General features: G+C 42.9%; 1 protein-coding gene across 7 annotated transcripts; it reads left to right on the forward strand.

Annotated features, from left to right (window-relative positions):
- Window positions 1-6,939: 6,939 nt before the first annotated feature.
- Window positions 6,940-241,021, forward strand: LOC124619379 (proton-coupled amino acid transporter-like protein pathetic). 7 transcript variants are annotated; one of them, XM_047145713.1, is made up of 9 exons: window positions 6,951-7,075; window positions 102,814-102,882; window positions 216,175-216,479; window positions 221,083-221,233; window positions 222,170-222,376; window positions 223,526-223,801; window positions 230,947-231,128; window positions 233,080-233,252; window positions 238,140-241,021. In XM_047145713.1, exons 2-9 carry the CDS (start codon window positions 102,826-102,828, stop codon window positions 238,379-238,381), a joined length of 1,593 nt encoding a protein of 530 aa, XP_047001669.1. In that variant the 5' UTR covers window positions 6,951-7,075; window positions 102,814-102,825; the 3' UTR covers window positions 238,382-241,021. The 7 variants fall into 7 exon arrangements, with proteins under 7 accessions (XP_047001671.1, XP_047001669.1, XP_047001670.1 ...); XM_047145714.1 differs by lacking the exon at window positions 102,814-102,882 and adding an exon at window positions 7,657-7,701 and having other exon boundaries at window positions 7,022-7,075; XM_047145711.1 differs by lacking the exon at window positions 6,951-7,075 and adding an exon at window positions 97,378-97,543 and having other exon boundaries at window positions 102,819-102,882.
- The last annotated feature ends 2,772 nt before the right edge of the window (window positions 241,022-243,793 follow it).

Consider the following 243,793-nt stretch of genomic DNA (forward strand, 5'->3'; position numbering starts at 1 on the left):
CGTCAACTGGTCGTCTTCCTCAACGCCGAGGAGGACCCAGAGGACGAACCCATACTTTTTGCCCCCGAGGACGTGGCAAGAGTAATCAGGTCCCTCCCTACAAAAAAGGCGCCAGGGCACGACAGTGTCACAAACCAGTTAGTCAAAAAACTCCCACCCACAGCGATCACACACCTCGCGAACGTCCTCAACGAGATTACTCGATCCCGTGTTTTCCCAGCTTGCTGGAAACATGCGGAAGTGGTCGCGATACACAAACCAGGGAAAGACCCTCTATTCCCGCAGCACTACAGGCCGATTAGCCTCTTGCCAACTCTCAGCAAGATCTATGAGCGCCTCCTGCTAAGACCCATACAAGAACATATTACCAGAGAGCACATTCTGCCGGATTTTCAATTTGGCTTCCGACAGAAACACTCTGCTCCACAACAGGTCATGAGAATGGTTGAAGCAGCCACAGAGTGCTTCAACCACAGAGGCTACTGCGGGATAGTGCTACTAGACGTAGTCAAAGCCTTTGATTCAGTATGGCATAGAGGGCTACTCTACAAGTTGTACACACAAGGGTTTCCCGGGAGCATAGTTCAGCTGATCAAGAGCTATCTCACGAATAGGACTTTCTCCGTCAAAGTAGAAACTGCTACCTCCACCAAAAGGCGTATTCGTGCTGGGGTGCCACAGGGATCGGTCCTGGGGCCCGTATTGTACAGTTTGTACACTGCGGACACTCCAACGGCCCCCCTGGTGCACACCGCACAGTACGCTGACGATACAGCCTTCTAAACGAGAAACGCGAACAAGGACCTGGTCACCCGTAGGCTACAAAAGGTTTTAGATGACACAGAAACTTGGGCCCGTCGCTGGCGCGTCACCATCAACTCTGAGAAGACGCAGGCAATGCTGATTACCCGCAGGCTCGGAAGGCGCGATCCTCCTCAACGTCCCCCCCTCCACCTTCACCTAAATGGAACCCAACTCCCCTGGCGCAGAACCGCCAAGTACCGTGGCGTAACCTTGGACTCTCGTCTTACGTGGAAACCCCACATAGTCGAGGTCCACAGGAAGGCCTGCGCCAGAATGTCCATCCTATATCCCATCCTGAACACAACCAGCTCCCTACCCTGCCCAGTAGCAGTAAATGTGTACCAGGCCCTGATCCGGCCAGTAATGGAGTATGCGTGCCCTGTCTGGGGATATGCGGCAAAGCAGCACCTGGACAAACTCCAGAGGCTGCAGAACCGCGCCCTCAGAAGGGCACTGCACTTACCTCTTGGATTCCCTACAGACGACTTGCACGCCGCAGCCGAAATCCCACTCCTGAGAGAACGTTTCCAGGATCTGGCAAGGGCCTTCTATGAGGGTTCTTCCAGATCCGGAAACGCGCTCATCCACTCCCTAGGTCGGTATGACATGTCCCGCGATAAGCACAAGCGCCCTATGACGATCTTCGACGACTAAGTCGAAGAGAAAATCCCAACACCCAATCCATCATCCTGTTCCTTCCCATATAACACCAAACTTCTCGCCTACCTCAGGCAAGTACCAGACACACTCACAACAATCATCACAAAGCACAGACACCATATATATATATATGACAGACTTTTGTGGAATCAGCAAATAGATCATGTCTGTGGTAAAATACCATCTAGTCTGTGTTTACTAAGGAGATTAGTTCAATATCTAGATACTGAAGCAATAAAAATAGCGTATTTTGGGTTGGTGTATCCCCCATCTATCTTATGGAATTATATTGTGGGGTGGATGTAGCCAATACAATATAAGAAGGGTATTTGTATTGCAGAAAAGAGTAATAAGAACTATGGCAAAAGTAAGACCCAGAACTTCATGCAAAAACCTGTTTATTAATTTTAATATTATGACTATCTATGCAGCATATATGTTTCAATCAATATTATTAGTGAAAAAAGACATAAAAGTGACAAATAGGAATATGGAAATCCATGATTACGATACAAGACACAAATCAGACTTTTGTATGGTGAACAGAAGATTAAATCTAACAACAAATACCCCATTCATTAAGGGAGCAATATTTTATAATTCTCTGCCAAACAACCTGAAACAGCTTTCTGGTAGAATTTTTAAAAATGAGTTAAAAAATGGCTTATTTTGAAGTGCCCATACAGTATGGTGCTGACATGATTTGACCTCAGGAATACTATGTAAAATATACTTAAATGATCTTTTACTTAATAGCATGTAATCTATTTATATTGTGTATCAATAATCTAAATGTAATTATTGTAACATTGCCCATGCATGTTAAATACATGTTTCGAGCTGTAAGATAAATAAATAAATAAATGAACCATAGATACTGCCAGGGTGAGGTGGCTTGTGTGTCTCAGTGATACAGATAGTCGTATCATAGGTACAACCACAACAGAGGGGGTTTCTGTGGAGAGACCAGACAAACATGTGGTTAACGAAGAGGGGCAGCAGTTTTTTCAGTTGTTGCAGAGGTAACGGTCTGGTTGATTGGTTTAGCCTTGTAACATCAGCCAACATTGGCTTGTTATTCTGGTACAGTGGTTGAAAGCAAGGGAAAACTACAGCCGTTTCTTTTCCCAGGGACATGTAACCCTCCTGTAAGTTTAAATGATGATAGCATCCTCTTGGGTAAAATATTCCTGAGGTAAAATAGTTCCCCACTTGGTTCTCTGGGTTGGGACTACTCAAGAAAATGTCAACATCGGGAAAAAAATGGCATTCTACAGGTCAGAGCGTGAAACATTAGATCCTTTAACTGAATAGACAGGTTAGAAAATCTGAAATCGGAAATGGAAGACTGAAGTTAGATATAGTGGGGATTAGAGAAGTTTGGTGGCTGGATGAACAGGACTTCTGGTTGAAACATAACAGTCCATTAAGACCCAATTAAAACGAGCATTTCCCAGTCTAATTTAGGGTTTCACATGTAAACAAAATATGTAACTCATCTAGAAAAAATTATAACTGAGATAATAACTGATTAATTTGTTTCAGTTCAAAGTGTAGAAGCTCTGTAAATGAAAGGAACAATTCGCATGAAGGGAGACTCTAGTAATTAATAAAAAATGTAAATGTAGTATTGTAATTATTTGAGATTTATTCTCGAACGAAATAACAGACATGTACTAATATTGTAGGGTGGGTGGAGGATAAAGCCATGCATGGAGTGAAACCCCACACTGAGTTTTTGAATGCATGGCTTTTATAACACTGAAGGATATCTGAATATGAAAACGTAAAAATATTTACATATACTGATGCAACATGATTGTATTTCTATGTAAGATTGTGAACAACTTAATTACAAGAAATTTTATTGCAACCAGCCTTGGCTATGAATTGACTACATCCATACAAGGTATACTATTAACGGATTAATAAAAAAATTGAATTGAATTGAAATGAATGTCATCAATTCAGGTTTTGACCACCCTGTGGCAGGTTTGTTGTATTGCAGTGTATTGATCCACGAAAGTTCGTCCCAGCAGGTCACTCCAGAGGTGAAAAAATGACTTCAGTCTGTTTTATACTACTTACGTATAACTTTTCTCATGTTTTACTTGAACATCGCATTATGTAGGGTTTGAAAAGAAGAATCAACGAATTATTTGTTGACAGTACTGCATTTAGGCTTCACTTTCGTTTGGAAATAATTGTTCCATTTGGCTCTCGAAATCAACAAAGGCGCGTTTGTCAGAAAATGACTAAATGGGGCAAATTCACGCAGGTGATTCGGGGTAAATCCCCGTAGCTCCATCAATGTGACGACAATTCTTCAATGATAACCCCCGCGTAAAATGACATTCGACCCACGCCGCTTCAGATTATCTCACCTGAAGGTATAATTCCACTGCATAAAATAAAGATTTAGAGAAAACTTTCCGGCAAAGCATGCCTTCTGTGCTTCTGACGTCGACACCCAATAAAGAACGAATGGAACAAGAAAGCATGCAGAAAGAATAGCTTGATACTGAGAAGGGATGTGGCAAAGAAAAAAAAGAGCCTGCTACAGAAACAAAAAGAAGTAAGACTAATTTCACTACATCTGTGCCAAAAAAAAAAGAAGAAAACAGATCAAACCAGTGGTTGATACATGTGCGGTTCGCTCCCCTTGGGGGGCCGCCTGCATTGCCGCCCCCCACCCCCAGTAAGCCCACACGCTACTCGATATTCGTTTCTTTCGTCAGTTGACTCGACTTAATCGAGTGGTTGTACTTTGCTATGTAGCTCGAGCATAAACGCCCTTAATGATCATGATTCTGTCATGGAAGCGTTGATTGTTTGTTCTAGATCTGACTATCTTACTTTGCACACGCAGTACAAAGTATTTGCTAGCCCACCTGCATCTATTTATTTATTTATTTATTTATTATCATCCCAATGATCACATTTGTGATATAGGATTTGGCAGGATACATTTTAACAATATCTTTACAAAAAATTTTCTATGCTGAATTCATATGAATCTATCTTATGTTTAATACAATATACAACTAATTATAACTTAATTTCTTATGTGCTTGATAGATCTATTCCTTGATATGATTTCATTTGTCACATTTATGATATCATATATTCTTCCACAGTTGAGCAGAGCTATTCACTTATACTGTAGTGACATTTGTTAAGCATGTGGTTCTCAATCTTCCTATGTGCTTGATAGACATATTCATTGACGTAATTTCATTTGTCACATTAACTTAAACATACATCCTTATACAGTTGTGCAGAGATATTAACTAATGCTGTAATAACATTTGTCAAGCATGTAGTTCTTTATATTCTAATACAGTTGAGCATAGAAATTCACTTACACTGTAATAACATTTGTCAAGCATGTGATTCTTTATAAAAGTTTTAAATTTATTCTCATTTTCCAGCTCTTTGATATGTTTTGGTAGTGTACTAAAAAGTTTGATGCCTTTATTACATACATGCTTCTGACTTGAGGTCCTTGTTACAGCTTGTAAGTGGAGATCTTTACATTGCCGTGTATCATAACTATGGTAGTCTGTATTGGTTTTCAATTTTGTTCTATTTCTACAGTTGATAGAAATTTTTCAATACAAAGACATGGCTGAGATCGACAATGGAGGAGGATCGACTTAATGACTTAGCTCTGATGAACACTCACCCTGACATTGATTGCCCTGTTGACGATGTAATTAACCAATTTTCCAGGAAGAATAGGTGCATACAACTCATAATTTAACAAAGAAAGCCACAATTGTAATTTTTATATGATAAGATGGCATTCTCCTGTATGTGCGTATAATCAGTTTAAATAAAACTTTCTTAAGCTTTGCATGTGACTCGATTACTTTTTTACTATGGTAAAAGCACAGTCTAACATAATAGACTGTGGTAAAAGTGAAGCCAGCTCAAGATATCTTTAGCACCTCCTCTTTGAGATTTTTCGGTATCCGCCAGTGGACCAAACTCCTCGCAGGCAGATTCAGACTTCTCACATCATGACAGTAGCACAGTGCAAATATGGACTTACTATTTGGCGAAGAAGATTCTAAAGAAGACGAAGAACACGAGTCTGCGACTTCAAGTAACTAAATGTATGGGCAGCTACAGCCCGATCTACGAACGATGGCGATTCGCGTAGGTCGAGACAAGGACAAATTGCATTGTTGCCGGTTGCAAGCGCCAGTTGTTGTACGTGGAAACATGTGCTTTGCGCTTGGTGAAAGCTTGTATCCCGCAAATTATGTCTCCCGCTTGCTTGTGTAGAATGTTTTGCTCACCACGACCACGACAACTCGCAAGAGATGGAAAAAAAATTCACTAAATGACTCGCTATGATCACGTATTATGTTCGCATTGCATACAATATTCACAGCGGAGCGCTCAGAACACTAGTGAACGCACATTGTCTGTCGGTGAACGCGTGACGTAGGTGCATAGAAGGAAGAATCAGAGGACCTAACAATGTACGCTATTTACTAGATACCTAGGTAGCTTACCCTTAGTAATTGAACTCTTTCAGGTTAACCTACTAATCTTCATTTCGTTGAGATGAAAGTATTTTTGTACAAGTATTTTTAAGTATGACGTTCAAAATTTACGAGACATTTTAGTTCAATATTTTGTTGAGTAATTTGGTTACAGTACAACAATGTTAACAAAGGGCTATTTCAACAGTTTTTATTGTGCGGTCATCCGTATTTCCAAAGGGGCAAAGACCCGCACAGAGCTGGAATTTTTATGAGTCATAGGTAACAATTCAACCTGTGACTTCAGTTTGAAATCGCAGGAAAATGTACCCTTCATGGATCACAATATTAGAAAAAACTTAAAATTGCGGGGGTTTACTCCCACCTACCCTACTACTGTCAATACACGCCTGATACACACTATTACTCATGTCGTCAGGTTAATGTTATCGCATTGTTGCAGAAGGAACACATGAAAAATAATTTACATTCTTTCAGCGTAAATGGGATTAGAACCATTCTGTGTCTTCAGGTTTTGCATTTAGATGACTTCAAAGACTTACAAGCCTTCTTTGTTATTTTAGAAGCTAAACCATTCCCAAATGGTATGGTGAGAGCTTCTCTCTGGGCAGTCGAATTTCATTGTGTGTCATGCACTGCCACACAGAGATAACAACAGCAGTGGTCTGATATCACTGTACAAAAATTTATTATTAACGAGAATGTGTCATCATCTGCCCCTGAAATGTTCGTTCAAACCACATTATCACAAACAGAAGCCTTGAGTTGCGTTTATCAGGCTATAGCTTGTCTTGTGTTCCTACTTTTAGAACCAGGTAACTCGTTTGTATTCGTACGAAATTCATTCTGGTCGTATTCATTACTTTTTAGCTTCACAGCGTTTCATTTGGTGTGAAAGATATTGTAAACACTGCGCTCGCCCTTGATGCGACGATATCTGTGGATTTAGCCTTGGCTAGTTGACAGGTGGACGTCTGCGATTATTGACAAACACAGTGGTGGTAGGTCCTTTGTTTTGTTACGGCAGGTCGAAAATCGAGGGCTGTAGGGATGCTGTTTATCGGAATGGTTTGCTGAATTATTAGTGGATTCACAAGGTAAATGTGTTTTTCACCTTCTATTTAACCTGCAATCTGTCAGCAGCTTCTGAGTTATAATAGTTCTTAAGTTGTTGGAAGAGTATTTCACTCATTCTAACCACTTCAGGGAACATTTCTTGTGAACGCCTTTGTTAACAATAAAGCAAAAATTCGCTTATAAACCCAAGGCCCAGAAGCTTGGCTGCAATTCTGATCGCCTAGAAAGTGAAAATAGACATATGACAGCCTCTAACAGCAGTTTGACGACTCGTGTGTATTCCGTCTGCTGCGAGAAATCTTTTATTTTTTTATTTTTTTTATGAAAGACTTACATTTAATACTGTTGTTACACTAGGTAACGTACATATTTGCAACGTAGTGACATTATTTCTTCGCTCGATGAGAGAGATCACAAGCAATATGTTAATAAATATAATTTTCGTTTGCGACTACTGACGTTGTTCCATATTACCTGACTAAATTATTTGTATTTGTATGCCTGAAATGCACTTTTTCTTTTGATGAATATATTGGTTGATGTTGTGTGTTTGCTTCGTTTTTGCAATCGCACTGGCGTCATCAACATATCTGCACACCAGTTGAGAAGCAGCATGGGAGATATCACTCCTTTACAACAACTAAAAGTGAATATATCTAATTGGTCGTTCTGCTTGAAGCACAGTTACGTCTGATTGCATGTGATTCTTTAGTTACACATGTGATTCTTTAGTTACACATGTGATTCTTTAGTTACACATGTGATTGCTTAGTTTTTTATGTTTGTGATGCCAAGGATCAGCTTTATATTGTTTAGGTGCCAGCATACTCTACACTCTTGCAATCATATAGTGCTTTCCTGAAATGTTTAGGACTATAGTTTTATATTCGCTGTTTTTTTTATTTATTTATTTATTTTTAACTTGTTAAGTGTAGATGATGTAGTGACAAAGGTTTCTCTCATTGCATTTCTTAAAGAAATTTTTGGTGTCTGTTGTAATCTAAGTCTTTTGAAGTTAATTTTAGTGAACTGTTAAATTCATGATGAAAATACTTTTTATGTGATTTATTCAAATCTTATTTTGTTAGAAAAATGCGGTATGTTGTTAGAAACAAGACACATTGTCACTTTAGGACATGTCTTAGATATTCCACTTGAAGGAACCCTCACTTTTCATACTAGCTTAGAGGTTGTATTCATTTGTTTATTTATTTGCATCTTTCACAGAAAGCATATATAGCAAATATTTGCTGCAAGTAATTTGGATGAGAGATGTGTGTATGTCAGTGCACAGTGGTTAGTGTATAGCTGTCCTTGCTTGCTAGGTGCTAATTATGAATGCAGCAGCAGAATTAAATAGGATTTCCCTTAGAATCTTTACACTGAATTGTTATTTCTGGTTATTACACATTGTTTTGGTAGAGTTGGCACATATAGGAATTTTTTAAAATTATGCTCTACTATTTTTGTTGAAGTAAGTACACATTGAATGTGCATAATTGTGCCCTGTGTCACAAGTTTGATGACAGTAATAAGCCTTGCCAATTTTCAGGTAAGTCTTTTCTTGCAACATAGGAATTATTTAATTGTGGGAGAATTTTTCAAGCAGGAAAAAGTTAATAAGCCTTAACAATTTCATAGTCAATTTCTTTCACTGTGGGCAATGATGCATAATCACTTAATTTAAAAGCAAGCTCTACCGGTTTCTTTTTGTTTACAGAAGTAGGGTACTTATGCAGACAATGGAGGGAAAACAGTGGTTTTGCATATGTCAACAAGATTATGAGAATTTTTTTTGTTGAATTCCCCCCCACTTAAAATGCAGAGACATATATAAAGTTACTGAAGTACTTGGCAGTTAGAAGAATGTTTTAGTTATAAGTAAACTATAATTGTGCAGGATCCTGTAATAATAATTCATGTTCTGTGCTGTTATTTTGTTGAGTCCTCCACCTTTATCTTATTGTTTATCGATAGATCTCTTTCGTTCATAAACCATACATGCACGATACTTACGTATACACTTCACAGGATTTAACAGGTTCATTCAAAAGGTGGAAAATAAATTGTATACAGATTCAGGTTGAGTACATGAACAGTGCATAGCACACAAAAATTTGTTTATTAGTGAAGAAATTATAAACTGCAGCAGTTACGAACAGATAAGTAACCTTGTTGACATATGCAAAACCACTGTTTTCCATTTATCATGAGGTTAGGAAATCAAATAATTGTACTGCATGTAAGTCTAAATGATTGATTTTCCAAAAACTGTGAATAGAGGAAAGAAACTGATTGTCAGGTGTACAACATATATGTAGATGCTATTAATACTTTACTGAGTGCCAGTGTAACACTTCTAAAGTATAGTTTCTACCACAAAATTTTTATAGAGCAAGGTGTAACAGCGGGCAAAAGCTCAGATCATTTTCATTGAGACTGTAATTCAAATATCTATCGTTATATACTGAGCTAAGTTTTCTGTTGATCTCTAAATAACATAAACAAGTATGAAGGTGGTTTTGTCAGTAAAGCTATGACTGATTTTCTGCCATATTTTGTAAGTTGAGTAGTGATATGTTTCACATGATCTTTATATTATGTGAGTGCCTCATTTCACAACCGCTTGTTACAATATCATATTTTCCAGACCTGTATCTGGAAAGATCGACAAAGGTGGCCAAGTGTTAAGGCACTTGATACTTACCCTTAGAGTATGGCAATTTAATTAAATTCATATCGCTGAAGAAAAATCCTGGGATATTGCCTTTAGATGAGCACAGCCAATTTCCTTCCACTTCCCTTCTCAATCCGAGCTAGCCCTCCATTTTTAATGATCTTTCCACTGACCAGACATCAAACGCCACTTTTCCTTTGTCTTTCTGTCAGTGGACAGATATTTGTATTCAAAGGAATCAAGATGGCATAGTGGGTAAAATTATGAGCTTATATTCACTTTGACAAGTTTTCAGTGCAGTGCATGTTGAATCTATTTCAGGTTTCACAGAGTTTTTCTAAAAGCAACAGTGGCTCCTTTAGAATGGTTGTGACCAGTTTTCTGGTCTATTCTTGTGTGACTGAGATTGTGCTTTTATAATTTGATATTAAAGTCTATCCTTACCTTTCAAAAAGCATCAAGAGAAAGGGGGGTGGGGATAGGGATGATATGTTGACTGTCAGTGACCACCAATTTTTGTCCATCATTTTATATTGTCTTGCCAATTATGGGATTGATCCATAATAAATATTTCCAGGAAATCCAACTGGACCTCTTGCTGTGGGAAAAAAATAGTGTAGACTTGGAAACTTGCTTCATCAAACACGATCTTTCGATCCACTGTTCTAAAATCACTGCTTTCTGATTCTGGAGATGGAAACATCCTTTCAAAATAGGCCCCTATATGCACAAGACTCTTAATCATTCAGCTGGTTGTAATTTATGCTGGTTTGTACCATTTTTGATTAAGTCACTGTGTTCCCCAATCCCCTTTCGTATTTCAATTCTTTTCTGCCTCACTGTCTACAAATATCTCTCTCCTTGCATAATATTTACCTTTTTTACTTTTTTCTTTCATGTCACACAGGTTTCTTGCCCTATTGGATGCTTTTATTTTAACTCTGTGACTTTATCTGTCCTTTCAGGCTTATCCATTACTGGTACTGACATCTCATGATTCATCTGTGATATGGAATGTCTTTTTTCATTTATTCTGGCTTATGAGCTACCCTCCTTTCCATTTTTTCGTACCTAAACAGTTATGTGCATAACAGCTTGTTGTTTCAGGTCTTAAAGCACTGCTAGAAGTGAAAGTAGAGATAAGATACAGAAAAAAATCTTAGGACTGGCCAAGCATCAGACCTTAAACTTTGTTAATTTGTGATGAAGCACTATTTAAAATATCTGTGACCTGTGTCAAGTTAGTTACTATACCTATTGACTCATCCAAGCTCTCTCTTAAGTTTATTTTCATGTACTGGGCAGTAGCTTTAAAAAGCTTGTGGAAATGTGGATCCCATTGTAATAATAGCCCACATACAGGTATAGTTGTTTCTCTGGCAAATTGGAGAAGTAACATACCAGTCCCAACCAGGCATTAGATGGAGAAAGGACACCACATTATCCATTTAATTTGTCCTGAAGATTGTGTTATAAGCACCAACTGGGTTCTGTTAAATGTGCTGTATTATTGTCAGATCTGCAACCAGATTCTACAGTAATATTGACAAAATTTTTCAGTGGTTCATCTGGCTGCCATTATTCTGGTGAGTGTTAGCAACCATTACTCTTACCTAAAGATGAAGGATATAAGGACTGCTGAAGTATTGTGTCAAGATGTCTGTATAATCGGGCTGCAGACCTGTCAAGAATATAATCAATTAATATGCTGGGAAAGTTCATTTAGTCACATCTGTTACCTGTTATTTGTATTTTATTGGTTAATGTTTTGTTAATACTGAAGTTGTGTTAAACGTAGCTGAGGGTGGAGGAGAATGGTGGAGCCAAGGAATCAGTAAGGAAATAAATTTAAAATATTAACGACTGTCTAATATTAACGAAAAATATGTTGTCTATGTACTGTTCCATGCATGTATATGTAACTGATGATTAATTCCTATAAGGATTAAGTAAAGTAAGTTTCGAGAGTTTATCCAGCATCTGAGTGGGGGTGGGGGTGGAAGACGTTATTTTCATGGAAGGGTAAAGGTAATGAAGCACAATTTCACACAAAAAAAACTTCAAACTGTTGAAAGCAGATAGTATAGTTCATATGAGTTTTGTACATACTGTTTTATTGTCAGCTAGGTAACATGCAGATATCTTCTACATCCACATTTTTAATAGTTTCTGATATTGATTGTTACACCCTTCTTCATCTGTTTCGGTATAGGGTCAGCAAGGTTATTAACAGATTTGGGATGATTCACTTAAGGGGCGCGTCAGATACACGTCCTGTCATTATTGCTGTGTCCCCTCGGATGGGATATGTCTACCTCAACTGTCTGCTTGTAGTGTTATCCATGTAAAAACGAGAGAAAGTTTTTTAAATGTTTGCTTATCGAGTACCAGCCTGGTATTCAGATAGTGGGATGTGGGAAACCACCTAAAAACTACATCGAGGCTGGCCAGCGCACCTACCATCGTCCTTAATCCGCCAGGCGGATACGCTTCGGTCCGGCGCATCTTCCCGTCCCGGAAACGGCACTTTAGCGCGCACTGCTATCCAGGTGGGCACATTGGCTGATAACAGGAAAAATAAAGTCGGGAATTGAAGGTACAGCGCTACTGGAAGCATTAACAACCTAGATCCGTCTGACATTTTCAGTTTTACGGAGAACAGTGGCGAATGGCGAAATAGTTCCAGGATTTAACGGTAAATAGTTGTGGATACCCTCGTTAATAGTTTGTATCCATTATTTCTTGTTCTTCAGACTGGTGGTGAATTGATACACGTCTGCTTGTGTAGAGGGATTCGATTCGGTTTGCAAAGGTCTTTTTTTTTCTGTGGCGATGGAGCACTGTGGGCAGCTACCGTCTGTTGTCCATCTTTGGATACAACCATTCTTCCCATGTCTTCTGACTGGTTTTGTGTGGGCTGTCACGAATTCATACATCTCAGAGGAGCACTTCCACCCAAAGTCCTCACTTATTTGTTGGATATGTTCCAACCTGTCTTCCTCTACAGTTTTTATCCTCTACTGTTCCCAGAAGCTTCGAGGTCTTCCCGCATGTCCTGTCATTCTGTCCTTTCTTCTTGTCAGTGTTTTCCACATGTTCCTCTCTTCGCCGATTCTACGGAGAACCTCCTCATTTCTTATCTTATCAGTAAACCTAATTTTCAGTATCTTTCTGTAGCACCATATCTTACACGCTGGTGTTCCCTTTTTTCCCGCGGTCCATGATTCACTACCAGTTTAACGACCTCCTTTGTTACCCACAATTGTATGACCATTAATTGTAATTAATTGCATTGGGTAAAAAAGATTGGCCGGGTCTAGAGGTAGTTTTAAAGACAAATTACTCATCTAGTTTTTTGAGGATCTCCTTCAATCCATGGCTTGAATTTCTTCTGTCTACAACCTGATAGGTTGAGGTGTTTCTTGAACAACGTAGACGACAAACTGATTCATAAGTAATTTTCGTATTTAATAGTCCTAGATGCCTTGCTGTCATTCCATTTGTACGCAACTCGAATTCACAATTTGTCCAGTAGCTGAGCACAGCAGAAATATCTTTACATCGCTCCTTCTTTCCTTCCCTCCAGAAAAAGAAAAACAAACACACTCGCACCCTGTTAACATCGTTCCAAAGTACATCAGTAAAGATATAATCATACTAAGCTCTCAGCGTACAATCTCGGAAATTTCGTCCTCCAATTAAAGTTGACGGTTGATATTAGTAGAGGTATTTCGGTTAGGAATGGCCTCGTTGCATTGGCCCAGACCTCGCCTAATAGGTAAATAGCATGAACTCCTGTCCACGCTCTCGTATACTGAAATACGCCCTTAGCCATCTGTGCGAGTTTCTTCCCGTGGTAAAATTTGTAAGTTTGTGGTAAGAGCCTGTGAGACCAAACTGCTATGGTCATCGGTCCTTAAGCTTACACACTGCTTAATCTGACATACGCTAAGGATAACACACACACCATGCCCGAGGGGGGACTGGAACTTCCGACGGGGGGAGCCACGCGAACCGTGACACACACACCATGCCCGAGGGAGGACTGGAACTTCCGACGGGGGGAGCCACGCGAACCGTGACAAGGCGCCCGAGACCTCGCGGCTTTCAAGCGGTCTCTGAAGGTCATTTATCTGGTGAGAAGTATCTGGACACTACTATGTAATGCGGAAGCGACCACTAGACGTCACGAGAATCAATCCCGCCGTCATAAAATGAGGTAGGGAGTATCTGTTGGCAATAGATAGTCAGTAAAAGCAGAATGGGTCGCTCAGAAGAACTCTGTGACGTAAAAGGTGGACCAGTCACTGGATGTCATGTGAAAAATGATCCATCAGTGATATATGAACTCTTCTAAAGCTGCCTCTGCTGTTGACGATGTGACTGTGAAGTGGCGAAAGGACAACAACAGCGAAACCAAGGTCAGGCAGACCTAATATACTGACGAAGAGGAACCGTCGAACGTTGCGGAGATTGGCTGTAAAAAATCGCATGAAATCAGCGGATCACTCTTCAATCTAAAGTGCTACCAGCACTCCAGGCAGTACAACGAATGTGCGTAGGGTGTGAAAAAGAAAGGGCTACAGTGTTAAGCGACGCTTGAGGTGGTGTAAAGAGCGATGCTACCGAACAGTGGATGGCTGTAAACGAGTAATATGGAGTGATGAATGATGAATCACTTTTCAGGCAATGTGTGTATTTCTGAACTAATGTCGTTACCTTAGTCACAGGAACACTTTCTTTTTCATCCCATCCATTTTGAATCACCCTGTATGTAGTGATTTACATTTTTCATTGTTTTCATTGTGTGTTTCAATGCATTCGTCAATCAGTTTCCAGGTTGAGCCCTGTTTATATTTTACTATTCGTTCTGCTGCACCATGTAGACGTGCCTTTTTGATTGCTTTGTTCCGCTGGTAACCCGCAGCGGAAGGAGAACAAGTCCAGAAGCAGCCGCCTGGGTTTATGTCAGTGTTGTTCGGGAAGGTCGTCGAGTGGACTGACCGGAAACAGCAGGGCTATGTCGTCGCTGTCGGGAAAAAGTGGGTCAGGTTGTAGAGCCTTATCTCATGCGCCAGCTATTCCCAGCACCCATCGTCACTTCCCACAGTGTCCATTGGCGGTATCAGCTTCTCTTAGGTAATTAGGCACTGTAGCGCGTAAAAAAATTCAAATAGACACTTTACTATTTTGTTTCATTTTCGTGGCAAATCCTCACAACACGTGGGTCGGGATTGAACGAAGAAGCCATACGTCTTAAATCGTTAAGAAATGAGAATTACTGACCTGCACAACGCGGAAATGTGTGATATATTTTCATACCTCATTTTTACTGTGCTCTGTTTATAGTGAAACAATAATAAAAGCTGTTGTTTCCTTTTTCATATGGTAGCGGTTTATAGCAGGACTAGCGTAGCTTCCGCTGCTTCGCTCGCGTAGATTGTGTGGTCTACACAGTCTTTTTTTAGTCGAAATTTTATGTTCACAAATTGCAACACCTTCTGAACTTTTCATGCCAGTTAAGGCCATAGAAGCGTGGTCTTCTCCGAATGTACTTCTGACCAAAAAGCGATTCTGGTAGCTGGATTCCAAGCTTTTTGTTAATTGTGCTTTTTGCGTTCTTGGTGATATTTCCACAGGAACTTTCACCTCCTAACACATATGTCTTTCTATATAACTGTGAAGTGAAATACTAGTTTTCATAGATTTAGCTTTAAAAATTTATCACAAAGGAAATATTTTCGTAAAAATTTTCATAGGGATTGAATTTCCAAAAACATCAAACACGTAGTTTTATTTCTGACAGACAGCCAAATACAAATTTTCGTAGATTTATATTTGAAAACGCTTTCATAATGAGATAATTTTATAAACATTTTCATGCCCTATTTCAGTCCCGTAGGGGGTTAAATATCCAAAAACACGGAAACACGTGCCTATTTTTTATTTCTAACTGAGAAGTCAAATACCAGTTTTCATAGATGCATCGTTAAAAATGCTTTAGTAGCGCTTTAATAATGATTTATTTTCAAAAATCTTTCGCTCACTAATTTACCACCTTACTGATTGCGTTTCCAAAAATGCCACAGTTCATCAAGAGTAGTGACTAGCGTATTGTGACGAGTCAGTTGCTCGGCCACCATTGACCAGACGTTTTCAATTGATGAGAGATCTGGAGAATGTGCTGGCCAGGGCAGCAGTCGAACGTTTTCTGTATCCAGAAAGGCCCGTACAACATGCGGTCGTGCATTATCCTGCTGAAATGTAGGGTAACTAGTTACTACATTATGAAATGCCAAATGATTGTGTCGTACGAAAAGAACAGAATTTAATTAAATCGCTGAATGTCTTAGACAATTCACTACTTTTCCACGGTACCGTGTAAGGCGTACATACTTTTATGTACTTATTAATTATCACACAATTTGTGGAAATTGTGCATATAATCATCAGAGCTGTACCGAGCTGATCCTGATTTCCTCCCCCCCCCCCCCCCTCCCCCCCATCTACCCTCTTACTCGTTTATCCATGTTTCAGCAATTTTTCTATGCAGATTTAGCAACTTTTATAATTTTGTGAGTAGGTTTAATGAAATAAAGCGTTATTGAAAAATACGTCTTAAATATATTAACTATACTGTTGAAAATGTCGCACACGACAAATTAACTGTATTACAGTAGTAAGTAAATTAAAAATTGTACAAACTTAAAAAAGATTGAAAATAAAACAAAATCAATGCTCTTCTGTTTATGACAGCTACTATATATTGTTGTAATAAGGAACAGATATTATTTGCTCCTCCTAACTATTAACAGTGTATAATCATACGAAATAATAAACGACTGTAATTAATAATTAAGAAAATAGCTCCATCCATAAATGGTGTTTTTATTATGATTCTACTCTGCATTTCCTTTCTTTGGCCGAAGAAAATGCATTTATTATTTGATTGACTACGATTAGTGGCAGAGCGTACATATGTTACACGATGGTTCAGATTAGATGAACAGGGTATATCTGTCCATGGAGACACCGAGTATCAAAACTTGTAATATTTTTCGGGTTCGGAAGGCTTGTACTTGAATTCTTTTTTATTTACACAGCATATCGAACCCATCGAAACTTTGGAGCAGCAAAAGTATTGGCTGTATGGCCACCCCTTCACCTTTTTTCCTTTGATCGTCACATATCGCTCAAGTCCTCAGTCGGATGAAAACAAGGAACATCAGAAGCCTTCGACTTAATATCGTGTCTCATTCATCACCCACTCGCCGAACTTCCGACAACAGCATAATGAAGCAGCAGCAAGAACTCCAATGTTGAACATGAGCGAGCTGTTTAGGCGGCAGTTGTGTGAATCAGGCGCACCCATGCCACGTAAACCGTGTTAGTGACAGACGTCTGTTCCGTAGTAATCGTTTTTTTTAATGATGCTATTTAGAATAAATGACGCTGTAGAAAACACAGTGACAAAAGCGTGTGTGCACTGTTGAGGGTCGAGGGAAGTCTTCTTTTCTTAGGCAGCAGATAGGAACAAAAAGGGTGGAAGAACTCACGCGCCCCTACCGGTTAATTCTTCAACCGTCTTTCTTTCTTGTTTTTGTTTTTTTCCAGTGAGTTTTTGCGCCCGTCTGTGCGTGCTCCCGTGGCGGCGTCCTTTGCCGCGGCCCTGCTAATCGCAGTCATCAGATTTTCGATTATTGGGTTAGTTTATACGTTTGTAGTGTTTTTCCAAAAGTTTAATAAACACAGCAGATACACATGACAGAGACTTTAGTCATCAATAGCATATTCTCCTTCACTATTTACAAAATGGTTCAAATGGCTCTGAGCTCTATGGGACTTAACATCTATGGTCATCAGTCCCCTAGAACTTAGAACTACTTAAACCTAACTAACCTAAGGACATCACATAATGCCCAGTCATCACGAGACAGAGAAAATCCCTGACCCCGCCGGGAATCGAACCCGGGAACACTATTTACAACCGTCTGCCAACGCCGGGATATGTCTTCGATTCCGCGAATGTAGAAATCACTTGGTTTTGAGGCGAAAAACTCGTCATGTTCAGAGCGCATTATCATCCGGAAGAAAGTTCCTTGAAGATTGTTCGATAGAGAGCAGAAAGGGTGAAAAACTGATGGTTCAAGATCAGGTGAATAAGGTGGGTCGGAATGGTTCCCAGCCCAGCACTTGTATAGTGTTTCTGTCAGATTCGCAGTATGCAGGTGGAAGATATCGTGGAGTAAGATAACTTCACGCATTCTCCCTGCTCGTTGTCCTTGGATTGCGTCTGCAAGGCGTCTCTGTTGTTGACAATAAATATCAGCTGTAATGGTTACTTCTCGGCGAAGCAATTCGTAGTATACCACACAATCATTGTTCCACCAGATGCATTACATTACCTTTTTTGGATGCGCGCAACTCTTTGTACGAGGAGTTGCTGCTTTGTTTGTCCCCTACCATTTCTTTCTTTCCCTCATTTTACCATAATGACACCACCTCTCGCCACCAGTAACGATACAGGCTAGGGATAGTCAATCTTGTTCACGAGCCAATTGATGAAGAGCAAGCGGAGATGCGCATATGACCCCCCCCCCCCCCCCCTTTAATTTTTGGCTTAGCGGTATCCATACACTTGATTTTTTGAACCTTAACCGTTGCGTGCAAAAGTCGCACGATGGTGGAACGATCACAGTTCATCACATTTGCCAGTTCTCGAGGACACTGGCGGGGATCATTGTCGATTAATGCGTTCGAATCATTTTCATCAATCCCCAGAAGTGTTCCTGAACGTGGAGATTCACTAAATGACAGAAACCTCTTTAAAACGAGAAAACCATTTTCGTGCCGTGATGTGTCCAACGGCATCATCCCACAGACACGGCGCAAATGTTTCTGGCTGCCTCCGCTGCTGTCGCTCCTCTGTTGGTTGACTGATACAGAAGAATATGCATGAAATGTTCCGATTTATCCAGTTGGCATTTCGTAGTCTAGCGTCGACAGCTCCACTCTCTATCTCGAAATGACAAAATGACAATGTGTAAACTCAAATAACAACAGTGCAATACAAATAAAAAATGGCAATCCTTAATTACACTACTGACCATTAAAATTGCTACACCAAGGAGAAGTGCTGATGATAAACGGGTATTCATTGGACAAATATATTATACTAGAACTGACATGTGATTACACTTTCACGCAATTTGGGGGCATAGATCCTGAGAAATCAGTACCCAGAACAACCATATCTGGCCATAATAACGGCCTTGATACGCCTGGGCATTGAGTCAAACAGAGCCTGGATGGCGTGTACAGGTACAGCTACCCATGCAGCTTCAACACGATACCACAATTCATCAAGAGTAGTGACCGGCGTGTTGTGACGAGCCAGTTGCTCGGCCACCATTGACCGGACGTTTTCAATTGGTGAGAGATCTGGAGAATGTGCTGGCCAGGGCAGCAGTCGAACATTTTCTGTATCCAGAAAGGCCCGTACAGGACCTGCAACAGGCGGCCGTGCATTATCCTGCTGAAATGTAGAGTTTCGTAGGGATGGAATGAAGGGTAGAGCAACGGGTCGTAACACATCTGAAATGTAACGTCCACTGTTCAAAGTGCCGTCAGTGCGAACAAGAGGTGACCGAGACGTGTAAGCAATGGCACCCCATACCACCACGCCGGGTGATACGCCAGTATGGCGACGACGACTACACGCTTCCAATGTGCGTTCACCGCGATGTCGCCAAACACGGATGCGACCATCATGATGCTGTAAACAGAACCTGGATTAATCCGAAAAAATGACGTTTTGCCATTCGTGCACCCAGGTTCGTCGTTGAGTACACCATCGCAGGCGCTCCTCTCTGTGATGCAGCGTCAAGGGTAACCGCAGTAATGGTCTCCGAGCTCATAGTCCATACTGCTGCAAACGTCGTCGAACTGTTCGTGCAGATGGTTGTTGTCTTGCAAACGTCCCCATTTGTTGACTCAGGGATCGAGACGTGGCTGCACGATCCGTTACAGCCATGCGGATAAGATGCCTGTTTTCTCGACTGATAGTGATATGAGGCCGTTGGGATCCAGCACGGCGTTCCGTATTACCCTCCTGAACCCACGCTAACTGCTAACAGTCATTGGATCTTGACCAACGCGAGCAGCAATGTCGCGATACGATAAACCGCAATCGCGATAGGCTACAATACGACCTTTATCAAAGTCGGAAACGTGATAGTATGCATTTCTCCTCCTTACACGAGGCATCACAACAACGTTTCACCAGGCAACGCCAGTCAACTGCTGTTTACGTATGAGAAATCGGTTGGAAACTTTCCTCATGTCAGCACGTTCTAGGTGTCGCCACCGGTGCCAACCTTGTGTGAATACTCTGAAAAGCTGATCATTTGCATATTACAGCATCTTCTTCCTGTCGGTTAAATTTCACGTCTGTAACACGTTATCTTCGTGGTGTAGCAATTTTAATGGCCAATAGTGTAAACCCTTAGCAACCGGAATACCAGCATGCAAAACAAAAACGCTACGAACTTGTCTACCAGCTTTATATTTGAGAACTCTGCGGAGCACACTGCCTCTGAGCGCTAGGCATGGTCAGGAAGGGCGTGAAGCGCGACATCGGGTTCACTTCACTCGACAGCGTATGAGGCTGCAGGCCATAGCTTTACCCTTACCCTAGGGGTGGAACGGGCGACAGTGTTGGCAGGTCAGGGATGAGCGCCAGACCGACTGCTGGACACCGTCCAAGGGCAGTCCCGTGTCTTCCTCAACTGGCGGCGCGTTTTCGCAGTGGTGGCAGCTACAAGTAGCGCACCGGCAGCTGTCGTCTGCAGTGCTTACATTCATCTGCAAAACAAAAACGCTACGAACTTGTCTACCAGCTTTATATTTGAGAACTCTGCGGAGCACACTGCCTCTGAGCGCTAGGCATGGTCAGGAAGGGCGTGAAGCGCGACATCGGGTTCACTTCACTCGACAGCGTATGAGGCTGCAGGCCATAGCTTTACCCTTACCCTAGGGGTGGAACGGGCGACAGTGTTGGCAGGTCAGGGATGAGCGCCAGACCGACTGCTGGACACCGTCCAAGGGCAGTCCCGTGTCTTCCTCAACTGGCGGCGCGTTTTCGCAGTGGTGGCAGCTACAAGTAGCGCACCGGCAGCTGTCGTCTGCAGTGCTTACATTCATCTGCGGATAGTGAAATTGCAGCGCGAACGAATCAGATTGTCCAGGAATCCCGAGAGAGACACTAAGGCCGTCAGATTTCGGGCTTGGCTTGCCCGGTTGTCAAGAAACGTACTCCTCCGGACAGTCGAGTGCGATGTTCAATCTTCCTTAAAGCCCCTTGTACACGAGCGACTTTTTTGTTTCAAATGACCGCTCTTGGCAAGTCATTCCCGTGCAGCGCCCCTGGTGTTTTGTTCCTGTACTCGCTATCGTCTATTACGATTAGTCGTTTTCGTGTACACGTCAGCAACAAAACTGCATGTGTCGTGAGGGCTTGTGCTATGTTGTATGGCACATGAATCGTGAAGTAACGACGTAGGGGACCACTCTTTTTGCAAACAAATTGGAATACACTCACACATGGTATGAAAAGAAATGGTAATAGAGGTCATTAATGGGCAAAGCAATTTGTACCTTGTTTTCTTTCGTCAGGGGAATGCGTGGGTGGTTCAAAACATACTAACCAAATGAATCCAAGAGCGCCTTGGTGGCTAAGGCTATTTGCGGACGGACTGTCTCTTGCAGCAAGCGTATTTCTCTCGTCAGCATTCCCCTCCTTTTGTTTTAATGCTCCTTTTGAGTTTATGTTTAAGGATCCCACAATATTGTTATTCACTGACGGTCTCCCTTTCGACCAAAATGATGCCTAAATTGGGGTTTTGAACTTTTTTGGCAGATGGGGAATTGATGTGACGGTACTGTGACGACAGTGTTTTTGTTTCAGGCAGGTAATGAGCCACCCTCGTTTCATCTTCAGTCACAATAGAGCTCAGAAAATCCTCGCCTTCCAGTTCAACTAGCTCAAGAAACTCACCGGCACTGTTGACATGTTTCTTGTGCTGCTCTTCAGATGTTTTGGGACCCATCTGCACACAGTTTCCTGTATCTCAGCGGTTCTATGAGTATTTCACATAAGATAATTCTGTCAGTCGGTAGTCTTCACTAACAGTGTCCTCGATTTTTTTACACCAACTCTACACCACTTAAATACACTCGTTCTGGTTCCCCAAAAAAATTTCGGTAGGTGTTTTTCCTTCTGCGAGTAGGAAGCGAATCGCAGCACGTGGCTCTTACTCGACGGGATTTCTTACCATCTCTCACGCAGCTCGACACTACAACATGATTTTCCGTACTGCCGTGTTCCTGCGATGCTCGCTGTGGTCAGGGGATCCCCTTTAGCCACTCGGTGTTGCCACCCCCAAGAAACAAAAAAACTACTTTGTGAACACGCCTCACAACACAGAGAAGTCAGATAACCTGTCATTTATTATGCGGTATATTTTGATCGCTTCTGACTGTTAAGGAATGCTTCAGTTCTTCTTATCTTCTGGACCGTTTTTGTAGTTCACGAATGTACACTTGTAAATGTGTATTGTAGTTGCAAAGCGAGTGGTCACACAGTATCAACCATCCGCTTGCCGTGAGGTTAGCCGCTTTGGCTTGTGGCAGCCTTCCTAAGGTTGCGAAGTCATTTGTGAAGAAGCCGTGTGTCTACGCACTTTTTGACTCGTACGGCGTTACGTAACCACTGGCCCGCGCCGGCGTCCTCCTTGCGGTGCAGGTCAACGCTCAGACGGGCGGATGGCACACGACAGTTGCTGGTTGTTCCACGTCGGCCTTATCATCTCCGGTTCTTTTGCTCTTGGTAAGTGCCTCTGGCAGGATTGTTTTCTGAGAGATACCGAATTTGCGAGCTACCACTTGTGTAACGCATTTAAGAAGCAACAGAGAACTGTAGCGTCGTGTGAAATTTAGTTTGATCCAACAGCGTCCATTGCGCGTCCTCGAAGGTAGGGCGGTACTGTGTACTAGAGGGAGTAAATACTCTCTAGCTGTCCCTTCGTAATCAGTCTTGAAGAAGGGGAAAAAAGATAAACGCAAAAATGGGGTGATGTAGCGCGCTATGAACAACAGTGGTTAGCGTTGCGGCCTAGGTATTTTTGCGATACAGAATAAGTTACACCAACTTATCTATGTATTTAATTTGTAATTTGAACTGTTTTACTAGAGCTTTACAAGAAGCAAGTGATAGGCCTTCCAATATTTAAGTAAAATAAATAAAGTCGTTTCTATATTACTTATTAAAAATTTCCGCTTTATACTTTAGACAATTTTAGTTTTACCATACGTTTCATCTATCGCTGCTTCTTACTCCATTCATGTTCCGTCAGAAGTGCCACCACTACCCATGAATTAATGTACTCTTGTCCACATAAGTTGTTTTCATCTGAAATTTGCATGAAAACGCTGCGAGACGATGTGGTCATTTAGATGCACTTTAATAACTTTCAGATGCCTTCACCACACATTTAGTTATTTTTAAAATCACCTTACGTGTTTCGACATTGTCGTTTTTAAAAGCCATAAAATATAATACAAAACAACGTTTTGTCAATCATAGAAAATTGTTCAATATATACATTGTATCTCGTCAGCATATGTAACCACGAGACAAAGTATCTATTGAACACTTGTCTATGATTGACATAACATTGTTTTGTATTGTATTTTATAGGCTTTGAAAATGACGGAATGTCCAAGTGCATAAGGCAGTTTTGGAAGTAATAAAAAGTGTGATCAAGATATCTGAAAGGTACTAAAGATATACTTTCATTTAAATCTCGTGTATAGCAATTATTTTTTGAACAAGTATGTCATTGTATCCCAGATATCGAAAAGACTACGTACAGTATGTTTGTCTGCCCTGTTCTGGAGTATTTTTTCGCAGTATGGGATTCTTACCAGATACGATTGACGGAGGACAACGAAAAAGTTCAAAGAATGGCAGCTCGTTCAGTATTATCGCGAAATACGGAAGTGTGTTTCGCGAATGTGATAAGTGAGTTGAGGTGGCGATCATTAAAACAAAGGCGTCTTTCGTTGCGGCGAGATCTTTTCACTATATTTCAGTCATCACCATTCCCTCCCGAATGTCGCCATCGTAATAAAATAAGGAAAGTCGAAGAATGGACAAGTGTACGGATAGCACTTAATGCCCGTTGGAATTCTCACGCTCAATTCGACCGCTGCGGCAATGGCTAACCGTAGCTCCCTATCCCGGTCTTCTATAATGAGAGTATCCACGTGCTGGACAGTGGTGTCGGTAATGCGATGTGGCGGTCCGAATTGTCTACCCTTGAATCGCTTGTGGCACGCCTTGGCTCTTGCAACGGACATAGATTGCTCTTCGTACACTTGTGACACTCTTTGATGACTTTTCGTTCCCCGCACTCCGTCCGCTGTCAGCAAGACCGACGAGGAGAACATAGCAAGTTCCACTACTCCATTTCTCAGAAACTTCGCTCGGTGGAGGAGGTGAAAAAAAAAAAGCTGACACGTGTCTCGGCTTATCCGTAGATGCTGGACTGTTTCTAAAAAAACGACAATCGCAGTTTTCGAGATATTTTCGAGTTACTGTATGTGCGTTTCCGCATGTGATATCCTCAGACGAAATAGGGGCACAATGGTTAGCGTCGCGACTTCTTAATTTTGCGCCCCGTGTTCGAATCCCGATTATTACTTTATACACTCCTGGAAATTGAAATAAGAACACCGTGAATTCATTGTCCCAGGAAGGGGAAACTTTATTGACACATTCCTGTGGTCAGATACATCACATGATCACACTGACAGAACCACAGGCACATAGGCACAGGCAACAGAGCATGCACAATGTCGGCACTAGTACAGTGTATATCCACCTTTCGCAGCAATGCAGGCTGCTATTCTCCCATGAAGACGATCGTAGAGATGCTGGATGTAGTCCTGTGGAACGGCTTGCCATGCCATTTCCACCTGGCGCCTCAGTTGGACCAGCGTTCGTGCTGGACGTGCAGACCGCGTGAGACGACGCTTCATCCAGTCCCAAACATGCTCAATGGGGGACAGATCCGGAGATCTTGCTGGCCAGGGTAGTTGACTTACACCTTCTAGAGCACGTTGGGTGGCACGGGATACATGCGGACGTGCATTGTCCTGTTGGAACAGCAAGTTCCCTTGCCGGTCTAGGAATGGTAGAACGATGGGTTCGATGACGGTTTGGATGTACCGTGCACTATTCAGTGTCCCCTCGACGATCACCAGTGGTGTACGGCCAGTGTAGGAGATCGCTCCCCACACCATGATGCCGGGTGTTGGCCCTGTGTGCCTCGGTCGTATGCAGTCCTGATTGTGGCGCTCACCTGCACGGCGCCAAACACGCATACGAGCATCATTGGGACCAAGACAGAAGCGACTCTCATCGCTGAAGACGACACGTCTCCATTCGTCCCTCCATTCACGCCTGTCGCGACACCACTGGAGGCGGGCTGCACGATGTTGGGGCGTAAGCGGAAGACGGCCTAACGGTGTGCGGGACCGTAGCCCAGCTTCATGGAGACGGTTGCGAATGGTCCTCGCCGATACCCCAGGAGCAACAGTGTCCCTAATTTGCTGGGAAGTGGCGGTGCGGTCCCATACGGCACTGCGTAGGATCCTACGGTCTTGGCGTGCATCCGTGCGTCGCTGCGGTCCGGTCCCAGGTCGACGGGCACGTGCACCTTCCGCCGCCCACTGGCGACAACATCGATGTACTGTGGAGACCTCACGCCCCAGGTGTTGAGCAATTCGGCGGTACGTCCACCCGGCCTCCCGCATGCACACTATACGCCCTCGGTCAAAGTCCGTCAACTGCACATACGGTTCACGTCCACGCTGTCGCGGCATGCTACCAGTGTTAAAGACTGCGATGGAGCTCCGTATGCCACGGCAAACTGGCTGACACTGACGGCGGCGGTGCACAAATGCTGAGCAGCTAGCGCCATTCGACGGCCAACACCGCGGTTCCTGGTGTGTCCGCTGTGCCGTGCGTGTGATCATTGCTTGTACAGCCCTCTCGCAGTGTCAGGAGCAAGTATGGTGGGTCTGACACACCGGTGTCAATGTGTTCTTTTTTCCATTTCCAGGAGTGTATTTGCTCTTCATTTATATACTCATCTATGTAGAGATGCACGAATGTTTTCCATTGTATATTAATATATCGTTGACCTTATTCCTCTAGTAATTGTATTTCAGATAAATTAATTAAAAATAATGAGAATAGTGCGTCTTGATGTATAATCAATTGCAAGCGCCAGTTTCCCGAAAAGTGATCCTTTTCTTAAGGTTTTCTGCGATAATCAGTTGCAAGCGCCAGTTTTCCGAAAAGTGATCCATCACGTATGGTTTGCCGCGAAAGTATTGCCAACGTACCATAACCAGTTGCAAGCGCCAGTATTTCGAAAAGTGATACTTTACTTATGGTTTGCCGCGAAAGTATTGCCAACGCGGGGAATTTTCACTGATGTTAACGACGTTTCTTTGTCGAGAGAGATTTATACGAAGAAATGTCACTGTGGCAAACCTGCCTTCACGTGATGCCCATGGTGTTTTGAGTATCTGTGTTCAGAATGTTTCTACCATCGTTATTATACAAGGGAATGCACCATATCTTCCTGAAAAATAATCATACGAATAAAATATAAGAATTAATATAAAAATTTATATGAGAATGAAATATCATAGCATGAGAATCTAAAAAGTTTGTAACCCCTCAACACACACACACACACACACACACACACACACACACACACACACACACACACACACATATATATATATATATATATATATATATATATATATATATATGAAACACGTATTGTGAAATGCAGTTGTAATTTTAGAATTACTGCAATGCCCCTGTAACCCCTAATTTGATAAGAAACATTCTTGTAGTAACTTTCCTGGACATGGATAGATAAAATAAAACAATAAAGAGTAAAATGAATAAAAACAATAATCAGGTTTCGAACACGGAGCGCAAAATTAAGAAGCCGCGACGCTAACTTCTGAGCCACCATTTCATCTGAGAATATCGCTTTAATAGGCGCACCTGTTACCTCGAAAATAACTTGAAAGCTGCTGCGTGGGGTAGCCGCGCGGTCTAGGCGCCTTGCCACGGTTCGCGCGGCTCCCCCCGTCAGAGGTTCGAGTCCTCCCTCGGGCATGGGTGTGTGTGTTGTCCTTAGCGTAAGTTAAAGTTAGATTAAGTAGTGTGTAAACCTAGGGACAGATGACAGCTTTTTCAGAAATGATCGAGTATCTACGGATAAACCCAGACGCGTTTTCGCTTGTTTTGACTCCTCTTTCGCTGAGCGAGGTACCTGTCAAATCGGGTGATGGCACTTGCATGTTTCCCTCGTAAGTGCAGTGGGCAGTCGACGCCTGCACGAGATCGCTGTCGTCACGTGGGTGTGCGCTCGTGTCCCACTGGCGGCGAATTTTGGGCCTCAGCCCTGTTTTAGGGACTAGATCTTCTTCCGTAGGCAATGGGATTACGATCCCATCAGCGGTTTTCAGTTTACAGCCTTTGGCTTGTTTCTTTTTGAATGACCCTAATAGAGTTTCTGAGAAATCGCTGTCCCACGAATTGACCATCTTTCATAGCGGTAGTACACTGAGAAGCCAAAACATTATGACGACTGCCCACGGCGACGTTTTATGCCGCCTGGTGGCGTTGCGGGCACCATACGGAATATATGGGCCGCAAATGGGGAAATCCATCGAGATAAGCGACTTTGACAAAGGGCAGATTATTATTACGTAGAGCCTGTGAACGAGTATCTCGAGAACGGAGAAGGTGGTCTTATGTTCACACCTTCAGCATATATGGAAAGAGGCAGAGGAACAGTGAAAGTACCACCAGGCTCTAAATGGTTGGACATCCACAGCTCTTCACAGAACATGGAGTTCGGAGGCTTGTGCGCTCTGTAAAATAGGGTTTCGGAGCACACCGTTCAAAGTACATTGTTGAACATGGAGCTCCGCGTCTGACATGTCTACGTTTTCATATGTTGACCAACGACATGGGCAGTTACGATTTCTGTGGGCACTGGACCATCGGGATTCGACCGTCGATCAATGGAAACGTGTCTGCTCTTTGGGTGAATCACATTTTTTTTTACGCTAGGTCGATGGTCGACTCCAAAACGCCGTCATCGATATGTACGGCGGCTCGAAACGTCCAGCGCGCCATGGATGCAGGCTGGCGAGAGCAGTATTATGCTATGGGAGAGATTCTCCTTCGCATGCATGGGACTCGTGGTAGTAATCGAAAACACCCTGCCGGCCGCTGTGATCGAGCGGTTCTAGGCGCTTCAGTCCGGAACCAGGCGGCTGCTATGGTCGCAGGTTCGAATCCTGCCTCGGGCACGGATGTGTGTGGTGTCCTTAGGTTAGTTAGGTTTACGTAGTTCTAAGTCTAGGGGACTGATGACCTCAGCTGTTAAGTCCCATAGTGCTTAGAGCCATTTGAACCATTTTGAACTTATTAAGACAGATGCCCCGCCGCTTGTAATGTTCAGGGAACCCTCACAAATTGCGGTTACTTCCGTGTAATTATAGTTCTTGAATAAAAGTGTCGTTTCTGTTCACCTTATTGCGTATTTCTTTCAGTTACCTTCTGTACAATACTGTAGCAGTTTATTCAGTGTATGGTCCAAGTTCAATCGGGCAATCCACATGGCAAAGAAGGAGATGATCCAGAGAATTTTAGACTAGTTGCACTACTTTGTCACCTCTACAAATTGCTGGAAAGACTGATTTTAAATCGCCTGTCACTTACAATTGACCCCTCACATATACTTCAGCAATCTGGATTTCGTACAGGTAATAGCTCTACTGGACAATTGTTAAATCTCACACAGATCATAGAAGACGGCTTTGAAGCTCGGAAGCTGCTAGGAGTGGCATTTGTCGACTTATCAGCGGCCTATGATACGGTCAGTCACCAGCTACTACGCGTGACCGCTACTGTCGCAGGTTCGAACCCTGCCTCGGGCATGGATGAGTGTGATGTCCTTAGGTTAGTTAGGTATAAGTAGTTCTAAGGGACTGATGACCTCAGATGTTAAGTCCCATAGTGCTCAGAGCCATTTGAACCAGTTACTACTAGTCAAGGTCTACAGTCTGACCAAACATTGAGGTCTAACTAGACTCATCGCACCCCTTCTGCAGAATCGCAGGTTCTTCGTCGACTTTCAAGGACAACGTAGTCGATGGAGACTACTTAAGAATAGCCTCCCGCAAGAAAGTGTTTTGGCTCCAATTCGGTTTAATATATACACGAACGACCAAGCTATAGCCTCAAACACCAGGGGCTTCTATGCTGACGACCTCATTCTAGCCACCCAGAGCACTGATTTTGAATCAGTGGAGAACAACCTCACGAATGCTCTTGAAGATCTATTCAGATACTGCAACACAAACTAGCTTAAACCAAACCCTTCAAAGACCCAAGCGTGTGCCTTTCATCTGAGAAACAAGGAAGCCACTCGCAAGTTGAAAATAGTACGGTCGGAGGTGTAAGTGGAACACTACGAGGCTCCAATATACCTAGGAGTGACACTTGACAGATCTCTCACTTTCAAAAAGAACTGCAGGAAATGCAAGTCGAAAGTTTCCACCAGGAACAACCTCAAAATGGCTCTTGAGCGCTATGGGACTTAACTTCTAAGGTCATCAGTTCCCTAGAACTTAGAACTACTTAAACCTAACTAACCTAAGGACATCACACACATCCATGCCCGAGGCAGGATTCGAACAACCTCCTACGTAAACTGGCCGGTTCACAGTGAGGTAGTCAATCTGAAACAATCCGATCATCTGCAATGGCACTGTGCGCTTCTGCGGCAGAGTATGCCTGTCCGGTTTGGTATAATTCAACTCATGCCAAATAGGTGGATGTAACTCTCAACGAAACGTGCAGAATTGTAAGAGGTTGCTTGATGGTCCCGGCGGAGGTTCGAGTCCTCCCTCGGGCATGGGTGTGTGTATTTGTCCTGAGGATAATTTAGGTTAAGTAGTGTGTAAGCTTAGGGACTGATGACCTTAGCCGTTGAGTCCCATAAGATTCACACACATTTGAAGATGTTGGGAGAGAGATAGCTGCGAACAAGGAAAGAAAGACAGTAGAACAGGAAATTACCCATCCTCTGTATGGGCATGAACCCGCATCCGCGACGACTGAAGTCAAGGGAGAGTTTGCTTAGGACATCAAAGAAACTTAGAACCACTGCTGAAAAAGCTAGGTTACAACTAGAGACGGCTGCAACCTACCGTCACCCTGGCTGCAAAAGAGTTGTTGAAGCTTTACCTCCAGGCCATGACGGGGAATGGACAACTTGAAAGTCCCTGAATAGACTGAGATCCGGAGTTGGAAGATCAAAAGTGAACTTGGCAAGATGGGAATACACTGATCCAAATGATATTCTGCGACAGTGGAGAAGAACAGACAGTTCGGCACATGCTTTGGTGTCGATTGTGCCCAGTCTTCTGTACAGAAGGTGATCTTCAACAACCAACAGAAAATACACTGGAAGTGGCCAAGTTTTGGACAACATCAATTTAATCATAACTGTGTAAAAGGTATATACATGTACCTATATGCTTCTGACACAATAATAAAAATAATGTGAAAGTTTCTTTCGTCATTATGACCTATACACCAGTTTATACGTATATGTTCTGTTTTCAATTGTGGTGTGGAAGAGTTTCTGTAAAATCGACCTCACTTCCAACTTCCGCCGACCATTGTCGCAAAAGCCTTACCGGTTTTACCAACTGAAGTGCCATGCGTTTGGCCGGGCGCCACTGGGAATTACACCCCCCCCCCCCCCCCCCCCCCCGCAAGGGAACCATATAAACCCATGGAAAATAGTGACATCTATAATCATATTTTATGATTATTGGAGGTTTCGCACCATAATATTCGAACAAAGACGTTTTTATTGTAAAATTTCGTATTGCTGTCTTTAGCCTGTAACCTAATTGGCCTGCGTGTAAATGCGGCCCCGACCAGTTGACTGCTGAGGAACACGAATGCCTAAAGACAGCAAGACGTTTCTCACGTGCAGTGATTCGCGGACTTGCGTTTGTAAAACTTCTGTCGGAAAATGTGCTTTGAGACAAAAGTGTGTGGTTTCCATTTTTTTTTTTTTTTTTTTTTTTTTTTTTTTTTTTCGGGTACTCATTGTTTTGGGGCCTATCTGAAATGTAAAATATACGCCGTATCCAACTTTAGGCGGTCACAAATATTGTTGCATAAAATGTTGAAGATGTCAAAACGGAACGGCGTGACTCTGATATTCGGTAACTGTTAAAAAAGTGACAGTTTCATGCTTTGGTACTGATAACACTGAAATGTTTAAGTAGCCAGGAAACGGAAGGTGTCATTCCTGCGCTGAGCAAGGACTCGAAGGCTCCGCCTGTAACAAATCGTTCGGTTTTTTTTTTTCGACGAATACGCTGTAAACATTGACAAGAGTTAAATTACTGCATTTCTTTTTGTAACGGCTATCGAACAACATACATATTATGCAATCCCAATGAAAAAAATTCAGTACCGCCATAGATCGAAAGTTGTGATTAATAACAGCACAGCAAAATATCGACTCTTCGGATACCATCGTAAAACTTTTTTTCGTGCCTGAATCATTTTTTGTATATATGATGAGTGTTCCAGTCACGCAAAACACTTTATATGTTAGAAATCCACAAAATTAGGGAGACCTCAAGGTGGTGATCGTTCAGTTCGAGAAAGTTATTTCCCAGGAATACTTTGGAGCAGTTGGTATCTGACATGTATTATTTGCTAGCGATCCCGGCAATGCTTCACAATTGCTAAATATGTTAATGTGATTTGATGAACATCTTAAACTCTGCCTCCCTCTCTCTGCCGATTTCCTCCTCACCCCTCTGTATGTCCATTTCCTCCCCTTACTCTGACCTTCAGCCTTGTTTATTGTTATTGTAAAGGGAATTGAGGTCTAAAAATGGCTCTGAGCACTATGGGACTTAACATCTATGGTAATCAGTCCCCTAGAACTTAGAAATACTTACACCTAACTAACCTAAGGACAGCACACAACACCCAGCCATCACGAGGCAGAGAAAATCCCTGACCCCGCCGGGAATCGAACCCGGGAACCCGGGCGTGGGAAGCGAGAACGCTACCGCACGACCACGAGATGCGGGCGATTGAGGTCTCTTAAAATGAACGGGTTAATCGGTTGGGCTCATTTGCGAGTGGGGAATGGGGGAGGCCTCTCCATTTGCTGGATCTGAGAGAGTAGTATCTTCAGTGACAGTATTTCACATATGTAATTTTAAAGTGCAAATGTGTAGGATCACAAAGTTTCCGACGATTCGGATTCCGTAGTAGTGTTCGAAACATAGCCGATTAGCCATAAATACAACTTTCCTGTTTTCTGTTAAATCCGACTGCGAGGAAGAAACCAAAACAGCCCATTATTCGATATACAATTTTTGCTAAAAGAAAGAAGAGATAGAATATGCATTGGAGCAAACAATTTATCTACTCGAACTCGAAACCGCACATATTCGCAGCACAGCATAGCATTTTCGTTGTCGCGGTCGGTTTTATAAGAAAATCTGTACATTGTATTAAAAAGAAACCTATTGCTTCTGTTTGTCTGAATATTTGTTAGTGTATAGTGTAAAGTTTGAAGTACATCGGTCAAGAACTTTTCGAGATATTTCGTAGCAACGATGTCCATTTATATATTACGTAAAGTACATGTAGTCTATGTCTCGCTGAATGTTCATTAAAATATCGTAAAAACATTTGAAGTAAATCGGTCAATAACTTTTTGAGATTTTGGTAGTGTCGTTTCCCCTTTATACATTACATATACACACATCAAAAAATGTTTTGCATCAGCCCGGTTTCCAGAACTCCTGAAGATAGACATTGACTGTGAATTTGTATCACAGACACAGTCCCTTTAATTATTCATATATGTCACTAAACCCTCGGAAAGATGTAAACAACCATGCATAAACAGCGCCTATTAGACGGAGGGGGTCCGACAACCAATCTGTTCTAGTCATTCCACCAGGAAGGAGGTACACGGCTCGTGTTGTCTGTAGTTCAACCATGCTTAGATGGTCAATATCGCGGTTCGATCGTGTCCGTGTTGTTACTTTGCGCGAGGAATGGCTCTCAACGAGGGAAGTGTCCAGGCGTCTCGGAGTGAACCAAAGCGATGTTGATCGGACATGGAGGAGATACTGAGAGACAGGAACTGTTGATTGCATGCCTCGCTCAGACCGTCCAAGGGCTACTACTGCAGTGGATGACCGCTACCTACGGATTACGGCTTGGAGGAACCGTGACAGCAACGCCGCCATGTTGAATAATGCTTTTCGTGCAGCCACAGGCCGTCGTGTTACGCCTCCTACTGTGCGCAGTAGACTGCATGAAGCGCAACTTAACTCCCGACGCTCATGGCGAGGTCCATTTTTGAAACCATGACACCATGCAGCGCGATACAGATGGGCCCAACAACATGCCGAATGGACTGCCCAGGATTGGCATCACGTTCTCCTCACAGAGGAGTGTCGCATATGTCTTCAACCAGACAATCGCTGGAGACGTCTTTGGAGACAACCCGGCCAGGCTGAACGCCTTAGACACACAGTCCAGCGAGTGCAGCAAGGTGGAGGTTTCCTGCTGCTTGGGGTGGCATTATGTGGGGCTGACGTACACCACTGGTGGTCATGGAAGGCTCCGTAACGGCTGTATTATACGTGAACGCAATCCTCTGACAGATAGTGCAACAATATCAGCAGCATATTGGCGAGGAATTCGTCTTCATGGATGACAATTCGCCCCTCCATCGTGCACATCTTGTGAGTGGCTTCCTTCGGGATAACGACATCGCTCGACTAGAGTGACCAGTATGTTCTCCAAACATGAACTGTATCGAACATGCCTGGGATAAATTGAAAAGAGCTGTTTATGAATGACGTGAGGATCTACGCCGAATCGCCGTTGAGTGGGACAGTCTGGACCAACAGTGGTTTGATGAAGTTGTGGATAGTATGAATACAGGCATGCATCAATGCAAACGTGCTACTGGGTATTAGAGGTATCGGTGTATACAGCAACCTTTGAAGGTCTCGCTGTATGGTGGTACAACATGCAGTGTGTGCTTTTCAAGAGCAATAAAAAGAGCGAGAATGATGTTTATGTTGATTCTATTCCAATTTTCTGTACTAGTTCCGGAACTCTCGGAACCGAGGTGATGCAAAACTTTTGATGTGTGTATATTTATATCTTTATATATTAAAAATATACAGTCTGTGTCCTCCGAATGTTCATTCCGCACAACGTAGGTAACGCCATCTTCATTCACTATATGAAGAAAGATTATGTAGCAGCTTGCTAATGCAAATTTGAATACTGGTTTCTTACGCCTCATGTAAAAAAGAGAAATAGAGGACAGCGGAGACTCGTGGCTTATCAAGATTGCTGTTTATCAGTTCTTGATATTTCTGCTCACGTTGGTCGAGATCGCACAGTTGTCGTGCTAATATGGAATCGAGGATTCAGGAGGGCCATACTCAAATGCTATGCAGGAATGGGAGCACGTGACTAGCGCCCGAGAGGAGAGTCATTATTTGTCCAGCAATGCGGGTTGGTACAGCCATGTCCCATACAATGAATCAGGAAATGTGCTTGTTTGCAGCAAGACAATATCCTTATGAACCATGCGACGACGTCTGTATCACCATAGACTGTCAGCTTGACGATCATTCTTAAGCTTTGCCTTAATTCTGCAACAGGAGGCATCGATAGTGGTGCAGTCATCGACAACACCAGACGCAGGTGGGTCTAGGTTCTGCACACAGCATCGCAGTGGACGAGTCAGAATGTGGAGGCTCAGTTACTACGATTCATTAATTCTGGCATAGAATTGAAGCTGCTTATCTGTCATCCAAGCTCAGTTCGGTTTTAGTAGCCATTCGGGTAAGAGCCATTGCTGCTTCCACGGTAGTAGCTCGGGTACTACGGGATGCTACCCAAAAGTTCCTGGAATATAGTAATAAATAAAATAAAATTTAACCTTGATCTTATTTGTCAACATCACCTTCAAAGTAATCCCCTTGCTGGCGTATACTGGCGTATACACCGCTCGCAGCCGTTTTTCCATGAACTGAGAGTTCCGTAGAATGCATTATTTATGAGCCAGTGTAGTACCACTTGCGATTCTGTTTGAATCTCCCCAACCATGTGAAATCTTCGGCTTTTTTAATTTCATTCTGGTGAATGCCAGGTAGATTTAATATCATTTGTGTTTTCTCCAGAAACTCCTGGGCGCTCAACGCAGTGTGTGACCTCGCATCATCATAATTGAAGAACCAATGCTCGTGCGCAGCTTTCGTCGGACAAAATCGCGTTTTGATCTGTGAGTAAGCCGGTTCGAATCCTGGTGATGGAATAAAGTTTCACTGCCAATATTTGACCGGCGAGGGGAGGAAAGGTGGTAGCATAAAGTCCTTGAACACCAGACAATGTCCTGGTTTAAACACCAAACTCTCCACAGTGTCTCATGAAGTGAGGACACGTGACACTGTTGAAGATGATATGTCTGTCGTATGGGGAGTTAAGCTTGGCAGCCCCCTTGCTACTCTTCGCGAGGAGCAGCACAAACAATGCACTACACACACACACACACACACACACACACACACACACAATAATGATGCATGCTGTCAATAAACAGAAAAAGGGCGTCGCTCAAGACAGTCCCCACTACATTGCATACGCCCAGGATGGTCTGTCCACGACCTTCCAGCTCTGTATTCCGAACAGCAGTGACATTTTCAGGAGTAATGCCGCTTGGCAGCCGCCCTGAATGAGGATCATTGTCAAACAACGTTCTGCCTTCTTGAAAACGCTCAAAACAGTCGTGACTGCAACCTAAGGCGTCTTCCCCGAATGCTTACTTCAACCTTTAACATGCCATGTGTTCCTGTAGCGGTTTTTCCGAGTCTGAAACAAAAGTTTGTGTACACACGCTGTTCCCAAACACCCGCCATCGTCAGCTTTGCAAGGCACGCACCACACGAGAATGGAGAAATGTGCATAAAAACTAAACGCTACCACCGACCTCAAAGCCGCCTGAGCGACTAACGTTCAGAGGACGTATGTGTACCACCTGCCGACATTTCATCGTACTGACTAGGCTTCACCAGCTACACATACATTCTGGGAACTTTTCGGTAGCACATCGTATATTTCGTACCATGTACACCACGAAATCACTTACAAATTTGATCATATATTCTTCCTATTACACTGTGTAGGCACAATAAGCATAATTACATTATTTGCTTTCTTTCCTGGTGTTGCAGTATGAATGACCAGAGTGTAGCTCCTCCACGGATTCCTTGTATCGTTTCAAGCAAACGTTTGGATGTTCCTTTGAAAATGACACGGCCGATTTCCTTCAACATAGCTCCACAGTGGGAGTTGATGTTCCGTCTCTTAACGACATCGATGTCGACGGGACGTTGATCCTGAATCTTCCTTCCTTGTTCTCTTTAACAAAAAGTGTGCAGCGACAAATGACAACTTGGTTTCATTGAATTTCCCTTGAGTTGTTTTTCCTCTTGTTCTCGTATTTTGCATTCCATTTATTAATTTTACTTTTATGGACTCGTCGGGCCGTTTTACTCAACCGTCTGCGGCTCATCTTCTTCGATAAGTGCATATGTCGTTCCTTCAGAGTTTTGCCCAATATATTTTCGTTCGTTATGTTCTTTTCCGTCTCTTCTCATCTGCAAATACACTCTTCACTGTTTGTTGTTTGTCAATTTTTGGTTTAAATATTATTTTCTTGTTTTACAGTTTCTTGAAATGTTCTGTTTTGAGCGGTGCTAGGCGCTTCAGTCTGGAACCGCGCGACCGCTACGGTCGCAGGTTCGAACACTGCCTCGGGCATGGATGTGTGTGATGTCCTTAGGTTAGTTAGGTTTAAGTAGTTCTAAGTTCTAGGAGACTGATGACCTCAGATGTTAAGTCCCATAGAGCTCAGAGCCATTTCAACCATTTGTTCTGTTTTGTTTTGCAGATCGTCCAGGATTATTTCTAGTTGCTTTCCTTTCTAATTTGCTTCGTCCATCGTACTTGTTGCGTCGAATTACAGAGCTTTTCTATAATTCTTCTTGTTAGTCTGGTATATGCTGTCCTCATGACGTGGGCAAAGAAAGAAGCCCTCTTCTTACGGATAATGTCTGTAACAGGCCTCAGTTCCGTGTACACCACTTACTTTGGCGCTGCCCTCCATTGTGATTCTTTCCTGTAGATTCTGGTTCTCTGAGTGACTTTAAAAAGGAGTTTCAGTTGCGTATATTGTCTCTGGCTGTACCACTGTCTTATAATTTATTAATTTTGTTTTAATCGATAGAAATTTTCATTGTATGTAGACTATTTTAATTTTTGAGCTACTTCTTGCCAAGCAGGTTTTCCGTTCAAGTTGTATATTATAATTTCTCCTAAGTATTTAAACTGTTTCAATATTTTTAGTTTCCTATTGCTTACCGTCATGTGGTTTATTATTAGCGAGCCTCTTATCATCATCTCAGTGTTTTCGGATGATATCTGGAGTCCTATTTTTTGTGATGTGTTTTGTAGGGTTGTTATTTAATTTCTGGCTTTTTGTATGTAACGCTAAGTCATATGCGAATCGTGAGGAATTTAAGTTCGTTTGATCTTTCTTGGTTCCAGCTTGTATTTTCTTAGGATTTTCCTAGTATAATTCTCTCATCAAATATTCCAGAGCACAGTTGAAGCGTAGCAGTGATAGACCATCACCCACTCTTAGTCTTGTTTCAATCGTAAACGGCACGGATAGTCCCCCTCTGAATTTCACGTTGGATTTGGTGTTCGTGAGGGATAATTTTGCCGTATTTATTAATTTGAGACGAAGTCCGACAGTTCTTAATATGTGTAACACTGAAATACTGTACATACAAACACACACTTTTTTTAAAGCCTACAGAGTTGTTTCTGTCTTCTTTTTGCATTCAGGTCATGTCTTTTCAAGGAACCGCTTTGTACAACGCAAGAGCTTACTTGCATGCGCTTTGTATGCGTGTGTGTGAGGGGGGGGGGGGGAGGGGGGTTGCTTCTGCCGAGAGAAGCTGATTGATTGAACTGTATCTGTGCTAAAGTTGACAACCCATCTGGAAGCCGTAAAATCGCCCGTTCAAGCAGTTCAATATAGCGCACTCGGCAGAACTGAGGGGTTTGGGACCTCACCAGATGAAGTGTACGTGCAGACCGCTCATACACTCGTGTTGACAGCGTTGCTGTGCGTCCCTTGGGTGGCGCGAGGGATCCCCACACAGGCCCGTTCCGTTTATCGGCCGTCGGCTGTTTTTCTTGTGGACACAAACTCGGTGTGGCGGGACGATGATCCCAAATTTTTCTATTGTTCCCTGACAGCTGTTGTCGATAAGGCGTAATCTCCTGTGGTCACACAACGATGTGGAGAAAACTGACGGCTGGTTTTGAAATCGTGAGACCTGAGCACCTTACTGATTCCTCGTAGAGGGGAACGACTTGTGTCACGGGTGTGCGACTGCCCTTTGTTGAATATTTCGGTTGAGTTTGCGGCACGCAAAACGGTTTGCTGGTTCTCCAGTAACAAGCATTACAAGTCACCTTAAAAATATTTTCCAAAAACAGACGTAATGTCTGATGGGAGAGCAGCTATCAGTGATTGTATAGTGTTACTTATAATCCGTCTTGATTGGAATTTTTTTTATTCTTATGACCGGTTTCGGTTCGTCCTGAACCATCTTCAGATCTGATATTTCAGTTACAGGAGTAACCCGTCCAAATCCAGCAACTTTCACATGCTGATGTGACGCAGCATATGTGCGAAATATGTGTGACATGCGCAAAGAGAAGTCTACCGTATCAAAACATAGGCCTTAATTTGACAAAAAAATTTCTCAGAATGTACGTTTGGAGCATAGCATAGTATGGTAGTGAAACATGGACTGTGGGAAAACCGGAACAGAAGAGAATCGTCGCATTTGAGATGTGGTGCTACAAAAGAATGTTGAAAATTAAATGGACTCATAAGGTAAGCAATGAGGAGGTTCCCTGCAGAATCGAAGAGGAAAGGAGTATGTGGAAAACACTGAAAAGAAGGACAGGATGGCAGGACATATGTTAAATCATCAGGAAATAACTTCCATGATACTAGAGGACCTGAAGAGAGTGAAAACTGTGTGGATGGGCAGAGACTGGAAAACTATCAGCATATCATCGAGGATGTATGTTGCGATTGCTACTTTGAGATGAAAAAGTTGGCACAGTAGAGGAATCCGTGGCGTGCCTCACCAAATCAATCATAAGACTGATGATTTTAGGTAATAATAATAATAATTATAATAATAATAATAATAATAATAATGATAATAATATGCGTGCACGGGCAAAGACACGGGTACAAAGCTCCTCCTAAACCCCCGGATCGATTCGAGCCAAACTTGGTAAACGTTATTTACTATTTGGAAAGAAATAATGTGGAGGTAAGAAACAGCCGGAACAGGAAGGTCAGGAAGTCTGGAAGAGGCTCCGAATACGGATCTGTAACAAGTCTGAAATTGATAATGGTTTGATTTATATAAACTTTTTAAATCATACTTGTGGCATGTTGCATTTCAAATTATATGGCTTATAAAAGCCTTACTATCAGTAATGTATATAGAGTGGCATCGCCGCGCGGGATTAGCCTCGCGGTCTAAGGCGCTGCTGTCATGGACTGTGCGGCTGGTCCCGGCGGAGGTTCGAGTCTTCCCTCGGGCATAGGTGTGTATGTTTGTCCTTAGGATAATTTAGGTTAAGTAGTGTGTAAGCTTAGGGACTGATGACCTTAGCAGTTGTCACATAAGATTTTTTTTTTAAAAAAAAAAAGAAAGTACTGTAGCCCAACGTACAAAACAATGCAATTTTCTTCGGCATTATCATCAACCGACGATTTCTGTTTGCTTTGTACATAATTGAAACCGCACATCAGTCAGTGTTAGTCCATTGTGTATTTTCCATTATCACAGAATATGAATTGCATTCTATAATAAAAATTAGTTGAAAGCGTAACTTACGAGCTTTTATGTAAGCAAAGTATTTACGTTTGATTACGTTTGATACAAGTACGTTAACATGCACAAATATATGATTGTTGTTATTTGGCACTCGATAGAACGTTCTTAATCGTGATCGAAAGTACGAGTTTCAAGTTATTATTGATAATTGTGGTAGCTGTTTATCAGTAACAGAAACATGTTTTCTATATGGTTAAGGAGGTATTGAAGCGATGGTTGATATATTTTTGATTTGCAAGTTTTTTTTTACTTTTTCATTGAAGAAATTGCGTTTTCTAGCGCGGTATGATAAATCTATATTGTTTTCTTTATTTTTGCAACATTCCTCTGTTTCACGTTACAAATCAGCAATTGTCGAATGGCACCTCAATTAAACTTTGTCAGTTTCAGTTTTTCTATGAATACTGTTTGTGTTTAAGTAACAGACGGGAAGATAACTATAAAGGACAAAAATGTGCCGTGGGTTACTCAGTCCTTTATATATCCTCACTCAGTTTGTAGATCAGTGGTCTCCAACCTTTCTTAGAGATTACACCTGAGTGCAATGAGATACAAGCTACTAACCCTCCTCCCCTCTCCACTAGCATTGCTGAAACTCTTACGGGAATCGGTAGATTGGCCGGCCAGTGTGGCCACGCGGTTAAAGGCGCTTCAGTCAGGAACCGCGCGACCGCACCGGTCGCAGGTTCGAATCCTGCCTCGGGCATGGATGTGTGTGATGTCCTTAGGTTAGTTAGGTTTAAGTAGTTCTAAGTTCTAGGGGACTGATGACCTCAGATGTTAAGTCCCATAGTGCTCAGAGCCATTTGAATCGGTAGATTGACTGCCGCGAGTAATGGGTATAGTGGGCAGGTGCACTACAAATGTAGTGTGTGGACAGTAAGTTGGAAGTGTGGGTCTAACTGGGAGCGTGTCGGAGATAAGTCGCTGCAGTCCACTATCCTCTGCGTTCTCCATTGCTCAGTCGGATACAGCGTCTGCCATGTAAGTTGGAGATCACGGGTTCAAGTCCCGGTCGGGGCAGACATTTTCAACTGTCCTCGTTGATATTTATCAACGCGTGTAAGCAGCTAATGGTCTGGATTTCATTGTAATTTTATATATGTGTGTGGTGGGTGGACTGTGTGAGGAACCTGTAACCAACACCGGCTTACGATACTGACCGAGAAAAGTAATTATTGGTAATTTATATAATCAGTATTAGAGTCTTACAAAATTGTGATAATAGTAATGATCTCCTGAAAATAATTTAGTTTCGTGAGTGATACAGAATCGAATCATTTAGTTTTTCTCTTCAGAAAATTTTATTTTACCCCTCAGGGGGTAGTTACCACGAGGTTGGGAACCACTTTTCTAGAAGGTAGAAGGTTCGCCGCGTGCGGTTGTTACTGGAATGTAGTAAGACACTGATCACGTACGTAAAGAAAGCGATCGTTGAGAGGTAACGACCGACAACCATGCAGCACACGTCATTACAGGCAACGCGGGTATGACCTTAACTGAGGAAAGCCACTAGGAGAACTACAGTAGGCTACGCTATTTATGATAGTCTACAGTAGTTTTACAACTCTAGCTGTGACTCATGACGGGTTATTCATCTCTCACATGGTTAGCGAGTGTACACCGTAATGCAACTTCCCAACAAATTTAAGATGTTTGCTGCTCCGATTCCAACCCTTGCTATTATTGTGAATTGCATGCTGAGTGCAGCAGTCCTTTCCTATTTCCAGTCCGGTACAGCAAATTACGTTATAATATATACTTACGTCCGCATCGAAAAACTTATTTCATTACAGAGATGCTCAGAATGTAAGCTGCCTTACTTCCACAGAATCGTGTACCCTCCATCTCTCATCTCCAAGCTGACGACGAAACTTTTTAATCATCGGTGATTGAACTGTCCATCTCCTTGGCGAATACCATCGCTATTAAACGACATTGGTCACTATAGCATAAAATGCGCCTGCTATTAAGCAGTAACAGCTTATACAGTTTTGTTGCCTTGAGAATAACAGAAGCTGTGAGCAATACTTGTCAATTTGATGACTGATGTCCACTGGCGCTGCGTCTCTGGTAATGAAAGCGTTGTGTCTACTGCTAGCTTGTCGGCAGCGATCAGATGTTTACCGGCGGTCACAGTCCAGCAAGAAAATTCCGCGTACTGGTCTAGCTGGCTGGCACGTGTTGCCGGAAACGTTAGGGGTTGTTTGTCCGCCTGGCTTCGCTTCGGATTCAGCTGAGACCCCAGCCGTGGGAGCATCTCGGCGCAGTCGCCGCGCGTCCAATGTACCGTTGGAATCTTCCGCCCGCTATGACGTCGAGCAGCATGCTTGTACGTTGGTGCTCCAGGCTGATAGATAGGGCTCTGTTTGCAGCACACCGCTGCCGGCACGAACGCTGCTCGTACCACGTACGTTGCCTAGTCCCCAAATATCCTTTTCTCTGCAGGATAAATGTCTGTCACGCTATTCCGAGGAACATCCGTTCAGAGGATTGCTTCAGTAGATTATTAGAGTTTTCCTGGCATTTCAAGAGCGAGGCTTTTGGTTTGTGTTATACCTTTTCGACCAGTTCAGTACGTTGCCTAAGTGCTTCATCGTTGTTTTCTGAACGGGTGGAGACTGAGGAGGTTCAAAAATTCAAATGGCTCTGAGCACTATGGGACTTAACATCTGAGGTCATCAGTCCCCTAGAACTTAGAACTACTTAAACCTAACCAACCTAAGGACATCACACACATCCATGCCCGAGGCAGGATTCGAACCTGCTACCGTAGCAGTCGCGCGGTTCCAGACTGTAGAGCCTAGAACCCCTCGGCCACAGCGGCCGGCGAGACTGAGGAGGATTTTTCTTATATGGCATTTATGAGCTGTAATTTACGTTTCTATACGAGGGTTTGTAGGCACTCCAGGAGATATTTTGTCCCAACTGAAACCAGTTTCTTATACTTCTCTTCTTTTAGTTTGGTTCAATCCCCTATAGTACGTGGCGCCACTGTGCTCAAGATTTGGCAAATTTATGTTTATTTAAGATGGGAATTTAAGGAGATGGGACCTGGATAAACTGAAAGAACCAGAGATTGTACAGAGTTTCAGGGAGAGCATAAGGGAACAATTGACAGGAATGGGGGAAAGAAGTACAGTAGAAGAAGAATGGGTAGCTGTGAGGGATGAAATTGTGAAGGCAGCAGAGGATCAAATAGGTAAAAAGACGAGGGCTAGTAGAAACCCTTGGGTAACAGAAGAAATATTGAATTTAATTGATGAAAGGAGAAAATATAAAAATGTAGTAAATGAAGCAGGCAAAAAGGAATACAAACGTCTCAAAAATGAGATCGACAGGAAGTGCAAAATGGCTAGGCAGGGATGGCTAGAAGACAAATGTAAGGATGTAGTGGCTTATCTCACTAGGGGTAAGATAGGATCTGCCTACAGGAAAATTAAAGAGACCTTTGCAGAAAGGAGAACCACTTGAATGAATATCAAGAGCTCAGATGGAAACCCAGTTCTAAGCAGAGAAGGGAAAGCGGAAAGGTGGAAGGAGTATATAGAGGGCCTATACAAGGGCGATGTACTTAAGGACAATATTATGGAAACGGAAGAGGATGTAGATGAAGATGAAATGGGAAATATGATACTGCGTGAAGAGTTTGACAGAGCACTGAAAGACCTGAGTCGAAACAAGGCCCCCGGAGTAGACAACATTCCATTAGAACTACTGACAACCTTGGGAAAGCCAGTCCTGACAATACTCTACCATCTGATGAGCAAGATGTATGAGACAGGCGAAATACCCTCAGACTTCAAGAAGAATATAATAATCCCAATCCCAAAGAACGCAGGTGTTGGCACTTTAATAAGTCACAGCTGCAAAATACTAACACGAATTCTTTGCAGACGAATGGAAAAACTGATAGAAGCCGACCTCGGGGAAGATCAGTTTGGATTCCGTAGAAATGTTGGAACACGTGAGGCAATACTGACCCTACGACTTATCTTAGAAGAAAGATTAAGGAAACCTACGTTTCTAGCATTTGTAGACTTAGAGAAAGCTTTTGACAATGTTGATTGGAATACTCTCTTTCAATTTCTGAAGGTGGCAGGGGTAAAATACAGAGATCGAAAGGCTATTTACAATTTGTACAGAAAGCAGATGGCAGTTATAAGAGTCGAGGGGTATGAAAGGGAAGCAGTGGTTGGGAAGGGAGTGAGACAGGGTTTTAGTCTATCCCCGATGTTATTCAATCTGTATATTGAGCAAGCAATAAAGGAAACAAAAGAAAAGTTCGGAGTAGGTATTAGTATCCATGGAGAAGAAATAAAAACTTTGAGGTTCGCCGATGACATTGTAATTCTGTCAGAGACAGCAAAGGACTTGGAAGAGCAGTTGAATGGAATGGACAGTGTCTTGAAAGGAGGGTATAAGATGAACATCAACAAAAGCAAAACGAGGATAATGGAATGTAGTCGAATTAAGTTGGATGATTCTGCGGGAATTAGATTAGGAAATGAGGCACTTAGAGTAGTAAAGGAGTTTTGCTATTTGGGGAGCAAAAGAAGTGATGATGGCCGAAGTAGAGAGGATATAAAATGTAGACTGGCAATGGCAAGGAAAGCGGTCCTGAAGAAGAGAAATTTGTTAACATCGAGTATTGATTTAAGTGTCGGGAAGTCGTTTCTGAAAGTATTTGTATGGGGTATAGCCATGTATGGAAGTGAAACGTGGACGATAAATAGCTTAGACAAGAAGAGAACAGAAGCTTTCGAAATGTGGTGCTACAGAAGAATGCTGAATGATGGGTTGTTCACATAACTAATGAGGAGGTATTGAATAGAATTGGGGAGAAGAGGAGCTTGTGGCACAACTTGACTAGAAGAAGGGATCTGTTGGTAGGACATGTTCTGCGACATCGTGGGATCACCAATTTAGTATTGGAGGGCAGCGTGGAGGGTAAAAATCGTAGGGGGAGACCAAGAGATGAATACACTAAGCAGATTCAGAAGGATGTAGGTTGCAGTAGGTACTGGGAGATGAAGAAGCTTGCACAGGGTAGAGTAGCATGGAGAGCTGCATCAAACCAGTCTCAGGACTGAAGACCACAACAACAACAACAACAACAACATGTTTATTTAATCTGGCGGTCGGATACCCTTCGCGTCGCGGCAGTCATCGCTTATCTGAGGGAGAAAAGGCGTGTGTTCTACCTTTGTCTGACCTGTTCCGTGTGTCATAGTATTTTAACTGTTTGCGTATAGCAATGAAAGTAGTTTGTTTTTATTCCGTATATACACAGCGTTAAAATAAAGTGTCACTTATTCACACATGCAGAGTATCTCGGTTGCACAAGATTACAATTAATGTTTGATTTAGGACTAAAAAGAGAGGAATTATTTCAGTGAAAATGCTCTGTATGATTATTGAACTTGGATAAAGCGCCAACAGAGTAAACACAATGAAAAGCACTCCGTATTCAGGCCACAAGTGGCCCATCGGCACCATCCGACCGCCGTATCATCCAAAGATGCGGATGCGGATAGGAGGGGCGTGTGGTCAGCATACCGCCCTCCCGGTCGTTGTGATAAACACCATAAACTATACAGTGATTACAGCAGTTGTGCCGGCCGAAGTGGCCGGGCGGTTCTGGCGCTGCAGTCTGGAACCGCGAGATCGCTACGGTCGCAGGTTCGAATCCTGCCTCGGGGTTGGATGTGTGTGATGTCCTTAGGTTAGTTAGGTTTAACTAGTTCTAAGTTCTAGGGGACTAATGACCTCAGCAGTTGAGTCCCATAGTGCTCAGAGCCATTTGAACCATTTGAACAGCAGTTGTTCTAGAAACAAAATAAACTAAACAATAAACTTTGGCGACGTGGTCCAACGAACACGCTGAACAAAATAATTTGTCTTTAACAGGTCCTGTGTTACAGGTAAAACGTACTATCAAGACTAAGCAGGTAAGTAAAGTAGCTACGATTATAAAAAGTAAATTTTTTTACCAGGGTAAGTGAAATAGGGTACCAAAATAAAGGAAAAAAATGGGGCATCTGAATACGAAGGGTAATTTATAACATGGCCTGTATGGGCTTATGAGCATTATCTGCGGTTACAAGTGGCTAATAGGGGAAGTGCGAAGGGTCATTAAATACTAAGCTTGGGAAAATGGACATATGTTTAATAATTTCCATTATTTCAAGGTATTTCATCTCCCTCTCTTTATTGATGTGATGCAAGACCTCATGTTGCACCTTGTAAATATGGCCTTCTTGAAGCAGGTGGTCTGCAAAAGTAGAGTGCCCTTTTCGAAGTTTCCAACTTCTGTAGTGTTCCCCTAAACGGGTGCATATTGCCCTGCCGAACTGACCTACATAGAATTTGCCACAACGACAAGTGATTTTGTTTATTTCACTGTTTTTCAAAGCTAAAGTGGCTCTTTACCATTGGGGGAAAATGTTAAACAGTGCTGCGCACATAAAATGATGTTTTAAAGTTCCCTGATTTAAGTTTTTTGCCCACATTCAGAGATAATTTTCTTAAGTATTGGTCAGAACTAGAAGGAAAGTACCTATAATTTTTTGTTATGTCCGAAAGCCAGTACCTCCTGGGATATGAGCCGAAGATCCGCTGTTCAGTGCCTGCATTTCGTTTACAGATTCACTAGAGATGACATAGTAAAGTACCACAATACGCACTTGTGGGCACTGGGCAGATGCGTATCCTGGAGCAGTCAGGGTGATTACGTCAGGAACCCTTCAGTACCAATGTATGGGCAGGAATTGTCAGTGACAGACTAATAGACCATATACTTTACAAAACATATTAACAGGTGCGGTTTATTTCAGATTTATGCGTGTCGAATTACCAGTGCCACTGGAGAATGCATAAAGATAAAGACTTTGGTTCATGACTGACGGGGCGCCACGCCATTTTCTTCGGATCGCGCCTCGACAGTACTACACGCGCGTTTCGTAGGCGGCTGATTGTTCCGAGGAGGTCCAGTGGCAGAGCCTTCCCGTTCATCGGACCTGTGATCCGTGAGTTTCCTTGGGGACATTTAAAGGCGTTGGTGTATTCCCAAAGCATCGACAATGTGGAGACGTTACACGAGGGTATGACCAAGGCGTGTGACCCAGTCGGATTGGAGCCAGCTGTATTTCAAAGGGCGCATTATTCACAGCGACAACGAGCTGAGGGATGCGGCTGTATGCGTGATAACCACATGCAGCAATGCTTATAGTGAATACTTGTACGTAACGCAGAGATGGGAATGAGAGGAGACATCTGCTCGGGCACTACTTTCCGGACGTATCATTACGGGAAGTTTTCTTCTAGGTTTGACCAATACTGTCAGCTGTAGGTTTTTTTAAAACGGGCGTTTTAGGGATTCAGAACCTCAATCACTAAAAACGTGAAAATTTTAAGATCTTAAATTGCATTTGTAATTATTATTTGTTCTGGTTAAAGTCGTACGGAAATGTGTGAACTTTAATCTCTGACAATAATAGGGTTCTGATTGGGAGAAAAAAAGAATTAATGGCTCTTCCTACAAATGATAAGAAAACCAGTTCTCTAGTATCTGACTGCAAGTTTTAAGATTCTCTAACGTCTCCTGACAACAACACTGCAGTGCTCCTGTACGCAACAGACAACGCGTCTACCTCGTCTTGCCGCTGCAACTGCGTGTTACCGTCAACATGCTAAACTAATTCAGAAGTAATACTGCGATCCATGCAGAGCGCAATGCATGGACACAACTACAGCCGTATTTTTATATAGAAATTGAATGATCAGGAGGCGTTTGATCAACAAGCCTTAAGCGGTGTAAAACTGAAAGAAACCAATAAAAACTTTAATTTACTGTATTCAGAAAATTGGTGATTTAAACACTGACAAACTTTACACAGACCTTTCCTCTTGTCCGACCGTATGATTAGCAACAACTTTAATTATTTCACAATGTCTATAATCAATAGTCACGTCTCTTGCCACAACAATGATACGAATATTTCTTTCAATGTACGCATACACGAATCTGACAAAATCCCTCCAGTGCGCAAGCAAGCAACAAACTACATGCAGCAAAAAGGCAAAATACCAAAAATCTTCAATTAATATCAGTCTCCTCCGGCGCTACTAGCACGGTCAGAGCAGGCTGCGACCTCACATGTCGCACGAATTCTCTCCACCGCACGCAGCGTTCGACGACCTCTGACTAGTCTGAGCAACCGCTCGCTCGCCACTACGCGCGATATCATCATCTCAGGCTCGGAGTTTGAGTATGCACACCAGAGCAGAATCAGTGTACAACTTTCGAAAGAAATACACTCCTGGAAACGGAAAAAAAGAACACATTGACACCGGTGTGTCAGACCCACCATACTTGCTCCGGACACTGCGAGAGGGCTGTACAAGCAATGATCACACGCACGGCACAGCGGACACACCAGGAACCGCGGTGTTGGCCGTCGAATGGCGCTAGCTGCGCAGCATTTGTGCACCGCCGCCGTCAGTGTCAGCCAGTTTGCCGTGGCATACGGAGCTCCATCGCAGTCTTTAACACTGGTAGCATGCCGCGACAGCGTGGACGTGAACCGTATGTGCAGTTGACGGACTTTGAGCGAGGGCGTATAGTGGGCATGCGGGAGGCCGGGTGGACGTACCGCCAAATTGCTTAACACGTGGGGCGTGAGGTCTCCACAGTACATCGATGTTGCCGCCAGTGGTCGGCGAAAGGTGCACGTGCCCGTCGACCTGGGACCGGACCGCAGCGACGCACGGATGCACGCCAAGACCGTAGGATCCTACGCAGTGCCGTAGGGGACCGCACCGCCACTTCCCAGCAAATTAGGGACACTGTTGCTCCTGGGGTATCGGCGAGGACCATTCGCAACCGTCTCCGTGAAGCTGGGCTACGGTCCCGCACACCGTTAGGCCGTCTTCCGCTCACGCCCCAACATCGTGCAGCCCGCCTCCAGTGGTGTCGCGACAGGCGTGAATGGAGGGACGAATGGAGACGTGTCGTCTTCAGCGATGAGAGTCGCTTCTGCCATGGTGCCAATGATGGTCGTATGCGTGTTTGGCGCCGTGCAGGTGAGCGCCACAATCAGGACTGCATACGACCGAGGCACACAGGGCCAACACCCGGCATCATGGTGTGGGGAGCGATCTCCTACACTGGCCGTACACCACTGGTGATCGTCGAGGGGACACTGAATAGTGCACGGTACATTCAAACCGTCATCGAACCCATCGTTCTACCATTCCTATACTGGCAAGGGAACTTGCTGTTCCAACAGGACAATGCACGTCCGCATGTATCCCGTGCCACCCAACGTGCTCTAGAAGGTGTAAGTCAACTACCCTGGCCAGCAAGATCTCCGGATCTGTCCCCCATTGAGCATGTTTGGGACTGGATGAAGCGTCGTCTCACGCAGTCTGCACGTCTAGCACGAACGCTGGTCCAACTGAGGCGCCAGGTGGAAATGGCATGGCAAGCCGTTCCACAGGACTACATCCAGCATCTCTACGATCGTCTCCATGGGAGAATAGCAGCCTGCATTGCTGCGAAAGGTGGATATACACTGTACTAGTGCCGACATTGTGCATGCTCTGTTGCCTGTGTCTATGTGCCTGTGGTTCTGTCAGTGTGATCATGTGATGTATCTGACCCCAGGAATGTGTCAATAAAGTTTCCCCTTCCTGGGACAATGAATTCACGGTGTTCTTATTTCAATTTCCAGGAGTGTATGAACGTCCAACTTCCAAACAGAACCCTAACAGGGCCACTTCGTTGTCCGTCTGTGTGTCCGATTGTCAAGTCCGCCTCCGTAGCGTAGCCGCCCACCACGCAGGGGGCCCGGGTTCGATTCCCGGCAGGGGGCTGGGTGTTGTGTGTCCATCATTTTCATCATTGACTTGCGAGTCGCCCATGTGGCGTCACCTAAAAAGGACTTGCAATACGGCAGCCGAACTCCCCCGATCATTTCATTTACGATTGTCAAAAAACCGTTTTTCTCGAGAATGGGTACACGTATCAAGTCGAAATGTATGTCACGTGCTAAGATCTACTACCGTTGGCGGTCTACAAATTGGAAGCTTCTAAGTAAATGCAATCGAAAGCAACGGCCATTTGTGTCACATATTTTGAGACTCCCAAACTCACCCATTGAAACTTATGGGATGATTCCCGTTGACGTAGAATCATGAAATTTGACAAGAAGCGAAGTTTCACTGTACAAGTAAAGGAAAAAAAAGGGAAAATGATTAAGTTGTAATGAAATCACACAAAAATTTTTTTTGCCGTTTATTATCGCACAACATACTTGTAATTAAAACATTCTCGAAATCCTTGTAATCCTTGGAATCGATATCTTGCCAGTACCAATGTCGATAACAGGCAAAAATCGGTGGGATTCTTGATTCCAGGAATGAATGAACTATCTGTATAGTTAATTATATTTGTACGGAATCCTCAGTCCGCGTGTGCTACGAGCACCTGACCATTTATTTATTTGTTTGTTTATTAATTTTTTTCGATAGTGTCTACGAATCCAGAGTTATCAGCATTTTCCCGGATGTCCTTATGAGTCAGATGTGGTTCTGACCATTTCTAAGGGTTACCCGTTTGCTAGATTTTTCACTCAGAAAAACTGAAAATTGTCGATCAGAGAGCTTAATGTTCAGCAAACGTGCTAGCTTCTGATATGGAATTACAACTACTACTTTCAGTTTCAGCCCTTCTATCCATATAGTATTGTAAACTGTCGTCAGGTCCACCATGACAACTGCAGTTGACCCCCCTCAATTCCAGATTCAACCAAGTTAGCCTGTGTTATTTATTGTGTGCATTTTCCCTCGTTTATAACAACACTCCATCACCATGTGATGCAGTTTAGGGTGGGGAAATGTGGGAAATGATGTTACGTCAAGGGCAGCCAAACTATCAAATTCTTGTTAAATTGCCAGCCGCCGCAGTTTAACGTCCTGCGAAGTATGATAAGCCGGCCCTGGATAAGTTCATTTCGCGCCGTGAACACACGTCCGGAGCCACGAAAACTGGTTTACATAAGGGCGCTGTTTTGAATTCCTGCGTAATGAAAGCAGCGTCCATTGCGTCGGCTATCTGGCGAAGCGGACGTCCAGCCGCCCGCTATCCTATCTCCCACGGCCGTGTTTGGTTGCGCAGGGCGGCACATGTTGCTCATGCCCCTGCCAGCTGATCACGAGACGTGGAAGGCGAAAGTACTGAGAAACCACCGTTCAAGGAACACAGCGCTGCGATCGCAGGGAGCCAATGTAAAATAATGGGTCTCTCATACGGATACGGAATGGTTGGGCCAAAATGCAAGTGTATTCCAACAGATTTATGTATTATTTAATGAACAAAACAATCTAGATCGTGTTTTATGTAACTGTTATGAGCAGTTTCTCCATAACTAGGCTACCATCAGATTATAACACTAGAATAAATAGAGCCCGCATCTCGTGGTCGTGCGGTAGCGTTCTCGCTTCCCACGCTCGGGTTCCCGCGTTCGATTCCCGGCGGGGTCAGGGATTTTCTCTGCCTCGTGATGGCTGGGTGTTGTGTGCTGTCCTTAGGTTAGTTAGGTTTAAGTAGTTCTTTTAAGTTCTAGGGGACTGATGACCATAGATGTTAAGTCCCATAGTGCTCAGAGCCATTTTTAGAATAAATAGAAAAAAAGCCTTTGATAGTCCGTATCAACTAAGCTATTCATAACAACACACGAAAGAGATAAATACATGAATTTATCATGTTACCTAAATTACATTACTTTTGCTTCTACCAAGTCAGCTGGTGTGCATCGGTACAGCTATGAAGACAAAAAAGATCCGCAGTTATGGGTGACAGAGCGTCAGAGTGCGATACTATTACGACTAGAGTTGTAAAACTATCTTAGGCTACTGTAAACTATCGTAAGGAAGAGCAAGCGACAGTAGTTTTCGTATTAGCTTTGATCGGTTAAGATAGTAACCGCGTTACCTGTATGTTAGGTGTGTTGCATACCTATCGGGCGTTGCCTCATTTAGGTCGCTTTGTTTGCATATGCAGTCGGTGTCTTACTAGTGTCTCCTAGCTACCGGAAGCGACGAACTGCCTAGAAACTGAGTGTGGGTATAGAAAGGGCCGCGTAACGTATCCAACATTTTTGTTCCACGTAATTATCCTCCCGTCTGTTGATTAAAAATAAACTGTATGTATAGAAAAATTGAAACTGCCATTGGTTAATTCAGGTTTTGGAAAACTATTAACTTGTAACGTGAAAAAAAAAATCAGGGTAAGTGCGCTTGGGATACTTGCGCACCGTCGGTTCCATACAAATTAGTTAAAAGTAGGCCGCCTCCCCTTGCAGTATTTCGACTTCTGAAATAGAGTAAGCAGCTACAGCAATGGATATCTTTATGCAATAATCGATTGTTAGCATTCTTCTGTCAATATTTCAGTTTATTTCATCAATGAAATTAGATGTTTCTCTTTGTGGTCTTAAAAATAAAAATAACTTAATCAGTAGAAGAAACAATTGAAATTTTTTAAGCATATGTGAAAAAGGGTTCGATTAAGGAAACTCGCGAAATTTTCGGGGTCAAATGTTCGGGTAGAGGACTGCCAGGAGAGAGCAATACAGAGTCTGCATAAAAATTGGCACTTCTATGCGTCTGTGCAAAATGTAAGACGACAAAGAATTCCTTCAGTTCGCACACCGGAAGTTATTGCAGACATTCGCTGAAGAATTATTGAGAGGCCAACAAAGTCTACGCGTAGAGCGGATACTGAAAAGTCTTTATTTGAAGCCATATCGTGTGACGGTTGTGCAGCAGTTAACGGGAAGGTGTACATTACTGCACGTAGCTTTTGAATAACATCTACGATGGTTTGTTAAACCCTTTCCATTACATCGTGAGTGAGGGAGCATGGTTTCATCTTTCCAGTCATGTGAATATACAGAATTTGGCAACGGAGAACCCTAACACTGTGCGTCTGCAACCATTCCATGATGAAAAACTCGGCGTTTGGTGCGGTGTGACAGGAACGCGCATCATTGGACCGCTATATTTTTTGACACTACCTTCAACACAGTTGCGTATATGGGAATTTTTGATACATTTTGTGCTCAACTCACTGAATATGAAAAAAAAAAAATTACTCCTTCTGGCAAGCCGGTCGCTGTGGCCTAGCGGTTCTAGGCGCTTCATCCCGAACCGCGCTGCTGCTACGGTCGCAGGTTCGAATCCTGCCTCGGGCATAGATGTACGTGATGTCCTTAGGTTAGTTAGGTTTAAGTAGTTGAAAGTCTAGAGGACTGATGAAAATGGTTCAAATGGCTCTGAGCACTATGCGACTTAACTTCTGAGGTCATCAGTCGCCTAGAACTTAGAAGTAATTAAACCTAAGTAACCTAAGGACATCACACACATCCATGCCCGAGGCAGGATTCGAACCTGCGACCGTAGCGGTCGCGCGGTTCCAGACTGTAGCGCCTAGAACCGCACGGCCACTCCGGCCGGCGGGACTGATGACCTTAGATGTTAAGTCCCATAGTGCTCAGAGCCATTTGAACCATCTTCCAGCAAAATGGTGTAACATGCCACACGTCTAAAGTATTCCTGTTGGTAAACATTTATGGCCACCACGTTCGCCGGATCTAACAACGTGTGATTTTTTTTCCGTGGGAAAACTAGAAGTCTGTGAAACGAATCGATACACAATACAGGAACTCAAAGGTAACGTCAGCCGTGTAGTTGCCGCAGTCGACATTCGAACTTCACGCTGGATGTATCTGAATACGCTTAGACATGCACAGCTGTGTATTGATGTTTCAGCATTTCACTTTTAGCATCTTATATAAATGTATTTTTCACTATACTTTTCATTGTAAATAAGTGGCAAATGGCAAGTCCATTTCTGCTCTTCGTTTCTGTAGTTCCACTACGTTTCTTTTATACTTATACGGCCTACTTTTATCTGCACCACCCTGTATATAGATAGCTCATCCATTCCAGCCACAGGAGGTCCAAGATTTTCGAGAATGACAAAAATACTTTTTTCGTCTGATAGAGTTTTTGGATTTTTTCCTTTTTTCTACTGTGAAACCTTGCTTTTTGCCAAATTTCATGATTCTCGAACAAGAGAAAGTACCCTGTGGGTCTGTTGAGTTTTTTTATTAGTATCAAAAAAGTTACGTAAATAGGCCTATCTTTTGATAGCATTGAGTTAGATACTTACGTTTTTCATTCCGCTAGAGGACCATAAACCACAATATGTGAGATAAATTTCAGCGTGATACGTATAACAGTTCCTGATAAAAAAAGGGGTCTGACGGGCGGACAGACGGGTCATAAATGACAAAAAATTTTTTGGTGTGAGATAATTACAGATTAACATTTTTCGTATTTTTCCCTTCCTTGTACTGCGAAACCTTGCTTCTTCCAAAGATTTCATGATTCCAGGCCAACGGGAAGTGCGCTATAGGTTTTTTTAAGTATCAAAATATGTGACATAAATGGCCGTATTTTTTAGTTGCATTGACTTACAGGATTCAGTTTCTTACATCGCCAAGGCACGGTAGACCCTGCTTAGTGACGTAAATTTTAACGTGGTACGTGTCCCCGTTCTTGAGAAAAAGATTTTTCATCAGTTTGACGGACAGACAGACAAAGTGATCCTATAAGCCATAAGGGTTACGTTTTGCCCATTGAGGTATGGAACCTTAAAAGTACAGATTTATTAATGCGCTAGAAAATGCAATATCCTCAAAGAAAGGTAAACTTAAAAAAAAAAAAAAAAAACTCTAAACAAGAACATCGAAGCCAAGGCCCAATCGTGTAATGGAAACTGCCTGAAAAGCCAAGACCGAAAAAGTTCAACAAGTTCGATCACATGTGAAGGTTCTTCTCACAGTTTTCTTCGATTACAGCCGGTCGCGATGGCCGAGCGGTTCTAGGCGCTTCAGTCCGGAACCGCGCAAGTGCTACGATCGCAGGTTCGTATCCTACCTCGGGCATGGATGTTTGTGATGTCCTTAGGTTAGTTAGGTTTAAGTAGTTCTAAGTTCTAGGGGACTGACGACCTCAGATGTTAAGTACAATCGTGCCCAGAGCCATTTTCTTCGATTACAATGGGATAGTGCATAATGAGTTCCAGGCTTATGGTCGCACGGTCAGTCAGGTTCAAATAGCTCTAAGCTTTATGGGACTTAACAGCTGAGGTCATCAGTCCCTTAAACTTAGAACTACTTAAACCTAACGACATCACTCACAACCATGCCCCAGGCAGGATTCGAACCTGCGACCGTAGCAGTAGCGCAGTTCCGGACTGAAGCGCCTAGACCCGCTCGTTCAGCGCGGCCGTCGGTCAGTAAGGAATACTACCTAGAAGTTATCATTGTTTGTGTGAAGCAATCAGAAGAAAACGACCAGAATTATGGGCAAAACCACTCGTGGATATTGCATAGCGATAACTCTCCCTCTCACATCTCAGTGCTTCGTTGTGATTTATTTGATTTATTGGCCAAAAAAAAAAAGTTTATGTTGCTTCAGCCATCGTATTTGCCGCTTATGGCTCCCTGCGACTTCTTTCTAGTCCCGAGGCAAAAGTGAAAGATGGAAGGACGTCGTTTTGCCACCATTGATGAGATAAACACAGAATCGTTGAAAGAGCTGTGCACCATAACGAAAAATGACTTCCAGAAGAGCTTCCAAGAACGGAAAAAGCACAGGCAGAAGTATTTTGTATTTGAGGGCGATTACTTTAAAGGGAAGGATGTCGATGAATAAATAAATATTTTTAAGAGAAACAGAAGTTCCCGTTACTTTTTGAATCCACCATGTACAGAGCATTCGTACACAGGCTTCGGTGCATTTAATACCTCATACCCTCTACATTTCCTTTTACTGTCATTGGTCGTGTGTTCCGTAGCAGTTGTCGGTTGTTCCGTAGCAATTGTCGGTTGTTCCTTAGCAAGTGCCAGTTGTTCTTAGCAATTGACAAACGATATAGAATCTTACTTCATTCGTGTCATTCCGACTAGTTTGAGTACACGTTTGCGCCACCTAACCACCGTATCACATGATGGTGAATTGCTGATGCCAGTATGGATTGTTTGTTGCAGCATTGTTCCTCTTCAAATGCAGGAAACCAATTACAGCACAATACTTCAGTTTATCAGTAGGCTGCGCCATTTTCCTTTGACTCGCCTGGCGTCGTACTAGGGTTTGTGTCGCGAGGGTTTCAACGTGTACCAGCACTGCAGACGTGTACCTACCTACAAACAAACAAGTTAATTGCGTATTTTTATTTCTTCGAGGTGACATCTAAAACTTTTTGACTGTCTCTCGTATCATCTACGTGAAGCCGTCTGCAGACGTTACCCATTCGTTGATGTCATCAAGGTCAAGTCGTTTTTGGAGTCGCGGTTCGTCGATTGCATAACAGCAAATATCGGTCATTGACACACAGTGTTAGCCCTTGGCTATATTTGGCTGAACCTAGTGGGTGCCAAATCTGCAGTTAGAAATTGTTGGCACAGTCTGAACCGTAAAATCACAAACATTTAAGCAGGTCGACATCTGCATCTATATTCTGCAAACGACCGTGCATGGGTAAACCATACTCCGCAAACGACCGTGCATGGCACTGTACCAATTATTAGGATTTCTTCCTCTTCCATTCACGTATGTAGCGCGGGAAGAGTGATCGATTGAATGCTTCTAGGCGCGCTGTAATTATTCTAATCTTGTCCTCGCGATCCCTATGTGAGCGATTTATGCTTCTTCTTTACTTCATTATAGGTAACTGCACCAACTCTTCCGGAGTTTGAGTTGCCTCTTATACGCCATTGGCCCATCGCCTGGTAAATGATGCATCGACGTCATTCGACCAAGATGATTGCCGAAGTTCTCTTTCACATACTACCTTCTATCGCTCTTCCGTTGTACAGTTAATTGTTGTGTCCCTATAATGGAACTGCATGCCATGGTCTCTCGTTCTCATATTAATTTTTGTAACTGAGCTAACAGCATACCCAACTTTCAGAACAATGATTTTGTGTTTTATTTTCCGAGCTTTGACTGTTTTGTGTACTTTTCCTCTTGTTCGCGGATCTTCATAGGTACTCACGTCACTAAGTTGTTGATGATTAAAACACGAAACTCCATCAGACGTACTGCAGTACAGTTGGCTTCAGTGGGAACAGAAGAAAGAAATAATAACTCTGCAGACATATTGTCTGCAGCCATAGCCGTTTTCACTACACAAAGGGTGTTAAAACTTTCTCTTGTCTGAAGCTACTTTTCGGAAGACTCTTTATAGATTTCGAACTCAATTAGGCACTTCAGACAAATTTCCATGGTCGATAGAACAGCGAGGCAGATCTGAGTTGACAGACGGTATGAATTTAGCAGACTTGAATGCCGACGAACTTAAAAAGTGCTACACAGGATCAAAACAGATCACCTTGTGCTGGGACTTTACTCCAAAGTCCGTGGGAGAGCCGGGAGAACAGGTGACGGATTCTTTTTTCATCTCTTCTTTTATACGTTTCTTGCCTTGGTAATGGACTACTAGCAGAAATAATCATCTTCTCAAGATCGCTTCCAACATTCCAAATCGAAACTTTTGTCGATTTTCTATGTAATTTGGATCACCAATTTCAGAGCACTGGTTTTACCTTAGTAGTCAAAGAAAATTAAAATTATAGTTTCCAGTTTGAAAAAAAAAATACGAAATAGAATAATTCGTTTCTCCTGTGGGGTAGTGAATGAAACTTCCGAGCATAACCGTTAATCTGAGGTAGAGTTATTTTGTACTATGCAAACAACATGAGGAAAGATAGATTGCCACCCAACGTAAAGATGACACGGTGAGTTGCAGACCGGTATAACGAAAACACACTTACACATTAGCGTTCCCCCAAAGTCTTCTTCAGAAAAGGAAAAACACACACACACACACACACACACAAAGAGAGCGCACCTCATGCACACGTGACCGCCATCGGTGGTGTGTGTATGTTTTCTGAAGAAGGGTTTGGCCGAAAGCTAATGTGCTGTCACTTTGTTGTGCCTGTCTTCAACTCAACATGTCATCTTTAAGATGAGTAGGAATCTATTTTTGCCTTATATTGTTGATATTCCAATCTAGAGTTTTGATTGTGTGATTGTGTGTACGAAGTAAGTTCCGTTAATCATACATTTTACTCCAAGAATCGTTCCACTTTACACGAGAGGTTCTGCTGAAAATGTCACACTCGTTCTCCAGTGACATGTAGAATATAGCGAAAATTATGACTTTGTTCTTTTCTTATTAACTGATACGGAAAACACACAAATTTTTTTAGGCTTTCGTGGCCACATGGCTTGTCTGTTGCCTTCTGTTCGAAATCTTTGGTCAAAGTTTGTTTAACGATTTTCGTGACGTGTCGCTAGCACGAGTGACTGTCATTTTCAAAGGTTAACCCTCCATTCTGCAACCAGCAATGGGGGATAACGTTGACTATGCTTAGCTACTCGTCTTGGCGAACCGTGAAGAAAATCGTTAAACAAACGTCTCCCAAAGATACCGAGACCGGAGCCAACTGGCAAAACTGTGGAGATAGTTATCTCTTGATCTAATAACAAAATGGCGATATAAGTGGGTATAATTTTGTTGCGGTGTGTCTTCATGTAACTGGAAGAAATTTAATTTGTTGCTGGAAATCTAGATGATGGAACGTAAGGGGGAAGTTGCTTAATAACGGAAGGAAGTTGTCAATGAAAGGTTTTTATAAGCTCTAATATGTTTGAAAAAAAGCTAGTGCTATTGTTTATAAGACGAACTACTACTTCCCCCAAAATAAAATTATGTGTTACTGCCACAGGTGTTCACTAATACGTTGGTAATATACGAGGTCATCATTTTGAATTTTTTTTTCCTTTTCTGTTGGCTTAATCCTTGCGTTACAACTAATGAGACTATGTAGAATCAACTGCACGGGAAAGGAAGACAAAATTTGTGTGTTTGCTGCGGTTTCGACGGTAGCACAACTTAAAAAGTTTGTGAAGTATTAATATCTACCAAGATTCCATGCAGGACTCAAAATCGCAGTCATGCTATGAGACATACTTTCATGTAACGTCGGACAGTCTGTTTCCCACATTTGTCAAGGATATGACCAATAGTATCTTCTCATTTTCCTCTTAAATTAGCAACATGAAATGCTCAAACGTAAACATTGAATGTTTGCATACCGTCGTCTCAGTTGACCCTGAAAGATATTGACCCTCCTTTTTCTTGTGGTTTATTTTCCGATATCATTTATCTAACACATGTCAAGTGGCGTCTGAAACGTCTGACTTTTTGCACAGATTGGTGAGTTTTGCAACATACATACTATCAGGTTAACACTCAGTTACGGACGGTGCGTGCCTGTCACCAGTGTAACACTGATGAAATGTTGTCGTGTTTCAAGCTTGAGTGACTAATCCATTTCTGAAGGGAAAAATCCTCTGGGTTGTTAGAGCGCCTCACATTTCTTCTACACGATCGACGTTTCGACCCCTCTGCTGGGCCGGCCAGAGTGGCCGAGCGGTTCTAGGCGCTACAGTCTGGAACCGCCCGACCGCTACAGTCGCAGGTTCGAGCACTGCCTCGGGTATGGATGTGTGTTTGAAGTCCTTAAGTTAGTTAAGTTTAAGTAGTTCTAAGTTCTAGGCGACTGATGACCTCAGAAGTTAAGTCTCATAGTGCTCAGAACCATTTGAACCAATTTTGAACCCTCTGCTGGGATTTTCTTCAGGATCTTACAATGTCCACGGACCCCTCTGCTGGGAGCTTCTTCAGGATCATGTGGTATCCAAGGAGTTAACCGTGGATACCTTAAGATCCTGAAGAAAATCCCAGCGAAACGTCGATCGTGTAAAAGAAAATATGATGCAGCCTAGCAACCCACAAGCTTCGCCATCAGTGACAATGGCCACGACAACGTGTAGACTTACATAATCCATTTCTCCCCACCATATTTTGCTGAGAGGAAGGGTAGAGAGCAAAAACTGAAGGGGTAAACAACGACAGAAATGTGTTAAATAGAGTAAACAATATGTACTAGTTATGTAGAGATGAAAAGCAAAAGAAGGAGCACAGCAATGAACGAGTCTCAAAAGCAAAAAAACAATTAAACAATTAAACTGTGCGATCAGTCCCAGAGTTTCGCGCGATGCCGACCGCCCGCCGTCATCTTCAATCGGGGCCGACGAGAAATACGGGCCCCAACGAAGTTGTGATGTCACACTAGTCGCCTGGCTTGTGTGCTATACTTCGCGAATGCTTGGTTCCGTGCCGGGCCCAGAGGAAATCAGTGCGCCAGTGAAGAGGCACCCAGTAAAGGTCTTAACTTTTTCGTGTGCTATGCATTTAAACTCGCAGTTAAGAGTTATTGAACTCGTCTGAAACAGTTTCTCGTTCCACGCGGAGAGGGCTGCTGACACTCGAAAGACCTGTGAAGTACGTGCCGCGGACTGCCTCGCTCGTGGGTCTCGTCTTCAGTCATATGACGTCATTCGGATGCATTATGGAGGGCATGGGGTCAGCGCACAGCCATTGTCGCGGATTGGGATACTCCATTTGGAATGTAAGCATTGCGACTTAGCTGCTATCCAAGTACTGAATCTTCGCTGGTTCTTAAGAGTGGCTGAGAAGAATGAGATTCGTCTCAGTATCCGGAATAGCAAACGCACGTTAACACGTTGGCGCTGGAGGCTTCGGGTTTTCTTGGTGGGACGGATTCTTATGGTGGTGCGGATTCTCGCGATGGGATAAATTTTAATCCTTAGTATCTGGAAGGCAATGAGTTAGAGGTACCGGAACACAGTTGCAGTACGTCAGTACGTGGATTAAATCCCGAACGTCCCCAAAATATCACTTGAATATTTGGTACTGTTGATGGTGATCCGCCCGTTGGACAAGGTGTTCATCTCACCGACCTCCCTGGTGTTATTCGTGAGGAGCAAGCCATTCACCGGCACCATGTGTCACCCGCTCCCTTCCTTTCATTATATTCTCGTACGTAACGACAAAGTGTAAACATTGAGACACTTAAGCTCTCATCGTATTCATCTGCAAGGTGCCCATACTTGATCCTACGTAACACGTCGAAGGGCGGTAACGGCCACAACCATACACTACTCATGTGGTGAAACTGAAGCGGTCTGCGGTTCCTCAAAAAAGGCCTTATGCTGTTCTTAGTCTGTATAAACGATTATAGGAAACAATTCTAGCAGCCCTCTTACATTGTTTGCAGCGTGCAAATGATTTTAGGCAAGATATCTGTATGGTGCGAAAAGTAAATAATGGAAACTGTGAAATCATCCATATGAGTACTAGAAAGAATCCGCTAAACTTGAGTTACACGTTAAATCACACAGTTTTAAAGGCTGTGAATTCAACTAAAAACTTACGGATCGCAGTTACGGATAACTTAGATTGGGACGATCACATAGATAACGCTGGGGGGAAAGCTAACCGAAGGCTGCGATTCGTCGGCAGAACAGAAGACTCATGAGGACTACTAAAGAGAGATTACCTACACTACGCTTGTCCGTTCTCTTCTGGAGTATTGCTGCACGATGTGGGATCCCCATTAGCTAGGATTGACGGAAGAGGGACAAAACGCGAAATAGGGAAGAGTATGTCACGGGCATAATAAGCGAGTTGGGCAATCATTAAAACAAAGGTGTCTTCCGTTGCAGCCACCAACTTATTTTCTCCCGCCTGCGTATGGATAAATTATTACCGCAATAAAAGAAGGGAAATTAGACCTCGCAGGAGAACATTTACTTGTTAATTTTTCACAGTTTTCATTCGAGAGGGGAACGATCGAGAAATAGCCTGAAAGCGGTTCTGTCAACCCTCAGCAGAAACACTTATGTCACTGTCTCTGAGAACATATAATTCCAGTAGGATGTTAATGCTTTCATATAGCTTGATGTATGTGGTCGTTAACAAAGATCATTATTTACTCGTATTGTCCAGATTTCTAGCGTTTACACATCATATATATTTTCTCCTAGATCAAAGCACCATTCTCCTAACGAAATGTTTCAAAAACTGCTATCCAATGGCCGTGACTGAACGAAGAAGCGCTGTGGCTACGTACGTTAGACACCTGTTCCAGAGGAGCAGAGCTCACATCCCCGTTCAGCCATTTTAACTGAACCCTCCTATAATCGCTAGGGTCAATATGGCCGCAAAGCACACTGGAAATAGATATATTCCTTGTTTTGAAAACTTTTATTTTTAATGTATATGGCTTTTTTTGTCCGAGCCTACTGTATCCAGTGATAAAGGTTGCCATATCTAGCAGGGATCCAGTCGGGATACTCAGAAATGGGGTGTGGAAATGAAGTAAAAAACTTATTTAATATAATTACTTTTTATTTAGAACATAATTACATGGAATTTTTTGGGGCAGATGTCCTTGGTACACCATATTTTTCTAAAGATTTCACCCTTTTTCAGCAAGTCATTTTTTCCGTTTTACGTATTTATAAAACTCCATGCAAGTCAGCTTTTAGTTGAACTTGCAATGTAAGATCCCACAGTCCGTGGAAGAGAGTCGATTTCTTTCATCAGTCAACTGGGCCGATATCGGCGAAAATATTCTTTCCACAGTGGCATTGTGTGCGCGAATAGAAAACCGATACTCGCATAATTTTAGCAGTTGGCATTTGCGTTCAGGATTTTCGGTTTCCTTAAGAAAGTAGCGCAACGTTTCTTCCACGGAGTGTTTAGACTCCCATTTTTCGGAGTCACGCTTAGTTTCTACGAAGCTCTTCAGATACATATATTCCTAACAATTGTCGCCTGAAATCTTTATACCATTTTTATTCATGAATATAATAAATGTTTTCAGTCATAACCCTATCAGGGTTTCATATAGCGTCATCCAATGAAATACCTGAAATTTATTAAAAGAAATAGCCTATTTCTCTAAGTAACACAAGAAAGTGAGACTTTCTCTTTCCATCCTGAAGCATTTCTGTAATCTATGATAATGTAAGTTTATTAGACGGACAGTAGTCGAATATAACACTTGTCACCGAAGTACACTTCAATATACAATTCACGTCCTATATATCCATAGTAAACACTTCGAACATAACTAAATTGCGCTCGCTGTTGGTACTACGTTTAGAAAGAATCGTTTTATCAGATCACTATTCAGATGGGAACTGCCAGATCCATCCGCGTAACGTTGGTTATTTCGTTCCAGCCCTTTACTACTGGAGAAGTCTAGTATTTTCTCGAATGATGACGCTAGATGGTGCTTCCATCTCAGATGCTGGATAAGCAACGTGCAGTGCCATCAGTGAGACGACCTTATCAACGTAAACTTGTTGACACAAATAAAACTGAGGCTGTATTTACAGGTTGCGCTGAAAGATGGCGTTACTTCAGGACTTGAGATGAGTTCGTAACAGTATTTTGCAAAAAACGGGGCAGCGTTACGAATGTATATAACAGCAAATCACAACGACATATAAAGGTGTCAGCCTGTATAAAGTTGACATGGCTTAAAGCCAAAACATCTGCACTTGATAATGGCCTAAGGCCGAAATTGCAATAGTGGAAATAAAAAGTGTAACAGTCACTGGCCTAAACATGATGTCTTAGAAAAAAGGAGAAAAAGAAAAGAAAAATTGGGTCTTGTCGGGATGTCGGCACGAGAAGGTCCATGACGGTGACGTTCCCGATATATCGGGTCGGATGGCAACCCTACAAGTGATGAATGTTAATTGTTATATTTACAACGCATTAAAATTTATTCGTGGTGTCTGCACTGAGTACCAGTAGGATCCACATGACCCCAGTTTAAATTGGTTGTTTGTTTCTTGAATGTAACATTTATGATAACGGAATGATGACCAATATGTTCAACAGCTGTTAATAAGAAAAATCTGCAACAATGAAAATATTATTACCAGCTTATTTTTATACTCTTTGTTAGTGTTTCTTCCGTCAGCTGTTGTTGTACCCTGCCAGGAACCACTGGGACAATATGACCCACTAACACATGGGAAATACTTGATTGATGCATAAGTTCGTAGTTTCTAGATTGTGCAGGTTGGTATTCCAGTTGTTATGGATTTATTTATCGTTTATCATTTTTTATTTGTATGTTTTTGCTGTTTGAGTTTGCATATTGTGATCTTGTCATTTAGAGATAGTGAGGAGAGCTGGACGCTAGAAAATGGAGTGCCAAGTGGAAAAATCAGTACATATCCGACATATTCTACTCTTTTGGTTCAGTAGAGGGGTGACAGCAGTGGAGTGTGATGGACTGTGATCATTCCATCATCGTGCTACTTTTACATGCAATGGGGAAGGTTCAAAAATCGGGTGTTTGGGTACCACACACTATAAGCTAAGATCACAAAAATAAGCGTCTCTGTTTGCTCATCATCAGTTGGCTCATGAACAACACCAACCGTTCCTATCCTGTGTCGTTACTGGTGACGACAAATGGTATCTCTATGCTAACGTAAGAGAAGGGATGGTTGAGCCCAAACAAAGACAATCTTTATGCTAAGATAAGGAAAGGAACGGTTGAGCCCAAACAAAGACGTAACTCCCCGTTTAAAGACCTGCACGCGGCGACAAAAGATAATGTTACGCATCTGATGGAACAGCGACGGTTTGGTGTACTACGAATTGCGTATCTGACGTCTAACCATCACTATTGACAATTTATTGTCAACAATTGAGAGGTGTTGCAGACGCAATCCAAGAACAATGACCAGGAAGACTGCGGGAAGTGACGCTACTCCACGATAACGCCCGCCTGTGTTCTGCTAGACCGACAAATAACACGATATACAACTTGGGTTGGGAAGTTGTTCCGCACCCACCTTATTAACCTGATCTCGCGCCGTCAGGTATTCACCTTTTCCACACACTATCGAACAACCTTCGAGGAACTGCCGGATGAAAATGCGTTCCGAACGTGGGTCGACGAGTTAATCGCCTTGAAACCACGTGATTTCTATAGCCGCGATCGAACAGGTACCCCAACGTTGTCAGACTGTGTAAATAGTGAAAGAGAATATGTCATTGATGACGAAAACCTGTATTATGTGTATATGTTGTGTCTATTAAATTTATGGAAAAACGCTACGAATTTATGCACCAATCCAATATACACTATGTGATCAAAAGTATCCGGACATCTGGCTGCAACGTGGGGCCCTCCATCGGTACTACTGGAATTCAGTATGGTGTTGGCCCACCTTTAGCCTTGATGACAGCTTCCACTCTCGCAGGCATACGTTCAATCAGGTGCTGGAAGGTTTCATGGGGAATGGCAGCACATTCTTCACGGAGTGCTGCACTGAGGAGAGGTGTCGATGTCGGTCGGTGAGGTCTGGCACGAAGTCAGCGTTCCAAAACATCCCACAGGGGTTCTATAGGATTCAGGTCAGCACTGTGATCAGGCCAGTCCATTACAGGGATGTTATTGTCGTGTAACCACTCCGCCACAGGTCGTGCATTATGGACAGTGCTCGATCGTGTTGAAAGATGCAGTCGCCATCCTCGAATTACTGTTCAACAGTGGGAAGCAAGAAGGTGCCTAAAACATCAATGTGATAGTGCCACGCAAAACAACAAGAGGTGCAAGCCCCCTCCATGAAAAACACGACCACACCATAACACCACCGCCTCCCAACTTTACTGTTGGCAGATGACGTTCATTGGGCATTCGCCATACCCACGCCCTGCCCCCGGATCTCCAAATTTATCTACCATGATTCGTCACTCCACACAACGTGTTTCCACTGCTCAGTCGTCCATTGTGTACGCTCCTTACACCAAGCGAGGCGTCGTTTGGCATTTACCGGCGTGATATGTGACCATGAAATCCATGTTTTCTTAATCCCGCCTGACTATCATAGTACTTGCAGGAGTACTTGGCAGTAGGTGGCAGCACAATAAATCTAACATGAAAAATGTATGTTTTTGGGGGTGTCGGGATACTTTTGATAACATAGAGTATATTTATCTCTTTTTTCAAAGCTGTTGTTTTCAAAATGAGTGGATGAGTGGATTTCTTCCTTTGGGTCAACTATATCCAGTGATGTTTTGTTCAGTTTTAAAATTACAGCAAATTAAAATTTATCCGTGGTTTTCTCATTGAGTACCAGTGGGGTCAATGCGACCCCAACTTAAATTGTTTGTTTGGTTATTGAATGTCATATTAATGAAAATAGTAAATGTTATGTTGAACAACTGCTATAGGAAACACCTGCAAGAATGAAAATATTACTTCATGCTTATTTTTGAATCCGTTGTTAGGGTTTCCTGCATCAGCTGTTGTTGAACCCTTCCTAGAACCGATGGTGTCAGTACAACCCCATAAGCACATTGGAAAATCTTATCTCCGTTGTTTCCAAAGCTATTTCTTTCTTTGAAAATACACGACTTTGTCTCTCTAAGAAATTTTATCCAATTATGTTTTGTTCAGTTTTATGTCTGCAACACGTTAAGGTTTATAATGTTTTTTTGCACTGACTACCATTTGGGTCAATATGAGTCCTACCTAAATTTCTTTTTCTTTGTTGAACGTAATATTTGTAAAAATATAATCATTAATATTGCACTGAACAACTGTAACGTATCTTTTATGTTAGTAAATTCAAACACTGTGAATATACCCGATGTAAATCACGGGGGGTTTGTATGACTCCAGTGGTACTCAGTGAGACAAAAAGTAAAGCCTGGTAGTAGGAGCATTAAATAAAATCACCTTCTGTTGTGTGACTAGCAGCGGTTATTATTATACACCTTATGTTTTTATGTTAGTTCATTGAAATAGTGATAATGCATTCTGCTTTAATTACTTGGGATTTTTATGACCCAAGCGGTACTCAGTGAAACAAAAGACGTTTCCCAGAAATCATATCAAGAGCATGCAGGATCTTTTTCCCGTCCTTATCGAACTGAGTGAGTTCTCAGCCTCCAAACAAAACTTGTTGTGGACGAGACACTGTTATCTGTTAACAATTCTGGCGGTGAACGAATGTTTGGCAAAGAACACACGTCGTCCTAAAAGGGCGTCACAGTACTGCGTGCATAACAGTGCAGTTACTACAAGACTTTCGTTTGCATTTGATAGTTGCCCACATCATTGTTCGTTGCAGATAATGGGCACTGGAACCTAACAGCTTCTATCATGGCGACTTGTTTTGGCTGGTATCTTTACATAAGACAATAGTTGTGAGGGCTGTTTTTGCACCCGAATGTGTTGTTTTAACAGTTGTGTCATGCACCTTATAAGTGTGCTGTAGGACCCGTCCAGTATGCAGTAGCCTTCCTTTGACCACTGCTAGCTCGCCTCGATTTCTGGAAGACCACTGGAACGTTATTGTGTTGTTATGAGATAACGTTCGTGGTGTGTTTAATGTTAACGCACAAACAATGGGCAAGTGTACGGCGGGGTCGTGCAAGCTTAGTTGTGTGTCGTGATAAGCAAACATTCCTGAGATGGCGCTTGGAAGTAGCGGGGAAGTGACTGCACTTTAAACTGATACCTATCTCTGAACAGCAAATATATAATGCAAATTATGTGGCTACGGATCAGTTTAGAAATAAAGCCAAGCGAGTGCAGTTTTCCGTCTTTAACCCTAGAACATTAAATTGGGGGTGGGGATATTACATTGTTACTGAAACATGGTAAATATTACTACTCCACATGCCGGCCGGAGGGACCGAGCGGTTCTAGGCGCTACAGTCTGGAACCGCGCGACCGCTACGGTTGCAGGTTCGAATCCTGCCTCGGGCATGGACGTGTGTGATATCCTTAGGTTAGTTAGGTTTAAGTAGTTCTAAGTTCTAGGGGACTGATGACCTCAGATGTTAAGTCCCATAGTGCTCAGGGCCATTTGAACCATTTGACCTACTCCACATTTTATTCAAAGGAAGACATTTATGGGTTATACATTAGTTAGTTACAATTGTTAAATCTCCAGTGGTATGTTACACACCAAATTACGTGCAAAATGTCCTGTTTTATATCCTGCTGCACTCGTATATGTTACGAGAATTTAGTAATCTGGGGTTAAACCGGAATATAATATTAGACTCACCACCAGCCTAATAGAAATCTAAGTTTTGTACCGCACACTCGGAACGTCTGTTGCAGTTTTCCGACAGGTTTCCGGAGTCTCAAATTTGACTTGCGTGAGCTCGCCACACGTATCGACTTTCTCCTGTGCCCTTCCAGTGACTCATAAGGCCGAATGGGGAATACCCCGCTACCGGCTCACACAGAAGCTTAAGTATCGCCAATGTCAATTTACCTAGAAAACGGCTCTTCTTAGTATGACGGTCTGCTGAACTACAAAGTTGAGAAACGTAGATTAATACTAAGTACGAGAGTGGTTGAATGAGTAATGTGACAACGAAGTGCACTGATTAAGAAGCGTATAAGATAAGGATTTAGTCTTTCGCCCCTGCTGTTCTAAGTCGAAGGAGCAATGCCGGAATGTCATTGCTGTCCTCTATGAAAGTAAAGAGGAATAACAGGAGCTGTTCAGTGGATTGAACAGTCTAACGAGCACAGAATATGGATTGAGAGTAAATCGAAGAACGACGGAAGTAATGAGAAGGAGCAGAAATGGGAGTAACGAGAAACTTAACAACAGAATTGGTGATCATGAAGTAGTAGAATTTAAGGAATTCTGCTACCTAGGTAGCAAAATAACCAATGACGGACGGAGCAAGGAAGACATAAAAAGCAGATTAGCACAGGCAAAAAGGGTATTCCTTATCAGACATCTACTAATATCAAACATAAGCCTTGAGAAAGAAATTTCTACGTTTGGAGTACAGTATTGTTTGGAAGTGAAACAAGGAGTGTGGGAATATCGGAACAGAAGAGAATAGAAGCATTTAATATGTGGTGCTACATAAGAATGTTGAAAATTAGTTGGAGTGCTAAAGTAAGAAATAAGGAGGTTCACCTTAGAATCAACGAGGAAAGGTACATATGGGAAACACTGACAAGAATTAGGCCTTTGAGGGAGCTATAGAGGGTAGAAATGTAGAGTAATTCATGGTTTGCCGCATCAAAGCAGACAGAAGACTGATTACTCAAAAAAGGTCTCTCTCGGATTTATAAACAACCCGTTCGAATAGGGTTACTAAATCATCCGATTTATTCGCAGTCCATCCGGTTTTTACGGCTCCATTTCAGATCCCAGTTGTAAATTTATAGAACACTAAGAAAACTCAGATTTTTGGATTTTCTTGCCAAGTAGTTGTTTTGCGATGTCGTATATCCACTGGAGGATTGGAATTGAAACTGGGCATGAATTGAGAGAGATAAAAGCAGGTTGGCATCACTTTAGGCGATCGCCGAATGTCGTGGCTCTGCGTCGTGATCTTCAGCTTTGCTTCTGTAGAGTAGGGTTCCCCAAACCAGTACTCCGTGGGAAATAAATGAATGCTCCTTGAAAAACTGTTAATAACATGGCGGTTATTTTTCCTCATTTTGATGATACAAATTATTTTTAAAAATTTTATTATGATTTGTGTTATTAATTACTATTTAAAATTGCAGGAATCAGTGAATAAAATAAGTTTTTCATATTTTTAAAAAAAAGATGATTAACCACCAAAATAAGCAAGGCGTTCCATCACAGTACCAGGATTTCAAAGTTTTCCGTCAGAGGTAAGGTTTGGGAACATCTGCTCTAGAGGAGCGTACCTCCCACCGAGTCGACGTCGTCGTCATTCTCTGAAAATAACTTTTTTTATACTATATGTACTTAAACATCAAAAAATATTTGTGATAGTTACATTAAACTTTGTAATATGTTTTATTATTTATTGGCCATACTATACCTACTGAAACACAGTCTTGGTAGTGATTTGAATAGATATTAATCCAAGGGCGCACGTGTAAAAATTTTCACAGTAAAAACTAAATTTTAAAAAATTGTATCTCTGGCTCTTTTGTATCTCTTTTTTTAATTCTATATCATTGGACATAAATAACATCGATAAGTTACCTGTAAAAATTTTTAGATCGTTGTCTGCATTGGCTCCAGAGATAAAGTTACATAAACTTAACGTATTTAACATTGACCACATTGGCGCGACAGAATCCCCTCAAGTCTTGTTTTCGAACTAAACTAAGAAGCATCTTCAACTTTTGTAGTCCTCTAGTAATATTAGGGTATTTTGACAATTTTTACTTTCATACCGTCAAATTACAACTGAATGAAACACAGTTTTCGTGCCATATGCCTTTCACTTTTATTCTTTGTAGGGTATCTTCAGTGGCAAGTTCCGTGGATGTTGTTCTACATGTTGTGTTTTTGTTCAATTTTTTACGCGTCAAAAATGGAACAAAAACGCAACATGTAGAACAGCATCCACGGAACCTGACCCTGAAGATGCCTTACAAAGAATAAAGGCGAAAGGCGTATGGCACGAAACTTGCGTTTCATTCTGTTGTAATTAGACAGTCCAAAAGTAAAAATTATCAACATACCTGAACAGTGAACGAAGGAGATATGATGTATAATGGAGCGTCGTTGTCAAAGTTATTAAGACGAAGATACAGCTCGGAATGGCCAAGAAAATCGTCTGTGGCTTGAAGATACTATCTCCTCCAATCCCGTGATGTGATCTGCGGTAACCGTGGAAAATTGAAACTGGGTTAGCCGGACGGGTTTTTTGAGCCCAGCTCCTCCTGAATACAACTCCAGTGACTTAACCACCACAGCGCCTCGTTTAGTTTATTTTTAGTAAGATCCAGACGCGATACAGAGCTTTCCAAATCTGCAGTAGCTACGTACCAGTTAGTGGAATAAGAGGAGCCAAAATAGAAGTGTTTATATGAGACATCATTTGCTAACTATTCATGTCTGTGCAAACACCGTATTGTTTATTCTGGTCCAAGTTTCAGTACTTTTGGAACTTTGTGTTTTTAATTCTACGCTTCTGCTCCACTACCTTGCTCCACTGATTTAGGCATTCTCTGTTTTACCTTACTGACTTCAGATTATTGCTACCCTCCATCACCAATTTAACTGTCTAGATAAGCTCGATTTTCTGACACTGCCGTCGCTGGAATACTGACGCTCAGTGAAAAATAAGTAACTAATGATACCACATTGTTTAAGAATGCTTGACAATAATTAGTGCAGTCTTCCTCGGAGACGATAGGCTGTTTCGAAGCATACTTTCGGCGAGTCGAAAAGTTTGTTAGTTTTCAATAGTCAAAATTACTTTGTTCACTTCGCCTCGTCTCTTTTCCTGCTGATACGTCAAGCTAAATTACAAAAACAAATTTTTTTCGGCTTAAGTCACGTATGTAATAGGTAATCCAAAATTAACTTTGTGAAGAACGCATCGCAGTGGAAAACCTTGCAGATATGTTCTACCATTGGACAGCAGTCTCAGTACAGCAGTCTGTGGAGCATTAGCTTCATTGTAGTTGGATTGACTTTTCTCATTTTGAGGAATCAGAAGGAGCGATCCGTTTTACATGGTAAAGACTTTCTAAAACCAAGATCACATAAATATTTCTTTCTTTACAACAACCGCTTTTGACACACTTGTTATAAAGCTTGTTCATTTTGAGTTGGAACCTCATACCAAGTTCCCATGTTAAAGGTTTGTCATATATAAAACATTCCAAATCAAAAACACCTTGTTTACATACCCATGGCCATATATATACCGCTCACATGACTGTTACGTCATAAAAATCACAGTACACAACAAAATGCACAGTTGCACGTCCGTTTGTTAGCTCTTTACGTTAGTTAACGCAAACAGAAATGCTACTGTGATTTTTATGATGTAACAGTCATCTGTGAGCGCTACATAAATGGACATGGGTCTAAGCCCAAAATGCTTTTTGCTTTTAAATGTTTTCTTATGACAAATCTTTGTCTAACGTGCTACAATGTATCCCCGAACGTGACAGCTTGGCGTGAGGCTCCAACTCAAAAATGAACATGTTTTACAACAAAAAATTTTTGATGGCCTGAAGTTGACAGCAAAGTCTTTCAAAACCGGTTGTTGTAAATAAAGGAATATTTATGCGTTCGTGTCTTACAAAGTTTTTACCATTGAAATTTGAGGACGACGACAGGACAGTATTATTAATACTGTCATCCTGCACATTTTTCAGCTGGAGAATGTTCTGAGTATTGAATTATAGCTGTGCAACGACCCTATGCGTATCACGCTAAGAGCGCTTGTGGCTCCATTTGTCTGTCGAAAAGTTTTGACATGAGTGATTACCTCTTGTCTGTGATCGCAGATAATGCGCTGAAGGCATGTGATCGTACTGAATTTACGCAGCGGTTTTGTGGATGTGGTTCCGCTTCTCGTTTTGCGTCGAGGGCATTTACACTAGCAAGAAACTATTTCACTGTTTTACATTGCAGTGTTTGCCTCATTGAAGTTGCTCGAGAAACAGACCCCGTTCTATCGATAATATTTATTGGTAACAAGAAATAGAGCCTGTATACCAACATCAAGAAGTATTTAATGACTGTGTCGTAACAAAAACTACAGCGCATCTTAAAAACTCTATATGCATCCCCAGAAGATTTTGTCCCAGGATTGTAGTCCTAATTGATGACTCTTGAGGGTATTTTTGGTCTGTCGTTGCAACAGACCAAAAATTATAAGGCAGCTACGGACACTATGGCTACAAAAATGAAGAAAATAATTGATGACATTTATTGAGAACAGGTCAGGCGCTTTTCGGCTGTAATTAGAGACAGACTGCCGACAAGACCGTATCAAGAGCTACTACAATGCTATAGCAAGCGTCTCCACTACAGTAATGTAGAAAACAGACTGTTCAGAAACATGGTTTGCAAGTGATTCCATATATCCCATATTCTCCTCGATTTACCCCCCAACTTCCGCCTTTTCTATTCTGTACACAATCTTTAAGAGCACTTCTTCTGTAACTAAGATGCTTTTCAGACTTGGACGGTCGAGTTCGTCAACTCCAAATCGCAAATGTGAAATCGAGAAACTACCACAGCGTTAACCGAGAAGCGTATATTGCTGTTTAAGTTCTACAGTGATCAGCCAGAACATTATGACCACCGACACGCTATCGATATAAACGCTTCCAGGCGATAGCAGCTTCACTTAGCGAGAAATGGCTGCTAATCAGACGGACGCACGGTACATGAAGTATCAATGAGCTGTCCGCGTGTACAACGGGAAAGGCGCACGATCTGTCTGATGTTGGGGTCACAGATTTACTTCAAACTTCCTACGCCTTTAGTAGACCAGCAAAACAACATAATGCTGAGTAGTAAGGTACACTACTCTGGCAATACCGAGAAAACCACAAGAAAAATTTTACGCATCTGTTATGTAACGGATGTATTTGTGCTTAGGGGCTGAAGGTGAGAGTTCATGGTGATCAAGCGATTAGCGTTCGCACTTCGTGAGACGAACTTGTATAAGGCGACGGTTCGACTCCCGCTCCAACTTAATTTTTAATCTATGTCATTTTCATCACTGGTTATATTATTTAATTAATATGACAGTAGAGAAGCAATATGATTAAAAAACACGTGTATTTACATTAAGTTTTAGCGAATTTCATTTTATTTGACTACTTATTATTTTTAATGAAATTTAACTATTAGAACATACATATTTATAACTATCGACAAAGAAATGAAGAAACATATAGCGTTACCAAGAAAATGTATGCCTGTTGTGATTTGCGAAACTCCTTATACATGCCATCTGTTAAGGTACCTGCAACTTCTTTGCGACCGACCGGGCTGGCCGAGCAGTTCGAGGCGCTTCGGTCTGGAAGAGCGCGACCTCTACGGTCGCAGGTTCGAATCCTGCCTCGGGCATGAGTGTGTGTGATGTCTTTAGGTTAGTTAGGTTTAAGTAGTTATAAGTTCTAGGGGACTGATGACCTGAGAAGTTAAGTCCCATAGTGCTCAGAGCCAACTTCTTTGCGCCTCGACTCTTCGGCCTGCAGACACAGAGGCAGGCCCCATTTGTCAGTTAACCTGCGTAACGGTGTGACGTTGCTAATATAGCAAGAACGAATAGTGTGTGTGCAATTTTTTTTAAATATCGCAGAATTTACATTTGCACTGCAAAAATGTAGGTTTGAGCGGGAGTCGAAGCGTCGCCTCATACACGTTCGTCTTACGAAACTCGAACGCCAACTGCTTGACCACCATGAACTCCAATGTCGAGCATCTGCACACAGATACTTCATTCACTTAATAGACACGTAAAACTTCCGTTGCGTTTTTGTTGGAATTGCCAAGGTAGTGCACCTTACTGCTTCCACATTATATCTCTTTAATGGCCTACTTCAGGTGTAGAAAGTCTGAAGTAAATCCATTATCCCAACATCATCGCCTCCCCTTGTGAGTTTGACCGAGGGCAGATTGTGATGGTCCACAGGCTCGGCAAGAGCATTTCGGAAACTGCACGACTTGTCGGGTGTTCGAGGAGTGTTGTGGGGAGTGTGTTCAACAAGTGGCGAAACAAAGGTGAAACCACGTTCAGACGCAGTGGGGTTGATCGACCACCCTTCATTACAGATGTCGGACGAGGTAGGCTGGGCAGATTTGTAAAACGGGACAGGCAGCTAGCGAACACTCGTAACCATGGGCCTGCGCAGCCGACGACCAGTGTTAACGCAACATCGGCAACTACTACTGAAACGGGCACGCGACCATCTGCACTGGACGTTGGCGCAGTGGCAGAGCGTTGGATGGTCTGATGAAACGCGATACCTTATCTATCATGCCGACGGGAGAGCACGAATCCGTCGCCTTCCAAGGGAACAGCGCCTTGACACCTGTACTGCGGGACGGACATAAGTTGGCGGCGGCTCCATTGTGCTCTGGGGAACATTCACATGGGCATCCGTGGGTCCAGCGCAACTGATGCATAATGACGACCAAGGAGTAACATTGTTTGCAGACCACGTACACCCCTTCATGACGATCATGTTTCCCGACGGCAGTGACTTTTTCAACAAGATAATGCGCCGTGTCACAAGGCCAGGACTGTGATGGAATGGTTCGAGGAACACAGTGGCGAGTTCCAGTTGAAGTGCTGCCCACCCCCCCGCCCCCCCCCCCCCCCACCAGCTCGCGTGATATGAGCCCGATCGAATACATCTGGGATGTGATTGAACGTGGCTTCAGAGATCATCCTCCACCCCCGACCCCCCCCACCCCCACCCCACCCTCCGCGGAATTTACGGAAATTAGGTGACCTGTGACTGCAGGTCTGCAGATGTGGTGCGAATTCCCTCCAGCGACTATTAGGTAGGTGATCATAATGTTCTGACTGATCTGTATGTATCCCACTTTAAACACAGGCAAGAAAAGGTACGAACTTAAGCTGATATTCTTGCGGAGAAAGCGAGGTAGACTGTAGCGGAAATCGGATTAATAGTCAGAGCTAACATAGATCGAAAGTCTGTGTGAGCAGTTTGAGAAGATTATCATTTAATTATGGCACTAAATTCCTAATTAAAAATCATATCTTCAGTGGATTGGAATCCTAAGATCCATAAATCTGTTGGTGTTTTCCAAGAAGAGTATATCATGTTCTGAAACGGAGGTTCACTCTTTCACTTTCTTTCATTTGGCTTCGTCTTCGTAATAACACAGACATTAACCACAGTGCGAGGTATCGTACTGGGTAACGCATAGTACTCACATTACGAGGAAGTAGTATTCAAACCCCAGTCTAGCCTTCCGGCCTTAAGTTTTTCGTGGCAATTTTCTCTACTCTTGCCTGGGTCGTCTCGTGACCCCTCCTTTCGTGCTGTTACGTCTGTCCCATTTTTGCGATGACAGGTGCGGCCCATATTCTTCCCCATCCTTATGCAAGCCAATCCGAGGTGATGTTCAGTCTCTAATGACACTGACGAAGTTGAAGGGACGAAAACTACCGAAATGTACACTGGTTACGACGGAAACATAGTATTAAAAGGAGAGAGATGCCACGATAAATATTCGCTTCCATAGTGTTCAGCTAGAGTACTCACTGTGTGAACGGCATCAGCCTTATGTAAGGTTCTCTGAAAATGTCGTTCACACTCTTGGACGGAATTGCATTGTACAGGGTGAGTAAATAAAGGACTTTACGAATTTGGAGTGATACAGAAATTTATTGAGATAACTTGTAGAATCGGTAGATGTGTCAATTTGTAGCAAACAACCTGAAGTTTCATTCACGAAGTGCAACAGTACCCCGTTCCGCCACCAGGATCAGGTGTTGGGTGCGAATACCACAGCATCCAGAATAAAGTGCAGTGTTGGGCTGTCACTGCTACTGTGTATCTGGATCTGCTTGAAAACTTTTTAATTCCACCGATCGCTGTGAAGTTTACAACCAGCAATGCTGTGCACCACCTCATTTCCTCATGGAATTTCGAGGTTTCCTCGGTAATCGCTTTCCAGGTCGGTGGACTGGCTATGTAAGGGCCAACAGCACGGCCACTTCGCTCCCCAGATGTGACACCACTGGATTTCTTTCTCCGCGGTTTCATTAAAGGCTGTGTGTATGTTCCTTCCCTACCAAACAGTTCAACCGACCTCAAAAATCGAATCTACGCTACCGTTGCACAAATTAAGGTCGCTTTGCTGTAACAAGTGCCAGAAGAAATTGATTACCAGTGGCATATTAGCCTCATCACAAATGGTTGTCACATCCAGCGAAAGTGACACCTGACTCTTTTATGTGAAACTTGACGTCTTTTGTTACTAAATGTAACATCTACCAATTGTGTAAGTCATCTCAATAAATTTCTATATAATTCCAAGGTTGTAAAATTCTTTTTGACCTACCCTCTATAGTCTATAGTCTCCCGAGTATGGCACCAAAGGCACAAACTTCGGCTGCATGGTTAATACTAGTCTGAATACCTGCTCAAGAAAGTAGAAAAATTATACAACAGTACCACTGTCACCTAAGAGACTGCCACATACCTAATTCGCTCGTTGTCAGTGGACTGATAAACAGCTAGGCTGACCACTGGGTTTTCAGGACTGGGTTATCTAAATGGCCACTCTGGCTGTTCTCAATGCATTTTTTTTAGATGCTGTCCTCATACTCTAGATAAACATTGCACAGAGCGCAAGTGCAGAGCCAGGGCAGTGAGCACGTGTATTTGCACCAGATCAGAGGAACTCGATCGGCTGTAAAGAGTGTGGGCGATAAGTTGGCGCCTGGGAGAATTATCGCTCTGGCGGTTTCCACTGGGCTAGCCTCGTTCCGGTTCAGCAGCCCGAAAAGAGCGCCACTCGGTCAAAACGTGAGGCCCACAGGCGGATATTAGTATTTCTGTTATTTCTGGTAAATTGGAACATGGTCTGGGAATGTGACTGGGAGAGCCTGGGGGGAACGTTTAATTTTGTTTGCCGTCTGTAGCACCCAATAGATTTGACAGTCTGCCAGAACGTGATTATCTGGCTTCATAAGTTTCTTAAACTCTGTTAATTAGATTCGACGCTGCTTATATTTTGATATGGTTCAAATTCAGGCTCTGGAGGCCACTGTGTTGCAATGGAAAACCGCGAGTGCTTACATTCGTTAACTGATATTACCTAACGGCCTTTTCAGGAGATTTGCAACAGCAATAACGTATTTTTTTCAAATGCAGAGGTGTAGTAATAATTTTTTATTACAACTGGTTTCGGTTTTGTATCATCTTCTCGGTATCTGTCTCAACCGACTGACTTGCAATTTTATTGTAACAAGTTTTGTTCTGTGATTATGTATGTGAAATAATGTTGTGAAATTCAATATATGAAATAGCATGAGTTGTGTCCCTGCTTCGTCAATGTGTTGTCAATTACTTTTGATTCTGACTCATGTATCATATATACAGGGTGATTCCCGAAGATATGCAGATATTTTAACGTGTTGTTCCACAAGTAAAACTAGTGTAGTTACCGAGTTACGGCTAATAAAAGATTTTGCCTGAAATTTAGCAACTTCGCTAATATGAAGCCATCGCAAAACTGTACGAGGTTAAAGTAAAGTACGATTTCGATTTATTTTGTTGTTATTGATCTGGTGAATCTAATAAAACGTGTCCCAGACGTGTATCTGCAGTAGTTTTCCAGAACATCCAAAGAAGCAAAGATGTAATTTCGTAAAATTTTTAATTTAGTAATAATTTTATTATTATTTTGAGCTTTCCTCAGTAAAGAGGTTCTCTCCAACATAATAATTTACTTGGAAATTACAATACAATGAATAAACATTCTTAAACTATATTTTCAAAATATTCCTCCAGGTGTTTCGATCTTGTGTGTCCTCTTCCTTTGCGCCCATTCTCCTCATTGTGTGCTGTACATTTTGGAGCCAGGTGGTCATAGGTCGTCTTCTTCTTCTCCCCTCCGGTTTCCACTCCAGTATCAATTTTGGTATTCTGGTTTTCTCCATTCGTCGTACATGTCCGTACCACTGTAATTTCTTCATATCCATTACGACATATATTCTTTCTTTTATTTCCATTCTCCTTATTATTTCGGTGTTCCTTATCTTTTCTTTCCTGGAGATTCTTGCCGATCTCCTCCAGATATCCATCTCTAGAGCTTGTAATTTTTTAGTGTGCTTCATGTTAATTGTCCAGGTCTCCGTTCCATACAGAACTACACTCTCTAATATGGATTTGTATATTAATTTTTAAGTTCTGCTCATTACATTCCTGCTCCATAAGACTGAGTTAAGCATCCCAATGACCCTCCGTCCGCTACTAATTCTTTTATTGATTTCTGACTCTGATTTTCCCTCGATTTCTAAAATGGATCCCAAATAACAAAAAGTGTTTATCTTTTTGATTGTCTTTCCTTCAATGTATAGCTCATCTGACTCATTAGTCATGTATTCTGTTTTATGGTAATTAATCTTCAAACCCCAAGTTTTGTATGCTACTGCTAGTTGATTGCACATATAGTTAGCATCCTCCCCATCTTGTGCTACGACTACTTGATCATCAGCAAACAATAAATGATGCAGGTAAACTCCATCTCTTATTTCTAATCCCATACTGTTACATTTACGAGACCATGTTCTAAGGCTAATGTCTATATAGATTTTAAATAATGATGGTGACATGGGACAGCCCTGTAAAAGGCCTTTGCTTGTTCTAAATTTCTGTGAAAGTTTATTACCAACTTTCACATGGCAAATGTTATCTTTATACATCTGTTGTATTATTTTAATCAAGGAAGGGTTTATGTTTGCCATATGTAGTGCTCTCCAAAGTAATTTTCTTGGAACAGTATCATACGCTTTTTCTAGATCTATGAAAATTAATCCTATATTTTTTGATTTTTCCCTATGTTTCTCCAAAATCTGTCTTAATGTGAAAATATGGCCTACACGTGATCTCCCAGCCGCGAATCCACATTGTTCTTCTTGGGTTCTAAAATTTGTTTCCAGTTTGTTTTTAATTACTTTCGCAAAAATTCTCATTAATGTGTTTGTAACACAAATTCCTCGATAGTTTGAACAAATATTGCGATCCCCTTTCTTAAATATTGCATTAATGTAACCTAGCTTCATCTCGTTGGTTACTGAATCTCCATGTATCATTTTGTCGAAAAGCTGTGTTATCAGTTTCAGAATTTTGTCACCCCCATATTTCAGACACTCCAGATTGAGATTGCCTGGTCCCGGTGATTTACCATTCTTTCCTGTTCTGAACGCCTGAAGTACTTCACTTTCTAAAATCTGGATCTCATCAACTTCATGTCCTTTTTCTTCAGCTGTTCCTTCTTCTAGATATTCTTCTGTGTCCTCATTTAATAATTTTTGGAAATACTCTTCCCATTCCTTTTGCGTTATCAGTTGGAGAATAGTTTTGCTTTTCGTATCCTGTCGAAGCCCTTTTAATACTGACCATGCTTCTTTTGCTCTCCCAAATCCTAATTTGCTATTCACCTTGGCACATGTTCTTTCCCATGCTTCATTTTTTGTCATCCTTATTTTTTTCATGGCTTCATTCTTCTTTTCCTTGTATATTGATCTTGTTTCTTCTGATTTATCATTCAACCACTGATGGAACGCATTTCGTTTTTCTCTAACGAGGTCCTCTAGTTCCCCTGACCACAACTCTGCTGCACGGTTGTGGTTGCTATCTTTTTTACCCAACACCTCTGTTGCTATGATTTTCACATTAGTTTTTATATAGTCATATATTTCCTCAGTGCATCCTTCAAATGATTCAACCAGTTTCCTTTCCATCCTGGCCGCAAAGAGTGTTCTGAAACTTTCGCCTTGTAAGCTGTCAATATTAAAAGGTAAATTTTTATCTTTCTCAGTTTGGTTCGTTTTATTTATATTACTTGTATCATTCTTTGCATTCTTCCATGGCCAGAAAGACTTCATTTTTACTAGATAGTGGTCTGATCCACGCTGGGCTCCTCTATAAGATCTGACGTCTACTGCCTTGAAACTACTTGTTTGCCTAATGATAATATAATCTATTATAGAACGAAGTCCTTTAGTGTTCTGTTGCGAAGTATATTTATGGATGTCCTTATGTTTGAAAAATGTGTTGGTAATTTTTAGATCAAATTGTTCACAAATTGCAATCAATCGTTCCCCATTGTCATTATATTCGTCCTCTTCATGTTTTCCTACTATTCTACAGGATTCTCTAATTCCTACCCTTCCATTCAGATCTCCCATGATAATCAGCTCCTATCTTCTTGGGATTTTTTCAATAGTCTCCCTGAGGGTGTCCCAGAATGTATCTTTCTCCTTATCTTTTGTGTCGTTCGTGGGTGCATATACGCCAATAATCACAACTGCCCTAGCGAATAATGTCATTTCAACAGTTATAATACGTTGACTGATGAATGTCCAATTTGTGATTCTTTCTTTCCATGATTTCTTTATCATAATGGAGACTCCTGCTTTGGCTCTTACTGCTTTTGATACCCCACTCCAGATATGTACATAATTATCCAGTTCTTCTTCTCCTCGGCCTTTCTTCTTTGTTTCAGAGAGTACGACAACATCCATGTTGAACATGTCAAGTTGTGCAGGCAGTAAATTTCTTTTAGTGGAAATACCTTGCACATTCCAGCATTCAAACATCATTTTAAGTTTCTCATTGCCAGTTCGTCGTCCAAAGTTCCAATTTTTCCGAGGCATATTATTAGGATTTTAGCATTTTTATGTTTTTATGTGAGTGAGGAGCTGGCCCACTGCACAACCCCCAACCCGGAGGACCAGGTAATTTTTACTCAACGTTTTCTTCCTTTAGCCTCTGATAAGCCAATATCGTACTACAATGCAGCAGTTGCTAGTTTTGGTCCACCCCGGGTATTTTATTTCCCCGGTACCCACCATATTTGGTGAGCATTCCCCTATCCGCGACCTGGGGAGGCGTCCGATGGGAGACCAGCAAACTCCACACGGGTAATTTAGTAATTACGTGGCCCAATTTGTTTTTTAAATTCCAGACAGTTGCACAAAATTTTCAACAGAAATTGTAGAGAATTTAATTTTGGAAAAATGATGGTAATAACGTTAACTGAAACTGTATGAATGTGTCATAATCTGCTTTTATTAATACCATAGCACACGTGAATTCAAGTTAAACGGAAATACACTGTTGTTTTGTTATTATGTTCTTTCACTGGACAATACAGAAAACTAACTCTTTTTCAGGGTTAGGGAACGACTGAAACAACTCACTTAACGGTTGCCAACTATGACAAAAACGTTTCTACATTCTGAATGGAAAGTAAACAAATTTACTTGTATAATAATCGTTGCTTCTCTGGATGTTCTGGAAAACTACTGCAGATACATGTTTTATTAGATTCATCAGACCAATAACAACAAAATAAATGGAAACCGTGCTTTAATTGAAGCTCGTACAGTTTTGCGATGGCTTCATATTAGCGAAGTTACTGAATTTCAGACAAAATCTTTTATTAGCCGTAACTAAACATTTGCGGACCTGTGTTTGTATGATCTTTTTCTTTAGTTTTACTTGTAGAATAACGTATTAAAATATTTTCATATCTTCGTGAACCACCCTGTATACCTGATGACGATCAAGGGTTATCTGCTGTTCTAAAGGAACCTCTTCTGTGTTGCATCACTTGTTGCCTTTCTGTAGCCAGCCGATGTGGCCGAGCGGTTCTAGGCGCTTAAGCGCTCCAATCCGGAACCGCGCTGCTGCTACGGTCGCAGGTTCGAATCTTGCCTCGGTCATGGATGTGTGTGATGTTCTTAGGTTTGAATTTTTGCCTTTCTGTATGCATATTTGTGGAGATTGTATTTGTACGAGTATTACATGGTTTTCCATGTCTAAATGATATGACACTTAAGTTATAATAATATTTTTGTAAACGACGCTTCAAATATAGCCTATACGCAAATGGTATATTTTCGTATATTTCTGTACGTGTTTCTGCTGTCTTTTGGATGATACAGATGCCGAGAAGATGGTGCAATACCGAATCGGTTGCAGTAAAAGATTGTCAGTGTAGTTCTGAGGCAAGCATTTAATGGAAATCTATTTTTCTAATCTGCAAAGAGGCGCTCTCCAGCGCGCGATAGCCATTCGTTCTAGCCTGTTCCCCAGTAAAACGATTTCGGGAATATAATAGATCATATTATGGTCACAGTACACACCTCCCGTTTATTTCTATCGACCTCATATAAAATTCTGATTAACTGAGAATTATTGCCAAAGTCAGGCTTTAGTTTTGTGTAACCCATTGCAAAGTGGCTGGTCACAACGGTTGTGGAAATAAGAGTATCAGCCACTTGTTAGCACTTCATTTGCAATGAAACACTTCGGTGTTTCAATTCTTTATTTCTAAAACGATAGAGTCCGTAATTAATTGCTTTACAGTTGTTAAAGTTATTTTAAATACGTGCTTGCTGTGGTGTCACCGCCAGACACCACACTTGCTAGGTGGTAGCCTTAAAATCGGCCGCGGTCCGTTAGTATACGTCGGACCCGCGTGTCGCCACTGTCAGTGATTGCAGACCGAGCGCCGCCACACGGCAGGTCTAGAGAGACTTACTAGCACTCGTCCCAGTTGTACAGCCGACGTTAATAGCAATGGTTCACTGACAAATTACGCTCTCATTTGCCGAGACGATAGTTAGCATAGCCTTCAGCTACGTCATTTGCTACGACCTAGCAAGGCGCCGTATTCAATTGATATTTATTATGTGAAGCATGTACCGTCAAGAGCGATGTACACCAATTATGGATTAAAGTTAAGTATTACATCAACTACGTACTTTATTTGCTACTATTAATTCCCTTAACTGTTCCAGACCTCGCGCCAGCCTGCGTGAGCTTAGGCGCGTGCCTTTCGGCTTCCTCTCACAGTGACTTGGCTGTCTTGCCAAGTCACAACACTTGCAGCTAATTCTTTTTTATTTTACCATCATTTCAGTCTGATTTCGCGTACATCTGGAACTGTCCTCTGGGTGCACATTTTTCAAGTATTCTTGCGTTTGGAACTGATGTTTTGGGTTCATTTCACTTTGTCTTGCAGCACTACAAACTTCTTGACGTAAAGCACGACAAAAATGTCCACAGAATACTTATACATAATTGCATTTGCTTTGGGGCTACAGTGTCGTTAGCCGGCCGTTGTGGCCGAGCGGTTCTAGGCGCTTCAGTCTGGAGCCGCGCGACCGCTACGGTCGCAGGTTCGAATCCTGTCTCGGGCATGGATGTGTGATGTCCTTACGTTAGTTAGGTTTAAGTGGTTCTAAGTTCTAGGGGACTGATGACCTCAGATGTTAAGTCCCATAGTGCTCAGAGCCATTTGAACCATTTTACAGTGTCGTTTAAGTGACAACACGTTCACCATCAACTGCGCTATTTACTGTAACTTCCACAGTAGCAGTTTTAACTGTTAAGTCATTTTTAGGTGGTTGAGGTGCTGTAAACACGACAGTTGTCAATAATACTAAAATAAATGATACGGATGTTAGCCTATATCGCTCGTATCAGATTTCGTCACATATGCCATCAATAAGTAACGAAAATAAATCGCTTGAAACTAGATTCGTGGTTTCCGCACGTGTAAGTAACGTATACCCTTATATTCAAATAGAAGAAAGAAATATTCTGTGTTCGTCACTGATGTGTAGAATCCACGAATCCGAGTTTCACGAGATCTGTAGTGCTGACAAAGAATTTGAAGCACCCAGAAGACATGGTCAGGTGCCTTCGTTCGCGTACACACCATCAGTGAGTCTGTAAATGGTTAGGGTTGCAATTTTTTGTGACTAGTGGAACGGTCACCAGAGCGCATTAGTGTTGTTCATGTTTAGTGTCGTTGTCAGGCCTGATAGGCTATATAAGGGGCGTAAACAGCGTCATATGTTATGACCACTCAAGATGGTACATCGTCCACCAGACCCATCAAAGCAGGAGTACCTGAGGGCAGTGTACTGGGACCACTGTTATACATCTTGTATACATCCGACCTACCATCGACGGCCAGAACACATCTGCCTCTATATGCCGATGATACCGCCATCTACTCCCGAAGTATGAATGCTGCACACCTCCAGGCAAGACTGCAACAAGCATGTAATAAGCTGAGTGAATGGGCGACGAAATGGCGATTGTCTTTCAACGCCACGAAGACGCAGGCAATAGCTATTTGCAGAAGACCACTCCCGCCTAACATCCAGCCCATTGAGATAAGTGGCACCCCAGTCCCATGGTCAAAAACAGCAAAATACTTGGGTGTGACCCTTGATAGGCGATTGACATGGCAACCTCATAAAGAAAACATCGAGAGAAAGCCAGGAGAAGAATAGTACAGCTTTACCCACTCTTAAACCTATCAACACTACCATCAAGACTGGGGGTGATATTGTACCTTACATTGGTGCGACCTATCTTGGACTACGCCGCTGTTGTGTGGGGCAATGCTGCTCCAACCCACATACAACAGCTACAAAGAATTCAGAACCGTGCTCTGAAAAGGGCACTTCACCTGCCATACCGGTTCCCAACGAACGAACTTCACCAACTCGCAGGGGTACCCTATTTGAGGGACCGATTCAGAACCACTGCCAAAACCTACGAAAACACACAACAGTCAGATAACGACCTTGTACGAGATCTTGGACACAGGGTGCACTACCTGGCCTCCACCAGATGGCCAGACGATCTACGCAAATATCAAGACTACACATCTTGTGTAGATATTTTTTATATAATTGTAAATTTAATTTAATTTTATTTTGTTTTAAATTTTATTTTAAATCTTATTTTATTGTATTTATTATTTATTTATTTATTTTATTATTTTTTTTAAAAAAAGGTGAATGAATGTGAGAATGTGTTAACTGTAATATGTATGAGTGTGAATGTGTGAGCGAATGGGAGAAAAAAAAATTAAAAAAATTATCATCTAGCCAATGTCTTTTTAAATCATTTAAAAGCAGAAAAAACAAGACAACCAAAAAGCTATTGTTTTAATGTCAGTTTTTATTATTGAAGGCGTAGTCGCATGGCTTGAACTTCTATTTTCAGACTGGGCAATCCTAGATGCCCCAATATATTCTGCATCGGCGTCATATGTTGAGTGTCACTGTGAAGGACACGGAGGTGCAGCATACTTAGGTGAGACAGCGTTTTTAACTCCTGACAGAGTTAGAAAGGTGCCTTTCTAATTGTGGATTGCTGATTGGCGGGCTGGTCGCATCGTGCGGTGTCCAGATTTGTGGGGTATTGGAATGTGACAGCGTCCCGCAGGGAAACGTGTGGGCAGGCATACTTGTCGTCAAGTTTCCGGGGGACGACGTCTAAGCATCACAAGTGAGGATCGCCGTGTTGTCCACCAAGCACATCCATCGTAACCCCTTTACGTCTGCCTCTGCCTTCCGAGAACAAGTAGTGGAGTCACTGCAACATTCTATATCATTCCGCGCCACCGTTGGTTGGAGACTGCTAGCAGCCGGGCTAGGGAACCACCGTCCCAGGCGCACACTTCTGTTAACAGTCCTGGGGAGAAGTGAATCGGCGGCTTTGTAGCGAATAAATTCATGGGGAATTAATAATTGAAATGGCTTACGACACAGCCGGTTGCGTTTGGAGTGGCGCCGTTACCGGGAAGCGTGGACTGACGATGCTTTTTGCTCGCGTATCATGTCGTTTCTGGAAACCCAGAATCTACTCTGTAGGAATCAACATGGATTCCGGAAACAGCGATCGTGTGAGACCCAACTCGGTTTTTTTGTTCATGAGACCCAGAAAATATTAGATACAGGCTCCCAGGTAGATGCCATTTTCCTTGGCTTCCGGAAGGCGTTCGATACAGTTCCGCACTGTCGCCTGATTAACAAAGTAAGAGCCTACGGAATATCAGACCAACTGTGTGGCTGGATTGAAGAGTTTTTAGCAAACAGAACACAGCATGTTGTTCTCAATGGAGTGACGTCTACAGACGTTAAAGTAACCTCTGGCGTGCCACAGGGGAGTGTTATGGGACCATTGCTTTTACAATATATATAAATGACGTAGTAGATAGTGTCGAAAGTTCCATGCGGCTTTTCGCGGATGATGCTGTAGTATACAGAGAAGTTGCAGCTTTAGAAAATTGCAGCGAAATGCAGGAAGATCTGCAGCAGATAGGCACTTGGTGCAGGGAGTGGTAACTAACCCTTAACACAGACAAATGTAATGTATTGCGAATACATAGAAAGAAGGATCCTTTATTGTATGATTATATGATGGCGGAACAAACACTGGTAGCAGTTACTTCTGTAAAATATCTGGGAGTATGCGTGCGGAACGATTTGAAGTGGAATGATCATATAAAATTAATTGTTGGTAAGGCGGGTGCCAGGTTGAGATTCATTGGGAGAGTCCTTAGAAAATGTAGTTCATCAACAAAGGAGGTGGCTTACAAAACACTCGTTCGACCTATACTTGAGTATTGCTAATCAGTGTGGGATCCGTACCAGGTCGGGTTGACAGAGGAGATAGAGAAGATCCAAAGAAGAGCGTCGCGTTTCGTCACAGGGTTATTTGGTAAGCGTGATAGCGTTACGGAAATGTTTAGCAAACTCAAGTGGCAGACTCCGCAAGAGAGGCGCTCTGCAACGCGGTGTAGCTTGCTGTCCAGGTTTCGAGAGGGTGCGTTTCTGGATGAGGTATTGAATACATTGCTTCCCCCTACTTATACCTCCCGAGGAGATCACGAATGTAAAATTAGAGAGATTCGAGCGCGCACGGGGGGTTTCCGGCAGTCATTCTTCCCGCAAAACATACGCGACTACCCCCCTGCGGGTTCGGTGGTGAGAATAGGCCCGCGGTATTCCTGCCTGTCGTAAGAGGCGACTAAAAGGAGTCTCAAACGTTTCGGCCTTAATGTGATGGTCCCCTCTTGGGTTTGACCTCCATTTTTCCAAATTTCCGTTGTTAGTGCATGCCATTTGGGGAAGGACGCCTTACGTGGTGTTTTTCTATTGGTCCATCATGCACCACCATCTTTCATGCTACCTATTCTCGTGTGGCGGGATTTACACCCAACGTCTTCTGGGTTGCCTCCTCCTCGTCTTGTGCACAATCCCCTTCTTAGCGCCCCCGACAACTGTGGACCCTTTGAACACCTAAAATCCAGCACGGTAGCCAGTCCGTTGTGGTGGGATCGTCATGTACCCTCTTGGTGGTAGCCCCCTGACCACGCAGGGATCGCACTACAGATGCCAGAGCTGTTTCCTCCCCACGCATGCCAAGGAGTATGTGCCCATCTTGTCTGGGGCACGGGGTCTCCGGGCAACGGGATATCGGCCAGGTACCTGTTGCTCCCCTTGGGGAGAGCCCTCGTTCGGAGTAGGTGGCATCTGGGTGGATGTGGCGCAATGAAGCGCAATAAATCACACCAAGCTGGTGGTCGCACGGCCACCAGCGTCTCTAAGCGAGGCAGAGTTGACTTTGATGCTGCGCAATATGACCCTCAGTCGTTCCCCTCGTTGGCTGCGCCGTGGGAGGGACGCAAATCTAGTGCCAAGCGGGAGCCTTACGGACCACAATACCTTGTCTGCAGCAGGACTGATGGTGACTCCTTTCTTACGACGAATCCTCTGTTTTTTGTGGAACACCTGGAGGGTAAGTTTGGGGAAGTGGCGGGGTTGTCTAAAATGATGAATGGGTCTATCCTCCTCAAGACGTCCTCCCCAGCTCAGTCACGAGCGTTGCTCTTGCGTGATGAGCTGGGTGACATCCCTGTTACCGTCACTCCCCACAGTAGCTGAAATATGGTCCAGGGGATTATTTACCATCGTGACCTATTGTTAAAATCCGACGACGAGCTGAGAGCTGACATGGAACGACGTGGTGTACATTTTGTCCATCGTGTACATAGAGGACCCAAGACTAACAGGGTGGGCACCGGTGCCTTTATCTTGGCCTTCGAGGGTGATGTATTGCCCGAGAAGGTCAAGGTAATGGTTTACCGTTGTGACATCAAGCCATACGTCCCTCCCCCGATGCGGTGCTTCCAGTGCTGGAAGTTTGGGCATGTGTCCTCCCATTGCCCATCCGGCGCCACATGTCGAGATTGCGGACGCCCCTCTCATCCCGATTCTCCATGTGCGCCTCCGCCTGTATGTGTCAACTGTGGGGAGCACCACTCTACATGCTCGCCGGATTGCCCCGTTCTTCATACGGAGCGGAAGATAATGGAATTTAAGACCCTGGACCAGCTTACTTATCGAGAGGCAAAACTGAAATTTGAAAAGTTGTATCCTGTTTCCCTTCGAATATCTTATGCTGCAGCCACGTTATCGTCGCCCTCGCGAGCGGCAGTTGTCGCCTCCTCTGTGCCGCCTTCGGTGGGCCCTCAGGGCCGTGCATCTCTGTCTGCCCCCCTAGTGTCTGGGGGCAAGCCTTCCTTCGTTGCCCCCTTAGCAGTTGGGGGCAAACCCTCTTCTGTCACTCCCCCCACACTTACTTCGGGAGTGACATCTGCTCAAAACCGGGCGGGGGGGGGGCTCGATCCCTCCCCCTCCTTCTCCACCGGCGTTGCCTCTGCCGGTTCCTCTCTCGCGGAAGAGGTCCCTCGGGGCTCTCCCTTCCTCCGTTTCTTCTCTTACCCCACCTGATGTCAGCCAGTGGTTGAAGGTTCCGCCACCTGCTGGTCGTAGGGCTTCTGCGTCGTCGTCAGCCTCCGACGCTCCTTCAGAGAAGCTCTCCTAGCCCTCTAACCCTAAGGACAGGCGCAAGAAGAAGGAATGGAACGTGTCCAAGAAGGAGGACGTTCTGGCGGTTACAGTACCTCCTGCTGTAAATAGTTCTGGCTCCGGGGATGAGGTGGAGATCCTCGCCTCTGCCGTGGATCTCGCCCTCACTAAACCCTCGGGGGCCTTTCCTATGGACACAGCTGACTCTCCCCCGGTGGTGGCAGTTGGCTCTGAGGCGCCGTCTGCCTCTTAGTCGCCTTCACGCCCTCCCAGTCCCTTCCTGCTTCCATTCTCCAGTGGAACTGCGGCGGTTATGTCCGCCACCTGCCTGAGCTCCGGATGCTTCTGAGTGTTCCCCTGTTCTCTGCATTGCTCTTCAAGAAGCTTGGTTTCCAGCAATGCGGACCCCTGCCCTTCGCGGTTATCCGGGATACTATAAGAACCGCGCTGCCTGTCAACGAGCGTCAGGTGGAGTTTGCCTCTTTGTTCACCACTCTGTCTGTGGCTCGCCAGTACCCCTTCTGACGCCTTTAGAGGCAGTCGCTGTCAGGGTTGAGCTCTCGCCAGCTATTACTGTTTGCTCTGTTTACATTCCTCTGGCTGGGGAGCTCCCCCGACATGTCTTGGCTGCGCTGCTGGATCAACTACCGCCGCCATTGCTGCTTCTGGGCGATTTCAATGCCCGCAACCCTCTATGGGGTTGGACTGTCTCTGATGACCGCGGTCGTGCCGTGGAGCATGTGTTGGCTCAGCTTGACCTTAGCCTCTTGAACACCGGTGCTCCCACGCATTTCAGTGTGGCCCATGGCTCATTCTCGGCCATCGATCTCTCTTTGCAGTCCCGGACTTGTCCCATCCCTCCACTGAAGAGTGCATCCTGACCTGTGTGGTAGTGACCATTTTCCCATCTATTTGTCACTGCCCCAGTGTCATTCTTCTGAGCGTCTGCCCCACTGGGCTCTCAACAGGGCTGACTGGCCGGCTTTTACTTCCGCTGCCACCATTGAGTCTCCCCCACAGGGTGACATTGACGAGGTGGTCCGTGTCTTGACCTCGTTAATCATTTCTACGGCCAAGGCTGCCATCCCCCGCTCTTCTGGACTCCCTCAGAGGAAGGCTGTACCCTGGTGGTCGCTGGAGATTGCTGAGGCTATTCGCAACCGTAAGCGGGCTCTCCAGCATCATAGGCGGCACTCGTCTCTGGAGACCCTCATCGCCTTTAAGAGGCTCCGTGCCTTGGCCCGTCGTCTTATTGCACGGCGTAAGCAGGAGTGCTGGGAGAGGTATGTCTCATCCTTGGGCTCCCGTATCTCCCCCTCACTTGTGTGGTCCCGGATCTGGCGGATTTATGCATACCGGACCCCTATGGGTGTCCCTGGGATCTCCCTGGATGGCGCTGTCTGCACGGACGCTGCCGCCATTGCTGAACACCTTGCCGCGCACTTTGCTACGAGCTCTGTGATTGCCACTTACCCCCCCCGCCTTTCGCTCTCTAAAGGAGCGAGCCGAGCAGACGCCGTTATCATTCCACACACGTCGTTCTGAAAAATACAATGCTCCTTTCAGTGAGAGGGAATTCCTCGCTGCCCTCGCCGATTGCCCTGATACAGCACCAGGACCAGACTGCATCCACGTGCAGATGCTGAAGCATCTCTCCAGGGACTGCCAGAGACACATCCTCACCATCTTTAACCGCATTTGGAGCGAGGGCGTGTTCCCGTCGCACTGGCGAGAGGGTGTTATTATCCTCATCTTGAAGCCCGGTACGGACCCACTGGCGGTGGACAGCTATCGTCCCATTACCCTCACCATTGCTCGAACGTATGGTGGGGCGGCGTTTGTGTTGGGTCCTTGAGTCGCGCGGTCTCCTCGCTCCATCCCTGGGTGGCTTCCGTCGGGGCCGGTCTGCTGCAGACAATTTGGTGCGGTTGGAATCTGCTATCCGTATAGCATCTCGTTGCTGTATTTTTTGATCTGCGGAAGGCGTATGACACCACATGGAGGCATCACATCCTTGCTACGTTGCATGAGTGGGGTCTTCGTGGTCAGCTCCCAGCTTTTCTTCAAACCTTTTTATTGCGCCGCTCTTTCCGGGGGTGCAAGTCGGTGTCGCCTCTAGTTCATCTTATATACAGGAAAATGGGGTCCCTCAGGGCTCGGTGTTGAGCGTCTCCTTATTTCTAGTGGCCATTAATGGTCTGGCTGCACCTGTGGGGTCGTCGGTGTCTCCTTCTTTGTATGCCGACGACTTCTGCATCTCATTTAGCTCAACGACTACGGGAGTCGCCGAACGCAGGCTGCAAGTAGCCGTTCGCAAGGCAGCATCATGGGCTCTGACTCATGGTTTTCAGTTCTCTGCAGCCAAGACTCGAGTTATGCACTTCTGCAGGCGTCGGACGGTCCACCCTCATCCTGAACTTTACCTCGACGGCCACCTCCTTGAAGTGGTGGACACTAGCCGCTTCTTAGGACTCGTCTTTGATGCCCGGCTCACATGGGTTCCTCATATTACTCAGCTGAAGCAAAAGTGCTGGTGGCACCTCAACGCCCTCCGCTGCCTGAGCCACACGTCTTGGGGTGCCGATCGCTGCACGCTGTTGTGGTTGTACAGAGCCCTTGTGCAGTCCAGGCTTGATTATGGGAACCTGGCCTATGGGTCTGCATCACCCTCAGTGTTGACGTTGTTGGACCCCATACACCACTGTGGGGTTCGGCTTGCAACTGGCGCTTTCCGTACGAGCCCTGTGGATAGTCTACTGGTGGAGGCCGGGGTTCCCCCGCTGCGGATTCGCCGCCATCGACTGCTCGCCGACTATGCTGTCCACGTGCATTGCTCGCCGGGTCATCCCAATCGTCGCCTGCTTTTCCCTGCCATGGTCCTCCATCTGCCCGAACGGCGACCTAGGTCTGGGCTTTCCATTGCTGTCCGCGTCCAGTCCCTGCTGTTGGAACTGGGGTCATTCCCTCTTCTGCCTCCCTTCCGGGTCCGTGCACCTACGCCTCCCTGGTGTATGCCCCGGCCGTCCGTCCGTCCGTCTGGACTTGGCACGGGGACCCAAGGACTCGGTTCCGCCTGTGGCCCTCCGTCGCCGTTTTCTTGCTCTCCTCGCCTCATTTTCGGGCTGTGAGACTGTCTACACCGATGGTTCCCTGGTTGATGGTCGTACTGCCTACACTTTTGCTGACGCTGCCCATGTTGAACAGCGCTCCTTGCCGGCTGGCTGCAGTATTTTTACTGCAGAGCTGGTGGCCATATTGCGCGCTCTTGAGCATATGCGTTCCTGCTCAGGTACGTCCATCGTCATCTGCAGTGACTCCCTGAGCAGCCTCCAGGCTATCGACTGCTGCTATACCTCTTCTCCTCTGGCATCATCTATTCAGGAGTCTGTTTCTGCCATTACCCACTCTGGTCATTCGGTGGTCTTTGTTTGGACGCCAGGTCACGTTGGCATCCCGGGGAACGAACGTGTCGACAGGCTGGCCAAAGGGGCGATCGACGCCCCAGCTTTGGAGATCGGCCTCCCGGCCCGTGATCTGCAGTTGGTGTTGCGCCGTAAGGTGCTTGGGATGTGGAATGATGAGTGGCGTGGCCTGACATCCCCGAATAAACTGCGGGCTGTTAAGGAGTCGACCGATGTGTGGCGGTCCTCCCTGCGGGCTTCTCGCAGGAACTCTGTCGTCCTGTGTCGGCCCCGCATCGGCCATACCTACCTGACGCACGGCCATCTTTTGCGTCAGGAGGATCCCCCCCTGTGTCGGTGTGGGTCCCGGCTGACGGTCGCCCACATTTTATTGGAGTGTCCCCGACTGCGCACCCTCCGGCAGTCTTTTAATCTCCCGGGCACTTTGGTTTTATGCGACGATGCCTCCATGGCTGACAACGTTTTAAATTTTATCCGTGGCAGTCCTTTTTATGGTTCCATTTAGGGAGGTCCTGCACCTTTCCCTTTCTGTGTCTCTTGTCCTCGAGTCTCTCATAATTGGTTGCAGATTTTGGTGTGTAGTCGGATGGTTGACTCTTTCCTTTTTTTTTTTGTTCTCGTGGTCAGTCAACCAGTCTCCGGCCATCTTCTTTTCTTCTGTTTCTTTCTGTCTGGTGTTCATCTGTACTCTTCTTGTGTGTAGTGTTCGTTGCCGCCTTTGTGTTCTTTCAGTGCCTGGGAGGGAGTCTCCTTCCCCTTGGGGTTTTACCTGCTCCGCAAATTTTCGGCTGATGACCTTAGCTGTTTAGTCCCTCTTAAACATCCCAACAACCACCACCACCACCACCACCACCATACGCGACTGGAACAGTAAAGGGAGGTAATGACAGTGGCACGTTAAGTGCCCTCCGCGACACACCGTTGGGTGGCTTGCGGAGTATAAATGTAGATGTTGATGAAATGGCGTCGCATTGCGTTCAATGACGAGTCGCGGCTCTGCACTACCCCGGATGACCGTCATCGGCCCGTTCTCCCACTGTTTTGGAGAGGCGCTCCGGTTTTAAGGTCCCCGAAGACGATCAGATGTGTTAGATAGGCACCGATTTGCCAAGCAAGCCTGTACACGTTCAAACAACGTTTGTCAGTTTAGCCTCACTTTGTGTATTCTGAGAGTAGTGAGAAAGGCGACAAATGCAGAAAAAGCAGTCGTGGCAATTACTTTGGCACTATGTTTAAAGAAGAACAAGAAGAAGAAACCAAGACTCAAGTCCAGGGAATGACTTAAAATGAGAGATTTTCCCATGAAAACATGCTAAAGGAAATTTTACTCTCAGAACTTGAAGACTAAATCACCTTGCTTCGAACAGACAATGGAACTTTTTAAAACTTATGAAGACCCTCCTAGAAGATCAAACTTGTCTGTCAACTCCGGTCTTATCTAGCGACGGATGTGTCGAATAAAACTGTACACTTACTAAGAAAGCTAATCAATTTAACCTCACTTTTGAGGCAGACACTTTTCGTGTGTACTGTATTTTGGCACTAGTGGGAACGGCTGCAAATTCAGGTTAAACATTTCAAAAATGGCCTCTGGCACTGTATTTAAAGAAGAAGAAAACAAGACGCTGGTCCAGGGAATGGTTTAAAATGAGAAACATACAACTGCAAACTTCTGAATGGAAATGTTTCATTCAGAACCTGATGATTACATCAAGTTCCTGCGGTTGAACAGTGAAACGCTAAATAACTTGTTCAGCAGTACTTCAACCTCATACTGAAAAAAAAGACACGAGTATGCCAAAATTTATTCTTTTCTACTTCGTTCTCTTACGACAGTTTATTAAAATATTGCAAACGTGGGAACGTATAGCCCACATCGTCCGTGGAAGAACCGGAAAATTTAGATTTCTTTTACACTGAACAGCCAAAGAAACTGGTATACCTGCGTAATATCGTGTAACACCCCCGCGAGCATGCGGAAGTGCCGCAACACTGCGTGTCATGGATTCAATTGATGTCTGAAGTAGTGTTGGAGGGAAGTGACACCATGAACCCTGCAGGGCTGTCCATAAATCCGAAAGAGTACGAGGGGGTGGAGATATCTTGTGAGCAGCACGTTGCAAGGTATCCCAGATATGCTCAATAATGTTCATGTCTGGGGAATTTGATGGCCAGCGGAAGTGTTTAAACTCAAAAAAGTATTCCTGGAGCCACTCTGTAGCAATTATGGACGTCTAAGGTGTCGCATTGTCCTGCTGGAATTGAAGTCCGTCGGAATGTACAATGGACATGAATGGATGCAGGTGATCAGACAGGATGCTTACGTACGTGTCACCTGTCAGAGTCGTATCTAGACGTATCAGGGGTCCCACATCACTCCAACTGCACACGACTCACACCATTACAGAGCTTCCACCAGCTTGAACAGCCCCTACCGACACGCGGGGAATCGAATCCGGGACCCCGTGCTCGGGAAGCGAGAACGCTACCGCGAGACCACTAGCTGCGGACACAAGAAGTGTTAGTGTTTCAAAATGCCTGTATCTGTGAAAATAATTATGTAAAACTATAAAGAATCAAGTAGTGCTTCAAACGGCACTTGTTTTACTGGATTACTTATTTCGATCCATTTCTAGTTCATCGTCAAATAAGACACGCTGAGGGCTTGCATCCGTATTATCAGAGTAGCATGCTGAACAGTCGATAGTGTTTCATGCGCTTCTGACAAACACAACAGATGACAACAATGGTAAAATTAATTAAAGAGGACGTGAGCTTATATGGCTCATGTCAAGCACTCGTCCCCTACACCATCGGTATGTCAGAGTTGGAAATAGACCACCTCTCAAAAAAAAAGGTGAAGCATCTAGAAAGAGAGCAAAAACGAAATGAAAGTTCTCGGGTTAAGAAGGCATATTAAGATATTTCAGTAATCACAAAAACTAGTCAAACTTACATAAGAACTTATGAGACCACTTAAAAGTATGACGTTGTACTGATTGCCTGCACTGATTCGGTGAGGAAGGGTACCATAACGCCATTTTATCCTATCCAAAGTCAGGCTGGACCACAACTGTTGTTGCCGATCCTTGATATCCTAGATCTTGGCACTGGGATGGAGTTGGCGTTCGAGCTGGTCAGATCTGCGGATCTTGCTGGTCACAAGACATCAAGCAGACAGTTAACAGAAACATGTGCCATATGTGGGCGACCATTCTCCTGTTGGAAAACGACACCACGATACTATCATATGAGGCGTTGGACATGAGGACATAGGATGCCCGTAACGTACTGCTGTACCGCCAGAGTTCCGTCAGTCACTAACAGCCTTCCGCACACCATGACGCCACGAGTAAAGCGCTCCTCCCCCCCCAAACGATCAAATATTTCGTGAATCTTAACGTTTGATCGTGTACGGTTAGTCAAGGCTATTGAACAATGTCATCGACCCAAGACTAGAGCTAGAGTTTTACTCATCACGGGTATAGCGGTGAATCTGTGTCCACACTGCATTCCCTGCGTTTAGAAACCGGACATGCTGGTATGATCACACTTTGCTGATAGCTGTCAGTCACCTTCAAAGTATTTTTTGCCCTGTAGAACGATCGCACAGGTTTCCAACTTTGTTTTCGGAGACACAGTTTTATATCAGAAGAGTCAGTGTGCCAAACGAAGAACTCGCGGGCCTTCCACTAATATGCCATCAGTCGGTTCTCACTCGAGAAACATTAGTCGTAATTTTCATATGTGTGGCTACTCACATCACTGTAGAGATTGTGACAGTGTCAGAATGGAGATCGCAGCACGAAGCAATATCTTAATAAAACTAAGAGGGACAAGTTGGGTAGCAAGCCTACATGTGCTTCGGATGTCGGCTCTAGCTAGGTGCTACGCGGCAGGAGAATATGCTTACCCCAGTCGAGAAGATCCACGTTCTAGCCGGAGTAGCTCCACCCGATATAGGGCGGGTAGTAACAGCGAAATCCGAAAAGGGGAAAGTGAGCACTGATGACAGACACCCACTTCACGGCCATGAACCTGTTGCGCGACATCTTTGCAGCAGGGAAAGCTCCATCTGAAGTGGAAGCCAAAGGTGGAAAAGAGCTTCAACGCTGACGGCAAGGAGCTAAATGTAATTGGATACCAGCAAAACAGGAGCTAACCCTAGGAACCAGCCTGCCATTTCCAACGTGATATCACTAGATTTTCTCCGCGTAGGCATTGGCCGAAGTAAGACTGTCACGTGAAAATGGAGACTGCGATAACCAAGATGTCTTGTGAGTGTGTGTGTTCTTTTGCTGACGATGAGCCATTTCCATCACTGCCTCGTTCACACCATCTGGTCAGGCGTCGCGACGCAAGAGGATCTGGCATCAGGAAGCCCGAAAGCAGTGCACCCTCCTCAGGCATTACACTTCAAAGAAGAAGATCGCTGTACGGTAATGACGAACTTGTGGCTACTTGCACCAACAACACACTCGCCGCCCTGCCTGCCCGATATCAAAAGGCAACACTCGTTCGCCGTAGCGGTCACGTGGTCGCGGTTTCCTCGACTCCGCCGGCGCTGAGTTGGGTAACGGAAGAGTCCTTGGCCAGAGGGGGCAGGCCGGACCTTATCTCGTCAGATCCGGCAGCCGGCGCGGCGCGCGCCTCGGTGGTCGTGACGTCATCTGTCAGATTACTGCGCGCATGCGCACTGGCGTCTGTCCGCCCACCCACCCCTCCTAGAACTCAGCGTGGGAAGCAGTGGAGCCAATGCCGGCGCTGTGATTGGCCCGCGGCAAGGCTGCGGAACGGCGCCCGGTATTTCTGATCGCACGCGGTCGAATCGGAGGCACAACTTCTAGTCCAGCTGTACAGTTATAGCGGAGGAAGTGTGGGTTGTCTGGGTGTTGTTTATGTCAAAGTTCCAGCTTCACGCAGGGTGAGTCTTATACTTGGCATGGCCTACTTTTTAAGCCGTCAGAAATAGTTCTTAAGCCGTTATCAACAGGTAAATATTAGAGCTATAAAAGCATGATAGCTCATAACTTGGGAAGAAAAATTGCAGCGAATATTTTCATGGAAGAAAAAATCACGGAACATACGTAATAAACATAAAAAATGTACATGAATACCACTCTACTGATACAGGTAACAACCTCGATATCATTATTCATAGATCTGGAAAAGAAAATCCTCTTGTTGACATCGAGCGAACCTCATAGTTACCTGACTCAAATTACTTTGCCTTGTCCAACTCCTTCATCCATAAAATCATTCGTAATGTAAACTCTAGTACTGTGCTATAACATGTACTGTGCGGACACTCATTTTTTGTGGTGGTGGTGGTGGTGGTGGTGGTGATGGGATGAGGATAGTCGGAGAAATAAGGGGCAGAGAAAGTTCGCATTAATGTTTTGTATCAGAACTACAAGAAGCTCGCGTTTACAAGGCTGCGAATTATCCAAGCATATTTCGGCAGTTTTTGAGAAAATAAAAAACGAAGCCTGAAGTATTGTGCTTTAATGAGAACGATTATTTTCGTTTAGAATATAATATTTTCCATGCGGCCCGTCGTTTGCTGCCGGAAGATGGAGCGAACTCCAATCCCACAGTTGGACATCTCTTGAAAATTTTTTCCGCTGTCTTCCTATCTTGAGGCAAACGAAGGATTCTACTCTAGGAACATGTGCACGGGTGATTTCCTATCTGTATGATAGTCGAGTCCTTTCCCTAGGATCTATAGGTCGGCGATTTGTTGTAACGAAATTAAAGCATACTGCTGAAAATTGCCTGCCCATTGTTGATAGTACTTTTCGGACCGTCGACAGATCTCAGGAATACAACGGCTTCTAAAGTGGATCAGTGACAATGAATATTTACCTTTCTTGTTTCCGAAGTGATGTTCTATCGAAAAGAATTGGTAAGTTATAGGTAAGATGGAGAAGAGCAATTATGCAATAGAACTTTATCGTTGTGCGGTAGGCATACAAACAGTAACTGCTTTAGAGGAAATAAGGGAAAGCAGTATTTTTAATTATTGGTGTTTTTTGGTTATCCGTTCAGTGTCGGGTCCGCATTAACCCACGAGTCGGGACAAAAATACAAGTAACTGCTATTTCCTCTTTCTGTGTGTGATACATGTCGCTGACGTTGATGCCAAACAGGAAACAAATATTTGTTAGTAGTATTCACTGAACACTTTTATGTGCTTCATATTATCACGCTTTATATATTATTATGATCGTTCTCTCTTCGTAAAACATGTCCAACTCAATGTAACTGAATTGATGAAATTGTTGAAATTTATGTATGACTGTTGTAACTCATAGGAATGAGCTTTTCTTAATGCATCGCGGTCGCGTTTTGTTGCCCAATGTCTCGCTAACGTCATCGACCAGCATTTTGAAAGGTTAACGTCCTTACCCTTCATATTCCGTTCACAAATGGCGCTTCTCAGAGATAGCGTTTGTTATGTTTACGTTTAGTTCATATTACGATATGAGGTTTGGCGTAATAGTAGGATACACGCACTATTCATTTTTTGTGCGTTTCTTCCTCCCTGTTAAGGTTGTCGACATCTTCATGAACTTCAGTAATCACGTTAATAAATGTGTGTCATGTTACTACAGCCAAAGATCTGCGAACCATTTCAGTTACTGACACGATCATGAAATTTCGCCACGTGGCAGAATTTTTCATCTCACCCTGTCTGCTTTACCTTTCGTTTTCCGTTTCTAACTAAACTTTTTATATTTATCAGCCTGTCGATTGTTTTGGTGCCACCCTCCTCTTCTTGTCTTATATTGTTTCTTTTTTTTCTGTGTACTTACCACTCCCGAGCTTTTTCGACAATCTGCATTCCCTATGTTACCTTTGCTCATATCTAAAATTTTCACCTCCGAAGTTACTTCCACTATTCATGATGCCGTGACTCTTCTAGTATTTATCATAAATTTCTTTTCTCGCGTATTCTTTCCAGAACCTCTTCCCTTCATTCTTCATCTCCCAATCAGTTTTTCAAGATTTGTCTGTTGCAACACATTTCTAATCGTTATAATTTTTACTTCTCCGGTTCTCGGACAGCTATTCACGTCACATAATACTGCGCTTTACATGCACGCTTTCGGAAACTTCTTTCTCCGATCTATCTTTGTGTAACCATATTTTCCTGCTTCAGCCATACTAGATATTTTTTTTCTTAGCTAGGGAAGTTCTTCAACTTTACTTTGTTTTTCCTAATTGTAATATCAAGCACCTCACTTTCTACCACTCTTCATCACCATCTTGGCTTTGTTTATCCTTATTCCTCATTTTTCGTATGCTCTCCATCCTGTTCAGTAGGGCTTTCAAGATTTCCTTGACTGTGAAGTGTACACTACCTATTCACCTTCAATTTTTATTCCTGTAAATTACTTTTTCATCGGTTTTCCATTATCCGCATGTTTACAAAAACCATAGTCGTCCTTGCGTACACGTTTCTGTATAGGATGCAATACCATGGTAAATGTTGCAGGTGTTTCTCTTCGACCGAGCTCAGACGAAACGGCATATGCTACTCGTTTTTGGCTTTCATCGTGAAGAACAAAGAGAGTGAGATAAATAACTCTGGTTTTAGGCAACTTTGATCGGAATTGCTTCTGGTATAGGCTGATCTCATCGCCTTTCAAATACCCGGTAAGAAAAGTTTGTGTGCTCTGAGACCTTACCTGAAATATTGCATCTGCCAGTCTAGATGCTGGACCTCATTGATGAGTTGACAAAAGGATATTGAAGTATTCATCAAGTCTCTTGCTCTTGTTTCTCTGGATGTATAAGAGGTTATTCAATTGTGAGGCAGTGCGCATCTGTGTACTGTATAAACAAAACATACATACAGACTCCTGTTCGTCAATTCGGTCTTTGTCGGCACTAATATCATCAGACCAAGTATACAAGTTAACGGCTGCGGAAGATGTCAGCTCTGACACTAATAATCATACATACCGATGAAACATTGGGAAATCTAGATTGAACGAGCCGAAATGAGAAACTGAGAAAAATGCTGTGAATCATTTTACTTTGTGTGTCATGTGAAGTTGTTACGCTGATGGCCTGCAGAAAGGCGAAGCACCATTCCGTATGTTTGTCAAAACTACAAGATCAGTAAATATGAATTTTTCGCATATGAACTGCACACTACAGATTGAAAACAAGAAAATATCCTAATGACACCATCTTCCTCTCACTTCACCACCAACACCCTAAAATTCCTCCAATTAGTATCCTTTTGTAACCAACGTTATCTCTAAATCACCTCTGTAAAAACCCAGATAATAATTAGAGAGGAAACCATCCTTGCATTCCGTCACCGACACGAAAACCTAACAAGTGACGACGAGCCAACTATCCTAGTAACGTAACTGACACCCTAATAGACTTTGACCTAAGACTCACTTCAAAACTGACTTGAAATCCCCACGTAGTAACCTTCCAAAGTAATCCTGCAGTGAAACTACTTAAATTAGCAACAGGCCAAACACGTTGGCTACATCTCACAAGCAACATCCATAATACAAAGACCGTCATCCGCCAGTAGTCACATCTATGCAAGCGTATCATGGACCTTCACTCCTCTCAAGTTCCGACACTCCCTCAAAATCCGAATCCGCGTCCTGCCATCCTGATTTAGGTTTTCCGTGATTTTCCAAAAACACTTCAGGCAAATGCTGGGATGGCTCCATGAAAGTACACTGCCGACTTCCTTCCCCATCCTTCCGAAATCCGATGGGATCGATGACCTCGCCGTTTGGTCCCCTCCCCCAATTCAAGCAACCAATCAAAATCCTAGAACGACGTGCACTCTCTTTACTTACCGCATCCTACAGTCTCTTCTATACTACTCCATAAAGTTCTGACGTCACCCCAACTTCTTAGGCAATTTTGTCCGTCCTCCTCCCAAAAACGTGAATCACAACACCCCACTGACCCCCCCCCCCCCCCCCCCCTACCATACTTGATAACTCCAGCCCTTTGACGTGCCTATTATCACAACATCCGATTTTCCTTTTATTTTCAATCTCTCCGCATCTGTTCCCGAGGCTGTTGTAACTCCTTCTGCCAGACCATGAAGTAATTCCTGAAATCTCCCAATCATACCAACTCAAAAGAAGGTTCTGTTGTACTATGTTCTAGCTGATTCCTGTATGCTAACTGTGTGTTCCTTCTCCCATGTGCTCCCCACATCCTTTTTCATTTATCATTGTTCCAATAATTGCCCATTCAAATTCCTCACCTGAAGTCACCAAGGTCCCCGCCCCCAACAGCACTATATCATGTCTGGAATTCATCGCCATTTTATCCAATCAAAATCCTGTCACAATTGAAGAAATAAGAAAGAAACCAAACCGCGCCTGAGAGCTCCTAAAAAGACCAATACCCTTAGTTTGTTTATGAATGCAGCGTAACTTTTCACACAAGTAAGTTGGAGATGTCCTATATCTGAGCTGCTGTATTTGCTATACATGTCAGTTCCATGTGCAGTACCATTTAAGAGTTATATTTTTACTTAATCAAAATGTAAATAAACCTTTTAGTGTACCATTCCAAGCTGTAAGTTGCATTTTTTTGAAAAACACAGTCTTCCTCGGTGAAATGGAGAAACAGAGTTTAATGATTTAACTAATCGCAAGAAATCAGTCCTGTTTGTAAGTCAGTCATCATCCAATTTCATATTCTGACTGTGTTTTCGTGGTTAGCTGACTGTCTGTGAGTCCTTACGGAGTCAGTTACGATTTGGATTGCAAGAAATGGTGAACACGTCGGATGCATAAAAGAATGGACTACTGTGGTCATAGCAACTCCATTTATTAATGATGTAGTATCTTGTGTATTAAGTGTACCTAACTGTTACGACGTGTGCTCGTTATCAGACACTTCGAAGGTCTAGCGAAACCAAAATTTTAATACCACCACGCTCTGTGCATGTGCAGTAAAAATTTTTAAATGATGGTTGGAAAATTGCAAAATTATATCGCTGGTGTTAACAAAGCGCTGCTCATAAAGTGTCTGATAATGAGTTTGTCCTCAATATGTTGTTTGAAGATTAGACAATAAAATGTAAGAAGTACTGTATTGCCATTTGCTATAGTTCTGCAGACACGTTCTCTGTTGATCGAGCTATAGTTACTCATTCAATTGCATATGATCTAACTGTGCGTGATTGTCCCGCAGCACAGAATCATCATGTCATCGGGCAGGGCCTACGGCACCCTCAACAAGCAAGTGGCGCTCGCCAGAGGTGTAAGTCTGTGCTGGATCTTCGACTGAGGGACTGAAAAGTTGAATTGTCACTAACAGTGTCTGTTTTCCCTCGGATACTAACGGGAACGTAGTCGAACCATGTGATGTGTGGGAAATGTTCTGTGTGTTTCTTGGCTGCCTTCATCCTGATCCTTTCCACCGTCTGTCTGCATCGGCTGCATGGCGTTCGCATGCTAAGGTTTCTATGTTGTTAGAGAGTATATAGATTTTAATGTCATGTTCCACGTAACCCATGTAATGTAGTTCTTCATTCTTCGTAACAGTACATAGAGCGCGTCATATCGGTCGCTCGTGATAAGGCGAATCGTTAGCCTGTGACAAGCTAGTTCCTACTTCGAGTACGTTGTAAGGTCTATATAAGGTGTCTGCGTTGCCAACAGAAGCTGCCAGGATAGTTTTTACCGCGAGCGGCGCACGCGTTGTGGCTCGCCGAGCGCGTGTTGTGTGCACGCTCTGATCCATACGGCGGGCCGAGCGTGGCGACCTGCCCTTATCGTTTGCGCCGGCTGCCGCTATCCGACACATTCCAGTTCACGAGCAGCTGTTTCGCCCACCCAGGCACTGCGCTAAACCCACTGCAACTATAATAGGCAGTTCGCTGTTGGAATTTATGATCGTAATTACGATGAAAGGCTACACACAGGGTGTAACAGAAGGACGCTTCAAAAATTTGGGTGATTGTAAAGGATGAAATTCGGAACGTTTTGATATAAAGAACATATAGACAGAAATATGAAGTAAAGTTTCTATAGCTCTAGACACGTTCTGTGCGCTCGGTAGGCTAAATGAAACGTCAGAATACTTTAATTTGAGCAACTTTTATTGATAAAACACTAGAGTGCAATCAAATACCGTAAACCAAAGCAGTGGCTTCACTATTTTGTCGTAAATGTCCAGTGTGACGATCACCAACTTCGCTACATAATGTACAACGATAAGCCATGTTTTGTCTGATTTTCTGTAATATTCTATGCTTCCAACTTGGGATATCAAATGCTGTAAAGAAACGTTCAAGAAGCTCAGGTACTGATCCAACTGGTGTGATTCTTCAATTTCTTCAGGCGTATTTTATGACGAAATAAATCTCGGGTGAACAGCCTGGTATTAGTCTGCATAGCACACAATCGTGACAGCAGTTACATCCTTAGCAAGGCGTGGGAACCCGCGATCACCCGGATTAAGAAGAAAAAGGATATTTCCCAGAGGAGGGAATAATAACGAGAACGGTGCCGGCAGACCCTCCTGAACGAGAACACGTAGGACGCAGCGCCCAGACGGCGGGAGAACGGACGCTGTACCTGGACCACGCGCGGGGCGCGGACTGCAACGACTTCTTAAACCTAAATAAGCTAAGGACATCACACACATCCATGCCCGAGGCAGGATTCGAACCTGCGACCGTAGCAGCAGCGCGGTTCCAGACTGAAGCGCCTAGAACCGCTCGGTCACAGCTGCCGGCCTTTCATCGCCTGTCACGATGTTCGACAAGAAATAGTCACGATCAGCCTCGTAATGCGCAAACAATTCCGCCCAGATTGCCTTTCATTGCTTTTTATAGGCAGCGAGGACCACAGCGGGCACACAATTTTGAGTACCCCAACTGGTGGACGGGTGTGTCAGCACTACCAACAGAGACGTCCAGTTGAGCAGCGAGATGTCTGACTGATGTGTCGATCATCTCGAATGAGACTGTCCACACGTTCCAACATTCAGAGTGTCACAGCTGTCTGCGGCTTGTCGTTACACGGAGATAGGAGAGGTTTGCACGACCTTGTTGCGATGATGATAGAATCCTCGCCCAACGTCTCACCGTGCATTTGCTCATTGCCAGGTCACCGTAGACGTTCTCGAAGCGCATATGAATATCTGGGAAGCTCCGGTTTTCCGCCGAAAGAAGCTCAGTGACAGCCCTGTGGCTGGAAATCACCTCCGTTGCAGACGCCGTGTTGAAGTCTGCCTATAGCACCGACACCTTTCGGAACTTCATGAAGCTGTAGGGGCTGAAACTGGAGTATATCTCCATGTCCCACAAAAAATTCTGCGTTTTTCAACCGAAATTGGTCGAAAATAATGTATTGCATTACTTATTGAACGCCTCTCGTAGCGACATGTGTACTGCTCATCGCTCGGCACATGGAACGCTTGCATTGTACACGTTGACATGTGCCCTGGACTTTAGATACGTGGAACAGCATGGGCGAGTTCCAGTGTTGGTTAAGAAGGCCCACAGAAAATTTAGATTCGCAAGGAACAATAAGTCGTCATTCGCGAAGCAACTGCATAAAGCAATAGATGGCAAGGTGGCAATTCTTGCATCTCAGTTGAAAGGCTTCAAGACAAAACATTTTAGTACACTGAGCAGCTAGGTCGATCTGACGAAAAGCCTTACAGAGCATATTAAGTAGGCTCTGAAGGTCGCTATTTACATCCATTGCAATTACTGTTATATGGGGGATATGCTAAAATCATCAGAGATCCATTTAGCATTTTTGTTTCCCCTCGGAAGCGTGTGTCTATTTCCGATCCTCCCCAGTCTCCAGCCGCGCTTGTAGCAGCTGTACAAGAAGAATGCCATTCGCCCCCTATGCGGCTCGTAGACACCAAAATTACGTGCATTACAAGTCGCCATATATACTGTGTTGCTGCTCAATGTAACCACGTTACGCATTGGCGTTTGTTATGCTATACCAAAGTGACGCCGGCCGCTGTGGCCGAGCGGTTCTAGGTGCTTCGGTCCTTAACCTCGCGGCTGCTACGGTCGCAGGTTCGAATCCTGCCTCGGGGATGGATGTGTGTGATGTCCTTAGGTTAGTTAGGTTAACGTAGTTCTAAGTCTAGGGGACTGATGACCTCAGATGTTAAGCCCCATAGTGCTTAGAGCCATTTGAACCAAACTGTCGTTTCAAACGTGTACTACATTCTAATATCAATTCTGTCCCTGGTGTTAATTTTTTGTTTTGTTTCTGATGTATTGTGTGGTTTGGATAAACTTCAACACATTCCACACTGTTTTGACTTGTTATTTTTCTAGTTTGTTTTTCGTTATTTTGGGGAAAACTATGTTTAATGTGTTTGTATTTATTAATGAAATGTTTGAAATAGCACCACGGATGTCTATAGAGCACAAGGACGATGTAATGCAACAACTAGTAAATATTTATAATCCTGCTTTGTTACATGTCAGGTTGTTTTACTGATCGCCAAAATTTTAATGAGACTTCACGTTATGAATATCTCAATAGGTGCTAATCGAATGAAAAGTCTTTTACATAGTAATAGTGAATTTCAAAGAGGTGTTCAATCAGTAATACGCATCATTCATGTAATACCGGTTAGCCGCGCGGTCTAACGCACTGCTTTCCGGGTGGGAAGGCGTGCCGATCCCTGGCACGAATCCGCTCGGCGGATTAGTGTCGAGGACTGGTGTGCCGACCAGTGTGTGGATGGTTTTTAAGGCGGTTTTCCATCTGCCTCCGCGAATGCGGACTGGTTCCCCTTATTCCGCCTCAATTACACTACGTCGGTGATTGTTGCGCAAACACTGCCTCCACGTACACACAAAACGCCATTACTCTAGCACGCAGTCATTTGTGGCCACTCTCGTCTGATGTGAGATGTTCCCTGGGGGAGGGAGGGGGCACTGGGGGCCGAACCGCACAATAACCTTGGGTTCGGTGTGGGGCGGCGATGGGGTGAGTGGACTGCTGTGGCCTGTTGTGGGGTTGTGAACCACTGAGGGCTACGACGGGGACGAAGTCTTTCCGTCGTTTCTAGGTCCCCAGTTCAATACAATTCAATACTCTACGATCCCAATTACGTCAGACGATATGTCATTACGATTCATAGAAAAGTCGCTTTTGGTAACATACTGAGAGAAGTATCTTAGTTGTTTCTCTAGTAATGAGCTAAGAAGGATGAAATATGCATAGTTGTTAGATGTACAGTACGTACTAAAAAATCTGGACAGGAAAGCGCTTGAAGTGCTGAATGTACTAATTTCATTGTTGTTGTTGTCCGCCCCAGTAGCTGAGTGGTCAGCGTGACGGATTGCCGTCCTCTGGGCCCGGGTTCGATTCCCGGCTGGGTCGGAGATTTTCTCCGCTCAGGGACTGGGTGTTGTGTTGTGTTCATCATCATTTCATCCCCATCCGGCGTGCAGGTCGCCCAATGTGGCGCCGAATGTAATAAGACCTGCGATATGGCGGCCGGACCTGCCCCGCGAGGGGCCTCCCGGCCAATGACGCCAACCGCTCATTTCCATTGTTGTTGTTGTTATTTTTATGTCATTTTCGTAGTTCTATGTTTTATTATTCTATTTTCTTTTGTTTCAGTAATTGACAGCTATGTTATAACGCATGTTGTGACATTGTGTCAACGAAACGTGTGCCCAACTTAATAAAAGTAAATAAAACATTCATAAGAAGCGCCGAATATTCTCGCTAGATGTAGCCTTCACTAATTCTTCTCCTCTCACTGCAAACATTCCGTCTTCAGTACACATTACTGCCAACACTGCGTACGTGGTAGCGAAACTGCAACAGTGACGCCCTTTCGTCGTGAATCTGTCATCCTAGCTGTTCCATGCGTCTAGACGTTGCGGTACCGGTACCGTTCTGAACTAGTATGCAAACTGACTCGTAGGCGATAGCTGCTTCCCTTAGTCAAACATCAGTCTGTGTATAAACACTGGATCTTTCCTTCACAGAATCCCACCGATAAGAAGTGTCGAGTCTAGTTTAGCGTGGGACAACATTTGTTCCGTAGAATGATAATAATAATAATCAGTTCCTCGGCTTCCTCTTATTATTACAAAGATTACTAAGCAGTTTTGTAATACAGCCTGTTTCATTCTACAATTCAAAACAATTTTTGTGATAACTCATCTGAAATCATCATTCCTTGAAGACCTGTCCGTCTCTTTATCTCCTAATTTAACATTTTCATTGAAAAAACCACTACGATCTTGAAAATAAAAACGTTTGCTCTTAAAGTGAGTGGGCTTCCATTCACTACATACGATTCGCAGACGATATTTCCTTAATAGCCCATAGTGAAAAACGTATACTTTCTACATTTTCAGCAGTTATGGAAAAGTTTGAACTTAAAATTAACAGCAAAACTAAATTGTTAGTGAGCGAGACAAGAGTGGTGACACATGACATCATGTTGTTTAAGGACCTTAATTTCAGTAGCCAAGACTTGCAGTATGGAAACAAGAAAAATAATTGAGACAGCTAAACGTGTTTTCAGACTGAAGACTGCTTTTGAAAAAGTTTTTTAGTATAGAGCTGAAAACGAAATGTGAAACCGTTCGTACGTAGGACGCTCCTGTATGACTGTGGAAGCTAGACATTGTTGAAGGCAGACAAAAAACGATTAAAAAATTGTGGAAAGTGGCTTTGGAGAATTGTAATGAGGGCCACGTGGACATAAAGAAAAACTTAATTAAGCTGTTCTGGGCGAATTCAGTGGGGATATAAACGTTACAGCAACTATCACGGCAGCATTAAGTACACTTCACAATTGATCGCAACAACAGCATATATAGATGTATATTAAATGAGTGTTCAGTAGCAATCTGGCTAACAATCACTTATTCTGTTTTATCTTTTGCTGAAATTGCAGAATATTTTAGACAAAGGTCGTACCGAGAATGTACTTTAAAGGAATGACCGAATTAAAAGAAAAGCTGATTAAAAAAAGAATTTCTTAAGAAAATTCCCAAACTTAAAATTACTTGTTCCTAAAAACCCTTTTGCAAAAACAAAAAAAAAAAAAAAACCACACACACACACACACACACACAAGAAAAAGTCACAAACATCATTATACATCACAAGCAACGGCATCAACGCCAAATCAATTAACGTTGGTAAACAAGGACTCTTTTAAGAGGGTTAATTCATTTCAGTAATCTCAGACACTGCATAAAGAACACCGTTCTACCAACAGGCACGCTCGTCCGGGACCGAGGCGGCCCACTTTACGTTCCCACAAGGCATGCTTTAAACATTCAGCCAATCACGCCCTCAAACAGGGCGCATCTTAATAGTGAAATACAAGTTTCTAAAACAGAGAAAATCTATCAGTAACTCACCTAGAAAGTGCTGAACATAACAGAAGCACATTACCAGAAACACTTTTGAGGCAAAGATATGGCGAACACCAAGGATAGGTGCTGCAAACATTACTTCACTCACCGGAAACATCTTGCGCTTTAAAAGATGACATTAACTAAATACAACAGTTATTTGGTGTACCGATAGAAAAGACTGCACAGTTAGATTAGCCAATGGCAATTCCTCGCCTTTTTAAAAACATGACCACCAATTAAAAAATTAATTAAAATTGGAGGTTTTTAAATGTTAGTAGCAATCACTCTGCTTGCTAAATTTGTAAAGTTTTGTTTCCATGCCACACTCTATTATTGGAGATGTTTCACATTCAAGATAAAGTTGCATACCTGCTCCAATATTTTATCGTTTATCTCAATTCTGGATCTTATCGCTTTGTTTCTCAGAAACGCCATTACTTTCCATTTATGTGCAGGTGTTATCAGTCCGTATTCTCCGCTGTATTTCTTAAATATTATGTCTGTGGCGCAATAACAACACCGTCTGGATGTAAAACGCTACTTCATCTGTGCTGCTGTGAGAGCATTAACCACACTTGAAAATTTGTTTCCAAGTAACAAATTGCCAAAACTATCAAAAAATGAAGAGGATAGCTGACGCTGACGCTAAAATGACGGGCCTTGTACTTGGCCCAAGTCGTAGGAGTTTAAGCTGTGAGAAGCCGTTCCTCCGCTATTCCTGACTGGTTGGGTTGTTTTTGCTCTGGTTCTGGTTGGGCCTCTAGGTTATCTGGGACAAAGAATTAACGGCCAGATAGATGTCTCTGGCGGCTTCTTCTTCTTCTTCTTCTTCTTCTTCTTCTTGTTTCCTGGCTGTCCGAACTTTATTTTGTCAGACAGGAGTGGTACACTGGCGGCGAGTTCTATTTGATGTAGTACAGGGCAGATTGTTCCGTCATGTACCTGCAGTCCGCGTCGGTGAAGATCGGGTAGCAGTTTATTAGCTCCAGATCCGCACGCCGGACGAGTTCCCACCCTTTGATCTTCTGACTTAGGGGTTCACACCCCCACTGGAATGAACAAGGTTTGTGTGGGAGGGGAGGAATATCGGTTTCCGTGAAGGGGTACGGATTTCCATGGTGGGGATTGCTGCCATCTCGAAGGGAGTCTGCAATCTTAGTGAGTACCTCCCTCACACAATTCTTGTTGGGAGGGGCAGACACTCTAACGGCTCGTCTTCTTCTCCCTCGGTGTCCATGGGCGTCTCTTCCGCCGTCTGCGTATCTGCAGAGGCAGAAGCGACGGCTCTTTCGAACGGGGGCCGTCTTCTTGCTGTCGTCGGGTGTCCCCGACTCCATGACCACCTCCCTAGCAGACTGCGTTGCCGCATCGGCCAGGGAGACGGTCTTCTGCGTTTTCGCGTCTACCCCCACACTGGTGGGGGTCGGCGCCTCTTCAGGTGTGGTGCGAGATGCGAGGTACAGGGCTACCCTCAGTTGTCTCACCTCGCGACGCATCTCGTCGAGTTCCGCCCTCAGGGCCGCCCTCTCCTCCGCCATGGCGGATTTGAGGGCGGCAATGGCGTCATCGCTGGCTTTCCGCAACGTTTCGTGGAACACGCTGTCGTCGTCTTTGCTGTGGCGCGGTCGGCTTCCCCTGCTTGATAGGAGGGCGGGGTGTCCACCTTCTCTTCTTGGGCTACTTCTTCATGTGCGGTGACCCCTTTCTGTCGCTTCCATGACTTCAGGTCGCCGCAGCTCCTGAAAGACCACGATATGGTTGCCTAGATCATTACCGAACCCCGCCAGCTTCACTCTTGGGACGTAAACTCGCCCATAAGTTGGAAATACACTCCTGGAAATTGAAATAAGAACACCGTGAATTCATTGTCCCAGGAAGGGGAAACTTTATTGACACATTCCTGCGGTCAGATACATCACATGATCACACTGACAGAACCACAGGCACATAAACACAGGCAACAGAGCATGCACAATGTCGGCACTAGTACAGTGTATATCCACCTTTCGCAGCAATGCAGGCTGCTATTCTCCCATGGAGACGATCGTAGAGATGCTGGATGTAGTCCTGTGGAACGGCTTGCCATGCCATTTCCACCTGGCGCCTCAGTTGGACCAGCGTTCGTGCTGGACGTGCAGACCGCGTGAGACGACGCTTCATCCAGTCCCAAACATGCTCAATGGGGGACAAATCCGGAGATCTTGCTGGCCGGGGTAGTTGACTTACACCTTCTAGAGCACGTTGGGTGGCACGGGATACATGCGGACGTGCATTGTCCTGTTGGAACAGCAAGTTCCCTTGCCGGTCTAGGAATGGTAGAACGATGGGTTCGATGACGGTTTGGATGTACCGTGCACTATTCAGTGTCCCCTCGACGATCACCAGTGGTGTACGGCCAGTGTAGGAGATCGCTCCCCACACCATGATGCCGGGTGTTGGCCCTGTGTGCCTCGGTCGTATGCAGTCCTGATTGTGGCGCTCACCTGCACGGCGCCAAACACGCATACGACCATCATTGGCACCAAGGCAGAAGCGACTCTCATCGCTGAAGACGACACGTCTCCATTCGTCCCTCCATTCACGCCTGTCGCGACACCACTGGAGGCGGGCTGCACGATGTTGGGGCGTGAGCGGAAGACGGCCTAACGGTGTGCGGGACCGTAGCCCAGCTTCATGGAGACGGTTGCGAATGGTCCTCGCCGATACCCCAGGAGCAACAGTGTCCCTAATTTGCTGGGAAGTGGCGGTGCGGTCCCCTACGGCACTGCGTAGGATCCTACGATCTTGGCGTGCATCCGTGCGTCGCTGCAGTCCGGTCCCAGGTCGACGGGCACGTGCACCTTCCGCCGACCACTGGCGACAACATCGGTGTACTGTGGAGACCTCACGCCCCACGTGTTGAGCAATTCGGCTGTACGTCCACCCGGCCTCCCGCATGCCCACCATACGCCCTCGCTCAAAGTCCGTCAACTGCACATACGGTTCACGTCCACGCTGTCGCGGCATGCTACCAGTGTTAAAGACTGCGATGGAGCTCCGTATGCCACGGCAAACTGGCTGACACTGACGGCGGCGGTGCACAAATGCTGCGCAGCTAGCGCCATTCGACGGCCAACACCGCGGTTCCTGGTGTGTCCGCTGTGCCGTGCGTGTGATTATTGCTTGTACAGCCCTCTCCCAGTGTCCGGAGCAAGTATGGTGGGTCTGACACACCGGTGTCAATGTGTTCTTTTTTCCATTTCCAGGAGTGTAGTATGAAACAAGACTCATCTGACCAAATGTCTTTCTTCCATTGTTCCATAGTCCAGGTTTTTTAATGGTTTCGAACCTACGTTTTCCTGTTAAGGGTATCTGCATCACTGACGAGTGGTTTTGGACTTCCAGCTCGCCCTGCAGTTCCCTGGTTACGGAGCTCCCTCCGTTTTGTTATGGTGCCGACAGGCTTCGCGAGTGCGACATTAAATTCTGCAGTGCCTCTGCAGCTGTTGTCTGTCTGTTTTTCGTCATAATCTTCTTCAGTGATCGTCTGTCGCGATCACACAACATACATTTTCGTCCGCGTTGTAACTTAGCGGATGATGCTTTTCCTATTTCCCGTCGTGCGCTATGAATCTGTGATAGCCGGCCGCGGTGGCTAAGCGGTTCTAGGCGCTTCTGTCCGGAACCGCGCGACCGCTACGCTCGCAGGTTCGATTCCTGCCTCGGGCATGGATGTGTGTGATGTCCTTAGGTTAGTTAGGTTTAAGTAGTTCTAAGTTCTAGGGGACTGATGACCTCAGATGTTAAGTCCCATAGTGCTCAGAGCCAGTGTTTGATACGCTGCCTCTTGAAACGCGAAACACTTTGGCTCCCATGGCTACGGAAGCACCTACCATGCGAGCTCCAACAATTTGCCTATCTTCAAAATCGTGTAGCTACGGCATAAAGCACTAACGAGTAGACCGAAGTCTGTTCTGACCACAGCTGACACTTGCAACGTATTCGGTGCACTGACCAAGTGTCGTTCGTAGTCAAATACAACAGCACAATGCTGTGTCTTATGTTTGAGTCTAATGCGATTTCGATTCTTTGTGCGTGGCCAACTATCTACCAGCCGTTACTGTATCACAGGAATATTACTATTTAGCTACCGTAAGAAATAGATTGTGACAAAAGATGCGTGCACCGTATTTCTAGACAGTGAATAGTGGTTTATGTATGATGCACGAGTGACTGCCCCATTCGTGTATTTTTTTTATTGAATTGGCACTATTTTAAGCAAGTTTTCTGTGTCTCTGATGTCTCCTTTTGGCGACGTTTTGTTTATTCTGGGTAGTAGAGTATACGCTCAACGATCTAGAATAATTATGACACGTGCATTAACTAAGTGACTTGAAAAGTGGAGAGACAGTGTAGCCGGAAAGTTGTGGAGGCCTCATTAACGGTGGTGTCCGATGCAGCGCGGTGTGGCAGACGTAGCCTAATAAACGAGTCATATGAGGCCATTGTGACCGTGCCGTGGGACGCACTACGATAAGACACGGGGCTCACGAGAAATACGGGCCCCGCAACGAAAATGGCTTGTCCGCCACAGTTCGCGAACGCTCCGTTCCATGCAGGGCCCACGGGAAATCAATATGTATTGAAAAGGTACCCACTAAAGGCCTTAACTTTGTCGTGTCCTGTCGAGAACTTGCATGCATTTAAACGCGCAGTGAAGAATTAAGAAACTGGTCGGAAATAGTTACTTTCTTCCCTCCGGAGACAGCTGCTGGCATTCGTAAGAATGGCAGAAGTGCTGTGACGTACGCGCCGCGGCCTGTCTTTCTCGTGGGCCTCGGTGTCGCAGACGTGACCTAAGAAACGAGTCATATGCTGATATTGTGACGGTGCTGTGGGAGGCGCTGTGATAAGACAGCCGTGACGTAAGCAGCGGGTTGAGTGGCTGGTGGTTAGCAGGCAGACGCTAAGCGCGACGACGGGCTAGTGACGTGTCGCTGTTGGCCGCCGCAGGTAGGAGCAGCGAGCGGCCATGGAGGGAGACCTGGCGCAGCCGTTCTCGCCGCCTTCGCCTCCGCCGGGGTCGGCTCAGGGGCCCTCCAGGCACTACGAGCCGGACTTCTCTCCTGTCGTCGATGTGCTCTTCGGCAAGGTACAGCTCCATCCCGGTTACCTCAGCTTCCGGCCGATAGCCCACCGCTCTCTGCCCACACACTGTGCAACAGCCACCTCGCACACGCGTCTGCACCGCACTAAGCTGTAGTCTGGCTTTCACCAAGTTCTCCCTGTACAAAAGTTACGGATTCTTACAAATAATCCTTTATTAGTCAAGATAGCAAAATTTGTTTATAATCATTGATGGCTGATTTCAGCTACCTCGGCTAGCCATCTTCCGTTCAAATACGACAAACATTGCGGTGTGTAATCACCAGGCCGGTAGGAGGCACATTGTCATCAATCATGTGCCACCAGTCTGTTCCTCTGAATGTCGTGTAGTAAGACATGATGATGTCCCCGAGCAACCTGTTTGCTACATACATTCTGTGGCGACTTCCAGAAATTTATTGATTTCTAAGTCACTCACTCTCTCTCTCTCTCTCTCTCTCTCTCTCTCTCTCTCTCTCTCTCTCTCTCTCTCTCCCTCCCTCCCCTGACTGCCTCCCTCCCTCCCTCCCTCCCAAACTGTTCCTATCTGCTCCTCTTTTCACCCTTTCTATCCTCTACTTTTCCCCATTCCTGTCCAGTTGCCCCCATCTCTATCCATCTCAGTATTTCTCTCTCTATCCCACTGACATTACATCTCCATCCCACTGACTTTTCACCTTCTATCAACACTGACTTTTCCCTTCCGTCCCACATAACTTGCCCTCTGCCTTACACAGACTTTCGCCCTCTGTCCCTTACTGACTTTCCACCTCCATTACACTGTGACTGTCCTTCTCCACCTTGCACTGACTATACCCCAAACTGACTTTCTCCCTTCACCTCAAATTGACCTTCCCCCTTCTCGTCCGCAGCTCGTGGTCTAGTGGCTGGCGTTGCTGCCTCTGGATCATGGGGTCCCGTGTTCGATTCCCGGCCGGGTTGGGGATTTTCTTTTTCCGGGGACTGGGTGTTTGTGTTGTCCTCATCATTTCATCATCATTCGTGACAGTGACTAGATTGGACTGTGTAAAAATTGGGACTTTGTACGGGCGCTGATGACCGCGCATTTGAGAGCCACACAAACCAATCATCATCATTTCCCCTCCACCCCAAATTGACCTTCACCCCAAACTGACCTTCCCCCTACACTCCAAACTGTCTTTCCCCCAGCAGTCCAAACTGATTTTCCCCCTCCACCAGAAGCAAACTTTCCTCTCCACCACAATCAGACTTTCACCGTCCACCACAGACAGACTTTTCCCCCGCCACTGTACTCATTGTACCGTCCATACTATAGATTTCTCTTCGTGTGCCTCTTTGCCCTGCGTGCCATCTCCCCCCCCCCTCCCCCCTCTATTTATCTCTCGCCTCCCCCCTCCTTATCAGTTATCAGTATTTCTCTTCTCCTACCTCTGTCTTCGTACCTATAATTTCCACGTTGTCTACCGTTATCTGTACGCTTTGCTATCTATACCTTTCGCTGTCTGCATCAATTCATCCCCCCCTCTCACTCGCTGTTTCCTCCGCTCCAATCACCACACATCTGTCTACTGTCTTGTAATAATTTAAATCGATAATCCTGTTCTCGAGAAATGTAATCATCTACTTTCTGAAGGACGGCAAACAAAGTGAGGGGGCTTCAGCTGTCGAGTTTGCAGACACAGGTCATTTTTACTTTAATTTAAAAAGCAAATTCTGACCGTCAATAAACTTTGACAGTTCCATTCCACACTCATTGTATTCCATTATTATAAGCCACAAATTCGTCGCATTGGTGATTCACAAATGAAAAGACTGCTGTCTGCAAAACGCGTTACCATCTCACTAGGTTTTTTTCTCCTCAGTACTCACCCGTCAGTTTTGTTTGTGACCAAGAGTACCTTCCTTTTGTAAGACCTTTGTATCACACTCTGCGAACAAATGCTTTTTGCGGGAGCTGTTTATCTTAGCTGGTATGCTAAATTGCCCTTTCTTGCACACGTCTACATGCTCCCATTTGTTATTAACTTAATGGATCAATGATTTTTCAGTAGTCTGTTTTCCATTTTCCTACTCACGACTGTTTGGCAACTAGTAGACTCCGTTATTTCATTTCCTACGCATATTTACCCAGCAAGGTATATGAAAGTGAACGTATTGATGATGTTAGCACAACAGCCCTAGCACTCACCCGTAAACTTGAGTCGCTCAAACATTTCTGTAATCTAACAAGAGCAGGCGTTGCCTGCAGGAGAAACGACTCTTAAAACGAAGTTTTTGAAGGCAGCCACGTGTCGCACTAAGTATTTTTTATGAATCGGTTTTGCTCTTCAAATGCACATGGGCTTCATCAGAATGTACAGGTTAAAGTTTGCTGATAGCGCTAAAGATTAAACTGGCTGCACTATAGTACTTGAAATTCCGTTTTAAGTACAGTAATAAATGACATTTAGTGCTGTCAGACAACTTTAAACTTTATAGTCTGAAGATTATCTTGTTCATCTGAAGAACGAAACTGATAAATAAAAAATACTAAGCGCTACTTGTGACTGTGTTCAAGAACTTCTTTTTGTAGTCTGTGGCAACTACATCAGAGGATCCTTCTCTGTAGTCTTTTTGTAATGGTGCTGTCCTTTGTTATGTTGCTGTGAGTGACTTTGTAGAGCACACTTACGTCTCCTTGTACGCTTATCACTTTATTTTTTGGGTCGTATTGCACCTTTTCTTTCGTTTCATCACATAAATATTTTAGTACTGTACGTTTGTTTCAGCTAAGCTAAGTAACTCCCATATTCAGGAAATGAACGTCTTTGCCTTCCAGGATAAATTCCTAATGGAGGTGGTTTGCCGTTGCCTGTGTTCGAGCTGTTATGAAGTGACAAGTGTGTATCTGCGTCGTGTGGATAATCATGATGAGTGCTTCTACAGAACGCTGATTGCCTAGTTACGGATAAAAATAAGGTAGACGAGCTGGCGGCACAAGGTCTACTCATCTAAAATAGAATGTAGGGGACCACAGAGTTCAATGACCGCATCGGATGGACTGACGGATCTCCAATAGCGTCACATGTCGGGCCGGCTGACAGGGTTGGAATCGAGTCCAGTACAGTAGCGCATAGTCTGGTGATGGGGAACGGTACACAGCCACCACATACTTGGAAATCAAAGTTCGAGGTCTTCCCATATGATTTTCTCACTAAAAACAGTATTTTTTTGCAGCGTGGGGGGGGGGGGGGGGGGCAGGTCACAGCAGCAGGGGTTTTTCATTACTCTTCTGACTGGTTTGATGCAGTCCGCCACCACCTCCACTCCTGTGTCAACCTCTTGATTTCGGAATACCACACCCATAGAGTAGCAGTTCCCTGATGTCTTAATGTATGTCCTTTCATCCTATTGCATCTTCTGGTCACATTTTCCATGTATTCTATTCCTTGCCGACTTTGTGGAGGACCACCTCTTTTTCGTACCTCATAAGTCCACTTAATTTTGAGCACCCTTCTGTAATATCACATCTGAAACGCTTCGATTTTCCTCTTAGCCGGTTTTCCGACATTCCAGTACATAATCTACTTCCATAAAGTGTTGTGTTCCGGAAGTACCAAGTGGTAAAGTGCAGCTGCTCACGGAGTCCAGTGTGGGATGTAATCATCGTATGGCAATGAAACTGGGAACGTATGCTAATGCGTTAATGCGGAACCGATTTACGGTCAGAAAAAATTATTTCCAATTTTGGTCACCAGGTGCGAAACTGGCGCTCTACACTGTTTATCATTTGACAAGCCGTAACGTGAGTGGAGAGTGCGGCTATCGAAAAGAGAGACCGTGCGCTGTTAGTGAAACTTGAGCGATTACAGTTCTGCATTGAGACAGTATCTCTGACTGAAAGACATGAGGAGAGGCCCGATATCATGAAATGGTTTAAAGGACGGGTAAGCTTGGTGTGGCACCTGAAAGAGGAAGGCGTCACATCCCGGTGGAAGTTATTGACGAGGCTGTGTGTCTCAGGTAGTGCTAGTGCTCGTGCAGTGTCACGTGAATTGACCATCCTATGGTCGACAGTAAGGAAAATTTTGCGATCTACGAATATTTTACACTGATACGTGTACAAGATCCAGACGGTGCAGCAACTGGAACCTCTTGCTCCTCGCCAACATTCTGAATATGCTCTCCGGTCTATGGCACGGATAGAAGTTGACGGCATGTGGCCGGGCAATATTCTGTGGAGTGACGAGCCACATTTTACATTACAGGGTGCAGTGTATACAAATAACTGCCGAATTGGGGGTACTGTGAAACCGCACGAGCCGGCCAGTGTGGCCGAGCGTTTCTAGGCGCTTCAGTCCGGAACCGCGCTGCTGCTACGGTCGCAGGCTCGAATCCTGCCTCGGGCATGGATGTGTGTGATGTCAGGTTGGTTAGGTTTAAGTAGTTCTAAGTCTAGGGGACTGATGACCTCAGATGTTAAGTCCAGTCCCATAGTGCTTAGAGCCATTTGAACTTTTTGAAACCGCACGAAGGGCCATTAATGTGACTGGTTGGTGTGGATTAAGGAGCAGCTTTATTCTCGGTCCGCTGTTCTTTGAAGAGAATACACCGAGAGGGCCTGCCAGGTATACCGTGACTTCATTGACACCTCCTCATACAGCATGTGATTTCCTGCTTTGGAAGAGCGCAACTGTGTGGAAAAGACTGTTTTTATACTAGATGGAGCAATACTTCATTTCGGTCGCCCATTGAAAGATCTGCTGAATGCAACGTTCCATGAACCTGTTATCTCCAAAGGTTTTCCAGAAGCATGGCTTGTAAGACCATCTGATACGGATCCATGTGACTTTCGGCTCTCGGGATATCTAAAAGAACGCATTTACTGCGGACACGTTCGGTATATATCTGATCTGAAATTCAATATAGAAGAACGCGTTCCTCAGATTCCATCAGAACTGCAGCGAGCAACTGTTGATCACGGCGTTTTACGGATGCATCATCTCGTCGACGTCTCTGGTGCTCATACTGAACAAATAGTGTAAGCGGCGGATAATAATAAAATCAACATTATGTCTTTCTCATTTGTTTGATCTTTTCTGCTTAGTCCCGTTGCTAATCCATTACATATGGAATCATTTCTACACGTCTTTCTTGCGTTAACGGCGCCAGATTTGCACCTGGTGGCGAAAATTGTCCGCATGAACGCATTGGAATATCTAGTCAGTTTCGCTGCCATACGATAATTGCAGAGCACAAGGGACCTCTGTGAATAGTTGCACTTTAATTATAATTACGCGGTACATACTCAGGAACTTCTGTTCGAGCCGGCCGAGCGGTTCTGGAACCGCGCGACCGCTACGGTCGCAGGTTCGAATCCTGCCTCGGGCGTGTATATGTGTGATGTCCTTAGGTTTAAGTAGTTCTACGTTCTAGGCGACTGATGACATCAGATGTTAAGTCGCATAGTGCTCAGAGCCATTTGAACTTCTGTTTGAAATAGAGGGCTTTTTGGATACTAGAAGACGTCTTTCAGCAAGGAATGCTATCTTTCACTGTGCTAGTCTGCTGCTTATATACATTAATGTTTATTTGACACTACGATAGAGAAGTCATAGTCACAGTACATAAATTTTTTATCCTTTAACAAAAACCGAGCGAGGTGGCGCACTGGTTAGCACACTGGACTCGCATTCGGGAGAACGACGGTTCAATCCCGTCTCCAGCCATCCTGATTTAGGTTTTCCGTGATTTCCCTAAATCGTATCAGGCAAATGCCGGGATGGTTCCTTTCAAAGGTCACGGCCGATTTCCTTCCCCATCCTTCCCTAACCCGAGCTTGTAATCCGTCTCTAATGACCTCGTTGTCGACGGGACGTTAAACAACACTAACCTAACCTAACCTTTAACAAAAGGGGTTACATCACCGGTATCAACGAATTACTTCGTCATTTTCAAATGTAAAAAATCAGGCGGAGAACATATATTGGGAATTATGACCACAAAATTGCCATTATATAGTAAAACATCTGTTGGAGGATGTAAAACATTTGAAAATGACGACGTAGTTCGTTGAAACCGGTAATGTAACCCCTTTTTTTAAAGGAAAAAAAATTATATAATGTGATTATGGCTTCGCAATTGTAGCGTCAAATAAACATTTAAGTTATATTTTGGTCACGCACATTACGACAATTATGTCCGAATGTAGAAATATACTTATTACGCCCGCCATGCATTATTTTGCTTCCAAGGTAGTTGAATGCCTTCAACTCATCTAATACGTGATCCAAAATTTTGAAGTAAAATTAATCGCTAATCTCATTTCTTTAGATCTCACGTTAAAATTTCTTCCTGTTTGACCAATGAATGTGATCTCACGTTAAAGAACATATTAGAGAGAGCGAATGTAATCAGTCAGGCTTCTTTCTAAACTTAAAAAATCAATATGACACTATTGATACGATCGAAGATGCACTCCAGATTCTGCACAGAATACAGAAAGGTTTTGCAGTGAACATTCTTGAAGAATTAGAAATCTGTATGTACACGAGAAAATACTTACAAGGAATATTAAACGGACATACAGAATTTTGACACAAGGTACTACCTCAAAAACTTAATAGCCGGCCGCGGTGGCCGTGCGGTTCTCGGCGCTGCAGTCCGGAACCGCGGGACTGCTACGGTCGCAGGTTCGATCCTGTCTCGGGCATGGATGTGTGTGATGTCCTTAGGTTAGTTAGGTTTAAGTAGTTCTCAGTTCTAGGGGACTGATGACCTAGGCTGTTAAGTCCCATAGTGCTCAGAGCCATTTCAAAAACTTGATGAACTCTTAGAACACGAAAATAGATAATTCGGAAGAAACATATGCAACAGTCAAAGACAATCGTATGAAATTTTATTAATAAAATAATATCACTGTTCGTCTGCACAATCTTTGTAAACATATAGCGTCGTAAGAGTGGAACTGTCAAACTACTGTCACATCGTTATTAACATTTTAGTTTCAACATATTGACATCATTTATCATCATATTAAGACAGTAACAGTCAAAGCTCCTTTAATGTAACTGACATTCACATCCATACATGTTCTCACCAAAATTGTAATCGCAGATACTTGAAAATGGCGATAAAGCCGAAACAGTCTGTCGTAAATGAAGATAATTATAAGCAGCTACTTGGTGCATGTAGTCTAATAATGATGCAATAGTCAACGTGGTAGAAGAGATTTGCACGGGATTCACTTAAGGTGGACAACAGCCGCGCTGCGGGTGATGAATAGATACGTGACGTATCGCACGAAAAGAAGACCTACAGTGTCTTAAGGTAGAAACACGGTGGCGCCGTATGTTTGGGGGGGGGGGGGGGACGTTTCTCCGCCTGGCTACGAGTACAACGGAGGATCCCCGCGTCCCCTTATTGTTCTGCGTCGCTCAGTACTGGGCCTGCGCTTTGGCGGAGTGATAGCAGCCGTGTCACGTCACGCTGGCCTTCAGTGGCTGATAGCAGCTCCAGTCAGCTTTTCCGTTGCGCGCCGCGGGCCCCGAGTTCCACACTTTACACGTTGAAGGCTTGCACCTGTTGCCTGAATACACTTTCAGGTTATTGTAATCATTTTTCAGCAGTTAGGTCTGCAACAACTGGGCAACGTGAGATTGCACGGTTTATTAGTGTAGTGGTCCTGAGAGCTCTGGAGCAGAGCTTCTCAAACTTTTTTTGTACGCTATCTCTTTCGCATAGGTGCACTTCTTCGCGACCACCACTCTCTTTTTACAAATGTAATGAGCACTAACACCGAGTATAAACAACTGACGCACTAGTTTCTACGCGTGTCCTTCTGCTTCTAGAACTGTTACAGTGACCATCTGTGCTAAAACCCCGATCGAGTAAATTCCGAAGATCTGACAATATTTGATCAATTATTAACGCATGTTATGCTTAACCACATCAAAATCAAACTTATTATCAACAATTAGGCCGTCTGTGCATGAAATTTCAAATGAGTAATTTTCCACGTTTTTTCAAATGTGTCATTTCTTCAATAAAACTCTAAATTTTACTTTTATCGGTCACGTCCTCTCACCGGAGAACGAATATTAGATATAATGAAGAAAAGGTGGTGTATTCTGTGGACACCTAAAAAGGATAGATGACAAAAAGAATTTTTATCCCAAAAGCATCAATGACGTGGAGCAAGGAAGTGGAAGGTGACCCGAGGGAAATGGAAGTAACAGAGGAAGAAATAAAAGAAAAGTCGAGAAGAAAAATAGAAAAGACAGGTCAGTAGGCACAGAAGAAAGAAGATAAAAGATTAGCGAAACAACTGTACTGGAAAGAAAGAAAGTAGAAAAGAAAATTCGTGGCATCCTTAGTAGTCCAAATCAATAAAATGAAATTACTACAGTGTTATCATCGTAAGTCTTGCGAAATGATCACGACTAGAACGTTAGAGAAATTAGAGATAATACTCAGCTTTACCAACAGTCAGCTTTCCCACATGCCTTTCATGAATGGAACAGGGGGGAGATAGTGGTACCAGATGTACCATCGGTCAAATACCGCAGTGGCTTGCATAGGATAGATATAGATGTGGACAGTCTTGTCAAATCGGATGAATGTTTTTGAAACATTGTTTATTTTAAAGTAGAATAACCTGAGTATGTAATATCAAGTTTTCGTGGTGACCAAAGTTTCAGTGAGGCTAACGGTCACGTACAGTTTTCGTCTAAGGAACGGAGAAACGTGATCTGCAAGCAACAATATTGCCTTATCTCGGAAAGACATTTCTAATTTTTGGATTTTTCGATGTGAAAATTACTAATTTCTGACTGGAACCTGCATACTGTGTTGCTTAAAATTCATTGTTTTTCAAGGGTTGGGTTGATTATTGGGAAGAAACCAAACAGTGAGGTCGTCGGTCTCATCGCATTAGGGAAGGATGAGGAAGGAAGTCGGCCGTTCCCTGTCAAAGGAACCATCCCACCATTTACCTGAAGCGATTTAGGGAAATCACGGAAAACCTAAATCAGGATGGCCGAACACGGGATTGTTTTTCGAGACCAGGTACAAGTTATGGATAGTGCGCATGTTATTTGAATACCGTTTCCGGTGTTTATAACGAGGCTTGCTACAATTTGTCCGTTGACGCGCAGGACGTTACGTTCCGGAACTCCTATGGTAGTGGTTTGATGAAGTTCCATATTTTAAGGAAAATGACACGTAGCAGATACACTGACGGAAAAAAAAATCGCAACACCAAGAAGGGATCGTGTTGACATAAACGAAAGTTGATAGGCGTGTTTCTACGTCTGAAGGATGATGTCCTTTCATATTTCGAACCAGTCTCATAAGAATGGCGCTAGTAGCGCTTCAATGAGGATGCAAATCAGGTTTGCTGTAAATGTGCGCTGTAACGGTCGTGAATGTTTGTTACCTTTGAGATTAGACGTGGTGAGTTGATGTTAGTGAAGAATGACTTTAAGGCGACAAAGACGCTCTTATCAGCACCTCACTGAGTTTGAACGAGGTCGTGTAATAAGGCTACGAGAAGCTGGATGTTGCTTCTGCGATATTGCAGAAACACTTGGCAGGATGATTGCTGGCATCAGTGGCCACGATAACGTACAGTAGCAAAAAGACCGAGCCCCGGACGGCCACGTGGTACTACCGAGAGCGAAGACCATCGTGTTCGGCGTACGGTTCTGGCGCATCGTACTGCACCTGTAGCAGCAATATGAGCAGCAGTTGGCACCACAGTGACACAACAAACTGTAGCGTGGATTCCACATCACGGCCATTTGCGTCTTCAGTGGAGTCAAAGGAGAGCTCACTGTGTTCTCTGATGAAATCTGGTTCTAACTCGGTGTCATTGACGGCCTTTTGTTGGTTAGGATGGCACCAATTGAGGGCCTGCAGCCAAATTGTGCTAGACACATTGGACCTATACCTGTAGTCATGGTCGGGGTTGTGGTTTCGAATAACAGCAGGAATACTCTCGTGGTTTTCCCACGCACCCTGACTGCAAATTTTGTACTTCAGTCTGGTGATTCGACCTGTTGTGCTGCCATCCATGAACAGCATTCAGAAAGGGTATTTTCCAACAGGATAACGCTCGCTCACATATCGCTGTTGTAACCCAACGTGCTCTACAGAGTGCAGACAAGCTGCCTTGGCCTGCCCAGTCAACAGGTCTCCCTCGAGTTCGTATGGGGCATCATTGGACGACAACTCCAGCGCCATCCACAAACAGCATTAACAGTCCATATATTGACCGATCAGGTGCAACAGGTATGGAACACCGCCGCACAAACTGATATGCGCCACCTGTGCAACACAATGCATGCAGGTTTCGTTCAACAGTCTGACGGCGACACCGGTTATTAATGTACCAGCATTTCATATTTGGAATGAGTTATCTCACGCTTACATTAACCTGTGGTCTTGCAATGTTTTATCACTTAAATATGGTACCTAGACAAAGGTATACCAGAAATGTCTTTACTGTTGATTATTTTTTGGTGCTGCAATTTTTTTTTCCATCAGTGTAGTTCTGCAGCAGTTTTGGGTCGGTTTTGTCTGGTTGCAGCCGGCACTGAAACCTATACCAGGAGTAAACAGCTACATTGTAGATTAGCACTCTGCGCCGGCCGCTCGATATCGTTCTCTCTAATGTCGTCCATCTCGCCTCCTCCCCCATCCTCCCCCATCTCTCGTCAGTAGTAACCGTCTGCTCTTCTCCCTCTCCCCGTCTTTCCTCACCTCGATTAGCACACGGCTCTCTCTGCCCCATCAATGGGAAACAGTATTTTACTCAGAGAATGCCAACGAGCTGTTCATATCACAATGTCATTTCAGGACAGTACTACGTCATGACCACGACAGTCTGCGCATTGGAAACATAAGTGTCTTGCTTGTCAGTGATATTTCGGAAACCGGTGCCAGTCTTATTGTAGCGATTCACTGATAAAATCTATAGAGTGCAGCACTCACTCTGGTGTTTCGATAAACTGGGGAGGTAATGAAGTGTTCGGCGAGTTGATTTCCACAGCAAGCATTTACTTCTTACTTCGACGTTTAGCGTATCACCCAAGCGACCTGTTAAAGAAAGCACGTGGAGTTGAGTAGTGATTTTCTCCGACGTACGTGAGACGTGGAAAAGCCGCAACCGAAGCCCTGTCCAGCATCCTGATAAAGAGAGGGTCGCTAGTAAAATTTAATTTATATTTCCAACCATAGATTCAGGTTACTTGCGAAATTAAGACTCATATGACATCAGCCGAATTACTAATTCGGAATTCAATAAAATTAGTTACCTTAAACCCGGTATACTTTGACTGACTTTCAGATTCAAATGTGATCATGCCTATTTTTAACTTCTATGATATTTATGTTAGTGATCATAGCGGCTTGTATTAAAAAATTACATACTAATTAGTACAACACATTTTCTAAAATGCAGAGGAATTAAAGGAAAAAATGTAGGTGGTCAAAGTTAGCACGGATTTAGAAATACATTGACCACCACTGCTGCCAGCTACCATTCCACTTGCGGTCAGTATTTCAAAAACACAATGAAACTGACCACCAAGAAATAAATAAATAGCTTAAATGTTTCCTTAAGTGTTTTATAAAGTATCATAAGAGAATAAAAAACCTACTACTGTACATAAATCAAACGTTATAATCCATCACCAGAATTATAAATGTAATGAAAGATGCTAGGATGGAGTACCATACACATATCTCCAAATTTAGCTGTGCATTCTGGCACTTATGGCCAAACAAACTTCATTCCTTGTTTCCGGAGATATTTGACATTATATGTTATATCCGAATCACTGGCTGGACCACAACAGCTTGCAGTTTCAGTGATTTATGATTGACATTTGTTTTCCGTAGTTGCAGGCATATTAACAATTACAAATGAGCCTTTGTCTTTATACCGACGGTTAATGTGTGTATTCCTTAGTTTCACACTCTCATTGGCGTAATTAGCGTTCAATAAATTGTGTATCTGTAATCCCGGAGTAACAAAGACCAGTGGTCAAAGTAACCCCGAATCAGAAGAATCATGCACATGACCTCAGAATTCGTAATATGGTGGCCGACATGCGACCAAAAAACTAATCAGCGATCTGTTTTGAGAATTAATCGAGTAATATACATGATATAATCGAAAACACCGATCGCTTTGGAGTTAAATGATATCGGTGGATTTTGCGCAACCATATCTTAACACACCTTTTCGTGTACAACAAAAGTCGCACCAGGTTCGTCAACTGTTGCGCAAGAAAATCGACACTACAGGGTGCCGTTTAGCGTATATTGAAGTAACTTTCCCACCAAAGAGTATATACTGAACACCCAACTGAGAGCCAGCAGAGCGCTGGTAAACTGTTGCTGTATGAGTGGTCAAAGTAACCTTGGCGGTCAAGGTATACCTGGTTTACGGGAATGAATGAATGGTACCGGCAATCAGCCTGAATAGGGAATTATCGACTGGTGTGGGTGTAGAAATTTTCTTTACCACATATTGATTATTAATTAAGGACACGACACTGCTGCGGCGCCGCGCAAGCATACAAGACTTACCCACTTTCGCAAAATTGGCGCCACTTCAGTCTCCCCAACTGCTAAATCGGGAAGCCGGGCCAGAACAGATTGTAGCTGGTGGTGATTAGTGTTTAACGTTCCGTCGACAACGGGGTTATTAGAGACGGAGCGCAAGCTCGGGTTTCGGAAAGATGTGGAAGGAAATCGGCCGTGCCCTTTCAAAGGAACCATCTCGGCGTTTGCCTGAAACGATTTAGGGAAATCACGGAAAACCTAAATCAGGATGGCCGGAGACGGGATTGAACGGTCGTCCTCCCGAATGCGAGATCAGTGTGCTAACCACTGCGCCACCTCGCTCGGTGCAGATTGTAACTGTTATTGCTTGTTAGATTGTTCGCAGGAACTTCTTTCTGCCGGCGGACGCCGACTGTGGGGGCGCAGCCGAGTTGAGAAAAGTGCCGAGAGCCGCTTCTTCACGCTCATCTTGTTGCAGTCCTATGTTGGAGTCACTTTCTGATGGCACTAAAGCGCTTGTTGCTACCATTTTCGGTATCTGTGAGTTTACTTTCGTTACGTGGTAGCAGCCATTGACCGAGCAGTTTGGTTTAGTGCCGCAGTTTTTGAATAAAACGCTCGCGATAGCTTTTCGGGTCACGGTTTTGCTAAAGGTGCAACCGTTTGCATATCTATTGTCGAGCGTGGCGACTTCTTCCGCGCTGGCGCGGTAAGCTAGTCCTGCTATCTCTGTCTGGGCCTTTGTTCCAACGCGGATCTCCGGTTGGACGCATTTTCAATGTTTCATTCCTGTGTTAAGTGGTGTTTTATTGTTTTGTCTTGAACTACAGGAAGATATTTTCGAGTCAGGTTATTTCAGTATTAACTGTTGTGAGTAGAAGTATCCGTGGTCTAGGGGTAGCGTCTTTGATTCATAATCAAAACGTCTTCGGCCCCGGGTTCGATCCCGCCACTGTTTAAATTTTGATAAATAATCAGCATTGGCGGCCGAAGACTTCCGGCATAAGAAGTCAGCCTCATTCTGCCAACGGTCTTGTCAAAGAGGGCGGAGGAGCGGATAGAGGTTCAGGGCACTCTCTTGTCCTAGGGGTGGGAAATTGCCCCTAAAGGCGGAAGAATCAGCAATGATCAACGACATGAGGATGCAGAAAGCAATGGAAACCACTGCATTAAAGACACGTAACGTGTATCCACAGGACATGTGGCCTGTAATTGAAGAAATGTCATGATGATCTCTCTATTGGCAAAAGATTCCGGAATAGTCCCCCATTCGGTTCTCCGGGAGGGGACTGCCAAGGGGGAGGTTACCATGAGGAAAAGATTGAATAATCTACGAAAGGATAACGTTCTACGAGTCGGGGCGTGGAATGTCAGAAGCCTGAACGTGGTAGGGTAACTAGAAAATCTGAAAAGGGAAATGCAAAGGCTCGATCTAGATATAGTAGGGGGTCAGTGAAGTGAAGTGGAAGGAAGACAAGGATTTCTGGTCAGATGAGTATCGGGTAATATCAACAGCAGCAAATGGTATAACAGGTGTAGGATTCGTTATGAATAGGAAGGTAGGGCAGAGGGTGTGTTACTGTGAACAGTTCAGTGACCGGGTTGTTCTAATCAGAATCGACAGCAGACCAACACCGACAACGATAGTTCAGGTATGAATGCCGACGTCGCAAGCTGAAGATGAACAGATAGAGAAAGTGTATGAGGATATTGAAAGGGTAATGCAGTATGTAAAGGGGGACGAAAATCTAATAGTCATGGGCGACTGGAATGCAGTTGTAGGGCAAGGAGTAGAAGAAAAGGTTACAGGAGAATATGGGCTTGGGACAAGGAATGAAAGAGGAGAAAGACTAATTGAGTTCTGTAACAAGTTTCAGCTAGTAATAGCGAATACCCTGTTCAAGAATCACAAGAGGAGGAGGTATACTTGGAAAAGGCCGGGAGATACGGGAAGATTTCAATTAGATTACATCATGGTCAGACAGAGATTCCGAAATCAGATACTGGATTGTAAGGCGTACCCAGGAGCAGATATAGACTCAGATCACAATATAGTAGTGATGAAGAGTAGGCTGAAGTTCAAGACATTAGTCAGGAAGAATCAATACGCAAAGAAGAGGGATACGGAAGTACTAAGGAATGACGAGATATGTTTGAAGTTCTCTAACGCTATAGATACAGCAATAAGGAATAGCGCAGTAGGCAGTACAGTTGAAGAGGAATGGACATCTCTAAAAAGGGCCATCACAGAAGTTGGGAAGGAAAACATAGGTACAAAGAAGGTAGCTGCGAAGAAACCATGGGTAACAGAAGAAATACTTCAGTTGATTGATGAAAGGAGGAAGTACAAACATGTTCCGGGAAAATCAGGGATACAGAAATACAAGTCGCTGAGGAATGAAATAAATAGGAAGTGCAGGGAAGCTAAGACGAAATGGCTGCAGGAAAAATGTGAAGACATCCAAAAAGATATGATTGTCGGAAGGACAGACTCAGCATACAGGAAAGTCAAAACAACCTTTGGTGACATTAAAAGCAACGGTGGTAACATTAAGAGTGCAACGGGAATTTTACTGTTAAATGCAGAGGAGAGAGCAGATAGGTGGAAAGAATACATAGAAAGCCTCTATGAGGGTGAAGATTTGTCTGATGTGATAGAAGAAGAAACAGGAGTCGATTTAGAAGAGATAGGGGATCCAGTATTAGAATCGGAATTTAAAAGAGCTTTGGAGGACTTACGGTCAAATAAGACAGAAGGAATAGATAACATTCCATCAGAATTTCTAAAATCATTGGGGGAAGTGGCAACAAAACGACTATTCACGTTGGTGCGTAGAATATATGAGTCTGGCGATATACCATCTGACTTTCGGAAAAGCATCATCCACACAATTCCGAAGACGGCAAGAGCTGACAAGTGCGAGAATTATCGCACAATCAGCTTAACAGCTCATGCATCGAAGCTGCTTACAAGAATAATATATAGAAGAATGGAAAAGAAAATTGAGAATGCGCTAGGTGACGATCAGTTTGGCTTTAGGAAAAGCTTAACAGCTCATGCATGGAAGCTGCTTACAAGAATAATATACAGAAGAATGGAAAAGAAAATTGAGAATGCGCTAGGTGACGATCAGTTTGGCTTTAGGAAAAGTAAAGGGACGAGAGAGGCAATTCTGACGTTACGGCTAATAATGGAAGCAAGGCTAAAGAAAAATCAAGACACTTTCATAGGATTTGTCGACCTGGAAAAAGCGTTCGACAATATAAAATGGTGCAAGCTGTTCGAGATTCTGAAAAAAGTAGGGGTAAGCTATAGGGAGAGACGGATCATATACAATATGTACAACAACCAAGAGTGAATAATAAGAGTGGACGATCAAGAACGAAGTGCTCGTATTAAGAAGGGTGTAAGACAAGGCTGTAGCCTTTCGCCCCTACTCTTCAATCTGTACATCGAGGAAGCAATGATGGAAATAAAAGAAAGGTTCAGGAGTGGAATTAAAATACAAGGTGAAAGGATATCAATGAACGATTCGCTGATGACATTGCTATCCTGAGTGGAAGTGAAGAAGAATTAAATGAGATCTGCTGAACGGAATGAACAGTCTAATGAGTACACAATATGGTTTGAGAGTATAGCGGAGAAAGACGAAGGTAATGAGAAGTAGTAGAAATGAGAACAGCGAGAAACTTAATATCAGGATTGTTGGTCACGAAGTCAATGAAGTTTAAGAATTCTGCTACCTAGGCAGTAAAATAACCAATGACGGACGGAGCAAGGAGGACATCAAAAGCAGACTCGCTATGGCAGAAAAGGCATTTCTGGCCAAGAGAAGTCTACTAATATCAAATACCGGCCTTAATTTGAGGAAGAAATTTCTGAGGATGTACGTCTGGAGTACAGCATTGTATGGTAGTGAAACATGGACTGTGGGAAAACCGGAACAGAAGAGAATCGAAGCATTTGAGATGTGGTGCTATAGACGACTGCTGAAAATTAGGTGGACTGATAAGGTAAGGAATGAGGAGGTTCTACGCAGAATCGGAGAGGAAAGGAATATGTGGAAAACACTGATAAGGAGAAGGGACAGGATGATAGGACATCTGCTAAGACATGAGGGAATGACTTCCATGGTACCAGAGGGAGCTGTAGAGGGCAAAAACTGTAGAGGAAGACAGAGATTGGAACACGTCAAGCAAATAATTGAGGACGTAGGTTGCAAGTGCTACTCTGAGATGAAGAGGTTAGCACAGGAAAGGAATTTGTGGCGGGCCGCATCAAACCAGTCAGTAGACTGATGACCAAAAAAAAAAAAAAAAAAAAAAAAAAAAACTGTTGTGAGTGGCTCAATCTTGTATAGCATGTAACAAGCTACCTGTCATTTCAAGCATTTAATTTTGCTGAGCAGATCTAATTTTTGTTTCAGTGAATATATCTAATTTATATATCGTTCCGTCTGTCTGGTGATCTTAAGAATTCCCATGTTGTGATATATCATCATCATCACCACCATATCCTTCCAATGATTAGGCGTTGTCACCTGTTCTGGTTTCTGTTATCCAACATCCATCCATCTCTTACGAGGTTTCTCTTTCCAGTCGGCCGGTAATTCATTATCTGTTTCGCAGTAAATTTTCTATCATTATGTCAACATGATCCTTCAATTTCATTCTGTTCTCTTATACATTGTCATTAACTGGAAAGATTTCTAACTCTCATCTTATCGTTTCATTCTTTATTTTATCCATACGGCCTCTTACATCTCTCATGAACTTCGTATCGGCTGCCTGTAAACGTGATTTTTCGTGTCCTTGCTAACGTCTATGATTCGGAACCATATATAAGAGTACGAACGGCCATAACTTTCTTATTTTTCTTCCCAAAGTTCTTCCAATTGTTCCTCCCAAAATTTTTGTCCTAAACGAGTAATTTTCGTTTAGCTATCGAAATCTCTTCTACACGTGAAGAAGCCCGATGGCACCATAGTCGAGAGAACAACAGATTGGCAAGTGAAATTAATGACACAGCTAAGAGGGAATCATCGGCAGGCATTTCACACATTTCTCTTGGAATCACACCATGTCCAATAAAGTTCAGCAGCTATAAGTGGAAGAAACCAGACGGCGTATTATTGAAGGAACCCTCCCAGCACTCCGCTAAAGTTTAGGGAAAACATAACAAACGTCTGTGCAGATAGCCAGACGAGGAATCGAATGAATGTTATCTCCAGACTGGGAGTCATATTATTAACATTTTGCTTCTATAAATTATGGTGGGGTTTTGTAGCATCGTGGTGATTACCATCGATCCTATCGCCAGAGACAACGCTGGATATTTCGAAAGTAGCGCGCCGTATTGAGGTTTGTTTATTTTGGACAGTACTTTTCCGCTCGGTCTAATCTTTTACGTTGTCCCTCGACTCCGTTCCCCTGATCTTTTGCCGGTCATTGGACAGATATCAAAGTTGCTGACATTAATTGGAGTCTATCGGCGTACGCTGCGAAAACAGGCCAAACGTTGGCCGTTCAAGTTCGTGGCACTGCCTGTTCACGTGATACGCTGCTTCTTGTTTGTTTTACCTTAACCAAGTGATCGGAAAGCGCCGCGCCGAAACTGTCAGTTGCGATGTTTGCAATATTCACTTCCTCTGTAATGAGGTAGTTGGTTAGACCATTCTGGTTTGGATTTGCAAGCCAACGTTTGCAATCGATATAAGACACGGAAAAATTTAATTTTCTCACCTAATAGAACTGTTTTGTAGAACACCCGGTGGCACTGTGTTCAGCTCCTCACACAGGTGTTTGAAAAACAGACTGTAAAATAGACTGTTCGCTTTTACCGAGCGAGGTGGCGCAGTGGCTAGCAAATCGGACTCACATTTGGGAGGACAACGGTTCAAATCCACGTCCGACAATCTAGAATTACATTTTTTGTGACTTTCCTAAACATCTCCGGGCAGATTGCGGGATGTTTCCTTCGAAGGGGCACGGCCGACGTCCTTCCCTATCCGTAAGCAAAAACAATCCAAACAATGACCTCGTTGTCATCTGAGAGCTAAACTCTGATCTTCCTTCCTTTCCTTTGTTGATTTTAGTTTCACTGGAAATCTTTAAGATTCCGTTGTTCGCTTTTGCCCACGTTGCGGCTATTGGTGTCCAACTTATTGTCATAGCATTATTAATTATCAGCGTGACATCTTATTCCAAAGAGGGACCTAAAAAATTAAGAACAAATAAAGATGTCAAGTGATCCTGTAATCCATCACCTTCTCTAAGAGACAAGTTTGCGGTTGGTGCACGAAATTATCCATGGCCGTTAATTTCGTTATGAAACGAACAGCGAAGTTTAAATATTCGACGAGAAGACTGTAACTCTGATCAATCTCTGCTTTTTACTCGGCGTTGTTTTCGACCTTGGGGGATCCACATGATACAGTTCTCCGATCATCGGCAGTAATTAGTTCTGCGGTCCAGCGCCGGTTCGAGAACATTTCTCCACACAAGGGGCTTTCCATTTGGTGCCACGCGCCCCCCCCCCCCCCCCCCCCCCCCCCCAATCCCCCACCGCCTCGGTCTTTCCCTCGCACACCATCACCCCTTTTAGTTTCCGCTACTAACTGTGATACACACTGTATAACGTGCACGTCTGTGGCGCCCTCTCAGCTTATGTCGCTTGGGCCTTAAATCGGCCCTGTTGCGACTATGGACAGCAACGTAATTCAGGTTGACAAAGAAGGACTCGTAGGTCATGTGAAATGCGTAACCTTTGTTCTGAACTTATACATATTCTAACTATAATAAGTATCGGTATCCGCGCAGGATTCGTTCAAATGTATCTGAGTTGATACAGAAAAAGATACACAAGGCTGGTCGGTGTACTAGCATGTGGCTTCCTACTTTCGTGGATTGATATTCAGTACGTTACACCAGGCGAAAAGTCAATGCAGAAACTGGAATTGTACCAGTTGTTATTTAGTTAGTTTGGCCTTGGGGTTGTACAGAAATGAGCGCTCTGCACTGCATATAATGAAATGGAGAACGGTTACGAAAAAAATTTTGGATGTGAGGTCCGCCAGTTATGCAAAACACTGTTATTCTCAGTACCCAAATGTGTTTCGGCACCCCTGTGTCATCATCAGTGGGGTTTCGTTTTTATTTATTCTGCAATGTGAACACTTTTGTTAAATGATTATAAAATTATGTGCATTTTTAGTTCAAACAACAGATCGTTTCTTTTTGTAAATACCTTTACATTTGGTGTGCATGAATTTTCTGGATCACTTTTGTGTTAATTACTACAGGGAGCTTGTCATCTGCAACGAAACGTTGTTGATCAGAAGGTTTTTTGCTGGGAGTTAACCTATCTTCTAGAATGTAATTTACTTTTTTGCGATGTTTCCGCACCTATTTTCGTATTTACTGACGTTTTCGTGTGGCAAGCACTTCCATTCTCCGCATCATGCTGAGATGTTGTGATGCAAACGTAACTATAACAAGTATTTTCCACAAATAACGTAGTAAAACACTTTTCACTACACCAGAACACAGTGTGATTGTGGTTTGTTGTGTGTCCCAGCCAAGTCAGTGTTCATTTGTTGGTTTGTTCAAATGGCTCTGAGCACTATGCGACTTAACTTCTGAGGTCATCAGTCGCCTAGAACTTAGAACAAATTAAACCTAACTAACCTAAGGACATCACACACATCCATGCCCGAGGCAGGATTCGAACCTGCGACCGTAGCGATCGCACGGCTCCAGACTGTAGCGCCTAGAACCGCACGGCCACTCCGGCCGGCAGTGTTCATTTGTTCATCAGACAGTTCGGCGCCAAATTTGAATTTTGTTTGCATTTTATCTTTTGTGTGTGTGTGTGTGTGTATGTGTGTGTGTGTGTGTGTGTAGATTTTATCTTTTTGCGCTGTTTTTATTTGGAAAGTTCCTTTAATGTGTTAAATAGTGTGCCCCTGCAGAGTGTAGTGTATTCGTTTAAGACCTGTTTTCCTTCTGCTATTGCCTTTTGTATATGGAAGTTTTCCTCAATGGTCAGTTTGCTCTATAGGCTGTGGCTGGGTTTTAGTATTCTTAAGTCTGTTTATATTGTGGTTGGGTGGTGATCGTTAGCTACAAGGTGGTCAGCAAATGTGCTATGGGAGCTGTTGCTTTTTAAAGCTCTGAGATGTTCCGAATATCTTGTTTTGAAGTTTCTGCATGTTTGGCCAATACAAGGAGCTGCAAATCAACAAGACGGTTACGAAAGTTCGTAAGGCACTTGACTCAAAATATAAACTACAGAGCAAGCTTTGGGTGTCATCGCCGATTCCTACTGCTACATATCGCTGCTGCTGTGAGAAACTAAGACACAGTTCAGGAGAAGATTATATCTCCTTTTAGCATAACCTATTCCCATTTTCCTAAAATTTTTATCCGAATGTGCAAACGTTTCCCACATTGCAGCAATAAACAGTTTCTTTCTCCAACTAAGTCGTCCCTCGGAACTGTCATCCAGCGCTCAGCACAAGGGAAATTTAGACTTGAAGCATTTCGGCAGGCACCAGCCAGTAAAACATCAAACGTTTGAACTGTCTGATAGTACAGTGACGAAAGAAATATGCGGTATTTAGGTGCAGTGGGGCAATGAGCGACTCGACTGCGACAGATAAAAATTTGTGCCGAACCGGGAGTCGAACCCGGATTTCTCCTTAACTGTCTCGTCCATCTGAGCACGAGCCCCATCCGACCCAAATCTCCCTATGCCACAGACTATAGAGTAGCGCCCTCTATCCATTAATCCACTTGATCGCAGCCTAAATGTATTTACCCGAGGGTTCGGTCCCAGTTGTGCATCCGTACTGAAATATCGCGACACCGTCCCTATATAATTGATAGTACTAAGTTCAAAAAGTCTTTCCGATGATCAATATACAATAATGCTTGTGTTAATTTTAATATCCGTGAAGAATGACCCGAATACATCCAAACCCAGACAGAACAATGTACCACCATCTTGTTACTGAGACGGTGTACGCAACGGACTCACAAAGCCAGATCATCCACTGAAATACCACCAAAGCAAATAGAAAGAAAAAACCAGTGTGCTTCGTCACAAAAAATGGTGCATTATTTGCTTCAGAGCGAATTCGAAATGGGACTAGAATAATGAGTCGTCCCTCACACTGTCACATTTCTCGTAGTGCGACAGCGATGCTTGTATGGTAGGACAGGACTGTACACGGGCCGAGGGAGTACTGGATGGAGCAATGGGACCGTGGCATATCATGAAATGGAATGGAATAAAATTTTTATTTATTAAATCTCGGCCTCCTGAGTCCAATAGAAGGAAGTGAAACAGTCGTTCTGGGAGAACAGATTCGGCATTTACCTGAAAAGATTTAGGAAAAACACCGAAAACCTAAATCAGGATTGCCGGACACGGGTTAGAACCGTCGTCCTCCCGAATGCGAGTCCAGTGTACTAACCACTGCGCCACCTCGCTCGGTATATTGTCAAGGGAATGAGTCACTACTAAGCATAAATCCTAAGAATTAAGAACTGACCGGCCTTTCCCGGCTTTAAGATTAAAACAACCATCAGACGTCGTGGCCTACACAATAAAAGGTTCCGAAAGATATTCAGATAGTGACTTCGATTACCTTTCTGCTAGTCTATATAACATGGAGCAAAACTGAGGTAATCATTAAGTGTCAAAAAAGTTGTTTTATTACTGGTTTGTAAACACGTCGCTTCACTAACCATTGCAAAAATGTGGACACATCGCTTCTCCAACCATTGCAAAAATATGGACACATCGCTTCACCAACCATTGCAAAAATGTGGACTCAACAGACTTTTTCCTCAGTAATACTCCTATGAAGAACATTTAAAATCATGGAATAATACTCAGTTTAATATTTGTAAACTGGATGAGTGAGAATAAAATCCCTCCATATTCGTACAGTTGAGCTCATTTATTGAATTCCTATAGTTTTTAATCCAATGCTTTATCCGTGTAAAACCTGCAAAATTCATTGAACTCAGGCCCGAGTTGCGCCGTCTAATGACCTCGCTGCCGACGGGACGTTAAACTCTTAATGTTTCTTACTTCCTTGCTGAGTGACGAAAACCGTTGGAAGAGTCGGCGTCTCTCATGGTGCGTAACACTATTGGACCTACCCACATCTTTTTGTACACTGAACACGTTCATTTCAGAAGTCTGATGGTTAACGGTTTGATACGTTACTCACGCATGATCGATTGTTGGTTATTTCACTAAGCTTATAAACGAAGTCATCTATTTTGGCGCTTAACTTTTGCCGCGCTGACTTTAAGATCTCGATGTTCGTGCGAGGACCGTCCCGTTCGTAAGGAATGCAACCGACACAGCTACTTCGGTCTTGTTTCCGATGGCCTGCTCGCCGCGAGACACAGTACAAACACCATTCAAGCATTTATGGCCCTCTTCTTTATTGACATTGACAGTAATTTCCGTCTTCTCGAACAACTCTTGGGCAACGTATTGCCGTTGTGCTACGTCGTGAATCATCACTAGGGTCCGGATGTTAGGACGAAAAAAAAAAAAAAACAAAAAAAGACCATTGAAATGTGCAAGCATTTATGACCTAAAAATTATAAAAACGTGACCTTAAAATATAACTTTAGAGAAGTTTATTTAAAATGTCCTTGTTGATTTGTTTAATGCACCATGCAGTACAGAATTCATTTCTGAAGAAATTGTGAGTGTAGTACTTTTTTTTTGCAGTTTTTTAAAACTAACTAGGACTTGTTTTCGAAATGTGTGCATTGGTATGGGAAAAAAGCGCCAAGTACACTCATAACAATGACACGTATACGAATAATAAAACCGTGTTTTTACTACTGCACACCACTTGCTTAAAGTATTCCCAATTTGTTAAAACGTTCTATCAATTTTCAGTTTCTCAATGATTGCACTGGCGCACAGGGTGTATTTTCAGGTTTTCTGTTTTCAAAGATCTACGTTCGTCGCCGAAGACAGTTTTCTATCTGGAAAAGCTCCTCTCCACATCACAGGAGGAGCGTATTTGAAGGCGGCGAGGTCACTGGAGCTCCAGCTTTGGTTCACTGTTTTCAAATGTTGTGGGATTCCCAGAAAGACTCAATTGCTTTGTACGTTGTAGAATATCCAAGTTTCCGCCGTAGAACAGTTTGCAGTTTGTTGTTCACTTTGTCTGTCACGAGCTCGACCCAACTCACTCTGCACATGTTAACACAACACTCAGGGCATCACACAGTTGATTACCAGCACCTTCCAGTCGTGTGATGCTTTCGACACCACTGAAAAGTTTGTTTTGATGTATGCAAAGTTTACAGACATGGTATCTGTAAAGACCTCTTTTACAGACTTGAGAACACTTAATTCATCGCTATCAAGCTTGCAAAATGCTGTCCTCATTTTGGTGTCTTTGGTGCAATAATACTCAGCAGCATTAAGCCAAGACCCTCATCGTGTAAGAACAGGATGAGGGGCAGGGACAGAGAAGACGCTTGTGCCTTGTATTCTGCAGCCGTAACGGAGCTTTAAAATTGATTTTCTTGCCACAGGAAACTAAGTTGTCCACATCGGGGTAATCTGATCGCATCTCTTCTGCAACTCTGTGTAACGGATTGGCATGTTTTTATTCTTGTGTCTGTGGCAAAAGCAGGCCGAAATATGCATAGTAAAAACAGATTTTGTACACGACACTGTCTGGATTAGTGTACAAATTAGTGTAAAGTTTACCTTAAAGTTCAGGAAGAAACCATGAGTTGTCGTTAAAATCCGGGCCCTACTCGTCACGTATGGGATATCCGCCATACTAGGAGTAAGGCCATAATTGGCCTCAAAGATCAAAAATGGTTCAAATGGCTCTGAGCACTATGGGACTCAACTGCTGAGGTCATTAGTCCCCTAGAACTTAGAACTAGTTAAACCTAAGGACAACACAAACATCCATGCCCGAGGCAGGATTCGAACCTGCGACCTTAGCGGTCTTGCGGTTCCAGATTGCAGCGCCTTTAACCGCACGGCGTCTTCGGCCGGCGGCCTCAAAGATCCATCTACCGTATTTTGCTCGAAGCTGGAACATGATTGTGGCTGTCGTCCTGTCAGCGTCGATATTCCGACTTCTGCTGATGTCTAGACTGAGATCACGCTTGTTGTTATCTCAGTTTCCATTATTTAGAAATAACCACCGCCTCAAACTGCTATGAGTACTCGAAAGCCTTCGCAGGTGTGCTGAATGATAAAATGTTACGTCCTAAGACGAGTCGTACAATGTCAGCCACATGCAAGTTCAAGCTACCGTAATGTCAGCGTACATTGTTCAGTGGCTCGCCAGTCCATTGGATTCAGCATGCTATCTCGAATCATACTGAGGGCAGTCTGAACAACAATCGTTACCCCTCTCTCAGGCAACTCCCCGAGCCTTATTTCAGCAGTACACTTTCCAGTCACATGTGGCGAAGAGTGTCGCTGAGGGACGATTAACCTTTGCTCCTTTGCCTGCCATACGATTGTATCCAAGGAACAAGTGTACGATATGATTGGTCAACAGCTGCTTCGTCGAGGCCCTCCAGCAACAACTGTTGATGTACTTTTGCAGCAGATGCTTACCGCACATGTCGTCTTATTGATCTGAAACTTTTTTTTTTGTCATGAGACATAAAAAAATTAGACCACCACGAAGGAACCAAGATAAAAGTGTAGTATTTATAAGGTGGAGGTTCCTTGGGAGGCGATAATGTAAAGACGCCAATTGTTTTTGCAAAACTGTCTATTGTTTTCAGTGAGGAAACTAAATACTCGTCACAGCAACGCTCATGCTGCTTGGTTAATAATACCGCAAATGCTCGTAAAACAGTAATCGTTCTTCTAGATCTGTATCTGTACTCACGGCGTATGGCGATCCATCGTATCATTCCTGAATGAATGCCCATCCGTTGACAATCCTGTCGCGCGTTTCAGTCACTAGCGGATAATCTTCCGGATTATATCCCGAGTAGCTGAATGAACAGGAGTCAAGGCAGAAGGTAATTCGTTGCCCTCGTGAGGACGAGATCGAACCGTATCTGAAGTTTTTTTCCGTTCCTTTGTACTGCCAAGGGTCGCAGCGACGCTCATATTTACACTGGAGGCAGACAGTTTTTGTGTGCGCCCGCCGTGGTGAGTCAGTGATGTGGTATTTGGTCCGTTGATGCGATAAAGACGCGTCATACCACGGGTAATGCAGCACCAGCAACGGATGCGGGTCGCGAGGTTCGTTAACTTGTGGCGGTGCGCTGCGGGTGGTCTATACTCCAGTGTGCCAGGGGACCATGAGGTCGCGGGAGTAGTTGACGCGGATCCGGCGTGGGGACTTTCCGACACGTCGTCACGCTAGGACGGGCCACAGGGGAGCACGTGCGCTAGGATCGCGTGCAGCGCGCACACACACACACACACACACACACACACACACACACACACACACACACACACACATTGACACTATTCTGCCGCTTGGTAGCAGTGGCCCACAACGGCGTGACCTGTGACGATTCGTGCAGAATGTGGTTACTAAGTATAGCTGAAAGATGGTGTCAGTTTTTTCAACTTGTGATGCTTGCATGCTTTAATTACATACGAGGGGCGTTTGAAAAGTCCTTGCAAAAATAAAAACTACTTGCGTGTTTGAGATAAACCTTCTTTATTTTTCGACATAGTCTCCTCTTAGACTTATACACTTCGTCCAACGCTGTTCTAATATGTTCATCCCTTCCGAATAACAGGAATGGTCCAAATCTGCAAAATAGCAATCACCTTCTCGTTTGAATAAAATCTTTGTCCCGCCAGCCATTTCTTCAAATAGGGGGACAAATAGTAGTCCGAGAGAGCCAAGTCTGGAGAATAGGGGGGAATGTGAAACGAGTTGGAATCCTATTTCCAATAATTTTGCGACCAAAACTGCTGAGTTGTGTGTTAGCGCATTGTCTGATGGAAAAGGACTTTTTTTGCGGTCCAATCGCCGGCGTTTTTCTTACAGCTCGGTTTTCAAACGGTCCAATAACGATGAATAATATGCACCTGTAATAGTTTTGCCCTTTTCCAGATAGTCGATGAGGATTATCCCTAGCGAATCCCAAAAGACAGTCGCCACAACCTTTCCGGCCGAAGGAATGGTCTTCGCCTTTTTTGGTGCATATTCTCCCTTGGTAGCCCATTGTTTAGATTGTTGTTTGGTCTCAGGAGTATAGTAATGTATCCATGTTTCACCCACAGTGACGAAACGACGCTTAAAGTCCTGCGGATTCCTCCAGAGCAGCTGCAAACTATCCTTGCAACACTTCACACTATTCCACTATTCCGTTTGTGGTGAAGCGTGAGCAATCGCGGAACCCATCTTGCGGATAGCTTTCTCATGTCCAAATGTTTATGCAAAATATTATGTACCCGTTCATTTGAGATGCCCATAGCACTAGCAATCTCACGCACCTGAACTCTTCTTTCATCCATCACCATATTATGGATTTTATCAATAATTTCTGGAGTCGTAAGCTCCACAGGGCGTCCAGAACGTTCAGCGCCACTTGTGCCCATATGGCCACTCCGAAAATTTTGAAATCACTTATAAACTGTTGTAATCGAAGGTGCAGAGTCATCGTAATGTTTATCAAGCTTCTCTTTAGTCTCCTGAGGCGTTTTGCCTTTCATAATGTTTAATCACCACACGAAATTCTTTTTCGTCCATTTTTTTTTGACAGTCACTCGGCTGCCTTTATTCACACGAATGCCAAACACAAAGAAATAGACCAATATGGCTGAAACTTGGTGTGCGTTCTTTCCAAAGATGCTACCTACTAAACTTGACCTCGATAGGCGCCGGTGGTGCCATCTCTCGGACTTTGCCCGGACTTTTCAAACGCCCCTCGTAGAGTTCCTGCGTACGATCATCATCATACAATGTTCTGCAAACTTTTATCCCTGTCACACTGCTGCTGCTGCTGCTGCTAATGGTCGTTGCTAAGATATGCAATGTGTCAAATAGTTTGTTAATTGGTGCAGAAAGAATATATTTGTAAAAGAGCTACAACTGAGTTCGTTTTTAGCCGCCTGCTACCGAGCGAGATGGTGCAGTGGTTAGCACATGGACTCGCATTCGGTGGAGGGGGTAGCGGCGGAGGACGACAATTGATCTGCATTTCCTGCCATCCAGATATAGGTTTTCATTGATTTGCGTAAACCAGTGCAAATTCTAGGATGGTTCCTTTGAAAAGGGCACGGCTAATTTTCTTGCCCAGCCGTCCCTAATCCGAACTTGTGTTCCGTTTCTAACGACCGTGTTGTTGACGGCACATTACGGTAAACTCTAACCTTTTTCTCCTTCAGCTGCTTGCAGTACACCGCCCTACAGTAAACAACAGCTTGGAAATGAAAAATGAAGCTCACTGCTATTCACGAGCATAATGAGTGCTACACAATAGGCGCATGAATAACGTATATTTAGACTGAAATAGTCCTAGCTTTTTTCGACGTTCTGTGTAATACTTACAAGGGAACCTCCCCATCGCACCCTTCTCAGATTTAGTTATGAATTGGCCTTGAAAAACTGAACACAGATCAATTGAGAAAACAGGAAGAAGTTGTATGGAACTATGAAAAAAATAAGCAAAATATGCAAACTGAGTAGTCCATCAGAAGATAGGCAACATCGAGGACAATGTGCGCTCAGGAGCGCCGTGGTCCCGTGGTTAGCGTGAGCAGCTGCGTAACGAAAGGTCCTTGGTTCAAGTCTTCCCTCGGGTGAAAAGTTTTAATTTTTTGTTTTCAGACAATTATTATCTGTCCGTCCGTCCGATCCGATCACTTTTTTGGGAGTGATTATCACATCGACAAGAAAACCTAAATCGGGCAAGGTAGAAGAATCTTTTTACCCATTTGCCAAGTGTACAAGTTAGGTGGGTCGACAACATATTCCTGTCATGTGACGCACATGCCGTCACCAGTGTTGTATAGAATATATCAGACGTGTTTTCCTGTGGAGGAATCGGTTGACCTATGACCTTGCGATCAAATGTTTTGGTTCCCATTGGAGAGGCACGTCATTTCGTCTACTAATCGCACGGTTTTGCGGTGCGGTCGCAAAACACAGACACTAAACGTGTTACAGTGAACAGAGACGTCAATGAACGTACGGACAGATCACAACTTTGCGAAAATAAAGAAAGTAAAATTTTCACTCGAGGGAAGACTTGAACCAAGGACCTCTCGGTCCGCAGCTGTTCACGCTAACCACGGGACCAAGGCACTCTTGATCTAGCATTGTCCTTGTATTGCTTATGTTGCACATGGACTACTCAGTTTGTATATTTTGCTTTTTTTTCGTAGTTCCATACAACTTCTTCCGGTTTTCTGGATTGATCTGTGTTCAGTTTTTCAAGGCCTATCCACTGTGCCAACTTATAACTAAATCTGAGGGGGGTGCGATGGGGAGGTTCCCTTGTTAGCACTGTAATAATGTAGAACGAAAGATGCTTCAACATATCGTTTTAGTGTTACTGTATATTCACGCAGAGCTTCAGAAGAGTACATATCACTTCAGTGTAGCATGTCAGTTACATATTTATTGTAGCGTAGTTATCCCATGGACAGAAAGGAACTTGAAACCAGCGTACCGGAATTTTAAGCCGGGTCTGTTTTACAGACAACGATATTACCAACACGTCTTCGCTGATCATTGGCGCTAACTTCGAGGCGGGACTCATCACTGAAGACACTTCTACTCCAGTCAGTGAGACGCCCCATAGAGCGGTAGAACACCAACCTGACTGTCGCCCGCCATACAGCCCAACAACCATGAGTAATAGTCTGGGGTGCCACTTTTTATTATTATTTTTTACAGCGGGACCCCTTTGGTTGTCAACCGCGGCAGCCTTGTAGCACAGCCGTACGTCGACGTTACTCTACGCCCCGTTTTGTTGCCCTTCATGGCAAGTCATCCTGGACTTAAAAAAATGGGTCAAATGGCTCTGAGCACTATGGGACTCAACATCTTAGGTCATAAGTCCCCTAGAACTTAGAACTACTTAAACCTAACTAACCTAAGGACATCACACACACCCATGCCTGAGGCAGGATTCGAACCTGCGACCGTAGCAGCCTCGCCGTTCCGGACTGCAGCGCCAGAACCTCACGGCCACCGCGGCCGGCCCCTGTACTTACATTCAGCAGGATAATGCTGATCATACGCTGTGGGTTGTCTTCGTGCTTGTTAAAACCCTGCCTTGGCCAGCAAGGTCTTCGGATAGATACCAAGTTGAGAACGTTTGTGGCATTATGGGCAGTGCCCTACAACCAGCTCGGGATTTTGACGATCTAACGGGCCAATTGGACAGAATTTGGCACGATGTCCATCAGGAGGATATTCAAAAACTCTATCAATCAATGGCAAGCTGAATAATTCCTTGCATTAGCGGCAGAGGTGGAGCAACGCATTGTTGACTTTCTCCGTTTTTCTTGAATACATCATCCAATTTTTCTGAAATTGTAATCGTTTGCCTGTACAAGTACGTCTCATCTACCGATTTCCATCTCATTCGGATAATTCCTTCGTGTTTTTTGCCCCCCCCCCCTTCCCCAGTTTGTCTTCCCTATCTACGTCAAGTTGAATTAGATACGATATTAATTAGTATTACAAAAACCTGTGGCTCAAATATCTTGCTCCTATATAATACGAGCGTGAACTGAACTTCTTAGCAATATCTATTTACAACATCAATTTTTGAATGCCATATGCGGGGATTCTTAGATGTCCGTTGTATTATTGCTGCGCCGTCAGCTGCCCTCTGTTAACGGCCGGCTCTTCAGTCCGCCGGTCCTTTCACGCGTATTCTGAAACTTTTTTTTGTTATGTGCGTGAAGAGAGTACATGGGTCCGGCGAGTAGCAGTTGCTAAACAAGATCAAAGTAAATTCAAGTTAGCGCGCTTGTCACGTTTCTGAACATTGCTGACGCAAATTGGTGATCACCTGTATCGATGTTGGTGGGGACGACATCAGATAACACTTGCGTCACGGAGAGCACATGCGGGCTGCCTGAGCACAAACGCGTGGCAGACGTCGCCCGGCAAACCGGCACCTGTCGGCCTCGCTGCGATGCGGCGGCTCGTGCTCAGCGATAGGGAGGCATCGAGGCGTCGGCTGGTGAGTGAGCAGTGCGCCTCAAACGTTCCACGAGCTTGTCAGACGATACTGCAGGATGGAACTTTTTTTCCTTCCGCATGCCAACTACGGACTGCCTGGAACTTATGGCTTTTTGACCTTGCTTTTCCTCTCTGCGCAGAATCTCTTCATTATTCCACTTCTTTTCTTTCTCTCTTGACCGTTATTAATGGTTTCTCTTCAAATTATTTTATGTTTGTATGTAAATGCTGGGCTGTTGTTTGAACAGATTGACTGATGCAGTATGGTGTTCTGCATATCGTCTTCCCTCTCATCCAGAAAGTTACATTCACATGCTGATAGACGGTCCCTGGGCCGTAAAGATGTCTGACTACTACTCTATATCGGAACGGGACTACTTCTCTCGGCAGATGTTTCGTCGTCTAATTGATGGGAAAGTTACAGAACTTGACAGCCAGTAAATATGGTTAAAGTAGGCATGTACACTGAAGCGCCAACGAAATTGATATGGGCATGTGTGTTCGAATACAGTGCTATGTAAACAGGCAGAATGCGGCGCTGCGGTCGGAAACGCCTATATAAGTCAGCAAGTGTCTGACGCAGTTGTTAGATCGGTTTCTGCTGCTACAATAGCGGATTATGACGATTTAAGTGAGTTTGAATGAGGTGGTATATCGGCGCAAGAGCGATGAGACACAGCGTTTCCGAGGTAGCGATTAAGTGGAGATTTTCCCGTACGACCATTTCACGAGTGTATCGCGAATATCAAGTATCCGGAAAACATCGAGTCTCCGACATCGCTGAGGCCGGAAAAAGATCCTTCAAGAACGGGACCAACGACGTCTGAAGAGAATCGTTCAACGTGACAGAAGTGCAACCCTTCCGCAGATTGCTGCAGATTTCAATGCTGAGCCATCAACAAGTGTCAGCGTTCGAACCATTCAACGAAACATCATCGATATGGGCTTTCGGAGCCGAAGGTCCACTCGTGTACCCTTGATGACTTCACGACACGAAGCTTTGCGCCTCGCCTGAGCCCATCAACACCGACATTGGACTTTTGATGTCTGGAAACACGTTGCCTGGTCGGACGAGTCACGTTTCGAATTGTATGGAGCGGATGGACGTGTACGGGTATGGAGAAGACCTCATGAATCTATGGAGTTTTGAAGCTGGTAAAGGCTCTGTAATGGTGTGGGGCGTGTGCAGTTGGAGGGATATGGGACTCCCGATACGTGTAGATACGACTCTGAGAGGTAACACATGCGTAAGCATCCTGTGTGATCACCTGCATCTGTTCTTGTCCATTGTCCATACCGACAGACGTGGGCTACTCCAACAGGACAATGCGACAGCCCACACGTCTAGAATTGCTACAGAGTTGCTCCAGGAACACTCTTCTGAGTTTAAACTCTCACGCTGGCCACCAAACTCCCCAGACATGAACATTATTGAGAGTATCTGGGGTTGCCTTGCAACGTGCTGTTCAGAAGAGATCTCGACCCCACCGTGCTCTTACGTATTCATGGACAACCCTGCAGGATTCATCGTGTCATTCCCTTCTGGCACTACTTCAGACAATAGCCGAGTCCATGCCACGTCGTGTAGCGGCAATTCTGCGAGCTCGCGGTGGCCCTACACGATATTAGGCAGGTGTACCAGTTTCTGTGGCTCTCGAGTGTATATTGCAGTAAAACACACGAATGAGAGGTATCTCTGTCACAAGTTTTGAGCATGCACTGGAAAATCTGAATATCACACGAAGCCATCTTGTTGTTCAAATGGTTCAAATGGCTCTGAACACTATGGGACTTAACATCTATGGTCATCAGTCCAGAACTTAGAACTACTTAAACCTAACTAACCTAAAGACATCACATACATCCATACCCGAGGCAGGATTCGAACCTGCGACCGTAGCGGTCACGCGGTTCCAGACTGAAGCGCCTAGAACCGCACGGCCACACTGGCCGGCTCATCTTGTTGTACGAGTAGGACAAGGAACTGCTGAAGGAAATAGACCGAAAGACACTGAAGTTGAACTAGATTCAGTCCGACCCATAGAGAGCGAGGAACGGTTGAACGAAAGAACAAGATGCTAGCCATGAGATCCGTATGATGAAAGAAGGGACGGGGGCCGAACGACAAAACTTATCTCATTGCGATTTATGAGGTCGCAATGCCGGATGCTCAATGTGCAATCGGTGCATTGGCTCGGTAGTAGCCAATCAGTTGCTGCTTCGGAAGGCGAATCATGCTGATCTCCACGCACAGCTCAAACACATGGCCACTCTCAAGACAAGATTTCAGTAACAAAACGTCGGTAACGTCCGTAACACTACTGTCTGCGAATTGGATGCGTCCGAGGTCAGCAACCGAAAGGAGACGGCTCGTGACTCTCGGTGCTGTTTGTAAACTCGGGCACCGCGCCGCCGTGTCCGTCCGTAGTTCACAAGTGGATCCCAGCAGCCAACATGACAGCAGGAGGTAACGAACCGCTGATGCTGCCTCACCCGGGAGGGCGGCTCGGTCTTTTTCACTCTCAAGTTGGGACACCTGTTTTGGCGTAAATTCTCCGAATGAGGGAAAACTGGTATGCCTACCCACCGCGTGACTTCACATTACATTCGAACGTGACGACCAGGAACTGTTAAGTAAATTTTTCATTTTGAGCATTTAGTGCATTAACCAAATGTATAATGTTAAAATTACTCTGCCCCCTCCATTCTTTGGTCCTCCTTGTAAGCAATCACTCGGTGATACTTGTCGGCAGGGGAAAATTAGTTTAATTGCAGAAAACGACCGTTTTAGTTCTATGACTTGTTAATTAAAGATCTGTCCGGTCTCTGATTACTATTACTGGGTTCGAAATTTTGTAGGCAATCCGATGTGTGTTTCGAATTATCAAATTAATTGTATTCGGCTCTCTTTCTTTGTGATGGGAACTCGTCAGTATAGCCACTGTGGTCGCGCCCTGCGCGTTGTATGCCCTCAGAAAGTCTGCGTTACAACTCATTTTGCCCCTTTCGGATCACCTCTAAAATACCATCTCTTTTGATCTCTCTTAACTCATTAAGATGTCGGCTTCAATGAAGTTAAGACGGTAAGTAGGAGTGGTAGTACCGGGCAGAGAGGTGTGTACAACAAATAGAAAAAAAAAGGTTTTATATTATCAACGCTAGGCATCTATTTAAAATAAAAATCCTACTGAAGAGAGGGAGACCTAGTTGACATTACAAGTGTATTACCACGATATATAATTACACAGTGTATAATGCACAAGCATTAAAAAAAACCACACACACAAGGAAGTACGCCTTATATGGGTTGTTAAGGAATTTACTAAAATTTAAACTCTCGCAGTAGTTAATTGGCAAAGCCAGAATTAAAAGAATTAGCCTTGAGATCGTAGGTAACATCGGTATTTAAAAATTCTTACATGCCGTTTTAATTCAGGCTGGCAGCTACATAAAACTAACTTCAAATCGTAACCACCAGAGGTGTGAAGAAACACTTCAGTTTGAATGACTGTCCACAAATTATGTAATCATCAAAACAAGGGCCGTTCAAACAGTAATCAAGAATTACATCCGCTCGTAAAAGAACCCATAGTAACGGCTGTTCAGTAGGTTGCGCAAGGTAACACACAATGTCTCGCTATCAGTTAATAATGAACAGGAAGCGCTTGTAGTAAATACAATCCCACTTTAACTTGACCAAAGCGAAGGTCACCAGACATCCGTAAACCAGTGCACCTTGTCAGGCGACAGATTTCAAGCGAGCCGAAAATCCAATGTACTTGTAAGTCAGACATGTCAGACCACGCCTCAAATCCGTTGATGTGTCCCACATGTCGCCTAGGTCGATACGCGCAGCAAACTGTGTCCGCACGGCGCAGGTTGTCCACCAGATGTATGCTTCATTGCCGCTTGGCAGGAACTGAGACCACCCTGGAAAGCTCCGCCGTAGCGGGCCTCGGAGCGCCGTATCACCCAGTCCCGTCCAACGTCAACACTTTTTCGGCGGTGCGTTCAGGACGCGTCGAAGCCGTTGGGAGGGTATTCAAAGCGCTTCGCAAATGTAACTAAACAGAACCATCACAGATGTAACTGAAGATCTGTTTGCTGAGTCCATTTTCGTCAGCTCTTATTAGGTGCCCATAAAGTTTCGACTGTCGTTTCCGCATTGTGTCCGTAATCTTTCGGTGAACTAGTCAGCCCCTTGTTTTGCTTATTCTTCCAGATACCATCGGTAGTCTTCTCGAGTCCTAAGATTTTTTTTTGTGAGAATCTTCCTTTCCGTCTTTTTAATTTCTTCCAGCTGTCTCTTTTTATTTAAAACAAGACTCTCAGCTGTGTCGGGTTCTTCCGGTTTTATAACTGAATAGTGTGTCTGATTTTGGCCTTGTAAAAAAATGGTTCAAATGGCTCTGAGCACTATGGGACTCAACTGCTGAGGTCATTAGTCCCCTAGAACTTAGCACTAGTTAAACCTGACTAACCTAAGGACATCACAAACATCCAAGCCTGAGGCAGGATTCGAACCTGCGACCGTAGCGGTCTTGCGGTTTGGCCTTGTAAGATATCGCTCGTTTGTTTTACCTGTTCTGTTGTTGGTAAGTAACCGAGGTCTAATTGTCTTTCCGTCTTTTCATGTGAGATTTTTTAGACCAATTTTTACAGCGATTTAATACAAGATCCCCAGCATTCCTTGTTTTTTTTTTTTTTTTTTTTTTTTTTTTTTTTTTTTTTTTTTTTTTTTTTTGCTAAAATTGCAACGACATCGGTAAAAACTAAGCGTCTGATTGATTGTGTGAGTTCACAGAGGTTCCTGGTGTTTTACTTATACGTTGCCCAATCAGCTTTACATCTGGATAACACACCGTTTCTGTTCTACGAGTACCATTTTGAAATATGGCCTTTGCAGCTTTGCGGTCGACGTACTTCGCATGCTGGGAAAATACCTTCAACTTTTGGCTATCTAAAAAAGCCACTTCGGTAGCTTTCGCTTGCACGAACTTTTATTGATTGGTGTTTACAATGGCTCAACTGATTGAGAATGTGACCTATTGCGAAATACGAGCTGTTATTTGTATTTTAAATGTAAGAGACGTGAAAGGTGCCGAAATTCATCAGCGGATTAATGAAGTGTGTGGAGAAAACAGTATGAGTGCTGGAATTGTTAGAAAATGACATAGAGTATTTAAAGACTGCCGCTCAAACGTGCGCGATGAGAAAGGAAGTAAGCGACTGCCCGTCATTGCTGACCACATCGTGCAGAAAGTCCTTAAAAAATTCGAGAAGACAGTGGCTGCACGACTTAATCCCAATAGCATGTTTCCTCGCGTTTCAACAAGTGTTCTCTATGAAATTGTGACAGAACGCTTACAGTATTCGAAGCTGTGCGCAATCAGGTTACAAAAAATGCACAGAACCAGTCGTTCAACCAGTGCAATGACTGTCCACTAAAGTTACTATCTCGAAGGGAATACATTTCTAAGCTAAATTGTCACTAGTGTCGATACAAGGATTGCTCACGTTTCACCGGACTCTAAACAGTGCTTGGAATAGACACATTCAACATCCCCTAAAAACTGAAGTCCCAGCAAACATTTTCAATCCGGAAACTCATGTGCACTGCGTTTTGGAGTGGGTACAGTGTTTTGTTTCTCTTTGCCTCGTAGTAGCATGGTTAATGCGGACAGTTATTGTGAGAGAAAAATGCTCTGTACAATCCAAAACAAAAGGCGTGGCATGCTCAATAGAGGGATCGCTTTGCTGCGTGACAGTTCCCGTCCAAGTGGTTCATGACACTCAAGATGTCATCGTGTCGTATGGTTGGAAACAATCAGCCTCCATATAGCCCTGACCTAGACTCTCATTAGTTCTTGCACTCAAAGAGGCACATAATCGGCTAGCGCTGCGAGGAAGATCAGAATATCAAAACGTCAGAACTGGACTGGTTAAAACATCTGGCACCATATTTTTATGAGGACGGATTTCAGAAAGATACTAATACGAACGATAAGTGCCTTAATGTAGCTGGAAATTGTGTTGAAAAGTATATTAAAATCCAGGCTCTGATATAAAAACAAAATTCTTGTAAATTTTTAAAAATACGCCTCATACAGAAACACCCGGCAAGCTTTTGTAGAATTCGTGGTGGAGGGTACTTTGTACCGATACTATTCATTTTCTTGTTCCACTCGCAACTTGAGCACATATTGATTCCTACAGAGGAGAATATTGATCTCCAGAAACGTCATAATACGCGAGCGTAAAATACGTTCCAAGAGTCTGCAATAGTCAGACGTCAGAGATATAGGCCTGTAGTTTTGTGCATCTGTTCGTCCAATCTTCTTCAAAATGAGAGTGGCCTGCGCTTTTTTCGAATCGTTAAGAATATTTCGCTCCTCCAGTGCTACACTGATTCTAAGAACAGAGGAAGTTCTTTAACATATTCCGTGTACAATCGTAATGATACACTACCAGTTACATGTTTTACAAACATTTGCCAACTTCGAATCTTGCCTCTTACATGCAGTGGTAATATCTTATGTTTATGTTCATTGTTGGCTGAAATCGTACTACATGGCATTGAAATTTCTCGCGGTGGCGTCCTTACATAAAATTTTGCCTAAGTTCAGACTCCGTCAAACAAAGAGATAATTTTATAAAAATTGTTCAGCAGTTCACAGACACCTTTATTGTTATGAACTCGTCGTCTAATTGGAGACAGAAACGCGCAGATACATAAGATTGTGTCGGATTCGCATGGCATTGATTTCTACGTTATCGGCAAGACACGCTGTACAGAGAACAGCGGTAATACTGAATCTGCATCAGGTGATACAGAAAGCAGTGACGCCTCGGACTCAAAGCGTTGTAACAGAGTTCCCGATGCTAGGGAACACTGTGGCATTTAACGCAGAGTAAAACAGCCAGCGGGAGCACGCTTGCGAAAGTTGGCGTGCCGCGCGGACGCAGCTGTGGTCGGGCCGGCCTGCGTGATAACGCCACGCTACGCCAGGCCACGTGTTTGCGTCGTCGCTGTCAAGGATTCCGCCCGCCTGGCAACAACTGTCTTTCTCTGGGCCTCAAAGCGCTCTCTGGAGCACCCGGTGATCACTGCTAGCCGTAGAATATTTCCCCACTCACACTGACGGGAAAAAATCGTAACAGGAAAACATGGTTAATGAAGAGTAATGAAATTTCTGGAATACGTTTGTCCAGGTAACGTATGCAAGAGATTAAAATTGCAAGGTCACAGATCAATGTAAGCGTGAGATAATCCATTGAAAATTTGAAATGCTGGTACATTAATAACCGGTGTAACCGCCGGAATGTTGAATGCAAGCATGCAAACGTGTGCGCGTCGTGTTGTACAGGCGCTGGATGTCAGTTTGTGGCATGAAGTTCCGTGCCTGTTGGACTCGATCGGGCAGTAGAGGGACGGTTAATGCTGGTTGTGGATGGGGATGGAGTTGTCGTCAGATGGTGCCTCTTATGTGCTCGATTGGGGACAGGTCCGTTGATCGAGCAGTCCAAGGCAGCATGTAGGCACTCTGTGGAGCAGCGGTATGTGGGCGATCGTTATCCTGTTGGAGAATACACCCTGGAATGCTGTTCATGAATGGCAGCACGACTGGTCGAATCACCAGACTCACGTACAAATTTGTAATCTGGGTGCTTGGGATAACCACGATAGTGCTCCTGATGTCATATGAAACCGCATCCCAGACCATAATTCCAGGTGTAGGTCCATCGTGTCTAGCACGCAGACAGGCTGGTTGCAGGCCCTCAACTCGGTTCCTTCTAACCAACACACGGCCATCACTGGCACCGAAGCGAACCAGATTTCATCAGGAAACACAACAGACCTCCACCCTGCCCTCCAATGAGCTCTCGCATGACACCACTGAAGTTACAAATGACTGTTCTTTGGGGTCAGTGGAACGCACTCTATAGGGATGTCTGGCTACTTTAACAGTTCGTTGTGTTACTGCGGTGCTGCCACTCAAATTGCTGCTGCAGATGAAGTACGATGCACGAGAGCCATATGCCGAACACGGTGGTGGTCTTGTGACCACCGCTGCCAGCAATCATGTATACTGGCTACAATCCTGCCAAGTCTTTCTGCAGCATCGCAGAATGGACATCGAGCTTCTCTAAGTCCTTTTCCACGATCTCCTTCAAAGTTAGTGAGCTTATGTTTATAGCGTCTTTGTCGCCTTAAAGGCATTCATTAGTAACATCAGCTCACTACGTCGAATCTCAAAGGTAACTAACGGTCACGACCGTTAAGCGTGTATTTAAAGAAATCTGATTTTCATCCTCGCTACTAGCGCCACAAAATTTGATTAGAAATCATCTTTCAGAAGTAGAAACACGCCTACAGACTTTCGTTTATGCGGACAACTCCTTCCTGGTGTTGCGATTTTTTTTAAGTCAGTGTAGATTCTTTGGAATAGAAAATGCAATACCCTTGTTATACGGTTGTTTTTGAGAAGATAGATCTGGTAAGTCGAAACTTGGTTTACACAGAGCTCTTACAATTTCCTATGCATGCAGGTGGACACAAGGAGCCAACAAACTGTCTTTTTATACAAACATCCCCAAGGCTGTGGCTAAGCCATGTCTCCGCAGTACCCTTTCTTTCAGGAGTGCTAGTTCTGCAAGGTTCGCAGGAGAGCTTCTGTAAAGTTTGGAAGGTAGGAGACGAGATACTGGCAGAAGTAAAGCTGTGAGGACGGGGCGTGAGTGCTGCTTGGGTAGCTCAGATGGTAGAGCACTTGCCCGCGCAAGGCAAAGGTCCCGAGTTCGAGTCTCGGTCCGGCACACAGTTTTAATCTGCCAGGAAGTTTCATGTCTTTTTGTAGTTCTACCTGGATAATACGAAAAACACTTACGTTGTCTCTTCAGTTTCTTAATTACAAGAGGAATGCGTGACCTCTAATGCTCAGAGCCGTACGAAAATGTGCATAGAATATAAAGAAGCGATAGCCCTACATCTGCAACTAGGCGAAGCAGAAAAGCAGTGTTTAATGGAAAAAACTGTGCCACTTATCACGCTAGACATTTGGGTGATCACCTATTCAGAGGCTAAGAGAGTAACTGGTGACGCGAAGAAACAGGCTATCGGTATAATAGGACCAAAAAGAAAATACCGAAGACAGTAAAATATTGCCTTAATCTTGAGGTGCGCTTTTACAGGCAATACAGGCTCTGCATGAGATGGATTGTTGATTTTGTAACACTGCAATCTGAAAAATCGCAAGTAAATGCCTATGTTGACAATACGCTTGGCAAACGGCAGGTTATAACAACGAAATGCTATTATCATCGTTAAAAAACGTAATTGGTGTGCAGCTGATATGGGACTGATTGAATGCGGAAGTGATGTTGAGTGTGAAGAAGTATGTAGAAAATGTTCTGTTCCATTTTCTTTCGACCGCTTCATTTAAATCCCATAGCTGCACTTTGAAGACTGAATAGCTGTTGTGCATTATTAGGTCAGTGAAGTAATTTTTTTTGAAATAGCGTAATTATTTTAAACAGAGGTAAATGTAACATTAAGTCACGAGACTGAAATACGTATTTTTTTATCTTATTATATCTATATTATGGTTGTTTGCTTTATCAAAGTTCCTCAAAGTTTCCGCTGTTTTGCATACCAGTGGCTCGTATCACTGTTTTTCGGATGAGCTGTTTAGATTGTAAGCACCTTTTCGTGCTGCCAATAACGTTCGAGGTGACACATTTCCCTTGTTTGTGTGGGCCGTTTTTATAAAGCGCTTTCATCTGTTCTCATGTTTCCGATTTTTTTTACGCCCATCTTGCCATTTCTCTTATAATTTTCTGCCCTTGTATCCTCTCACATATTTTTATTTTTAAAGTACAATCTATTATAGAATACTCTAAAAAAGGTGTTGCACAGCTTTCAAAAGAGACATTTTATTATAAAAGACAAACGCAAGCTGCTGAATTTTTTCTTATTGTTTTTATGTTCTACAACTGGTTTCAACCCGAAGGTTGTCATCTGAAACAACTTTACAAAAAATTTCTGTTGAATTTTAAAATGTAATTCAGGATTATTTATCACTCTGCATATATGTGCCACTGGCGCCAAATGTGGAACTCATACTTGAACTGTTTTCCAAACCTGATGATGTCGTGCCATACGCCATGTCCACATAAATGAACAGTGGTCAATAAACGTGGATTACACTTTAAAATTGTGGACGTGTGATACTCAGCATCAAAAAAATTTAATAGTTCTGCCAAATGATGACTTCAAGGTTGAAACCAAGCGAAGAACAACAAAAACAAATAAAAATATCAGCAGCTTGTGTTGGTTTATTGCAACAAATGTGTAAAACATAAACATCACTCACGTATTAGACCTTAGGCCTCTTCTGACTCGCTGACTACTGGCTAAAAGGCAGTAGGATGAGCAAATTATGTTCGTGAGACATGTGATCGGTATGCTGCCAATCCCTCCATCCGTTATGCCAGTAAATGGATCCTGATGATGCCGCTGGTTCTTTATTCAAGCAGCTTTCATCTGGCCTCACGAGGCAGAGTGGGCTCAGTTCCAAACCTCCCTACCTTAGAAAGAAAAAAATAGGTCCGAGTACGTACCAGGAATCGAACCCAGGTCCTTCTAGGCTTAAGGCAGCTACACTAACCATTCGGCTACGGGTATTTTGTTATTTCCGATTCTTGAGCTTAGTCTTTCCACTGTACATCTTATACCTGTGACCTATGCTCGTGTTGAATTCTTTTCCATTACCTATTCGTTAATCTACTCTCATAAAAACCTGTAAAGATTCACAAAAAATAATCCCTGATGTTTATATTACATTCAGTATGTTTCACGTGATTCGATAAAATTTCACAGCACTTCTCACTTTAAAAAAAGTGTCTATATCGTTACAGGTATTATTCTTATACGTTTTGTTTTAGTGTCCGTGTTACATTAAGCGAAGAGCTGTCGCATTCGGACGTTTTAATTTTACGCATGGAGTTGGATATTCAAACTTTGCCGTACGTCCTTTCTATTCATTGATTGTGTTTTGTAAATACATCAATAGATGTTTTAACTTTCCAAATTTCTGGAGTTTGCTTTAATTTGGTTTAGCACCCCTCTGTCGCTTTCGTGAAAACTCCGATATGAGGTCTATATTCCGTATTTCTTTGCTTAACTTCCTACCCTGAGTTTTATGTATGTGTCATAAAATCATTCCAAAATGTTGAATGTTTCCTGACATGTCATTCTACTTCCTTGACCGATTCTAGATAGTAGTTGCTGCTTTGAATGGCCGAGATATTCCTCCCATAAATTAAAAGTTTGCATATTGCACTTTCCAAGATATCAAAAGTTAACTACTCGTAATTTTACTGTGGCAGTGGTTTGTCCAAGGTTTTCACCTAATTAACTCAGCTAAACGCTAGCTTGCAGTTGACAACAGGAAGTGTTAATGTCACAGGTACGTATCCAGCAACGGAACAGTTCTTATTGTGAGAATATCGGGCATCCCGTAACCAAACTAAATGAAATATTAGCGTTGTTGTTGTTTTTGTCGTCTTCAGTCTGAAGACTGGTTTCATGTACTCTCAATGATGCTGTGTCTTGTGTAAGGCTCTTTCATTCCTGCAACCTACATCGTTTTGAACCTGCCTACTGTGTTCCTCTTTTGGTTTCCTCTACTACTTTTTTATCCGCACTTCACTCCTCCATTGATTTGGTGATACCTTGATGTCTCAGATTGTGGCCTATCAACTGATCCCTTCTTTTAGTGAAGTTGTATCACACATTTCTTTTCTTCCCAGTTTTATTCAGTACTTCTTCATTAGTTACATGGTCTACCCATCTAAACTTCAGCGCTCTTATGCAGCACCACATTTCAAAAGCTTTTATTCGCGTCTTGTTTGAAATGTTAATCGTCCACATTTCACTTCTATGAAAGGCTACACTACAGAAAAATACTTTCAGAAAAGAGTTCCTGACACTGCAGTCTATATTCGAGGTTAACATATTTCTCGTCTTCATAAATGGGTTTCTTGCCCCTAACGATCATCAGTTGTTTTACTACCCAAATAACAAAACTCATCTTCTACTTTTGCTGTCTCGTTTCCTTATATATTCCCTCAGCATCGCCTGATTTAATTGGACTACATTCCGTTGGACTACATTCCGTTGTCCTCGTTTTGCTTTTGATGATATCCTCCTTTCAAGACTGTGTCCATTCCATTCAACAGCTCTTCGAAGCCTTTTGATGACAGATGTACGAAGTCGCGGGCAAACTGTAAAGTTTTTATTTCTTCACCCTGAACTGCAGTTCCTTCTCCAATTTTTTCTTTGATTTCCTTTACTGCTTGGTCAATGTTCAGATTGAATAACATCAGGGATAGGGCACAAGCCTGTCTCACTCCCTTCCCTACCATGTGTCCCTTGCGTGCCTCTAGACTCTTGTAACTCCTGCCTTGTTGATGTATAAGTTGTAAATAGCTTTTCCGCCCTGTGTTTTACCCCTTTCGTAACCAAAAACACTCTTTACTCGGCACTGCTACTTAGCCACATCAAACCAACATCGACAGTCGTGGCATCAATGATCTAGCTCGAAAGTTGGTGTGAAGGCCACTCTTCTCAGATAAGCTCGCTCTTGTCACCTGTTCCACAAACCAACAGTGTTGTCTGAACAACATGGTGCCAAAGAAAACAGAAAAAGCCTTGGCACCTAAACATTGGACCTCAGAAGACTCAGAGCAAAGTAAATCCATCTTTGACTCTGTGCACTCACAGAGTGGGTCCATTTCCCAGTGGTTATCTTTGTATCACAGAACGGAGTGTGTATTGGAGATCAGAACTATGCCTCTAGTAACAACGATCAGCCAGAAAGTAGTGCTTCACCTTATGCCAGCAAAAAGAAGAATTCCACACGTCCTTTGTTCGTTGTCGGAGGAGGTAGATGGCACCAGCTCTTCATCCGCTGGCGTTTGGTGGGCTCCAAGCTTTCGCTCCTTGATGTTCTCGATGAGGTTGGTATTCAGGATATCTATGGATCAAGACATGAACGGGAATTTATTGCTGTGATCTAAAAACCACTTTAGTGCGTTTCTCGCTTTCTATCATGAACAATTACGCTGCAGTGGAAAATTTCATGTCATGTTAAAAACTTGTGGAGTGCTTTCATGGTGCTGTCTGTATCAAAGTTCCCAAGAAATGTTGCTATAGGACACTGGTATAAAGAACTATCTGTTTGCTTACTGCACGGAAGGCGATATCCTGGATGCCGACGTGTCCTAAAACAATCGTTGATGTCATGTAATGAGAAGCCTGACCCGTGTGAGAGACAAATCTCTTCCATTCTTCTGCTTTTCAGTCACGCTTTTCCCTGTTTTTCAGGACAGTAGCACTTGCCAGAACCAAAAAGTATTGATATACGTGTTCCTCGAAGAAGCGTATTAGGACCTTCAGTGACTTTCCGTATAGCGGTAATCATGGAAAAGAAATTGTTTTCGCCGATGGCAGCAACATTACAGTGGGGGAAAAAAAAAAAAAAAGAAAAGCAACTCCTGGAAGAGAAAGCAAACCAACATCCTTTAGGAAGTTTACAGTTGGTCAGTGTGCTATAAAGTTACAATGAACATAAAATACAAAGCCGTGAATTTTAGTTCGAAGACGTAAAATGACTCCGTTAAATCAAATGTAGATAACAGCCTTATAAGCTGTGTAAAAAACACATACGTTCTAGGAAAAATAGAAATTTTCACTTTTCACTTGAAATAGTGTGAACACCCAACGATACTGCAGCCAAGTGACATCGGCAGGTTTTACTTTGGGTCCTGTCAATTTGCAACAGCCAGTTACACACCATTCATATATACACTGAATTCTTGGCTGTGGAATCCTTTCAGGGGAACATAATACGGGCATAACAATAACAGGTCTGATTGTTCATAACACAAGGCATTTTCACACACACACACACACACACACACACACACACACACACACACACACACACACACACAGAGAGAGAGAGAGAGAGAGAGAGAGAGAGAGAGAGAGAGAGAATATGATACGGTGAATAATTCTGCTAGAACCAAAGTAATGTGCTTACGTGGAATTTGATTTAATGTCCTTCAAAGTACTTGGCTAACAGTGCAGTTGTTCCAATGCTGAATACACGACTGTAAATATTGCTGGAAGATTTCTTGTGGAAGGGTGTTCAGCTGCTCTGTCGTGACCCACTCAAAGTCAGGAATGGTGTCAAAATGTTTTCCTCTAAGCCGGTTTTAATTTTTAGGAAGAGCCAGAAGTGGAATTGTGTTAAATCTGCTGCGTAAGACGGATGTGGACAGACAGGAACATTTTTTCCGGCCAGAAACCCGCGAATCAAAGGCGAAGTGTGGTACGGCGTTTTCTCGTGATGAAGAAGGAAGCCACTGTCCCACTTTTCTGAGCTCTTTGTTCGTGCATTGTATCGCAAACATTGCAGACGCTCTCGTAAAATTCGGCGTTTACAGTTGTTCCCCTTGAAACGAATTCTGATCACATTCTGCCCTTAATATCGTAAGAAATGAGCATGATTTTGTATTCGATTTTGACTGACGTGCCTTCTTGGGGGCGATTCACTAATTTTCCATTGGAAGCTCCGAATTTTCGTCTCAGGGTCATACTCGTAAACCCAAGTTTCATTTCCAGTTAGAGTTTTGGACATAATCTGAATGAAGACGCTCCTTCAACTCTGTGCAAACTGAAACAAGATTTTCCTTGTTTTCATCACTAAAAAGTTTGCGAATAATTTTTTTCACTCACTCGTTGCTAAGTTCTTCAGTAAGCTCTCGAATAGTTATTCGCCTGATGAAACGAACAATTTCTGGCACTTCTTGCACATTTTCTTGTGGTTTTTGAGGTTAATGGGTGTCCCGAGCTTCGTTTACTGCCTCATTTCCTATTTTATAGCTTTCATACCACTTGTGAACAGTCTTCAGAGTTACAGTATTATTGCCATACACCAGTTTCAACATTTCATGAATTTCTTTGGCAACCTGACATAGAAATTATTCACGCGTTGTTCGAAATCCATGACGCGCGACAGACACGGTAAACACTGCCTCACTCTAGCGTCTCTAGCCGCTACCCGTCTCATTGGACCAGGCTGTTGAAGATATTACATCAGACGGTTGTAGCGTCAGCAGTCGCTGCTAAAAAATTCGTTCACCGTATTGTTTGATCATTCTCATCTGTGTCTATCCGACACATTTTTATGATGTATTGAAGTGGAAACGTGTATAGTGAAGGAACAATCAAGCTGGAGTATTAAATTGCCCATTATCAACCAGTTATGCACAACAAAAATATCAAGTGATAAAAATTTTAAGTTGAATTGCCAAAATGTAATAGAGATTGCAACAACAAACTTATTAAAATGGGTGTTGAAAAGCACTTCTTAAGTAAATGAATGAACAATGCAGCACTATCTCTTTACATTATTAACTTTGTTGCAAAACAGTAAGTGACTAGGGAGAAACTGGATGAAGTTGCGCTGTTTTAAACAGACTGGCCTTGTATTCTGGAGGATGGAGAATGCGATCTCCATCCAACCATCGTGGTTCATATTTTCCGTGGTTTCCCTAATTCACTTCAGTCAACGTATTGATAGTTCCCACAATAAGCCCTTGGTCACTTACCTGTCTAATTATTGTCAAACTAGACCTATTTATACATCCCTACATAGATAGTCCATCTTCTTTTCCTTAAACTGTAAGCTTTTAGGTGCTGCCACGGGAGAACACGAAGGTTAAATGGGCAGATTACGTAACTAATGAGAAGGTACTGAACAGAATGGGAAAGAAAAGAAATTTTTGGCACACCGTGACTAGAATAAGGGATCGGTTGTTAGCATACAGTCTGAGACATCAAGAAATCATATGTTTAGTATTGGAGTGAAGTGTGCAAGGGGGCTTAATTAAAAAGAAAAGGCTAATATTAATGAATAAATGCAATAATTTTACTAGCTGTGTGACCGGTTACGAAGTCTCGTAATCGGTTGGCCCTGACTAGTATTAGCACGCAATCTGACTGCATAAAATAAAAATAAAGAATGACAAGGAATTTCCATTAACACAGTTGATTAATTAAGTCCCCTGCAACTATAAAAGCTACGAAACAACAAAGCACAAGTGTAACTGTTCTGTGTGTGGTAGCGTGACTCAACGTACATGTGTCTGGCTCGGTTCTTTCTCAATACGACAAAATACTTTAAACACCATTTACAGTGAACTAATTGAAAAACCAGAAATACTATAATTGCACATAGAAACCAGAATTACAAGTCTAATAAATGAACACGAGCCAGATGCTTTTTGACTGTATCTGTGAGCTACAATCTGGAGCCGAGCGACCGCTCCGGTCGCAGGTTCGAATCCTGCCTCGGGCATGGATGTGTGTGATGTCCTTAGGTTAGTTAGGTTTAATTAGTTCTAAGTTCTAGGCGATTGATGACCTCCAAAGTTAAGTCGCATAGTGCCCAGAGCCATTTGAAGCATTTTTTGTATCTGTGAGCAAGAGGGATTGTTATCAAAGAAAACTGTAACATCTTTTTACCTCATTAGATATTGACGAAAATATTCCATTACACCAGCATCATAAATCAAAAGCCCATCTCCTTTCTAAAATATATTCTGACAATTGCATCTTCTTCCATATATACATTACACCAACGGAACAGTGCAACACTCAGATCGCCCACTCTCTCGCCCAACAGTACAACTACTGCTCTCGACATCCTCTGGACTACTACTGCCGCAGTGGAGGCGGCGGAATAATAAATAATTTTTGGCGCAATCTCTGGCTCTGTGACTCAGTGTAGCCACCTTTCAAGTGCGTGGGGGGGGATGATAATCGTAGAAGGAGACTAAGCAGATTCAGAAGGATACAAGTTGTTATTCGACGACCAACAAGCTTGCATAGGATAAAGTACCATGGAAAGGTGCATCGAACCAGTCTTCGGACTGAAAACAACAACAACAACAAAACTGTAATACCATAACATGTCCATTATCTCTGTAAAACAGATCCACTGATGATTAAAACTACTGTTGCTACTACTTCTACTACTACTACTACTACTACTACTACGATATCGTCTGTTACAAATCAGGTTCTAAGATAAAGTGATTTAAATGATGGGCTCCGCAAAATTTGCTGTTCCCCAGCGTAATGTCCGTGGTGACACAGAATGCCTCCTGTTCTCCTTTACAGGGCAGGCCAGCCTCGTCCTGGCCGTCCTCGGCCTTGGTCTGTGCAAGGACGCCCACCGCCTTGTCGCCTGTTTGGCGGCGTCACTGTCAGCCGTCCACTCTCGACAAGCTCTGCTGATGACAGCTCGCGGACATCTAGCAGGTCGCGCCGTTTCTGCGACACTCGTTCCCCAGACATCACACACTGCCCTTTATATCTAAAAGAAGAAAGAAAATGGTCGCTCATATGTTAGCTAATTCCTGTTCACCTACAGAAGAATCAGAGGGGATGTATACTTGGATATTTTGGAACGCCTGAGGGATATTTTGGAACTCCTGAGGAATCGAGAGGCAAGATGGAGGGGTAGAAGAATGCGAACATACGAAAGCAAGGCTGGCCTCCACTAAGTTTTTATGCGAATGTCGGACAGTTCCGGGACAAGCACATGCCGTGTCGATCGATTACTCACAATCCGACACAGACAAAAGCTTTTACAAAAAAATGGTTCAAATGGCTCTGAGCACTATGGGACTTAACTGCTGTGGTCATCAGTCCCCTAGAACTTAGAACTACTTAAACCTAACTAACCTAAGGACATCACTCACATCCATGCCCGAGGCAGGATTCGAACCTGCGACCGTAGCAGTCACGCGGTTCCAGACTGTAGCGCCTAGAACGCACGGCCACTCCGGCCGGCAAAAGCTTTTACACATGGCCGTCTCACTCATTGGGTATCTCATCGTGTGATTTCATTTTTAAGATATCGTCAAGAGTTGGAAGGGTTCATTACGAGAGCCGTCGAGAACTTAGTGGTCTAATGCTTGTTGAGTTCTACGCTGTATTAATCAGGAGTGGAAGCACTCCTTTGCCTGAAATTATCCGGTTCTTTTCATACCAGTCATTTTTCTTGCGTCAGCCCTCATCGCCTAATTCAAGTTTTCGCTTTTGATTTTCAGTCTAGAAATTATGCCTTATGGTAATAACGTTTATTGGAAGTCAGAACCATCTTTTATTCACAAAGACCACAGGTTTTGGTGGCAAAAACTTCCATCAACTGTTCCCACCAAGCCTGATATGAGAGTACTGCTCAACTTAGATTTTGACATCAGTTTTTGTAAAAAGCCATTTGAGGCAGTTGCACTATCTCAGTCAAACCATGACGTCTAAATACCTTGATTCAGATAAAAATGCATCGACAACGTTCGAAGTTCTTCGCCGTGAATGCTCCACTTACAAATTTTTACTGTCCTAATCAAATGCAATCATTTGATATACATAGGAGCAACATACTATTCAGTTTCTATGTAAGGTTGTTTTGTACGCTTTTAGCCATTCTGTCATCGCGTCAACCAGGTGCAAGTCGACATTTTATGAACACAGTTTTTAAACGAACAGAACTGACAATCTGCGAGGGTCTCTGATTTTTATTTTAATTCGCTGAAACTTCCATAAAATTGGGCTCCAGCGTAATTTGCAGCTATAGAAAAGATAATCTGAATTAGAAGATTTTTATGATTATAACGTATAACTTGGCGGTCGCCGTAACAATGACGTCACTTTTGTAAGTTACAGAAGAAGATGCCTCAGTGGACACGGTGAGGAGAGTGACACGTAGTGGCTGGTCTGACAAACGTGTCATTTTAGATAGCAAAGATTTTTTGCCTCGAAAAATGTGTTGATGGCACCACTGGCGGCAACCATACTTGAGGGATTAAAATATATGGTTTTGTTCGCGTTGGAAATTAAGGATAAACAAATATGCTCTAAAGATTTTCCTCGTTACTCAAACAGTATCATCGTCTCAGATAAAAAAAGAAGCCATGGACGAAAGCAGGTTTTAACAGATGTGAAAATTACCGAACAATCAGTTTAATAAGCCACAGCTGCAAAATACTAACACGTATTCTTTACAGACGCATGGAAAAACTAGTAGAAGCCGACCTCGGGGAAGATCAGTTTGGATTCCATAGAAATACTGGAACACGTGAGGCAATACTGACCTTACGACTTATCTTAGAAGAAAGATTAAGGAAAGGCAAACCTACGTTTCTAGCATTTGTAGACTTAGAGAAAGCTTTTGACAATGTTGACTGGAATACTCTCTTTCAAATTCTAAAGGTGGCAGGGGTAAAATACAGGGAGCGAAAGACTATTTACAATTTGTACAGAAACCAGATGGCAGTTATAAGAGTCGAGGGGTATGAAAGGAAAACAGTGGTTGGGAAGGGAGTGAGACAGGGTTGTAGTCTCTCCCCGATGTTATTCAATCTGTATATTGAGCAAGCAGTAAAGGAAACAAAAGAAAAATTCGGAGTAGGTATTAAAATCCATGGAGAAGAAATAAAAACTTTGAGGTTCGCCGATGACATTGTAATTCTGTCAGAGACAGCAAAGGACTTGGAAGAGCAGTTGAATGGAATGGATGGTGTCTTGAAGGGAGGATATAAGATGAACATCAACAAAAGCAAAACGAGGATAATGGAATGTAGTCGAATTAAGTCGGGTGATGTTGAGGGTATTAGATTAGGAAATGAGACACTTAAAGTAGTAAAGGAGTTTTGCTATTTGGGGAGCAAAATAACTGCTGATGGTCGAAGTAGAGAGGATATAAAATGTAGACTGGCAATGGCAAGGAAAGCGTTTCTGAAGAAGAGAAATTTGTTAACATCGAGTATAGATTTAAGTGTCAGGAAGTCATTTCTGAAAGTATTTGTATGGAGTGTAGCCTTGTATGGAAGTGAAACATGGACGGTAAATAGTTTGGACAAGAAGAGAATAGAAGCTTTCGAAATGTGGTGCTACAGAAGAATGCTGAAGATTAGATGGGTAGATCACATAACTAATGAGGAAGTATTGAATTGTGTTGGGGAGAAGAGAAGTTTGTGGCACAACTTGACCAGAAGAAGGGATCGGTTGGTAGGACATGTTCTGAGGCATCAAGGGATCACCAATTTAGTATTGGAGGGCAACGTGGAGGGTAAAAATCGTAGGGGGAGACCAAGAGATGAATACACTAAGCAGATTCAGAAGGATGTAGGTTGCAGTAGGTACTGGGAGATGAAGAAGCTTGCACAGGGTAGAGTAGCATGGAGAGCTGCATCAAACCAGTCTCAGGACTGAAGACAACAACAACAACAACGATGGACGAAACGACAAGTTAGCATAGTATTCCACATCAGATGTGCTCGGTAGGGAATACCAGAATGAGAGTAGCGGCTGGAAGTCTTACAATCTTGCACATGAGACATCAATAATTAGTAATCACAGAGTATCACCTTATGTATGAACGTTAGTAACACAAAAACTTTATCGGTGCATATAAAACATCTACCCAGAAAATATTTTCACAAGGAATGTCACTCACTCTCTTAGACGACAGTGTGCACGGAGTGAACTTCTCACCATACCTTTTTACGTCGATGGCAGTTTCGTTAACTGAATAGCCTCAATAATGATTTCTCCATTACAAGCCGGAAACAGCCTTCTAACGGTTGTGCAGTGCCATGAGTGGAAGCGATGGCGATGACAAAGGGGAAAATATTGTTTAAATGCGTAACGTTAGGTGCCGAATACGCAATAACAGATCCAAAAAAAGTTTTGTTGGCTTCTTCGGACAACCGGCCCCATTGAGTAGGCTCTGGAGCGAAGAGCCCTACTGTAGGAACCCCTGAGTAGTCGGCCACCCTGGCTGACTCGTTCATATTGCGGGTTGTGTGCGTTGTAGGTGTGGTTGGTTTTGCTGTTGAATACGTACTTTTTTTCCATACTACATTTCTCTTTTTCGCTGTTACTTGGCTTAAACTTTATCGTAAGTAAAGAGAGTGGTAGAGAAAGTAATGAAATGTACTCTTAAACGAAATACGAGCTGGGGCGTCATCTGTGATTGCTTCTCTCTCTCTCTCTCTCTCTCTCTCTCTCTCTCTCTTTCTCTCTTGGCTACCGGTTTTGTCATAATCTTCGAGGAAGGTCAGTGCTGTAGTCAGTCTGTTTTTTGTGGTCTTCCGTTAGGATTTTGGGAACCCATCTAGCACAAAATTTGTGGCAGCCAAGGTTCCCCGGCACAGTTTCATCCACCAAACTGAATGAAATTTCGGGATAATGTAGTGAAGTTTCCGTATCGTGAAACGATCATTTACACGAATTTTCTTCACAAGTTCGTCATCCACAAGGCTGGGCCTACCACCGCGATCCTCATCGTGAACAATGGTACGGCCATTTTTAAAATCCGTGCTCCATTGCATAAGTCGGCTTTCTCTCATTATTCCTTTTCCGTAGGCATCACGAACGTTGGGATACGTTTCAGTTGGTTTGAAGTTTTTGCCAACAGAAACCTAATCACAGATCGCACCTCACAAGTGGCGGGATTTTCTATTGCAGCGCACATTTCAGCACTTTACAAAAATGGTTCAAATGGCTCTGAGCACTATGGGACCTAACTGCTGATGTCATCAGTCCCCTAGAACTTAGAACTACTTAAACCTAACTAACCTAAGGACATCACACACATCCATGCCGGAGGCAGGATTCGAACCTTCGACCGTAGCGGTCGCGCGTTTCCAGACTGTAGCGCCTAGAACCGCTCGGCCACTTCGGCCGGCCAGTACGTTACAGAAAACAAAGTAGCATAGACACCGACCACACGCCACCACCGCTGGATGCGTATTGAGTATAGAAACATTATGGAAATAACGTGGCGGCTGTAGCCCGCCCACCGCCGCGACAGACCGAAACGTTTTTTACTTTCTGGATAGCTCTCTTTATTTGTCCGGTGAGCGGATCAGAACAACATTGGTATACTGTGTCTAGAGAGGAGCTGTAAGAGTTTTGGGTCATTTAACGGATCATCCTTCGGACTGGACAGTAGCAGTTGGCGGAATTGCAGAGTGTGTCCGCATCAGCAAGAGCAGAGATCAGTTGGGGAGACGGGGGTCACGGCTGCTGGTCGAAGATAGTGGCGCGCAGCCAGCGCTACGTTGTCTGCGCCCACACTGTGCAATACAGGAAACGTCAGGGCTCCTCTTGTATCCACTTCTCGTCAAAACGCTGCAAATTTTGGGACAGCATTGTCTGAGCGGAAATGTTCTTTACCAACGACCTTGATCGAAAATAGGTGACGTATTTTCCAGTTCCCAATTGGATCGAGAATTTCAGATGTATGCACAGTATTTGGACGCATGACGGAGTCGTCTTTCTTTCTTGCTGCGAGCGGTCTTCAGGGCGCTGGCCATCTGGATTGCACCCACACGGATTGGAGTGCAGTTGCGGATCATTCCAGAGACCACTTCTGGCACCACTTGACGAGGACCGTTCAATCAGCTGTCAAAATATTCTGCATATATCTGAGATCGTCAACCCACCTGGACATCCGAAAATGTACCGCAAATCAGGCATTAATTGAAAATAAGGATATAAGCTACCCGTTGATAATGGCACAACAGTTGTGCGTTTGAAGCTTTTAAAAAAACTGTGTTATTGGAGCAAAGTGATCGTTGAATGGGAGACAGTGTTTGTTTTGCTTGCGCGTATTAGCGTGTCTCGTCTCACACAGACCGTTCCGTCTTAAGCAGAACCGATTATTGTTCCTTGTGTGAGTGTGAGAGTGAGAGGGAGTACTTGTGGACCGTGTCGGTCCGATTTATGGCTAATTGTAGTGATATGATGGCGCTGTTATTACCTAAGCTATCTTTGTAATCCATGTGGAGCCGTACGCACTGTTACTCGTGTAACTTTTAACACAATTTTAACCGACCGATCGTCCTGCAGCACTGGACTTTGTATTTGGACGCTTCGCGGCTTAAATCTCGATTTAGGTTTCGATGGTTTCCATACCTCATTTCAAACACAGGCCTGGGCGATTTCCTCAACAGGTCCGTGGTTGATTCCCTTCATAATCCTCGTCCAATTCCACTTGTGGTCCGTCTCTTACTTCTTTCGTTTGTTGGTCTGAGGCGAATTATTACTCCGGCGGAGCGAGTTGGCCCCATGGTAGGACACTGGGCTAGTATTCGGAAGAACGACGGATCAAATCCACTTCAGGCTGTCTATATTCAGATTTTTCCGCGATTTCCCTAAATCGCTTAAGGCGAAAGCCGGTTGGTTCCTCCGAAATGTCGTGCCCTGTCTCGTCCACTGGACTTCCTCAGTCTGAAGTTCTCGTTGACGAGGCGTTAAGCCTCTGTCTTCGGTCCTTCCTCAGTCTTACTCAGAAAGCCTCACGCATAGCCGTTATCGTTCATTTCACCTTCCGCTGTCCCGGAGAGCCCAGGAATGCTGTCCAAGGCCCATTCACTGCAAGAACCACACCATCGTCAATACTGAAATTACTATCGTACGGAGTCTTAAACGAAATCTGAATTGAAGCGAAGATTTCTTGGTGGAGATAACACGGCTTTTCTTGTGTTTTGGACGGAGAGTCAGCGACAGGAGAAGAAGAAATCTACGCGTGCCCCGAAAGAGTTGTGTTGGACCTTGCTGTTAATTTGATATAGTAATGAACCAGCAGACAATAACATTAGTAATCTCGAGACCTTTCGAAAATGATGTAGTTACCGATAATGATATACCGTCAGGTATAAAGGCCTCACAAATATTCAGTTAGATCTGGAAAAAATTTCCAAGTGGTGTATAGATTGGACACGCGTTTTAAATGTTCACAAATGTAAAATTGTGCGCTTCATACGAGAAAAAAGTAGTATCCTATATCTACAACATCAGTGAGCCACAGCTAGAATTAACTAACTCATACAAATAAATGGATACAAATAATTGGACTTGAGAGAAGGTGAATTTCTTAGGCAAGATCGCTAGCAAGCAACCTTTATTGTTGATTTCTGGTTTCGGTAAGCATGATTACCATCTTCATTTCTGGGTAAAAGTTATTACATGTCTCCCATACCAGTTACACAAGTACTCTTTCTAAAAACATCTTCAGTTATGTGAAGGTCGAGATGAACGCTGCATCGACAAGTCAAGGCTAACACAGCAGTATACAGAGTAATTCGCGAAATGCTCGTGTCACATACCACACACTACTGTGCACTTCACTGCAGCTAGCATGGAGTGCACGGTACTGTGTGGTACGGGACACGAGCGTTTCGCGAATTACTCTTCATGCTCTGGTGTTAACCTTGACTTGATGATGCATCGTTTATCGTGACCCTCACATACCTGGAGATGATTTTAGAAAGTACTTGTACAACTGCTCTAGGAGACATGTAATAACTTTTATCGAGATCCGAAGATGGTGACCATGCTTACCGAAACCGGTAACCAGTTATAAAAATTGTTTGCAAGGGAGCTTGGCTAAGTAGTTCACCCACTCTCGAGTAATTATTGCACATTTCCCCACTACTACTCAAGACGAGTTAACTAATTTGTAGGCATATGAAATGTAATGATGACGTAGGCTCAATCATAGATACTCTTCGAAGCCGGTTTCTATAAGGTACCGCAGTATTTCTTAGCCACAGCTGAGCTGCATTCTCTGCAGTATAAGCCGCTCTACCCGACGCGGACATCTGTGTTAGCTAGTTACTTGCTGTACCTACCTCTCGCCCGAATACATCGCACAGCTGTCCCGGAGAAGCAATCAGATTGGGCAGCAAAGCCGGTAGATAGCGGTACAATATTTGAAATGCAAGTGGCCTGCGGTGTGACCTTCGAATGACTCCCTTATCTTGCGGCATGGTTCCAATTGGGCTGCTTGTACCTCCGTGCCGTGTGCAAGAGACCGTGGTTCAGCAGACCCAGCGCGAGATTTCTCCTGGCGCCCGCTGTCCTGCTAGTAGTCTCATGACACTTGAATCCGCCAGAGCTCTTTGGTTGTGGAGTGCAACTATCCCTTACAGGTGCCTGTAACTCGAAGTGTGAAAAAAAACACACTTTGTGTATGTGTTTTTTTTTAAGTAAACATGTTTGGCGACTGCTGTCACAAGTTAAACATAAAGGTTGTGTCCCTCGTAATGTGCTATAAAAAAGTATCGTCGTATATCGTAATGCGTCTCCTTATCTGTAAAGATGCTGAAACTACGGACAAAGTCTGCCTGCACAGCCCAGTTTTAGTACAGTCGTGTGATGTGTACTAGGAAGAATATCACAACTAATCTGTTGCATCCCATTTAAAAAAGAATATTTTTCTTTTCAGAAAGTTACGAGGGCAGTTCAATAAGTAATGCAACACATTTTTTTTCTCGGCCAATTTTGGTTGAAAAAACCGGAAATTTCTTGTGGAATATTTTCAAACATTCCCGCTTCGTCTCGTATAGTTTCAGTGACTTCCGACAGGTGGCAGCGCTGTACGGAGCTGTTAAAATGGCGTCTGTAACGGATGTGCGTTGCAAACAACGGGCAGTGATCGAATTTCTTTTGGCGGAAAATCAGGGCATCTCACATATTCATAGGCGCTTGCAGAATGTCTACGGTGATCTGACAGTGGACAATAGCACGGTGAGTCGTTGGGCAAAGCGTGTGTCATCATCGCCGCAAGGTCAAGCAAGACTGTCTGATCTCCCGCGTGCCGGCCGGCCGTGCACAGCTGTGACTCCTGCAATGGCGGAGCGTGCGAACACACTCGTTCGAGACGATCGACGGATCACCATCAAACAACTCAGTGCTCAACTTGACATCTCTGTTGGTAGTGCTGTCACAATTGTTCACCAGTTGGAATATTCAAAGGTTTGTTCCCGCTGGGTCCCTCATTGTCTAACCGAACACCATAAAGAGCAAAGGAGAACCATCTGTGCGGAATTGCTTGCTCGTCATGTGGCTGAGGATGACAATTTCTTGTCAAAGATTGTTACAGGCGATGAAACATGGGTTCATCACTTCGAACCTGAAACAAAACGGCAATCAGTGGAGTGGCGCCACACCCACTCCCCTACCAAGAAAAAGTTTAAAGCCATACCCTCAGCCGGTAAAGTCATGGTTACAGTCTTCTGGGACGCTGAAGGGGTTATTCTGTTCGATGTCCTTCCCCATGGTCAAACGATCAACTCTGAAGTGTACTGTGCTACTCTTCAGGAATTGAAGAAACGACTTCAGCGTGTTCGTAGGCACAAAAATCTGAACGAACTTCTCCTTCTTCATGACAACGCAAGACCTCACACAAGTCTTCGCACCCGAGAGGAGCTCACAAAACTTCAGTGGACTGTTCTTCCTCATGCACCCTACAGCCCCGATCTAGCACCGTCGGATTTCCATATGTTTGGCCCAATGAAGGACGCAATCCGTGGGAGGCACTACGCGGATGATGAAGAAGTCATTGATGCAGTACGACGTTGACTCCGACATCGACCAGTGGAATGGTACCGTGCAGGCATACAGGCCCTCATTTCAAGGTGCCGTAAGGCCGTAACATTGAATGGAGATTACGTTGAAAAATAGTGGTGTGTAGCTAAAAGATTGGCGAATAACCTGGTGTATTTCAATGCTGAATAAAACAACCCCTGTTTCAGAAAAAAAATGGGTTGCATTACTTATTGAACTGCCCTCGTAATTGCTACAATAAGAGTAGAAAGTCTCAAGTATTAACCATAAAGGAAAATGATCGCCACTTTGCGTGTTACGAATTCTCGAAAACCTTTAAGAATTTTTATATACATACTAGCTAACCCGACATTGCTTAGGTATTCATTTTGCCAATTTTCTATTAGAAACGGAAATAAAAAATTTGCGGTGTTGGCAATTAATATCGAAAAAATTTTATTTCCATGTATTCGTGAAAACACATTTGAAATTATGGAACTGTCGTACAAAGAAATATGCATAATGTACAAATGTATAAGTACAACTGCTTCGCGTGTCTACAAAGCGATTTTGTAAACGTCTCTATGGCGACGCCTCTTCATAGCTCTACAGACAGCTGTTTTCGCCTACAGCCGTTTGCGTTTGGCAGTTGAAAGCTGTCGAAAGCGCTGTCATGTGTCAGGGATTTCTGTAAGTTACTCGACTGTAGGAATGTTTTAGTACTAAAGAATAAATGAATTAAAACTTCATGGACGATGCGGTATTTGTCGCATATCCCAGCGTTTATGACGACGTATCTTTTAAACTATATGTCATGCGAATACAGTTAGTAGCAAAGAAGTAATAAATTTAAACGTCATGGATGATGTGGCAGTCCTTCACGCATCTCACTGTTTATGGCGTCATATCTCTTGAACTATGATAAGTAGTAGGTTCTTACCCCAACAGCGATTGTTACCTGACAGTAAGGGATATGTGTACCAAGTTTGGTTGATTCGGTCCATCGGTTTAGGAAGGGATGTTGAACACACACACACACACACACACACACTTTTATAATATGTATGGATCCAGTGTTAGAGGTGCCACATTACATAAAACAGCCTCTGGAGTATATTTACGAATACTTTGTTTGCAAAAGCTACTATACAGGGTGAGCATAAGATCTTTCTCTGATTACAGAAACTTATTTCCAAGGAACTATGCTACATAGTCATGTAGTTTGTTGCAAACTGAAGCTTAACACGTAAATTGTTGTATGGATGCATTTGCCCGTGTTCTCCGTTATTGCCCGTACAACTTCTAAGCGATGTTCAGGAACTGGTGAACTGAACACTTTATCCCGTTAACATTACACCAGGAAGAAAGGTCAGCTGGGTTACGTTTTGTGAACGTTGTGGCCATGATGTTGGACCGTCTCTATCGGTCCAACTGTCCGGGAACGTTTCATCCAAGAACTTGGGAACAAGTAACAGCCACTATGCACTATCTTGTTTCAACACTACCCATGATTGTAATTCCTGTAACTGAGGTGCATAGTTAAGGTCCAGTATGTCCACGTAATCTGTTACCGTAATGATAGGCTCAGTGGAAGATAACGGTCCAGCAATTGTGTTGTACATTAGGCTACACTACACATTCACCTTTTCGCTAATACGCTGTACCACGACCTGTGGGATCTCCGACCCATATATTCGGACGTTGTGCCTGTTTACTTTCCATGGGATGTGAAAAATCACTTCATCGGGAAAACAAACTTCATTAAGGTATTCATTGTCTGAATTAATTCGTTCCATCACGTTCGTAGCAAACTCGTCTGGGCATATTATCTGTCTGCAAAGCTTGCAGAAGCTGCACTTCGTGCTATATGCATGGAAATGCGGCTGTTTGCGTAAAATCTCCACCACAATGCTCCGAAGTATGCATGTTACTCTTGAAACAAGGCGCGTCGATTTCCGCGGACTGCATTGAAGTTTATCTGTAGTCATGGTTTCAACAATGTCATTCACTCCAGGTCTACCCCCTCTTCCCTGCTCACAAACAATGCCGGTCGCTTTCGACTTTTCATATCATCCTTTGAAGGTTTTGACATTGGTGGATTTCGACCTTATGTAACTTCTGAATTGTCGCTGTACTGTAATAGGCGACGGTGTTTCATGAAACCACAAAGCACATTGCACTTTCTGCTGCATACACACCGTTTTGGCAGAAGCACTCCTAAATGACGCCGCCTGTTACAAGAGAAAGAGAAAAGAAATTAAATGCTATAGGTCACAGTAGAAGTGTATTTACGAGTATAAAACTTTCATGAGTTTTTGCAACAAACCGTATAGATGTATCTAACGTAGTTCCTTAGAAATAAATATTTCGTAATCGGAGAAAGACTTCATGCTTATCCTGTATATTCTCACAAGAAAACTCATTCAAATTTCCTGGACAACAATAAGTTGCGGTACTCAGCGTGCCTTGTATGGTATGTCGATGCCTTTGACATTAAAAGAGTGGAAACTTCATATCACAAGTGCACTGTCATAACTGGCTTGGTGTGACGACAGAAAGGGAAAATATTGTTTATATACAGGGCTCTTCTTCATAAATAGCCTTGTAAACAGTGTCTGGTTGCTGTTTGTAATTTTTGTGAATTAAAATATAACAATTCCCTATAAACGGGTCCCTCCGCGCATCCGGAAGTACTAAAATTGAGTTTACTGTCAGTTATGAAACTTTTGAAAACAAAGAAGAAATCCAGTGGGAATGTCTAAAACACTATAACAGATAAATGTGGCTGGACAGTCACTGGATTGAGAAAGGATGACCGAGGCTCGCAACATTTTGCAGGAAGTATGCAACTTGCAAATCTTGCTGATCTTTACACCACTTTATATTTACAAAACAGATCTACTTGACATTAAAGGACACTTTCCACTGTGAGTATCATAAAATGTTTTAGCGGATTTTTACTTGTGATAATTGGGATTCAGTCAACAGGGGCGGTCAGTTTGCTCGTCTGTCGATTCGTAGTCGCAAGTTGCCGGTGTCTAAACATAGCTGGATTTTTCCGACGCAAAATTCGTTTGTCTTGTGCGTTAGAGAAAATAGCCCAAGGCAAAAGTGTTTCACAATGTGCTACCTAGGCAGCTCCTTTATCCAAGTGTTAACGTTGTAGCATTTTCCAAAATAAAGCTCGTATAAACAACTTCCGTACTGTAGCCAGAGATGGGGGATGTCGACATCAGTAGGGTCTGAAGGGCCTCGAGACCGGCTGTTTGTTTTTCCCATTTAATTACTTGAAGACGACCGAAAGGTTTAGTGGAAAAATTAGGCAATGAAGGAAGCGTCAGATCAGTTGAGAAAGAGATACAAAGAATTTATGGTCGTGGAATTCGAAGCTGATCTGTCTCTTGGAGTATCTCTCTCACATTTACGAACTATCGTTAATCGACCTGTTGCAGTAGTTACAGCAATTTCATGTTTATTCTGTTTGGTACATAGTAGCAAATAGGATATCATTTCCACGGCAAGTGGTACTTAGACCCGTGTGATCGAGGTGATGAAGGTATTGTCATCGAAGGTCATTGGGGTGTGCAAACACAAGTCAGTATTCGTTCTGTACAAAATTTCCGAGTGCCCTCTCGTCTGTACGATACATAATAACGAATGATGATAAACGCCTGAGTGTCACCACCTCCGGAGATACGATGGTCAGTAACAACAGTAGCATTGGATCATACAATGTAGGCTTTCACGGCCGATATTGTCTTCACTTAAAACGTCCGGGCTGATAGCCCGTGGCCGATGTATAAAACTTTCTCCTGACGTTTCGTCTCCGACTGCGGGAGACATCTTCCGAGGTAAATGGGAAGTTTTTAAGTGGAGCAGCATTGGAGTTTGCTATAGAAGCAAATACGTACCTTCCACTACGTTCCAGTTCGTCATCGCTATACAAGAGGCAACTTTTGTCAACATGTAGTGTCGCGTCGCTGTTCTCTACATTCACGCTTCGCGCGAATCCACATCTGTGACGCGTTTGGTAGTGAACACTCCGCACTCTGCACTGAACATTCGCACCCACAAACGAACCATTGCTTCGCCTATTGCCTTGTCCATGTTAACCTCACTTCCTAAAGTCTGCCGCATTCGGGTATCGCGTATTCTGAATAAGAATTATTGCGGAAATCTTCCAACTAGCAATGGATCTGAGTAAAAGTCCATCAACATCCTTGAATTTCCGGATTGTGTGTCGTATTAATTTCCGGATTGTGTGTCGTGAAATCTGCCCTACCAATACAGATAATCTGGGAAGAAGCCTGTTTGGTGGATCATCGTCACACTGTGAAACAATGCTAAGGCGTGTCTAAAGCCACCGAGAGACAACTGATAAGATTACCATGAGTGCTGGTTTTCAGCGAAATATGTAAGTGATAAACATAGATACATACGTTCCTGGAAGATATTAATTTTTTTTATGAAAAGAATTTCGCCCTTTGCTGTGATGCAATAGAATTTAATATTTTAAAGAGCCACCTGACCCGAACCAAATTTTACAAATGCCGCACTTACGACAATCCCCGCACCTGGCTCTCAGGTAGGTGTCAGGAATACGTACACCATTTCGACGTAAGCGTCATTGCGGTTGTTGCGCGCCGTTTAAGAGCCAAGATATCATTACGACAAAATCTATTTTCTGGAGACAGTTCATGTTGCCCTATTGTAACTAACTTGCCGCTAATGTTCCCCTTAAAGTGGGCAAGTGATACTGGCAATTTTTTTCATGTTTCCATTTCGTCTGGTGTCTCCTCCAGTCAGTGAGCATGGTGCGGCGATGATCTTTCTGGTTATACAACAGAGATAGAGAGAGAGAAGGCATGTCGGTCGCTATCTGAATCAGTTATTCCTTACACGTCGTTCTACATATCCACAAAGATCGGCTACTTTTCTTTTTGTACTTTGTAATTTTCGCGCACTTTAGGATAAGAAGTTGAAAATGGTTCATATGGCCCTGAGCACTATGGGACTTAACATCTGTGGTCATCAGTCCCCTAGAACTTAGAACTACTTAAACCTAACTAACCTAAGGACATCAGGCACATCCATGCCCGAGGCAGGATTCGAACCTGCGACCGTAGCGGTCGCGCGGTTCCAAACTGAAGCGCCTAGAACCGCACGGCCACACCGGCCGGCACAGTAAGAAGTAAAAGAGATATGGCGATAACCTGCGACGCTATATATTCTATCTTTCCGAAGACGAATATGCTTGTCCCGGTTTCTAGAAGTAACGACTCCCTCTTCGTTGTAATAGATTATTCATCTCTCTCAATTCGATATTTTCAGTTTTTTTCACAGGTAATCGAAAATAAATTTTCAATTTATGTTCTCGCTGTTACTCGCCAGGTCTGAAAACTGCACGAATGTGTAATCTTTGTTTGCATTTCAATCTTTTCTTTGTCTTCCATTAATAGGCGCAAGGTCAGCAGTTTCTATGATATCTTTATTTTTCAGAATCTTCCTAGATCCAATGTGACTTTCTTTTCTTTTGTATGTTTTTGTCATTATCAGACCTCACACTGATCGTAGAGAAATAGGTGGCACAATGGTTAAAGCCCTGTGCTCATATTCGGAAGTACCAAATATCTAATCGCCGTCCCATACTCTTGATTTAACGTTGCCCATCGTATACATAATTGACTTCAGGCGAATGCCACCTATGACGAGAATCACTATTTGTACCTGAATGTGCCTTGAAGCAGTTACTAATTTAAATATTCTTCTCGTGCCACAATGGCTTTTTCCAAGTATGCCATCTTCTCTTTTGACTTCTTTTAACACAGTGCTCGCTGAAATCAACTGAATATTGCCGTTGAACTCGAAATATAACTCTCTCGCCTATCATCCTTTACCTTTCAGTACAAACTATTGAATACTTCTTACTCATTTTATTCTGCTCTATTGTAGTGAACCAGTAAAATGAAACAGAATGTGTTATTAATGCCACACTTTACTGTTATAGGGGGGTTGACAAGGGTTTGTTTCAATCCTGAAAAATCATATGACGGTTATCTTAACTCAGTCTTTTCAGTGTTGCTGCCACTTAGTCTTCGTGCTTAAATGTTGAGAAAGGCAAGAAATTTATTCATAGAAACTCCAGAGCAGTTCATTTATTTTCTGTGACTTATGATGGACAGCTGCCTAACCTTGGTATTGCTGTCTGCGCAACGCAGTAGATACAGAGTACGTGACAGTATATGCGCACAGTGGACGCACCTGGCTTCAACTTTCTGGTGATAATGAAAATGGCGCTAGCCAGTCGCGACGTCACATGCCTCAGTGTATAAACGGCATTTTATGGTGAGACAAAACTAACTTTGACGACGATAAGAGAAAAAGAGGTGGGGCGACAGTATTAATAATTGCGATCGTACTCGGGGAGATAAAGACGCTAAAAGCTTGCCGCTGCGTACCAGCTTGTAGCACTGTTTGGATATTTCCACTACCATACATGAGTGCTTTGTACGTTGTTATCTTCGTTGACTCATAAGATCAATGTAACGATTACGTAACTTACCTACGTACATCGTCCAGAAATACCCAAAGAAATTGATGAGGGTGATTAATGACAATAAAATCATTGTCACCATGCGAATCCATTACACACACACACACACACACACACACACACACACACACACAATTTTTTTATTATTTTTATCTGGGACAATGGATAGCATCGTTCTAGGTCCAGTACTCTCGTTCCGACTAGGGTTTTGGCCAGGTTTCTCTTGGTGGTTAGGCAACTGCCTTAAGTGGTAATCCCTTTCCATTTACTCCCACATGAAAACCATTCCGCCCTTCTATCAGCTTGCCTCTTAATAGGCCGAAGAGAACCCTGGCTCTTTAATGGGACGGACACAAACAGCCCGCTCTACTTTTTGGGAGAGGGGAAAAACTGTCCATTCTATTTGACAATTCTGCAAAATCTCCCGTGCTTTCCCCCAGAATGGTAGTGTTGTCTGCAGTGATTCTTTTCGTAGATATCTCATCCCTTTATACTTTTATATGTAGTACATTAAAAAAATTACTTCCTTCGCGGTTTCAAACTACGATCTTCAAACTACATGCCTGCCAGACACCTTGTTTTTTTGTCATTTGTTAGTTATTTTTTGTGACCAAGATATCTGAATTTTCGGGAGAAGAGGGGAGGCAGTAGCTCAAAAACTGTCTGTAAAAGGTGTTATCGAGGCGCACTGATGTCACATTGCAACACAGTAACATCTTAGTAGCGTCAAGGCTACTAAATGTGGCGTTGTTAGTGCTGCGTGCCGAGTTGCACTTTTTAGAGTAACTCTACATGTTTTAATCCCAGGTAGTACGAGGATGATCCCAAAAGTAAGGTCTCCTATTTTTTTAATAAGTACGGAACTCTGTTTGTGTGGCAGTTGGTCACACTGTTATGAAGAGTGCTTCACGCGCTGTGTGTAAACATGCGCACACTGCACTGAGGCGCTGTCTTGGCCTTTGCAGCCGTTGAGAATGGAGCTCCCGTTGGATGTTACCGCCTAGTGCGAATTGCGCGCAGTTATTCGGTTTTTGAACGCAAAGGGCACTGCGCCGATTGAAATCCATCGGCAATTGACGGAAGTGTATGGTGAGTCGTGCATGGATGTCAGAAATGTTCGTAAGTGGTGTAGAGAGTTTGCAGCTGGTCGGACCGAAATTCACGACGAACAAAGGAGCGGGAGACCGTCAGTTTCTGAGGATACAGTGTTGATGGTTGAGCAAAGCATGCGTGAAGATCAGCGGATCACCCTGGATAGTCTCTGCACGTTGGTTCCTGAGGTTTCCCGAAGCACCGCTCACAGAATTTTAACGGAAACGTTGAACTACCGGAAGGTGTGCGCAAGATGGGTGCCACGCATGCTGACCGAGGACCACATGCGGAAACGAGTTGATGCTTCCTGCGCATTTCTTCACCGCCTTGCAGCCGAACAGGACAACTTTCTGGACTCAATTGTCACGGGTGACTAAACCTGGGCATACCACTTTACACCTGAGACCAAGCAACAATCACGCCAGTGGTGGCATTCCTCTTCGTCAAAGCCGCGGCGAGCTGGTATGACATGGGCATACAAAACCTGCCACAGCGTCTACAAAAATGTGTCGACAGAAATGGTGATTATGTCGAAAAATAGCTAAATGTTCAAGCTGTAAACTGATGTAAACGATTGTACGATAAACAGGTCTATGTACTTATAAAAAATAGGAGACATTACTTTTGGGATTGCCCTCGTAATTTGAGGCTATCTGAGAAATATTTATGAGCGTCGGAGATTCATCTGATGCAGTAGCGATAGGTCCATAGTGCCGTTTGTGAAAACGTTAGATCATTGGCGTGAGGAAGACCATTTGCCGAATTGACCAGATACAATATTTTACCGCATTAGTTAACGAGAAGCTGTTGTCTTCTCTTTTAACTCGGTGAAATATTAGTTTTAGTTCATATTAAGTGAAAATAAAGCCAATTTCGTTGCTGAACATGAGCTATTAGCCGTGTATTGATGTAACATTCTGTAGTAGTACATATCTGGGTTTTTTTTTTTTGTTTTTTGTTTTTTTTTTTTTTTTTTTTTTTGTGGTGCTGTATTCCTTAAAAGAAAATCGGGGTTTTGCGAGCACTCGATCTTTAACTACCAATAAAGTAACACAGGATTGATCCGTAATTCTTTTTAGTAGCCACCGTATGAGTATTTATCTGACTTTCGTAACAAGAGACAACTGAGTTCTTAGTGGTATTTGCCCCCAGTCGTGTCCTGGCGTGGTTCGTAGTAAGTTCGTAGATTTTCGAATAAGTATTCACATTAAGAATGACCCCACCTCTTAAAAAAAGCGAAGTTAAACTCTAAAGTTGTGTTGAAGCCTAGAACGTCAGAAAGGGAATAGGAACGAACATTCTCGTCCTAAATGAGAAACAAATGTCTTAGCTATTGTGCAACTCAAGCTTGATAGTTGCTAAAGCAAATACGCTCCTCACTTGGCCGCCTAGGAAATTATTATGGTCGTCGTGTAGCAACTGTCCTTGCTTGCGGTGTAGGTGTTGTTGGTGAAATAGAGAGCCACTCCACGTAGAAAATTCGCATCCACGTATGTGTGTCTAGTAAGTGAGAAACTTGATTGGATTTGCCCGAGTCTGCGTCTTTTTTTACTTTACGCTCCGTGTCCACCTAATCTTGTCGAACACATCAACTCCACCTGAAGTAGAGCTAGGCGCCGGCCGCGGTGGTCTCGCGGTTCTAGGCGCTCAGTCCGGAACCGCGCGACTGCTACGGTCGCAGGTTCGAATCCTGCCTCGGGCATGGATGTGTGTGATGTCCTTAGGTTCGTTAGGTTTAAGTAGTTCTAAGTTCTAGGGGACTGATGACCACAGATGTTAAGTCCCATATTGCTCAGAGCCAGAGCTAGGCATCTTCTCCTAATTGGAGCCAGCCATCTTCTGCTAGACAGTCTGGCCTATTTAATACTTATTTGACTTATCTTTTGCTGTTGACCGTGAATGATTTGTCGAGGAAGATTGCATATCCTTGTTTGCTGGACGTGGTCAAGGAATTTAAGCCACCGAAAAGGTCAGCATACTTGACAAGATGTGTTCCATTAGTCTGCAACATATCGACGTAAGGAATATATGTCTCTGAGCACTATGGGACTTAACTTCTGAGGTCATCAGTCCCTTAGAACTTAGAACTACTTAAACCTAACTAACCTAAGGACATCACAAACATCCATTCCCGAGGAAGGATTCGAACTTGCGACTGTAGCGGTCGCACGGTTCCAGACTGTAGCGCCTAGAACCGCTCGGCCACCTCGGCCGGCAAGGAATATAAGTCTTTAGTTCTGTGTATCTGTAGTGCAGTCGAATAAGTCAGATGGCTCAGCAAAAAGGGCTTTTTCAAGAAAATTACACCCTCATTCAGTAATCCAGGTACAGTTTTCTATAGCTTCCCGAAATAACATGAGGGCGATACCAGGATGGCTACTTACACTCTTATTTAGAGTCTATAGTCCGTCTGTAATGAATTAGACGTGTAAGTGACCGTAAGTGTGGCCTGTTTCCGTTGTCCCGCAACTGGAAAGACTTTGCTAGTTATACGAGACGCCTCGTCGCTTCTGTGAACTTCAAGCACTTTCTATTGCGTAAGGAAGCAGGGAGAAATTTTGTTGCGCAATCCACAAAGAATCTGTGGGAGACTAAATTACCAAAATGTTGTATTTTTCACATCCTACTGTAATCGATGGCAAATAATTTCTGAATGCTGCTTTACTTGCTACCGTCAATACTAGAGATGGGCAAAACTGTTCTTTTCAGAGATTGGATCAGAACTGTTCACTCCCTGAAATGAATTAGCTCTTTTTCATGACTCACCACTCATTTACAATAGAAAATAAATGGAAGGCACATTGCCCTTTAAACTTGGTTTATTCCAGTACTATACCTGTATTTTGATATTATTTGATCCTATTTTGAAGTAACACACATAATGAGTAAGAATTTTGTATTGTTTATTGAAATTTCCACGATATGACAAAGTTTATGATTATTGATTTATTTTGCACTATCGTGGTTTTTTGGGTGATCGGAAAATGTTGTAACTTGAGATTTACATTAACAATATATTTGGCTATAATGTATTAAAATTTCATTAACCTCATACAAATACATCGCAAGTCATATATTTTTAATGTGAACGTTTCCTTCCGAAGACGCCTAAAATCGCAAAATCCGTACCAGAATAAGAAAAAAAATATAAATTTGACTGTAAAACGAAAGTGCTGCATATAGCCTTACGCAGAATAAAACAAGGAAAATATTGGTGTATCACATTTTGCGATACGTTTATCGGTTCGCTCGTAATTAAAGCATAAATTCGAGTTTCCATAATAAAAATCCTATAGTAAGAGGAGTCATCAGGAACCTAATCTAATCAGTTTAAACAAATAAAAATAAAATAAAAACAATTGATGTATACATAACATAATAATGTAATATACGTAGCGGTATTACTACGAAGAACAATATCCAGTAGGGACGAACTCCGATGCAGAGGCGCTGAGTCGAGCAGGTCGAGCAGCGAGCTGTATTACTGCGTGAGCTGACACCGCAGAGACCAGAGTGACACCTGAGTCGCTTTGCTCAAAGTTCTGGCTAGAGTCGAGAACGGTGGGGTGAGCGTTGAGCGGGCGAATTCCGGGGGTGGGGGGAGCGGTGAACTCACCCGCTCCGAGACAAATCGTCCGTTCTCTTGCGAGCAGGTTGTTGCAAGTAGTTCCTATGTTATCCGTTAGGTGGCTCTCTGTCCCGTTGCTCGCATCAACTGCCCAGAGGGCAGGACGTGCGACTGAAACGATCGCCGACAGAGTGCGATGCGAAGTTAAGCTGCGCCAGACACTGGCTGCACGCGGCAGACGACACACAGAGACGGCACGGCATATGTGAAACACAAAATCCAATGGGGCACTGCACAATGCAGGCAGCCAAGGTAGAAGCAGGGCAGAGGCCGGCGCTGGCTGTGTTGTGTCGCGTGCACTGTGCTCTGACCAGCAGTGGCGCTGCTGATATGCTCTCTCTCTCTCTCTCTCTCTCTCTCTCTCTCTCTCTCTCTCTCTCTGCCGTGGGAAACGTTTGGAGCTACCGTTCTTTTTTTCTGAATCACTGATTGTTCACTCCTTTGAAAGATTCAACTCTATGAATTAGTTCAAGAGCGGATCCCCCATCTCTAGTCAATACACGAGGAAACATGAACTAATAGAAGTAGCCAAAGAGTACGTACAATAAAGGTAAGAAATATTATTGCACCACTGCTTGCAGATAAGGTTCAAACGGGTAAACTCCTGTCTGGCTTCCAGCCGCGTCAAGTAATTCAAAAGCCATAGACTACCGACCGAGTACTCCTCGCCCGTCGTCAAGTCGTACAGTCACCACTTGACGATGACTGTGAATTACTCGGTCGAAAGATCGTTGATTTTAAACTACTTGACGCTATTAAGTCCGAGAGAATTTTGTCAGGATATATCGGGACGAAACCATGTAATCATAAAGCTCAGACAGCTAGGAGGACAGATGAATCAATGCTGTAACTACATGGCGTCCCATTAGAGATAACATCAGTTACTCAGTTTACAGGTGCAGTTAGAACATTGTCCCGAGAAGATACCGTGTGTCAACATGAGGAAACAAGGAAACCGCCGCCCGGTGGACTGTTGAGAATTCTGTCCATCAAAATAAGGAAGCAGCGCCGTCGACACGATAAGATTACGGCTCTCGCATCATCCGTAAAACAACATTCGTTTAGCGCTATCGGTGAGAAATGAGCACAAGATAGTAGTGTAGAAAGTGCATCTGACCAAAGCAGATTGGCTTTGTCCGGTTTTAGTGACCAATTTCAATTCCTAGAAAATAGACTTACGGTCTGTATACTGAAGCTTGAAGGGGTCGCGCGGAGTGGCCGAGCGGTTTGAGGCGCTTTGTCACGGATTGCGCGTCCCCTCCCGCCGGAGGTTCGAGTCATCCCGCGGGCAAGGGTGTGTGTGTTGTTCTTAGCATATGTTAGTTTAAGTAGTGTGTAAGTCTAGGGACTGATGACCTCAGCAGTTTGGTCCCTTAGGAATTCACACACAATTGAACATTTGGAGCTGAAGGGAATACTGAAAGGCCTCTCCTGATTGCGCAATAATTACTTTAGAACTATTAATCACAGCGTATTACGTGCTCTGTCTTTGGTGAGAGCATCACTACTAAAAAGAAGATCATCGATCGTGTGTGGAATCGTGCAACTGTCTCCTTTTATTTAGTGTATAAATATAATATTTTAGTTGGAAAGGGGCGACATACGCGATAATATTTCAGAGAAAGCGTGCGTTTTCGAGCACTTTTTTTGCGAGTACCAACTTTGAGTAGTCATAAAAACCTGACCATAATTAGGAGAAAAATTTCCTTTGCACAGTCCAAACTTACAACCATTCTTTACTTAGCGGATTTTGTTGGTTGCCGAGTAGTCATTTTGTTGTAATAATGACAAATGTAGATGCCGTAATTCGCCTAATGCTGATACGTATGAACAACATGAGAAGTGTAAATATTCACTTTCACTGATGTTATGTTTTCAGATACTTTCCACGTGAAGCGCTAATATCAAGCGTGTAATTTATTTGCCGCCCGGGATTAGTCGAGCGGTCTGCGGCGCTGCAGTCATGGACTGTGCGGCTGGTCCCGGCGGAGGTTCGAGTCCTTCCTCGGGCATGGGTGTGTGTGTGTTTCGTCCTTAGGATAATTTAGGTTAAGTAGTGTGTAAGCTTAGGGACTGATGACCTTAGCAGTTAAGTCCCCTAAGATTTCACACACATTTGAACATTTTTTTTTTTTTTTTTTTTTTTTTTTTTTGTAATTTATTTGCTTTTCCGTCCTTACGCCCCGTTGCTGACTTATACTATGTTGCCGGACCTCCGAACAGTATTTACATTTGAATGTTGAATGTTGTAGTGTTTACATGGGGGCTTCCCGACAGATAAGAAAGAATTGTGCTGTCATTCGTGCATTGTTTTGTACACGTCTGAGAGAGTCTTTGTGATATAATTAGGTGCCTTGTTCATGTGTGAAACCATGCACCATTTACGGACTTGTGAAAAGTCCATGGTGATCATTGCGCGTGCTTGCTTTGAGGCCGAAAAAGAGCAGGGTGTGACCAGTTGCGTATCACAGCCGGTAAAGGCGACTTCTGATGGTGTCTTGTGTCGCCAAAACATAAGAGTACTAGCAGACGTCGGAAATTCGCATTGGACGAGTTACGCAGGGTGTCATAAGAAGGAAAATCCACGAAAAGTAGTGTCCAACAGTAGCAGCTTCATTGAAAAAGATGAAGTGGAAGACTTCCCTGACGTAAGTGAAACAACCCTTTGGCATGCTATTCGGGAATTGAGCTTCAAGTAAAAAAAAAGTTCAACAAAAAACCCGTGCTGATGGAAAACAACCGAGTAGCAGGAAAATAAACAAGAACTCGCAGGAATTAAGACACTTAGCAAACATTGGCTGGACTGTTTATTAAACTGATGAGAGTTAGTGTGGCGCAAATAATTCCGTAAAGTTTGGATTGCAGGAAAAATGTTTTACGCATCAGAAAATGTATAAGATTGTCGCAGAGCAAGTGTTAGAGTGGAATGACCGGAAAGAATGTCAAAGTTAGCGTAAGGAGGGCTATACGTGAAGCGTTCAGTGAATTCGAAAGTAAAATTCTATGTACCGACTTCACAGAAAATCCTAGGAAGTTCTGGTCTTACGTTCAATCAGTAAGTGGATCGAAACAGCGTATCCAGACACTCTGGGATGATAATGGCATTAAAACAGAGGATTACACGCGTAAAGCTTTTTTCCAAAGCTGTTTCACTGAGGAAGACCGCACTGCAGTTCCTTCTCTAAATCCTCGCACGAACGAAAAAATGGCTGACATCGAAATAAGTGTCCAAAGAATAGAAAAGCAACTGAAATCACTCAACAGAGGAAAGTCCACTGGACCTGACGGGATACCAATTCGATTCTACACAGAGTACCCGAAAGAACTTGCCCCCTTCCAACAGCCGTGTACCGCAAGTCTCTAACGGGAACGGAAGGTCCAAATGATTGGAAACATAGGTAGTTCCAGTTTTCAAGAAGGGTCGTCGAGCAGATGCGCAAAACTATAAGCCTATATCTCTGACATCGATCTGTTGTAGAATTTTAGAACATGTTTTTTGCTCGCGTATCATGTCATTTCTGGAAACCCAGAATCTACTCTGTAGGAATCAACATGGATTCCGGAAACACCGATCGTGTGAGACCCAAATCGCTTTATTTGTTCATGAGACCCAGAAAATATTAGATGCAGACTTCCAGGTAGGCGCCATTTTCCTTGACTTCCGGAATGCGTTCGATACAGTTCCGCATTGTCGCCTGATAAACAAAGTAAGAGCCTACGGAATATCAGACCAGCTGTGTGGCTGGATTGAAGAGTTTTTAGCAAATAGAACACAGCATGTTGTTCTCAATGGAGAGACGTCTACAGACGTTAAAGTAACCTCCGGCGTGCCACAGGGGAGTATTATGGGACCATTGCTTTTCACAATATTATAAATGATCTAGTAGATATTTTCGGAAGTTCCATGCGACTTTTCGCGGATGATGCTGTAGTATACAGAGAAATTGCAGCATTAGAAAATTGCAGCGAAATGCAGGAAGATCTGCAGCGGATAGGCACTTGGTTCAGGGAGTGGCAACTGACCCTTGACAAATGTAATGTATTGCGTATACATAGAAAGAAGGATCCTTTATTGTATGATTATATGGTAGCGGAACAAACACTAGTGGTAGTTACTTCTGTAAAATATCTGGGAGTTTGAGTACGAAACGATTTGAAGTGGAATGATCATATAAAATTGTTGGTAAGGCGGTTACCAGGTTGAGATTCATTGGGAGAGTCCTTAGAAAATGTAGTCCATCAACAAAGGAGGTGGCTTACAAAACACTCGTTCGACCTGTACTTGAGTATTGCTCATCAGTGTGGGATCCGTACCAGGTCTTGTTGACAGAGGAGAGAAGATCCAAAGAAGAGTGGCGCGTTTCGTCACAGGGTTATTTGGTAAGCGTGATAGCATTACGGAGATGTTTAGCAAACTCAAGTGGCAGACTCTGCAAGAGAGGCGCTCTGCATCGCGGTGAAGCTTGCTGTCCAGGTTACGAGAGGGTGCGTTTCTGGATGAGGTATCGAATATATTGCTTCCCCCTTCTTATACCTCCCTAGGAGATCACTAATGTAAAATTAGAGCGCACACGGAGGCTTTCCGGCAATCGTTCTTCCCGCGAACCATACGCGACTGTAACAGGAAAGGGGGTAATGGCAGTGGCACGTAAAGTGCTCTCCGCCACACACCGTTGCGTGGCTTGCGGAGTATAAATGTTGATGAAGAAGGAAGAATTTAAACCCCGTCCGGGTCTTGAAAAATCGATTGGGAATGAAGATGGGCTCGTGCAAAATGCCGGCTAATTTTTCATTGGGCAAAAAGAAGGTGCAGATCATGATTCTGAGGTGAATGCCAGACACTACGGAGATTGATTTAGGAGCGTTCTCGAAGAATTATCAAACGTATCTGCGATTGTTACAGATCGAGCTCCATACCGCACCATGATAAATCCAGTATCACGAAATCCATCTGTGAAATGGAGGAACGATTCTGTTATTGAATGGATGGGAAGCAATAACGTAGAGCTACTAAAACAGTCGTACTGTAACATAGGCGACTGCACTTGAACTCACAGGAATACCTTTTGGAAACTATATTGCGGTTGGTGGACAAGGAAATTAAACTTCTGTGGTTGCCAGTGACGTACTGCAAATTCAACACAACTGAACTTATTTAGACCTTTATCAAAAACATGGTAGCAAAGAAGAACAAGAGTTTTAAGATAAAAGATAATTTACAGTTTTGTAGCTCCACTCTCGAAAGTATTTACCAAAGTATCTGGAAGAATTCAGGGGGCCATGTGCACAAATTTGAAAACGGGTATGCACAAAGAGCCCACTGCACTGGAACCATCGCTGATCCAAGTAGACGACTGCAATAGCAGCAAGGAGACTGCAGACAGCGGCGAAAGCGATAAGGTGTGTTTTATTTCAAGTCGTCATTTTTTCCTGCAAAATGTTTTCGAGCTGATCGAATTTTCATTTACTTTTAAAATATGCAGTATTGTTCAGTGTTCATTTATTGAGAACTGATTGTATATCTAGCGCTCACTAGCAGTTTCTCATTTTGTTGTCCCCTCCCAGACGTTGCTACTCTTCGCCCATGAATAGGCACTTATCGCGCATTAGAACGATGGCGCCGCCCTAGTATTGACGAACACGCTCCACCACAGCCTCACATACGCTGCGGCCCCTAAGGGATTTACTTTACAATCTCTTAACTGAAAAACACGGAGAGTGTTCATTAACGATGACATACAACGGGACCAACAGAAGTGCAAGCCTTACACGCTTGCTTTCTGCCACTAGCTTCAATTGTAAGCTCAGTCGCAGCGTCTTGCATTTGGCAGTATAGCGATGAAACGACTAATCAGGAAATAACGAGAAACCTCTTGCAAATAGAAAAACTGTGCAAGGGAAATTTTTCTCCTGTTTATGGTTTGGTTTCTATGACTCTTCAAATTCGACAATAAACAAAAAATGCTCGAAAAGAAAAGCACGCTTTCCCTTAAATGTCATCGCTTATGTCGTCCCCTTTTCAACTAAAATACGATATTCATACACCAAATAAAAGTTATTCATTTCCTATATTCTGGCAAGGTACAATACATCGATGTCCGTCATGCGATGCAACCAGAAAATGAGCTCAAATTCAAGCGTCAATTGTTATGGAATGGATAGTAGTTACCGGTGCGACGCTCCATGAGAGTATTAAACAGGAGAAAGCATTTAAGAATTGCAACTCAGAGATGGTTGTTGCGCGAGTTTAACGCTAAGTAGTCGTAGCTGCTGTTTGGGTTGTGTCACGCGACAGTAGGGTTGTTAGGATCCAAATATGTTATATATAATTTCTCAAATCAACATCTCTTTTTCTCGACAGATACTGATCGTAGAGTGGCGAATGAGGTATCGTTAGAAAGATTTTTTAACCGGCTTCCTACACTGCATACAGATTTTGCCCTTAAACTTATTTGTGAAAAATTTCAACGTATGAGAAACTTAACTATCATAGGCAAAAGGGCAACATGGATGAGAGACTCTCTTTTCATATTATTACAAGTACCATTTTATTTGTTTTAAAGTAAGTAGTAAATGTGTAATTTGTATACAGAGGTGTCACCTCTACCTATGAAAGGCAATGTCCGGACTGACTGACTCATCATCGCACAGCCAAACAGCAGAGGATAGACTCTTGAAATTTGGAGAAGGTGTGGATCTTGTACTGTAGACGACGTTTAAGAAGGGATTTTTCGAAATTCCAACCTTAAGTGGGTGAAATAGGGGCCGAAGGATTTTCATGAAAAATGTCGCTATTAAGGCAGTTTTGAAGCCAGACCTATGAAAATTGGATTTAGTTTCTCGCTCACAAATAAAGAAATACGTGTTTCAACATTTTTGGAAGTTTAACCCTATGGGGGTGAAACAGAGGATGAAAGCTTTTTTTGAAAATTTATCATTAGTAAAGAACTACTAAAGTGTTTTTAAAGCTCCATCTACGAACATTGATATTTGACTTCTCGGTTACAAATAAAAAAAAGTGTTCCTTTTTTTGGGAAATGCAATAGCGGATGAGATTTTGTACAAAATATTTTATTGTAGAAGAATTTTAAAGCTAAATCTATGGAAATTTAAATTTGGCTTCTCAGTTAGATATAAAAAAAACGCGTTTCACAGTTTTTGGAAATTAAACCCGTATGGGGGTAGAACGGGGATGAAAGATTGCATGGAAATATTTCATGTGCAAGCATTTTTGAAGCTAAATCTACGAAAATTTGTATTTGGCTTCTCTATTAGAAATAAAACGTACACGTCACTGTTTTTTAAAATTCAGCCCATAAGGGTGTAAAACAGGGGGCCTATATCTACGTCTACGTGATTACTCTGCTATTCACAATTAAGTGTCTAGCAGAGGGTTCAATGAATCACCTTCAAGCTGTCTACTTACCGTTCCTTTCTCGAACGGCGAGCGGGAAAAATGAGCACTTAAATTTTTCTGTGCGAGCCCTGATTTCTCTTATTTTATCGTGATGATCATTTCTCCCCATGTAGGTGGATGCCAACAGAATGTTTTCGCATTCGGAAGAGAAAACTGGTGATTGAAATTTCATGAGAAGATCCCGTCGCAACGATCTTTGAAAGTGTAGGTTTCAGTGACTGATCCACAGATGATGACAGACAGGCAAATGGAGTGTTCTGTCTGTACTATTGCTTTCGCTCTACACCCAAGAGGGCAGTGAGCTGGAACACCATCGTGTAGTATCTGCGTTATCCTTCGTGCCACCGAAGGCACGTCTCCGAAAAGCAGTAGCAGTTTACATGCGGGAAGTGCAGATATGCGTCATCTTTGAGGCGTCGTAGATGGATCACTGGTCTCATGAGGTGATCGCTATTAATTCCCACCCACACATTGAGGCATGACCGGTGCTGACGGTTCGCTGCCACCATATCTTGAAGACTTTTCGTATCGCACAAGTGAGTGTTGTGAAGGTTGCTATACCACTCGCCGTGAAGGCAGCCTCATCTGTGAATAGAATGGACGACAGAAGTCCCAGCACGGTCGTGGCTTGTGCGACGAATCGTCGCCACGAAGGCAAGCCCGTAGGTAATAAGGCCTGCGCGCATTGTAAGTGATAAGGATAGCGGCAGTTGTGGAGAATGTTCCACACGGTCGTCCGGCTTACCCCGTGCTCCCGGGGGCCACCTGCCTAGTGCTGATGCCCGGGATCAAAGACCTTTTATCTCCACATTCAAGTGGCTGTATCTCCCGTGGTAAAGCATTTCAGGCCATATGTCCATACGACCTTTTTTGCTGCTTATCTTCTGAGGGATCGTTTCCTCCATTTTATCTCCATTTAGCAAAATCACTCTATATTGCTGAATTATGACGTTGGGAAAGTTGTGGGCTTTTGTTACTACTATAGTTCTTAAATTAATTGCGTGACACATAATTCCCGACCGTGTCGGTGATTTTCTCCGCTCGGGACTGGATACGTGCCGGCCGCGGTGGCCGTGCGGTTCTAGGCGCTCCAGTGCGGAGCCGCGCTGCTGCTGCGATCGCAGGTTCGAATCCTGCCTCGGGCATGGGTGTGTGTGATGTCCTTAGGTTAGTTAGGTTTAAGTAGTTCTAAGTTCTAGGGGACTGATGACCACAGCAGTTGAGTCCCATAGTGCTCAGAGCCATTTGAACCATTTGAACTGGATACGTGTGTAGTACTCGCCGTCATTTAATCATCAGCAACGCGCAAGTCGCCAAATGGCGTCAGATAAAAAGATGTGCGCTCGGCGGCTGGACGTCCCGAAAGGGGTCTTCCGGTCAAAAATTTCATAAGCACGTTTCATTTCTTAAACGCTTTTCACTTCCTATATTTCTCAAAATGAATGTTATGCCAAAATCGATGTGCTACGTCCTGAAGTAAACGAATTGTTACATTAATACATTGCATGTACTGTTTTATTATTATTACGAGGACGGTTTGATAAATCTGGTAAAAAAAGCAAGAAAAATGTATTTTCCGTAAACAACTTGCCTTACTTCTTAACATAGGCTCCTTTGATGTATATACACTTGGTCGTGCGATCCTCCATCTTTTTGATCGCATAGAAAAAAAAAAAAAAAGGTTGTGTTAATCTCTCCAAAATACTCGTTGACTGCAAGTATCACTTCCCCATTTGATAAGAATTTCTTCCCACCAAGGCAAAGTCTCAAGTTAGGGAACAGATTGGATGAGGAACCAATTCGAAGCCCAAGTTATGGCCTTTCCCAGCAGTGTCATCGCTGATGTGTGGGATGGTGCATTATCCCGGTGAAAGACCCCTTTTGTGCGTGCCAACCTTGGTATTTTTTTTTCAGCCAACTCAAGTTTAAAACGATCCAACGATGAATCATAGTAGGGTCCACTTACGGTTCTCCCTTCTTCCAAGTAATCTTTGACAAAGTAGTCTTTGCCTTTAAAAAATGGCTCTGAGCACTATGGACTTAACTTCTGAGGTCATCAATCGCCAAGAACTTAGAACTAATTGAACCTAACTAACCTAAGGACAATACACACATCCATGCCCGAGGCAGGATTCGAACCTGCGACCGTAGTGGTCGCTCGGTTCCAGAGTGTAGCGCCTAGAACCGCACGGCCACTCCGGCCGGCAGTGTTTGCCTCTTTCGGTGCACTTTCACCAACCTTTGTCCATTGCTTTGACTGCAGTTTTGACTCTGGTATGTAATGACGGATCCAGGTTTCATAGAAGTCACAAATTGGGGCAAAAAGTCTTGCGGATTGCGATTAAAGGCAATATGCCGATGGGCGTTTGGTCGACCGTGAGCAATCGCGGTACCCATCTCACACTCAGCTTCTTCATACCCAATTCTCCGTGCAGAATTTTATGCACTGGTTCAGTTGATACACCTAGAGTCTCAGCAGTCTCACCAATTTTTGTTCGGCGGTCTTGCATTACCATATAATAGATTTTTTCAGTGGTTTCCTTTGTGGTGACCTCAGCCGAAGCGCGCTTCCTCTTCGGAGCTTCACCGACAGCATTTAAATTCATTAATCCAAAATTAAATGGTCTTCAATGATGGAGCAGAGGCCGTGTGACGTTCATCCCATTCTGGTTTGATTTGTGTGGCAGTCCAACATTTCAAACGAAAATGTTTAATAACAGCACGAAGCTCGGTTTTCAGCCGCAGTCGATACATTGACGAATTCAGACGGCTGTCAGCTATAAACTACACGCTGCATAGTGTTGAAATTATTTACACTATCCTTGCAATAATCGAGCTTACCGACCATGAAGGCATCTCTGTTGCGTTGAAGGTAACCGCAAGTAATATCCGCGGGGCGGGGGGTGGGGTGGGGGGGCTTGTGTTAGTAAGACTGAGCCCCTCCCCTAGAACCCCGGCTTCGACCTGCGCCCCATAGGGATCCACATAATTTGTCGATGTGTGGAATTTTCCTAACCTTAGTTCCTGTCTGTGGGTTTCCTGCGTTATAAACGGGCGAGAGTTTGGAGGAGAGACGTACTCGTAGAATCCGTCCAGCATTTAGCTTATAACAGTCAAGGAAGAAAGTTATCCAGAAGCTGCCTTCTCGAGAACGCCACTTTCACCTTCCCCTTCCCCGTGGCGCTTTGAAACGCTCGAGTATAATTGCTTCTGGAGGAGGAGAAGACAGTGCCGCGGAAGGATAGGACCAACCTCTCCTCTCCCAACCGCTTAGAACCGGTAGCGGCAGCAGGTGGTTGACAGGGCAAGAGCGGGCACTGCCAACAAAGAACTTGTTGTCGGAAGCACCTTAGTCGGCCTACGCGAAGAAAAGGAGTGTATGTGTGTGAGGCAGTCACGGTGTGGGTGGGGGGGCGGTGGGGGGGGGGGGGCGGAGAGCAGTCGGCCGTGACTCAACGCGACTGACAGAACGGCGTCTTGCGTCAGTGGTCGCGCGACCGGAGTACCAGCCAGCTGCAAGCGGCTGAACGTCAATGTGCGGCGGAGGGACCTGATTCCGCGCCCCGTAGTACGTGTTTTGTGTGTCTGTCCACGTGTTTCCGCCCAGTGTCGCCGCAGTATCAGTTTTAACTGAAATGCAGTGCTGACTGGCTGACTGTAGCTGCTGTTCCACAACACAAAGGTGGCTACAGCGTCTGTTTCATCTGGTTTGGGTGAGTACGACAATACTATCTTGAAGAAGTTGCTGTATCGTCGTTATTATGTGACCACCGTGTTCACGACACCCAAAACGCAGTAGATATCGGCTCCCATGTTAATGCTGCGTTTCTTCTCAACACCGAGCGAGGTGGATCAGTAGTTAGCACACTAGACTCGCATTCGGAATGACGACTGTTCAAATCCGCGTCCGGTCATCCAGATTTTAGGTTTCCCTGATTTCCCTAAATCGCTCCACGCAAATGCCGGTATGGTTCCTTTGAAAGGGCTCGGCCGATTCCCTTCCCCATCATTGAAACAATCCGAGCGCGTGCTCCGTCATTAAATGACCTGGGAGTCAGCAGTACCCTGGAAGTCAGCAGTACCGTAAACTCTCATCTTCTTTCCTTCCTTCCATCCTCCTTCACTGCCGCAAGGCTTTCGATGCAGTTCCGCACAGTCGTCTTGCTGAACTATTGGAACAGCTTTATGATTTTATTGGAGAAGTCTTTTCGGACAGAACACAGCAGTTTGTTGCCGGCCGGTGTGGCCGAGCGGTTCTAGGCGCTTCAGTCTGGAACCGCGCGACCGCTACGGTCGCAGGCTCGACTCCTGCCTCGGGCATTGATGTGTGTGACGTCCTTAGGTTAGTTAGGTTTAAGTAGTTCTAAGTTCTAGGGGACTGATGACTTCAGATGTTAAGTCCCATAGTGCTCAGAGCCATATGAACAGCAGTTTGTTCTTAACAGAGATTTTACGTAGATGTAGAGATTTTCATACAGAAAAATAACTTCGGGTGTACCACAGGAGAATGTTATAGGACCATCACTGTTCATAATATGCACAAATGGCGTAGCGAATGACGTCGGAAGTTCCATGAAGCTGTTCGCAGAAGACGCTGCTTTTTGTAGACAAGTCGTAACGCCTGAAAACAGTAGCGAAATGTAAGAAGATCGGCAGAGCATCGACGCTCGGTGCAGAGGTTGGTAGTTGAGGCTGAACAGAAATAAAAATATGACGTATTAGAGATAAATAGACAGAACTACTTAGCATTCGGGAGGACGACGATTCAGTCCCGCGTCCGGCCATTATGATTTAGACTTTCCGTGGTTTCCCAAAATCGCTTGAGGGAAATGCCGGTATGGTTCCTTTGAAAGGGCAATTCCGACTTCCTTCCCCATCCTTCCTGATGAGACCGATGACCTTGCTGTTTGGTCTCTTCCACCAAATCAACCTGTCACTGTGTGATAACGCGAATGTGGAACAGTCGCTGGATGCAGTTGCCTGCATTAAATATGTGGGAATATGCATCTGGATCAGTTTGTTTAGGAAGGAACATACAAAATAATCGTAGGAAAGACAAATGCTACACACCAGATTGTCGAGAACACCATGCCTACTTGTCATCAGCGATTTTGTTCAAATTTGTGGCATATGCAGGACTTGGCCAGAGATGAAAATGACAGAAGCTCAAGAGCGTTTAGGGGGAAAAAAGGGTTTTTGGTATGAGTAGTGCGAGTCATGACCCATTCATGTTAATATGATTTCCAGGCAGCGGTTGCCGCAACGGAACGAGTACAAAATGGTAATCCGATGGTCGTCGCGTCGACGTTTTTGTTTTCAATTTTTGCGTTACTTACACTGCAAATAACCCGAAATAATACCCAATGCATTGTATTTTTAGCATTTTCGTAAAAGATGTGAAAAGAAAAGGCATAGGAAAAATGATAGATTGGAAATAAATTTCCAGGAAGGGATTTGTAGAGCGGAAACGAGAACTTCATATGTCAAATTAGGTAATTTTAATATTTTGCAATTGATGCTGCACATGTGCCGGGGTGATATTCGTTGCAAAAATAGAAGTAGCAGTAATTTTATCGACATCGGTTCTTTTTACAATTACGTGGTTGTTGTAAAGATTCTAGACAAAAATGGTTTACATTAATTAAAGGTTCTGTCGTCGGACAGTTAGGGACCAACCCACCCCTAACGAAATTCCTTAGGCTTCCATTACAATTCTTTCTTGGAAAGATATTTGCAATCCAAAATTTTACTTTGCCTCGAGTTTCCATGCATTCTCTGGGTAAGTACAACATACTAAGCATTATTTAGGTGTATATGCAGTGTAAGTAAGGTAAAATAAAAACTGTAAATAAAAAAAAATGTTTCCACTCAGGGTCTCGACCCCCACTACTCCCGGATTACCGTTCTGTGCTCTTTGTGCTGCGCCAACCACTCCTGGAAACTACATTAACACAATTGGCTCATGCCTCACCCGATCCGCGCCGAAAATGATATTTTTGCTAAACCATTGGCCATCTGGCGTTCTCACAGATTCATTGGAAAAATGCTTAAGAAGTGTAGTCAGCTCACGGAGGAGGTAGCGTACGAGGAGGTAGCGTACAAAACCTTCGTTCGACCGATACTTTACTGAATGTCAGTGTGGGCCCCTTGCCGAAAGTGGCACCGAGATTCTCACCCAACGCCAGTGGAAGACGCTAACTACTACAGGAGTTGTGGATCACGATGTGCTTTGTTATTAAAATTCCTCGAAGAGTCAGCAAACACCCATTATATTGCTTCCTCCCATTTATATCTCGCGAAAATACCATGAAGGTAAAATGGGAAAGATTCGAGCTCATACGGAGTCCTACCGTAAACCGTTCGCCCCGCGCATCACTCATGACGGGAACAGAAAAAAAGAGGCGAAGCGACAATGGTATTAATACCCTCAGGCACACACCATGAGATTGCTAACGGAGTGTAGATGGGATGTGGAGCTGATTCGTAAAAATGAATGAGTTTGGTTACGACTGAGCATGTATGTACAGCCTCTAGCAACAAGAATCTATACAACAGTCAATAGCGTTTAACAGGCCGACCGGTGTGGCCGTGCGGTTCTAGGCGCTTCAGTCTGGATCCGCGTGACCGCCACGTCGCAGGTTCGAATCCTGCCTCGGGCATGGATGTGTGTGATGTCCTTAGGTTAGTTAGGTTTAAGTAGTTCTAAGTTCTGGGGGACTGATGACCTCAGGTGTTAAGTCCCATAGTGCTCAGAGCCATTTTTTGAAGCGTTTAACAGAATGTGTGTAATATCGATGGGTTCCATAATCAGTTTTTACTAATAACGCGACTTAGGTGAAATTTTAACATTTCGGCAATTTGATACGCAATTAGATTTCGAAACGTCTTTTTTTTTTTTTGATGAAGTATTCATCAACCAAGAACGGTAACTTGAACTCTGCGCACAGATTCCCATTAAAAGAAGGATGAAAATTCCCGCCATGGCCTTCAGTTTTAGGTTTTCCGAGTGATTTCCTAAAATCTCTTAAGAGGAATGGTCTTGAGTTACTTGTAGGATGATAGTGTAGTTTACCAGCCCTATCCTTGTCTATTTCGAGCTATTATTCTGAATGATAGAATACCAAACTGCAGACTGACCTCTGTAATTTTATGTCTGTAGTAGTGGCACAGTAGAATGTTTGTATGTTGGCTCATTTTTGTCTTAATTATAAACAGCCTCCAGCCAGGCAAAAAAAAAAAAAAAAAAAGTATGCTGTTGCTGCTGCGAGTGTGTCGTTCTTCAGTTAATCTTTGAATACCATTCAGTGGTGGCCGCAGAACCTGTTTGGACAGTTCTCCGAGGACTCGCTGATCTGGTTCGTTACGTCATCCACTACCAGCTTCTGGCAGCCACACGTGTGCATGGACTGCTTCCTTTCACACTGCCTGTGTCAGGAGAGCGGGGTTGTTTGTATACATTTGTCTCTGTTATTGTTTACATAGCTTCCTGGCACAACCTTTAGAGGATTTATACATGTACGAGTACGTGTGCGATGAATGTTTGCAGAGAACATAAGGGTCAATCCAGTTATTTCACTGATTAAATGGAGACTTTCATTGTGCAAATGAACAGGATACCACACTGTGAATGTGACGACTTGAAAGAAGATGTTGCGCCTTAAACTTGTTCGTGGTAACTTTATCGCGATATTCTCCTAGAGCACAGGAAAAAAGCAAACGTTTGTTTTCTTATACACTAGACAGCATTGTTTTTGATGTTGTGCGCCTGTCACGTTACACGAAGCAAGGAAGTTAAAAAAAAATTCTTGTACACGTACCTCAGGCAATGTAGCTTTCCAGTTGAGCATTCACGTATGACATCTGTGCAACCAATCTACAAATGAGTGATGTCGGTGCATCAAATCACTTGATGATGTTCAGGCGATGAAAGTATCATTCCAGCTATCTCCAAGAAGTACCTCAAGAAAACACGATCGTAGTGCATACAGAATTGCTCACTGATTTAGGATGCATCGTTTCCTAATCTTGTTGGTAAGAAAACTAATTGACTCGGAAACATAGTGTACCCCATACATCTGACGTATTAGCGATGAGACATGATACACGGCGATGTCATAGTAGAAACAAACACAGTTTTCTAACTGGCCGGTAACTGACGCAGTATTGTACAGTAGGAACAATTCAAATGGGGTTGCGCTTTTTTTAACAGACTCGCTTCTTATTCGCGAGGATGAGGTATCCAATCTCCTTCCGACTACCCCGATTTAGGTTTCCGTGATTTCGCTAAACCACTTTAACAAATGCGAAGATGGTGCAATCTTTTTTACAGAGGAGCGACATTCATCTCCACTTCTGATAGTGCTGATTTAGTGTTTTCGTCGGTTTACTAAATTCCTTGAATGTCGGGATGAATCCTTTGGCAATGTCATAGCCGATACCTTCCCCCATGTGAACGAGGGATCCATCGTTAATGACCTAGATATCGACTAAAGTTACTTCCAGTGGTGATGACAGGAGTGAAATCGGTCACTTCAGTAGAGTTGGCAATTTTTATCTGCGATTAGAAAAACATTGGCGCATTTTCGATTGCACGACGGTACCAGTCAGTTTGTTTAGCAACATACAGTTCAATTGGTTCAAATGGCTCTGAGCACTATGGGACTTAACTACTGTGGTCATCAGTCCCCTAGAACTAAGAACTACTTAAACCTAACTAACCTATGGACATCACACACATCCATGCCCGAGGCAGGATTCGAACCTGCGACCGTAGCAGTCGCGCGGTTCCGGACTGCGCGCCTAGAACCGCTAGACCACCGCGGCCGGCAACATACAGTTCACTAATGTTTACAACCTATATGAGTGTGCCAATCGGAGACACAAGTCCAGGTAACTTTCTGTTTCAGACACAGTATTAACTATAATAAATGTATTCGCAATTGCGAACAAGGACAACGATCAGTGTAGAATGGAATGACGACAGTGAAAATTTGTGCCGGACGGGGATTCGAACCCTGATTACCCGCTTGTCACGAGCGGCCGCCTACCGTTAGACCATCCGTATACGACTCACGGTCAGACCCAAACTATCATATGTAGCCAACCACCCATCTACGGCCCGTACCTGCATTCGTACTTCCATTATGTATATTCCCGCACAGATCATACGTACATGAAAGTTGATCGGCAGATAAATACGTTATTGCAGTGCCTGTGTTAATCAGAATAACACAAGTCCTGAAGTATCGTACAATATCATCTTGTCACAAAAATTCAATACAACATATGCTGCGACAGCAACGGAATAATTTTTACTTGAAATAGTTCATATTGTAATTTTCTACTATGGCTCTTTTCAGAAGTTGCCCACTGTGCGGACTGAGTGTTTTCTGTATGGAAGGTTTAATGAGGAACCTCGTTGAGAGTGAAAACACAACACTTTGGATGTTTGCTTTAGGTAAATGGTTATTTCACAATATCTGCAACACTTGTATGAAACTATTGTACATTTCAGCTTTGTGTAAGCAAAATTCAGCTTTCTCCGCAGCGCTCACGAAACTTCTAGTGACAGACCGTCTGCACTTCAAGCTTCCAGCTTCGAACGTCACCACGTATGGAATGCTGCCCTGCGGCTCCTGCTTGGCTGGTATGCAGATATATTGGCATCGGCACGAAGTTATCTGCGCCGCTCCTTGATAAGCAAAAGCTGCAGTTACCCAAGGACGACGGCTGGTCTAGGAAGCCTTCCGTATCTCCTTATCGCTGGTTGTCATCCGCCAGTGGTGTCGTTTGCGACCACGGATGGCTAGGGACGTAGGGACAGGAAACAACCATCACTGTTGAAATGTATCCTGTTTCGATCTATGAGCGAGGGTGTAACCAAAGATTGCATCTGGATTGGTAGTTTTTTTTTTTTTGAAGAAAATTGCGGAACGGCACGTATAATAGTGTCTCTCGTTGGTACGTGATACACAGGGTGCATCACAGTAGCGGATACTAACACGTGTCAAAGTACACGGCCTCTTTCTTTCATCATCATCATCATTACCTATTTGCCACCGAGCGAGGTAGCACAGTGGTACGACCGATTTCCTTTCCATCCTTCCCTAATCCGACCTTGTGCGCCGTCTCTAATGACCTCTTTATCGATGGGACATTAAACACTAATTTTCTCCTCCTCCTTGCCAATTTCCCGTTTCTGTACAGGTTCGACATTGTTACGCGGGTTTTGTTATACGTTAATGACAATAGGTGGTAGAAAGCCGCTCCTGACGCCACCACTTCCCGGTTGAACCGCCTGACCGAGGTGATCCCATACATTATCGACTGGGTTTAAATACGCGGAGTTTGGTGTCCAGAGAGTACGGTTGACTGATCCTGGTGCTTTTCGAACCACGCACGTACACGTAACATTGTCCTGCTGGTAGATACCATCGCGCCGAGGAAAAACAAACTGCATGTCGGGTTGGACATGATCCCCAATGGTAGTTACATACATGTGTTGATCTATTGTCCCTTCAAGAATGACGAGATCTCCGAGAGAACGCCACGAAAACATTTGCCGGACCGTAACGCGCCGACGATTGTTGAATGGTGTTGATTTCAGACGTTTCACGCCGTACACGTCAACGGCCATGTGTCCGATGGAACATAAGAAGAGGCTACCTGTCGCCAGTCGGTGGACCTCTAATTGCGCTATTGGCATGTGGATTGCAGCCTTAGTCGCCGATGAAAAGCAGTCACCGTGGGTGCGTGAAACGGGCGCCTGCTGCGGAGACCCATATGTTCAAAATGTGTGTGAAATCTTATGGGACTTAACCGCTAAGGTCATCAGTCCCTAAGCTTACACACTACTTAAACCTAAATTATCCTAAGGACAAACACACACACCCATGCCCGAGGGAGGACTCGAACCTCCGCCGGGACCAGCCGCTCAGTCTATGACTGCAGCGCCTTAGACCGCGCGGCTAATCCTGCGCGGCAGACCCATATGCAACGTTCGCTGAATGGTCGTTGAGAAGACATTGTTGGTAGCCCCCTTGGTTCATCTAAGCGCCCAGCTGCTCAACAGGTGCACGTCTGTTCGCCCGTACACACCTCCGCAGCCATCGTTCACCCTTGTCATCTACGGCCCTTGGTGCACCTCTGTCTCGTTGCCGGTTTTGGATAATGCCATTTTTCCCTGCACGGTGTATTGTAACCTCGGCGGCAGGCGAACGGTTTACGAAATTAACCGTTTCAGAAATGCTTCCACGCTTTGCCCGAAAGCCGGTGATCATGCCTTTTGGACGTCAGATAAATCGCTCCGTTTCCGCTTTACCCACAACGATTGCATTGTTTTCCGTCCACGACCCCCCCCCCCCCCCCCCCCCGCCCGACACGCCTTATATACCCTCCACTGCTAGTGCTATCACCTGCCGTCTGTGAATAGTAATTGCATGTTGAGGTCGAAGGTAGGAGGTGGTCATATTAATTGAATTGACCGTGTAAATGCTTCTGACTGTACAGCATATTAAGTTGAAAGTCGCTCGCTTAAGTGGCAGGAAGCGTCTGTTCAAAGACCACCGAAATGACAGGGCGTACCACATCGATTAGTGTCATGTCTAGTTAAGCAAAGTGGTGTTAAAAAAAACCAATCCTCGCTGGAGCAACTGCTTTATTTATTTTGTAAGTTAGAGTTTTGCGTGTTTCTCTAAACGACAGTAGGCGAGTGACAACATACTTACTTTATGTCGTGACCAAGTCCTTATTTAAAGTACACAAGAAAAATTTATAAAACTTAGTGTACGAGACAGGTCCAGATCCAACAGATTCGTCCCCAACCTAACACTACTGTCTTGCTCACTAGTTGCGCTTTTTGTTGGCGTTAATTTCAGCAATGAAGCTCTTGTAAAAAAAAAATTCTTTCATTATCGTGTCTTTAGTCTTTACCATTTATGCATTAATAATTTGGCAAGTGCGTAGTGAGAATAGTGCCTTTTTAAAGTGAAAGTTCATTTCCATAGCATCACTGTTCCTTCGAACCTCGGCGCAATAATCTACATTTCGTAAGCCACTAGAGACATGAAAATTTCAGTGAAATACACACGTTTCCATCGATTTCTTCGAAGAAAACACTCAGCAATCTGTATAATCATCGTAATTGAAGTTACCTTCATGTGAACCTGTATTTGTTAATGGCAGGATATTTTCAGGCTCGTCGCGAAAGCTTCATTGCTGGGAGAGAGCGATATCTCAAATCGCAGTTTGGTTTGTGCTTGTAGTTAAAGCCGTAAAGTCCTGTATCACATCTTCTTCTGCTTACTACTACGTAAAACAAATCAGTGTTCTGATACATAGTAACCATTTTTAAATTGTCTTTTCCCTCTGCTGCATGTTTGTGCCACAGCTCAGTTAGTGCTGAATCTGTATGCCTCTACGGCCTTGTTTGCAGCTACGTTGGCAGTTCTGTGGATGAAGGTTTTTTTTTCCTCGCCGCAGTCGGCACGTTGCTTATGTATCTGGGCCAACGATGCCACCACATGTGGTAGTCTGCGCTCTGCAACCAGATAGAGCGGAAGCCCGCGTGGCTATACAAAGCAAAATACGATAATGCACACACACACACACACACACACACACACACACACACACACACAGCTGTTTCGTCATTTATTACGCCATTTTCCGCCCAGTGGAGCTCAATTGAACAATAAGTGTGGGAGCCGTTCTATTGACCTTGCTTCCTCGCATGTAAACGAAACGACGGAGCATACCGCTGTTTTAATGAGCCCGCATTCCACCACTTGCTGTCAGGCGCCGAGTTGCTACCGCCAGGCTCTGCAGGGACACTTCACTTGCTGTCTCGTCAAAACCATTCAACAGCCAGTAGTTTGCACGAGATACGATACGAAACCTAACTTATTGCCGTGCTTCATTTCTTTTCCGATAACTCTGGAATTTTTACGTTCTGGTCACTGCGAGTACTGTATCTGCAGGGCAGTGGACAAAAATATGGGAACGCCGAAAACACAATGCGGCGGGGCGGGGTCGATGTTCTGTGTTGTTGTTAACGCTATCGTTCAGTCCACCTACCTCGATAGGATTCTTGCCGATGTCCCTTCACTCTGAGGTAGCGGATACGTGCTAGGCAGTGTAAAGCAGCGTTGATGAAACTACCACCTAATACCTACCACACAGAGGCCGCGTAACTAGTTGGGAGTCAGTACCTGACAGTTCACGATTAAAAAATCTGGCGTTCGGGATCTTGCAGAAAAGCTTTTAAACTTAGATTAACTCTGCTTCTTATTCATATTGAAACACATGAGATGACTATCAAGTCCGTATTTAATATGGTAAAACGTTATCATTCAAAGTTCACTGTCTGTGTAACAAATATTCACTCGAAAAGCAGCCAGAATTTTAGTAAGTCCGGCCCAACTAATTTTCACGTTCTACCAGTCACAGACCCACAACTATTCGCTAGTTAAACATTCGGTTGTTTCAGTGGTCTTCCGCGTAAGAGGTGCTCGCCAAAATATTCCGTACATAGCACGAAACACGCTACGCGGATTAGTTACTACGACCAGAAAGTTTACACGCTCATAGTTCTCAAACTATTTAACTTAGAAACACCAAACTTTCATTAAAATATTCGTAACTCCAGTCGCTTCAGTCACGGTATGTTCTAACCGAAATTAGCTCAGTATTTCCTGATCTTACAATTTTTAAGGAGCGGCCTGACATCGTGTTATCCGTAGTCCGGCTAGCAGGCGACTCTTCCTCGAGGTACGCTCCTATCTGCCCACTTCTCTATTCGCGCGGCTGTTGATCTAAACGACCAATCAGAACGTTCCTTCCAGATCATTCTCGCGGCAAATCTTGCCGTATCCTAATTTGATGGTAATTAATGTCAGCAAAACTTCAATTTCTTGTATGTTGCTTTGGCCGAGCGGTTCTAGGCGCTTCAGTCCGGAACCGCGCTGCTGCTACGGTCGCAGGTTCGAATCCTGCCTCGGGCATGGATGTGTGTGATGTCTTTAGGTTAGTTTGGTTTAAGTAGTTCAAAGTCTAGGGGACTGATGACCTCAGATGTTAAGTCCCATAGTGCTCAGAGCCATTTGAATCTTTTGTATTTTGTTTAATCAAATTAAACTAAGTGCGAAATATTCTTCATATTGATAAATGAACTTATTCCGCCTCTAACTTCCATTCTGGCTGCTTTTACACACAAGCAAGCACACACCGATATACGTCACCCGAACCGTGGTTGCAACATAAGTTTCCCACGGTTCGTTTGTACAAGGTTTTACGAAAAATGAAATACTAAATTTTAAGGTATGTCCCACTTTCTCTCTCTCTCTCTCTCTCTCTCTCTCTCTCTCTCTCATGCACTCACACGGCAAAATATTATCAAATAATAATTTTGACCGATGTTTGTATTACGTAATGCACATTGACTAACGTTTTATAAAGAAAACTCTAATTGATTTTCATGCACTGATAACTTTGGAATGGCTTAAAATGATAATGAAAGTCAATCTGTTACTGTTCCTAACTTGGTTTTAAGAAACAAGCGTAGTTTTTAGGAGTTTTAGGTAACTTTCTTTATCTCCGGCATTATTATAAACAAAAAACAAATTTTGACAGCATAATTCTATTAATAACAAAAGGCTGTGTACCAAATTTGAACAAAAGCGGATAATAACTAATTTGGATTATTTAGATTCGTAGAGGGTATGAATCTTCGTATCGACTGAATGTTACTCTGTGCAGTTCTCACGGCAGGCAGAGTCAGCTGTGCTGTGAAAAAAGCCATCCTGCAGCCCACGTATTAGACGGCTGCGTGCCTTACTGCAACGAATGTCATCTCATAATAACTTGCTGCGTTACATCAAGACGGTCTAGGAAACCCGTTGGCATTCAGAACAACTTCCAGTCGTCTTTGAATGGATAAATACAGGCCCCGCAAGGTTTTCAAGAGAATCCTATATCATTTTTCCTGGAAAGCAGTTGCAAATTCAAGTAAGGATGATGCTAATGGTGCAAATGGATCTTGCACCATTCTCTCCAAAGTCGACCACAAAAGCTCAATAACATTGCGATTTCCTGAATGGTGACCGGGGGAGATGCGACAGCTCATCCTCGTGCTGACAAAATAGTCCCGGACGATGGGAGCAAAGCATCGCCATTGACGAACAAACATTTTACCCTGATTTGGACCCGATGAACCAAACTGGTCACATAATCCTTGGTGGTAACGAGACCTTAAACAGTAACGATGAGACCCGTGGAATACCACGGTATGGCTGCCCAAATCATCATCGAATCCTCGCCATGTTTCACACTTGAATCGTCAACTCGGCCAGAAGTTGGCAACAGTGTGCGACAAGACTCATCCGACTAAATGACTTCCTTTCATTGCACCACAGTTCAGGTTCTAAGGCTTCGGCGCCACGTTTTCCTGTTATGCGCGTTTGCATCACTGATGACTGGTTTTGGAATTCTAGCTCGCCCTGCAGTGCTCTACTTGTGGAGTTCCCATCGTGTTGTTTTCGTGCTGACAGTGTTCTCGGGTGCGACACTTTGCAGCTGTCGTCACAATCCTCTTCAGTGATCGCCCGTCACGATCGCTCATCATACACCTCCGTCCGCGTTGTGACTTAGTTATTGAGCTTTGCGACTTAGTGGCTGATGTTTCTCTGCTTTCCCTGTACGCAGTACAAATCTCCGATACGGTGCCTCTTGAAAAACCAAACACTTCGCTGCCTTGTTTACGGAAGCACACGTCATACGAACACCAACAATTTGCCCACGTTCCAATCTGCTTAGGTCGGACATATTGCATTCACAGCTACACTGGACACTGTTTCCGTATTTTTGTCCAACTCCTATGTATACCAGTTTGTTTTCAATAAGGCTCTACAAAATAACAAACATTTAGTATTCAACACACAACTAGAATCGGTGCGTTTAGAGTGCAAGCTACCTTCTCAGAACACCTAAATAAGTTCGGCTCAGTACTGTGTGTGCTTATGGCTAGTAAATTTCATGTATCTGGGTGTTTTATAAAAATAAAGAGGTCTTGGAAGGAGGTCTTCAAGTTGATGTTATGCAACGGGAGAGTACAACTCGTCCAAGCAATGTGTGTCGTGTTTCGTTTCGGAGGGAAAAGATACCCACTCTAATTGGAAAATTGAGAGTTACTACAACTTTTAACAGTCGTCATGAAAGCACCAAACTGTTCCATTAAAAAAAGCATCGCTTTTGATGCAGCAAAATAGTAACCCCTTTGTGTGCTGTACAAACTTGTTTTTCCATCGTGCACAAGAGATTAGTGTTTTGGTGTAGATACTAGAAACATGATCTCGTAACAGACGATAGTAACGATAATAAAGTGTGCGCGCTTGCAACAAGATATGTGGTGAAACGGTCTCTTTCGGGTATCTGAGGATAGGAAAATGCTGCCAAAAAGTGGCGTCTGTAAAAGTAATCAGTGAATAAAAAGTGAACGGGGTAGGATGAGTGTACTATTTGAGCGAGGTGTGTGAAATAGAAGCACCACATTACATCACTGGAGCCAGCAGAATCGCCAGATTTCAAAACACCTACTTGTACTGGTTGTCGATGGAATATTATGGGTACAGATATTACAGGGAAGTAATCTATGCGGCTATCGAACTTTTGCTTAGCTTCTTAACGTCGTTTATAGAGAAAGAACCGAATATCCCATTCGTCGAACGTCGTCAGTTTACTCGCTGCGTTTCTCTTGACCTTCAGCGGTGTAGCAAATAAAAAAGAAAATAACGTCGCGTGTTTGTTACATAAGCTGTTGCTTTCGACCGTTCTGTAGTCTTCTCTATCTTCTATCATTTCACGTGCTTAATAGATTACCACTACTTGGTGCAGTTTTCTTTCTTCATAATGCTTCTGCCACACACGCGTATTTGCAATAATTTACTTCTACTTATGCGTCTTACTCCATACTGTGCGTCTCAGAGTTTACACAAGTTCTCGTTCATAACTAGAAATGGAACCAGATGTTTCGGAAATTTCTGTGTGTCAGGCCGTTGAAAGTTGGTACGATGTTATTTAGTAACGAATATTACTGTTACTGCAGGACTCACATGATGGTAGATAAATCCAAGTAATACAAAGATGAAGCGGGCGAAGTTTTTCTTAAAAAAAATAGCGTTCCGTTTCTGTTCTTCGTTTAAACTTCTTCCTCCGTTTTGGTGTGTTTCTGCCCGTGAGGTTCAGCTGTTATGTTAAATATCTGTTCAGTTAAATCTACTTAGTATCCTTGCACTTTATCATTTATAGTGATACAGGATTTGTCATAGATCCAGTGCACTGTTCGGACAGTCATTGTCTGTACAAATGCGCACCGTGGGAATACAGTTACACCTACCGGACAGATAAGATACCAAACAGTGCAACATCAGAAGGAACAGCACAAGAGCTCTGATCTTGAGCGATATGACTGTAGGTGTGAGAGCACTGCGGAGTGCGGTGGGGCCACGTAGCCCTACATATCACGAATATGGTGTACGTTGTACGAACTCGTACTTAAATCCTCAGTTTTCCCATTTCCAAAACATCTTTGTGTGCAAGTACAATGTCCTAATGTTTTTCTTTTGCAGCCCGGTTTCATCCAAGTATTTTTTCTTTCAGTTGATCCTAAAGACTTCCCTGCCCATCACTCTACTACAAAATCAAATCCACAGTCGGGCGGTGTGTACCATTTAAGCATGAATTTACAACCGTTGCACTTCCGGTAGAAATGTTACATAAAATGGGGACTCTAGAGATCGGTTTAATTATGTAGAGAAAACAAGAACTTCGACAGATAAGTACTGCCTGTACCTTAAATGTGTGGCGCAGTCCAACTGGCAATCTTTGTCAGAATCACATACTATAGTCTGTTAAATCCATCTTCAGACAGATGGTTGCGGGACCTCGGCTGTTCAATATAAAATGTTGAATCAAAACACCCTGTTGTTGTTGGGCCGGCCGAAGTGGCCGTGCGGCTAAGGGCGCTGCAGTCTGGAACCGCAAGACCGCTACGGTCGCAGGTTCGAATCCTGCCTCGGGCATGGATGTTTGTGATGTCCTTAGGTTTGTTAGGTTTAACTAGTTCTAAGTTCTAGGGGACTAATGACCTCAGCAGTTGAGTCCCATAGTGCTCAGAGCCATTTTTTTGTTGTTGTTGTGGTGGTCTTCAGTCCGAAGACTGGTTTGATGCAGCTCTCCAAGCTACTCTATCCTGTGCAAGCATCTTCATCTCCCAGTACCTACTGCAACCTGCAACCTACATCCTTCTGAAACTGTTTAGTGTATTCATCTCTTGGTCTCCCTCTACGATTTTTACCCTCCACGCTGCCCTCCAATACTAAATTGGTGATCCCCTGATGCCTCAGAACATGTCCTTTCAACCGATCCCTTCTTCTAGTCAAGTTGCGCCACAAATTCCTCTGCTCCCCAATTCTGTTCAATACCTCCTCATTAGTTATGTGATCTACCCATCTAATCTTCAGCATTCTTCTGTAACACCACATTTCGAAAGCTTCTATTCTCTTCTTGTCCAAACTATATATCGTCCACGTTTCACGTCCATACATGGCTACACTCCATACAAATACTTTCAGAAACGACTTCCTGACACTTAAATCTATATTCGATGTTAGCAAATTTCTCTTCTTAAGAAACGGTTTCCTTGCCATTGCCAATCTACATTTTATATCCTCTCTACCTCGACCATCATCTTTTATTTTGCTCCCCAAATAGCAAAACTCATTCACTACTTTAAGCGTCTTATTTCCTAATCTAATTCCCTCAGCATCACCCTCAGCCGTCTAAATTTGCAGTTGATATTTTATTGGAGCAATCGGTTTCGGTGCTACATTACGCCATCTTCAAACCCCCTGATGATAGGATGAATCCAATCTGTGGTCCAGTCAAAATAGGGGTCAGGTGACCACCTTAACACAGCAATCCGTTGTCGGCAAGTAATGATTCAAGGGATCTCTGTGTTAAGAAGAAATCTACATATACCAGTCGCTGAATGCTGATCCCTGTTTCGACTGCACCAAAGGTGGGAGTCTTCCTACATGTCAGTCAGTGGGTCTGAAGATGGCGCAATGTAGCGCTGAAACTGATTGTTCAAATAAAATAACAACTGGAAATGTAGACGGCTGAAGTTGTTTTGATTCGAGTTTTCGGTTGTCTAGTAGGAGTATTGTCTGAATTCACACGTCTCGTCGAGAGGTGTTGGGCTTGGTTTCCATTGGCCAGCAGCACTACCCCCACTATCGTCATCGATTATAGTGATGCAAAACATCCTGTGGTTAGACGCGGAACACTGGAAGTTTCACTTGAAATGACGAATGAGCATATAAGGACACAATGAATGCCAGGGAAGCATTGCCGAAATATTTGGTTCACTCTCTGATGTTTCAGGGACGAAGCATGATGCGTGATTCTGTTTTCCGCAGTTCCTCTTCATCTTTACTGTCCTAGCTGCATTGTGAAAATTTTTTACCTGAAAGAAGACAGGATCCGTATTTCATTTCTATGCGAAGTATTCGGACGATGACACCGTTACTTTTTGTTAGGAGGTGCTCGCTTCCTGGATTACAATCTGTTTTGAGTAGATGCAGCAAGGTCACTTTACACGAGTACCATCGATCTTGGACCCGGAATTACTCCTCTCATTAATCACGCCGATGAAATAGCTGATACTATAAATTGTAACTTTTCTTTTTCATTCTGAACATGAGATTCTGTTTCATAAAACGAAGCTGATAGTACGGCTAGGTGGGAGTGGAAGGACCTGGATGTAATGATCAGAATTCAGGCTTTGGTCCAGATGAGCATCTGTGGGAAGAAGGACAGTGAGACAAGAGCACTAGAAAATGAATACAGAGGACTTCCCGTTTCTGGCAAAATGCAAGCAGATACTTGCAGAAATTCCAATCCCAAAGAAAGCAGGTGTTGACAGATGTGTAAATTACCAAACTATCAGTTTAATAAGCCACCGCTGCAAAATACTAACACGAATTCTTTACAGACGAATGGAAAAAGTGGTAGAAGCCGACCTCGGGGAAGATCAGTTTGGATTCTGTAGAAATGTTGGAACACGTGAGGCAATACTGACCCTGCGACTTATCATAGAAAATAGATTAAGGAAAGTCAAACCTACGTTTCTAGCATTTGTAGACTTAGAGAAAGCTTTTGACAATGTTGAGTGGAATACTCTGTTTCAAATTCTAAAGGTGGCAGGGGTAAAATACAGGGAGCGAAAGGCTATTTACAACTTGTACAGAAACCATATGACAGTTATAAGAGCCGAGGGGCATGAAAGGGAAGGAGTGGTTGAGAAGGGAGTGAGTCGGGGTTGTAGGCTATCCCCGATGTTATTCAATCTGTATATTGAGCAAGCAGTAAAGGAAACAAAAGAAAAATTCTGAATATGAATTAAAATCCATCGAGAAGAAATAAAAACTTTGAGGTTCGCCGATGAAGGACCTGGAAGAGTAGCGGAACGGAATGGACAGTGTCTTGAAAGGAGGATATAAGATGAACATCAACTAAAGAAAACGAGGATAACGGAATGTAGTCGAATTAAATAGGGTGATGGTGCGGGAATTGGATTAGGAAATGAGACGCTTAAAGTAGTAGACGAGTTTTGCTATTTGGGGAGCAATATAACTGATGATGGTCGAAGTAGAACGATATAAAATGTGGACTGGTAATGGCAAGGAAAGCGTTTCTGAAGAAGAGAAATTTGTTAACATCGAGTATAGATTTAAGTGTCAGGAAGTCGTTTCTGAAAGTATTTGTATGGAGTGTAGCCATGTATGGAAGTGAAACGTGGAGGATAAATAGTTTAGACAAGAAGAGAATAGAAGCTTTCGAAATGTGATGCTACAGAAGAATGCTGAAGGTTAGATGGGTAGATCACGTAACTAATGAGGAGGTATTGAATAGAATTGGAGAGAAGAGAAATTTGTGGCACAACTTGACTAGAAGAAGGGCTCGGTTGGTAGGGCATATTCTGAGGCATCAAGGGATCACCAATTTAGTACTGGAGGGCAGCGTGGAGGGTAAAAATCGTAGAGGGAGACCAAGAGATGAATACACTAAACACATTCAGAAGGACGTAGGTTGCAGTAGGTACTGGGAGATGAAGAAGCTTGCACAGGATAGAGTAGCGTGAAGAGCTGCATCAAACCAGTCTCTGGACTGAAGACCGCAACTACAACAGTGGAAAGATTTCTTCCATCACGCCTTAGATTGTGTGATAAAGGCAAAAGGCAGGCCTAAATAATATCAACATCTTTAATAGGTCCAGATTAACTACTCCGTGCGGTAGTTGCGTCATTAATGGCAAAAAAATGAAATGATCGGATGGCATTGCCGGCCAGGAGGCTCCACTGGGGAAGTTCGGCCGCCGAGTGCGAGTCTTATTCCAGTCGACGCCACACTGAGCGATTCGCGTGCCGGTGATGAGGATGTAATGGTGATGAGGACAACACAACATCCAGTCCACGAGCGGGAATCTCCAACCCGGCCGGGAATCGAATCCCGGCCCGCTGCATGGGAGGCAAGCACGTAACCACCCAGCTAAGCAAGCAGACGTCATTAATGACAATATAGCGTAACAACCTTTTTGTGTAATGGTGCGGAAACGTGGCGCCCTGCGACTTCATCCTCGGGCTCGGCGACGCATCAAACAGCAAGGTGGCGACATATGCGAAAGAAAGGCCAGAGCTCAGAAGTTAATGTGAGGTGTAAATTGCGGTAAAGATGTCACAATGGCATCAGACTTCGCCACAATAGTAGCTTTGATCAGCTAAGGCCCCACCTGCGTTGCCTGTACGTTGTGTGTGTTGCATACCTATCGGGCGTTCCTCATAACGATGTCTTTCTTTACGTAAGCGCTCAGTGTCTTACTAGATTCCCCTAAAAACCAGAAGCGGCGAACTCTCTAGAAACTGAGCGAGGATGTTTAGAGGCCCGAGTAATCTGCGGAACATTTTTGTTCTGCATAGTTATACTCCTGTCTGTTTCTTTAAAATACAAAGTATTTATGTCAAAATTGTCAATGTTCAGTTCAGGTTTTATTCGCAAATTGTTGATTTGTAACGTAAAACAGAGGAATGTTGTAAATATAAAGGAAATAATACAGTTTTATCATATAGCACGAGAAAACACAATTTCCTCGACAAAAAGATAAAAAGAACCCTAACTATGCCAGAACTCTTACTGGAATCGGCAATAAAGCCGCGAGTAGTGGGTATAATGGGCAGGAGCACTATGAATATAGTGCGGGACAATAAGTTGCGAATGTAGGTGTCACGGGAGGCGTGCCGGAGATAGGTCCCTGCAATCGCACTATCTTCTGTGTCCTCAGTGGCTCAGATGGATTGTTTGGTCTGAGGGGTAGCCGCCCTCTGTAGTAAAAAAAACTGAGTTAATGGATCAACGACGAACTGAAACGGGTGTATTGCGACATCCGGCCCGAGCAGATGCAACGAACAAAGACGAACAAAATGAGATGGCAAAAAATAAATAAATAAATAAAAATTTAAAAAAATGGATAGAGCGTCTGCCTTGTAAGCAGGAGATCCCGAGTTCGAGTCCCAGTCAGGGCACACATTTTCAACTGTTCCTGTTGACTTACATCAATGCCTGTATACAGCCAGTGGTGTTCATTTCATTTGTAATAAAAGGAACCGCCAAACAACAATATATCAGACATTGCTGCAGTACTGCGTCGAACTTTATATAAAACATGTTTCTGTTATTTGTAAGCAACTTTCGCATTTATCGGTAACGATTCCCTGTTGATCATGATGAAGCACGTCGTATTGAGTACAAAATAATAACAATAATTATATTTTTTATGTTTGCGCATGTAAACTCTACTCGCACCAAAAGTTAATGCTTTGTTTACATAAAAGCACGGAAGTTCCGCGATCAACTAACACTTATTACTCATAAAATACAATTTGTATTATATATGGATGTAAACTACACCATGGATTAAAATTCAGTGATGTGCGGCACTAATTATGTTAAAAACAAACAAACAGAAAACAAAGAGAAGTCGTCTGTTCCAAGTTTCTCTCTTCCACATTCTCTTTTGTTCCTTTTCCTAGCAATGCTACCAAATACTACTGGTAATCCCACCGTTTACTACATCACTTGTGTGATGTACCAAAACTACCGACCAGTAGCTCTGGTAGAGTGCAACTCTAGCCCAAAGTCACCATGGACGTGTCACATGAAAGAAAAGTCATCACAGCCACTCTTACTAACATTTGGTCCTTCCTTATGACCTCTCCGCGATGGAGGTCAGAACCGCAATTCCCAGCATTGCAATCATGCGGTTTTCTTATGAATGATCAAATAAGACATTAAGACACACTGCTGCCCAGAATCTACATGAGGAGGCCTCAATGCAACCACCTCTTCCCTTGGGGATGATTCCCGCACATTTTGTGGTCGAAAAATACAGTTCACGGTGCGACGTGCAGCAGGATAATGTTCTTTATACCTTTGACACTGCTGACAACCTCAGGTTGATTCAACCCTTCACAAAGGACATTTGTGGGCCAGCAGCCTATTGGAGTGCAGAATGACTGCAAATTTTACTCTGGTGTACAGGGTGGGACTGTTCAAATCCATTCAAAGAAATTTGAACACGATCCGAAGCAGCAAAGGGTGCTTGTATTTTTCGGCCCTCCTATTTCGTCATGGAAAGATGCGATCTTGATACATGCATGAATGATACTGCAAGACCCTCGGTGTCACTCACTCGCCCACCGTGTGACAAGCCCACAATGGCGTTGGGCAGAATTTGGTGACATTAGTTGTCAGTGTGACATCATTAATCCATCCAACACCTCACATGAACTTTTTCTGACCTCTGGCCTCTTTTTGCATGTGCAGACGCTGCTGTTTGAAGTGTCACAAAGCCCAAGGATAATGTCACAGGGGCCACACTTGTTCACTGTTTCAGAGGAAGATTGTAGAATCCTTTGAGCCAAATATGAAACTTATGTGTCACAGTGGGAGGCAATTATGTGATTTCAAAAAAGAAGTTCTTTAACTGTGTTGCACACTATAGTTTTAATAGTCTACAACTATTTAGGTAAGAGGACTAGGCTAGTAAAATAATATTGTCCACTTTTATCTTCGGGTTGGCCATTATTTACAGTGTAATGAATGTACTGATTAGTCAAAAGCCTTAAAAACCAGCAATTTAATGATAAATGACCATTCGAATATTAGCAGTTGGCTCAAATCAGCATATATTGCCCAGTCAAAATATTATCATCATATGCCAGTATCCAGAACAACCACTACTTACAAAGCACATAATAACTAGGCAAAGTGGAAGTGACTCAATCAGTTTCTTATAGGCCTCCAAAGTTGGGCCTGGTGGTCTGCCAGTAAAGCACGTACTTGGAAAGAATGGAATCCCAGTGGGACCATTGATTTTTCAGTCTGCCTTTTAACATGGCATTCATCTGTTGGTCAATTAGAGATTCACTAGTGGTTCTGATTCCACAGTAAACTGTAGGTTACCTTCCCCTGGTTGAATAACTGGGACACGTAAGTTGTTGAAATGGCATCAATTGAAAGATTTGCACCTGGTCATTGAGCTTTACAAGTAATTATTATTGTCATAGGTTTCCAAAGATAAATGAATTTGTAATCACTATAAAGCATCCCGCCACATCTGATGTTATGGTCACTGCAAAGTGCCCCACAACTGTTTAAATGGTTGTGGTGGCGGATTCATGTATCAAACACAACAAATTATGTGCCCCTACAGATGTTCAACAGAGGTAAGATCAAATCAGTTTCAAGACAAGGAAGTACTCAAAAGCCTTTATTGTGCTCTTCCAACCATTTGGTAAGATGTATTATTTTTCTGGACTGTCCCATTCACCATCATCATAAAAAGAGTAAATGTAATGCCTGATGATGAATTTGCACCAAATCAGTTAAGATTACTTTTCATGTGGGGTAATGGTCGCAGAGAAAGCCACAAAATCATACTACAGCCCATAATTCTCTCTTACCAATTTGTATTCTTCCAGAAATGTAATGTGTGTCTTGCTGAACTACTTACATCCATTGAGAAATTATTTTCCATCGGTAGACCATTGTTGGTATGGTTATTGACGCCATCTTTGTAGTTCTGAGTCACTGTAGATTTCACTCAACAGTTTGGGTAGAGAACCTGGCTTATTTAGTCAGTGGACTGTTATTTTGGAAGGTATTGTTGGTCTCCATATACCAACGTGATCAGAGTACAGGCTCCAAAATCAGTATTGTGTACAGATCTATGGCTTCCACAGAGTTTATTGACTATATACTCACCCACACCCTCCCACAACAGAGTCCACAAATTTGTTTTTATCAGGAACACTGTTCTTTTGCTCTGAAAGTTTACAGTCATCCTGTTTCACCCCTCATGTAAAGTGGATCTTCCTGCTACAGTGGTTGTGACACAAAAATGTGTATACAAAGTCTGCTAATACCTTTGTTTACCTACTTGATGACCACACATCATATAACATGGCATCCACTGTGTACTGTAGGTGTCAGTGTTAGGAATAAATGTAATAATTTGGCAGTACAGTGTACTCTTTGTGTAACTCAGTGTCAGGCTACAAATCTGTAGTTCTCACTTGACTCTGAGATTTTTTATCTGCCACTTATCTGGCCTTTCAGCTACAGTAGTGATTTGTGCATGTGAAAATGGCGTCCCGAGTGCACGTTAAATAGTAGGTTTACATATAATGGCTTGGTAAGTCAGTTCAAAGTTTTGGGGAAGGGAAGAGCATACCATCTCCAAAAGTATGTCTCATATAACAGTGGGGTGTTCAATCAAACCTTTGGATTGACGACAGCATTAGTTTTAGATTATTACCCAGCAGATAGATATTATTATTAATTTCATCAGTTCCTCATCTGTTCATGGTTAAAGTTCTAAAAGTGCATGTGCAATAGAGGGTATAATTGTTGGTGTAGCTGTTTTTATTGTTTTTCCAAGGTCTGCACATTGCTTTATGCTATAATTTGCATGATATGTGACTTCAATTTTAGTGTTGCAACATTTTATGTCTGTGAAGTAATCCACAGCTATTGATGTATGCACTTGTATTGTCCAGTTGGGCGCCGCGACACCGTTGCCGGTGGGCGCCAAGATGAAGGAGGGCCGAGATGAACGGCAACCACTGCTGCCTGCCACAGAGCCACTCAATGACAGCTATGAGAAACGCGCTCTGGCTGCACCCCCACCACCTCCACGCGCTTCTCCAGACAGCGTGCTGGTCCACTTGCCTGGCCAGATGGAGGCAGATGGTGGTGTCAGCAGCCCAGTAGGCACAGGTGGCAGCAAGCCACCACTGGAGCCAACGCTTGGCGATGGGGACTATGACCCACTGCTGCAGAGGGATCTGGAACACCCCACCTCGTAAGTATAAGTCTCCCATTACCCATATACCACATTAGATTAGAAAGTAAACCATCATACGCAAAAAAAAGTGCTGCTTTCTGCTTCACACATCCAATTCCGAGACTGATGTTCATAAAAAATGATGATTCAGTACTGCTTGATCTGGAGGTAATTAGTTTAAATCCTGGATACTGCAGAAATTTGTGTCACAAGATTTGATTGGCGAGGTGAGATTAGTTGGTAGCATACAGTTACAGATTACCAGATTATATCTGTCATTACTTAAACACAGTATCTTGTGAGAATGATTGACAGTGTGTGGAATATAGTTTTAATTGTTCAGGATGCTCAGTGATTTTGATGACTACCAAAGATAAAAGCTAAGAAGGATATCATAAGATAAACTACACCATGCTGTGAAAAACAGTACAAGGAGGGAAAGGTGTGGAATAACATAGGGTTACTTTTATATGGTGATTCATGAAATGATTAAGAATTTAAGAGCAGCCGTCAACTGCTGACAAAATGGGGTCAGGATTTCTGTAATCCAAACTTATTTTACTCATCTTATGTAGCACTGTATTCAGTTATTCACTATGGGAATGGTTGCCACTGTAAACTAATACTCTGGGACGGTATGAATAATTCCTCGTATACTAAATGCCAGGAGTTCAAACTACTCTTTTTCAATGTATTTTTTCATAATGCTCCTAGGCAACAGTGAAGAACACAGACTGTAAAATGGGCACATTTGTGTACATTGCCATTTAAACTAAAAAAAAAAAAAAACTACAGAACTCAGTCACTTCAAAATACTACTCTTACTGTTCCTTATACTACTACTGGATTAGTAATGGCTCTGTTTAAGAAAATATTCTTGTACTAAACTACAAAAAGTCAGTTACCTCAAAAATATCTGAATCTCACAGAGTGAAGCACTACCAATATGTTCTCAAGAACTTTTTAGGTATTTTAGTGATCACACACTAAGGCAAAACTCATACCTGCTTTAAGAATTGTCTTGCAGAGTGTATGATAAGATGATAATGATTTTTACAGGTTTCAGAATACACACACACACACACACACACACACACACAAAACAAATGTAGAAGGAGAACATTAATAAAAGTGACAAACTGCAGGGATGGATTCCTGACTGGAAATGGAAGGCAGATGGTGCTGACGAGTGAAAATTCCTCTGACCACATGCCTTGTGTTCCTTGCATGTTGCAGGCTGTGTGATTGACACAGCATACTGTAAGCAGCAGAATGGTCTAGTATTCATGTTAAGAACAAACCGAGATGAAGTTTATTTATGGCCAAGCAGATGGAATGGTCATGAGGCAGAATCCAGTCCTTCAAGTCTGGTGTACTCACATTCCACTGCCTCCCTGCACATTTGTCTGTCTGAAAGGACCCACGATCACACAAACGCCCAAAAAGGGCTTGAAATGTTGTGTGATGTAGTTGATGTTTATGAGGGTACTTGTTTTAGTACAGCATTGCTGTGTCTCGACTGTTTCCACCTGCTTGGCCATACAGAAGCACCATCTCGGTTTATTCCCAACATGAATACCAGATCATACTGCTGCTAACAGTGCACTGTATCAATCACAAAGCATGTAACACACAAGGAACACATGGCATGTGGTCAGAGGAACTTTCATTTGTCGGCGCCATCTCCTGTGGCAACAATGCATTTCCGGACACATGTTCATAGGACCTGTTTTCCTCTGTTTCCTGTCAGGAATCCATCCTTGTAGTTTCTCAGTTTTATTGATGTTCATCCTGTATATATTCACTCCCTCCTCAAGCAAATAGGCAGGGCCATTGCTTAGCAACCAGATCTTCTCAGCCAAATACCAGTATGCTGACAGTAGAGTAAGAATGTTCCCATTTGTGAATTTTGGGAAGGGGTATTTTCATTCAAGCCATTCATGGCACCTGCAGAGGCCTTTTTGTGTCAATTCTGAGCAGGGTGTGTGTGAAATGTTTTCCTTGGCACAAAAAAATGAAAGGATCACTTTTCTGAAACTTGTTATTTACTCCTGTTGCTATGCATAAGTTAAAAATTTGGCTCAAAGGTGCCTACACCATTCCTCTGAGTGGTGCAAAAGCATGGCAATCTGTGACATCACCCTTTGCCTCTGTGACACTTCAAGCAGCAAGGTGTTGACATTTTCGGTGAAAAGGACAGTGCTCAGAAGTATACGTATATGAGGTGTAAGGTTGGTTAATGAATTCACATTCTCACCAAATTACACCACAATTCTGCCCAGTGCCACTGAGGACATGTCACACCTAGGGAAGGATGTCACACTTGCTTGTACCCCATCTTGCCTTTTCTCTTCACAACTATGTGATGGAAGTCAGAACCACAGCATGCAGAGTTGAAATCAACCTTTTTTTCTAATAAGTGGCTGAGGAAAACATTTCAGACACACCCCTGCTCAGGATAGACACGAAAAGGCCTCTGTAGGTACCATGAAGATCTTGAGTGAAAACACCGCTTTCCTAGGTACGTTTATTTTTGCACATTTCTTGGTAAAAAATGTGCAATTTGCAGTGCTACGAGCAATGAGAATAAGTTCTTGACAACCGTGTCCTGGACAATTCAACCTTTTTGTTAGGACTTTATCGCCCTGCATCCCCACCGAACATGACCTCACCCCTTTGGAGTGTAGTGTGAGAATGTTTTTGCTCTGGTATATGGGGTGCAACCACCAAAGGACAGTTCAAAACCATTTGTCAAAATATAACAAGATCCAAAGCAGGAAAGGTTGTTTTATGCTTCTTCATCTCTCCTTTCATAGAGAGGTGTGACATTGACACTTCCATGAATAAAATGGCAATGGGTCCCACTGAGATCCCCACAATTTGGCAGTTTGGCTACATCATCGATGTCACCTTTGCACATTCTTTGGGGATTTGAAAAGTGTCTCTGTACAGACACACCCATCCGTGCATTGCTATTCCCGTACAGTATAGGGAACCCTTTCAAAGCTCCTCTAATTTTGGTTGTGGCTAGCAGGTGGTGGTGTCAAGAGGGTTGCCTGTCCTGCTGGTGGATAGCGATAAGTGAATGGGTATCTATGTGCAGAGACTGTTGTAAAATGCCGAAGAATGGTGCATGGGTGGCACCGAGGCTGTTGCCGAACAGGGGGGATCTTAGAGGGACCATTCGCATTTTATTCATAAATGTATAAACATCAAACCACCCCACCCCCCTCCCCCATGCAAAGACCATGTAAAAAGAAGAATGAGAGCATAAACACTGGTTTCCACCTTGAATCATGTTCAAATGTCGTCAAATGATTTTGAATGGACCCTAGTGCTTCTGCCCTGTATACAACAGCAAAAAATTGTGACATACTTAACTTCAAACGGATGAGATCACAGTCAGAGAGGGTACAACCCTGCGATGTCTGTAGAGAAGGGATGAATTGTTTGGGAGGTGACAGCAGTGTCAAAGGTTGTCAAGAAAGTTGTGCTGTTGCATGTGACACTGCAAACTTTCATTTATGACCCCAGGATGTGTGAAAATGAATGCTCCAAGAGAAGGAATCGTTTCATTCATGACCTTTATGACACCTGAAAGCGTTTCATGTTGATTCTGAGCAGTGGGGTGACCAAAATGATTTCCTCGCCCATCCATAACAAAATCGCATGGTTTCAAGAGAAGGGGTGAGATGTGGGTAATGCGAAGTGTGACAGCCATCTCATGGAGTAACATGTCCATGGTGGTGTTGGGCAGAATTGTGGTGAAATTTGGTGGTAATGTGGCATCATTTAACCTGCCTTACACCTTAACAAATGTGTGAGCACTGGCCTTCAATCTGAACATGTCTGGACTGTAAGTATCTGTTTAGCCCCTAATGAAAATACTGGATCATAAGTATCAGGAAAATGATTAAATGTTTACTTGAAATCAAAGAGTAGCTACATGAATTTATATACCTCAAATTGAATTGGATATCGCTGATAGTTGTATAGTTTTCACAGATACCTAGGAACATATCTTTGCGCTGGTTGTGACATCTAAGCAGTATTTTTTTGACATAATTTCAACTGATACAGTCGTTATGTTAGCCATTAAGATACAGTGTAAACAATCTGACTTTAGTATAATCCTGAGATTCAGAATGAAAACTGATTCAACTGGATTGTTGCCACAGTAATGGATTTGAGAGTTTTTTCTGTTGAGGATATTGTTTCACCTTCAGACTGGTACTGCATGAGACTGTGTGGCATTAGTACATGATCTACTAATAGTATAATTAATCAGATTGTGTGGTACTGCTCTCTCTACGCACAGACCAGCTTCTGTATGCACTGAAAAGGTGTAAAGAAATGCTTTTGGAGTGTCACACATAGATAAATATAATTTATGTTTTGTTCCACTGCACGTTAGTACAGGAGACTGTTGATTGATGTAACTGTGGACGTTTTTCAGCTGAGAAACTTTATTTTTATAGTACATACAAACTTTAAATATTTCACAGATGTCATTTTTAATGTTTAGAACAAATGCTGCTTTATTTATAGTACTGTATGACATTTGATTTGGTATAATTTACTTTGGCATTTATTATCTGTTATATATGATTTATTGTTTCAGTAATTTGGATACAATGATTCACTTACTGAAAGGAAATATAGGCACTGGAATTTTAGCTATGCCAGATGCATTTAGGAATGCTGGGCTTGTTGTGGGAACAATTGGGACTCTCTTGATGGGGGTGATCTGCACTCACTGTATGCACATGTTGGTAAGTGTTTTTGTCTTTGAGAACAATTCTTGTAATAACTGTTTTCTATTTTTATTCTTGTGGCACTACTTCATGATAAGAATCACCTCCCAAAGAAAATATTGCCATCTTATTCATTTCAGGGAGGTCCTCTTTGTGTTTTAGAGTAATAATTCACTGACTATACTTATTATTAACTGGATACGAGATGAAGTGTGCTACATAAGAACACGTAAGCATTTGGTGCTGATGTTCCACAGCAAACAGGAGACAACAGGGTGGCAGAATAATTGTACCAACCAGTCATAATAATGTACCCTGCTTTAGTTTGAAGTTCTGACCACCAACCTTCAAAATCTATCACAGCTGTGTCTGAAAATCTGCCCCAGTCATTTATATGGCATGACATTTATGGCAAATGTAAGCTCCGGTTACAGTAGCAAGCATGTGTTTTTTGATTTCAAATTGGGTTTTTTACACTAATGTTTAAATGGGTTGCTGTAGTCCCATAGTAAAGGGGGCCGTCAGATCTGGTAATAATACAAGCCAGTAGATTACGTTGGTCCATTTAATCCATTGTGTTTACTGTGTATGTACAGTGTAAAAATGAAACTGTGGTTTTGGAGGGGTAGCAGTGTTTTATCTCATAATTTTGGATGGTACAATTGTTCAGTTGTCTTGGTCTCCACTCCTGACTATGCCACACATCTTTCAGAGACTTATGTCCCGTGGTTTCCTACCCCAAAGAATTCACTTTGGACCACTCCATCAATTGTCTTATTTTATCCAGGTCAGGGGTAAAAGTATGCACAGATAAATAATACTGCAATCAGGCTTCAGACTGTTTGGACAGCTCATAATTGTCTTAGAATATTCTTATCTGCTATAGTTTAAAACTCTCCTTAGATGGAGATATTTCTTGTAAGGAATGCTTTACAAACAAACATTTTTCTGCAGGTGAAATGCTCTCATGAACTGTGCAGAAGGAATCAAGTACCATCGCTGGGATTTTCTGATGTAGTTGAAACTTCATTCCAAACAGGACCACAACCTCTTCGGAAGTATTCAAGCTATGCCAAAGTTATGATAAACGTTTTTCTGTGTATAACACAACTTGGGTTCTGCTGTGTGTACTTTGTATTTGTGGCAGCCAATTTGAGAGATGTAAGTAAGAGCTACGCGTCTTATCCTAACACTACATGAAGTCTTTACCTGCTTTTATTTACATCATCATCATCATCATCATCATCATCATCATCTCTTCTGAAGTAAAAAATACATACAGTCCACACAAGCACAACTCACACATGAATGATCACTGTCTCTGGCCGCTGAGGCCACACCAGCCAGGCACAGTGGTCAAAATGCGTGTGTGCGCGTACATGTGGCTTGTGCGCGCGCACATACGTGTGTGTTTTCTACTTCAGGGGAAGGCCATTTTGCTGAAAGCTAAAATGTATAGTAGTCTTTAACTTTGGATACTTTCACTCTCTGATGTCTTACAGAATAATATTTTAGGTAATTCAGCACTCAGGCAAAAAGTATACATTGCTCCAAAGAAAGTGGTTTAATGTATGGGGCTCATAGTTGCACATCTTGTAGACATTTGTTTGAAAGGTTAGGAATTCTTACAACAGCCTCATAGTACATTTCCTCAGTAATTAAATTTGTTCTCAACAATATGGACCAGTGTAAAAACAACAGTGACATTCATGATTATAATACCAGAGAGAAAGAAAGACACTGTGCTCTACTTAACCTATCTTTGGCACAGAAAGGGGTATAATATGCTGCTGTGAAACTTTTACATAAATTACCACATGAAATAAAATGTGTAACAGACAGCAGCAATAGTTTCAAAAATAAATTGAAATCATATCTCCTAGACAAATCATTTTATAACATAGATGAATTCTTGAATAGAAATAAATAAATCTACATGTATAATATATGCATTTTGTGCCACTTAAGGGAGTGGGTAGGTAATAAAAAATTTTAAAGTTTTTTTTATTCTTGTGTGCATTTCATAATAATGGTTACTGCGAGACTGATCAATGGAACATGTAAATAACTAACTTCCAATGTTTTTTAAACTGTGTAGTGGTCATTTTTCTTTGTGTAGCAGGTAACAATTTCAAAACATCCCAAAATTAAAGTGATAATGTTGTAACCTCTTTTATTGTTTGCTACAAAAATATGAGGGATATGTATTATCAAAAATTATGTTGTAAAGGATTTCAAATTTAAGATACCGCTTTAGGAACAGACCAAATAGTACATTCTTTTACTGATGAATTAAATAATTTGTTTCAGGTTATGTCGTATTACTTCAAGTGGCATCTAGGAATTGATGCGTATCTTCTACTATTATTGATTCCCATGATATTTCTAAACTGGGTGAAGAACTTGAAGTACCTCACACCAATATCATTGTTTGCTGCCATTGTTACCGTGACTGGCCTGGGAATTACATTCTTCTACATGCTACAAGGGCTACCTAGAACATCATCTGTCAAAGCATTTGCTACATGGAAACAACTGCCCCTTTACTTTGGAACTGCCATATATGCATTTGAAGGAATTGGTGTGGTGAGTATTTATTCATCATTTATAAGGGTAATAGACTGAAAGTGGGGCAGTAAAGATGGTATGAAAATCTTGCCTTCATCCCCTGTCCTGTCCCATCCCCTTGCTCATAATGAGAGTAAATTCTCTAGTTTGCTCCCTTCCTACCGAGATCTTCTGCCATATTAGATTTAGATTAGATTTACTTTCATTCCAATCGATCCATAGTGAGGAGGTCCTCCAGGATGTAGAACATGTCAGAAAAGCTATAATACATGACAAATATTTACAACTAAGACAAATATTTACAACTAAATCAAATAAGCTAATGTACCTTCCACACGTCCCAAGTGGAATGACCGTAATTTTTTTTTATGAACACTATATGAAAGGATCATTTTACAACACTCATTTACTAAGATCACATTAATGCTCTGAATTTAAAATTAAAAAAGTGTTTTTTATTTGTAAGGTAATAATCATATAATCGAACTACTACAGTTGGTTCTACTGAGAAATTAATCAAAGGAGTATGAAGGAGTTGGACACCAGTAAATCCTTTAGGCTTCTCTTAAACTGAATTTCATTGGTTGTTAAACTGTTTATGGCAGCTGGCAAGTTATTGAAAAAGTGTGTTCCTGAACAATGCACACCTTTTTGTACAGGAGTAAGTGACTTTAAATATGTGTGAAGATTATTCTTATTTCTAGTATTGATTCCATGAACTGAGCTGTTGGTTTCAAAAAATGATATATTTTTAATGACAAATTTCACTAAGCAATAAATATATTAGGAAGTAGTAGTTAGTATCCCTAGTTCCCTAAACAGGCCTCTGCAGGATGTTCTTGAGTTACACCACATATAACTCTTATTGTACATTTTTGTGCCCAGAAAACTTTAGCTTGGCTTGATGAATTGCCCCAAAAAATAATCCCGTATGAAAGTAAGCATAGTATGCCAGCTTTTTCATTTTTATATCCCCTATGTCTGACAGAATTCGCATTGCAAATAGAGATTTGTTTAGATGCTTCCACAGTTCTGTGGTGTGGGTGTGCTCCTCCAAGTTGAATTTATTATCAAGCTGTAATCCCAAGAATTTAACTCTGTCCACTTCTCCTGTCTGCTTGTCATCGTATGTTAGGCACATACTCGTGGAACACCCTTTACAAGTTCTGAACTACATGTAGTGTGTTTTTTCAAAGTTTAGTAACAAAGAACTGGTTAGGAACCAGTGATTAACGTCCACAAATATTTTACTAGCCAATCTTTCTAAGACTACAATTGATTTGCTACTTATTGCAATGTTTGTATCATCAGCAAAAAAAAAAAAAAAAAAAAAAAAAAAAAAAAAAAAAAAAAAAAAAAAAAAAAACAACAACTGGGAATGTTACTGATGAAAGTTCATTGATATACACGAGGAAAGGTAAGGGCCCTAAGATGGAACCTTGTGGTACTCTATATTTAATTAGTTCCCAGTTGGATGATGGCTGATAGCTTAATACAAGTCTCTTTCCTAATAACACCCTTTGTTTCCTGCCATAGATATAAGATTTGAACCATTTTGCAGCATTTTCGTGTTACACCATAATATTCTATTTTACTTAAAAGGATATTGTGATTTACACAATCAAATGCCATTGACAGATCACAAAATATACCAGTTGCCTGCAATTTTTTGTTTAGTGAATTAAGTACACTTTCACTGTAAGCATAGGTAGCCCTCTCAATATCAGAACCCTTTAGAAATCTAAACTGCAACTTTGACAGTATGTTATTTGTGATAAGATGGTTATAAAGCTGATTGTACATTACCATTTCTAAAATTTTTGAGAATGCTGTCAAAAGTGAAATTAGGCACTATTTTGTTATCTCCCTTTTTAAACAGTGGCTTAACTTCAGCATATTTCAACCATTCAGGAAATATTCCACTGATAAACGACTAGTTACACAGAAAGCTTAATATGTTAACTCAGAATCACATTCTTTAATTAACTTTGTTGATATTTCATCATACTCACTAGACATTTTTGATTTTAAAGATTTCATGATGGACATTACTTCTGCTGGGGTAGTGAGGGTCACATTCATATTATGGAAGTTACTTGAAATGTCTGGTCTGAGGTATCCCATGGCAGCATCTACAGAACCTGACAACCCCATGTTTCCAGTAACAGTTGTCAAATGTTTGTTAAAAAGTTCTGCAACACTGTACATATCTGTCGCCAATGTATCACTTACTCTTAATGCTATTTGCCCCTCCTCATGTCTGGCTCTACTGGTCTTCTCCTTCACTATATCCCATATTGTCTTTATTTTGCTACATGATATGACTATCTTTTACTTGTTATATATTTGCTTTGATGTCCGTATTACAGTCTTTAATATTTTTCAGTATTTCTTGTAATGTGCTGTAGCATCAACCTCAGAACTGTTTTTGTTTTACATGATACCTCTATTCATTGAGTAATGCATGGCTTCTTTGTAGACTTTGCTCTAACCTTGGTTAGCTTTGTGGGAAAACAGTGTTCAAATAAGGTAAGCACTTTATTAGCAAAAGTGTTATATTTTTCATTCACTCCAGTGAATGTCTCTGAGGAGTGTCCTAAAAATAATCAATTTTTTCCTTATTTATTACCCTCTTGAGTTCAGATTTGACAGATTTTATATCCTGTCCAGTATTAACATTTAACAGAAGGAACTGCATTTCATGGTCTAAGGGGCCATTGACTACTGGTTTTGTAATATAATTTTGTTCATTAGACTGTTCTATAAAGATATTATCAATGGCTGTTTGTGAGCAATTGACTACCCCAGTTGGGAACTTTACAGTGGGAATGAAGTTAAATGATAGTGTTACTAACTCATATAAGTTCTTATTGGGAGAGTCTTTAAGGGAATCTACATTGAAGTCACCAGCAACCACTATTTCTTTGTTTTTGGTTGTTAAATGGGCCAGTACAGCTTCAAGGTGGTTTATGAACAAATTAAAGTTACCTGCAGGTGCTTGATATACACTTAATATAATGAAGGCTTTTTTATAAAATTCCACTTCTGTTGCAAATGCTTCCATATGTTGCTCTAGGCAAAATTTATGAATGTCTTTGTTCTTAAATTTATGACAGTTCCTAATGAATGTGGCAACTCCTCCTTTCACCATCTCTGCTCTACAAAAGTGAGATGCTAACCTAAATTCTGTAACACTTAAAAGTTCTATAACAGTAGTCATATGATGTTCAGAGAGGCAGATTATGTCAGCTTGGTTTGAGGACTCTAATTCATCTATGCAGTTAATTAATTCATTAATTTTATTTCTCTGTCATCAAATATTTTGATGCAATAAAGATAGCTGACATTTCACATTGACTGAGTTAAAATTGGGTAGAGTTGAAATTTCTCCAGATTGTTGAAAATTCTTGACCAACAGCTATTTATGCTGATGTAATAAGCTAGAATTATGTTTTTGGGTTTCTTTCTCAAACTGAAGGTTTGTCTCAATTCTAACCTCTCTTAAAACTTGGTTTCTTTCTGTCCTCCCTACCCTAAAAAATGGTCTTTTCCAAACCCTTCCATTTCCTGTTGAGGTGAAGGCCATGCCTAGTATAATCCCACCTATTGAGATAATCAACAGGAACCACACCAGTGTGTGAACCTGCACCCGACATAAGCAGCCAATCCAACTCCAAATTAACTCTCTTTACAGAAGAGTTCGAATGAGGTCAGTCATGGCGCCCAAGAACAGATACGAGCTATACTGTACCCAGGATCCCTGTCAGCACTGTTACCTGGCCCACCCACTGTAACCACGGTGTCATCCTTAGTGAAATCTTTGCAAAGTGACCCTAAATCCTCTGTCACCTGCTCCAGCACTAGGTTTTAAAAAAATTGTGACCTGGTATTCTGATCTCAGTTCATCCTGCAAAAGTTGGTCAACACCTCTTTAATGGAAACCACCTAACAACAACACTTTCTTTCTCTTTACTGATTTCCCTACATTCTTACTTTTCAATTTGCTGCTGAAAGTTTGTTGTGCCCTGTCTACACCTGCAACTGCTTGAGGCTCACCAGCTTCTAACTGAGGCAACAGGTCAAGTCTATTTTCCACATTCACCACATAGCTGTCAGACAAAGTTCTAGGCCTGTTCCTCCTGTTGCCTGTTGCCACTTTCCACCTCTCTTTACCCTTCTCCATCCTTAACATGTCAAAGTCTCCCCTGGCCTTGTCTAATTCAGCCAGAAGGGTGGAAAATGTCCCCTCCTGTTCTAGCATCTTCCTATCTCTACTACATATCCTACAAAACCACTGATGAGTGTCATTTACTTCCCCTACTCCCACGCCACTACAGTCACCAACATGGAAAAAACTACAGTACCCGTCACACCAAAGGCCCGATCTAACAATTCTATGGCAGGTCAAACACTTTTCACTCATGCTAAACATAATAGTGTATTAAGAATAAGTCAGTTAAATTACAGATAAACTTGAAAATATGATTCTACAAATTTGGCGTGTACGCAACTGTATGTAAACAAAAACAAAGTGCAAAGTTTCTGAAACAATTACGTAAACTTTATACTACTTTTCGGAAGTGTGAGTTAAATAATGAAGAGGTATGCTACTGTTAAAGAGCTGGAGAGGGCAAGGAATAATTAAACAAAATTCTATACATTTGCTGCGACAAAATGTAAACAGAAAATACGACTAAAACCTGACTGTACGATCTTTTCGCGTTTTCTGCTATATTACGTGAAGAAAAATGAAACCTTTAATGGTATGCTTAAAAAGCTCACTAATACATCTATTTACCACATAGCCAATACTAAACTAAATGTTGTTATAATCTAAAATGACTTATCTTTACGAGAACACCAAAACTCACGCTAGTCGCCTATCTGCAGGGCTTCTTATATACTGCAGAAACGTATGTAAAGATGGATTAAGAGAACTAAATTTCTCAGTGAAAAGGAGCAAAGGAGACCACTCACCGAACATAGAAGCGTTGAGTCATTGACAAAAGAAAAAGAAAACATGCTAGCTTTCGTCGATTATTCAATTCTTTTACTATTCAGTGAGTGGTCTTGTTACCTCTAAATTATTTACATTCTACAGTAACTTTTATATTCCCTTAAACTGCCTGTTATCAAATATTCTTCTTTGTTATATTGTATCAACCGAGTGCTTTAATAATGAAAACAAAGCCTGTGCTACTGTCCCCCCAGGACTCTTGGTTATGGTAGGTAATCTTCTTATTCAGCATCCCTCTGCTTCATGGATTTTTTCTCTGTTTTCTACAATTTCATCCATGTCGTACAGTCATTTTCATTGCCTGTTGCACTGCTTCTACACTTATTCATCCTTCTATTCCCTGTGCAACTCTTCTCCACCAGCCACTTGTCATTAGCCATTTTGTATTTGCTTTCCACAAAAGTGATCATTACTCTGTATTTTGTCTTTTATTTCATTCATTTACACGCTTGTGATTGTTACTATATGAAGTAAGAGAATAAACACTATTACACATAGAAAATTATACAACATTCACCAAAAGCTATGACATATTGTCAGCACAGAGGTGATTTCATTTTCAAAACCACAAACTGACATGAATTACTACCCCTACGAAATCTCAAATAGTTACAGAACAACAAAAATACACACTACTCTGTGGACATTCTTAAATTAAAGTCTGTTTATATGACAATAATATCTGAACAGCTTTTGGTAAAAGCTGTAATAGTATTGTGCAGTTAACATTTGAAGTGGTTGGAGCAGTGATTATGACAAACAGAGCAAGACAATTATTTTTACATAGTGCTTAAATACCCTGTAAACAAATAGACGACTGTGCAGATCAAAGCAAAATACTACAATATACTGGGAACTCCGAACCAGTGTTGAATATGATTTACTTACAGATTTGATAGATCATTGAAAGATGAAACCTCCTGCTTCTTTATAATTAAAATCAACCACACCTAAAGTAATTGCAATAACTGATAGTATGCTTTCAGATGATTGTTGCCTGGAGGTTTCCAAATCATAGATAATGTTGAAATGCTTTTAGATTCTTGTGTACAGTATCATGCAGAAAAGGATAATGATAATAAACGTTTGTGTATAACATGTGTCACAATTTCTGCTTTTGACCAGAATTTGAAGCAATGTGTATCAAAATTTGTGGTGTTACTTCATGATTGTAGATGGAAACATAGATTGATCATAACATTTTTTGAGATACAGAATGGAGTTTTGAAAAAAGTAAAACATGTTTGAAAGAAAAAATGTCTCAATTTTTTTAAAAAAAAGTTGAACAATAACAAGGGCCAACTGTACAACTCTCCTTGACCTTATGAACTAATATTTGCATTTTTAATGTTCATCTGTGTGCTAGGTGACACTTTTTTTCCCCACAAGAGCCAAATTGCTGCAATTGGAACACAAATTATTGGCTAATGTAGCATATTCACCAAAATCATCTCCAGCTTTCCCCATTCATCATTCTTAGTTCCTGGCTAGATGACACAAATTCTCACTGACCGACTGTGGTATTGACATTATGATGAGTATTTTACAGGCCTTGACAATCATTACATTCTCAAGTTAGTTCGTAGTGCTGATGAGGTAACACACAAAATACTTTCTCATACATTTTTACATACTTATTGATAACCTTCCATACATTGTTACTCTTTGGTGTGAAACACTGTATCACTTTGTAAAATGATGTGTAATAGATTCAGTAGTTCAGCTGACCGCAGTGCTTTTCCTCTGAACATTGGGCATTTTCATTTGGCATTTCAGTGTGGGTATCCTCCTCCTCTCCCCCCCCCCCCCCCCCCTTCCTGCTCCTGCACGTGTGCGCGCACGCACACACACACACACACACACACACACACACACACACACACACACACACACACTCGAACACACAGTATTTCAATCAAATGTACTTGATGATCTTCCTATGTTCTTATTTCATTTTTGTGGTCTTGTGAGATGATGGCATAGATTAATAATCTCGCACAATACTCCAATAAAAGGTGTAAGCTGTTATGTATTTGCACAATTCTGTAAGCTGTTATGTATTTGCACAATTCTGTAAGCTGTTATGTATTTGCACAATTCAAATAATTGTTTTCAAAAATCATGTTTGTATTGCTTATTTTTTCAGGTCCTTCCTCTGGAAAACAACATGAAAACCCCTCAGGATTTTGGTGGATGGACTGGAGTTCTAAATACAGGAATGGTTATTGTAGCAGCTTTGTACACATCAGTTGGATTTTTTGGTTACCTAAAGTATGGAGAAAAAGTTAGATTGGGAAGCATCACTTTGAATCTGCCACAAAGGGATTTGTAAGTTATTTTACATCAGATTTGAAAATAGAAATATGCTTGAATCCTACTATACATTGGCTGGCAGATTGTTGTATAGACATATTGTGAAAAAAAATTGTAAGGAATGTAGAGCTCTTCAAATGTCTGTTCTATAGTCATATTATTAGTATAACAATATTATGTAAAGGAAAGTTGCTACTCGCCACATAGTGGAGATGCTGACTCGCAGATAGGCACAATAAAAAGACTGTCACAAATAAAGCTTTGAGCCATTAAGGCCTTTGTCAACAATGGATGTAGACACACACACACACACACACACACACACACACACACACACACAAAACTGCAGTCTCAGGCAGGCAACTGAAACCACACTGTGAGCAGCAGCACCAGTGTGTGATGGGAGTGGCAACTGGGTGGGGGTAAGGAAAAAGCTGGTGTGGGGAGGGGGAAGGATAGTATTTTGGAGGTGGTGAACAGTGAAGTGCTGCAGGTTAGATGGTGGTCAGGGGAGAGGTGGGGAGGAGGGTGGGGGTAGCGAAAAAGGAGAGAAGTGAAAAGACTGGGTGTGGTAATGGAGTGATGGGTCTTTGTAGTGCTGGAATAGGAACAGGGAAGGGGCTGGATGGGCGAGGACAGTCACTAAAGAAGGTTGAGACTAGGAGGGTTACAGGAACATAGGATGTATTGCAGGGAAAGTTCCCATCTGCACAATTCAGAAAACCTGGTGTTGGTAGGAAGGATACATATGGCACAGGCTGTGAAGTAGTCATTGGAATGAAGGATGTCATGTTTGGCAGCATATACAGCAACAGGGTGATCCATTTTTTTGTGGCCACAGTTTGTCAATGGTTGTCATGCCCACACAGAATGCAGCACAGTGGTTGCAGCTTATCTAGTAGATCACATGATGAAAGATGTCATTAATGAATCTGAACCTGTGAAACCAGCCATGATCTACAAACTAAGCTGCAATCACTGTGCTGCATTCTATGTGGGCATGACAACCATCGACAAACTGTGGCCACAAAACAAGTGGACCACCCTGTTACTGAACACGCTGCCAAACATGACATCCTTCATTTCAATGACTGCTTCACAGCCTGTACCATGTGGATCCTTCTCACCAACACAAGCTTTTCTGAATTGCACAGTTGGGAACCCCTTCCCTGTTCCCATTCCAGCACCGGACATCCATCATTCCATCATCATACCCAGTCTTTTAACGTCTCTCTTTTTTCGCTACTTTCTCCCTCTCCCCACCTCTCTCATGCCTGTTGTGTAACCTGCAGCACTTCACTGTCCACCATCTCCACCATACTGTCCCTCCACCTCCCCGCCCCAGCCTCCTCCTTACCCCCACCCAGTCGCCACTCCCATCATACACTGGTGCTGCTGCTTGCAGTGTGGTTTCAGTTGCCTGAGACTGCAGTTGTGTGTGTGTGTGTGTGTGTGTGTGTGTGTGTGTGTACACCTGTTGTTGAAAAAAGCATTAATAGCCAAAAGCTTTATTTGTGACAGTCTTTTCATTGTGCCTATCTGCGAGTCAGCATCTCCGCTATATGGTGAGTAGCAACTTTCCTTTTCATAATATTGTTACAGTCCATCCTGGATTTTCTATTGTTAGTATAACTTATAAATAAAGAGGTAAAAGGGTTCTGTATAAAAATTTTTGCTACAGTATAGTTTAGGTATTACAGGATCCTTAACACTTATTGCCAGATTTGTTCAAGCAAAGATGTTTACTGCAAACAGCACTCTACAGAACTAGTAGCAACCCAAATATTTTGTGATACTGTAGCAAGTGTGAACTAGTCTCGTAATGACATCCATAAAGTGATTTCTCTTAGTTTCCAGAATAACTGGGTCCAACTTCAAATAATACAAGCTGTTTTACTATCCACCAATATCTGTGTTTTATTTATATACATTTCTCTTTTTGACACACAGTGTTTGTATGTTCCAGGTTGGCACAGTCAGTGCGACTGATGATGGCAGTTGCCATTTTCTTCTCCTATGGTTTGCAGTTTTATGTTCCAATGAGTATTATATGGCCTTTGATTCGACCTCGGCTGGAAACAGAGAGAGCACAAATGCTGGGAGAGTATATTTTACGCACAGTGTTAGTTATTTTCACTTGTAAGTACATTCTTATTATTTCTATTGTGTGGTTGTGTTCAGATTAATATAGCCAGTAAGACAGTAATGCTCACTAGGTGAGCAAAGGCTTAGAGGAAATAGAAATATGCTGCGATTCTGCTATAAGTTAGCTGGCAAATTGTAATGATAGGTAAGGATAAAGAACAGCACCATCTGCATAGTAATGCAAAAATGTGATTGTGTTTCAAACTTAAGTACCCAGGGGATCTTTCAGCAGGTGGGAAAAACAGATGAGGGAGCAAAATTTGTGAATTAGCTGTTATTTTAATTTTTGTTGTTTGGTCCTTAAAAACACTGAATGGGAGAACCACTTAGGATCTTTGAACAAATAGATTTTGTTGTCTGAGGTCAGTTGTATCTGTCTGTGCACTTGCGCTTTCATGCTAGTGACACACATTTTTTTATCTGTCTTCATCTGATGTACATTTCATTTTCAGTTGCATACACTACAATGTATTTGTATCTGTAAGGTAATGTCACAGAATAATTTTATGGTCTGTCAGGTTTGCTTCATGAGACAAGATCTTCAGCTATAACCATAGTACCATGGTTAATGATTGTTAAAATAGCTATATAATGATGGTCAAAATTAACCATCATTAACCATGGTACTATGGTTATAGCTGAAGATCTTATGCACTCTAATTGACTGCTGCTATTACACTGGGCAACAAAAAAATAATTTTTGAATGTTTCGAGCACTTCATGAGGCAATTCATACTAATTTTGGGTTGAGAAAAACAAATATGACAGTGAAAATTTTTTATTAGCTCTAGTTTGTATGGTATACACAAGGTGGAAATATTACATATTAACGGATTGAGAGAAAAGGATACATTTTAATTACATACATGCTAACAACAATGAAAGTGCATTGGATTTTTTTTCAACTGGTAATTACATGCTAAGAGTTATAAATTGCTGGAAAAATACTTTGCAGATGGTAGTGTCTGAAGAGAATCATGTGGTGGCCTATCGGTTCGTCGTCTTTTAGCTTGCCTCTTGTAATGGAGTTCTGTAGAATCCCTACACAAAGACCACGAGTGATCTGCAAGCATTACTTCATTCCAGTGGCCCTGATATCTTTGTTCCATAACAGAAATGTCCTGATGGAATCTCTCACCATGTTCATCACTAACAGCTCCACAACTAGGAGGGAAAAAGTCTAGGTGAGAGTGGAGAAAATGGATCTTAAGGGACATGTTGCATCCAAGGTTACAGTATTTTTGCAGGAGCACTGACACCAAATGCTTGTAGTTGTCATCTCTTTTGTTGCCTAAAAATCTATGAACAACACTCTTGAAGGCTTCCCAAGCTTCCTTTTCTTTCCCCTCCAAAACTTGGTCAAATGCAGGATCCTTTACAAGTTCTGTTATTTGTGGTCCGACAAAAATGCCTTCCTTAACTTTTGCGTCACTTAATTTCGAAAATTTCCCTTTTATGTACTTAAAGGCCTGTCTTTCTAGGTTCATAGCTTTGACAAAGTTTTTCATCAAACCCAGCTTGATATGCAGGGGTGGAAGAAGAACGTCTTTTGGGTCCACAAGAGGCTTGGCAACAACATTTTTCTCGCTAGGGTGAAGATTTCTTGCAGGCCAGTCTTCTTTAATATAATGCAATTTCCTATCTCTACTGTCCCACATACATAAGAAGCAACAATGCTTTGTGTAACCCAGTTGCATTCCTAAGAGTATGGCAGTGACTTTTAGATCACCACAGATTTTCCATTTGTGTTCATGATATTTAATTGAGTCCAAGAGAGCTGTCATATTTGCATATGTCTCCTTCATGTGAACAGCATGACCAACAGGAATAAATGAAAGAAGGTTCCTGTTGTGAAGTAACACAGCTTTCAAACTAAGCTTGGAGAAGTCTATGAGTAGCCTCCATTCAGTTTGATCATGGTTCAAATTCAAAGATTTCATCAAGCCATTAATGTAGCAGCAAACAACAAGATTATTTTTCTTCTTAAAAAAGGGAAGCAGTTCCATGTGACATTTTCTGTACTGTGAGATTCTCACATAACTTTGGAGAAAATTCCATTGCTGTAGTCGAGACCCAAGAATTTCTGCATTCTCCTTTGACAGGCCAAGGTCTTTAATGGGATCACTCAATTCTGCTTGACTCAGTCTGTGGGGTTTTATCATCTTTTCCCTCAAAATCATGGTCATGGGATGTGGAAGGCTTGTTTGGTTCTTCTTTTTCCACACTGTCTTCATTTTCTACTTCAAACACACAATTTTCGTGTGCAGTAGGAACTGGTAAACTATCCGAATGTGGAATGGGTCAAATAGCAGGTGGAAGATTTGGATACTGAACTGTTCTTCTTTTCTTCATAGACAATCCTGCCTTTATAGGCAGTCATCTGTATCCCGCCAAATTATAGGCACAGCGAAAGCCATAGATCGTTTCTTCTTTTTCAGCCATTCTCGCAGTGTAACTGAACATGCATTGCAACATTTATGTGGAGCCCAAGACTGGTCCCCTACTTTCATACCGAAATAATACTGATAGGCAGTCTTTACAAGAGGCATCAGATTGCATTTATGTGAGGAAAATGTTATTTCACCACAAATATAACAAAAGTTATTCACCATATTTACACATTTTTGTGGCATTTTTACAAATTTTACATTAAAAAAAGCACTCATGAATCAGGAATTTTGCATTAATTTGAGTAAAAACTACATGTAATTCAGTCACAGCAACAGTATCTATGTTTATGACTTACAAACAGCTGAAGAGCATTTGTGTTTTGTTATTTCACAGGTGTGCCACTCCCCCCCCACCCCCACCCCCCCCCACCCCCAACCCCCCCAAAAAAAAAAAAAAAAAAAAAAAAATCCCCCAAATTTAAAATTTTCACTCCAAAGAATGAAATGTCACTTTATCTGAGAGCTAATCTGTAATTTTTATGGTGATTTTTGAATTCAGCAGATGGAAATACATGTAAATTTACTATTTTTAAGCCCGAAACATTTTCATTGATGCCAAGTGTTACCAAAGGGAGCCATGTTTATCATGTCATGTAAATATTCTGTACACAGTGTTGCATAGAGAGATCCATTATATGTAACTCTCACTGTTCAACAAAAACAGTTTGCTAATAAGCACAGTGTAATGAAATTAACTGGGTCACTGTCACTGTTTCCAACTTTGGCTGTATGTGGGCTTTTCAATATGTTGTCGAAACATGATACACAGCTCCAAGGCAATTTCAGCCTTTTCCACTGTTTTCAGACCGTCAAAGTTGTGAATTATGTTGTTATTTCCAGGCAATCTATTTGTCATATTGTGTACATTTTATGACCAGTTACTGTAAATCTGTGATTGAATGACAAGAAATAATTTTCAATCTTTATTGGATTGCAAACTAAATTAATAATTAAGCTTTACAGTGAAGTTACAGGAAAAGTAATCCAACAAGCAAAAGTACAATAGTAGAGGAAGACTCAAATAATGATTTTGGTAACACCAATAACATTTTCAAGGCCTATGACCACTTCAGAAATCCAGTTTGTATCCAGAATGAGATTTTCACTCTGCAGCGGAGTGTGCGCTGATATGAAACTTCCTGGCAGATTAAAACTGTGTGCCCGACCGAGACTCGAACTCGGGACCTTTGCCTTTCGCGGGCAAGTGCTCTACCAACTGAGCTACCGAAGCACGACTCACGCCCGGTACCCACAGCCTTACTTCTGCCAGTACCTCGTCTCCTACCTTCCAAACATTACAGAAGCTCTCCTGCGAACCTTGCTTTCTTTCAGGAGTGCTAGTTCTGCAAGGTTCGCAGGAGAGCTTCTGTAAAGTTTGGAAGGTAGGAGACGAGGTACTGGCAGAATTAAGGCTGTGGGTACCGGGCGTGAGTCGTGCTTCGGTAGCTCAGTTGGTAGAGCACTTGCCCGCGAAAGGCAAAGGTCCCGAGTTCGAGTCTCGGTCGGGCACCTAGTTTTAATCTGCCAGGAAGTTTCATCCAGTTTGTATGTTATGTAATGGTTTACAACAAACATTTTCTTACCCCAGTTACTACAGTGTTCTGTTCAAGACCACTCTTACGTACTGTGTCACAGAATTGGCTGTACATTCCTGTCTTACTAAACGTAAATGGACACCCATCATAGTGTCATGTTCTCCTTCTTATATCATTCATGCTACATGCATGTTCAGTTGGGAGTAAAAGTTAACTCATTACAATCGTTAGTAGATAGTCAAAATATAATCCCACTTTCTACAAATAACCCAGTGTAATGTAAACCACAACCAGAGTTGTATGGAGTGACAATTTGCAAACTCAACAGAAGTACTAGCAATGGAAATGTTTCATGATACTAGATCCTACATAACCTGTATTCTATAGTGGCCTCGATGATTCCCCTTGGTTTTTCACTGTAAGTAGACTTACCTTCAGATAATATCAGCTCTCTTTCTGTGCTTCACTCTACTTCCCCTCTTTCCCTCTCTACTTCCACAACTCTGTATAAGAAGATAGGAAAGAAATTTTTGCTATTGTGTTAAATGGCTCTGTGATGTAACATTAGTTAAAGAAATATAACCCAAAATTGATGAGATAAGAAGGATGAACAAACTTATGATACAAACAAAAGAAAGTAAGAATCAAGACACCAATAACACTAAACATGAATAACTTGTGTTCCATCTTTTCTTCCTTTAAATGAATAAAATATTGTTATTTTAATGTTTTTACATTTATGTTGTATTGTGACTGTATATTGGCCCCTGCAGCATGTAATGTGTACAGGTTATAAGCTAAAATGAAATGGTTTCATGTGAAATTTCATCTCCAAAATGAATGAACATCTAGTTGCATATGTGAAAAAATTTAAATGTATCTGTTTCCTTTTCCAGTTTGCCTCGCTATTGCTATTCCAAATCTTGGAGCTGTCATCTCGTTGGTCGGTGCAGTCAGCAGTTCCACATTAGCCCTCATATTTCCTCCTCTGATAGAGATTCTTACCTTTTGGCATGATGATCTTGGAAGATATAACTGGATACTCTGTAAAGATATCTGCATTATGATATTTGGTGTCTGTGGCTTTATGTTTGGGTCATATGTTAGTATTGCCAACATAATTTCACCAGAAGAATGAATAGTCTTCCAGTCACAAATTATCATCATGATATACCACAATTATACAACAGAAAAACTAATTTGTTGTCATAAAGCAAATATAAATTTGTTTTGGAACAAATTCACCTCTGTTGTAATAAGTTTACAGATGTTAATATTGTGCAGTTTTATACACTTCATGGAGTTTTATTGATATCATACGGTACTATGAAAAAACATTTAGATATTTTATAAGGAAGTTTACTGTACAAAGGAAGTTTATTTTTGTAACACCACATTTTTCCGGAAAAAATGTGGTTGTTGTTGATACTTGAACATATTTATTATTTATTTTTGTTTACTTGTCTATGGCAATGTAAATTGTAAATACTTTGTGTATATTAATATGTTGCCCTGTTTTAATTTCAATATTACTTCTTCGATGACAACTTTAACAAATGTAAAATGTATGTGATAAAATGGTTTTTAGGAAAATAATGCTTCTAAGAATATATTTCTGTTCAGAATATACTGACAGATTATTTCTTGCATAAGATAGCAAGACTTTTCTGTATCTTCCAAAGACCTGTGATATTACTGACAAGATTACATTAACTTATTTTGTAATGAGCTTTCAAGTTCAGGGTTTTAAAATATGTTAGTAGCACATTGATGAGACAAAGAACATTTGGCCACAATTAAAAAAAATATTGACACTTTTATTTCAAAAATAGAATAGTGAATGTGAATACTGAATGTAAGAGGAACAGATGAAAATGAGCTTCCATGTGTTACAATAACAACTGTCAGATTAGCTATGATACTAATAGAACCAGTTGCCTTTTTATGGTAATAGTGTTTATATGTGACTTCAAAGAACACAGTTTTGCATAATAAATGCCAAAGATATTTGTGTTATTTTATGGTGCAGTTAATGCAAAAAATGTACAAATGAGCAATGCTAATTTGTATATCTGAATCTATTGTTCAGCTGTAATTATCTGAAAATGCACAAATCGATGCTTGATGTATGGCACATGTACATAAGTATATGTTATAATGTGTACACCTAACTTGCAATAGCAAACTGTAGATACGCACAGCTAAATTGTGAATCTTATCATAATTATGTATTTATTAATGAGCTGTACATCTGAAGAGACATGCTAACAAGAGATGTAAGAGCATAGACACTGTTTGTGCTGTAAATGTTTCATTGTCAAGGAGCTGTATGCACGATGTCTCTTAAGCATATAACGACTTTCTCTGTGGAGAAAATTATTTTAAAACAAAATACTGCCTTTTGCCAGTAAGTATTATTTTAACTTAATTTTTTATGTTTTGTAATTTATGTATTATTTATGCATGTTTTACATGTACTTTTTGTGGTGCTCCATTGTATAGCCAAGATGATCAAAAAGTCAGTAATAGCATTTTTTTTTAATGTTCAAGATTTGGAACAGCATTTCTCCACCACACTGTATTTAGCCTGCAAAATTTGAATAATAGGTTATTAACTCATTCTGTTTTATCAGTGTGGGCTTGGAGGAAATGGCTATGTATGTGTCTTAAATGAATTATTGCACAACAACAGATAATTATCATTGAGCTTGGAAAAAGCTAAATAAACTGACAATAATTTGTGAAAAGCTTATTTATTTACAAACATGGCCCTATCTAATCAACCACCACTAGTAGCAAGAAGCAAATGACTATACAAATGTTCTTTCATGTTAATAGATATATAATTTTTAATAATGGAAATGTTATCTACATTTTGTGTGACGTTACATACCCACAAAAATTATAGAATTATTATTTTGTGTTTCATTTGCTGTCAGTGCAATCAGAGATCAAATTTTCTTTCAATCTCAAGAAGGTTAGCTGATTTTTGCATAAATGATAATCTTAACTCTGCAAGTAAGTATAACGATAACTTCATTTAATGTAATATGCCTTTTGGCATAATAATGGCAAAGTAAATCTATTGTGGATATAGACACAGTAGTGCACATGTAGTAACAAAACTTATGTACTTTTATTACAAGTTAATGTTTAACTCTCATGCAATCATTTCTATCAGCAACAGTATAGCTAATATTGTTCAAATTTCATCATTTTTGGAACCAGTGACAATTGTATGAATGTTAATAGCATTTTTACTTCGAGGTAAAGGAGTGTTATATTCAGAACTACCCTACAAGTTAGTTGCATAATGCAGGTGTGCATGCATTTACAAAATCACACACACACACACACACACACACACACACACACACAGTTTAACAGAGGAATAAGGTAAATATGAAAAATATATACTTTATATGGATTTCTCTTTATAACCAGAGATGTGGTTTTTCTGATTGATCTGAAATCTGATAAATTCTGTTATAAAGTATGCCTAGCTCTTCGTAACTTATTACAATATCAAATGATAGAATTTAAATGTTTTTTAGAAGTTTTTTGAAGTTTTATGGAAATTACACACACAGATACAGTAATGACTGAAAGCAAGAAGACAGTAAAGTGTTTATTGTTTTAGAGGTATGTTGATAAAAACAGTTGTGCACAAGAGCAAATGCTGATTGTATCTTCTGATTTTCTGTCACATTACAATAATTCATGTCACATTACAATTCCTGTCATAAAAATAATGAACATGACAATAAAGGACAATAAATTATGCATCACTGAAACTTTAAAAGAAGTTTGTGAATACTAGAATTACTGTGTTGCTTGCATTTACCCTCCCCAAACAAAAACAGCATTTGATGTTGAGAAGCTCTCAATTTTATTTGCAGTTGTGGAACTACTGCTGCTCTTAAGGTCACTCAGCAACTTGCATGAGGACTGAAATGTACACATACCAAACTGAATTTGACAGGTGGAGTATGCTTTTTTTGCTCTGATTACAACAACAACTCATGAGGGCATGGGTTATAAAACTGTGTGGAAGTGTCTAAAAGCATGCTGGTGTATAATTGATCAAGAACTGCCTGGAACTTGAGTTTGGTTGGAGAAGCGTACAAAGTTTGCACATCTATGTTTGACGTCTCATGTTTCCTCAATAGGATTGTCCCCAAGTAATCTCCCACAGCATAATTTGGGAGTGATAAAGAGGTGGTTTAAATTTTTGAGATTTGTGGTGGAGTAATATGCATGTAAACAAATGAGTGCATATAATCTGCCAGTAGCTTGTGAAGGGTGGTAATAGATCAGGGGGTCCTGTCTTTGTCCCACATTAAGGTTACTCAACATACTACCCTGTTGACAAGTAGGATCCATTGCCATAAATTCCTTTTGATGCTCATGTGCTCTGCTAATGGCATTTCTTAACATCTCAACATAGTTGTGGCTTATAACTTCAGGTGACCTCCTTCAGTCCTTCAAGCAACAATACCAATTTTGTACCCTACGGTGTGTCAGCAGCAGAGGTGAAGAACAGTATCTGCTGTACCCTATAGCAAAGAACTGGTTCTAGTTGACATAATTACAAAGAAGTTGCTGTCGACCACTGCACTGCACTCTCTGTATCCTCTGTTACAATTCATAATAGTCAACACCATCCTTTTTTATTCATGGCATTGAACTCTGGCAGTGCCAGTTTAACACAGAGTAAAGTATCATATGACCTTCACAAAGTGCCCTGTGAAAAATATGAATATACCTGGATGAATTAAGAGGTAGAGTGTCCCATCTGGTAGGCCATCATTATCTGGCTACCATTAACCACAGAGAAAGCCTACGCCTTATCTGTCTTGTATGTGCCCCCTACTACACCAGCACATTATGTGAAAATATATGACTTGTCAAGACTGTTGAAGTATTCCAACTAGGGTAATTCCAATGTCCAATGGCTTGATCAGTTTGGCAAGAACACTTATGGATGGCTACTCACCAAACTGAAATGCAGATAGTCAATATCTGGAACTTTCTAAATTTGACTTGAATGCATAAAGAGTCATGTAAAGACTGACTGAGTAAATGACAATACAGAGAAAAGCATGCAGAGTGGTTGTGAGGACCCCAGGCTTTGAGACAGAGCACTTGAGGTCTGGGCCAAAACTGCGCATTTAGCACTTTTAAAGTGCCTTTCCAAAGTTACTGGGTCTGACAAGCTAGTGTCCATGGGTAAGCTTAACAGAAGGCCTTTTGTCATGCAAATATGAGGGATGTCTGTATTCATTCTGGCTGAAAGAACATTTGTTGTAGTGTCCTGAGGGAGCTATGCCATCGGGCCTACCAGCTTCTCCTGCATCTACACCCCGTAATATGAAATTTGGCTAAATAAACAAAAACATATTCCCTAGAAAGCCTGCTATTTCAACTACTTTCAATTGAGAGACAATAAATTGCGGAGCTTTAGGATTTGAATATAAATATGGTATGAAAAGTTCTAATGCACTACTGGCCATTAAAATTACTACACAAAGAAGAAATGCAAATGATAAACGGGTATTCCTTGGACAAATATGTTATACTAGAACTGACATGTGATTACATTTTCACGCAATTTGGGTGCAGAGATCCTGAGAAATCAGTACCCAGAACAACCACCTCTGGCCGTAATAACGTCCTTGATGCGCCTGGACATTGAGTCAAACAGAGCTTGGTACAGTTGCCCATGCAGCTTCAACACGACACCACAGTTCATCAAGAGTAGTGACTGGCGTATTGTGATGAGCCAGTTGCTCGGCCACCATTGACCAGACGTTTTCGATTAATGAGAGATCTGGAGAATGTGCTGACCAGGGCAGCAGTCGAACATTTTCTGTATCCAGAAAGGACCGTACAGGACCTTTCAACATGCGGTCGTGAATTATCCTGCTGAAATGTAGGGTTTCACAGGGATCGAATGAAGGGTAGAGCCACGGGTCGTAGCACATCTAAAATGTAACATCCACTGTTCAAAGTGCCGTCAGTGCGAACATGAGGTGACCGAGACATGTAACCAATGGCACCCCATACCATCACGCCAGGTGATACGCCAGTATGGAGACGACGAATAAATGCTTCCAATGTGTGTTCACCGCGATGTCGCCAAACGTGGATGCGGCCATCATGATGCTGTAAACAGAACCTGGATTCATCCAAAAAAATGACGTTTTGCCATTCGTGCACCCAGGCTCGTCGTTGAGTACACCATCGCATGCGCTCCTGTCTGTGATGCAGCGTCAAGGGTAACCGCAGTCATGGTCTCCGAACTGATAGTTCATGCTGCTGCAAAAATTGTCGAACTGTTCGTGCAGATTGTTGTTGTCTTGCAAATGTCCCCATCTGTTGACTCAGGGATCGAGACGTGGTTGCATGATCTGTTACAGCCATGCGGATAAGATGCCTGTCATCTCGACTGCTAGTGATGTGAAGCCATTGGCATCCAGCACGGCGTTCCGTATTACCCTCCTGAACCCACCGATTCCATATTCTGCTAACAGTCATTGGATCTCGACCA

Source organism: Schistocerca americana, chromosome 6, assembly GCF_021461395.2.
Source record: "Schistocerca americana isolate TAMUIC-IGC-003095 chromosome 6, iqSchAmer2.1, whole genome shotgun sequence".
In the NCBI taxonomy this organism is placed as follows: Eukaryota; Metazoa; Arthropoda; class Insecta; order Orthoptera; family Acrididae; genus Schistocerca; species Schistocerca americana.

Coding starts and splice junctions, on each gene's coding strand:
- LOC124619379 (XM_047145710.1), top strand. CDS start 114,009: ATGGAGGGAGACCTGGCGCAGCCGTTCTCGCCGCCTTCGCCTCCGCCG. Junction 114,129..216,174: donor TCGATGTGCTCTTCGGCAAG/GTACAGCTCCAT, acceptor TGTATTGTCCAG/TTGGGCGCCGCGACACCGTT. Junction 231,129..233,079: donor AATCTGCCACAAAGGGATTT/GTAAGTTATTTT, acceptor TGTATGTTCCAG/GTTGGCACAGTCAGTGCGAC.